The 288,358-nt window shown below is 43.3% G+C and overlaps 2 protein-coding genes and 3 long non-coding RNA genes across 20 annotated transcripts; 2 read left to right on the top strand and 3 right to left on the bottom strand.

Moving 5' to 3' along the window:
* Positions 1-4,524: 4,524 nt before the first annotated feature.
* On the bottom strand, positions 4,525-46,927 carry LOC123835204 (uncharacterized). The gene is made up of 3 exons (XR_006788679.1): positions 46,772-46,927; positions 40,899-41,021; positions 4,525-4,854 (listed from the first exon to the last, which is right to left on the bottom strand). It is a non-coding gene; the product is annotated as an uncharacterized LOC123835204 (long non-coding RNA).
* A 35,348-nt stretch (positions 46,928-82,275) lies between these two features.
* Positions 82,276-184,214, top strand: CUL1 (cullin 1). Of its 4 annotated transcripts, none has more exons than XM_064575799.1 (23): positions 82,276-82,299; positions 118,850-119,150; positions 142,472-142,646; positions 143,841-143,930; positions 144,740-144,907; positions 149,229-149,279; positions 149,699-149,789; positions 150,742-150,905; positions 155,616-155,778; positions 156,681-156,811; positions 170,679-170,786; positions 170,861-170,967; positions 173,376-173,424; positions 173,789-173,920; positions 175,046-175,163; positions 176,295-176,371; positions 176,736-176,867; positions 177,723-177,815; positions 181,352-181,399; positions 181,479-181,561; positions 182,038-182,143; positions 182,559-182,672; positions 183,677-184,214. In XM_064575799.1, the coding sequence occupies exons 2-23, from the start codon at positions 119,011-119,013 to the stop codon at positions 183,755-183,757; spliced, it is 2,421 nt and encodes an 806-aa protein (XP_064431869.1). In that variant the 5' UTR covers positions 82,276-82,299; positions 118,850-119,010; the 3' UTR covers positions 183,758-184,214. The 4 variants fall into 4 exon arrangements, with proteins under 4 accessions (XP_064431869.1, XP_064431868.1, XP_064431867.1 ...); XM_064575798.1 differs by lacking the exon at positions 82,276-82,299 and adding an exon at positions 82,643-82,761; XM_064575797.1 differs by lacking the exon at positions 82,276-82,299 and adding an exon at positions 82,880-83,040.
* On the bottom strand, positions 152,313-168,143 carry LOC135362229 (uncharacterized). Its single transcript, XR_010406707.1, has 3 exons — positions 168,010-168,143; positions 167,746-167,907; positions 152,313-152,449 (listed from the first exon to the last, which is right to left on the bottom strand). It is a non-coding gene; the product is annotated as an uncharacterized LOC135362229 (long non-coding RNA).
* A 3,904-nt stretch (positions 184,215-188,118) lies between the features above and the next one.
* On the bottom strand, positions 188,119-255,123 carry EZH2 (enhancer of zeste 2 polycomb repressive complex 2 subunit). Of its 13 annotated transcripts, none has more exons than XM_064575801.1 (20): positions 254,959-255,067; positions 227,789-227,912; positions 227,054-227,182; positions 214,470-214,586; positions 211,316-211,436; positions 210,358-210,498; positions 209,323-209,425; positions 208,640-208,818; positions 199,665-199,756; positions 198,062-198,302; positions 197,048-197,217; positions 196,580-196,674; positions 195,394-195,434; positions 194,939-195,064; positions 194,102-194,280; positions 192,809-192,904; positions 192,061-192,142; positions 191,296-191,376; positions 191,060-191,144; positions 188,119-188,448 (listed from the first exon to the last, which is right to left on the bottom strand). In XM_064575801.1, the coding sequence occupies exons 2-20, from the start codon at positions 227,903-227,905 to the stop codon at positions 188,388-188,390; spliced, it is 2,256 nt and encodes a 751-aa protein (XP_064431871.1). In that variant the 5' UTR covers positions 227,906-227,912; positions 254,959-255,067; the 3' UTR covers positions 188,119-188,387. The 13 variants fall into 13 exon arrangements, with proteins under 13 accessions (XP_064431871.1, XP_064431874.1, XP_064431876.1 ...); XM_064575804.1 differs by having other exon boundaries at positions 208,655-208,818; XM_064575806.1 differs by having other exon boundaries at positions 227,081-227,182.
* Positions 188,365-196,920, top strand: LOC135362228 (uncharacterized). Its single transcript, XR_010406706.1, has 5 exons — positions 188,365-188,490; positions 188,920-191,527; positions 191,735-191,973; positions 192,850-193,066; positions 193,165-196,920. It is a non-coding gene; the product is annotated as an uncharacterized LOC135362228 (long non-coding RNA).
* Positions 255,124-288,358: the final 33,235 nt, after the last annotated feature.

The following is a 288,358-nucleotide window of genomic DNA, read 5'->3' as shown; positions in this document are numbered from 1 at the left end:
GGCATGACATACACGGACCCTTCTGACCTGATCCTGCCCTTCTCTCTCCAGACTGCGTTCTGCAGAAGACTGACCGAAACTGAGGGATATTGATGGGCACACCCACACACAATGGCTTCTTGGTTAAATAAGGGGAGGAAATGCTGGATTAGACAGAGTTAGCCCCAGGATTTCTCAGAGCCTTTTAAATGCTAATAGACATTGCAGACTTCCAAGGGGGTCCAGTAAATACTGTGGTGCTCTGGCCAGATCCCCTCTTTGGGGTGAATGACCCATCCCCCAGCTTCTGGGACTCTGGCCCACAGAGTCACACAGCTGGGTCACACAGCTGCCCTCCCCAGCTCTGCCCCTCACAGGATGACCCTCAGCCTTGGAGAACAGCCTTGTCCAAGGATCTGCGTCCTCTGAGGGGGATGCCCTCAGCCTGGGATTGGCTGATGGGGAGGACAACGGCCTGGCCCTCTTGCCTCACTGGAAGCACTCTGAGAGGCCATTCTAGCCCCAGAAATCTCCATAGGACAGGATGAGGCCTCGGTGCCAACTACACTGGGAATCCGCATGGCAGGCAGGAGAGTGTACCTCGCAGAACTCCAGCCACTGGGGGTGTGATCGGCCAAGGGAGCAGATGCGACCCTTTGAAACCCGTTGCATGTTTGCGCCCAGGCCACCCCACCATGGGCTGTTGTCAGTCAGTGACTGAGTGTCAGGGGCGCTAAGACTTTCCTGACAATCTAGATGCTTCCACCCAGCTTCCCCAGCTCCAGGGATGTTTGAGGTAAATGTTCCCCAACCACATGACCTTATTATAAATTGTGCTGGTCTGCACAATGATTAGTGTCGGTTGAGGCCTTGTTTAGGTAAATGAATAAGACGAAAGTGAAACAAGAAAAATGAGTATCAGAACTTTGCTTGTTGGTCAATAACTAGTGAATTCTTTGTTAACTCTAATAAGGGTTTTCAGCACTGGGAGGAGATGTCTTCAATTTTTGTGCTCTTCTCAATGCAAACAGCTGCAGACCTGATACACTTTTAGGCTTAATCTCATTATTAGCATTTTCTCCATTGCGGTCTTAAGCCCGACCATCAACAAAACATTGAATCAAGCGTTGATCTGCAGCATTTGTCAATATGTGGCGCAGAGAGTCACCACCGCTGATTTTAAGCTGCCAGAAAATGGTCCCAGAACGCAGGTTGGGAAGAGATGTGTACAAGGCCACCATTATTCGGGATTTCCATCATGTGGTTGCAATAGACGTAAATGACCTTAAGAACAGAGAATAGGAAGTGAGATAATTAGGAGATGATGACCTTTTGCTCACAACCAAAGATTTCAGGAAGCACTGGGATTCACTGACTCTCTTAAGCCGATACAACCGTCTTACACTGAATGAAATTTGGAATCCACATCCTCTGGTTTCTAGACTGACCTGTGAGTCCTATTTCATACCAACACTTATCGACGACCTGGAAAATCATCCAAAGCTCAGCTGGTGCTGACAACGACATGTTCTATGATGGTGGAAACAAAACTAATGTGCTTTTAGGTTTGTACCCGGCAAGATACTTTTAGAAAATTACTTAAATTTCCAATATAATGGTGACTATTTATTTTCCACTGCTTTCTTTTAAAATAATCAAAACCAGCTAAAAGTACAGATGTAACTATTTCTCTGAGTGCCGTGCCATTTTGATGGAAGCTGACATTAAAATTCTTAACAAATACACCCACTGTGGAATGCTAAAGTATACTTTCGGGCAATTTTTCAGAGAGCCATGGATTCCATTTATTCTTGTCACCATAGCAACAAGAAGAATCACTCTATTATTTTCACTGTGACATTTCCAATTATTTTTTCTCACAGTTTAGGCCACAGACAAAACTAGAAAGAATGGTGTTGGCCACAAAACAAGCCATAAAGTCAGAATTTTCTCTTGGGGCGAAAGGTTGCTCCTGGGTAGCTGATACCTTGAGCCCATTATGAATCTCATACTAAAGTCCCAGATCTTTGGGAAGAAAAAAAAAAGATTTACTTAAAAACTTGTCACATGACCCCTATTGACTTGGGGGAAGCAGAAGAGGAGATATTTTACCAATGGTGTAAACCAAAGAAAATTTAAAACTAATTGTCAGAGGGCTTTCCTTGGGGGGAGTGAAAGTAAATTACATCCCAATGATTATGGACTCTCAGTGATAAAGCAACATTCTGTTCTCTGCTTCTAACTTGTCAAATGTGGTATATTGGAGGGTAAGCTAACATGGCAACAATATAAACCCGGGGTCAGAGCATCAGACCCTGCCCTCCACATAAGACACAGGCGAAGAGAAACAAAACCAAGCAGCCCTGGGCTTTGCCAAAACACAATAGCATTTGACCCATAAGAAGAATGCACTTTCTGAGTGGCCAGAGGTAAATAAATTCCTCCTGCAGAAATGAATGTTTATGTATGATTTTTCTGCACATGCAGCGAGCATACTCAGGCCCTACAGCGTTGGGTATAAAATAATGCCACAATTTCATTGCTACCCACCAGATTTCAGGAACCACACCCGCTTCAGTCTCTCCTCCTGGTGCTGCTGCCTCATCTCAGATTATGGCAAAATTTGGCCCAGAGTCAGTCCAGAAGTCAGACCTCACCTTCCCCCTCTTTAGCCTCCCCATCAAGTCACTGATCTGTTTGTCCTCCTGATAGTTTTGCCTTTTCCAGAATGTCATATAAATAAAATCACATGGCCCTTTGGGTCTGGCTTCTTTTCTTTAGCTCAGTGCATTTGAGATTCTTGCCTGCTAGTGCACGAGTCAGTAATTCTGTTTGTATTTACTAATAGGATCAGAAGGAGAAAAAAATTATAAAACAAAATACAAGAAGATATTGCAAGCAGTAATGAATAGAGAATCCTAGTGGAACCGCCTTAAACCAAGTGAGCAAAATGATCACCAATTACAAAACAAGCCAACATCACATGGATAGTCCGAGCTCTACCTAAAGATCAGGTATTTGGGTTATATTTAGGAGACTGAGCACTTCCTGATTAACTGCCTGGGCTTGAATTCTGGATCACAGATTATTATACTCCTGTTTCCCCTACAATTATAAAGATAAGCCTTTATCTCTCTCTACTTCTTAATTACTAATGTGTCATGGTTTAAAAATCTGAGCCTTGAAAACACTTCCTAGAAGGATTTCTTCAATTACAAATTTTTAAAAATTAAAGATTTTTTATCATAAATATATAGTCATTGTATAAATTTGGGAAAAATGGGAAAATAGAAGGAAGATTCAAGTCCTGCATTGCTGTTGACTTTAACAATCAGACATCCCCACGCGATATGTGTGCTTAGTTCTTAACTACTTCCTAGTCCGCTGCATTTTTCTGCAAGAGAGAGAAACTGGATTTCAGCTCCACAATTATGGCTCTCTTCACGCAGCTTGACTTCTGCAGGAAAAGTCACAGGGCACATCCATAAGCCTCATGACTGCCCTTTCTTCTACAAAAGCATCAAAGCTAATTTTCAAAAATTAAAAACATGATCCATGCACAAATAGAGGATGAAAGCTTGCCAAAGATTTATTCTATTCTTAATGAGAGAACCAGCAGGATGGTTCAAGGAGCTTTTCAAGAAGTGAGTATTTATGGGCATTTGACAAAAAAAAAAAAAAAATGTTAGAGTTCTAGGTTATGCAACACTGGTTAATGTCCCACAGACCAATAAAGCAGTAACCTTTCCGTTATCTTTTCTACCGCTTAGAAATTATTTGCATCTTTTCCAGACAAATATCTCAAGATAACATGTAACTTCATAGACTCTGGCCCTTTAATCATTAATAGATAGCAAGACAAACAAGAACATTGCCCTAAATATTTCAATAATGCTGGGGTAGACTTGTTAAATAATGCTTTAAGATGACATCAAAAAGACATGCTCTCCTCTTTTTGCCTTACTTCCAAGTTTCGAATACAAAATTCACTTTTAAAAAAATCTCTCAAAATTTCTTTTCTGAATATATTTAAATAGTCTAAAATAGCAGACAAATGGACTTTTTGACAGTAACCTACACAGTGAGTGTTTCTACGTAGTGAGAAGGTGCTGACGCGTGGGAAAAGTCTTTAGGGTAGGGTTGCAGGTTTAGCAAAAAAAATACCAGACACTCAGTTAAATGTGAATTTCTGATGAACAGATAAGCAACGGATGCTTTTTACTATAATGTAAGTATAGTAAACACATAAACAATAATTTTTGGTGTATAAGTAGGTCCCATATATTGCATGTGTACACATTATTATTTCTTTGGGCCCTGCCAGTTCTAATATTCTATAAAGATATCCCCTTAACAACAAATCATGAATAGGATACACACGTTTTTTTTTCCTAAGTGCATTTTGAATCCCTTCATAATTCATATTTCCCGCTAATCATGTTCTACAAATACACTGTGTGTTTGAATACTGTACTCCATTTGGTTTGCTCTAAAATGAGCAATTTAAAATGTCAGAGAATCCCAGGGTTAGATCGTACAGGGAGACAGTGAGACAGCTTTGTGGCCGGACAACACCTGGGGTTTGGCTCTTGGTGAGACAAACGTGATCACAAACACTCACTTTGTTCCTGACCTTCCCGAGGCAAGGACTTGAATAACCCCCTATTGTTTATACCGACCTAATTCAAAGTTCTTTGCAGCTTACCTCCCAGTACTTACTGACAACTGGTCTTCGGCGGCAGTTGGCTTTTGCTGCTTCGTCTCCTGATTCTACACAGTCCTGGGAAGTTTTCCTGATCCTTTCTGATGAAGTCAATTTTCCTTCGATTCTTTTTTTCAGACTTAGCTGGTAACGTGGTGCATCTTACCATGTCTCTAATAAGTGGAACAAAAACTACAGTATACATTTTTTCTATGCCAAAAATAGAAACTGAACATGTGTACCATTCTGCAAAATAAAAGCATATCTCAGAAATGAACATCATTAAGACAAAATAAAAGCATATCTCAGAAATGAACATCATTAAGACCAGTGAATTTGTATGCTCTCACTTCATCTCTAGAAACTTCTCCAGTCGAACCAATGAGAAAACAAGCTCAATAGTCAGTGATGGATCCATCTCAGAGGAGCAGAAATATATATATGTGTTGTTCTCCCGAATGAATGACTATAGCTACAACAAGAAGCCAGTCTGAGCTACTGTCCTACTCATCAGCTATCCCAGGGCCATGCTGTTGGAGATTCTGGAAAAACGCAAACTGTAGAGACTGTTATTCCAGCCTTGGGTGGAGTAAGAAGTAGCACATCTAGAACTCAGGGTCCTTCTTCAGTTCCCATATGTGGTGGTGTATCCTAATTACCTCAATCATCAGGATTTACCTCTCTTCAGACTCACTAAGTGGATTACTAAAAGATGTAAGTCAGGCAGAGGTAAAGGGATTCAAGACGGATGGTCTGAAATACAAGAAGATGTGAAGAACAAAGAAAGAGAGAAATCTGTAGACTAATGTACGTGAATATGGACTAAATAACTCTATGTAAATTAGTAATGACAATGTCTAGTGAAGTTTTAAAAACAACTGAAGTACATGACAATATGTAAGTCAAGAAGATTAATGAGTTTAAACTGTTCTAAATTCTCATACTGTCCAAAATCAGAGTAAAAATACCGATTGATTTAGAATCTGGTAAAATAAGTATGCAAGTGAAAATATCTCAGGTAAGCAGTAAGAGAATAGAAACAGAAAGAATAATTTCAAAGCTGGGATTAAGAAATAAATGAATATGGAGAGAACACTATTTCATTCCAAAATAAAGAAAGGAAGAAAGAAGAAAAAAAGAGAAAAAGCAGGACAGATGGAAAGCACAAAATAAAATGATATATTTAAACCTAAACACATCAGTAATCATATTAAATGGAAATGGATTAAATTCTCCAGATAAAAGAAAAATATTGTCAGACTGGATTTTAAGAATTAAATCCAACCCCATGCTATTTATAAAAGACACATCCAATACGTAATAATAGAGAAAAGTTGAAAGTAAAAGGTGGAAAATGATATACCATGCAGATACTATAGAAAAGATAGGTGTTACTATAAAAACAAAATAAGGCAAAAAAGCAACAGGATAGGAAAAGAGCCGTATCATAAAGACAAAAGATTCAACTTACTAGAGGACTTTTAAAAATTTAGCTTATGTGAATTTAAGATAACAACCTCAAAATACCTAAAGCAAACATTGCAGAACTATGAGAAATAACAGAATGATCCACAATTACTATGAAAGATCTCATTATACCTTTCTGAGTTTTTAATATAGCAAGCAGAGGGTGTCAGTAAAGCCAGAAGCTTGTTCTTTGTAAAGACTAATAAAAGTAACCAATCAGGTGGGGGGGAGAGAGAAAAAACACCAATAGCCACAATCGGGAATGAAAAAGAGGATGCTGAAGATGCACAAAAGGGGAGAAGATAAAGACAAAACAGAGGAGAAACGACTCTAAACAATTTTATGCCAATAAACCTTTTCAGAAATGAGTATTTCTAGAAAAAATGTAACTTATCAAAACTGATTCACAGGGGTGCCTGGGGGGCTCAGTCAGCTGAGCGTCCAGCTCTTGGTTTTGGCTGAGGTCATGATCTCAGGGTCATGGGATCAAGCCCCATGTCAGGTTCTGCACTCAGCGCGGGGTCTGCTTGACATTCTCCCTCTCCCTCTGCCCCTCCCCTTTCTTGTGCCCCCCCCCCATCAAATAAATAAATAAATCTTTAAAAAATAAAATAAAATAATGTCTCCAAGACTAGTGGGTGAGGTTAAGCTAAAAGAAAAGCAACCACAAAACCAAAGCAACTGGGGATAAGTCTTCATTGCATCCGTGTCTGAACCAGGAAAACAAGTCACGATGTGAAGAACAGCGACCAGTTTAACTATAAGCATCCTAGGCATTGCAAAAGGGCATAAAAACATTTCTGAAAATGAATTCATAGTATATTCATATTATTACTTTTTTATTTTAGCAAGGTCTGCTAAATACATTTGGAAACTTGCCTGGGACTCTTCTCATGCAGATTCTGTTTTTCGCCTCTCTTGGTGGAAGATCACTTTTCCACACTTGGCTTCTGGTTCTTTTCATTCTAACCCACTCTAATATTTCCTTTTTCACTACTTGCCAAAAGAAGTATATAAAATAAACTTCCTTAAAATAAGACTGAGGCTTATTCTGTTTTTAAAGCATACTTTAGGCTCACAGAAATATTTTTTTGAAGTGAAAGATCATTTGTTTCTGAAATCTTTTTTTTTTAAGATTTTATTTATTTATCTGTCAGAGAGAGAGAGAGAGAGCACAAGCAGGGGGAGCAGAGGGAGAGGGAGAAGCAGGCTCCCCACTAAGCAGGGAGCCTGATGCAGGGCCCGATCCCAGGACCCCGGGATCATGACCTGAGCCGAAGGCAGATACTTACTCTACTGAGCCACCAAGGCGCCCCTGAAATCTCTCAAATATGGCTTAATATGTAGGATTACATTATGATTATGATTATATTCATTCACTTACTTGGCCTATTTTTCCAATGTTTCTGAATGACTATGTAAAAAGATTTAACAGATACAACACACGTGGTTTTGTGTAGAAAAAACCGCTGGCACACTGCTTAACAATCGAGGGACTGAGGAACAAGCTTGAATTTTTTTTTTTAGGTTTCTTTGAATCTTGAGTAGTATAACTATCAAATAATTTAAATAAAATTTGTACTTTCAGTGTTTTCAATGTTTCTCCCTGTAATTCATTCTCTTTTGCTCCCCAGAGAAAGAGGAACCAGTGAGAACATTCATATCCAGCCCCCACTTTGTGGTAAAATCAAAGACCTGAGTAAATAGAACGGAGTTCTGCTCTAAGCTGAGAGAACTGTCATCACCATCAGAGGGCAAAACAAATTTACCAACGATAAACAGTTAAGCTCTAAATTCATGTCAACAGCCTTGTGTCTCTGAAAGCAATGTTTTATTCCATATTTCCTACAGTTAGGAAAATGCGGATAGAATTTCCACTACCTGTTATTTAATAAATATTGCCCCATTTCATTTGCTGAATTCTGTCCTCATTCTCTTCAACAAGACTGAACACTGCACTTAGGAAAGCAGACACACTTAAAAATATATTTAACTAGACTCTATTTATCCTACCTTGTAGTTTCAAGGTGAAATTTCGGATTTTAAAATTGTAGTTACCTCAAATCATTACCCAAAATGGGGGTGTAATGATACCTTGCATTTATGATTATTGATGTACCTTTTTATAGATTCATTTTTATGTGGAACTACTGATTTTATATGCATTGATGAGCATAATTGTAATTAGTTGTCTAGCTTGGTAAATGAGTATCTGAGATAATTTATGAGTGTTTCTAATTCTTAGTTTGGAGTTGACATTTTGATATTGACTTGAGTATTTTACATACCTAGCTGGATACATTTGATAACTCACATTTACAGTGGAGGAGATCACTGCAGATATTTATAAACATAAAGGTAAGCCTTGAATTTATCCATTCAATGCTTAGTTTCTTTAAAGGGTAGTGAGCCTCTACTGCCCAAAAAGGACTCTCCAGCCTGGAAAGGATTTCCTAAAAATATTTTGGTTTTCTCAAGTTAAATTTATTGAAGTTATAAAGTAGAAACCTAGTAGCTTTTAAAGCTTCAAGCTCAATTTCTAAATCTTGCTATTTTACTTATAAATCTAACAAATTTTATGTGGAAAATAACAATTGTTTTGAGCTGTTCCTTTATTAGCATTTCAGTGAACTCTACTAACCAAATCATCCTTACACATTTATTTAATATTACTTAGAAAATTAATCAAATTCCCTTAGACATTTCAAAGTCTAATAAATTTAATGTATCTGGTTCTCTCAAGTACTTCAAGCACCTAAGAAAATATCTTAGGTTAGGCTCACCAATAGCACACTCAGACAAAAATTCACGTAAAAGTGATTTATTAGGAAAAAAATTGGTAGGGGACTGAGGAATTAGGGACAGAAAGAGGAGGCCACACAAGAGTGTGATATCAAGCAGACCACCAGGTAGGGTGACGTTGACTCAGTCCCACACAGAAGTTCTGCAGGTTACACTTTTAAATTGTCCTAATTAGTAGCCAGAAAAGCCAGAGTATCATATCCAGGGCTGCACCAAGTGAAATGGAAGTTCTCAGACACTTCCAGCTTTGGCAGCGTGAGGGCAGCCCTCTGACAGAGATTCGGTCCTAGCCGTTGAGAGTGAAAGCCAGCCAGGAGCCAGAGTACGCCACGATGGAAAAGGGATGTGAGGGCACATGGGTGGAACACCACTCAGATCCCTCCAGGCCTCTCCCGAGTTCGCTCCACTACTCTTTCAGGGTGGTAGCTGGTCACAAGTTCAAAAGAAGGGTTAGTGGAAGGCACTATGGCAGATTGGTCCTCCAGCTGTAAATGATTTTCATCTCCCTCCTCTCCTCTCCATTTGAGGTTCCCCTCATCCTGGGCCGCCATTTGTCTGATGAGGTGCCCCAGACATCATTGCTGAGGAGCCTGCACCCCTGGTTACCATGCCCTGGTCACACCATAGTTGCTTATTGGCAATTAAAATTCTAGAACAGTAAGAGATGTCCTAGTGGGGGTTCTGCCCCCACTCTGTGGCAATAAGCATACCTCCTCACGATAACCTGTCAGTATATTAACTCCCTCTTTGTCTGCTGGTCCACTGTCAGGAGGAGACCAAAGGACCTGACCAGGTGGCACTCACAGCTTCAGATAGACTGGAAATGTTATTGCATCTCTGACGGGAGTGTCCTCTCTGCAGGCCCTCGCCTTCCCACTGGGCACAAAGTTGCAAGTACAAGAAGCACAGATTACCCCAGGTGGGTCACCAAGAGTGATGACGAGAAGGGTCACTCTTGCCCTGGGTTCCCAGGGACAGAACACGTATACCGGGTGTTGGTTCCAAGGTAGATACTGCATCCTAAGGCATTCCAACTGCCCAGATGTCATCTCTGAGCAGATGCCCTAACTGTTTTTCAGAGGATGCTCCACTGTTCTTTCAGGTCAGGAGCTGGACCTGATACATGGATTGGTCTACAACCCAACTGCTCTACAACCCAACTGAGGAGTGACCTTGAAAATCAGTGGTGTGGAGAAATCTTCCCAGCAGACAGAGCTTCCAGAAAAGTGCTCCAAGAGGAGGATAAGACTGTACATGGATTGGTGGGGTGGTCAGGACCCTGGAAGGACCAGGATTGGAGAACTGGGGACAAGAGGTTGGGAGAGAGTCTTGTGACACAGTAGAGCATACCATGGAGTCCGTGTGGACACTGTTGCACCTCTGTAGCTGTAAAGTGGACTGTTGGTGCAAGGCAATCTTTCACAAGAGCCGATGTCAGTAAATTGGGCATTTTTGTGTGTCCTTGGATAGTGGTATTGACTGGGCAGGAAATTACACCTGGTGAATATGCCAGTCCTAGTCACAAAGAAACCACTGCCACATTTTTCCAGGGTGGAGAGTGTCTAAGATAATCAACTTGCCACCAAGTGGCTGATGGGTCTCTTCAAGGGATTTTACCACACCTGGAGCCTGGTATTGGCCTCTGCTGCTAACAGGCAGAGTAGTAGCTAAATTAGCCTCGGTGAGAGATATGCAGTTCTACGTGGGACCCATAGATATGGCCTCAGTCTCTGCCACCAAAGCTATTCCTTTCCTCAGCCCTGGACACATGGGTGACTGAGGACTGAGGCTGGCTGACATCTGTGCCATGAGTCAAGTAATTTACCTGGTCATTTGTGCCTCCTCTGGAGTGGATGCTCTCTGCTGAGTATCCATGTATGACACAAAGGTCCTCACACTTTGGATCCCTCCCATCCACAAGTCTCTTCCCCAAACCTCTGTGCAGAGAGTTTCTTCCAGGGTCCTGACAAACAAGACGGCCCTCAGCTGCTGCTCAGGAGTCCGTGTATATCCTTACTTGTCTCTCCACATAAAGTGGGAGCTCTGTGTGGAAGGGTTTTCCACTCACCACTAATTCCGGGGCCATTTCTGAGTGAGGTCGTACTGCAGCCAGAGTCCATTTTTGGCTTATCCCAAGATAGAAAGACAACCTTCCACGAACAATCCCCACATTTTTGTCCTCCATTAGCCAGTCCTGGGGAGCCCCTGATGAGGCTATAGGGATAAGCTTGGGAGAAGAATGAATGCAGTAGTGGTGGGTAAGTGACAGGATCTGGACCCCTTTTTGTGTAACTTGTGCCCCCTAGACATGCTTGGGCTCAGTCCTGGGTACCACTCTCATTTTATCATGGATTGCTGTTGTGCTTCCTCAACTTTATGACTTGGTGGGTCTGACAGCACCCCAGCACCTCATTCATGATGGGCAGCTCTGACCACATATCAGTTGATATCTCTGTCAAATATTCAGTGCTCTGCAGCACAGGAAGATCTTCTTCCAATGGTGGATGATTTTTTTCTACAGGTGGCCTGGCCCGGCTTCAGGACCAAAGGTGCCTGCATCGAGACTCTCTTACTGGGCCTCACCAGAGGTGATGTCTCTATCTGCTACAAGGCCCTCTCTTGCTCTGGAACCCATGCAAAACTGATTAGCTGGCTGGTAGCTCTCCAGGATGCCGGCACTGCCTGCCAGAGAGAAAATCACTGGGAGCTGTGTGCCTGAAAATGGTAAAGGGATCTGAGAGGATATTCAGAATGCACACCAATAGCACCTCCTAGAGCAGATAAGTGTGCCCTAAGTTCTTAAATCACTTTTGTAATTCTAATAACTCATAATGATCAATTTAGTAGGTCAAATGTTCTTAAATGTTCCAATCATGTTAAAATCAGAAAATTCAAAGATTGTTAGCACACCTGTGTCAACGTATCTTTAAAATGTGAATTATTTCCTTATCATCTCTTTCTCTCTCTCTTTTTAAATACCTTCCTAGGGGAACGATGACTTTGAGCAGCTAGGGTTCATTGGAAACTCAGGACCAAAGGAACCCTAGACCATCAGGGGCACAGCTCAGAAGAGAACCTAACAAAATGCACTCTCGACATGGAACCCACTGAAGCCACCATTTATTTACCGGGCAACAGACTTTTCGAGACTCATGTCCTTCAGCTGGGTTTTAAGCAATCACGTAAGTTTCAATTTCTTGAAACTCAATTCCTTTCCCCAAATGACCCATTGTTTTTAGATAATGGGGACTTTCTACAGTCCCCAGGTTTCACTTCATCTTGCTGATAAAACCTTATTGTGTAACCTCCTGAATGAAGACTTGGTGTGTGCTAATGAGTTTTGAACTTAATCAGTCCTTATTCTACCCTCTTTCCCTTTTTTTATTTTTATGCATTTCATTGGCCACCATTCTTCGCTGATTTTGCTGACACAAAGAAATAAAAAGTATAAATGTAATTCCACTATTATGCCTCATACTCCCTACAGGAGTATGTCTATCACATAGGCTATCATACATGGAACATAGTCAAAATACGATGTTAACAGTTCTGGTTAGGAATACTTTGAGTATATAAAATGGCAGCCTCCCTTGGGTGGAGGCACCTGGAGGTTCTCACTTCCTTGTCTCCCTTCCTCTTTCTTCTCTATCCCTCTGTTCCTCCCTAGAGTACCAGGTCCATCTTGCCAAAGCCCCTGGGGCCCAGGCTGCTAAGTGCCACTTTTGTGGTGCACGGAAAGCCTCTTGACCCTGGGCCCTGATTGTTTGGTTGCATCCTATGCTCAAGGCCAGCGAGGCTCATTCACCTTGATCCCCTATACGTCAAAGGGAAGCATTTTAAAAACTTCTTTCACTGCAATTTTTATACTGAGCAGAAATGATGCCTAGACAAAAGAAGGGAACAGATAAAGGCAGAAAGGAAGACCAAGAAACCCCCATGTCTTTAGCTACATTTCTCCATCTAGCAGGGACCGCATCGTACCCAAAGCTCCCTACCATGACACTGAGGCTCACCTGTCCCACTGCCTCTCCGCCTTGATCATCCTGAGGTGGTCCAGAAGAGCTAGATCTCCAACATGGCCAGATCTTGCCTCCAAGTATTGCAAATGCTCTTAGCCCTCCTTCTAGCCCTCCTAGGTGGTTTGAATTTATGGATTGTTCCTACGAAATTTTTTTTTATGGATTCAGGACTTGTCTCCAATCTGAAACTCCTTGAGGAAGCTTGGGACTTTTATTTACCTGCCTCTCCCCAGTTTGTTCCTCCCTGACAAAATGCAACACTTGGCTGTGTAATGCAAATGTTGCCTGGCCTCTCTGCTTGGGCATCCACAATAGCAATGAGATAACATTAGCTTCTAATGTCCAAATTATTGTAATACCTAGGGCCTTTTACTAGGTTTCCTTCCCCAGGTATTTTGAAAATGTGTAAAGAATAATAACATGCCCCACAAATCTATCCAGTTTGAAGCTTGCCGCCTTGACCGGCCATCTGGCTCTGGATTCCTGTTGTCCTCTTCCTCCCCTGCAGATTCTTTCCTGTCAAATCTGGATCTGCTTCCTTAAGCTGTTGTGTTCTCCCACAATGCGCTTTACTCCAAAGTTGGGCATAGACCCTTCCTGAATATCCCACAGTGATAGATGACACATGGCTTGTACATTTAACAAGATTGCTTCAGGAACAAATGACAGAAACTCCAATTAAAAGTGACAGTCCAAAAAGGGGGTTCATTGCCTCACCTAACTGAAAACCTACAGGCATATTCTTAGTTTGGGCATGGCGGGATTCAGAAGCTCAAAAATGTCCTCAGGATGCAAACTTCCCTTCTTGACTCTGTTTTGCTCCGTGTACTTTATTCTCCAGCTGGAGGCCCCCAGCATCTCCAGAGTTGTTCATCCCAGTTTTAAGAGGATGACGTTTTCACAATAGTCCTGGGAAATTCTAAGGCTGGCTCTGATTGGCCCAGCTTGGGTCATATGCTCAGCCATGAGCCAATCAGTGTGGTCAGGGATGCATCACACTCTCTTGGGCCAGGTCCGCTTCACCAGCACACCCCTGAAGCCGCGGGAGGGGGCCAGCCCTGTCTGGAACCCATGGTATATGTGGGATCCAACTGCCTAAAGAAGATGGAAGGTGCTATTTCCAGAAAAGGGTAAAACGAATTTCCAGAAGGTGAAACAACAGATGTCCGCTACCCTTGGGGATCATAGAAGGGACTGCATTAGGGAAAGCCTTTAAACCTTTGTTTTACAAATGGCTGCTTTCAGAATTCATAGGCACAGATCACTCAGCATGCACTAGACTCAGCCCCATGAGGCCCAGAGAAAGGCCTTCTCCGTGCCTTCTTCCAGGTCAGGGCCCACTCCATGTCCCAGGATTAACCCCTTCCCAGAATCACTGGTGGTGGGACTGTCCACTCCATTCAGGGAAAATTCGGTTCCTGCTGACAGTGTGATCTGGCCATGGGATTCCAATTAGACATTCATCCACAAACACTAGCTTCCCCAACGTCTGACTTATTCAGCCTGAAATGACACCATGAGTGGGACACAGCATTTCAGGCCACATCAGGCTTAGCCAAGGCAAGTCTAGCTCCTTCTCTCCAGATGAAGATGAGGCCTAGATGTCTTTCCATTTCTCCAGAGCAATGTGAACAGCTCCTCTGCTAGTAAGTCATATCACCCGAAGAACAAGCAGTAAGTTATTGGCCTGGAATTGTCCAGATGAGGTGGTTGGCGGGATAATTCACTTGAATCACTTAGCATTTAAGAGCTCAAGAAATATTAGATACTGGTTTTTCAGTGACAATGAAAATGTTCTGGGCAGGGTTTCTGCTCTGGCAGAGGCTGACTCGTGCAATGTTGAGGGTGGAAAAGGCCTCCAGTGTGGAGAAGGGGAGGAAGAGGCCCTCAAGGATGGCAAGAGAGAGATTCAGCACAGCAGGTACTCAGCTGCTCCTTGGAGGTCCCTCCCACCAGAGCCCCAGGCAGCTGCGTCAGCCCCCAGGAGGCCCCCACGGCCAAAGCCCAGAATAGAAGCAGAGCTGCTTGGGGGCAGTCTAACCCACTGAGGACTGTAACCCTATGACTGCAGAACCCATGGATCAGTCCACAGTGCCACTGCCCTCTGGTACAACTATCAATCCCATAAAGAAAGGGATTGATTGTACCTTGTACCCTGTACTTATATTTGGGGGTTGTACCCTTGAACTTATATTTGGGGGTTTCTGATCCAAGTGTCACTATCCTAGGGACTGCTATAACTTGTTTCTGAAATTGTGTCCTAGAATCTTTAAATTTATCAGAGGGGCTCCTGGCTGGCTCAGTTGGTAGAGTGCACAACTCTTGATCTCAAGGTCATAAGTTTGAGCCCCACGTTGGCTGTAGAGATTACTTAAAAATAAAATCTTTCAGGAGTGCCTGGGTGGCTCAGTTGTTAAGCGTCTGCCTTTGGCTCAGGTCATGGTCCCAGGGTCCTGGGATCGAGCCCCGCATTGGGCTCCCTACTCCGCAGGAAACCTGCTTCTCCCTCTCCAACTCCCCCTGCTTGTGTTCCCTCTCTCACTGCGTATCTCTCTGTCAAATAAATAAATAAAATCTTTTTTAAAAATAAATGAAAAAATAAAATAAAATCTTTCAGGGCACCTGAGTGGCACAGTTGGTTAGGCGTCTGACTTGATTTCAGCTGGTGTCGTGATCTCAGGGTCGTGAGATCAAGCCCCATTGTCGGGTTCCACGTTCAGTGCGGAGTCTGCTTGAGATTCTGTCTCCCTCTCCCTCTGACCCTCCTCCTCATGCTTTCTCTCTCTCTCTCAAATAAATAAATACATCTTTTAAAACGAAATTCATCAGTATAGCAAGTAACCATAAACATGTTTAGTCTTTCATGCCAAAGATCAAAGGCATATATAATCAATGAGAAAAGGAAGTGTTTCAGGGGATAAAAACTACCTTGGTTTTGATTTTATTTTTAATAGCTCAGCTATGATACTCTGAGTTCATCTGTGTAGCTTCTGCAAACAGATCCAAGTCCTCAAAAGTACCAGAGACACTTCACAGTAGAGGATCTTCATGCCCAACCCCCGCCCACCATGTGTGTCCTGGCTGGGCACTCATTCTCTCCATCCTTTTTAGGACAGTTGAGGTTTACAGGAGTCCTTAGGGTCCTCAGCATGGTGCTTATAATTTGGATTTTGAACACCATGTGAACTCTGGCACCTGCTTAGGGGGCGCAATAGAACTAGCCACCAATGGAAATAATGGTATTTCTCCTTACAGCATACGATACCAGACAGTTAGGGCTTTTCTGCAAAAATAAGCTCTTTTAATAAATGTGTCAGTAAGCTAATACAGCATTCATATCAACTAGTTACTAATGTAGGCAAAGAAAAATATATTTTAGAGTAAAAGTATGGCTCACTGTCACAGAGTCATTTACTGTTGGTGACAACACTTAATAAAACTCTGGTTTTCCCCATTCTACTTTAAAGGGCAACCTCAAACTCTCCCTTTCATCAGCAAAACTCTGCAATTTGAAAGAGTCTAGAATTTTACAACAACTGTGTTCCTTAAAATTAAACTGCAGTTTTCACTTTTCTTGGAGTAAAAAGCTTTTGAAACTTTCTGGGAGAGAACAAGCATTGATTGCCCTTTTCGACTCCTCCAGTGAGCTGTCTTGGTCTCTCTGCTCCCTCAGTGCCTTCTGCATCTGGTGAGTGCGGAGTACCTGGTTTTCTGCTAGAAGAGTTACTTCCCACCCTGCCCCGCCTACACCTCCAGGTCCATGCATGTTCAGGGCACCACGACACCAGGAGCCCAAGCATACGCCATGAAGAAGGCCGTTGACTTCCAGTTTCTACCAGGACGACCCATCTGATTAATGCACTGGAGTGAAGGTGCATTCCCCGCCCCCCCCCCATCAAGCATTGTTCAGATATTTAAATTTCACAAACAGAATCAATGGCCTGGTGAGGGCATTGTTGCTTTTGCGGAGAGCTGGGCCATCTGTCACAACACTGACGTTTTCAGGCATGTTAGATGACAGGGTGGCGGGATCTCTTTGTGGATTGCAGGGTAAAGTCCTCCGATAGGGCTCTGTGACTGAACCAGGGTTGAGTTCGTCATAATGTGCCCAGATGGGGCCCTGGCTGATGGGACCGCATGTCACAGCAATGAGAAGATCATCAAGTATAAAAACTGTCCCAGAGCACAGATTTGGCGGTGGAAGAGAAATCCAGTTCTCTGTTCTAGAAGCAGAGATTTTTGTTTTTCCCTAACAGGTCATCTTCTTAGGAGTTCATCTCTCAGTTATGACCTGAGGACATCTCAGTGGCGATGTACCAATCACAGAAACACACAGATATCTCGCGAATCCAGCATGGGCCATTAAAACAAGTTAGGCTTGTACTTTGGCTCTCTGCACCACGAGGTGACCAGATGTCTCACTCCTGGGCTCAAATCCAGGAGGCTTTAGGAATAATTTCTTTTACCCTGGGAATTCTCTCACTCTCATCTGGGTCCACTGATCTTGACTAGCTGTTAAGGTGTTCCTAACCTAAGGTGTTAACCTTTTTAGAAACAGCTTAGGAAATAATGCTGTGAGCTCGGCCCATTACTCTGGTGGCCTAAGACCGAGTAACCTGCAGACGGCGCTGGAGTCAAGTGTTGCTGGCCGCAGGTTCAAGCTTCCACAGAAAGTTCTTGGAACTCCAGCCCTACCAGCTCGACAAGCTGCAGGTGATCATTATCCCCGCCACCCACGGAAGCGTTTACAGAAAAAAATGTTCTCCTCTCACTTTCCCCCAGGGCAACGTTGAGCCCTTTAAACTATCCCCTCCCCTCCGCTAGTATACCAAGTAAACTAAGGGATTCTGGTCAGAAAAAAAAAAAAATCCCAAATTCTGCTTCTTTATGTTTCCCCAGATGGCCCTAGGGCACAAATGCTAATCAGGTACCAGGCAGAGCCTAAGGTATCCCATAATTCCCCAAGGCGCACCTGCAAGCTCACTTCAGGAGCAATGCCGCCTTCTACATGGGTCTGCACCTTTCTAGGCATCTCTTGTAACGCTAACCTTTTTGGCATTGCCCAGAAATCCTAACATTTCTACCATTTTGACTAATCCTAAGGGATTAAATCACACTATATGATCTTCCTGCCAACAAACAGCATTTTAACCGGTAACTTATGAAAAAAAGATTTTCAATCAATGGGCTAATTCCATCCCTGGTGATTTATGAAATGGTCAGTCTGCGTGGAGATTTTTCCATTAATTCCTCATAATCACAAGAGCAACAATAGAGGGAAACCCCCATTCGCTTAAATAACAATTCCAATTTGTAAATCTTCGAGTATCTTTGCATCTGTGATGTGATTCCACACTGAAAACATAACTCACCGAATCTAAATGAGGTTTTTCAGGATGGTAGCCCCAATATTTTATTTTTGCCTCTTGGTGTAGTAAACTCTCAACCACTTTTTCTTTCAAAAAAGTTTCTCATTATGATCTGAGACATTAATTCTGATTTTAGAGGTTTTGGATCATTTCCTCTAGGTGTTAATCAGTTCTGGCCATATGGTGAGGGTGAGGTAATTCATTATTACTTTACAATGAGTGCCCTTAATTACATTTTCAGTAGTAATATTAGTCCTTCTGTTTGAGTTTCGAAGAGCTGCAGGCAACGTGATCGGAATTACATAGAGGACGAGCTCCAGCTGACTTTCTGTAAACTCACATTAGGGTTCTAATCTGAGAAGACAAGAGCAGGTGGGGATAACGAGGGCGGGAGGAGGAGGCCGCCCATTATCCTGCCCAACTGGCCCCTCTTTCACCTCCAATTCGCTGCCGGCGTTTTATACTTAGCCGTGAACTCACTCACAGTCATGCCAATCTGGTGGTCAGGAGAGAGGCGCCCATCCTATTTCTGAATCCTCCAGCTGCCTCTGGGCATTGGCATGACTTGATTTCAGTTACTGGTGGTGAATTGTTGCCCTCCTTGACAGCATCTGGGAAAGGTCATGACTTTCCCAAAATGCAGGCGGGAGTTCACAAGCCTCGGCCTAGAAGAGGGTCCCTGGGAATTTCCAGGGCCTTCGTGAGAACAGGAAGAGCTCTTGCCCCGGCAGGGAAAGACCCTGAAGGGAGCTCCGTCTGGGCGAGAGGGCAGTCGCTGTTTGGGTCTAGTCCAGTGGTGAGCGAGGTGCGTTTCACACAGCCACGGGAAGACATAAGGTAGGCTTATGATTCTAAGATGGACCAACTGCTGTTTTAGTCAGGATCCTCTCGTGAATCCATTCGTGTATTCATCCGGCAAAGGTTTGTGGCTGTCAACTGTGTGTCTGGGCACTGGGTTAAACAACATTTAAGACAGATAGAGACCCATTCGCTGCCCTAAAGAGACCGGGAATCTCCTTTTGTAAAATAGTCCTCACAAAGCCACCCACTCAGTTGTCTTTTGCTTAACCCCCGAGTCATGGTGACTTGACATTTTTCAGCATAAAAACTATATTTCTACCCAGTAAGGTAGAAGGAGTAGGAGTAGTCCCTGTGCTGTGTTCTTCTCTGTCTAGGAACCTGGCCTTGACTCCCAGACGAGGTCCTGCCCTGGAGAGAAGTCAGTAGGAAGCCTCCATCTTGTTCACCATTTGGCACAGGGCCAAGCGCCTTCCATACACAGGCCCTGCACCTGTTCCCAGTTTCCTTGCCTGGGTGCCTTAGTCCTTCTCTGTAAAGACCCGGACCTTTGATACCTCTTCATCGCTCAGGCATTGTCATGCCTGACTCCCCAGACCTCTCCCTGCAGCGAGGCATGCATTTTTGGAGCAAGTATGAGCCCCCTCTTTGGATCTGTCTTGGCCTCAGGTGTCCAGTTCCACTGCGACCACAGGCCTTCTCATCTAGCTTCCTGCCACTAACTTGCTTTGTTCCCATTTTCCAGATACTGTCTCTTTCCAAATTGCCCACACTCTGTGGCATAGTGCCCAAAACTGACACATACCACAGGCTCGGAGTATCTTCTGGGCCAGTCATTAGAAGGCAGGATAGGGCTCAGAGATCTTCCTTGAAAACAGCTGCACGAACTAAAGGGTCAACAAGAGAGTGACATCTGCCCATCAAGAAGGGCTCATCTGCAGGTGGCTGTGATTGGTCTGCTCCCAATGTCAGGGAAGGCCCATTTAGCATCAAATGAGGAAAGAAAAAAAAAAAAGGCCAGGGATATTTTGATGTGAACCAATGAAATTAGTCTTTGAACTATGAATATGAATGCTAATTAAATGGCATATGTATGTTTTAAAAAGATGAGAAAAGATTATCACTGCTCAATCCCACCTTTTGAAAGAGGCCAACAAGTGAATGCGTAGAGTGGATGGGGTCGATCTGATTTAAATCTACTTAAATCACTGGAATATACACCACAACCTTATCAGTAGTTGTCTCTAGATGGCACTATGGATTCTGTATGGCTTTTCCAAAATTCAGATCATTCTGAATCTTTAGAGTAAAAGAATATAAATATAGTTGCCCTTCGGGCAACATGGGTTTAAACTGCTTGGGTCCACTTATATGCGATTTTTTTCAATAAATACAGTACAGTATTGTAAATGTATTTTTTGTTCCTTACAATTTTCTTAATAACATTTTCTTTAGCTTATTATAAGAATACATATATAAAACATTTACAAAATACATATTAATTGACTGTTTATACTATGGGCAAAGCTTCCAGTCAACAGGAGGCTAAGAGCAGTAAAGTTTTGGGGTGTCAAAAGTTAAACGCAGGGCGCCTGGGTGGCTCAGTTGGTTAAGCGACTGCCTTCAGCTCAGGTCATGATCCCAGAGTCCTGGGATCGAGTCCCACATCGGGACCAAGTAGAAAGGGACAGCGCAAAGAGAGATGTTGGTTGGAAAATAAGTAAGAGGAAAGACTGTGCCCGCTTACCGGTAAGGGTGAGTTGAGGTGACACCTAAGTGCAAAGCAGTAGAGTTATGGTTCAATTTGCGTGGCAGAAAGTGGGGAAGAATTTGTAGGGAGACCTGCTTATAATCCATCCACATGGTTTAGGGAAAATGTAATGATATTTGATATGTCTTTAGAGATTAAGATTTGGTGTGATCATGGTGGATCATTTGTCTTCTACTCAAGCGAAGGATGACATCGATGTGGGTGTTGTGGTTCAGGGAACCTAAATGCAAGGGCAGCCTCCACGCACGGCCATTCCCATCTGTGTGACACGACAGGGAGCAAGAAAGGACACTTCCGGGTCCAAAGGCTGCCTGCCCCCAGGAGCAGGGACCCCAGCAGCATGAGGCCAGGGAAGTCCCAGGCACAGAACAAGGACCAGCCAGGTTTTCAGACTTTCATTTCTGGACATTCAACAGGTCACTTTTGTTTGTTTGCTTGGTTGCTTGCTTGCTTGCTTGCTATTTTTTTTTTCAATATTTTTGACTTCATTACCTTCTTTAGCCTTAAAGCTGGTTAGATTCAGTATGATGAAAGGATGCTTTGGCTTACCCAGGTCCTGACCATTCACATTTTATCTTATCGCAAATTACTGAAAATACTGGCAAGAATTAGCAACTACAAAATTACAATAGGCCATGTGCAACTTAAAATTTTTTCCCAAATAGATTTTATGTTAACAATAAACATTTCAGAATTATAATCTCAAGTCTGTGGTTGAGGCATTTGAGTTTGAGAAAAGAATGAACTTCTTCATGGGAATGTGGATTTTTTTTTTTTTTAAGATTTTATTATTTGAGAGAGAGAGCAGGGGGAGGAGCAAAGGGAGAGGGACAAGCAGACTCCGTGCTGAGCGTGCAGCCCATTGCAGGGATCGATCCCACGACCCTGAGATCATGACCTGAGCTGAAATCTGAGTTGGACACTTAACCTACTGAGCCACCCAGGTGTCCCAGGAATGTGGATTTTTTAAAATATATTTTTAATTAACAAACTTTGTATTTTAGAGCAGTTTTAGGTTCACAGCAAAACAGAGTGGAAAGTTCAGAGAGTTTCCATACACCCCCGCCCCCACCATCAACATCCCCCACCAGAGTGGGACATTTGTTCCAGTCTATGAATCTATGCTGACACATCATAATCACCCAGAGTCCATAGTCTACATTAGGATTCATGCTTGATGTTATATATTCTTTGGTTTGGACAAATGTATAGTGACATGTAACCACCATTATAGTATACAGAATTGTCTTACTGCCCTAAAATTCCTCTGTGTTCTGCCAATCACACTCACCCCTGGCAGCCACTGATCTTTTTACTGTCTCCATAGTTTTGCCTTTTCCTGAATGTCGTATCATTGAAAGTATACAATGTGTAGCCTTATTTCACTTAGTAATCCACATTTACTTTTCCTCCATGGCTTATTTCACTTAGTAATCCACATTTACTTTTCCTCCATGTCTCTTCATGGCTTGATAAGCTCATTTCTTTTCAGTACTGAGTAATATTCCATTGGCTGAGATACCACAGTAATTTAGCCATTCACTTACTGAAAGACACCTTGGTTGCTTCCAACTTTTGGCAATTATGAATAAAGCTGCTATAAAGATCCGTGTGCAGGTTTTTCTGTGGACATAAATTTTCAACTCACTTGGGTAAACAAGGAGCATAAGTGCTGGATTGTATGAATGAAAATAAAATATTTGTTCTACAAAAAGTGTCAAACCAAAATTAAAATTGAAAGTTTCTAAATGTACTTTTAAATGTTGCAGACAAAAAATAACAAAACAAGAATCTTTATACTCACAATCCAGCATATTTGACTGGTTCTTCCTAATCTCCCTCCCCAAGAAGTAACTGTTATCTTAAATTTCTCATTAATCCTTCCCTGGTATTTCTTGTACTTTTACTACTTATATATGTTTTCCTTAACAACACACAGTATTTTCTGCATGTTTTTCACTTTTATAAGGGGTGTTATATATGTGTGTATTCTTTCCCAACCTGTCTTCCTTCTCCTCCTCCCCACTTCCCCACCAATACCAGGCTTATAAAACTCATCCATATTGAAATGTGCGATTCTGAGTCATTGCTTTTCTTTCTTTTTTTTTTTTTTTAAAGATTTTATTTATTTATTTGACAGAGAGAGACACAGCGAGACAGGGAACACAAGCAGGGGGAGTGGGAGAGGGAGAAGCAGGCTTCCCGCGGAGCAGAGAGCCCGATGCGGGGCTCGATCCCAGGACCCTGGGATCACGACCTGAGCCAAAGGCAGTTGCTTAACAACTGAGCCACCCAGGCGCCCGAGTCATTGCTTTTCATTGCTATGTTGTGTTCCATCCTTTAAACATACCACCATCTGGTTTTCCATTCTCTTGTTGTTGAACATTAAGGTCACTCCCAGATTTTTGCTATTACAAACAACCTTGTTATAAACATTCTGGTACATGACTTTTTGGGCACATTGGCAAGACTTTCTCTGGGGCAGCACTGCTTTTGCAAAGCATGGTCCAAGAACGGTTTGTTCTGGTACATCAATGCTTTGCTTCCCTCATCAAGAAAGTCTTACTGTGAAACAAATTGAAGCTTCACTAAATAGTGTGCTTTGTGGTAAAGTTGATTTGCGATGTTCTGGTGCAAGCTCTTCTTTCTTACTGCAGAATTGGCTCTCTGAATAGCATTGCTCTTGGGCATATATCTAGGAATGGAATTATTGGTGGTGAATGGTCTACTTTCTAATAATGGCAAGCTGCTCCCCAGAGCTTAACACCTAACAGCAAAGTATGAATTCCCATAACTCTGAAATACTAAAATATGTCTACCTCAAACATTGCAGGGCCTGGGGCAAAATGCAAATGGGAATCCACATACCATATGTCTAAATATTTAAAGTTGTAAGTTATGTTAACAAATTGTTAAATAAGTCCTATCACCCTACCTTGACAATTATACCTTCCTAGCAAACTAGAAGATCCGATTCAAATTTATAATTCATTTCTTTTTCTTTAAAGATTTATTTATTTATTTATTTATTTGAGAGAGTGCAGACGTGCATGCATGCATGAGCAGCGGGGAGAGGCAGAGGCAGAGGGAGAGAATCTTCAAGCAGACTCTCCACTGAGCACAGAGACCGATGCTGGGCTCAGTCCTAGACTCCGAGATCATGACCTGAGCTGAAATCAAGAGTTGGGCACTTAACCAACTAAGCCACCCAGTCACCCCTCAAATTTAGAATTCTTGAAGTCCTTAAGGTTCACTCTGTAGTGTGGGTGGCTGGGGGGGCTGTCCGCCTGGCTCCTGACCTGCAGCTCTCCTCTCCTCTCTCCCCATCCCCTCCATCTTGTACCTGAAAGGGCCTCCTATTCATGTTTACGGATGCTCTGTCTGCACTCCCACAAACAGCCGTCCCTTGGCTACCTTGGGAGAACAGGCCTGTGTGCAGTCAAGAGCCCACTCTAGACCTAGAAGTAAATTCATGACTGCTTGGACAGAAAACCCCACAGCCTTCCTCCTTGGTCTAGTGAGAGGGAACAGGCTCCAGTGGGCACATCCTCTTGGCTCTGGGTACCCCTGGCCATCTGGGGAGAGACAGGGCCAGAGGAGGGTCAGAGTTGGGTCTTCTAAAGCAGGCCCAGGGCTGGGGCCCCTCTTGCTAGGATATGAGGGCAATAGTGGGAATTTGCTACTTTCAATAGGTCTTTAAATATTCGGTGTTCTATGGTTTATAGTACTCATTAGGAAAAATATCTCTGATACGCCTGCCTTCATTTCCCCTTTTTAATTCTTTATTTTCATCTTTTGTGCTTCCTTGATCAGTCTTGCCAGAGCCCTATCTTAATCTTTTCAAAGGACCAGCTTTTGGTTTTGTTAATCTCCTCCATGTTGCTGTTTCTTCCACTGCATTGACTTCTAAAAGCCTAAAAATATCACTTTTTAGGTTCATTTTATTTAAACTTCCATGTTGCCTGATAAACTGATTTTGAGCTAAAAATTTGCCTCTAAATTCTACTTTGGCAGTTTCCCATAAACTCTGACATGTCATGTTTTCATCATAGCCTAATTCTACATATTTCTTACTTTTTATGATTTCCAAGTCCTTTTCAAAACCCATGATTCTTCGGTAGCGTGTTACTTGTTTTCCGAGTAGGTGGGCCTCTTTAAGCAATCCACTTGTTATTCCTTTTTCATTTTACTGCAATGCGGTTAGAAAATATTACGTTGGATATTGATCCTTTGAAATGTAGTTTGGCTTTCTTTAGAGCTTATCACATGACCTAGAAAATTCCTAGAAGAATTTAGCTTCTTCAAGGAGGACTTGGAAGGAAGAGGCATCTCTTGAACAGTGAAAAAAGAAAACAAGCAGTGAAAATTAAAGGTCCAGCAGAAACAAAGGAGTCCTACAATCGAAGATATGCTGACCTTCCCCAGCACCAAAAACCAGGAGTCATTTCTTAAAAAGCCTGTACTTTGCTGCACTGAGAGAGAGTGTTCCTGGACTAAGGACCTACTAAGCTACTCAACCCCTCACTCATAGCATGGGCCCATGTGCTACTGCTGATCACATTAAACCCAAGTGGTGCCTGGCTGGCTCAGTCAGTGGAGCATGCAACTCTTGATCTTCGGGTTGTGGGTTCACACCCCATGTTGTGCATAGAGACTATTTAAAAATAAAATCTAAAAAAGGAGAAGAAGAAAAACCCAAGACACTTACATGAACAGACATAGGCAAACTCTGCACAAAGCTACCATGAGAAGAACATAATGAGGATCCAAACTAACTACCGATACAAAATTAAAAAAAAAACAAAAACGGTAACACGCTTCATGAATTAAATATAACTAAATAAGTGGCAGCAACTAGGACAAAACACGGTGAATGAGAAACTCTGGACAGAGAGATAGACAAAAAAGGTAGGTGAAAAATTAAACTCAGAAAAAAAAGTGAAAACTCAACTCCTAAAAGGGCGCTAAATTTCAAGGTGTTCAAAGCAGAATAGTGAGGTGAAAATATCCAAAAGAGGGGCACCTGGGTGGTGCCAGTCGGTTAAGTGACCAGCTCTTTATTTCGGCTCTGGTCATGATCTCAGGGTGGTGAGATCGAACCCCGTGTCAGGCTCCACTCCTAAATTCCTACATTTCCCCTTCCTTCTTTTTCCATCAACTCTAGGAGCTGCCATGATGCCTTAGAGTTCTCTTTTTACCCTTTTATGATTAACACATTCTTTTTTTTATTATTTTTTTTATTTTTTTTAAAGATTTTATTTATTTATTTGAGACAGAGAATGAGAGAGAGAGCACATGAGAGGGGTGAGGGTCAGAGGGAGAAGCAGACTCCCTGCCGAGCAGGGAGCCCGATGCGGGACTCGATCCAGGGACTCCAGGATCATGACCTGAGCCGAAGGCAGTCGCTTAACCAACTGAGCCACCCAGGCGCCCTATGATTAACACATTCTTATATGAAGTTCTTCCTGTTCAAATAACCCGTGTGTATACTGTCTCCAGGCTGGACCTTGACTACACTGGCAAACTTAAGTAGAGAAGGGACTTGTTGAGATCATACTGGGTGACTTGTCAAAGGAGCAAGATGGCTGGAGAAGCAGGCTTGTCAGGGCAGGAAGCCGGCCTCGTTGGCTCTGCAGGAATCGTTTGGACGAGCTCCTGCTGCACCCACCACACCCCTGCAGACCCCAAGAGACAGAAGGTTATGAACAGGCAGCTAAGGTTTACTCTGGAGATAGGCAGGGACAGTGCAGTCAGTAAGGGGTTTCAAGGCCAAGTTTTGGACCTCTCCCTTTTCCTAGATCCATGCCTCCAAAAGCGATTTTTCAAGCACCTTCAGTGTGCTAGGCATTAGAAAGAAAGAAAAATAAATGACATGGATCCTGTTTCAAGAACCGTAAAATCTGGACCAGTGTTTCTCAAGATTAGAATTTGTGAAAATTTTATGGGGTGCTGGTTAAATATAGACTACCCCCCAAAATTCTGGGTCATTCAGGCTGGTGTGGAGCCTCATGACATGTGCTTTTTAACAAACCTCTCAGGCGATTCTAATGTCAGTAGATGTCCCAGAGGCCACATTAAGAAACACTGTTCTAGGGGCGCCTGGGTGGCTCAGATGGTTAAGCGTCTGCCTTCGGCTCGGGTCATGATCTCGGGGTCCTGGGATCGAGCCCCGCATCGGGCTCCCTGCTCCTTGGGAGCCTGCTTCTCCCTCTGCCTCTCTCTCTCTGTCTCTCATGAATAAATAAATAAAATCTTGAAAAAAAAAAAAGAAACACTGTTCTAGATATGACAAAAATAAAGGAACTATATAGCAGATAGACAAACCGTATCTGGAAGAAATGGTCAAATTCTCAAAAATGTGTATTTATTGATAAAAAAGAGGGAGAGGGGGGCACCTGGGTGGCTTAGTTGGTTAAGCACTGACTCTTGATTTCGGCTCAGGTCATGATCTCAGGGTCGTGGGATCGAGCCCCGGGTTGGGCTCCACACTGGGCACAGCACCTGCTTAAGATTCTCTCTCTCCCTCTTGCTCTGCTCCACCTCCACCCCTCTCTCTCTCCCTCTCAAAAAAAAAAGGGGGGGGGGGAAGAAATGCACGAGAAAACAGTTCTATGGAACTGTAGGACTTCAGAAAGAGATCAGATCCTTCCTGCTTGATTTTAGGCAGCATATGCTCATTGTCTGATTGACCAGGACACCACAGCCTAGAGATAAATATAACTTAGAGAAATCTGCTTTTCTTCAGTTTTTGACCAGCCTTTAAAAAAAAAAAAAAAATCCTGCAGGATATTTCCACTTAGCAACCACCCATAACTGTACCTTTCGTCCGTGGCCATGTAAAAGTGAATCGGGCGTGAATATGTTTCTTTAATCGTGCCCTGGTGAACCTCAGTCTTCTGGTCCTATTCCTATAATCTTTCCTCTTCTTAACCCATTGTTTCTCTCCCTCTTTTCCTGGCTCCAAACCCCTTCATTCCCCTCTCCTAATAAATTATTGATGATTTTTTTCAATTCTTCAGCCATAGATTTCCCCCCATAATATGCCCTTCAGTTCCTGCCTCTATTTCCAGTGCGTTATCTTCCATTCCTCAAACTCCAGTGAAAAGTTTTTATCCATTCCTACTTAGGGAGAGAGGTGGAAGAATAGGAGATCTTCCTAGCCAGAATGACAGGTACTTGGAAATTATGAATAAAGTAACCAGAAAATGTGTCCATAACTAGCTCTCTCCCCTTGCCTACTGAATGCCTCTGCTAATCACTCCATGTGGATTTAAATTTACACAAGAGCTGGTTTGACTTCCCATCTAGATTGCAAAGAAAGGCAAAATAAATCTCACTGTGAAGTTGGCCTGTCAATTTACGACATAAATCACTCTGTTTCCTGCCTATTATGAGCGTCAGGTCCTGCTAAGCGTCCTGGATAGAAGGCCCCTTAGATAAACAGGCCTTTGCTTTGGCAAATGCTGTTGTTGATCTACCCTGGGTTCAGAGCTTAAGGGCTTAACACTCGTTCTTACCTTGAACGAGCAAACGGTTTTTTGTATGGAAAAGAAAACATCTTTAGAATTTTGGAGACACTATTAAAAAAAAAAAAAAAAGGGGGCAGGTCCAGTGTAATGAGCAAGATGCAGCACATAAACGGGACCCTAGAATGAATAGAGAACAAACCCCAGCCCCCAGAGACTAGCTGCCGTAGCTGATATATGATGTTCAGGCTTGACGGGGTCTCTCTGGTATAAACCATTCTTACATTTCTGGGCACAGAGCGAGTCTAAACATTCAGAGGGCTATCCGGTCCTATTTTGGCTCCCATAGCAGAAGAGATCATGTATGTGCCTGTTTGTGGATACAGAGTAACAGAAAATCCAGCTCAAAGACCTTTCCAAACAAGGAAATATATTCATTCACAGAAGAAGTTCGGAGACAAAGCAGGCTTCAGGTTGCCCTCAATGATGTTAGCAAGGACCCAGATCTTTTCAAATCCCTGCTTTGCAGGCCACGCTGACCTCTTCATCTTGAAGTCAGTTCTTCTCCTCCTCGTTGTAAAGTGGCCTCCAGTACCAACTGGAGCTTCTCTCTAAAGCGGGAGGAAGGCCTCTCTTGGATGTCACACGCAACCCTTCTTCAAGGTTCTGTAGCCAGAACTTGGTCACCTGTCCGTTCCTAAACCAGCTCCTGGCAAGAGGAAATGCGTTTCCCTTAAATTATTTTAGCCCACGGCAGGTTTCCCCTTTGATATTTGGCTGTGTGGGGGACAGAGGAGGCTTTGAACAAAATCAGGGCTCTGTTAGAGGAAGAAGAGAGTAATGCCAATTAGGCCACCCCCAGGGTCCCCTACCTAGAGACAGAGTCTTCAGTGAGTAGGAGCATAAATAATATCGTAGTAACGTTATATGGTAACAGGTGGGGACTACACTTATCATGGTGAGCACTGCACAATATATGGAATTGTCGAATCACCATGTGGTACATGAAACTAATGTAACGTTGTACGGCAATTCAATTTTTTAAAAAACATAGAAGTGGCATCTGAGTTGAGGCTTGTGAGTGAGAAATTTTACCTGCAATGGTCAGGTCTGGGGACCAGGTATTCCTGGGTGAAGGGACAGAAGCAGGGGGGAAGTTAAAAGACATGCTGAAGGGATCACTTCTCTTTTCTCTCTTTCATTCTTCCTTTCTTCCTGTAGATTTCTCTCCCACCCACCATGAAAAGGAGCAAAACATCCATCTTGCCATTCTCGTGACAATACCGGTTATTCTCCTTCACACCATCTCCATCTGCCACTGCTCTCCATCTTATTCTGTGGCCCCAATGGCTGGCTTTGATGAACTGCATTGACCAGGTCTCCTTGCTTCGGGCTCTTAGTTGGGGTTCAGCCAAAAGAAGGCATGGGCTGGAGACCATAGAGCAGGAGGAAAGAGACTCGGAGGCATTATCCCTCCAGCTCCCTCCTTGGCCTCCGTAGATTGGCTGTGGCCACATTCCTTTACTAAAAGTCATGGCTTCCCATGAGCAGCCCTTCCCTACAACTAGCTTCCAGTAAATGCTCCCTCCCTGTTCACCAAGTTGAGATAGCAGTTTCCCAGCATTACCAGGTATGGATGCTTTGTCATCTTTTGCTGGTTTCCCTTAACACTGTTAACACCTTTATACAAAAGTCCTTTCATAAAACTCCCCCAAGTCCCTTCTTTTTAGTATCCCGTCTGCTTCCTGCCAAGACTGTGAATAATAGAACTTCATAGTCAACTGAAGTTAGCCAATGATTTTTTTTTTTTAAATCTCCTTTGTCTACTGTTTTCTTATGTCTTGGTTCTAAGTGTCTTGTTTCCTCATTTCCAAAGTGTCACGTCAACAATAAACTTCCCGGGGCTCCTGACTGACTCAGTCAGTAGAGCACGTGACTCCTGATCTTGGGGTTGTAAGTTCAAGCCCTACATTGGGTGTAGAGATTACTTAAAAATAAAATCTTAAAAAATAATATTAGTAAACTTCCCAGCAGACCTATAAATTGTAACTCTTTCACCTCTACCCCAAGGAACTAGATATATCTTTCAAAATGTTGGAAATGCACAAGAGACAAAAGAAAAAATAGATTAAAAATTAGATGTCATCCGATGGACTCTGAAAAACAAACAGGGTTTTAGGCGGGGGGGGAGGATGGGTCAGCCTGGTGATGGGTATTGAGGAGGGCACATTCTGCATGGAGCACTGGGTGTTGTGCACAAACAATGAATCATGGAACACTTCATCTAAAACTAATGTTGTAATGTATGGGGATTAACATAAGAATAAAAAAAATATATATATATCTTAATGGTTAGATTGGGGAAAAAAAAAATTAGATGTCATCAAAGTTAAAATCTCTTGTCCTGCAAAATGTTTCAGTAAGAACCCACAGAATTGGAGAAAAAATATCTGCAGATTATATATCTGATAAGGGACTTGTATCCAGAATATATGAAGAATTCTTACAACTCGTTAAGAAAAGATAAATAACCCAGTTTTAAAATGGAGAAAGGGAGGGTCCCTGGGTGGCTCAGTTGGTTAAGCATCTGCATTCAGCTTGGGTCATGATCTCAGGGTCCTGGGATCGAGTCCAGAGACAGGCTCTCAGCTCAGCAGGGAGTCGGCTTCTCCTTCTCACTCTCCCTCTGTGCTCTTCCGCACCCCCATCTCTCTCTCAAATAAATAAAATATTTTTAAAAAATAAAATGGGGAAAGGATATGAACAGACGTTTCTCCAAAGAGATACACAAATGGCTAATAAGTACATGGAAATATACTCAACATCATTAGCCTTTGGAATATGCAGATTGAAACCACAATGAGGCACCACTTCATACACACTAAGATAGTGATAATAAAAAGATAGCAAGTGTTAGGGAGGATGGGGAGAAATTGGAGCCTTCATGCACTGCCAGTGGGCATGCAGAATGGTGTCAGTCATTGGACACTTCTGCAAAATGTCAAACATAGTTACCAGATAACCCAGCAATTCCACTTCTTGGTATATATCCAAGGGGAATGAAAATACGTGTCCACACAAAAGCTTGTTCACAAATGTTCATAGAAGCATTAGTCACACTAGCCAAAAAGTAGAAGTAACACAAATGTCCACCGGCTGATGAATGGATACACAAAGTGTTGTTTGTCAGTACGATGGACTATTATCGGGCACAGAAAGGAATGAAGGACTAGTACACGGAGCAACATGGATGAACCTTGAAGACAGGTTGAGCGAAAGGATTCAGTCACAAAAGACCACATAACCTGTGATTCCACTTATATGGAATGTCCAGAAGAGGCTAATCCATAGAGCTAGAAAGTAGATTCGTGGTTGCATAGGGAGATTTGGGGGTCAATAGGGAGTGATTGCTAATGGTTACAGGCTTTCTTTTGGGGGGGTGATGAAAGGTTCTAAAATTGGGATGATAGTTGCACATTTCTGTGAATATACTCTGTCCTCCAATTACTTGCCTCTTCTAAGTATCTCCTGGGAGCCTGGGAGGAGAGCAGATGATTCATACCTAAGCAAAAATTCTTTTTTTTTTTTTTTAAGATTTTATTTATTTGTCAGAGAAAGAGAAAGCACAAGCAGGGGGAGCAGCAGTCTCCCCACTGAGCAAGGAGCCCGATGCGGGACTCAATCCCAGGACCCTGGGATCATGATCTGAGCCAAAGGCAGATGCTCAACCAACTGAGCTACCCAGGCGCCCCTAAACAAAGATTCTGAAGGGTGTTGGAACTTAGAAGCTTAAGAGAACCTCAACAGTCCTCTGAAACTTTCCAAAAAATTAAGACTTGGAGGCCTTGCTTCTTTCTAGCATGCCTGATGTTTCTGAATTCTCCAAAGATCCAGGATGAAACAGAACGGATCACAAGCTTTTTTGCCAGAGTGTTTTATGTTAGGATAAAAGAAAACACTTTTTACCAACCTCTCAGAGCATCTCATTAACACCCCGCCTGTCCTCTTTATATTCATGATCACTACTGTTATTAAGAGAACTATGGCAACTTTAACAAAAGAGGAGTTCAGTAACAGAGATCATATATATCTAAACTCGTTTATGCAAACAGCATTCCTGAGCTAGCTTCGTGCTGTAGAAAGAGGACACTATGGGAAGCCAGGGGCCTCAGTAGTTATGTGACCTTGGGGAAACCACTCAGCACAAATATCTGGCTCCATCAAATTACAGCCTCCAACTAGAGTATCTCTGGGGAACTCCCAACTCAAAAAAATAATCTATCAACTTGAGCATTCATATCATCTACCTTAACCTAAAACTCATAAGCACTGTTGGTGGTAGGTAATAAAGCAGCAAGATTGCTCTAAAATTATTGTTGCCTACATCACTCTACATCTTCAAGATGAGAGAGTTCCATGAAATCTTTTATGGAAAATTCTAAAGCTCTAAGCAGGTCAAATGGGCTGAATATTAACATTTAGATGACCTAATTGAAATTGATTTTGTCTGATTCTAATGGGAGCTGGTAGCAATGCTGTTTTCAACTATGCTCCTGATGATCTGGGGAAAAGGTAAATCAGTCTGAGATGACCTTAATCCTTGTAATCCACGTGTAGGGAAGTGGGCATGAAGTATATAAAATCCAGAACCCCAGGTGAGGCTTTAAGTGCTCCCAGAGCTGGCAGCATGAGTAAGAATTTTATGGAATTGAAAAGTCACGACTCCAAATGTGCCTGGCTTATGGATTATTCTCTTGTGAGAAGAAAGAGTCATAGCTGGAGTTATGGAAAGAACAGCAGCTGAAAAGTCAGTCAGCTGATGTCTGACTTTGAACAATAGCAGAGACACTGAGAATTCTCTGTTATGAACCCTAGATCCATGTGGACCCACAGAAATCGGAGTGCTGAGTGTACATGGCCCAGAAGAGTGCCACTGACTGATGAGGAACCATGCTGTAAGGGACAGAAAGGTCCCACAGGACCGGGACAGACACATTTCCCTGACCACTGTCTGCCAAGCATGTCCCCAGTGATGAAACCCTTGAGTTTACACCTGAACCACACTGTCATTCACCTCATGTTATTTGTCACATCTGGTATGTCTAAGTTCAATGTCCAATAAAACACGCTCTGCACCCATCCTGCCATGGTGAAAGCCAGGGAATAGTGTAAGGTTGGGGGGGGGGGGGGTAGTTTTATCAGAGTTTTAAGATGGACTAAGCAAGATGAGAGCAAAACCAGAGGCAGGATGAGACTTTTCCAGAAATTTGCCCATAGTCTAAAGAAAAGGAAAAAATGGTATTATCATAAACCAAGGCTGGGGCAATTGCCAGGTTAGTTCAGGGACATTGAAGATACTCAACAGGAGTGACTTAGTGACCAGTTGGATATGGGTAAGAACAGAAGACTCTGGGAGATCTCCAAGATTCCTGGTTCCTCACAGTGTGAGGATGTTGGTACCCTTAACCAAAGAGGAAGATAAAGGTACAGGACCAGTTTTCAGCAGGGAGGAAATTAATTCAGTTTTGAACCTGTAGATTAATGAGAGGCTCTGGCCTGTCTGTTTCTCCCACCAAATTCATGTCCCATTGTAATATGTGACTTTCACCATTTTTGTGAATAAAGATGTCCCGACATTAACCTGGGAGAAGGTTTAACTGTGTGGCTCTGTATTCTACGCCTGATCTACCCCACTATTGTTCATTGGTATTAGTCTACATGGACCTTTTCCTTGACATCTTAAATCTAAATGTGTCCTCAAGAGGCTTTTTTGTATTCAAAGTAAAACTCATTCCAGTCCTCCAACAGACGTGTGCTGATCACCTGCTCTGCCTCAAGGTATCGTCCAGGAGATGTGGATTTCACATACATGCATAAAAACATAGTCCTGCCCTCAAACGGTTAACAAGCTGATAGATGTTTTGACGAACTCTTTTGAGACTCTTTGGGAAAGGCAGCTTTTCAAACTGCAAACTACCTCTCTCATTTACTTGGTAGCTCTTCAACTACAAAGTAGGTCAAACAAGAACAGTGTGTTTAGTGACTTATAAATGAATATAGTGTTTCTTGGGTCCTGGCGTTCCACGGCATAATTACATACTCTCGAGCCTGCTGCTGCATGCCCAGAGAGCAGCATGGAGGACCATGAGAGCTGACATTCAGGGCAGGGCTATGCAGACCGGCCGAGCAAGCGTCATCCAGCCCAGACTGAGCAACAGATGAAGGGAGGGATGGGAGAAGAGACAGACCCAGCACCAGCAACATGGCATCCCCATGCTTGGGAGTGTACCAGTTCTGGCTACAGACCACCCATGGATGAAACTGTCCCCAAAAGGAGAGTGGCTTGTGCAGTGGAGAACCTCATCGGTCCCAAGACAGGGAAGGAGATATAATCCATATGCATGTCCCTTCCCAAGACAGGGAAGGAGATATAATCCATATGCATGTAGAAACTCCCTCAATGGATACACAGGGAGCTGTTAACCCCTGGGAGCCAGAAATTATTCTGAGGAGAAAGGCTAGGGGTCAGAGCGGGAGAGAGCCTTCTTTTTCCTGTGCCCCTTTTTGTTCTATATGAATTCTTATGCATGTGTATTACTTCTTCAATGAAAAAGGAAAATGAATAAGCATTCGAAAATTTAAAAATTGAGTAAATAGCTAGAATTGCCAGGAGACCCAACAATTCCACTGCAAGGTGCATACTCAAAAGACTGAAATCAAGGGCCCAAATACTTGTGCACACGTGGTCATAGCAGCACTATCCACAAGAGCCAGCAAGTAAAACAATCCAAATGTCCATCAGTGGGCGAATGATGAACAAAATGAAGTCTAACCACACAATGGAATATTACACAGCCATAAAAAGGAATGAGCCACAAACACACGCTACAACAGAGACAAACCTTGAAAACATGCTATGTGAGAGAAGCCAGTCACAAAAGATCCCATACTATGTGATTCCATTTACCTTTAATATACAGGATAGGTAAATCCGCAGAGACAGAACACAGACCGGTGACTGCCAAGGGTGGGTAGGAGAAAGGAAAAAGGAGCAACTGCTTAATGGCTCTGGGTTCTCCTTCCAGGAGTGTGGAAAGTGTTTTGGAACTAGATGGAGGTGGTGGGGGCACAGTAAGATGAATGTGCTAAGTACCATTGAATTGTTTGCTTTAAAAAAAAAAAAGTTGATTTTATGTCACAAGACTATCACTGCAGCAAAACATAAATTACTTTTTTTTTTAAGTAAATAAAAGTGGGGGGAAGAAGGAGGTAGCAGGAAGGTCACAGGTCACCCTGGCAACAGCAGTCTGAATGTGAATGGCTACAGAGTCAGAGCCCAAAACCTAGCTCTGGGTGCAGTGGCCCTGCGTACATCTAAAAGTAGTTTGTCGAAAATAGAGAGTAATGAGATTAAACCAAAATGGGAAAGAATGATCATGACGTTGACCCACAATCCCATCACACTAAGAACTATTTTCATTTTTGTTTCAGCACGGTCTTGACGGCTCATTTCTTGGAAAACACTCAATTAATAAGCCCTCTCCCTGACACTCCTTCTGCTCTTGGAAGGACATCGACTCGTAGGAATAAACTCCTCATTACATTTCTTGGCATTGAACTGGGCACATGTCCAGCTGGAAAAGAGAATCACTCAACTGTGGTTAGAACTGGCCGGGACCTGCCCCCTGAGGTCCTGCTGTCAGCCAGGTGAGGGAGCACCTGTAGAAAAGGACACTGTGGCATGAACTCTGGCCTGCACTGCCCCTTCCTAGGCCTCACCTCGTTACACCCGAGCCTCCAGCTTACACCTCGTCCCCCATGCTGTCCACTTCATCACATGGCTTGTGTTCTCCCCTTTGACTCAGCACCTTTGAACCGACCTGCGGTCACTCTCCACTGACTTGGCCGTGGGGCTCTTTCTCGTAAACATCCTTATGAGAAGCCCGGGTCTGTCCTATACCTGGCCTCTGACCCTAAATAGATTAGATGTCTCATAGGTATCTCCAGTGTCTCTCCAAAACCATTTGGAAGCCATTATACTGAGTATAAAGGAAGGAAACATCTATCCGTTGGAAATGGAGAAGTTGACCACGGCTTTACTCTATGATAATAAAATTGTATCAGTGTGCTTGGGCGGCCATAACAAAGTACCACAGACTGGGTGGCTAAAATGGAAGAAATTCATTTTTTCACAGTTCTGGAGGCTGGAAGTCTGAGATCGAGGTGTTAGATTCTTCTGAGGATGGGACTAGAGCCTTAGGAAAAGGCAACACTTCTTTCATTTTAACTGTGCAGAAATGCAGGGCTGTTTAGAGTTCTCGGTATTCCCTTTGGAACAGGAGGCCAAGTCACCTGTGGCTGCATTCTCTCTTAACGCATGCTTATCGGAGCCCTGAAAACCAACGACTTTTGGTTGAAAAGATCCATGCCCTCTGGGGCCCCCGGGCTTCGGAGGCCTACAAAGTCTACTCCTTCTGTCCAACGGGCTTGAGAGCCTGTGTCCAATTTCCTAGAGCCTCAGGAAGCAGGTACACTGGGCTCCCCAAACCCCTTCCTGAGCTACCTGCCTCCTCCAAACCTACATCCTGCATCCTGACAAGCAGCTCCTAGTCTGTCCTCAGAGCCCAGCGAGAGCTCTTGTTTCTCAGGAATCTGCCATTATTGATTTCCCAGAGTCCTAGATTTCAGCACATCGATCCCACCCCCCCCGCCCCCAGGTATGACAACCTTGCAAGAGCTTTTGTCTAGGACACGTTCTAAGTGTCTGTTGATGGGCCTAAAGGAATTTGGCGTACTATTCTTGAAACTTTTCTGTAGGTTTGACATTTTTCGGGATAAAAATGCAATAAATGAGTAATCCAAGAATCAGCCCAAACCCTTTTCTAAACTGAATCAGCTTGGGGCACTGTGCCCCTGATGAAGACCCCTGGCACCTATCAAGGAGAAAGATTAAAAAACTAATAAAAAAAAAAAGGAGAAAGAGACATTCCTTGGATCTATCACTGGCACTCAGGGCTGAACCAAAGTCGCTCGGCCCCAGAACCTCCCTGCGTGGAAACAGACACTGCCGGAAAGGGAAGGATATCTCATGGATGTGGGGGGTCAGCAGCTGCCCCACCAGCTGCCCCCTCCACCCAAACACTATGACTACTTGCTGTGTCCCGTGAAATCCCCACTACCCCCAGTGCCATATGTTGGCTTCTACTCCTGCAGAACACGTCAGGTTCTTCCAGGAGCTTCCTGGTTGGAGTAACTAAGCGTTGATTTAGCTTTCCCTCTGGAGCTGCCCCATCTCCTTGTCTGCATCCACAGCACGGTTGTGCAGGCTGTGGTCCGGTCTGCTAGCTGCTCACTCAACTTACAGCTGACGTCTCACCTGGCCTCAGGTGAACTTGCCCTGGGGCTCCTGGAGAGCTCCTGGCTCCCGACTGCTCTCTGTCTTTGACCTACTGCCCTCCTTGGTTAACCTGCAGTTTTCCATCTGCCTGATTTCACTCCCTCGAGCCACGTGTATATTCCTGATATTACTTAGACCACTGGCCATGACACTAGGTATTTCTTTGGGTCTGGTATACTTCAAGCACCTCCTGGATTGTGTGCATCCAGACTCTCTCCAGTTACTTCAGACTTGGCATTAACCCATTATCCAGCTCTGGATAGCTCACTGAAAGCATCATTATGCTTGTAACGTGCACTGGGCTTTTGAACAAACTCAGCATTCGCAAATGCAGTTCTGAATCACTCTCCTTGGCCTTCACCTTGCACCTGGTCCCGCTTACACCTTTCGCAGCTGCTTCACTTGGCTGATACTGCTCCCATTTTTGTCCTCACCCCAATGATTAGACTTAATGCTTTCCACTATTTCTCTAGTAGTGATCTCCAAGCTTCGCCCCTGTGATTCCAGTTCCCAGCTTGGCTGAACACCCACTATGGATTTAACTCACTTCTAGAACTTTGTTTGGCAGCATTTTTGTGATGCTCACTCCAGCAAACAAAAACAATCTAACCTAAAACTATTAGTTAAACAATAAAAATGCCAACTACATTTTTTAAAAAATTAAAATATGGGGCACCTGGGGGGTTCAGTCAGTTAAGCGTCTGCCTTCAGCTCAGGTCATGATCCCAGGGTCCCGGGATCGAGTCCCTGCATCAGGCTCCCTGCTTCTCCCTCTGCCTGAAGCTCCCCTGCTTGTGCTCTCTCTCTCTCTCTGTATCAAATAAATAAATAAATCTTGAAAAAAAAGGATTCAAGTTTAAGAAAATAATAATAAAAGTAAATAAAAATTAAAACAAATCCCGACCCTAAAAAGATCAAAGATTTAAAAGTGGAAAGAAAAACAAAGATAAGAGGAAAAAAGGAAGAAAAGAAGGAAGGAAGGAGGGAGGGAAAGTAGGAAGAAGGACACAAATGGGGAGAGAGAGAACTATAAAAGTAGTAGAAGAAAACTTAGCATTTTTTTATAACTTCAGATTGGGGAAGACCTTTCTAACTGTGACACAAAATCCAGACATCATAAAATAAAATACTTATAAATTATCTTTATAAAACATAAACATTTTAGCATTAAAAAAACAAGCAAAGTCAAAACACAAACAAGAAACTGAGGCAAAACCGCTTTCTGCTAATACTGCAGGCCAAGGCTAAGCTCATGAATATATAAAGAGGTGCTACAAATTAATTTTTAAAAAATCAACAACCCAATGAGAGAATTGACAAAATGTAGGAATAGACCGTTTACAAAAAAAAACAAAACAAAATGCAAATGGCTTTAAGACATATAAAAGATATTCGACCTCAGTCGTTAATATACAAATGCCAGTTAAAACTACACTGAAACATCACTCCTACCAATCAGTTTGGCAAAAAGCAAAGAGTTTAGTAACACACTCTGTTGCCAAGGTCACCAGCAAACAGACCCTCTCATGCATTGTAGGTACAAGTGTAAACTGGTAAAACCTCAATGGAGGGTAATTTGGTGGTCTCTATCAAAATTATAAATGCATGTACATTTTATTCCAGATGTTCTACTTCTAGGAACTTCCGTGTTTTTTAAAAGATTTTATTTTTAAGTAATCTCTACACTTGATGTGGAGTTCGAACTCACAACCCCAAGATCAAGAGTCGTGCGCTCCACTGACTGAGCCAGACAGGTGCCCCTTCTATGAACTTATTTTATGAATATTTTCACCTTAGTATGAAGTGATTAGGAATAAGTTTATTTAGGGCGCCTGGGTGGCTCAGTTGGTTAAGCGACTGCCTTCGGCTCAGGTCATGATCCTGGAGTCACGGGATCGAGTCCCATGTCGGCCTCCTTGCTCAGCAGGGGGTCTGCTTCTCCCTCTGACCCTCCCCCCTCTCGTGTGCTCTCTCTCTCTCTCATTCTCTCTCTCTCAAATAAATAAATAAAATCTTTAAAAAAAAAAAAGGAATAAGTTTATTTATCCCAATATTGTTTGTCTAGAATATTCAGAATAGATCCAATATTTAATAAAAATGAAAACAACTTGATAAAAAAATTTTAAAGACTTTTAAACTTTATTGTGGTAGGAGCATTTAACAAGAGCTACCCTCTTAACAAATTTTGGAGTGTATAATATATTACTGCTTACTATAGGAAGACTCTATCTTTAAAATAATAAGTGAAATAAATTCACAGACTCAAGAAAAACGTTTAGAGTCACACCTTAATATTTTGTCATTTTGGCCCTGCCTCTGGGTCCTCAGATTTTCAAAATGCATTCCTTGCCAAAGCCTGTGGACTTGGTTATCTGCATTGGAAAGTCTGCATCTCCAAAAGCTGTGTCCCTTGATGAGCAAGCTCACTCCTGTGGTAACACCGATCTCTTTGGTTTTTACTACTCCTGTGGAGCTGTTGATTTACTGACAGATGGTGTAGCAATGAAAAAACAGCCTCACGGGAGAGGAAAAAAAAAAATCAATGAAAAGGACGACCGAAACACTCTCTCCAAACAGATTCCTTTCGATTCTAATAAACAAGATTGAGAAATTTTAAATAAAAACCATACAAAATGAAATATTTACAGCAGGTGCGCTACATACGAGGGCTTATGGAAAATATCACAACCAGCCATGGCTAGAACGAAAAACCTTTTAAAGGCTTTTTGTAAAAGCCAGTCATCTCAATCTTCCCAGCGATAGAGAAAAAAGGCAACACTTTTTTTAACAGCCTTCATCTTCCGAAATCTTTTTTTTTTTTTCCAGGATGCAATTAATCTGAAAGCTTGATCTAAATGTAAATTGAGTGGATTGGTGTAGAGAGGGAAATCGATACACCTCAGATTAAAGATAACTAAAAGAATCAGAGTGACCTATATATTCAGAACATTTTAATAATGATTATGTGTCTCTTTTGCTCAGGGCTAGAGAAAGAAGTGGCTGGAAGTTAGCAAAATAACCACTGGGACACAGTAAAACTGCCTGTCTGAAACCTGTTCCTTTTTCGTGGTCCCTTGGGCCAGGCTCCTTGCCAGCGCTGGGGCCATCAGCATCTAAATGCCACCAACCTGCCCAGCCCGTCACGTGCTGATCACATGCACTCCGGAGGGCCAGCCGCCTTCTCCTGGTCTGGATCCCATGACATGAGGGTGACCAGCGGATCTGGTGTGACGGTTCCTATAATTTTTCACCTGGAGACAGAAAACAAAAACAAAAACAAAACCCAGACATTTGAAAAGAGCCACTTTAAGAAGTTGTAAACAAGCTCGAGGAGGCTTTCCTGTCTCATTAGCAGATTTCATGCTGCAAAATGCATCTTCTGGAGGCTTCCTTTTTAAGAACCAAACTGGGCTAAACACCATGTGAATAAGAAGCTACAAATTAGCTTTGACGGTTTAAAAATGGCCATTTTCCAATTGTCCAAAGCCAGAGTTGCTGTAATTTCTGAACACATTCTTCTGCAGTGTTTGTTAAAATATTATGGGATCATACATGGAAGGAACTTCTACAGTTAACAGAATAAAAGTTCCGCGGGACCAGTTCAACAGGCTAGGTCTAAAATTTTTTCCAAACCGTAAAGTTTTCCCTCCTTTGTGCAGGAAGTTAGAAAAGAAACTAAAACCAAAGCAGTTTTACTTTAATGACTGACACGCAACCGGGGTTTGGGGCTTTTTTGGTTTTTTTTTTCCTTCTGGAATATTCCATTCCATATTGGCAAAACACATATTTCAATACAAAAGCAGAAACAGAAGAAAGGTATTGTGAAAACAACGCCTATGCTCAGTTCACATGAGCCTTTCTAAAACACTGTGTGCCTGTTTGTTCCCTCCCATAATGCAAGCTTCACTTCGGGGAAGCCACACTCAGCCCCATAGAAGGGCAGGGTTCCTTCCAGTTGTTGGTGTCGGGCAGGAGAAACAAGGCCAAAGGCAGGTTGAGCTGAGGTCGGGTGCTTGGAGATGCCAAAGAGTAGAAAAGCAGAATTGGGGATGGGTGGAGGTCAGAGCATGAGTCAATAGCCAGAGACACCAAGTTCAAACTAGGACAAGCTAAGATCAGCATCTTGGGGGCAAAGCTAAGAACAAATCAGGCAGGGACAGATGAACAGGCAAGCTAAAAGACACTAAGAAACATATGAAATAGGGTATGGCTAGATCATTCTGTTTAGTGTCTGGTCGGACTTCTTCCTCCTCAACCCAGCTTCTACTGGTCTTAAAGGAGCCATGCTCTGAAAAGAGCAGAGGAGAAACCAAAAGCAAAGAACGTAAGGTGGAGACTTCATTAGGCACCAATGTATACACAACCACAACCCCCAAAGGAAGAGCTACCAGAAATACACAAGCTAAAGATTGGCATCACTGTTGTTAGAACAATAAATTATATGTAACGAAGCAGTAACACCCTTGAAATAAAAAGGCTGGGGTAATATTCATCCCATGAGTCATTCATTAAAATATTGGTTGAGTAACTAACAGCTGGACCCTGTGCTGAAAGCTGGTGATAAAAGGTTAAACAAAATATAGTCTGTGCTCCCACAGAAAGCACTGAGAAAAACAAGTAAATAAGCAATTTCAATACAGTTGGTGAATACATTGCAAGGGGAAGTGTGGAGAAGATAAGATAGAAGGATAATGGATGGTTTCCACAGCTGGGGATCGGAGCAGTGATGCGAGAGAACCAGCAGGAGGGGAAGCTCTCTCCTTACTGGAGCATTGTGTGTCATTCCTCTCCAGAGCCATGGAGAATTTGGAGAGGACTCAAAAGAAGACGAATGAATGGAAGCCCAAAAGACGTGACCCAGCTGCCAAAAGTGAAGGTAGTAGCGTGGTGGGATCTTGAGTACTGTCAAAAGTATAATTCTCGGGCACCTGGGTGGCTCAGTTGGTTAAGCGACTGCCTTCAGCTCAGGTCATGATCCTGGAGTCCCGGGATCGAGTCCCGCATCAGGCTACCTGCTCAGCAGGGAGTCTGCTTCTCCCTCTCCCGCTCCCCCCTCTTGTGCTCTTTCTCTCTCTCTCTCTCTCTCTCAAATAAATAAATAAAATCTTTAAAAAAAAAAAGTATAATTCTCAGGATGCTAAAAGACAGAGACAGGAAGCATATGTCAAAGTTTCATTTAGCTCATTCATGAGGGAGTCAACAGAATACCAAGGCAGACACAAGAAATGGATGTATATATAGTCTATTAAAGAAAAGAAGACTAATTGGGGCACCTGGGTGGCTCAGTCAGTTAAGTGTCTGACTCTTGATTTTGGCTTAGGTCATGACCTCAAGACCCGAGTCAGCTCTGAGCTAGACATGGAGACTGCTTAAGAGTCTCTCTCTCTCTCTCCCCACCCCCCGCTGCTCCCCCACCTCTCTCTCTTTCCCTCTCTAAAAAAAAAAAAAAAACTAGAATAAAAGTATTGAATTAAATATAAAATTCATTAATATCCCACAAGGCAATAAACTATCATCTTCATGGTTACTTTCAATAACGAGGAGAAATCACTTGCATTGCTCTTGGACAAAAATTATTTTTATCTTAGTCATTTCTTACATATTAACTTCTAACTTTTGTTGTAAAATGTCTGGGCCCTATTCATTAGTAAATAGTCAGTTAAATAAAGTTACATTTGCTGAGAGTCAAATGATCCTAAGACAGGCTTGCTAAGTGATGCCCTAGCACAACAATTAAAACCACACCACCATGTTTTGGATAACTTTTTAAATAATTGTAAATTATTTAGTTAATTTAAATTCATTTAAATGATGAATTTGAACAATAATTTAAATATTTTAATTATTTAAATAATTGCAATTTACCAAATCTGAAGACATCCCACAAAGACAGTTGTGACCATCCATCCGCAGTCTCAACAAATGCTAAAACTTAAAAGTTATAGAAAAAAACTTTTTTCTACTTGATCCTAAAACCTAAAGATGATAACCGTCTACATTGCAAGCATTGTTTTTACATTGGTTTTCTCACTTAATCACCTTGCCCATCCCATGTAATAAGTTTTACTGTATTTAATTTCTGTAGTGGAGGAAAGAAAGGAGCCACAAATTAAATAACTCGCCCCAAGTATAAATTAGTAAAGCTGTTCGGGAGGGCAATTGCACAGTATCAATCCAAATTTAAAATATACATATCCTTTGACCCAGTTAATTCTCCTTTAGAATCTATCCTAAAGAAATGTTTGCTGCTTGGTACAGCAATGTTTACATTAGCAAGGGAAAAGGGAGGGAGGGAGGACAGGGAAGAGAGGGAAAAAGAGAAGAAAGACAACTCTGAGTCATCAAAAGGGAAGTAGTTAATTAAATAAATTAGGATATATCCATATTGTGGAATATTAAGCAATCTTAAAAATGAATGAGGTCGAGCCACACTGACCTTCAAGATACATTGTTCAGCAAAAGGAGCAATTTGCAAAATAATGCATTTATGTAAAATAGAACGTGTTTATAAAAGGCTGTAAAGGACACACCTCACTTGTCAATGGTGATTTCCTGGGCAAGGGGAGTAGGCTCAGGGAAGTGAAGGAAGATGAAGGTGGTAAAAGGAGAATTTTCTATTTCTCTCTATACTTATCCATTCCTGGAACCACTTACAATGGAAATTGATTACTTACACAATTTTTTTTTTTTTTAACAAAAAATGGTACTGGTTAAGGAAGGATTACCCAACTGAGAAAAGGAATTTAAGTTACAACTCAAACTCAGGTCTGGCTGACCTAAAAGCTGTAGGCTTTGCAAATCATTATTCACCTCATCGATCACCCATGCCTGCTTTTACACAGGGATCTTACTGAGAGTTGGTCTACCACATCTGTCGATGAGAAAATTCCTTTAGAGTTAAGGGAGGGGACCCGCTTTGCTTCTCCCAAGACACTGGCATGGTTTGTTTTCTTCCAGAACAATGAGAATTCTGTACCAGAACATAACTGCTTTTCATCTTAATTACCAAGAAACTCGGAGTCAAATCCAGAACCTAACTCCCACATTCTGGCCTCAAGGTAGACACTCAATTTCAGGCACAAACTGGAAGTTAGTTAAATTGGGGTCCAAGTCCACATCAAAATATGGCTATTGAGGGTACCTGGGTGGCTCAGCTGGTTAAGCGTCTGCCTTCAGCTCAGGTCATGATCCCAGGGTCCCATGTTGGTCTCCCTGATCAGTGGGGAGTCTACTTCTCCCTCTCCCCTGCTTGTGGTATCTCATGCTCCCTGTCTCTCTAAATAAATAAAGAAAATTTTTAAATATATATATATATTTGGCTGAGTCAGACCCAGCACGTGGAGCTAGATCTCTTTCAATCACCTCAGCAAAAAGTCAGGATTCATTCTAACAGACAGATGATCAAACTCAGGTGTGCCTAAGCATCACCTGGTGTTACTCATTAAAAATATAGATTCCTGAGCCTCATCCCCACAAAAAGATTTGGACATGAATGTTCATAATAACCAAAAAAAATTTAAAACAACCTAAATGTCCATCAACAGATGAAGAGATAAACTGATAGATTCGTGGAAAGTTGCCTCTGGGGGGCGCCTGGGTGGCTCAGTCGGTTAAGCATCTGCCTTTGGCTCGGGTCATTATCACAGGGTCCTGGGATGGAGCCCCGTGTTGGGTTCCCTGCTCAGTGGGGAGTCCGCTTCCCCCTCTCCCTCTGCCCCTCCCCCCAGCTTGCACTCCCTCTGCTCTCTCAAATAAATAAATAAAATATTTTTTAAAAAAGAAAGCAAAGAAAAGAACCTTGCCTCTGATATCCGTAGGAAGTAGGTAGGGAGGGAGGTCTGTTGCTATACATACGTACTATATGTCTGACACTCAGATTACCCACCGGGACATCTCTTAGTATTCTACGCTGAGTTTTATTTTATTTTATTTTTTTAAGATTTTATTTATTTATTTGAGAGAGAGAATGAGATAGAGAGAGAGCGTGGGGGGGGGTCAGAGGGAGAAGCAGACTCCCTGCTGAGCAGGGAGCCCGAGGCGGGACTTGATCCAGGGACTCCAGGATCATGACCTGAGCCGAAGGCAGTCGCTTAACCAACTGAGCCACCCAGGTGCCCTCTACGCTGAGTTTTAAAGGTAAAGGGACAAGTACAGTAGACACAGCCCGAGAAGAGCAAGGTAACCAGAGGCTTCCACACCTCAGGGATGAGGGTCAGAATCACTTAACTGGACAAGCCACTAGATCAGCAGGAGTACTAGCCCAGGGACAGAGAAATCTAGAATGGGTTTTAGGGGAGAGGGGTTCGGAACATCAGTTATAACCTCAGGGGCTGTACTTCATCCTACTAACTCTTTCCTTATAAGTTCCCAGGAAATAAGACCGACCAGAATTCTAGAGGAGCTGTTCCCAGATAGGACAAACTTGCCGTAGGATGTGAGGCGAGCAGAGCAGCTCAAGGGGTGGACTGTAATGGATACTGTGGCCCTCACTCAGGTTCCCTCTTCAGAGCCAATGCGTCTATCCTCCAGTGCTGGAAAGGCCAACTGCTGAAGGCTTAGAACTATGCCCTGCACAGGCGGCCGTCTCTTCCCAAGGGGTAGCCCATGCCAAAAACGCGACTGGCTTGTAGCTCTCAGTCTTAAAAACGGAAAGTTTCTCTCTCTCTCTTTTAAATAAATTAAAAGGGCTCTTGTTCAAATAGATTTCTGGATAGACATTCTCAGGCTTCAGCGAGGAAATGGGGCTAACTAAATATAGGGGGAAGTGGTTGCCTGCAGGCAAGCTTAAGTTGAAAGCCCATGCTGGGCAGATGTTTCCAGCTTTTTAAGATTCTCTCAATCCACGTTTGCAGCTGCGTACGCTCCGCCCCAGTCCACCAGCCTTGCTGGTTGGTATTCTCAGAACAAGGCGCTCTGTCCTCTTCCCCTCCCTCCTTTCCTACCCAAATCCCGGTTCTGAGGGTCTTGATCCTGACCTCATTTATTCGATCATCCTCCTCACCTCAAACCTTATGACTTCTTCAGTTTGCAAAATGAGAATTTCTGCTTGCTTGGTCCATCTTCTGAAGTCTTTCTTCTTGGGGGTTAACTGTTTAGTGGCTCCTAAATATATCTGGAGCGTGGAGTCCTCCCTCTCTTCCTGGAGGAGGGTTTTAGATGACGGAGATAAGGGGCACAGCAGAGCCTTCAGCTGTGCTGGGAGTCCTTTCAAAGCCATGTGTGGTCCACTCCCCACCCCCAGGTCTTAAAGTCACAGTGCTCATAACCTCTGCATCCAACAAGAGGACTGACAGCCTCGGGACTGTCCAAATGCCTTTTTGGTTTTGGGCCAGCGACTCTTGAGATTCAATCTACTGGCATAACATAGGAAACTGAAGAGCCCAGACCTCAGAGAGATAATTATTTAAAAGCTAGAGCCCATATGCCATCTTTAGTAGATGCTATGATTCCCTTATCTTTGAGTTGAGTCACTTAATTAGCTGGAATTCAGTGAGCTTAATTGGTGGATTAGACACAAAAATAATCACTAATGTGATTGCTTAGAGCTTGAATTGAAAGCCTTGCTCTGCTCCTTTTGAACTATAATTAATTTGTGTTTGTTGTGAAATAGGAGTTTGTTTTGAGTACATCAAAATATATTAGAGACCTGAAGATGTATACCGCAGTTGCAGGGATGTATGCCAGGGGACGCTCTGGCCCAACGCTTGCGTCTTACTTTTAAATCTTCCAGTTTGGAGCAAAGCGGGTTTTGCATGAGATTAGTCTGGTTTGTTTTTGTTTTTTTAACATAAAATATCATCACGTAGGGCATTATCTTTTCTTTGCACACATCCCATTTTGTTCTTTTTTAATCTCCTCTTCATTTCCCCCTCATTCTACACCACTTTTTAAAACATTTCTCTCCCTCTTTTTTTAGTAGCTTCTCTCTTCATACAACTTGTCTCTCTCTAAGCCCAGTACTGAGGACTGAAATGGCATAAATGCTAAGTATTGTCAGGGAGGGAAAACCCAAGAGCACACATGCTGGAAATGGTATGAGTCAACACACCCAGGGACCACATTTTCTGAGCCAAAAATTGGGATATGGGTTCTGATAAGTATGGGGGTGCCTTTGAGAGCAGGCAGATAATATTTTTGGAATTGAACCTATTCAGTAAAGTTCAGATCACATAGTTATGGATCCTGTAGAGAGGGGACCTCAATCGCACAGCCTCATGTGCTCAAGGGAAAGCCCCCTCCAGGCTGACATGGTGCCTTCTCACTTCTTGGACCTAAATCTCCTAACATTCATGTCCCAACCCTGGATTATACAATAAAAATTAGTGCATCATATCCCCAAAGCCTTTATGAAATTGCACATATTTATCTGGGCAAGAAAGAACCCCTTTTGATCTCCATGTTGGTTCACTGGCATAAAGTGGCATACGATGCTGTCTTGAAAGATACAATGAGCACCTCTGGAGCACAGAATTAATACATATTAATGGGAGAACCGAAAAGATAGGGGGTATCCAGCAGCAGAGAAAAAGGTGAAACCGAATGGGGTACCTAACCCCAAAACCAGGAGTGAGTAAAGAAATCTAGCTATAGGACAGGACTGACTTGGTCCCAGAAAACATGTTGTTGTTTTCCTGGGCCAAGAAGCAGGAAAGATGTTTACTTGTTTTTCTATTTTCCCTCTCCATCTCTACCCCAACATCCTCACCTTCTGCCCCTCGTTTTCTCTTGGCTCTCTGCCAGATTTGTGTCTTGGAAAAAGTAGTCACAGATTCACAGAACAATAGAACGGGCAAAGGGACTTCCAGCCATCTCTTCCAATCCCCTGAATAAACAATGGATGAGCCTGGTGCCCAGAGAGGAACAGTGACTTGCCCTGCTAAGAAGTAGCAGTTGCACATCTTGAATGTAGCCCAAGAATCGGGGTTTTTTCGTCAACACCATGCTGCCCTTCTCTGGAAGAATTTTTCGGGAAGTGAGAAAACAGTAATAAAACATTATACCCTATCAGGACAGACAAGAGGAGAGAGAACGGGCAGCTTATAGAAAACAAAGGGATGTGGAAGAAGGTAATCAGTAGAGTAAGAAGAAGAAAATAGAAAAAATAAGAGGGATGGAGGGGGTAGAGGCATGGAATGTTCTGAGCTACAGTGACATCACCATCTAGTGCTAAACTAAACCATTTAAAATCATGCTGTGGACTCTATTCCTAGGTATTTAACCAGGAGAAATGAAAACATATCCACAAAAAAAAAAATTTGTACAAGAATGTCCCTAGCAGCTTTACATATAATATTCAAAAATTAGAAACAGGCCAGGTGCCCATTAACGGGAGGATGAATAAACAAAATATGATCTATCCAGACAATGGAATGTTGGTCAGAAATACTACTGATATTCACATGAACATCGGTGGCTCTCACAGACATTATGCTGAGTGAAGGAAGCCAGACAGAAGAGCATATACTCTTTGATTCCCTTTTACGAAGCTCTAGAACAGATGAAACTGATCAGTAGTGGAAACAGAACAGTGATTGCTTGGGAAGGGGCGGATGACAGTGGCAGGGATTAACTGGGAAGAGGCACGAGGGGAACTTTCTAGTATAATAGTAATGCTCTATGTCTTGTTAAGGATTTGGGTACAAATTGGCATTTGGCATTTCATTCGGTGCAAACTTTATCTCCAGAGGGAAAAAAAAAAAACTAAGAAATACTAAACCCTAAATAAGAATATGGCAATTTACTTTGACATGTATCCAAAAAAATAAGATGAATTGATGAATGGAGAGACAGAAGATATATGTGAAAGCAAATATAGTAAAATATTAATTGGACAGGGTGGTGGGTATATGGGTGTTCACAATAAAGTTCTTCCAACTTTTCTGCATATTTAAATTTTTTCATTAAAGTATTTTGAAGAAAACTCACTAAAGGATACAGTACATAGAAGAAGAAGGAGAAGGAGGAGGAGGAGAAAGAGGAGGAGAAGAAGAAGGAGAGGAAGAGGAAGAAGAAGAAGAAGAAGACGACGACGACGACGACGACTAAGCATCAGTGCGTGAGGATTTTTAACTGGAATTTTCCCTGAATGTAGGACAGTGAAGAGAGAAAGAACGTTCCGTGGTGTGAACCAAATTTTTCCAAGTTCCCCTTCTAGTCCCCTCCTTCCTACCTACATCTTGCCTTCCTCGTATTCTCTACCACTCGTAGTCAGATATGCGATTGATACAACCTTAATATTTTTTTCACTTGTCACAATCCTGGGTCATTTGCTTTCTCAGGAGATCTGTGTGTCACGTCCAGCTCTGCTCCAACTGGACACTGAGCTCCAGGAGCCGGCGTAAGAACACAGTGCTCCTCTGTACCCAAGCTGGGCAGTGATGAGTTCTGATGGGCAGAATTATCGCGTGGGTTGGAGCCCTGGGAAATGGGACTTGCAGTGCATACACAACACTGTAATTATTTGTGTCCATGTCTTTCTCTACACTAAACTGTGATCCACAAATGGGTGTGATTTATTATTTTGTCCCCTATATCTGGTGCATAGAAGACATGAAGGGTGGGAGGCTACATGGATCAATGATACCCTGAATCCTCAATTATGAACTTCAAGAGCATGGACACAGGCTCTTCTTACTCATCTCACACACCCTGACAGAGTGTAACTCATTGTCTTGCATGTAGTTGGCAATAATAAAGAGCCGGATGAAGGAGATCTCATGGCATTAATCGTTAGCTACAAAATCGGTGAAACCTTTTCCCCCCAACTTCTCTTCTACTACTTTAATCCAGATTATATAGTATCTTTCACTCCAAATAGGAAAGAACCACAACCACTAAAGAATTTTCCAGACTTACTGGAAAAAATCTGTCCTATCGTACTGGATTGTCCTGGTTTTCAGGAACCGCAGGAACCATTTGCCCCCCAAAGTCTCTAGCAAAAGTAAGCAGGAGCTGAAGCCTGCTTGTACTATCTTTTCTCCACATCTTAGCCTCTTCCTCCCCACCCCCCACCACCCCCCTCCAGGTTTAGAGCCAAGGACATAAACTGGCAGCCCAACCACAAACTTGTTTTGTTCACACAGTATTTTTATGTTTTTAAGTTAGCTGCCAATATGTAAAGAGTGGACAGTTTCATTTGAAAATTCAGATGAACAGCTTCTCCTGGAAAATCAAATCTGGACAATACTAGACCCCTCTCTCTTGTGTGGCAGTGATCAGCTGAGCTGAGGAATAGGAGTCACCTCTAATGGGATAGGGTCACCACTACCAGGGCATTGTCTCTCCAGGGCCACGGCTGCTGGCTTCACAGATTTGCTTTACCTTCCAGAAGCATCTGAGCATGTGCCTCCTGCTATAGAAGCAGACCCCAGCGGGGCAAACCTAGGGTGGTATACCCCACCCAGGTTCAAGGCTTTGGCTGGCCATCTTCATTCTTCTACCAGACCACATAAGGAACTCGTGCAAGACATGGCCACCTCTGGGCCTCAATTCCCTTAAGCCAGCTGAGGGTGCCTAGAAGAGTTCACATATATTATTACTAAGATGCCCCTAGAATGGAAAGTTCTGAGTCCACATCCCAATACCTTGCCCTGTCCATGAATTTTATCACTGACGATTGCCCCTAAAAATGTCAGTTTTAAAAAAGTAACCACTCTTCAATGACACTGTTCGTTATCCCCAAAGGCATCAGGGAGGCACAGTCAGCCCCTAAGTACCTACTAATCTGTCTTTTCAGTCCTCACCTGCCTCTACCTCTGAAGACTATTAACACTCCCCCCTTGAAACATTCTGCTCACTTGACTTCCATAAATTTACATGCTCTGCACGGTCTGTCCTCTCCAACTGCTCCTGTATTTTCTTCCTTTTCTCTTTTACCAAATATAGAAATTCCCTCACGTTGTAGTCATTCCCTCAGACCTTGTTTCCCACGGCTACTCTCTCTTTCAGAAAACAGATCAGCTATGGTGGCCTTCACCGCAGCTCCATGTGGGTGACCTCTCTCTCCTGTGTGCCAAACCCACATTATCACTGAGCCCTCACCGCACCTTCCCTGTGCCCCAGCCATGATTCAATATTGGCAAGTCCAAAAATAAAATATCCAAATCCAGACTCACTGGGGTGGATATCTCCTGTTTCTGTCTGCCATGCATCTCTGTTTTCACTGGAGAACTACCACTCTTCATCTAGCAAGACTGTTGGTTGGTTTCTTACCTAGCCCGAATGGCTGAGAACATGACCAAGCCTTCACCCATTGGCAGTGCTGCATCTTCTTGTTCACAGTGATGGGGCTAAAGAGTAAGGACCTGACCTATACAGGATTTAACATATGGATATGGGGAAGGAGCAACAGGGTCTCTTCTTAGATCACCAACTGTAAAGAGGGTATAATCCCTTTTCCTGGCCACATAGACAATATAGAAGAAAGACAAGACACACAAAGGAAAGCAAAGCCAAAACAGAGGCTGGGGTAGATATTGAAAACAGCATCTGAGCACTTGAAACAAGGGGTGTGGAAAATCAGCTGCTCCCCCTGGATTTCACGATTACATCAGCTAATAAATTCCATTTTTCCTTAAGTTGATTTGAATTGTGTATTTTTATCACTCATTATCAAGAGTCCCCTCTTAGGTGGCACCTGGATGGCTCATTTGGTTGAGCATCTGACTCTTGATTTCAGCTCAGGTCATGATCTCAGGGTAGTGAGATTGAGCCCCAAGTCGGGCTTTGCACTTAGCATGGAGCCTGCTTAAGATTCTCTCTCTCCCTCTCTCTCAAAAAAAAAAAAAAAAAAGAGTCCCCTTTTATTACCCCATTCTCCTGGTCAACATGTTAGAAAAATCTAAAACATCTTTAACTCTGTTTCCTTCTCCTCCAGCATTTGGTTTGTTACCAAACCTTGTGAATCCCACTTCCATGACATCGCCATATCCCTAATCTCTTCTCCAAGCTCATGCCCTTCCCTACCCTTCTAAAGGCTATTGTAATAGCCTTCTAACTGATCTCCTGGCCTCTGGGCTTTATCTCTTTCCCCCACTTATATACCAGGGCTACCCCAATTTTCCTGAACCATAAATCCAACTTTGTAAGTCTCCTCTTTAAAAAGTTTCTGTGGATACATATTTCTTCCAAAAAAAAAAAAAAAGTCCCATATTGGTTTGCAAGGGCTGCCATAACAAACTGGGGGGCTTAAAGAGCAGAAATTTATTTTCTCATGTTTGTGGAGCCCAGAAATCTGAAATCAAAGTGCTGGCAGGATTGGTTTCTTCTGAGGCCTCTTCTTGGCTTGTAGATGGCCATCTTCGTCCTGTATCTTCACATGGTCCTCCGTTGGCGCGTGTCTGTGTCCTCAGCTCCTCTTCTTATAACGACACCAGTCATGTTGAATTAGGGCCCACCTTAAGGACCTCGTTTTAATTAATTATCTCTTTAAAAATCCTCAGTCCTTTCTGGGCTATTGGGAGTTAGATCTTTGACATACGAATTTTTGTGGGGGATGTAATTCAGTCCATAATAATTCCTCATTCAGATTTCTTTATATGGCCCCAAAATCAACATTTTTAACCCTATCAACCTTATCTCCTACCCCTACTCATATACTAAGCTCTAGCAAAACTGTTCTCAGTTCCTGAGTCTCATATTACCTGTCTCTGGGCCATTGAGCTCACTCCTACCTCCATCTCTTATCTCTGTCCATCAGAACCCTCCCCATCCTTCCAAGTCCTTCACAAATGCCATTTCTTCTAAACTTACCTGTTTTCTTCAAGGAGGGTGCTGTCTCATTCGTCCTGATTAGGTATTAGCTGTTTTGTTCACCTCCCACCCTACGTTCCTTTACCTCCTCCCTGTGTCAGGAGCAGGGTTTCTCCCCCATTCCATCAGGGCTGGTGGAGCTTCCAGGCAGAGAGCCGTTGGCCATGGGTGTAGTCATGGGACCCAAACTCAGCCAATCAGATCCGATCTCCTGGGGTTTTTCTCCTGAGTGGTTATACAGCAGACAGAGGGTGGTGGGAGCTGACTCATTTGATCATGGCAAGCTGATGGTTCTTGATTTCCTCCTGTTGCACCTAGCACTGCTGCTCTGGTTCCTGTCATTCCCAAAGCATCTGTTAAGCTCTTTTTTTTCTCTTCAGTGAGCTACCCAGAATCCTTCTAATAAGCCCATTAGTTTTCTTTTCTTTTAATTATTTTAATTCAATTAATTAACATATAATGTCATATTGGTTTCAGAGGTACAGGTCTGTGATTCATCAGTCTTGTATAATACCCAGTGCTCATTACATCACATGCCCTCCTTAATGTCCCTCCCCCAGTTACCTCATCCCTTCACCCCCCTCCCCTCCAGCAATCCTCCATTTATTTCTCATGATTAAGAGTCTCTTATGGCTTGTCTCCCTCTCTGGTTTCATCTTGTTTTATTTTTTCCTCTATTCCCCGATGATCATCTGTTTGGTTTCTTAAATTCCACATATCAGTGAGATCATATGATAACTGTCTTTCTCTAACTAACTGATTTCACCTAGCATAATACCCTCTAGTTCTATCCATGTTGTTGCAAATGGCAAGATTTCAATTTTTTGATGGCTGTGTAATATTCCATTGTATATATATACCACATCTTCTTTATCCATTCATCTGTCCGTGGACATCTGGGCTCTTTCCATAGTTTAAGCCCATTAGTTTTCTTTCTTAAGTTAGCCCATGTTTATTTCATTCACGTGCAACCAAATATCTCCATTGATATGCTTTGAACCCCAGAGCACAATACTTGTACATCTCGTAACACACCCTATTACTGCCTTGTATACAATAGCATCCACTGTTTCCCCACATTTCTTTTTCCCCCTTGCTCTTATCCATATTCTGTGTTCATTGCCTTAGAGGGATGTGATGGAACAGAAGAGAGAGAGAAGTTTCCTTGATGGACAAATGGCTCATAGCAAAAGACAAAAAATTTGGAAGCAAATATGATTTGTAAGAGCAGGATTCCCACCCCACCTGCCCAGTCTTCCCAGACCAGAGGATCCTCAGGGCTAGGGCTAGAAGTGAGAAGGAAAGAAGGCAGGCAAGTGGGGAGAGCCAAAATGTCCATTAGTTCTGGAGGGAAGAGACATTTTATCTCATGTTCTACATAGAACTTTGGGGGAGGTAGTAAGATCCTATGAGGAAAATTAATGAAATGTGTCTGTCTTAGTCTGTTCGGGCTGTTATAACAAAGTCATAGACTGGATGGCTTATAAACAACAGAAATGTATTGTTCATGGTTTTAGAAGTTGGAAGCCCAAGACCAAAGCACTAGCAGATTTGGTGTATGGTAAAAGCCCAACTTCCTTGTTCCTAGAAGGCTGTCTTCTCAATCATCCTCACATAGCAGAAGGGGTGAGGGAGCTCTCTGGGGTCTCTTTTATAAGTGCATTAATCCCATTCCCTCATGACCTCATCACCTCCCAAAGGCCCCACCTCCCAATGCCACCATTTTGGGGGTTAGGATTTCTACATAAGAACTGGGGGGACACAAACATTCAGACCATAGTGTTGTGTTTAAGCATGCTGGGAAGAGTCATAGTGATTACTATGCAACCCAGAAAGGCCTAGAAGGAGCAGAGAGAATCAGAAAGTCCTAAAGGGACCATGCAGAGCAAATGAGTATGTCCCCGTGGACACCTGCATAGTCTGATAATGCTGATCCACAGGGACAGTGGATGTTTCAACAGATAGTGCTGACAGATGATATTGAGGACCATAAAGGCACCCCATAACTGATGTCTTAAAATTATGTAAGTCCTGAGAATTAGTCATGACCCCCAAAATGGTGGGGACCCCCACTGAGTTTATTCCAACCTGGTAAAAAGTAGGTTCAAAACATAAATTAAGTTGTTAAAGAGAAATATAGAAATTGTTTCCTGAGTTGAATACTAAGATTTATATCCCCAACACATTTATTTCTGCACTGGTCTTATGCTTCCTGTTAGACTATAACAGAGCAAGGACCGTAGCTCCCTTATCTTTGTATACTCTGCAACTGCTGTCTTAGTAACTTACCAAAGTAGACACTCAATATGTTTTTAAGTTGAAACTAATTGAATCAAGTTCAGATTGGGAAGTGTACAGCAGGGTTGGATTACCAATGTCCATAGACAATTATTCTGGATTTATGGGAAGGGCCCTGAACATTTTTCATATTTTCATGAGAAAATTAAAGAGTTGCATCAGTGGTCTAGAAATATTAATGGAATTTGCTTCTCCAGCGTAGTGCAGGTTGCTTGACCCCAGTAATTAGGAGTTGGCAGTGTTTCTCACTCATAGTCAAAGAGTGCTTGCATTTTTTGCAAAATTGAACCACAGAATTTTAGAACTGGAAGCGACGTTAACCAAATGAGCCAACACCCTCACTTACAAGTGGGAAAAAACTGAAGCCCAGAGATATGTGGCAATTTGCCCAAGGTAACAGAGTCAATGAGAAAGTCAGAGCAAGAATCTGTCCCCGAGCGCCCTATTTTCCCCAACCAGCTGAGATTTCATGACCTGCCCCTTCAGCCAGTGCCTTGCAGGCCCAAATCTCTTGCTCCATTGTCTCCATTGCCCATGCTCCCCAACCACTGGGAAAAACCTCAACTTGGATCATGCCACAGTTTCTGAGCTCATTGTACACTTTGGCTGCTGAGCGGTGCTTGGGAACATCGGATGACCTCACAGATGGTTGCCCCCACAAATTCACGACAGCCCTTGATGTTGCCAGCAATCCACTCTCTCACAGGGTCTCTGCCCTAGCTAATTCACCACTTTTCTCCCCCCTCACACTTCAGACCTCACTACATCTCCCCTTTATGCTCCATCCTACTAAAGTGAATTCCTCTATCAGGAAAGCCCTTGACCTCCCACCACCAAGCCTGCATATACATCTGCATCCACACCCTCCCTTTCCACCTGTGCTCCGAACTCCACCTCCTCTCAAAGAGTTCATTTGTTGCCTTGTGCCCCCTCTGTTCCATCTTTCATTTTTTCTGAGCTACTTCCTTATCATCAGCACTTGAGAAGAAGAACATAGGTGGCTCCTATATTTAAAAATCAAACAAACTTTCTCCCCCTTTTCCCTGTGTCCTCTTCCCCAACCACCCCACTTGTACACTCATTATCTTCATTTCCCACCACAGTCTGCCTGCTACCTTGGATCCACAACAATGTTCTCACCAGGGACCTCATTGTTGTTAAGCCCACTGGAGTCCTCACCTTACTAGACAGCATCTGATCCTGTTCAGCAGTCCTCCCCTTCTGGAAACATCATCTCGATTTCTGTGATGACTAATTCCTCTCATTTTCTCATCTTCCCTAGACACATCCTGTCAGTCTCTTTTTCAAGTTGGAGTTCCTTTGGAGGTGCTAGGCTATCTTCTCTGGTCACCCTAAATACTATCACTAGGCAATTTCGCCTACTTCCTTGACTCCAGTTACAATGAGGTTGAGGACTCCCAAATCTACATTTCAATCTGTAATTCAACTGGACATCTCCCCCTCCCCCTTCATTCTCCTCCCAGTGAAACGTGATACTATCTCCCTCCCCCACCAAGTCATCATCCTGAACTCCTCCTTCCTCATGACTCCCAAATTTAGTCACTGAACGCTCTCAAGTCCACTCTCCCAATATCCCTCTAATCAGCCTCCTCTTGAGAGAGAGCTGTAGGGAAGTGGTTAAACTTGCAGCCAGATGAAGTAGGTTCAAATCCCAGATGTACCCCTTGGTTATGCAAGTAACTTAGCCTCTCTCATTTATAAAATGTAGGGGGTAATAATAGACCTTCCTCATGGGGACGCTATGAAGATCAAATGAGATGGTGCATGTGAGCACTTAGAAGAATATTTGGCACAAGGAAGGCATTGGCTCTCATCTTTGTTCTCGCTGCCACTCTCCAGAGCCAGCCATGCACTCTTGTCTATGCCCTGATGCCCCTCCTGTCCGGGATCTTATCCCTCCTCCAACTACCATCAAACGGATCTTATGAAACAAAAGTTGATCAGGTCACTTCACTACTAAAAACTTCACGGTGCCTTCCCATCACTCTTAAAATAAATTTCCAATTTCTGAACATGGCTTACAAGGTCCTACATGATCTGGCCAGGACGCTGCTTCCTTCCCTCCACCTCAAACCCTCCCCTACATTGGCTGTGCCAGCTCTTCTTCAGCCTTCAGGTCTCAGCTCAACATCGCTTGCTCTGGGAAGACAGACGTTCTCCTCCCAGGCCTGAGAATTCTCCATCCTGTCTTTGTCCAACAGCCTCGCCACTGAGCTTGCCATTGCATACTTACCTGCTTCTTGATGGAATATGAGTTCTGCTAGCTTTTACATGTACTGCTTTATTTTTTTATTGCCTCCACATTAGATTATGAGGTCTTCGAGAGCAGAGACTTCATCTGGTTCACCACTGGACACCAAGAACCTAGAAGACTGTCTGGCACATAGGACGCACTCAATAAATATTTGTTGAATGGACTAAATGACACCAAGGTTATCATTTTCTCAATACGGAAGTCAGGTTTTTAGGTAGCAGAGAACATTACAATTCGTTTTGGAAATCGAACACCCAGCAAATCTTCTTAAAATAATCTAATCTGTTTTCGTTCAGATACCTCTCACCTTGAGAAGCCTTGTATAATCTTCTCAGATGACTTCTACACACTCCATCATCCCTACAGTAATATATCTTCATGGAATAGGCTCCGGAGACCCTTAACCTTGAAGAAACCTTAGTTCTTCTTTTTATGGAAAGATTTTTACATTAGAAAAGCCTGTGGGCTACTTTAACAGGAAATAATGACCTTAATCACACTGGACAACCCTTTCTACTTAAAATTATTTATGAGATTCAAGTGAGTAGTTAGTAAATTAATCACAAATTTAAATGGTCCTTCCTAATGCCTTTGCTACAATGACTTGCAATACAAGGTAGGCTTTGTTCTTTTTAGAAAATAGAAAAAGGAGAGTTTCCTTCATTTTAGAATGTTCTCTTAAAATATCTTTCCTCTAGGCTAAAACAGATGAGATTCAAAAAGGGTGTGTGTCATTAATGATTATGATCAAGCATTTATTCTTCTCCTATTAATGTTTGAACATTTTTTGGTCACCCCATCTTTTCTGTTCTCTCCCTTTCTTTCCTCTCCCTTCCCTCTTCTTGAGGAAAAAGAAAAGAAAAAAATAAGTATACAATACAGTAAAGTATACAATATATACACATACATATGTATGTGGAGGGAGAGGGATCTCACAGTATATTCATATATTGAGAAAGAAAGGTTTACATATATGCATATATAATCTATTACTATATATTCATGCATTTGTGCATGTTTGTATTTATATGTGTATGTATATGTATATAAATACTTAGTATGTCACATGTTTATTAATTTCTGAGCTCATCTTCATAAATGGGTACAATTTCTGTAGATGCGTATGAATATATGCATATTATGTATGCATAACATATATATTATGTAATATATGCATGCACTACTTCTATATATATATAACATATATATATTAATATATATGTCCTGTATGTATGAATGCATATATATATACATATATAGGTATATATATGTTTATATTATGTGTATATACATAATGTATGTATATATTACATGAGTGTATAATGTATACATAATATGAATATATATTCTATGAATTTTTTTTAAGATTTTATTTATTTATTTGACAGAGAGAGATACAGCGAGAGAGGGAACACAAGCAGGGGGAGTGGGAGAGGGAGAAACAGGCTTCCCACTGAGCAGGGAGCCCGATGCCGGGCTCGATCCCAAGACCCTGGGATCATGACCTGAGCCGAAGGCAGACCTTTAACGACTGAGCCACCCAGGTGCCCCTGTTCCTATGAATCTTTGGAAGCTTTATCCATTTATGAAGATGACCCTAGAAATTAATAAACATGTTAGAATGTACTAAGTATTTATGTCCCTGAAAAAGCTACACTACCATACATATTAATCTGAAATTTTAATGCCTGGTAATTGCCAACCTTTTGGGAAATGTTGGTAACCTTTTTGTTTGGTCTAAATTTGATTCATTTCCTTTCCTCCAAAAACGGTTGTATTAAGCCAAAGTAAATTAAATGCACTCTGGATTCAGGGATAATTCTGTGAGGCCACATGAAAAACCTAGAGACACCCAAGAATGTTCCAGAAGCAGGCCCAGACATCCTAGTGAGGACCACCTTGTGCTTCTTACCTTGTATACTGTTCACTTGTCCCAGACAGGTCTCCATACAGTCACCATACTGTGTCCTCGTCCCAGAGAACAGAGGGTCTTTCCAGAAGAAGCTAAGGCCCTCCTTCTATACCTCTGGTGCAGGACGAAATAGAGAAGCCAGACATCTCAATGCCTGACAGGGGGCCGGCAGCGGTCCCCCGCCCCTGCTCCCCATCTGCGGTGAGGGCTACACGTCCACGGAGAGTCTGGCTTGCCCGGAGCCAGGGTGGATCTTGGAGTGTTTCTGTGAACCAGAAGAGCTGAGTTTCTACTGAATTTGATTATTAATTAGCTGTGCAATCCAGGGCACATCGCCTTCCTTCTCTGGACCTCACTTCCCCTCTGTCATTAAGGAATTTGGACTAAATTATCTCTAAAGTTCCTTTTAGGTCTCCTGATCTAACTTTCTAAGTTGCCTTACATAAATGTAGGAAGGCTACTGTCCCTCTAGTCTCAAATCTATGTGGCAAAAATGTTGACCAGTTGAATTAAAGTTAAGTATCTTTTGTACTGAATATAAAAGAGTTTGGAAGGTTCTAAAAGTGGACTTAAAAGTAGTCAGTACTAAGAAGAAGGAAGATCTTGAAACTTAATATCCCTCTACTACCAAGATCTTAAATGAAGAAAAAGGAACTAGGAGGGCCATTCACAGAATAGCTTACCTCACTTTAGAGAGTTCTAGAAGCAGCAGAGATTACTGAGACTTCGCCTTCCTGCCACACTATCTGATTGTTAGCACAGACATGTAAAAACATCTGGGGGGCACCTAGCTGGCTCAGTCAGTAGAGCATGAGACTTGATCTCCAGGTTGTTAAGTTTGAGCCCCAGGCTGGGTGTAGAGATTACTTAAAAAAAATAAAATCTTAAAAAAAGACCTCTGGAAGAGACTGGGAGAGGTGCGTTATGGCAGACTCTCAGTCCTGGATTTATATATTTATATTTGACGAGTTAAACCACGTGCTCTCCTTGAATCCAGAGGAAAAAAAGACAAAATTTATGAAATAAAAAGTAAAAAAGTACTGATAAAATTAATCACCACAATGATTTTTTATCAAGTTCCTACAGGGTTTCCTTTGCGCGAGTGAGAGCTCTCCAGGGTAATCCGGCCTCTCCTCCCTGTCCACGGGGAAGACTTAGGTATCTTAAAGGGACATGTGATTAAGTGAACGATCACACACTTGTCCCAATCCACCAAGGAGAAGGGCAAAGCCACAATCACTGTCTCAGAGAGTTCCCTCGGTGTCTCCTCTACATTCTCTCTAGAGCTCTCGCTTGCTTCGCTTGCTTCGTGGAATCTTGCATCTCCCAGGACCTGGGGGTTGAGAAAACATCCATTCTCCCACCAAGGTGAGAAACTAGGCAGGAGGTTGTGCCTAGTAAAAGAACAGTCAGCGTGACAAACAAAACCGTAACTGAAATTCACTAACTAATCTTTCAAAGAGAGCCTTAAACTTTCTAAGTTGCGACATTTTGCTGATTTTAATTAATTATTGGCAATCTGGCTTGGCACTTACCCATACTAAAATAAAAGGAGGGGGGTGGGGAAGGCACTTACCGAAGTTGATATTGCTAATATCTTGTTACCTGGTGTAGGAAAAGCACTAGTTATCCCCAGTATCTGTCTTGCCCATCTTCTTTAAGAAGGATCAGCCTGTTGGCCCACCTTCTTTAAGAAGGATCAGCCTGTTGGCCCAATTCAGCCAACCACCTGTTCTTGTAAATAACGTGTCATTAGAACACAGCCCCAAATGCCCATTTGTGTATCATCTATGGCTGCTTTCTCACGCAACAGCAGAGTTAAGTCGTTAAGATAGAGGCCATGGGCTCTGAAAGCCTAAAATATTTACTATCTGGCCCTTTGCAGAAACAGTCGGCCAACCCTTGCTCTGTATTAATAGAACACGCAACTCTTAGCTATGTGCATGGCTGCCTGGAATAGAGCCTCATTTCCCCACCTGCTGGCAACTATGTCATGTGGCTAAGAGGTGCCAGTAAGATATAAGAGGAAGTTGGGTACAACTTTATCTTGAACCGTGAGATTAGCCTGAGCACGGAGGCCACGTGCAGCAGAGCAGTGAACTGGGGAGGGCCTGGTCCCCACACCGCAGAGCACTCTTCTGGACTTGGACATTCTGCCCTGATTTCTAGATGAAAGGGAAATCAATTCTTATTTTGGAATTTTTTTTGTCTCTCACAAATCTAATCCTAATATGTTGGGCTATGGCCATGTTTACCATGAAATGTAGCTACAGCTAAAAAGATTTTTAAAATTTTTCTTCCTTGAACAAAAAACACACGTATCTGCATTCACATCAAAGATGAGACATTACTAGAACTTCTTAAAATGATTTCAGATAAATGACCCCCAGACCATTCAGTAACAGCATCGCCACAGAGAGATGGATGTGCTCCTTGTTTGTATCTAAAGCTTTATTTTTATAAGCTATAATTTCTCAGTGTATCATCCTCCTTAATTGGGTGAGGACAGGATGTTATTTCTAGTAATTATAATAACTATTAAACAAAGCTGTCACGCCCCAAATCATTGAGAATGTCAAATTCAAAATGAGTGCTTTCCTAATGTGTCATCACAAATTAATAGGCATTTGTTGGGGAAATCAGGGACATATTGGCTGCGACTCGACTTTTCCCTCTCACTGTTATTTTATCTTTGCCTTCAGTGTTAAATGGTAAAACTGTTCCACCACAACAAGCAAGAAACCTGCGCCTGTTGACGCAGCAGGTGTGGGGACACAGGTTTTCACAAAATGCCTTTTTATTAATTTAATTAGCACCTGGGCTCACAGGCTGCTGATGAAAGAGCCAGAAGCTGAAGCATGAACCCCACAAAACCTTCCCTTCCGCATGGCAACCATCTCTCAGGCTCTTCTCTTCCAGCTTCTTTCAGGGTGAAGGCTCTTGTCGTTTATTCCTGTTTTCACCTCTTACCACTTCCTCTTGGATTAAAAAATGAAAACATGAGCCTTTCTGGACTGGGGCAATTTATCCAAGTATTTTGTTTTCTGTGGTGAGAAAATATTTGAGAATCAGAAAACAAATACTCAGTGATATAAATGTTTAAAGTACAATCATAGAATTTGGGAGACTGGGAGATCCTGCTGAAATCAGTTAGCCTCAGCTTCTCAGTCCGGAAAAGGAAACTGAGGTCCAGAGAAGTGAAGGTGTTTTGTCCAAAAGTGTGAGAAAATCTGAATTGGAAAACAAATCCATTGATTTCCAATCCGGGGCTCTTTCCACAAATTGGGCACATTCTTTTAGTCTCAGGTCTTAAAGCTTTTTGAGAAAATATGACATGGAATTTGACTAGGTTTGTATAATGGGTTTTCATACCACAGGGAATGTTTCCCAGAGAATACAGACCTCCTCCTTTTATAGCACGTGGACAGCGTTAGGATACCACAAAGTATGGTCACCAATAAAGTGGACTTTGAGATCCACAAATCTAACTTTCAAAGATTCAGCCATAGAAGGGCTGTTTAGTTTGGTCTATATGTTCAGTGATTTTGCTACACAGGAATTTGAATCATGTGCCTTGCCACAAAAATCTCTTAAGAGTGAGCCTACCGCCACTCCAAACACACATAGCTTTGTTATTCTCTCGTTGTAGCAACCCTAGAGTGATTTTTTTTTAAGTATTTTTATTGTGGAAATTTGCTCCTTAGTTTAAAGTGATAGAAAGTCCATTCAAACTGACCCAGGCCCAAAATAGGGGAAAATTGATGAACTCTTGTAAGTGGGAGGTCTAAGCTACCGTAGCTGCAGACAAGGCTAGATTTTGATGTAAAATGGAGTCATTAAGAATCGGTTTCCATCTTTCCACTTTGCTTTCTTCTGTGTTGACTCCCTTCTCAGGCAGTCTCTCCACGATGACAAACAAACTATCACCAGCTCCTCACTTAAACCCTACTAACTTAGTGACTCCAAAGGAGTAGCTCCTGCTTGCTCCCCACTCCTGGGGCTAGAGCTTGTGGTCACGCTACTTGAACCCCAGGAACTGAGACAGCATGGTGGGGAATACCCAGTGGTGTGCTGGTAAGTGTTTAACAACCAGCTCTGGGGTGGGGGATGTGGGAGCAGAGGCTTCATTTGTAGAGTCTACCCACTTCCGTGGTAGATCTCAAGCTCCCAAAGTGGTCCCTGAGCACAGAGTTGGGAAGAGATGTGCAGAAGCACCCATTACATAATATTTCTACCATACAGACAAAATAAATGTAAATAACCTCAAGATCAACAATAATAAAATGTAGTAAATAATTAGTAAATGATGAGTTTTGAACATGTACTGACTTTATTTTAAATATAATTTATTTAATTGCGAGTTTATAGAATTTAATGTTAAATAATGACTGTGTATAACAAGCTGACCAGATTTCTGATGGTTGTTTTTTTTTTAAGATTTAATTTATTGATTCATGAGAGACAGAGAGAGTGGCAGAGGCAGAGGGAGAAACAGGCTCCCCATGGAGCAGGGAGCCCGATGCGGGACTCGATCCCAGGACTCCAGGATCACGACCTGAGCTGAAGGCAGATGCTCAACCGACTGAGCCACCCAGGCGCCCCTTGATATTTTAATATTTGGCTCTCATGAGCCGGTATGAGCCAGCTGTGGCCCACCAATGGAAAATGCTCCAAAAGGAGTTTTCTGTGCTCAGAATTAGGGAGAATGGATGCTGAGCAGGCAAAAACAATTGATGTCTCTTATAAGTGAGAGATAAGATTTCAGTGCAAACTGAAAATTGGGGGGGCGCCTGGGTGGCTCAGTCGTTAAGCATCTGCCTTCAGCTCAGGTCATGATCCCAGAGTCCTGGGATCGAGCCCGCATTGGGCTCCCTGCTTCTCCACCTCCCCCTCCCCCTGCTTGTGTTCCCTCTCTCACTCTTGCTGCTTCTGTGTCAAATAAATAAAATCTTTTAAAAAAAAAACAAAAGAAAGAAAATAAGGGGCACTTGGGTGGCTCAGTCAGTTAAGTGTCTGCCTTAGGCTCAGGTCATGATCCCAGGGTCCTGGAATTGAACCCCCTGTCAGGCTCCCTGCTCCCCTCCCTCTGCTGCTCCCCCTGCTTGTGGTCTCTTGCTCTCTCTCTCTCAAATAAATAAAATCTTTAAAAAAAAAAAAAAGAAAATTGAAAATTGGTTATATTATGGCTGAAGATATGCAAACGAAAAGTTCTATTCTTGCCAAAAACATATTTTAAGAGAAAATCTTAGAGAATTGGGAGACACAAAAATCTTGTGTGTTTGTTTACATCTCATAGTACCAGAAGGAAATAGCTCCTGAGTACTTCTACAGCCTCGGTCCTAAGGGTTGGTGGTTTACAACAGGACAGTCCAGGGGACATCCTGAAGAACCCTGAGGAGTTGCAGGGATGGGGGCTGGATAAAAGGCTTCTCAGGACACTGCTCCCACCTATGTCCTCCATAAAGCCGATATTCGTTGTTAAAATGAAATGCAGGGAAGTCCTTTGTAAACTGATGGAAGTCTGGATTGTAATTTTTTTGAAAGAACTGAAGTTGTGTTTCCATCTTCATGGCAAGCATCCTCCATAAAGCCTGTCCTCACTGCCCCAGAGCACATGGATGTCTACCTCTTGAACTCCTGCCATCCATCACCATGACACCGTTTACATACGCTGAGATTATATACTCTCTCATTTTGTTATAAAAATATTCATGGGAGACAGCTTTATCCTGCCAAACACATTATTGCCTCCTTCGTGTTTATTTTTTCTCCCCAACAATGCTGAGCATAACATTAAGCACACAGAATGTGTTTAATAAAAGTGTATCGATATGAAAACTGACGTAGAGCGACAAATTACTAGCTACTAAAAAAACTTGTTTTATGAAAAGATGATGGTGATTTGGTAACCAGGACAGTAAGTGGTGTGTAAATGGTGCTTCTAAGCCCTTCAGGGTGCCTGCAAATCATTTATTCACTTTGAAATTTGATCAAAAATGCTCACTTGGTTTTCACAAAGATGGTATCATGGTAAAATGCAAGTTAGGCCCTGTTCAAATTAATCAGGTCCAAAAACATGAGATGCTCTGTATATAAAATTCACAGTGACAACTGTCTCTCAACCCTAAGCCCACTGTCCACAGTGTGGAGGCTGGCCAAACTTGAGGAATTCCCAGAACTTTGCAAAGGTAACTTCAAATTAGATTAGATGGTCTCAATGAGCCAATGCTTTATGTTGATTATTGGAAGACAAATTACCTATTTCTTTTTTTTTTTAAGATTTTTATTTTATTTATTTATTCGAGAGAGAGGGGGCACAAGCAGGGTGAGCGGCGGGCAGAGGGAGGGGGAGAAGCAGACTCCCCGCCAAGCAAGGAGCCCGACGCGGGGCTCGATCCCAGCACCCTAGCATCACGACCCGAGCTGAAGGCAGACGCTCAACCAAACTGAGCCACCAGGCGCCCCAGAAATTACCCATTTCTTAGGACTGAGCCTAAGGAGGCACATTGCTTGGTACTAACACGGTTGACACCATTTGACTCACCTTTAGAGGCCAAGTCCTTTTTCTGGTAAGAAAATGGAGACAATTATCACTTAATCATCTTAATTGTTCACACTACATATTAGAAAAGTTGTAGGGTTTCAAATGCTATAATTACAGTGTCTTATTCAGCCTTCCGACTCTAGCTGTGCCCCAGACATTGGCCCACCCCTAACTAAAACTGCTTCTTAAAACAATGCTGTTCAGCTTCTGGTTGGAGTTCCCTAGTTTAAAGGAGATTTATACCATCTCTCTGAAGCCCTCTTCTTTTGATTTTTATTTCTCAGCCTTGTTGGGCCAGCTGCCTTCAACAGATGGAAACGTGGTCCCTTCTGAAGGCTGCATCTGTCGTGGTACCTGCTGGTATCATTTCTTCCCATTTCATGTTGAATCACATACGTTTTTGCCTATGGCCCGCTCTAGCCACACTTTAAATTATACCTAAATTTAATTTTCAACTCCAAACACAATCTCTCAGAGCAGCAAATAAAAACCAGTCATTCGAGGTTTGCAAGTTTCCGATACGACAACAATTTGAAGAAACAGAAAAATGGTGTAAGTGTGGAATTTAAGAACGAATATGTGAAACTCACCAAAGTTGCTTAACGCCCCCCCCACACACAAACATACACCCCCAGGAAACGTATTATTATTAAACCACTGTCAAAGTACCCCAATATCCAAAGGACTTACAGGATGCGATTTTGCATAGTTGACTTTCCAAAACAGTTGAACGATTATGCCTTTAAGAATCAAAACTTTAAGGGGTGCCTGGGTGGCTCAGTCGGTTAGGCGTCTGCCTTCGGCTCGGGTCGTGATCCCAGGGTCCTGGGATCAGGCCCCGCATCAGGCTCCCTGCTCGGTGGGAGGCCTGCTTCTCCCTCTCCCTCTCCCCCTGCTTGTGTTCCCTCTCTCGCTGTCTCTCTGTCAAATAAATAAATAAAATAAAATATAATAATAAAAATAAATAAATAAATAAAATCTTTAAAAAAAAATCAAAACTTTAAGATCATAACCACTCTCATTTTGGTACTTTGTGAGACATATTAAGTTTATAAATATAATCTCGCCCACTTCTTAATGACTTGCAGTAATCCTTACGAACATTCTTCACGGTGCCACACTGTTGTGACAGATAGAGCACCAGGACAAAAATAATTCTTATTCATTTCCATTCAGTACCACAAACATCCATGTGTTTGCCTTCTCCACATGGGAGATGATGCTGAATTCTAAGAATAGAGACAGACGAAATCTGGTCCTGTATCCAGGGTTGTTCATTTTCACTCAGGGAACTTGAGAGTCCAGAAGATGTACAATGAATGGTCACAGACAACTGCCCTTTCAGGTGAGCAGGAACCAGATCGTGAAAGAGTTTGAACTTGGACAGTATGAAGAAGGAAGAAAGCAGATGGAAAATTGAAGATGAGATGAGTGTGGAGAAGTCTGCTCTAGTCCAAACAGGAAATGATGCAACCTGAGCATCAGAGGCAGTAACAGCTCAAGGAGATGAAACCAATAGGACCTGGTGTCTATCTTCATGGTGGAATAAAGAAGAATCCAGGATGAGTTCTAAGTCTCTTGCTATAGCAACTAAGGGATGATGCCATTCGCTGAAATGGGAAATTTAGAGAGAATGGGCTTGAGAAGGAAAGGCATTGAATTTGGTTTTTCATTCATTTCCTCAACAAATATTTATTGGCCACCTAGTATGTGCCAGTCACTGGGTTGGCACTGGGGATACATGATGGTAAACAAAAAAAGACATGATCACGTCCTCCTCTTCAAAGGTATCTTGTCATTCTCAGATTAACCACTAAACTCCTTACATGGCCTATAAGCAGGGAGCATATTAAAAATAGTCAAAACAGGGGTGCCTGGGTGGCTCAGTCGGTTGGGCCTCTGACTCTTGACTTTGGCTCAGGTCGTGATCTCGGGTGGTGAGATCGAGCCCCACATCAGGCTCTGCGCTCAGCTGGGAGACTGCTTGGGACTCTCTCTTCCTCTCCATCTGCCCTTCCCCACCTCTCAAATAAATAAAAATAAATCTTTTTAAAAATAGTCAAAGAGCATTGAATAAGCAACACTACATGAGTACTGATCATCAGAATAGATGCCAGCATCTTGGGGCAGCATTTTAAGAACCTGCACTCCCTGCCCCATTATGCCAGGCATTACTCTTTTAATTACTAGATTGTGGGGAAGTCCAAAAGATGGGCTGGGCCACTGGACTGGTGGAGGGGGTGGGGGAGCTCTAGGGTAGCTCCGTGTAGCAGCCATTTATCAACTGTGCAGAAGTACGTTACTGTCTTAATGACAGCATGGCCATATTGGTGCAGACTGGCTCACCTTTGGGCCTGCTTCCAAGGCCTTCTGTGGTCTGGCATCTCTCCACTTCTCCAGCTTTATCTCCTGCCCTCGCTTCTGCAGCCACACTGGTCTTCTCTGAGTGCCTCGACCATACCACACTCCCACTGTGGAGCCCCCAAACATTCTGTTTCCTCTACAAACAGCCTCCTCCCTACCTCCCTCAGCTAACTCCCCTACATCCCTTCCCATCTCTTGACCCTGCCCAGTGACAATCCCTCATAGCACCATGTCCTTCTCCTCCCTCTCCATCATCACAGGCCAAGTTTACAAATAGACTTACGTGGTTCCTCAGCTGACCCTCTCTTGTTAGCTCCAAGAAGACAGAGATCATGTCTTTTAGCTGGGGCTGGGGATCCCTTCTGAGACAGTGCCCTCACGTGGCTGCTGGCAGGAAGCCTCAGCTTCTCCCCAGATGGAGATCTCCTCACAAAATGGCAGCCAACCTCCCCCAGAGCAAGCAATCCAAGGGAGCGAGGAAGATGCCTTTTGTGACCCAATTTCCTGAGGCTCACATTGTTGCCTCCACTTTATTCAGTTTATTAGAAGGGAGTCACTCAGTTCAGCACACACTCAAAGGGAGGGGAATTTGGCTCCACCTCTTAAAGGGAGGAGTGTAAAACACTTTGTAGACATGTGTTCAAGCCACCATAAGGAACACTAACTCTGAGGACCACTACAGTTCGGAGGTTGATATCTTTTTGGGTGGAGAGGAGTGACATGCAAGCAGATAAAATATTATACAAAGTTCCCCGTACAGAAACAGCAGCGTTTCTTCTCTAATATTTCCATTATATTTACTTCCTTTTCCTTGTCTTTAAAATAAAGTCAAGAGTCGTCATTTTACCCATTATTGGGGGTGTACCTGTGAAGGTCCTTGGTGGGGAGGCAGCATTTTAGATGGATGTTATCCCAGAGTGACTGCTGTGCTGTGATTTCAGAAGAAATCCTCCACTGTTCCTGGGTTTGAAATTTACTCAGCAGAAGTCAGAGTCTTTCACTCCATGATTTGTCTTAAGGGTAAATGAAAATGAAGACTAGTTGTCTGGAACATCACAAGAAACGAACCCTGTCGTCCACATCTCATCAGCACAGCCAAACTGTGACGTGTGATCATCCCAGTCTCTCCTGGTAAGGTGCAGTGGATAAGGTGACTTGACCAAAATGGCCTCTGTCACATTGGATATTGCTCAACGAGTACATAGTAGTGGCCAAACTTCAACTCTGGGCTTTTTATGTCAAAGTCCTGGAGCTTTCCACCATAACAGGCTGACTGAATTCATACCAATATGTAAGTGACAGCTCCCAGCCTTGTGCCTTGGAGGATTGTTGCACAGATAGAGAAGGGGCGCTGATGGACAAGGGTGGTGGCTGGCCGAGGATGCAGTCCAGGTCCCCTCAAACAGCCGGAGACAGAAGCCAAATGGCTAACCGGGGAAGCTCAATATGAAGAATTATTAATCACAGTGAAAGGGAGGTTATAAGACAGAAGGAAACTCTGGTGTCCCAGTGGAAGGGAGAGGACCCAAGGAAAGACAAACTTGGAAGGCATTCAGATCTTACTGGAGAAGGTGTGGTTCAGCCCACTGGATAGCAGGGAGGTTTACCAGTTCGGCCAGGCTGGAGCTGGTCTGGTTGCTGGGCAGGCAATTGGCCATCCTCCAGACTGCACCTGGGAGAGCAGGGAGCAGGTGATTAGCAACTGGTGGTGTGGGCATGGGGTAAGAGTCTGAGAGCCTGCAGGGAAGGGCAGAAAGACTTCAGGGTGCAGTGTGTGTGTGTGTGTGTGTGTGTGTTGTGGGGAGGGGGGCTTGCAGAGGAGGCTGCTGCTGAGTGTGTGACCCTCCAGGTCATAGGCAGCTCTGTGCCGTTCGCATGTAGAGGGGTGGGAGAGGGAGAACATGCAGAGGGAGTCTAGGTGCTAGCAAGGGCAACAGGCCTCTCGAGTGTGCAGGATGTATGGGGACTCTAATTTCTATGTCAAGAGGACTTCCAAAAAGTTATCACCAGGTTATCGCAAGGTTCTGAAGGAAGTCTGACCTCTTTTGATTCTCAAAATTTTAAGAATTAATTCAGCAGTACTTTAACTCACACTTATAAAGCACTTACTGTTGACTCTTTCAACAAAAATGTATTGCACATCTACTCTGTGCCAGGCACTGAGTTAGCTGCTATTGTTTGCAAGATGATAGATAAAAGCCAGCATAAAAAAGAAGACCTATACTGAGCCCTCAAGGCACCTAGAATCTAGACATATAGATCAATAGAACACAGTAGAGAACCGAGAAATGCAAGCACACAAATAGTTCCACTATTTTTTTTTAAGATTTTATGTATTCATTTGACACAGAGACAGAGAGAGAGAGCACAAGCACAAGCAAGGGGAGCGGCAGAAGGAGAGGGAGAAGCAGACTCCCTGCTGAGCAGAGAGCCCGATGTGGGGCTCTATCCCCAGGAACCTGGGATCATGACCTGAGCCGAAGGCAGAAGCTTAACCAACTGAGCCACCCAGGCGCCCCAGCTCAACTAATTTTTGACAAAGTTACCAAAACAGTCTCATGGAGGAAAAATAGATGTACAACAAATGGTCCTGAAGCATTGGATATGCATAGGCCAAAAAATAAACCTAAACCTCACACCTCATACAAAAATTAACTCTAAATGGATTCCATAGTTAAATGAAAAACATAAAACCACAAAACATTTAGAAAATGTTCAGGATCAAGGGTTAGGTGCATGGGTCTTAGACTTGACACCAAAAAGCATGGCTCATAAGAGGAAAGTCTGGTGAACTGGGTATAATCAAAATTAAAAACTTGGAAGACCAAATTAAGAGGATGAAAGAGGAAGACCAGATGAACTGGAGTCTAGTGCGGCAAGAATACAAACTGCAAGAATCCATGTCTATCTTAGAGGCGTAAGCAAAGTGCTAGAACACAAAGGAGAAAGAGATTAATTTCAGCCAAGGGGATCTGAGAAGTCTGAGGAGGTGATAAGTAAACTGGGATTTGAGAGACAAGTAGGATTGCAACAGATGGACCCAGAACTATGAAGAGCATCCAAGGCAGAATGAGCAAAGGCCAGAAGGAAGAAAAGTACAAGAATGTTTACACAGTGCGTAGCCCCATGCAGCTTACGGGTGTCTGGGAGGAGTAGAGTGGGAAGTGAGCCTGGAGAGGTGGGTGAGGCACAAATTATGTAACTGAGTGCAGTGTGGATATAGCCTGGTTCCCAGACAGCATAAGGCTATAAAATGTTAAATACGGTTAAGAGGTGCAGAGAATCCTGGCAGGTGGGAACTCCTGGCATGGGGATGAAGAGGATTATTTGGCCAGGAGTGTGATGCGAGATGCCCATCTGCTCCTGGGGGCATTGCTGGAGGGGAAACAGGAGGGAGGAGCTATGGGGCCCCCTGTCTTAGGCACAGGCAGGGATGCCTGAGTCTGTCACCTTGCCATGGGTATCTCCTCCTCGCTTCTTCCCATGGCCCTGCTCAGACTGAGGGCGGAGGTGGAAAAGCTCACCTGTAGCAGCATTACCGTGGATGGATCCCACTCTGATCCCGCTCTGTGCAAGGTAAGAGCCACCCCTACTTCCCAGGTCTCAACTACAGTGGTGTATTTTAGCTGCAGGGAGAAAGTAGGTCAGTTAGCAAGTGGTTTAGGAAGTGCTTACTCAAGAAACACATCGCAGTCAATGATCTACTCTAGTTTTCAAAACTGTGGATACCCTGGGATTTTAAAAAAATTCAGTTTATTTTGACCATCAGAGTTTTACATCCGCTCTTTACATCTACTGACCTAATTCTATCAGGAAAACTTAAGCACTGTGGTTCCAAGTCTATTTTATCCCACTGTCAGTTTCTTCCAGGTGATCTTGCTGGTAGCTGGGGGTTGTAAGTCCATTCGCACAATCCGAGTAGCCTTTCCTAATTTAAAGGCACACAAATCAGCGATCTTTTCACAACTAGGGGGACAGATCGCTGGATATTCACCGAGTTCTTTTTTTTTTTTTTTTAAGATTTATTTATTTATTTATTTGAGACAGAGAGTATGAGAGCGAGAGAGCACATGAGAGGGGGGAGGGTCAGAGGCAGAAGCAGGCTCCCCGCCGAGCAGGGAGCCCGATGTGGGACTCGATCCCGGGACTCCAGGATCATGACCTGAGCCGAAGGCAGTCGCTTAACCAACTGAGCCACCCAGGCGCCCCTATTCACCGAGTTCTAATCTTTTAGTGAAAGGTTAAGGCTTTTGGAAGAAAGGACAAATGAACGAAAATATTATTGACAAAGAATGGGAGAGAGAGACGGGGCTTCCTGAACGGGAGGAAAGTTTGAGTGTCTATTTTGGGTATTTAGTTGCTGGTTTCCCACCTGCCTGTGTTCCTTGCTCCCCTACCAAGTTATTCCAGGGGGATGTTTGTAATTCTTGTTCCATCATGGAATTTCCCCTTGACTAACCGCTGAATCTACAGAGGCGCACTTAAACGCTGATGGCGTCCACAGAAAAGCCAAAAGCCTGTCGATTGCCTTGTCGCTACTGAGATAGGACAGTGGCTGATGGGACTGACAATAAGTTTCTGGGACATCATCAGCAAAACTAAACTGTAGCATTCCCTGTACAAGAAGAGTTTGGTTTCTGGCTTATTCTGCCAGCAGAACTAGCCAGGAACTCTTTATCCAAATTCCAAGTCTAAATTAAACACATGGTCTTAAAAAATGGTCAGAGAGATCATGCACATTTAAAAAAGGTCTCTTCACTTGCCATTCCCCAGAAAAAAAATTAATAGGCAGGGGGTAATTTCCCCCAGAAAATAGCAGTATCGTATCTTTGTTGGTTATCTGTTTTTTGAGGATGCTAGCCTGCAGCCTCTGTGGAATCTTTTCTTTCTCCCCAGAGTGAATATTGAGTCAAAAAGCAACTGACCTCACAGATCAAGAAAACCAAGCTCTCAGGTCACTGGAATTTCTTAAATTCTCTGTACATGTTATCTAAACACTACAGCTGTTCTTTAAAATATATTATCAACAAATGGTGTTGATGGGCTATAAAGTTTTTCCTGGCACAAATATAGTATGACCTGGAAAACACACTTCATCATTCACGACTAGAATGTTCTCTCCAATGTATGCCAATAAAAACTTGGAATAATCCAAGATACACTTTATACATCTGACATTACATACAAGAATACGAGAACACAAGAATAGTGGCCCAGAAACCTAAACCCCATTGTTGGCAATCAAAAAAGAAAGTTCAGGGGGAGAGAGACTTTCTCAGAGGACTTTTGGCCAATGTTCATGCAAAAACATCAGGACACAGACAAGGTAGAGAGGAGGCTGAGGAAGCTTCATAGAGAAGATGGCAGGAAATCAGGGACCTAGGGAGTGATTCAGGTTTCTTCAGGAAAGAAAAGGAAAGAGGACGTTCCTGACAAAGATCGCTGACAGCAGTCCCTAAGCTTCCTGGGCAGATCCGCCTGGTCCTCAAGTGTAGCAGTAGCACAAGATCCAGGAGGACACGTGTGGCTGGGGGGTGGGAGGGGGAGCAGGGAAGGGAGACGGAGGTCACGCTGTGAAGATTATTATCGAGTTGTCTTCTTACGGAATGTGAAATCATTGAACGTTTTTCACCGGCACGCTACACAATAATGACTGTAATATAGCAAATGTTTGCTAGGTGTCAGATATCCGACACCATGGCTAAAACCATCCCTGTGAAGTGTGAACTGTTCCCATTTTACAGGTGGGAAGAAATGGAGGCGCAGACTGATGAAATTATTTTTGCAAGATCAAACAGCGAATAAGTGGTAGGGCCAAGATTTAAACCTAGGGCGCCTAGGTCCAGAGCCCATTCTGTCTTGCTTCTTGAGGGAGTCATTACCTATTTTAGAAAGATAATTCCAGGGGCGCCTGGCTGGCTCAGTCGGTTAAGCACCGACTCCTGGTTTCAGCTCACGTCGTGATCTCGGGGTCAAGAGACTGAGCCATGCGTCAGGTTCGGCACTTGGTGCAGAGTCTGCTTGGGATTCTCTCTCCCTCTCCCCCTCCCCCACTCTCTCTCTCTCTTTCTCCAAAATAAATCTTTAAAAAAAATAATAATTCCATGGCTATATGGAGGATGAATGAGAAGAGAGACAGGAGGCAGGGAGGCCAGCAAGGAGGCCACTGCATTGGTCCAAATGAAAGCTGACCCAGGGCTCAAGTTGATAGGATTTAATGAACAAGTGGATATGGAGGTGAAAAAGAGGGCAGATGTGAAAAAAAAAAAAAAAGGAAAAAGACTGAGTCATCTCCATTGAAAGGCTGGGTGGGTGGTGCTGCCAATCCCAGAGACAAAAAACAAAGGAGAGACAGGATGGGTCAGGGGGAGAAGAAAGAATAGTGGGCTTTGTTTGAGGCCAGATGATTTCACATAGGAGGGACATTCAAGTAGAGGCATCGGCAAACAGGTAAAGTAACTGAACTGGAGAGGTCGAGGCTGGACACAGAGATGGGGGTGGATACTCTTGAAGGTTGTGTTTAGCTTCAGGGCTCCTCCCATGCATGAGAGCTTCCAAGCTCCTGGCAGGGGGCCCCCCAACTCTATGCTTCTGTCATCGTATGTGTTTGCGAACATTTCAGAAGTGGGTGGTTGTAGCTGACATTGATTAACACTATGGCTGTTGACTTTCTTCCACCCCATCTTCCTCTTACCTTCCCCTCAGATCCAAGGGCATTGGAGTGCTTTGGACATTTGGGGGAACCTGTGTAGGAGAAATCTGAGTTAGGAACACCTAGGAATAATGGGATATATCTGTATGGCTTCCATATAGAGTTAAGTTATTGCTAGCCAACTTAGTATAGAGATTTCATTAAAGAACGCCCTTCTGGGGCACCTGGTGGCTCAGTCAGTTAAGCATCTGCCTTCAGCGCAGGTCATAATCTCAGGGTCCAAGGATCCAGTCCCATGTTGGGCTCCCTGCTCAGTGGGATGTCTGCTTCTCCCTCTCCCTCTGTGTGCTCTCTTTCTCTCTCTCTCAAATAAATAAATAAAATCTTTAAAAAAGAGAGAGAGAGAGAATGCCCTTCCCCCAACTTATATAAACATCAGGTATCATAAACCTAGAAGTATCCCTGGATTGAGTTGGAGGTGACAATTTATTATAGTTGACAACTGAAGCCATGGGAATGACAAAAATCTCACAAAAAAAGAGAATGTAGCAAGAAAAGATCCCCAAGAATAAAACCTTCAGGAACTCACATGCTAGGTGGAAGAGAGCTGGACGAAGAAAGAGTTATCAGGTAGGTTGGAAGAACATGAGAGTGTTGGGGGTTGGGAGCCAAAGAATGACTAGTTTCAAGATGGGACAACAGGCTGGAGGAGTATCATGTGCAGAGGAGGAACTGTTCAACTAAATAGGTGGGTCGAAATGGCCTGAGAAGTGTCCAGGAGGCAAGAAACTAGAGGCAAGGAGGATAAGCTACTTTCTAAAGAAATTAAGTGCCATTTGCTATGTCCAGGATATCGTGCTCAGTGCTTATAAACGTTACTTTCATTTGTCAACTTGGCTGGGCCATGGTGCCCTGATATTTAGTCAAACATTACTCTGGCTGTTTCTGTGAGGTATGTTTTTTGGATGAAATGAACACTTCAATCAAGGGTCTTTGAATAAAGCAGATTACCCTCTGGAGTGTGGGTGGGCCTCATCTGATCAGTTGAAGGCCTGCCTAGAACCAAGACTGACCTTCCCTGAACAAGAGGCAATTCAGCCAGCAGAGGCCTTCAGACCTGGACTGAAGTATCTGTTGTTCCCTAGGTCTCCAGCGTGCTGGTCCACCCTCCAGATTTTGGACTTGTCAGCCTCCATAATCACATGAGCCAATTCTTTATAATCTCTCTCTTCCATTTCTCCCACTGGTATAGAGACCTTTCTATATATACATGCTGTTGGTTCTGTTTCTCTGAAGAATCTTGACTGCTTCAGTCCTATAGGGATACAAATTTGTTTAAGAATGTCCTCAAGAAGCTTACCCAGTGTGAGGGGGGTGGAATTCATGTCAGGCAGAGGAGCAGGAAAAGTTTCACTTAAGAGATTGTGTTTAAGGTAGGCCCAGGGGGACAGATTGTATTTGGGTAAGCAGTGACTGGGGAAACACAATTGAATGGGAAGGTATAGTTACATAAAGAAATGCATGGAGCCTTTTGAGCATTCACGGGAGCCCAGTTTGGATTTAGTGTGATATGTATAAGAAATTGGAATGGACAAGTATCCATCGATCCATGGAAGCCGAAGTGTAGAGGGTGTTTTAATATTAGGAATGAGGTGTTTGTCATTCTTTTGTAGGAAACAGAATTATTTCTTTGAGCAGGAAGTCACACGATTGGGTTTCAGAGTAGAAAGCATCCTGACTAACCCATGAGTTAAGTTCCAACCATTCTTTCAGTATATTGTGTGCCAGGCACTATGATAAGTATTATAGATATGGTAATAAAAGACACAGTGTCTGAATTCAAGGAGCTCACAGCCTGTGAGGGAGTGGGAGATGGAGAAGGGAAATATTATAATGCAATATTGATTAACTCTTTAGTAACAGTGTATGGTGTAAAAAGGATCACAAAAGAGAGGTACCTAATCCACATGTGGATGTGGGGCTGGGTTGTCACAGAAAGCTTCCTGAAAGAAGTGATCTGGGACAGTTTTTGGAACCCCGAATAATTGTCTTGTAGAGATTAGGTCAGGTCATTTGAAAAGGAGTTGTCATTTAATATGATCCAATCTAATAAAATGTTACAATGATGGTCAGGTCTCCCAGGTCAGACCTCAAAGACTTTCATAACTCATGACTATCTTACAACAGTATTTCCTGTCTTATGGGTCCCCAAAGAAAGAGGCCTAGGACTTCTTAATATGTAAAATCTGAAATAGGACGGATAAGATATTTAAACACTTCCATCTTCTTTCCTCATTCTATTCTTTTGCTTACAGCAACTCTCCCCAGAAGCTCTGGACCCAAGTCCTTCAGCCTGCCACAAGGCGCTCTGTGTTTCTCCCAAACAGGATTTGCCCCAAACTTTCCATTCTTTAGATGCTATGGACCTGTGTTAGAAAGAAAGCAATCTGATTGAACTAGTTAATCCTGACCTTCGAATGACTCTCAAACCCTGTTACCCTCCCAGAGCTATTTAAGTCTTTTAAGAGAGGTTACTACAGGCACGCCTGGGTGGCTCAGTTGGTTAAGCCCCTGTCTTCAGCTCAGGTCATGATCCCAGGGTCCTGGGATGGAGGCCCACGTCGGGCTCCCTGCTCAGTGGGAGGCCTGCTTCTCCCTCTCGCACTCCCACTCCCTCTGCTTGTGTTCCCTCTCTTGCTGTGTCGCTCTCTGTCAAATAAATCAATAAAATCTTAAAAAGAGAGAGAGAGAGAGAGGATACTACAAATCTTTGGTGAATTATAGGTAATAAAAACAAGGCCTTTGTGTATTTGTTGATATAGGCCATTTTAAAGTCAAGAGTTGCGAAGATGGGTCTACCCATCCAGTGTTAGTTTGCCACTTCAGGAAGAAAATCTCTGCTTCCCAATTTATACACACTTACCTTTAGTATCATTAAAATATTGTTGATTTGGCATCTGATGGACCAAAACGAGTTTTGAAAATTTTTTTCTAATGAATTAAAGCAGAGGATTTAAAAATCTGCTTCTTCAAAAAGAACTTCTGACTCATTGTCCTAAGTGGAAGAAATCATGATATTATTTCATCTTTATCCAGCTTCCTTTTGAATACTAAGCTGGTTGAATTATCTGTGTAGTTACAGTAGTGTAGCTGTTTTTCTAAGAGGAGCTAGCTTTTCAAAAAATCACACATAATGTACATTGCATGACTTGGATTCAATAAACAAGTTTAATTGAAAACTGTTTATTTGGCTCCTCTTCCTTAAAATACACCTTTTCAAGACAAATAAGACTTATTGTAATATGTCATAATGCTAATACCAGAAGTTTTAAGGTCATAACATTTGAAACTTCAGCAGAGGAAGGAGTGGTTCATTATTAAATCAGTGCTTCCCAAACTCAGGCCACCAGACTGACCCTGGGTAATTCTTTCATCATCATCATCATCATCATCATCATAGGTTATGTTTATTTAGTATTTAATTCACAACTTCATATAAAGTACAATTATCACCCCCTTTTCCTGGATGAAGAAACACTGAAGCACAGAGAGGTTACGTAACTTGCTTCATGTTACCTAGTAATTAGTAAAGCTAGGATATAAACTCTGGCAGTTTCAAGTTCCCTCCCTGCCCCTGCCCACCCGATTTTGACTCAGTCGATCTGGAATGAGCCCTGAAATCAGTATTCAAGTCCCCGGGTGATTCTGAAGCAAAGACGGGTTTGGGAACTATCCCATTAAATGAATTTACTTTGCACTGGATGGCTATATTCCTTACTCGTTTCTTAGAAGTAATAGCTCCTATGGCTAGTCAAGTGACACAGTACTCTTTCATCTGATCAGTAAACAAATATGTTTGAATACTCTTCAGCGTTCTTCAGGCACAATGCTGAGGGGCCTGGTGAACTTTAGAAATTACTGCATGACCCAACGCACAGACCATCTAGTGTAAAGGCATATGTCATAAGTTGGCAATTAGGAAGAGATCACAAAAGCCTGGGTAGAAAGTGCACAGTAGGCTTCCTGGAAGGGGATGTGAGCTGGATCTCAAAAAGAGAGCAGGGTTTGCAAATGTATGAAAGGAAGAGGGAACTATTTCTGTTAAGGGAGGAAGCGAGCACTCATAAATAGTGATTTAAGACTGGTATTTGTGAGCCAACAGTAGGCCCAACCAGACTGGGTGAAGCTGGGACTTCCTTTTGGGAGGTGGCTGGAAATAAATTTGGAAAAGTAAGTTAGGACAAGATGACGGTAAACCTTAAGTGCCCAGTCAGAACTTGGACTGAACCCTATGAACAAGGGGGGAGGGCATTAAAAAGGTTGAAAGGACAAAGATACAATGATGAAAGTATCCGCTGGGAAAGAACCCTCTGCAGTCAGTCACTGTGTAGACTGGACAGATCGACAAGAGAGGAGAACCAGGAAAACCTTTTAGAAGGTTAAAGGAACAAGATAGGTGTGGGAATCTATCTTAGTGAAGTAGTGGATATCTGTGGATCTGGGAGTCACTGGATCAGGTTATGCCACTGACCAAGCTGAGTGACTTGGAGTGCATTGCCTACTATCTCTCTGAGTCCTGGGATTCTTCATTGGAAGATGGGTATGATAATGATAATGTCTGCCCTCACAGACTAAGCCAAAATAGACAGAGGATTTCTCTAAGATGGTGACCAGCTCTGGGGTACAAGGTAAACGGGTCAGAATTTTTCATTTTCAGGCCCCTGTGACTTGGAAAATGGAAGACGCTTTATGGAAGACAAGGAAAGAAAGGCTAACTAATACTTAGTGTTTCAGGAATTATGCTGGGATTATAAAGGAATTATCCTTCCCAACAACCTTAAGAGGTAGGTATTTTTATCCCCATTTAACAGTTGACTTAACTAGAGGAAAATATAGTTTGAGTCTGAATATAAACGAGAGTCTGCCTAAATCTAAAACTGGGGCTTTTTGAACTTCATCATACTGCTTTAGACTTATAAAGTTCTATTTTATTTCACTGGTTTTGTCCTAATATTCTAGTCTGAGACCATTTTGAATTTTGATTCTGACCTCTATCCAGGTAATCATCCCTCCAAATTTTGTGTCATCTGAAAGAGGGACATCCATTTTGCCGAGGTGGAGGAGAAAGAAGGAGAAAGGATTTTTTTGGAGCGGAAAGAGAGTAGATGCCCTTGATCTGTTAGGTCTAAGGCAAGGTTACCTGCCCAGAGTAGAAGTGGTAGAGATGCAGCCTGGTTATGAAGTGGCGGGAAGGCCAATGGAATAGTCTAGCTGCTAAGAAGGATAGTGCAGATAGATGGGTAGAGAGAAAAGGACGGAAGGAAATTAACAACCAGGACCGAGGCAGGGAGAGGGTAGTATAGGTGGATGAAATACTTCTATCAAAGAAAAACAGAGAATGGGATAAACAAACAGTAAAGGGAAAGTTGGCCCACTCAGCTGGTATATTAGCTGTGGGAGGTCGCAGACAAGGAGACCATATTGAATGATAACATTGAAGAACACGGGTTAGGGAAGATGAGACAGACCGTTGTCTGAGGAAAGCTCAGGTTCCAGTAAAGGGGAAGAAATGAAGATATAAATGAAGCCATATATGTATAGTGGAAAGCATCATCCACAGGGACAAGCCTTCCATTCTTACCTTTAGTCTTACCCTGTGCCCACAAAAAGTTGTTAAATATATGTAAATGGGGCATGGGATGTTTCTTCTAAGAAAAACCCATGTCACGCAGGATGAACTGTGGACTCTGGGATGAACTCGGCCTAGGATTTCTACCCCAACGTCATACTAGAATCTCTGTCCTGTTTTAGTTTGAAGCAAAACAGGAGGCTATTCACCACATCTTTTGCCCGGATAGCATCCTTGGGAATCCTTCCTTGCTTGTTCATGGAATCAGCCAGCCCTCTGGTATGTTGGGAACCTCGGTATTAAAGCAGGAGCCCCTCACTAGGTGTGGGGCAAGTCCATGCTTTGTCCACCCTCTGTCACCATGGGAAGCCCAGGGGCTATTTGTGCTGCCAATTTTTTTTTTTTAGATTTTTTTTTTTTATTATTTATTCATTTGAGACACAGAGATACAGAGAGAGAGAGAGAAAGCATGAGCAGGGAGAGAGGCAGAGGGAGAGGGAGAAACAGGCTCCTCGCTGAGCCAGGAGCCCGATGCGGGGCTCGATCCCAGCACCCTGGGATCATGACCCGAGCCGAAGGCAGACGCTTAACCATCTGAGCCACCCAGGCGCCCCTTGTGCTGCCAATTTTAGAATTTAGAATATTTCGAGTACCCCAGTGACGGTTAATTTCAAGTGAATGTCATTAACTACCTCAGGTTACAGGTGAAAACATTTTTGGTCATCTACCATCCACACATGTAAATCCTTATTCTCTTCTTGATTTGTCTCTACAAAGATTAATGGTAAAGTGATTCTTTGTCATTTGCCAAAAAAAAAGAGCTGGTTCAAGGGTTTACACAGGGAAGCCTCGCTGGGCTTTCCTTCGGAAAAGACTTGAGAGAGAGACACACACACACGTAAGCTCAGGCTTCCAGGGACTGAGGGCTAAGGCCTGCAAGTGTAGAGGCTCGAGAACCCGCCACACGTTCTTGGAAGTCTGTGCCTGATTTTCAGGGCCACTTGCCCGTCTCTGACTCGCTCCTCGGCCCGTCGGGGGTGTTGCGGGAGGCCCATTAACCGGTTGTACTCGTGGTTGTGTTCCACGTTGGCTCGGGCTGTGTGTGGTACGTGCGCACAGGGGAGGGGCGGGGGGAGGTGCAAGACCCTCTCTTTCAGGGTGTCTTGGGGCCGTTTCTCCAGGGGCTGCTGCCCCCAACCTCAAAAGGTGACCCCTCCTCGTTAGGTCCGAAGTGGCGGGAAGCCGGGTCTTCGGAGGCTCCCACAGGCGAGGGAGGCTCTAAAACCTGGAGGAGGATCCGGTGCGCCCGGCCGCGGATGGCGCGGGCGCTCGGGGAAGGGGCCACGGGCTTTCAGGTAGAAACGCGCCCCGCTCGCGATCCTCGGCCGGCGCGGGGGGCGACCCCGGGGCAGTGGCCGCGCCGGGCGGCAGGTTTCCGGGCCCCTCCCGCGCCTCGGGCCGGTGTGGAGATGGCGGCGACGGTTTCCCCGCTCCCCCGCCCCGGACGCCGATGGCGGTGCGTTCCGGCCCTCCCCCACCAGCTTCTCCCCTTCGGTAGCCGGAGCCGGTGAGGCCGGGAGGGCGGGGAGCCGAGGAGGAAAGGCGAGAGGGCGGAGGTTGCGTGGTGCAGGCGGCGGCGGCGGCGGCGGCGGGAGGAGGGCCGGCGGGCGGGCGGGCGGGCAGGGGAGGAGGAGGCGGGAGCCGTGTCGCACGCAGCTCCAGGAGGGGCAGCCCCGGCGGCTGAGGGACGCAGCCAGACCTCGGCGGGACGGGGTTTAACCGGGGCCCGGGCTCAGCGATCAGGTGGAGACGTCGCCCGAGCCCTTTAGGCACCAGGGAAATGCGGGTGAGTGGCGGCGGCGGCGGCGCAGGCCCGGGCCGGAGCCGCGGTGTCGCAGTGACGGGGGCCGCGGCGGCCGAGCCCAGGCGCCGGCGAGGCCTGAGCCGCCGAGCCGAGCCGCCGCGGGGCGGAATGGCGGCCGGGCCGGGGGACTCGTGGGCGGAGGACGCTGGGGCGGGAGGGGAGCGAGCGGGGCCGGGCCCTGAGTCACCCCGGCCGGCTCGGGCCTGGCCTGGCCCGGACGCGGGCTCCGAGCGGCCAGGCCTGGACTACGCACTGGGGGGGAAAAAAAGCCCGATTCATCGCGCCCGAGGCGGCGGCCTGGTGGCGCCGGCCTCTCTCCGGGCTGCGGGGCTGGGCTGGCGGGCGGGCGTTCGCGCCGCGCCTCCCCCTTGGCCCCTCTCGTGCGGCGACCCCTCGGGGCGCCCGGGCTCGTGCCCTTTCTCCCCCACCCCCTCGGGACCGCTCGTCCCCTTCCCCGAGCGCCCGCGCCATCTCCCCGACTCGCGCTCTCAAGAAAGTCCTGGGTTCGCGCGCAGGAGGAGCCGCGGAGCCGCGGAGCCGGGCTCTGCTTTCCGGTTCCCTGCCCGCGGCTCTCGGGGTCCCCGCCTGCATTGTTGCGTCTGTGCAGGTCGCTATTATTGGTTAACAGTCGCCCCTTTGCCCCGTGCTCTCGGGGGAGCGGGCCGGGGAGGCGCGCGGGGATGCGAGCGCTGCGGCCGAACGGGACGTAGCCCCCCGGTGCCCGCGAGTCGGGCCGGGCCTCGGCGCGCCCCCGGCCCTGCGCCCGGCGGGAGCGCGCGCTGACCCCGCAGGTAACCCGGGCGCGGGCGGCCGGCGCGGGGCGGGGTCGCCGCGAGCCTCTCTCCGCCGCCTGTGCCGCGCTGTGTTCTGTGGACGAAATGGTTAAGCGAGAGGGAAGTGCTTCATGAACATCCCTTGAGACTGATCCCCAAAGTTAAGGGTTTTCTGTCTTTAGCGAGCTCTTTGCCAAACACCGGATTCTCTTTTCCGATTGGATCACTGGTGTTGCTTTTAGTTCGTACTCGGGGTTAGTGGTAAGTGTGCAAATACGGAATCGCCGTTAACTTACTCAAGTTATTTATTTGCTGTGTGTAATTGTCCTTCCCTGAAGTGGCATTTGAGACAAAGTTAGTGGAGTATATGGTCGCGCTGCTTTGAAATGCGCTTATCGGAGTGACAGAAAGGGAACTAAATTCACTTTTACTTTGAGCCCCGAGTTCCTAGGACCTAAACCTATCCTGACACTCGGCAGCAGTGTGTGCAGTTTTAAGTTTAACACTTCATTTTGTGGCCACCGTGTTTACCCCATTTTCTGAAATCCTGGGGAGTTTCTGGCTTGTGTAGCAAGGTAAGAAATAGTGTTTGAAAAGCAAAACCAGTTGTTTTGTTTTAAAATAAATTTGGACTTTCTTTGTTTAAAAAGGGTTCTTGAATACTAGAATTTTTTTTTTTTTTTTACTAGGAAGTGCTCTTTGTTGCTTTCCATGGTAAGTCAAATAGTCGCATCGCATTTCCAATTCTGAAGTCTAACCCTACTATGCCCATTTTTGGAGGTTTCAGGAGACTGCTCTTTAAGTTTGAGAGGGATGGCTGAATTACTGTGAAAATATTAAGCTTTTTTTCCTCGTTGGCACCATCTTTTAAAAACGACTGTGCTAAAAAGGAAACGAAACACTGTCGCTACACTAGGATTTTAACTTATAATACTCTTCCTCTCTCGGCCACATGCTCAGGTCCTTGCAGCCATGTGTCCCAGTCCTGATGTCTGGGAGGCCACATCAAGAGGCCTAAGGGACACATGAATGGCTGGGCTGATTCTGCTGTTTGCTTCCATATTATAAGCCCTAAGACTCCTTTGCTTCTTGCTGAATATTGTCTTCTAGGGGTAATTAACTTAGTGTTGTCATTACAGCCTTTATACATTTCAGACTATGAATTCCTTGAAGGTAGGGGATATGCCTTATTTTTGCATCTCCAAAGAGGCATAGAACTTGGTACCTGAGTTGTTTTTTTGAATGAATAAATCTGGACTATTTCCCCCAGCGTTTGACCACTTCTGATGTGGGCTGCAGAAAACGTCTTATGCTGGTAAGAATGCAAGTTTTATTATAATTGCTGTTACAGACCCCAGGATCGAATACTGTGCCCCAACAAAAAAATGCTCGGGTTTTCTTTAGCTACGGAAATCCAGGAAAGTGGTAAGAAAACAAGTAGCGAAACTTTAATTAGCTCTTCTTCCTTCAGAACTAGTTTTAAGGTGCAGCTATTTATTTATTTATTTGTTTGTTTGTTTATTTATTTATTTAGCAAAAGAGTGACATATTTTCCCCTGGGTTAAGTATTGCAGCCTTGCTTTTGAAATGCAGTCTTGGTAGCTGAGGCTCTTTCTTCCCTATTGAAGAGCTGGCGCCCACCCGGTGGTGCTACTGGGGTTGGATGTGGCCTCCCTTGAAGGAGAGACTTCTTGGGTCCTTGAGGGCCTTTGTTCAGAAATTTACTCCCAGTATACCCAGCAGACATGCTGTGCCTTTCTTTCAGTGTGGAAAATTAAAATGAATGTACTTTATTTTTTTAAAGATTTTTATTTTTTTAAGTAATCCATCCAGTGTGGAGCTTGAACCCCGAGATCGAGTTGCATGCTCCTCCGACTCAGCCAGCCAGGCGCCCCAAAATGAATGTACTTTAAATTGAGGAGTTGTTACTTGCCATTCTTCAAATTAAAAATGAGGGCCCAAAAAAACTTAGGAGTGTGTTTGTATTTTTCTTTGCTGTTTCAGCCCTGCAGAGTTCCCAAAACCACAGCCCTTGTATCTTCAGCAGCTGAGTCAATCTGGAATAGATAGGATGGCTTTGGGGGACCATGTGCTTGTTTTGAACTTTGTCTTTTACATATGCCTAGAGAAGAGAGTATACCATTTTTAAGGGCCAATTCTAGGTTCACTTTGCTCTTTTTTCTGATACCTGGTACTTTTTCAGTAAAGTGTTTCGGTTGCTTTTCAAAACTGAGAAGTAAACATTAAATGAGGAATCAGATTTGAGTAAAACCCTTAACTTTATTCTGTTTCTAAGGACTTTCAGCTTCCTGTTTATAACATGTACATTCAATAATGCATGCGATAATCAGAATTATGATACTTAATGACGTTACAGTTTTTATTCATACAGATATTTTCCAGCCATATGTATTTTATTTATTCATTCATTTATTTTTGCTTAGGACCTTTTGCATAGAACATTTTGCTTGGTAGAGAAGACCTGGCTGGGGTCTGATTCGAGCTTAACTTTGCTGGGCCTCTGTTTCCTCATTTATAAAATAAGATGGTTTTTAAATGATACTATTTTAAGATTTCTTTAGGCCTTCAGAGTGTGTGGATTCTGTGGGAATGTCATCGCTTTTAGCAGCATTTGAAAAACTGTCCTCTTCTAAAGCATAATCTTACTCATGTTGGAAAAGCTGACTTGTGAAGCCTAAGTTTGATAGTCATTTAAATTTTTTTCCCCTTGGGAAACCTGGATCAAGTAAGCAGAGTCCCCTCACTGGCTTCCACTACTTGCTTCAGCATCACTGTGGTGGTTTCCCGTGCTCTTTTGTCTGCTTCTGCTCTAGCTTCCCCTCTGTCTAGAGTACCATAACCCCTTCTGTCACCTGACAGACTCCTGCTTCTTCCAAAGGGCTCCGCTTAGGCCCTGACTTCTCGTCCCATCCCATCCCTGGGATCCCATGAGGCCCTGCCTGGGTCACTGTCCTAGCACTTTACCCTGTGACTGGACTTGTTGGCTTCTCCCACTAGACAGACCTCCATTAGGGCTGGGAACGTATGATATACATCTGCCCCCTGTGCCTAGCACCCTGCCTGCATCAGTATTCATTTAACTCCTGCTGTGTTCAAGAACAAACACCCACCTGCAATCTTTACCAGACTTCATGAAGTGTAAGTACTGTTGTCTGCTCTACCTTGCAGCGTGTAGGTGGAGAAGCTGAGGCTGTGAGTGGTTAAGGTCAGGCCTCCTAGTAGGTGGTGAGCCTTAAACAGGACAGAGGGACTCCAGAGCTCCAGCTTACAGCCAGACGCTTCCTAAGTGTTTTATATGAAAATGGAAGAGGAGATCAGAATGAAAATGCTTTAATGATTGATAACTGATAATTGATCATTAATGATAATTCATTATGCAGAACTCTGTTGACCACCAAGCCTGAACTTATTCTTCTTGGTCTTTCAGTAACTGGTGTACACTGAAGGAGAGTAATTGGACACTGGTGGGATAGAAATGAACAGTTCTGGAACTTCGAACTGTCGTTGAATTGGGTGTGATGTGATTCATTGGCCTTGCAAAAATTTATAAAACCATTTTAAGACTATTCAGATCTAACAAGTTGCAATTTTTAAAAAGGTCTGTGTGAGAAAATATTTTGGAAAACAGGTTGTATGAAATGTGTGCAACCATTTAAAATCTGTGTGCATAAAGTGTGTATGCACTCATGAAGACATTTTTTTTTTAACTTTTTTAATTTATTTATTCATGAAAGTCAGAGAGAGAGGCAGAGGCAGAGGGAGAGAAGCAGGCTCCCTGCCTAGCAGGGAGCCCGATGCGGGACTCGATCCCAGGACCCTGGGATCATGACCTGAGCCGAAGGCAGACGCTTAACCATCTGAGCCACCCAGGCGCCCCTCATGAAGACATTTAAAGTAGTACAAAAATGTTGTAATTTTAGGGTGGTGAACTTGTGTGCTTTTTAATGTCTTCTTTAAAATTTTTTTAAGAAACAAAAGATAATACAAATAATCTTAGGATGGTGAAGGCCTCTCCCAGCACAACACCAGAAGTGGGAACTGTAAAGGAAAAAAAAATCAGAATTATTAAGCTCCTGTATGCTAAAATGCCATAAAGAGAATAAGGGCAAGTGGCAAACTGAGAGAAATACTGTGACTTAGAAGCAGTTTAACTTTCCTTACTATAAAAAGAGGGCTTGTAAACCAAGGGGATAAAAGAAGGAGCAGGAAACATGAAGAAAGTTTCAGCTTCACCAGCAGTACTCCTAGAAATGCCAATCAGTGAGATACTGGTCTTAAAATTTTGGGCCTAGATTAAAAAATAAACCACTTCTGGTGAGGGTATGGAGAAATGAGCCCACTCATATGTTGCTAGAAAGAGTAATTTAGTATGACCTTTCTGAGAGAAATATGTGACAAACGCTTACAAAATATGTGTGCCCTTTGAAATAGCTAATCTGCTAAAGTTTAGTCTAAGAGAAACTGATTAGTAGATTAATACTTTGTCATGAGAATACTTATTTAACACCTCTGAGCATGTGTTTTCAGTTTTTTGCTACTAACGGTAATTATTTCCTCATTTTTAGATAAATTTGCATTTCTGTAATACTGTATTTAATGATTATTCAGTGAATATTAAATGACAGAAACATACTATAAAGCAATAAATGTAATGTCTAAAATTTTAGGTTGTTGGTATGTGAGTATATACATTTAAAAAAAGGGCGGGGATCCTAAACCAAAAAGTTAGTAGTGATTATCTCTGAGCAGTGGATTTATGGGTTATTTTAGTTTAGTCTTGTTTTCATTTTTTCTCCAGTTTTCTACAGTGCACATGTATTTATAGTACAGTGAAGTAATTGATAGAAACAACCCAAAAAAGGCCAGTAGAGCCAGTGGGACTCCTTGCCAGTGAGGTGTTTCTGCTTGGTGTCATGCTGAAAGGGCTTCGGTGTTGGCTTTGCGAGCCGTCCCTGTGCGGGCGTGCTGGCCCGGACCGTTGGGTGTGTGAGGGCAGGGCCGCCTGATTGTCCCCCCGGCCCTCCCCCCCCTGACCCCCGCGTTCTTCAGGTCCCCTCAGATTTCATGCTCTTCCTGAAACCCTCTTAATCTCATGAAACTCATTTATGTTTTGATATTTTATTGGAACACCGAATTCCATACTGACCAATTGTCTTGAGTATGGAAGCTTCCTTTTCTTAGTGACACTGTGAACTTCCTATCCTTTTTTTGCTTACTTGATAACTCCTAGTAATAGTAGGTGCATTTTTAGATTGAATGTGTAAATCTATTGTCGTTGTGCTTCATATAAATTTGCTAAAAACTGTGCTCGCTTCGGGAGTACATATAATAAATTTGCTAAAAATTGGAAGAAAAATTTTTTGGCACACCTTGTGCTGTAGCTTGGAAAATTGAAACGTTACCATTGACTTAAGAAATGTATTCTAAATGACAAATGAGGAATGCCGTTGGAATGATGCGGAAAGTGGTGCACAGAAGTACGGCACCAAATGCCAGGAATAAAATGGTCTTTTACTATGTAGAAATTAGTTAACCATATACTAAGTGAAATAGTTAAGTGTGCCCGAGGAGCTGCCGAAAGGCCGGGGCTCAGCCACCCCTGCAGGGTGGAAGGAGGCCTGCTTTGGCCAGACCGGGGGGGACGTTTGGCTTGCGGGAAGGTGGAGAAGAGAAAGTCCAGGAGTGGTTTCTTCTAACTTCCACCATGTTAAAGATTTAAAATCCATGAAAAATTTCCTTGCAGGTCCATCTTACATGTAATAATACCACTATTTACTCAGCACTTAGGATGTGCCAGAAATCAGGCCAAACCCACGCTGGTAACTTTGGAGCTGCTCCCCCTCAGCTTTCTGCTTCTTGCCTCACTTTGGACAGAAGCCTTTTTTCTATGTTCCTGGTTGATGATAGCCAAGGACACGGTGCCGGAACATTTTACGAGTGCTCAGGGACTCCCCCAGTCAGTGTCTCTCCTGATTGATATGGTGAAGACTCCCAACAGGGGGACCCAGAAAACACAAAGCCAGGGAAGGCTTAGTGATGCTGAAGATACTCAGGCTGTTGAGCACTTTGCCCAGAGCCCTCCCTTTGGCGGTACCTTCATAAATGTTCTGTGTGTAGGGGACTTTGCCGTGTACGGGTTGTTTTGTCATGTCGACAGTTTAGCTGGGGCGTTTCTCTGGTGAGGCATATCGCACATATAATCACTCTTTTTTTTTTTTTTAAGATTTTATTTATTTATTTGAGAGAGAGAGAATGAGACAGAGCACATGAGAGGGGGGAGGGTCAGAGGGAGAAGCAGACTCCCCGCCGAGCAGGGAGCCTGATGCGGGACTCGATCCTGGGACTCCAGGATCATGACCTGAGCCGAAGGCAGTCGCTTAACCAACTGAGCCACCCAGGCGCCCCATATAATCACTCTTATATGGTGAAGCTTCCTATGCCTTTTTTTGTTCATTTTTTGGTCACTATTTTTATAATGAAGGTGCTCAGCTTTACAACACATTTACTACTCCACATGTTACTGCATTTTCAGTATTTTTATTTGTTTGTTTAGAACAATATTTGCCCGTCTGTGTTCGCTGTTTGGAGCTGAGGGGGAGCGGCTCCAAAGTTACCAGCGCTCCACCCTCCCGCAAGGTATGAGGGTGGGAGGGAAGATCTGTGCATAAATAAATTTAGGAAATGCTGGGTTGCATATTGAGGGACCTTTAATATGTTAATATATGTTGCCGTTATGGGGAGATCTAGATCTTACAGGGGATTTATGTCTTACAGGGTGTGTATGTCTGTATACATATGAGGTGTACCCTTAATTTAACGTAGCCTTAGAGGGAAGAGAACCCTATTACCATATTAAGGAACGCATTTTGTTTTGTAGAACACATACTGATTTTAGAACCATAGAATGAAAAATATGTGCCTTGCAGTAGCAAGTAGTAGTAAATCGACGTGTTCATTTTTGTTCCGTCTTTGGTGAAGCACTCTGATTGAGTCTGGAAATGCTTGTGTTTGGAGCAATGTGGGAAGTGACGTAGAGACTGCAATCCTAATGAATACAGTTAGATGTGTAGTTGTCTAGAAACGATTTCTGCTTCACTTTATTCCATGTCTGAATCCTAAATGCTGTTACAGAAGTAGCTGAAAAAAAATTTTTAAGTGCATGGATTAGCATTAATCTATAATCACTGCTGAGGAACACCAACAAATCAAAGTGTATCACTCACATTTTCTTGGTGGTGTCGTATTAAAAGTACTTTAAAACCTGGAAAATAATGGTTTATGACATTAACTACAAAGATATTTCAAAAAATATTTTTTTTCTTTAAAACTCTTAACTCTGGACTAGAAAAACATTTCAGTCCACTGAAAACCAGACTTCATGTCTCTTTATTCTCCTAGATTTTTCCCTGGTGTGTGACATTGGTTCTCCTGCACTTCCAGCTCCGTGGTTTCCAGAGCGTGAACAGTGTTCCCGGAAACATCAGATTCGTTTGGGAAGGTCCATTTTCTGGAGCATTTCGGCCTCTTTAAGGAGGGGGATGCAACATGCAGTGATTCCAAAGTTCTCGGAGGGGTCACCCTTTTTCTTCCTGAAAGATCTCTTGATATTAGAGACTACTTTGCTCTCCTAGTTCTTTTTTTTTTTTTTTTAAGATTTATTTATTTATTTGAGAGAGAGAGAATGAGAGAGAGAGAACACCTGAGAGGGGATAGGGTCAGAGGACGAAGCAGACTCCCCGCCGAGCAGGGAGCCCGATGCGGGACTCCATCCCGGGACTCCAGGATCATGACCTGAGCCGAAGGCAGTCGCTTAACCAACTGAGCCACCCAGGCGCCCTGCTCTCCTAGTTCTATCTTTTCTTCTCCCAGTGGACATTTAGGAGATCCCTCTTTGACTTGATTCTCTGTTCTAGTTGATTCTGCTGTCGGGCCTTCCAGTTTTGTTTGGCTTGAAGCAGTTGTGATGGTTCTAACTGTTGGCTCACTGGCCTCCCGCTGAGCTTCCCTTGGTCATCCTCCTGACTGTCCTTGGGGCTTTCTGTCTGGCTGCCCTGCCCTGACTTCCGTCTCCGCTTGCCCCAGGCTCCTCTCTTGCTCGGTAAGCTGAGTCCAACTTCTCTCTTGATAGCATTGTATCTGAGACTTCAGTATGTTCCTCTCGTGTCCATATTTAATGCACCCCCAGTCTTACCAGTTCTTTCTTCAAAATGCTCTGTACTCCCACCTTCTTTTCTGGTTCTAGCACCAGCTTCCTATTGCCTTTACCTCCTCGCGCTGCTTCACCTGTATTCAGGATCTGCTGGGGGTTTGGTGACTAGAGCCTGACCCGGTGGGTATTTGAGTCACCGTGATTTGGTAGAGCGGGCTCTGCTTTTGGTTCTTGACGGCCCTTTACCTCGCAATCCCATCCCCTCCGCAGAAGCTCAGAACAGTACTGCCAGTCCAGCCCCGGGCACAAAACTAGCTCGCTGCCTGGCGCACTTGACAGCAGGCTGCTTGGGTGGGTTTCTGGCTGTTTGTCCTGCCCTGGTTCTTCAAACTGGGAGTATGATTTCTATAATAAAACTTAATGGAATTTCAATAAACCAAACCAATTTGGGGGACTTCTTTTAACTTTGAGATTTTATCTGCAATGTAGAAATTTTCTTTTGGTAAGACTGATTTTTGAAAAACGTCAATGGTGAAAGAATTCAGACTAATCAACAAGCCATGTTACAGTAAAATTTCCTTTTGAACGTCTAGATGTGGTGTAAGGTAAACATCCACATTGCTTTTTTTGGTAGATATATTAGGGGTGTGTGTGTGTTTGTAACTAGGACAGTAGATTCCCTTAATAGTTGTAGTGAAAAGTAATTTTAAAACATACTCAGATGACTCCTTTGGCAGCAGTGAACTACGGTTTCACATTAAAAAGAGGATTTTTTTTTTTTTCAAAATGCGGAGGAGAGGGTTTTGTTCTATTGAAGGTGTTAGTATAGACTAAGTGAATACGTCCATACTGTGTGTGGTCTGAAAAAAGATTAATCCTAAAATGTGCTTCTTTCTATAATTCGTTTTACTTATACCTTGCATAAGTTGGTTTCTTTGCAAAGTGTTGATGTGTAAGTTTTATTTTAGAAAATTGAGTTGTTTGTGAAACCCAAGCCCTCTGAAGTGTCCTTTTTTTTTTTTTTTTTTTAAGATTTATTTGAGAGAGCGTGCGCATGGGGGGAGGGGGAGAGGGAGAGAAAGAGAATCTTAAGGAGGCTTCATGCTCAGCACAGAGCCTGACATGGGGCTCCATCTCACCTGAGATCATGACCTGAGCAGGAACCAGGAATCGGATGCTTAACCAACTGAGCCACCCAGGTGCCCCCTTTTTTCATATTTATGTGTGGGTTTTAATTATTGTAGAAGTGCAAGAGAAGCACTTTGATATTTCTTTTGCCCCTAAATAACCACCTACAAAATCACCAGTTTTATGTTGACTACAAAAACCAGTTGTACACCCTATAGAGAAATTCATTACAAATTTTTGCAACTAGAAAGAAATATCTTGACTCTGAGCAGTTGTGTTTTTTTTGTTTTGTTTTTTTAAAGTGAAAATGCTAGGAGCTTAAACCTGTTTCAGAATCCTCTTAGGGGAAGCTGGTATTTTGGGTTTACCACATTTTCCCCTTTGTTATGGATATGGCCAGATTGTTTTGAGTCAGGGTGGGGAGCAAGATTTAAAAGAAAAAGAAAAAAAGCCCCCTCTCACCTGCCTCCAAAGAAACCCAACCCTCTGTTACTGAATTTATCATCAAATGGCATGTTTTCATGAGGTTAGAAGATGTACTCAAATAATTGACAGACTGAATTTAATTTTACATTTGATTGACTCAACGCCCTGGTTTAAATACACATAGTTGTGTATTATGTATCCTCACCATACCTTTTCCCCGATGTTTATAATGTCAGGAAATATAAGTACTTGATGTTGTAGTAGCTACCAAGGACTTTTTCAGCAAGCTTTTTATCTGGTGCAGCAACTGAACATGTGCACTGAACATGTGGGTCCGCCTGCAGATCTCCGGCAGGCAGGCGGACCCACAAGAGCAATAGCTGGTATTAAGCTCCTAGTAACCCTAGTAATCAAGACCATTGTCCACGCACTGGGAGCGGTTCACCTAAAGGAGGATTCTTGATTTCTCTTGGTATCTTCAGGAAGGTGAATAAACTGTGTTAGAATGTATTCAAAACAAATCAAAATATAAAAGCTGTAAACCAGAGTGTTGAGGTAGGACTATTTATCCTTTTTTTTTTTTTTTATTGAGGAGTGGGGGAGGGAGAGAGAGAATCTTAAGCAGGCTCCACACCCCCACTGCCCGCCAGCATGAGCTCAATCTCAAGACTGAGATCCTGACCTGAGCTGAAATCAAGAGTTGGGCGCTTAACTGACTGAGCCACCCAGGCACCCCCGTTTATTACCCTTTTTTGAACCAATTTGTCGTGAAATGGGAAGTGTCTTTGAAAGTTCACTTAGCCAGGGAAAATTGCTGACCGGAATTTTTGACTCAGGGTTGAATTATTTTTTTTTAAGATTTTTTTTTAAGTAATCTCTACCCCCCCAGCATGGGACTTGAACTCATGACCCTGAGATCAAGAGTTGCATGCGCTACAGATTGAGCCAGCCAGGCGCCCTCAGAGTTGATTTTTTAGTATAAGTGGCAAGAGAAGTGATGATTGAAAAAACCCAGATTAGGTGACTGTCTTGTTCCCTTAGAGACGGGGTGGCTTTCAGTCTGCTCATTTAGCAGGTATTATTTCAAGGTTTAGCACTCACCAACTAGAGGGCAAACTGTTCACACACGCGGAGAATTTGGAAATTAGTTGAACGGCATTGTGGGAACTATGAGTTGAAACTTCATTTAAATGAAAGTTACGGCTATTGTGGTAAAATAATGCACCCTTTACCAAAGCAGCCCTCGTGCATGAACCTTTCCAGGAGCGGGCGGCACGTGATCATGCCTCCCCAGCTGACAGTTTGTGTCTACATACACCCCCTCAGTGGCCTGAACATGTTTCCTGTACCACCAGTATCCTGGTCATTTCAGGAGGGAATCGTGCCTTGTGGTTTGTGTTTGTGTATCTGTGTTAGTCTGGGTCCTGAAAATGCTGTGGCACCGAGACAGAAATTTCTTGGGTGCTGGTGAGCAGTGAAAGCTCTTTAGTAGTGGGCTTTTCCAAACTTAGTGGATTCAATATGACAGAAGCTCACCCATTAACTAGTAAGATAGATAAGAAAGATTTTTCAAGCCAGTATTTTAAAGCATTCTGTTAAAACAAGCCTATTTGGTAATAAAATGAAAGATTCAGATAAGTCTTAAGAATGAGATTTCAAAGAAAATATGAACCTCTGGCAACTGCTTCTGGCCTTATCCCCAGGTCCATCAGAATACAAAGCTCCCACCTTCTTATGACAGATACTTTCGTGGGAATCTTTGGAAAGTACCACCCTTGGTATTATCCGTTATCAAGGATATTCAGAAATTTTCAGGCAACATTAATTTACCTCTTTTTGACTTAAAAGATAAGCATGCTAACTTTGACATTTCTCCCCTGAGAAGTTTTTGTTGTGTTTTAAATTTAAGTACCACTGTTAGGATTATCAGGGCACGTGATAACCTTTGTAGAAGTGTTACTACGAATAGTAGTGAGTGCTTACTATGTGCCAGGTGCTCTTCTAAATATTTTATTTACATAACTCACCTGGTCCTTTCAACAACCTTGTCAGATAGGTACTGTTATTATCCCCATTACAGATAATTATAGGCACAGAAGGTAAGGAATCTTCCCAAGCCCACAGAGCTAGTGAGTTGCTAAGCTAGAATGTTGAAGTCCCACAAACATCCACATACATTTATATATTTTTATATTAAGTACAGTATTTGAAAAAGTCCTGTCCATGTGTAATGTTGATCCATGCTTCCTGAATTGTTTCTACAATAAGAAACACATTTTGTGGGAGAACCCCAGACACCCACAGGCATAACTGAAATAAAAGATACTGAGCAGGGGCACCTGGGTGGCTCAGTCGTTAAGCATCTGCCTTCGGCTCAGGTCATGATCCCAGGGTCCTGGGATCGAGCCCCACCTCAGGCTCCCTGCTCCACGGGAAGCCTGCTTCTCCCTCTCCCACTCCCCCTGCTTGTGTTCCCTCTCGCTGTGTCTCTGTCAAATAAATAAATAAAACCTTAAAAAAAAAAAAAGATACACTGAGTAATACTACTTGTTGTGTTCTATGAGCTCTTTTTTTCTATTTCACCTTTTTAAAAAGTTCCAATTGCCGTTTACTAAGTTGATGTCACGATTCACACATTATGGAATTGCAGTCCTCAATTTGAAAAACATCTATGTAGATAATCCTGACCAAATGTAATACCATTTTTCTTTGTTTTAAAGTGAGTGAAAATGCTTGGAAACAAAATACATGCCAGTGCCAGGTGAGAGCCTTGAGTAAATGTGCTTTGTGCCAAAGCTGAAATTCGGTCTTGAGCAGTGGAAGCTAGTTTCTGTGGACAAACCCATGCGTCTGTACTGCACCTGTTAAGTAGTCAGTGCCTGGTCTTCTGCAGGTTTCCAGGTTTTCTAAAGCACTGCCCTAGTGAAGCTCAGGGTGCCCTGCTTGGAGGTCACGTGGTAATTAAAGTAGGAAGGGTCTATATGCTGACTGAATTGAGGTTCCGTTACGTGGATTTTTAGGATTTAAAAGGACTCTCGTGTTAATTGTTCAAGTACCCAAGCCTAAGAGCAAAAATTGTTTAATTCTGAAGATGTTCATGGGAGAAAATTCTGTACTTACATCTGAAATTTCTCATAATTACAAAATCGTGTGTGAATGTGTTGGGGAATGAATTGAATTAGCATGTGCATATATTTATATAATTAGAAAGACAAAGATTGAACACGAGAAGGCAACTATATTAATTCATTTAGTATGAGGTTGAGAGCCTGCTAATTTCAAACCTCTGCTGGTGTTTAGAGAGTGAGAGAAGGCAGAGAGAACCAACCGGGAAACTTGAAATCCCTTTGCCCCACGCTGGTGGGTTCTGGCCTTGTTTCTCAGCTTTTTAAAGCCATCAGTTTTACATTTTTTATGGCTGGTTTCAATAATTGTTTTCATAATCCTGCATAAATTCTATCCATCATACAAATGTTGTATCCTCTACACACACACACACACACACACACACAGTTTCTGTGCCAGGAGAAAATGAAAGGACATGTCAACAATCATGCTGCAGCCTCTCTCTTTACTTTGTAGTAGTTCTGTGTGCTGATTGGCCGAGCGGGCTTCTCTGTCGGTTTTTGTTTAAGTACCATCGGGGATTCACATGTGTTCTTAAAATCCTTGGAGTAGTAAGTTGACCAGTATTTCTGGAGCACTTGGAATGCGCCAGAGCCTTGTGCTTGGTGCTGAGCATTCAACTGTGAACAGGGTGCCTGCCCTCCAGCCACAGAATAGTCCTGGGAGAGATGTTCTGTTGACAAAGAAGGACCTTTCGTTATCGTTACCTTTTCTGTTTTTATAGTAACAGAAGTGTAAAATTCATTCATTGAAACCTCTGTTACTCAAATAACAATAATGAGCAAAATAGCCTTATTTTGAGTTCAGGAAAATAAGCAAATATAATATTTGATATATGCTTTTGGTTTACTCATGTTTTCCAGATTATAAAATACAGGTGTATTTCATGAGTGAAATATAAAAATAAAAAATGAGCCTCTACTTCATTTTTTTTCCCCCAAAGACTTATTTTTTTTAGAGCAGTTATAGGTTCACAGCAAAACTAAAGAGAAAGGTACAAAGATTCCCCATGTACCCCTGCCCCCCACATCCAGCCCCTCACCCTGTTATCAGCATCTTGCACCAGGGTGGTACATTTGTTAAAATCTACGAACCTACACTGACACATCATAATCACCCAAAGTCTGTAGTTTAGGACATTAGGGTTCACACTTGTGAAGTACATTCTATGGGTTTGGACAAATTTATAATGACATGCATCCACCATTATAGTATGATGCAGGGTATTTTCACTGCCCTAAAAATCCTATGTTCTGCCTGTTTATCTCCCCCCCACCCCAAATCCCTGGCAACCACTCTGACCTTTAAACGGTCTCTGTAGTTTTGCCTTTTCCAGAATGTCATATGGTTGGAATCATACAGCATGTAGCCTCTTGAGATTGGCTTCTTTGACTTTATGATATGCCTTTAAAGTTCCTCTGTGTCTTGGCTTGATAGTTCATTTCTTTTTATTGAAGAGTAATACTGCATTGTCTGGGTGGACCACAGTTTATTCATGCATTCGTCTACTGAAGGACATCTTGGTTGCTTCCAGCTTTTGGCAATTATGAATAAAGTTGCTGTAAACATCCTAGCACAGATTTTTTTGTGGATGTGAGTTTTCAACTCCTTTAGGTAAATACCCAGCAGTGGATCTTACGGTAAAAGTATGTTTAGTTTTCTAAGAAACCACCAGACTGTCTTCCAAGATGGCTGTACCATTTTGCATTCCTACCAGCAGTGTTTGAGGGTTCTTGTTGCTCCAGATTTTTGCCAGCATTTGGTGGTGTCCATGTTCCAGATTTTGGCTGTTCTAGTAGGTGTGTGGTGGTATCTCATTTCAGTTTGCATTTCCCTGATGACACATAATGTGGAACATTCTTTCATCTGTTTGTTTGCCATCTGTATATCTTCTTTGGTAAGGTCTTTGGCCCATTTTTTAACCAAGTGGTTCTCTTACTGAGTTTTAAGAGGTTTTTATATATGTTGGTTAGCAGTCCTCTATAAAATGTGTCTTTTACAGATACTTCTCTCACCTGTGGCTTGTCTTCTCATCCTCTCAACATTCAGGTGTCCCACTCCACTTTTATTTTTAAGGAAGGTTTTACAAATACTACATGAATAATGTTCATCATATTAAAGATGTCCTTGTATTTATGTATTTAATGGGTTTTAATCATTTTCTGGCTAAAATCAGTTGAATTAGATGGGTCTTTAAAGATGACCTACCCCTGGGGTGCCTGGGTGGCTCAGTCGTTAAGCATCTGCTTTCAGCTCAGGTCATGATCCCAGGGTCCAGGGATCGAGCCCCGCATGGGGCTCTCTGCTCCACGGGAAGCCTGCTTCTCCTTTTCCCATTCCCTCTGCTTATGTTCCTTCTCTCGCTGTGTCTCTGTCAAATAAATAAATAAAATCTTTAAAAAAAAAAAAGATTACCACCTTTACTATATTTTAGAGGGAAGAAAGCAAGCTATCATTTGGGGAAGTTCTACTGTGTACCAGGCATAGAACTAGGCATTTTGACATCTGATGTCTCTAAATCTCCAGTTGGTATTTGGGCCTTTAATTTAAAATGAGTTAACAGAATTAGAACTGTCATTATTGAAGGAACCAACTGTTGGCTTCTCAGTGAATCTGATTAGCGATGCCCACTGGATTTTGGTTCTCTGTAGTGTCTCTTTTAGTGGTTGGCATAGTATTTTCTCAGTCCCAGCTGGGGGTGATCTGCGTTGGGGAGTCATCTTGATGAGATTGCCAGAGGAACCCATGGTAGAGGGCAATAGGAAGCATGAATGCAGGCAGAATATAGTCAACTTTATATCAGACTTTGAATTCAGGGTTACATTAAGTTCAACTGTAAGACCCGCAAAGAAGTTTTACTAGGAGACCACTGTTGTAAATAATTATTGTCGGTTGTACTTTATTTTTTAATAAGGTATGTGGTTTGTTTTGGAAGCTGAAGCATGATAGTTGTCATGTCCATTTTCAATGATAAGTCTGTAATATTTATGCCTGTATGCTGGATTTAGAATTTAACAGGAAAGTTCATGCCTTGCTCACACTTTGATTCTGCCATGGTGAATGGGGGTCATAAGTGAGCACATATCCCAGCTAGTGCAGGAACCCTCGTGTGACGCCAGATACCGCGAGAAGCAGGCTGCTGTTGGACCTCGTAGCGGCATGGAGTCCAGCATTGTCTCACATCGCTTCCACCTGGCTGTAGCTTGGCTTCTACTCTTCATTTATGAAGACCACCTTTTCCTGGAACTGCCGCCATCAGTGACTTCCTCCCCATAGACCTTTTCCTTGATTTATCCCAAGGCTTTGACACGGTCAAGGACGAGATGTTTCATAAAACTGTCCTCCTCTGGCTTCTGTTTCCTGGCTTTCTGCTCCTCCTTACCTGGGGGTTCCCTGCCTCTTGCAGCACTTTTTTGGGGGGACTCATTTTCCCTGTGCTCTTTAAATAGAAGCTTCAGTCCTCATCTTTATTAAGTTCTTATGCTTTGAAGATTTTATCTGTGTCGATGCAAACAACTTACTTTTTTATGAATTACTGAATTCATTTTTTCAGGTGTGATTTCCTTTGGGTTATAGTTCTGTATTTTTAAATCGCCTTGGGTATTTTCATTCTGGTGTTATTTTTTAAAATCACATTCACATTCATTTTCCCTCTAGATTTAGGCTTCTTAACATCTCTCTCAATAACATCACCTTTCTCTCATGAGGTGGTTTCTCTTTAACTCCCTTTAACCCCTGGGGTTTTGCCAGCATGAGAACTTTTTCAGTGAGTGTTGAATTTAGTGATATTAAAAATTTCATGTAGACAGATTTACGAGTGTCTGGATGATCACCATTTCACCTAGAACTGCCGTGAGACTTTGTGCTTATAAGTTCGTATTTATTTACAATTATAGTGTTGAGCCTCTGGCTGGCTCAGTCGGTTGAGCATGCGACTCTTGATCTTGGGTCATGAGTTTGAGCCCCACGCTGGGTGTGGAGCATACTTAAAAAAAGAAGTACTTTACAATTATATTGTTGTCAGGTGATTACCTAAAGCAGAGGGTATAATATTTTGATAACTTTTTTAATCATGAAAGATGTCAAATAAAGTATAGCAAACATGTCTACCACCGAGAATTTGTTAACATAACACGTTAGTGTATTTAACATTATTTCCTACTTGAGATCTGAGTTTTATAACTACTGTAATTCCGAAGTATTGATGAACATACTGTCAATAACTGGCAAAGAATAATGAAAATATCTGCATTTCTTGGTACATTCAGAGGTATTGCTAAAATTACTGTGATCTGTTGCCTACATTCATGATTGGAGGAATTGCCCAGTTTCAGCTAGAGTTTAGTGAAAAATAAATGTAATTTTTTCCCATCTGTAATCACAATGCCCCTGAACTCTGTCCATGACCCACACTGAAGTCTCACCTCCACCCTCCCCCATAAGGAACATTTTCATTAGTTTTTGGTTTATCCTCCCCCTTTTTTTTTTCTATTTGAAAAAGAAAAATGTATCTGTAAGTGCATGTTGGTATTTACTCCCCTCGTGCACAAAAGGAGCCGTGCTTTTTTCAGTTAATGCGTACGCTGAGACCTCCCTGTGTTACCCGCCAGCCAGCGGAGGTCGCCGCCTGCCTTCGTCACAGCACAGTGCTCCACTGCGTGGACATGCCATCCTTCAGCCCGGTCCCCTGGTGAGGGATTTTAGGTGGATTTTCGGGCTCTTGCAGTGACTGAACTCGAGTTTACAACCTCTTGTGGGTTCGGGCCAGTTTATTCCGGGGATAAAGTGCTAGAAGTGCAGTTGCGGCTCAAAGGGTAACAGCATCTGTGAGGTGGTCAGACACAGCCGAGTGACTGTTTGGGTCACGGAGTGTCCCATCAGCAACAGCTAAGTTGTTCTGAATCTTCAGTGCAAGGTCTGCCAATTCTGGAATCCAGAGATCAATTTTGGGAGGTTAGAAAGTACAAGATTGAGAGGCAGGCCTTGCCAGGCCCCGTTCGTTCCTCCCTGTGCACCCATTTGCGGTGCCTCCGCTCCCGCAGTACCTGCTGACGGTGGGGGGCTTTGGCGGCTGGCCTGTCTTTCCCCATTGCGGGGAGTTGAGGTCCAGCCGCCCTCTCAGCTCGGATCACCTCCGGGTTTGTTTCTCTACCTGTAAGTCCTTTTTGATCCCAGGTCCACAGAGCTGTCCGGCTGACGTCTCCAGAGTCCCATCACACGTGTGGCTTCCCTGCTCAGAAACCTTCCAGAGCCCTGCTGCCCCCACAGAACAAAGGCCTGGCGTCCTGTGCCTGCACACTCACTCTCTGCCTCTGCACACCCCTCACCCATCCTCGCGCCATTCGTTTTTCTGCTTTGTGCCCTTCATCCCTTGTGAAACACCCTTCCTGTTTTCTCTTGCTGTTCAAATCCTGTTCATCCCCGAGAAATGGTTCAAAGCCCACATCTTGTGAAGCCGCCTTGATCCTTGCAGCCAGGATGATATCTTTCAGACCCGCTGAGCTCATATTGCAGTTTTTGTCTTTGTCTTTCATGTGGCAGTAAATCATGTATGCCATGGGACATCTCCTCTAGTACCTTCAGCTCAGCTAAGCCTTTTAAGTTACATTTTCACTTGTTCATATATGTTGCAGGGGAATATAAGCCCCTCTATTGGCAACATCTTAAATAGCAGTTCTGAAAGTACGCTTGGGTAGAACACTCAGTGATACTGCTCTTTGTGCTGAGGGGCCTACTTGTGCGGAACCTGGTCATCCTGTAGAGAGATCCATTCCTTTTTTGTGAATGAACTGAATTTGACCCATAAAAATTTATAGCTAGCATGCTTTAAAGATGCCTTTTTTTTTCTTAACAGCTTTATTGAGGTACAATTCACATGCCATAAAGTTCAGTTGTTTTTAATGTATAATTCAGTGATTTTTAGTAAAAGCTACTGGGTTGTGCAGCCACCACATGATCAATTTTAGAACCTTTCCGTCACCTAGAAAAGATCCCGTATACCTATTTGCGGTCACTCTCCATCCCCAGCCCCAGGCAAGCACCACTCTATTGCCTGTCCCTAGGGCTTGCCTGGTCTGGACATTTCATGTAATAAAGGGAATCACATAATGTGTGGTATTTTGCATCTGGTTTTCGCAGCACGATGTGTTTGAGGTTCATCTGTGCTGTACCGTAGCACATATCAGTACTTCGGTCTTTATTGCCAAATCGTGTTCGTTCTTTTGTATGACTGTATGACATTGTGCTTATCCATTCACCTGTTCCTGGACATTTGGGTTGTTCCACTTTTGGGCTATTATAAAAATGTGCTATGAATATTTGTACGCAGGTCTTTGGGTAGACATAAGTTTTCTTGTGTTTTGGGTGGATACCTAGCACTGGAATTGATGGGTCATGTGGTAAGTTTATGTTAACTAAACCGGTCTTGTAATGCCCCAAATGTTTAATTACTAGCTTTGAGTAAAGACATAAACAAGGCAATTCAAGCACTTAAGATACATTCAGGTCTTTAGGAGTCTTGGTTTGAGAACTAGCAGAACCCACTTCCCATGTGGCCATGTGTTTCTGTTGCTTCTCTTTCTTTATAGCTATGGATTTAAAGGTTTTGAATGACTTTAAATAAGTAGATAATTCAGGCAATGTCTCTGAAAGCCATCTATTAGGATACTAATTGAAATTTTTTATGCTTCTTATCAACTGTAATTGTTTGAACTTAATTGCAATTGTTCCCTTAGTTCTATATAAAAATGGAATAATACAGTAAGTGTAAAGTTTGCAAGCCTTGAAATTCAGTAATGAAATCGTGTAGACTTATCTAAGGTGATAAGTGTCCTTCCTGATAGATGTACAAGTAGAACCCTGATTCTGGAATGTGCAGATTGTTGGCCTACATTTATAAGGTATTAGCCCCTGTTCTAGCATCTTTAAGATTACTCTTTTATTTGGGGGGTGGGGTGCGCTGAGGGAGAGGGAGAAAGAGAATCTTAAGCAGGCTCCATGCCCAGCCATGCATGGCACAGATGCAGGGCTCGATCTCATGATCCTGAGATCAGGACCTGAGCCAAAATCAAGAGTTGGAGGCTTAACCAACTGAGACACCCAGGTGCCCCAAGATTCCTTCTTGATTAAAAAAGTTAAACATTTAAATAGTTAACATTCAAGCACTAATTAATGAATATTCAAATAAAATAGTTTTAAATAGATTCGGGGGTGTAAGTATAAATGTCCATTTCATGAATTTGCTAGCTCTTCCTCAGTCTTTTTGTTTGCAGTCAACTGGACTTGTCAATACACATTCATATCATGAAGTTGTCACTTGTCGTTTTGCATGGTTCCTTTGCAAGCCAGGTTGTAATTTCTTGGTGGCATGCTTCTTAAGGAAGCGGAGTAAGAAATTTCTACCTCTCTAAAGAAGCATTGTGGGATGGGGTGATGGAAAGAACATGGCTTTAGACTCTAAACACTTGGGTCTGAGTCCTTGCTACTTACTTGCCGTGACTTTGGGCAGATTACTTAATATCTTTGAGCTTGACTTTCCTCACTTGTAAGAGATGGTACCATGCCCGGAATATAGTTACTGTAAGGATTAAACGAGAGAACTAAGGCTGCTGTTGGCACAGTCTAGCATCCTAGCTTGCAGTAAATATCAGGTCCTCTCCTTACACAGTTAATAAACTGACCTGCAGCGGTTGCCCTTGGTGCACGCTGGGGGTGGTCATGGATGTGGTGGAGTGTAGACAAAGGTCACAGGAGTTAATTCACTTAACAGAATGAATGGCTCTCTGTGTTTTAGAAAGTAACTCGGGCAGCAGTGTGGAGGGTGCATTGGAGGGGGCAGGACCGGTGACAGCGAGGCCGGTGAACAGGGTTGTGTTAGTGACCCAGGTGAGATGACGGAGCTTGGACTGGAGTTGTGGCGTGTACAGAGAGCCTTGCGGATTCAGGAACTACGAGGGGAGCGTTGATGGAAGTGATGCACAACGGGTGAGGACATGGGGAGTCGGAGCCAACTTGTCTTTTCTAAGCTGGGAAATACAGAAGGGGGGGTGGTTGGTTTGAACGTCGAGAGGGCAGTCGGGGGCTCAGCACGGCCCTCATGTCACGTGTCCGCAGAAGGCCCGGGGAGGACGGGGAAGGTGGGGCGCCGGCTGTTAGGGGGCAGGCGGTGCTTGCATTGCCACCTGAGGCTCCTGTTAACCGAGGTGGGAAGAAAGGCCGAGAGGGAGGCGTTCAGTTTTGGACACTACGATCGGGGGGCGGGGGGGAGGAATGGAGGACGGGGAGCTGGGTTGAGCAGAGGCTTGGAGCTGCAGGTGTGCAGAGGGTTGTGTGGCCATCTGTTATCAGGGCAAAGTAGGAGCGCCACACCACCCTGCGCGGGGGCCAGTCCTCCTCCTGAAATCATCAGAGTGACACTGTAGCCATGTATCATCACCGTCCCCAACAGAACTGCCTGCAGAGTTCACAGCCGGAAGCTGTAGCCGTCTTGCCGTGCACTTCAACCCAGGTTGCCTGGGTCCGCCTCTTGCCCAGGTACCGCGTACATTTGAAACTTCAGTGGCATTTAAGAATTTCTAATAAGACTTCAGAATTTCTCAGCCTGGCAACTTTGCGATCTCAGTTCTGAATGGCATTGAGTACCCTTTCACCTGCCGAATCGTTTTCTTATGTCTTGTGTATCAACTAGATGTTGCTAGAACATCACAGTATGTTCCAGGCATGTGAGGTATGACATACTACTGCAGGGAATGCCGGTGAACCCACTTGCCACCTCCCTGAATGGACTGTCGCCAGTGCGACACCTCCCGCCCCCTGGGAGCTCCCTGTGTGCCCTTCCCTGCAACCATCTTGAATTGCCCTCCCCTCCCATCCTCTTGCCTTTCTTTCTAGTTTTACTTCGTATGTTGTGTAGCTTTGCTCCGATTTTTGTTAGCTTTTTATTCTAGAAAATAGGAACTACAATGTACATATCTGTTACTCAGCTTTTTTCCTGCATTATTTTAGAGCAAATCCCAGGCATCACATCATTTCATGCAGGAGAGAATGGATCTCTACCAAGGATGGTACTTTGTTGTTGTTTTTAAACAACACATATCTCATTCTCGCTCTCTCAAAATAAATAAATAAATCTTTAAAAAAAACAAACAAACACATAAGCACAGTAAGACCATGGTGGCCCTTGCCGTCGCCAGATGCAGGTCTTCTCATTCTTGGTGGGGCTTGCCAGCCGTCTCTCCTCTCATAGAAGTACTCTTTAAAAAAATCAATATTCTGTATAAAACATTATCATACCAGGTGTATTCTCCGTCACCTTTTTCACTCAGTCTTTCTAAGATTCATCCATGTTGAAGCGTGTGGCTAAAGTTGACTGAATTTGTTTGTGGCCTATTGTGTGACTCTCCTACAGTTTATCTGTGAATTCTCCTGTTAGCGGACGTGTGGGCTGTTTCCAGGTTTGGGTTTTTTGTTGCTCATATAAAGAGTGCAGTGAGTGCCTGTGTTTGCACGTTTGTTGGTGTCCATACACAGAAGTTTCCCTAGGTGTAAATCGTTTGTTCTGCAGGACAGTTCATGTCTTAGGTGCCGTGCTGCAAATCAAAGCCAGGGTTTTAGGCATTCTTTTAACCAAGTGTTAGAAAATAAGTCATCACTTTATTGAGTAATACCCAGGATCATTTAAATTTTAATCAGATTTAAAGTGTCACCAAACTAGAAAAGCAAAATTTAGCCTTGTTGTTTTTATTTCTTCCGTTTCTTTTAGGAAACCCTTTTTGTTCTGTGCAGCCTCCTCTTCTGGTTTAGGAACAATCTGCTCGTTTTCAGTCAGGATTATCTCAAGAGTGGCAGGGAATGCCCCTGAGGGGGTTAATCCGACCAGGAGCTCAGATTTCCTTCAGCTGGATGTGCTCAGTGACCAGAGAACCTAAACCCTTAAGTTCAGCAACTCTGTTTTTAAGCATGTGCAGAAAAAACTTCACTCTCTTTGGGTCACCAGCTCTGCATCCAGCCCCCCAGTTTGGCCTGGCACACCTACCCAGCTCCGCCATTCTCAGGACAAAATGGCAATATCGCTTCTGAAGAGTAACATCCTTCAGATATTGGTGGCTTTTCAGATGTGCATACCGCTGATGCCTGGGCAGTTTCTTAAAGTGAACACGAGATTTTAATCACTTGATTTGCATGATTTTGTGGGGTTTTCTGGGTGAGGAGGATAGTGGATCATTTTCATAGATCACCTCATAACACTTACGGGAAGAGCTTGTTTTGTTTTTTTAACAGTGAATGTTAATTGTGTTTTCACAAACTCTTTATTTTTAGAAGAAACTAACATTTTAAGTCAGTGCTTTTTTATCTTTTTATATTTTCAAAAGCCAGTCAGCCTAACTGAAGCACTATAGTCTTTTTTTGAAAAACCTTGTTTCTGGTACAACTCTGATTTGAATCTATCTCTCTTTTTTTTTAGATTTTTTTTTTTTTTTTTTAATTCATGAGAGACAGAGTGAGAGAGAAAGGCAGAGGGAGAAGCAGGCTCCCAAGGAGCAGGGAGCCCGATGCGGGACTCGATCCCAGGACCCCGAGATCATGACCCGAGCCGAAGGCAGACGCTTAACCATCTGAGCCACCCAGGCGCCCTTGAATCTATCTTTAACACTCCTCAGCTTTCGCTTCTGCAGCAGCATCTGCTCAGTGTGTTTAGTCTTACAGAAAGAGAGGCCAATATCAGGACTTTATTAATAGGTAGAAGTGGTATCTGGACTTTTGGAGTAGTTGAGGTGAAATTGAGGATGGGTTGTGATTCTCTTGTTACTTTAAAATATGTGGGTTTGTCCCCTTGAGTAGAGATGTAGTTATGTTCCTTCAAGGTCTTAAGAATTTATATTCCTGTCTGTTCTACGCTGAGGAATTGGGAGGGGAATAAAACATTAGGAGAATACAGGAAGCTTAATTGGTTAGATGTGTGGTTAAGAAATGCTTGGCCCTGTAGGCCAGTTCGAGGGCCATGGCCGAGTCTTACAAAGGGGAAGCCATCCTCCTTCCTGCACTTAGAGGCTTCAGTCCCCTTTGTGTCTCCCAGTGGTCACGGTTGCAAGCCCTATTTGACAAATTTTAGGTTGCTGGCCATCTTTCTGCCTCCTGAACTAGCACTCCCGGAGCTGCATTGCACATCGTCTCTGCCCAAACCTTACCCCCTCCCCTCACTTCCTCCCCGGCCTCACTTCATGGAGCTCCCTGGAGTCCTACCCTGTGAATAGGAAACTCCTCTGTAGCCTCTGTCCACTTTCCTTAAACTTCCTTGCTCATCCTCAATCGTTAAGCCTCCTCAAAGCCAACCTGTGGCTGTTTATGTTCTCCCACATTCCATAAGCCTCCAGGGTGAAGGTGGATCAGTGCCGCACAATCAGAGACTGACTTTCTGGAGGTGCTGCGGGTTCCCCTCCCTGTGGTGGTCACCTGCTCACCATCGACTTCAGAAGTTCGTTGGACAGTCTGGCATCCAGCCCAGTCCTCCTCTCCTTTCTCAGCACCCACCATCTCAGGTGGTTCACCACCTGTGTGCACATTGCTCCCTGTGCCTTGGCCGTCACTTCCTTGAGCTCCATTCTGTTCTAGTCCTTCTCAGGCCTGGCCCCTCAGCCTGGGCCTTACCACCCAGACTGCATTATTTCCCAGGTCATTGATCTGACCTCCCGCTGCCAACCACAGCCTTCTGTCCTCCTGACCCTCGCTCTCTTTCTCAGACGTCACATCCCCCTTCCAGCTTTTCTTACTTCTTCATGGCCAAAATAGTCTGCAACTCTGGCCCTCCCAACCCATTCCAGTTTGATTTCTATCCTTAAAACCACAGTGAGGTGTCACCAGTGACTACAAACTAAAGCCAGAAGCTGCATTTCCTCATGATGATGAAAATAATAGCTATCATTTATTCTCTGTGTTGTCTCACTCTTCCTGACCCCCAGGAGATATATTAAGTGATTTACCCAAGATCATACAAGAAGTAAAGGGCAGAGCCTTTTATATGACTCTGATGAGCCCCGCCGACCATGGCCCTTTCTTCCTGTGGCCTCCAGGATAGGGGTCCTCTCATTGTTTGGGCTGTAACTTTACAGATACAGACTCTGGTTCCCCATCATCTAGTCAGTTTCTAAATGTCCTCCGGACTCAGTTTGGGCCCATCTGCTTCTGTCATTTCTCTGGCTGACTCTGGTTCCCAGACTCCAGTAGTGCCTGTCAGAGATGATCTCTCCACAGCCCGGCCTCCTAGGATGATTCACAAGCACTGAGTAGCCTGCCTCCCACCAGTCTGTTCTTGCTGTTCCTCCTCTACTGTGTTCTAACCTGGTAGATGGTTCCATAGTCCATTTATCATATAGATACATACAGGCATTTATCGTGCACAGTCAAGTCAGCAGGAGAGAAATCCTTAGAAGACTGCTTGTTCTAGTATCACTTATAACTATTGAAAAATAAACACCTACAAGCTCTTTAACAGGGGACTAGTTTGATGAACAATAGACTTTTAGCTCCAGAAACAAGGAGGTGTATTTCATTAAGTGAAGTGAGGTATATTTCATTATTAAAGAAGAAGTTGCAAAACTGTGTGGTTGATCCCAAGAAGGTTAGAAATAAGTAGGGATCAGTGCAGAGTTACTTTAAAAAAAAAAAAAAATTAAGCTCTGTTGTTCCTTGAAACATTAGTTTTTTTGAAAAACCTGTCCTGAGTTATGTCCAAGAAAAAATACTCTATGGCCAAGTCAGCTTGAGTGGATGGAGACTCATAAGATATGTCCACTTAATAAGGCCTCCAAAGTCTTGTAGCAAACAAAACTATTTAACTTCACGAAAGTTAGCGTTTCCCATAACCTTTGATATTCTTTCTGTTGAGTTGATGTTCCAGTGAGTGTTCGGTGGAAGACTGTTATAAGTGTTCATTTTAAAAAAAGCCCTTTTATTACTAATGAGACTCTGAATTACTAATATCAAAGAGGATATATTTTTCAGGATTCTTGGAGGTGGTTTATTTAGTTTGCACATCTAATCAGTGAAGGAATCTTGTGCACCATTAATCTTGAGAAAAGGGCTGTTTGGTTAGTTCACAGTTTGAATTGTTAGAAAGCTTGTTTAATGTGGATTCTGTTGCCTTTCATACCCCTTTGGAACAACATAGTCTTTGAGAGAAGTCCTTAAACGTACAGCCTCCCTTTTCCTTTATTACGTGTTTGTTTTGACTCTGTGTTCCATCCCACTATCTTATTTTCCTAGGCAGAGATGAAAGTGAAGTGGAGTAATGCGTGTGCTTGTGTTGTGATTTGTTGGGGCTTCACTGGATCCAGTGGGCACTGCTTCTGGTCCCTGCTTGTGATGGGTTGTGTTTTGTGCCTTGGTTTCCTGTACAAATCTGCAGATTCTGTGTCTGAAAACTTCAGTGGTACTCCTGGATGTTCATGACCGCAGATGGTAAACCCAGTAACGTCAAGGGTCTACTCTACCAAAGGACTTTTTTTTTTTTAAGGTTTTATTTGTTTGCGAGAGAGAGAATGAGAGACAGCATGAGAGGGAGGAGGGTCAGAGGGAGAAGCAGACCCCCTGCTGAGCAGGGAGCCTGATGTGGGACTTGATCCCAGGACTCCAGGATCATGACCTGAGCCAAAGGCAGTGGCTTAACCATCTGAGCCACCCAGGCGCCCCTACCAGAGGACTTTTGAAAACGACCTAACTTCCTAAGTATAGATTTTTAGTTTTGTCTTTGTTTTTTATAGCGATTGCCTTTTTGGACCTCCAAAGCTATGTAATATGATTTATTGGGAAAGTATTTTTACCCCTTACCTAAAAACCATTTGAAACTGACTTCTTATTAAGTCTGCTTAAGGCTATTGACAGTTTTGATGGACTGGTCCAGAGATGGAGGCCAGAGAGTTTGTATAGTGGTGTATTTCTGAAATTTCAACATTGACAGATAAGCCCATCTTTTATGGGCACCTATGTCATATGTTATTACTCCAAGCGATCTTACAGTTTATTCATCAAACACTTGAGTGGTGCATGAGCAGATTAACCCCCTTGCCCCGCCTGGGGGCCCCTTCAGGAAGGGCGTTGGCTGCCAGCGTGGGCAGTCTGGTCAGCAGGTGCCCCAACTTTCAGCTCTTTCAGGGCCTGCCTCAGCTGCGGAGAGCGGCCCGGCCTGGCCCACTTTCGGCGACTGCGCCCTGGTGTATGACATTCTGACGGTGGGTGCTTCCCACAGAGCTCCCTGTGGGCCGGGTGCCAGCTTCGTAGGGGCTTGGTCACAGCTCATTCTCTGCCTGATCCTGCTTCCCTCATCGCATGGATGCTCCGTGCCTAAGAAGCATCTCCCGCCCAAACTCTGTCCCCACATCTGCTCCGGAAAGGCCACCCAGATACCAGCAGGTCAGCTCCTGCTGTCAGCATGTGGTCTGACCTTTAAAACTTGTTTCGATATGCTTGCTTGTAATGTTTCCTTTTAAACTTAGTTTTAGACTTCTTTGCCGTAATATTAATAATAAATGTTTAAGTATATCGGTGTGAGGCTCCCTAGGGGATACTGAAAATACAAGGTAAAGATATCCTCTTTAAACTTCTGGGTTAAACACAGGGCGCCTGGGTGGCTCCGTCGGTTAAGCATCAGATCCTTTATTTTGGCCCAGGTCCTGATCTCAGGGTCGTGGGATGGAGCCCCTTGCCTGGGCTCCATGCTGGATGTGGAGCCTGCTTAAGATTCTCTCTCTCCCTCTCCCTCAGCTCCTCCCCTGCCCCACCCCTCCCCTGCATGCATGTGTGAGTTGTCTCCCTCCCTCCCCCTCCCCCCTCTCTCAAAAATAAATAAGTAAACAAACTTCTGAGTTTAATAGATGAGGACATGTGAGTTTTTGAGAACCTCAGATCAACTGTGTATGAATTTGGGGGTACCCAGTGGGGACAATTAGAAAACTGGAACTGGTAGTTTGAAATAGAATATTTTGCTTATTTTCCAGCATATTCTGCATATAAACTGAGATGTACTGTTGCACAGAGTTACATGTGTACAACTAGACATAAAGCACGTGTAATACAGTAAACTGGACATTTTAACGTGAAAAGGTTGTATTTGATCTTGTAGAGAGTATCAGCAAGTCTTGGTGTAGAGTAAGATTCGTTACTAGAATCAGAAGTGCAGTAGAGGAAGGAAGAGCTTGTAAAGCACTATTTGGACGCTGCTGCTGAGCTAGGAGAGTGGAGGCGTTCTAGAGAAAACTCATACTGACCGTTTATTTGGTGTGTTTTAATTTTGCCAGAGGATAAGTGGTGTCTTGACTTTACCCTTTCTGCTGTTCAGTGGTTTTCTTAGTTTAAAAAATGTCAGGCATTTTTTTAAAAGTTGGCTTTCTCAAATTTTAAAATATTTGAATGGATTTAATATTGATACAGCTAGGACTGATTTGTTAGTTCTTTCAAACCGTTGGCTGTTTTAATTAGAGCTGTTTGGGTTCCTAAGATTAATACGTAGAAAATTGGTGAATCTGGGTTTTTCTTTTGGCTCTTTTAGTGGTTTCCCTGGCGGGGAGTGGGGGTTGTTTTGTTTTGGTTTTTGTTTTTTTGCTTTTTGGGGGGTTTTTTGTTTTTTTTTTTAAACCTTTTTTAAAAAGTTTTTTATTTTAGGGCGCCTGGGTGGCTCACTTGGTTAAGCGACTGCCTTCGGCTCAGGTCATGATCCTGGAGTCCTGGGATCGAGTCCCGCATCGGGCTCCCTGCTCGGCGGGGAGTCTGCTTCTCCCTCTGACCCTCCCCCCTCTCATGCTGTCTCTCATTCTCTCTCTCGCAAATAAATAAAATCTTAAAAAAAAAAAAAAAAGTTTTTTATTTTAATTTCAGATATAGTGTTTTGTTAGCTTCAGGTATACAGTATAGTGATTCAACAATTCTATACTTTACTCAGTGCTCATCATAATAAGTGTGCTCTGTAATCCCCGTCACCAGTCTCACCCATCTCCCTACCCACCTCCCATCTGGTGACCATCAGTTTCTTCTCTGTAGTTAAGTGTGTTTCTTGGTTTCTCTCTCTCTCTCTTTTTTTCTTTGCTTGTTTTGTTTCTTAAATTCCACTTATGAATGATACTGTATGGTGTTTGTCTTTCTCTGACTGGCTTATTTTGCTTAGCATCATACTCTCTAGCTCCATCCATGTTGTTGCAAATGGTAAGATTTTTTTTTTCTTTTTTGTGGCTAATATTCTACTCAGTAGTAACATTCTACTCTATGTGCCACATCTACTTTATTCATCAGTTAATGGGCACTTGGGCTGCTTCTGTAATTTGGCTATTGTAAATAATGCTGCAGTAGACATAAGAGTGCGTGAATCCCTTTGAATTAGCGTTTTTGTATTTTTTGGGTAAATACTCAGTAGCTCGATTACTGGATTATAGGGTAGTTCATTTTGTAACTTTTTGAGGAACTTCCATACTGTTACCAGTTTGCATTCCCAACAACGGTGCAAGAGGGTTCCTTTTTCACCCCATCCTTGCCAACACCTATTGTTTCTTGTGTTTTTGATTTTAGCCATTCTGATTGGTAGGAGATGAAATCTCATTGTAGTTTTGATTTGTATTTCCCTGATGATGAATGATGTTGAGCATCTTTTCATGTGTCTGTTTGCCATCTGGATGTCTCCTTTGGAGAAATGTTTCTTCATGTCTTCTGCCCATTTTTTAGTTGGAATATTTGGGGTTTTTTGGTGTTGAGTTGTATCAGTTCTTCATATATTTTGGATACTAACCCATTATTGGATGTGTCATTTGCAGAAAATCTTCCATTCAGTAGATTGTCCTTCAGTTTTGTTGATTGTTTTCTTTGCATGTAGAAGCAGCTTTTTATTTTTATGTTCCAATATTTTTGGTGGGTTTTTTTTTGTTTTGTTTTTGTTTGGTTTGGGTTTTTTGCTTTTATTTCCCTTGCCTCAGGAGGCTTATTGAGAAAAATGTTGCTACGGCTGATGTCAGAGAAATGACTGCCTGTGTTCTCTTCAAGGATTTTTATGCTTTCAGGTCTCACATTTAGGCCTTTAATCCATTTTGAGTTTATTTTTGTGTATGGTGTAAGAAAGTAGTCCAGTTTCCTTCTTTTGCACGTAGCTGTCCTGTTTCCCAACACCATTTGTTGAAGAAACTGTCTTTTTCCCATTGTATATTCTTGCCTCCTTTGTTGAAGATTAATCAGCCATATAATTGTGGGTTTATTTCTGGGTTTTCCATTTTAGGCCGCTGATCTGTCTGTTTCTGTGCCAGTACCATACTGTTTTGATCACTTTGTATAACTTTGTCATATAACTTGAAGTCTGGAATTGTGATACCTCCAGTTTTGTTTTTCTTTTTCAAGACTATTTTGGCTACTTGGGGGTCTGTTGTGTTTCCATACAAATTTTAGGATTGATTGTTCTAGTTCTGTGAAAAATGCATTGGTATTTTGATAGGGATTGCATTAAATCTGTAGATTGCTTAGGTGGTTACAGGTATTTATTTTAACAATATTTGTTCTTCCAATCCATGAGCGTGAGATGTCTTTCCGTTTGTGTTGTCTTCATTTTCTTTCATCAGTGTTTTATGGTGTTCAGCGTACAGGTCTTTCACCTCTTTGGCTGTTTATTCCTAGGTATTTTTATTATTTTTGGTGCAGTTGTAAATGGGCTTCTTTTCTTAATTTCTCTTTCTGCTGCTTCATTATTAGTATATAGACATACAACAGATTTCTGTATATTGATTTGCTAAATTTACCGCATTCATTTATCAGTTCTAGTAGTTTTCTCATGGAGTTTTTAGGGTTTTCTACCTATAGTTATCATGCCATCTGCAAATACCGAGTGTTTTACTTCTACCTTGCCAACTTGGATGCTTTTTATTTCTTTTTCTTGTCTGATAGTTGTGACTAGGACTTCCAGTACTATGTTGAATAAAAGTGGTGAGAGTGGACATTCTTGTCTTGTTCCTGACTGTAGGGGAAAGACTCTCAGTATTTCCCCTTTGAAGATGATGTTAGCTGTGGGTTTTTCATAGACGGTCATTATTACATTGAGATCTACTTTGTTAAGGATTTTTATCATGAATGGATGTTGTACTTTGTGAAATGCTTTTTCTGCATCTACTGAAATGATAATACGGTTTTTATCTTCTTTCTCATTGATGTGATGTATCACGTTGGTTGATTTGCAAATACTGAAATTAGTTTCCCTATTTATTGACACCTTACAAATGAAAGAACCTAGAATTCAGACTAGAGTACTGGGGAATCCTGGCTTTTGAGAATCCAGGGGTCTGCTTGTGGTCCTGCCACTTTAGCATTATAACCTTGGTCAGGTTTGATTGCTTCTCTGACTCAGGTTTTTTTTTTTTTATCTGTAAAAGGAAGGGCCAGAAGTATGTTTAAGGTTAACCTCTAATCCTGTTGTAATTGGCTCTTATGAGCAAATATTTCTGGTACAGAAATGTGTGGTACATAAATTTTCCAGTGTACAAGTCTGTCACCTACCAGAAGTTAATGGGTTAGCTTTTCAGGAAGGGGCTTTATTCCACAGTAGTGCTGTGCCTGCTCTGATTTACTATAAATAGTACATAAGACTCCCTGTGGTAGTGCCTGGCACATGATAGTTTCCTACTATATATTTGTTAAATAAAATATTAATGATCACTGAATTTCTAGAACTCTTCTAAGTCTGTTTAAACACCATGTTAAAATATGTATACATTTGCAATGACCAGAATAATAACACAACATTACTAAATGAGACAGCAAGAAATAAATTTTAGCCTAAAATCTAGTGTTTGAAGGAAAAAGTGTAGAAGAAACAAGATAGAATTTAATGGAGATTCTAAAGGGGGGCTTGGGGGCAAGTTCAGATGCTTTCTAATAGTGGTATTTCCTTATTTTTAAATCCTTTAAAAACATCCAGCTTTTTAATTCCTTGGTTTATTATTTCATTTATTCATACAAAACACTGACCTATGCACCAGGCTCTGAACTAGGTACTCAGGATACTATGGTGAGCCAAAAAGAGATGGTCTCTGTGCCATGGATCATTCTCACTAGAGAAGGGAGGAACCCCGACAGGGAATTAACCAGGAATAAGCATAAGAAGGGAAAGTCCCATGAAGGGGGCGAACCTTGTCTGGGACTTGTAGTGAGTCTGACTGGGCGGAGAGTGAGCACAGGGGCTCTCTGGCACGAGCAGCAGCAGATGCAGTGATCCTCAGGAGTGGGGAGCGGACTGGCACAGCCAGGAAAGGAGGGGAAAGCCTGCACGGCTGTGCCCAAGGGGACGAAGGGGAGTTTTGTAAGAGAAGAGACAGAAAGGTCCCGTCGTAGAGAGCGAATGGCTTGCACGGCGTGGCTGCCAGGGCTCCAGGAAGGGCAGGGCTCTGGGCAGGGCAGGGTCTGGGCAGGGCTGGCTCCTGGGCCAGGCTGTGGTCCTTTGTCAGGTGCGCGAGGGAGGGGCTGTGGCTTTTGTGCTTGACTGTGTTGGTGTTGGGGGGTGGTGTGGAAATGATTAATCTCCTATAAAACAACTCAGTAAATTGTTTCAAGTTTTCCCAAAGAGAAGAGAAGATCTGGGAGTGCCTTGTTCAGGATTTCCCTGCCTCCGACACCAGTTTGACTCCCTGTTGCTCTTGGGGTGACGCCTAATCAGATTTCTAGTTTTCGACTCAGCTGCTGTGTGAAGCCTCGAGGGGGTGAGTCAAGGGGAGGGGCGCTCTGGGAGTCCAGTGTAGACGGCTCAGACGGCAGCCCGGTGTACGACGACGACGAACGACGACAATGACAGTGATGATGATGTCGTCATCCTCATCGTCCACTGGGATGGGAAACGGAGGCAGTGAGTGAGTGGATGTGACATGACCCCAGAGGGTAAAATCAGTAGCCCTAGACTGTGAAAGAGTAGGAAGGAGACATTAGAATTATTCCCCAATTTCTGACACGTGGATACATGGAGCTGCCACTTACGGAGATGGGCAGCCGCGGTGAACAGTGGAGGTAGGACAGTCCCTGAGTTCAGCCGTAGACCTGTGGGGTGTGCGACATCCGGGAGGGGACTGAACTAGACACTCGGATGTAGAGCTGAGCCTGGACTTGAGAGAAGCCGGCTGGGCTGGAGATACACTTCGTGAATTGCTGGCATGTGGAGGTTTGAAGAAGGAAGGTTGATGGTGGCTCCATAGGAATCCATTTACTTGAAGTTACTTTTAGGGTGCCCAGTGGAAATGATAGGGTGAGGAAAAGGTGAAAATGGGAGGAATGGAACATTTTTCTCAGTTGCTGCTAGAAATTAGAAGAGGAGAAAAAGGAGTAAAAGAGTATCTAGAGAAGGCTTATCTAAGATAGAATTAACTGTGTGAGTCTGGGGAATTTAAGTGATAATTTCCCCTTAGGGGAAAATTAAGCGTGAGGAAGGAGTGCAGGCTTAACTAGGTAATGATACCAGGCAGTACCACGAGTCCCAGCCGTACTATCGAGTCAGGTGTTGGCCTGATCCCCCCCCAAGGTAGACGGAAGGAAAGGCAGATTGCACTTATATTTAGGGAACATTTGCAAAGCGGTTGCTGAGTTGTTGGTTTCCTTTAAAACTTGAGGGAATTCTTGTGTTAGCGATCTTTGTATTCTGCATTTGAACATACTTCTTTGAATGGATGATGTAAAATACTTTCAGGATCAAGAACGGGATTGTGGTTTCATAAAATATTAGGTCCCAAAGCTTAGATTATAAGTATTAGAGATGATTTAGTTTTCAGTAGTTCGGACTTGATCCACAAGCATGAACTGCATTCTCCTTAAATGTGCCTTAGCCTAGGGAGAGCTCTATGATGCCATCGAAGATGCAGGATGCCCCCAGTTCCTTGCGGAGCTCAAACCTGAATTGGCAGGCTTTGACAACCCATCCTTATTGCTCCAGACACCGTTCACCTCCCAACATTTATTTTATGGAGCCATTAAAATAATTCATTGTTTCTTAATTTTACAGGAGTACTCCTTTAACAAGCTCCACATTTTCATGTGATAGACACAGACGATCCGTAAGGTGTGACTGTAGTATTGCATAGGGAGGGATACTGAGTTAACGTGATGCTGAATAGTGAGGTGCTTTATCTGTGGATCCCGAGATCCTAAAGCATTATAAGTTCTATTTTGTAGTAGCCTTATACACTCGGGAATAATAGCCAGTATTATTTGTTGAGCATTTACTCTGTGTTAAATATTGTATATACGTTGTCTTACTTAAGTTTCACAGTAATTGTCTGAAGAAAATGATTGACCCCCCCCCTTTTGTAGATTCAGAAATTGAGGCTTAGAGAAGTGTGAAGTACCTTAGCCAAGTCCTCATACCCAGTAGGTGTGGAGCTGAGCTTCAAACCCCAGTCTCTGAATTTAAGGAACATCTTAAATTTTGATGATTCTTGGGGCGCCTGGGTGGCTCGGTCGGTTGGGTGTCTGCCTTCGGCTCAGGTCATGATCCCAGGGTCCTGGGATCGAGCCCCACATCGGGCTCCCTGCTCAGCGGGGAATCTTGCTTCTCCCTCTGCCTGCCGCTCTGCCTACTTGTGCTCTCTCTCTCTCTCTGTCAAATAAATAAATAAAGTCTTTAAAAAAAAAATTTTTTTTTTTGATGATTCTTGCCAGATTCCCTTCTGAAAGGTGAGTGACCATTTCCCTGCTCCTCAGCCTCACCAACATCTGCATTTTTGCAAAGTGCTAAGTGAAAAATTCTTAAAATTCACAGATAACCAGTGAGGCTGGTTTTTCCTACTTTTTAGGTATTTGATTTTCTCTGTCTGGGAGTTTCCTTTGGGTTTATCTTTGTAATTGTTATGTGGGTCAAGTCGTATAGTTTAAGTTTTACCTCAGAAGGCAAAGAAAGGCTACAGTGTTAGTTGTGCTTACACAGTTTCGCCCAGCTTCTCTTGTGAGCACTTTTCTTGAGTTCATAGGATTCCGAACTAAATCTCTTAAGTAAGCATATTTCTGTACGTAGATCATATGAGTTTGTCTCCACAGAGAAAGAGAAATATTCTCCAGATTAGCGTGGTACCCTCTAATGCCTACAGACAATGTTTCTATCTGTGTGGCAGGCACCCTATTACCCACCCCAGGATGTCAAGAAAAAATTCATTAACTTGCTTTATTTTTTCTTCAGGTTTGCCTGCAATGAGATTTCATTCTCTACATTTAAAGGACATCCTTTCTGAGCTGCTGTGAATAAATTTGGAATGATACTGTATATTTTCATCTAATGGAGAATTAGCTGTACCTTGCATAAGGATTGCTACACTGGACGACTTCAGAATATTACTCACAATGTCATCAAACAGGAGTCAGAATCCCCATGGACTGAAGCAGATTGGCCTTGACCAGATATGGGACGACCTCAGAGCTGGAATCCAGCAAGTATATACCAGACAAAGTATGGCAAAATCCAGATACATGGAACTCTACACGTATCCTACTGCTTGAGCTGAAATTAATTTGCTTAGAATTTTGATTATTCACTAGTACGATCTGTGAATTGTTAGAAGTTTTACATCGTGTTTTCTCTTTCCAGCTCACCCTGTGATATAATCAGAGTTCTTTTTGTAGCTTTAAAAATGAACTCACTCTTTAAGTTTTTTGACCAGAGGTGAAATTGGCTAGTTGGTTAGTCTAAAACAGTGCTGTTCAGTGTAGTAGTTACTCGCTCCATGTGGCTGTTTACATTTGCAGTCACTTAAAATGAACCGTTCCTAAGTCATGGTTTCTGTATTTCAGGTGCTTGGTAGGTGGCAGACAACTTCTGTCATTGCAGAAAGTTCTGCAAGGGTCAAGTGTAGTTACAATACAGTAACTTTTTTTTTTTTTTTTTTGGTAGTAAAATAGAGTGCATTCTTTGCAGGTGGGTATGTAACAGTCAAGTGGGTAAATAATAGTAGGTGTTCTTTCTTTTGAACTTGAAGTAGGTAATGTAATTTCTTATTCCATTTATCGCCACCATTATATTTCGGGAATGCAGGATGATGTGCGGGTCCTTGTGGCATAACTGAGAGCAGCCCATGTGATCGAGTCTGCCCGCTGGGCCATGTGGTTGAAGTTTCTGTTTTTGCCAGACCCCAGATCTACCTGCCCCTCGTTTCTAGGTCAGGATCCTTTTTTATTTGGGTCAACATACACCTCACGTCATGATTTTTGCCTTGGAATCAAAAGAAACCTGTGCGTTGACGTCTTTCTTTTTTTTCCTTACGCCTAAAAGTTCTCATCAACGTTGGAAGTTTCTGGTTTTTTAAACCCTGTAGTACTGTGGGCTGAAATAGTTTATTCTGGGGTTTTTGTTTTTTTTTTTTTGAAGTCTTCTTTTTCCCCAACCAGTACACTAGGAATCACATTCCTGTTTCCTAGTCTTGGCTATCTACCTCGCAGGAGGTTACAACATAAGCATACTCAGGATTCATATTGAATCTCCATCCTGATGTTCTGTGACACAGGTCACGGTCCCTGGAGTTGCGGGCCCTTTTTCACCCGGAGTACATCTGAGCCGGGGGCCGCCTGCCGCAGACGCTCTGCAGGGGTAACGTGCCAGGACAGGCTGGTCCTGCTGCTCCGTCCCTGCCAGCTGCGCGGTCAGGTCTCAGCTCAGCTGCTGCCGTCGCTCCCCTCAGCTGACACGCTTAGCCCCCCGCCAGCTCTCCCACGGGAGCTGTGGGCCTGAGGGCAATAGTCCAGCTGGGGGCCTTTCTACCCCCTTCACCGGCCTGCTGCAGGCTTCTCTTTTATAGAAACTCAGAATCTCACAGAAAAGCAGATCAAGCCAAAAAAAAAATTCTTTTCACAATACATTCATGATGATCCATGTCTACTTTGAAATAACCATCTAACCCAGCGAATGTATGTGGACATTTTCGTGTTTGTTTTAAGATGTTATTGATTTATTTAGCTGAGAGACAGAGAGAGCACCAGCGGGGGTGGGGGAGGGGCAGAGGCAGAGGGAGAAGCAGGCTCCCCGCTGAGCAGGGAGCCCCATGTGGGACTGGATCCCAGGACCCTGAGATCATGACCTGAACCACCCAGGTGCCCCTGGACATTTTCATCTTGTACTTTTTTTTTTTTTTTTAAGTAATCTTTGATACCTAATGAACATGGTTTATATCAAATAAACTTAAGCATAAAGGTATTTTCTCATTTTTCCAAATGTAAACTACTATTCTCATATATATTTTTCCGTGCTTTGAAAGTAAGGCTCTAAAGGACATAACTGATTCACAGAAGAAATGCAAATGACAAAATATCCCGCCTCATAATTATGGAAGAAATGAAGAATTAGAGGTGCCTGGGTGGCTCGGTCAGCTAAGCGTCTGCCTTAGGTTCAGGTCATGATCCCAGGGTCCTGGGACCAAGCCCCGTGTTGGGCTCCCTGCTCAGCAGGGAGCTTGCTTCTCCTCCTGCCCCTCCCCCTGCTCATGCTTTCTCTCCCTCTCTCTCTCTCTCTCAAATAAATAAAATCTTAAATAAATTTTTTATACCAAAACTGGAAAGTTTTAAAAAGAAATGATTATAGCCAGTGTTGGCAAAGAGTGGGGGGAGATGAGTTCCTATAGTTAGATGGAAATGTTGTTTGCTGTGAGCTTTCTTGAGAGAAATTTAGAAATACAAAGACCCAAATGTACTTTGGCCCAATGTTTCATTTTGTTTTAATTTTTAATTCTGTTCTAAGGAAATAGTGATATTCAAATTGTATGTGCAAGGCTGTTAGAAATATTTTAATAATAGGAAACAGTGGAAACCAACCTTAGTATTCATCACTAAGGATGACGTGGTATTTAAAGGTTATAAATAGCCAATAAAAATACACTGAAGAGTATTCATTGACATGTAATAATGTCTATAACAAGGGAGAAGCAGGATACAAAGTGGTACATGTCCCATGAACCCTCAGCACACCCTCTCTGCTTCTGAAAAACAACATAGCACCGTATTGAAAGTAGCTCTCCATAGGTATTGGACTTATAGGTGATATGTTTTTTTAAAAATTTATTTATTGAGGGGCGCCTGGGTGGCTCAGTCGCTTAAGCAGCTGCCTTCGGCTCAGGTCATGATCCTGGGGTCCTGGGATTGAGCCCCACGTCTGGCTCCCTGCTCGGCAGAGAGCCTGCTTCTCCCTCTCCCTCTCCCTCTGCCTACCACTCTGCCTACTTGTGCTATCTCTCTGTCAAATAAAATCTTTAAAAAAAAAAAAATTTATTGAGAGAGCTCACACATGCTTGCACACGGGGCGGGGAGGAAGAGGGAGAGAATCTCAAGCAGACTTCATGTTGAGCGAGGAGCTGGACACAGGGCTCGATCCCATGACCCTTAGATCATGACCTGAGCCAAAACCAAGAGTTGGATGCTTAACTGACTGAGCCATCCAGGTGTCCCGATATTTTTTTTTTATAGATAAGTTTTAAAATGCTCTTCTGTGCTTTTTAGATTTTCGGTATAGAAAATACGTATTAGGGTGCCTGGGTGGCTCAGTTGGTTAAGCGACTGCCTTCGGCTCAGGTCATGATCCCGGAGTTCTGGGATCGAGTCCCACGTCGGGCTCCCTGCTCAGCAGGGAGTCTGCTTCTCCCTCTGACCCTACCCCTTCTTGGGCTCTCTCTCTCTCTCTCAAATAAATAAGTAAAATCTTTAAAAAAAAAAAAAAAAGAAAAAGAAAATACATATTAAAATATGGGGCACCTGGGTGGCTCAGTTGTTAAGCATCTGCCTTCGGCTCAGGTAATGATCCCGGGGTCCTGCAATCGAGCCCCGAATTGGGCTCCCTGCTAGGCTGGGAGCCTGCTTCTCCCTCTCGCACTCCCCGTGCTTGTGTTCACTCTCTAGTGGTTTCTCTCTGTCAAATAAATAAGTAAAATCTTTAAAGAAAAATAAAATACAGTTTATTATTTGTTTCCATTATGCAAATATAGGTCCTAGTTACACTTACTTGTAAAATGCTGCCTCTCACTACTGACCTTATAAAAATAGTTTTTAGGATTGACAAATTGTATTTATGTTTGAGAGAGAACCCACAGAAATTATATTGCATATAGTTGCCCCTAGAAGCAATTTTTTTGTTTATTAGTATAAACATGATACGTTCAGGTTTTTTCCTTCTAAATTTTGAAGATTTATTTATTATTTTGAGAGACAGATAGCTCGTGCACGAGCAGGGGGAGGGGCAGAGAGAATCTTGAAGCAGACTCCCCGCTGAGCGTGGAGCCTGACGCCAAGCTTGCTCTCAGGACAGCCAAAATCAAGAGTCAGACACTAAACCGACCGAGCCACTCAGGCGCCTCTCCTTCTAAATTTGATTCATAGTACACCTCGAGCATTTTCAAGCATAATTATGTTAATCGCAGTCAGTTGCAGGCAGACATTGCTTTTGAAATATACTGTGGATGTGGATTTGCTTTATATGGGATATCCCTTTTCAGAATCATACCTAACAACAGCCTAGTGAGAACGCGATTCTCTTATAGTTTTACAGACCAACTCTACCAAATGGTAGGTGGTCTCGGGGCTCTTGCGTATTTATACAGGTGATACGTGTGTTGACATGTGAAGATAGAAAGTATTTTTAATGCAACTTTTAGTGTAGTCTTTCCAAATGATTTTAATACAAGTTAATTGTTTAAAATTCCTTTGTAAGTTCCAGTTGGGTGAGAAGTGGTGGAAAAGAGTTCTGTTTAGTTTTGCTTCTTTAGTTGAATTGACTTCTCTTTTAGAAAATGAAAATGGTTTGAGTTTGGTGGTAACTAAAAGTCGTGGAGTGATTCCCCAGATGTGTTTGCTTTAAGTGGAAGGCATGGTGCTGGGTGGGGGGGAATCATTGGAGTCGCCCACCTTTCCCCGAAGCGCCAGCAGTCCTCCCCTTGTCTTACAGCTGGATGTGTGCGGACCACTCCTGCAGGGGGAGACGAGCCATCCCTAGAGTCCCTGCAGCAGGGAAGGGCTGGAAACATCTGCAGGAAAGTGCGCACGTGGGGAGCTTTGCCTCAGACCCCTTTGCATCCGATGTGACCCCTTTCAGTGACTCTTCCCTACCAGTTCTGCAAAAGTATGCCTTGGCAGATGATTGAACAGATCTGGGGCGACGGAAGAGTTGTACGGCCTATTTGGGAGACAGAACCAGGCTTGGCTCTTTAACACAAACTGCCACACCACCTACCACTTACCGGCCTGCCGGCGCTGAGAGGCCTGGACAGACGACCGAGTGAGAGGCCCCGTGTCTGCTCGGGTCCTCAGTTATTTTCTGCCCAAAGGCTGTGTTGCCAAAGAAACTCCAGAGAGCTTTTTGAAAAGACGCTCAAAAGTTATAAAAGCCAAATATGTGTGTTTGTTAGACTCTGGCTGCCTTAGTATAAAACAACTTACCAACTGACTCCTAAATGGAGCTTCTATTTTGTTACCTTTTAGATTTTTAGTTTATTTTTACCTCTTGATGGTTTCCTCTTAATTCCTATATTTAGTTTATCCTCATAGTCTATTTTAGTTGTTTTTGGTTTAAAAATAATTTTAGATGTGACCCATTTTCTTCTAAATACTGGTCATCTTTTGTTTTTATACTCTTCATCTAAAGTAAGTGATGATTAATACGAAGTTATGCATGTGTTAGAACAGCAAGTGTTAAGTGTGGTCTCTGGAAGCGAAGCGACAGAAGGAGCCCCACTTCATGAAGCAAGAAAGCATCTGGAAGCCTGAGGGCTGTGGTTTCCCCACAGCAGAAAAAAACACACCCAGTCATTGAGGAGTGAGTGCATCCATTTTAGAGTCCCTTCTTTCGATATGGATTATTCTCCCTTTCAGATGCTGCACTCGAAATACTCCAGCAGTGTCTTTCCTCACGTCTGATTCCAGGGTGACTCAAGGAAGGACTAGCTCCCCTGGATAGAAGACTTCTCTCCAGCAGCTTCTGATACACACGAAGAATCTGCTTTTTCCTTTTCTGATAACATTTCCCCACATATTACAGTTGATTCAAAGCTACGATAAAAAAAAAAAAATGCAAACTGAAGATTGTGTGTTGTCAGAGCTACATAAAGTCTGTCTAGGGGCTGGGCTATGGTTCTTGTCTTTCTGCTGACTCAGCCTTGATTCAAAGCACCATCCATGCCATTTTTTTGGTAAGAGGTGGTTTGCTGCTCCCTCAAAAGTATACACCTAGGGGCACCTGGATGGTGTAGTTGGTTAAACATCCAACTCTTGGCTTCTGCTCAGGTCATGATCTCAGGGTCATGAGATGGAGCCCCGCATCAGACTCTGTGCTCAGCTGGGAGTTTGCTTGAGGATTCTCTCTCCATCCTCTGCACCCCCCTTTCCTTCCCTCTCTTAAAAAAAAAAAAAAAAAAAAAAAAGATACACCTATTATTATCTTCCGTATCAGCTTTGTGTCTGTTTCCTCTTCATGCATACAGCAAGTAGGGGTTCCCTAGGCCAGTAGTTTCCATGAAGAGTAGCCGGGCTTTAGGCTGAAGTCTTCCACAATTGGACACAACCACTCTTTCTGTGGATTACAACTACCTGTAGGAAAAACTATGTGAACCCAATCATAGATCTATTTGGGAGGTTTTTAAAATGGGATTTTTGTTTTTCAGATGAATAATCCTTTTGTAAAATTTAGAAGTCCAAAATGCATGGTGAAAAGTCCACCTCCTTTCCTTCCATCTTCCATTTGAGTCTGGGCACACCAGGGGTCCCTGTAGCTGCTTTCTTGGGCACATCTCTCTGTTACCTGTGCACGTGCATGGACACCCCCTCACACACACAAAACGGATGTTTATATTAACTTAAAAATCACCTTTAACACAAATCCTCAGTTGTAAGTAAACGTGTATCTGTGTTTTTTGTGCAAATGGTTCGGTGGTAATTGATCCTTACAGAGAACTTGCTCTAAGCCATCCCCGTGAGGGGACAGGGATGGTCTGAGTGCACCCCATTTGAGCTTACAGCTAACCACTTGTAGATGTTCCTGTGTCATCTGGAGACAAGCATCTTCATTAGAGACAACGGAAAAATTTATTTTCCTTTTCCTCTGTTACTCTGATAATATTTGTACTTTAGTCAGAATTAGGAATCAGCCGAACAGTTGGTTGAGTTACCCGAATACTGTTAGAAATGTTGAAGATAATACTCTGAAATCAAAATTACTTTTGGCAGATAGTCCTCCAAATGTGTATTATATTTTTTTCTGTAATTCATATGTAGGTCACTTTGTTTAGGTAAATTGTAGGATTCTGGCTCAGATGTTATGATTTTGTACCCTGTTTTATTTTCCTGTTCTATAGATATGTATTCTGGCTTTTTTTTTTTTTTTTCTGTTATGTTTCAGGTATTATAGGTTATTTCAAATGCCTAATGAAATGGAAGATGATGGTGCACATGGGGTGTGTGTGATGGAATATTTATGATGGGATATTCTGATGGTCTCGTTTTGTTAATTACAAAATCTATAATGAGTAGTGCAGACAGGTAATGTTGCATAGAAGATAGGAGGGAGAAAGATTTTGACCCTGGCAAAGTTGGAGAGTTTCATGAACCAGTACAATTTAAGTGGACTTCAAAGGATGACTATAGATACGGAGAAAAGAAGGGATAAAAGTCTTGCCGAGTTTGGTTGGAGGGAGAAAGATGAATGAGAAAGCAGGAAATAGCACTTGGACATGGCATTGGCTAGCTTGAATTGTAATATAAAAATAACTAGAGTTTAACTGGCTTGGATAAATGGATGATGCCACATTTTAGTGAACCTTGAAAACCAGATGAGTTTGTACATGTTTTACTGTTTTGATTTTGGAAGTGTAGGTTCTATAGAGTTTAGATATATGACTTGAGAATTAATGACTTGATATCAACAAATTTTAGGAGACTTAATGTGGAAACCATATGGGACTAAAACAAGAAGAAGTCAAAGACAGCAAGAGACCAGCTTGTTCTTAATAGCAATAATCCATGCGGGATAGTGCCTAAGTTCTGAACTAGGGCAGTGGCAATAGAAATAGGAAACAAAAGGAGCCAATTTCTGGGCTTCTGGTTACAGATGAAAATTACGTTTTGACTTTCCCATTTGTTACATCACTAAAATGATAGTAAAAGAACTTTAAGATCAACAAAGACGAAGGATGGAAGAGAATAAACACCGTAGGTGAGAATTCAACAAATTTCTTTTGAGGAAAAAAAAAAAAAAAGAGTATACTTAACTCTGATGAGCCCTGGGTGTTGTAATATAAGTGAATCACTAAATTCTACACTTGAAACTATTACACTGTATGTTAACTAATTGGAATTTAAATAAAAACTTGAAAAAGGAAAAAAAAGTTTTGGAAGTTGAAAGGCAGAGGAGGCAGCGTACTGATTACCAGGACATGGGAATCTTGGTTCAGAGGTGCTCAGAGGCAGACGTGGCAGGAAAGCCACTGTTCCCGCAGGGCTGGAGAGGTTCAGGATCTGAAGCCTCCGGTGTGGCAGGAGGTAGTGTGAGACGGGCCAGTGCTGGGGAGATGAGGAATAGATCCCAAATCTGTAAAATTAAAAGCCCATCATCTGCCTCTACTCCCAAGTACAGAACAGTTGGCAGCCAAGAGCGAATGTCCCTGGCATACAACTTGTTGCTTATATTTAGAATACATCGAATGGGACCGTGTCAGAAGACAGGAGGCTTAGAGGTCGGCGTAAGTAGGAACTATCAACACTGGCTACAATAGAAAGCATCTAGATTGATGAGTCCCCAGTTACCTATCAAAATCCTGGTGGCGATGCTGGAGACCAAACAGTTCTCTGGAAGAATGAATGGCCCTGAAAAGCCAATCCATTTATCAGCCTGAGAGGAGGCAGCTCACCCACTGGGGCCCACCAGTCTCACACAGGCCAGTGGTATTTCCAGTGGGTATTTCAGTACCTTACCGTGATGAGTACTAAGGAGTATTACTCGTGTGAAATAACAGGATCAACAAACAGAACAAAAGCGAACAAGAGAAGCTGATGATACATGGAACAGAAGAAAAACGTTTAGAAGTTAACGTCAGATAGAAGAAGCTTCTTATTACAGTAGTAAATTAGGAACAGGATGCCATAAAGAAAGACCTCATGGTTCAAATGATAACTCAGGTTTTAAAAAGAAAAGTAATAAGCTAGAAGAATAGCAGAAAGTGAAATAAAAGGGCACGAAGCTTTGGAGACTGAGAACTACCCAAGAGGCCTAATGTCTGACTGTTAGAAATTCCTGGAGAAAAACAGAAGAGGTGATATATATATTTTTTAATTTGTAATATCTTTCTATAAAGAGAATATAAAATCATTTCTCAGAACTGAAGATGCGAAAATTCTATTGCCCAAGATAATGAAAAGATCAATACCAGGAACAAATTTAGGAAATCTCTGTGTACAGAGAATTAAGAGATAACCACTAACCTGTGGATGGAATTTAAGGGAGCAGGATAAAGTTCCAGAATTAGTATTGTCCAGTTGGTCTAGAGAGCAGCCAGTCTGTATTGGAGCTGAAAGACCAGGGAACCATCGTGAATGTTGCCAGGATTAAAACCATGGGTACCATGAGTGAAGAAACACACTTTAAATTACCAAGAGCAGCATATGGGATACACCAAAAGCCCTCAGCTGTCCTTCACAGAGGCACAGTTATGGAAGAGCCACATAATCTAGCATCTTCTTCCTTTGTACGGTATCATAGAGTTGTAGGGGTTCTTTCTGTATTTAGGGCACCAGTATTTTGTCACAGGTTTTGCTAATGTTTCTCCCAGTCCAAGGCTTACTGTTCCTTTTCTTAATGGTGTCTTTGGATGAACAGGTGTTTTTTATTTTGAGGAAACCGAATTTAATTTTTTTTTTTTTTGACAGTTACTGCTTTCTGGGACCTATAAGAAGCCTTTCCCTAGGTCACAAAGATGATGTGTTTTCTTCATAAAGTTTCATGGTTTGGGCTTTTACATTTAGACCTAGAATCCGTCCTGAATTAACTTTTGTATATGGTGTGAGATAGGCTTGAGGTTAATTTTTCCACCATATGGACATCCATTTTTAAATCAGCCTCATTTGTTAAAAAGACTTATCCCCAATAGATTGCTTTGGAGCCTTTGTTAAAATTAAGTGAAAGTATAAGTATGGTTCTATTTCTAGATTTTTGTTTCGTTGATCTATATATCCATCTTAAAGGAATGCTATCTTACTACTTGGTTTGTGTTTTGTGAAATATTTTTGCATCTGTGTTCATGTGGGATATTGACTGCTATTTTCATTTTTTCTTGATTACCGTCATGTGATGAAAATTCTTGGGAAGTCACGTAGTATGTCTTCCAACTTTGTCTCCGCTCCACCAATTATTGGAGGTCCTTTGCATTTCTCTATACATTTTATATTCAGTTTGTTGACTTCTACTCTAAAAACTGCCAGGATTAAGATTAGGATTGCATTGGAGCACCTGGGTGGCTCAGTCGTTAAGCGTCTGCCTTCAGCTCAGGTCATGATCCCAGTGTCCTGGGATCGAATCCCACATCGGGCTCTCTGCTCAGCAGGAAGCCTGCTTCTCCCTCTCCCACTCCCCCTGCTTGTGTTCCTGCTCTGTCTCTCTCTCTGTCAAATAAATAAATAGAATCTTTAAAAAAAAAATTAGGATTGCATTGAATTTTTTAATAATGATTTTATTGAGATAATAATTCACATGCCTAACAATTCATCCATTTAAGTGGTATTTCAGTGGTTTTTAATATATTCAGATGTGCTCAACTGTCACTACAGAAAATTTTAGAACCATTTTCATTACCTCACAAACCCTATACCCTTTAGTTACCATCCCTTATTCTCTCCACCCTTAGTAATCTTTCTGTCTGTAAATCTGTCTTTTTTTTTTTTAGATTTTTTTTTTTTTTTTTTTTTTTTATTTGACAGAGACACAGAGAGGGAACACAAGCAGGGGGAGTGGGAGAGAGAGAAGCAGGCTCCTGGCAGAGCAGGGAGCCCGACGCGGGGCTCGATCCCAGGACCCCGGGACCACGACCCGAGCCAAAGGCGGACGCTTAACGACTGAGCCACCAGGTGCCCCTGTAAATCTGTCTTAATAGATTTGTCTATTCTGAACATTTTGGGTAAATGTAATCCTACAATATGTGGCTTTATGGGCAGAATTGTGTATCCCCCAAATTTATATGTTTAAGCCCTAACCTCAAAGTTTCGGCCTTTGGGGGAATAATTAAGGTTAAATGAGATCCTAAGGTGCGCCCTAAGCCTGTAAGTATAAGGTTGGTGTCCTCAAGAGGAAGAGACCCCAGAGAGTGCTATCTCCAAGCAGGAACAGAGGAAAGGCATGTGAGGAGACAGGGAGAGGCAGCCATCTGCAGGCTAGGAAGAGCGACCTCACCAGGAACCAACCCTGATGGCACCTTGATCTTGGACTTCCAGCCTCCAGAACTGTGAGAAATTAAATTTCTGTTGTTTAAGCCCCCCAGTCTGTCGTATTTGGTTATAGCAGCCTGAGCAGACTAATCCCTGTGGTCTCCTGTGACTGCCATCTTCCATTTACCATAATGTTTTCAAATTTCCCCCATGTTATAACATATATCAATATTTCATTCATGTTTATGACCGTACGATGCTGTGCCAGATGGATACACATTTTGTTCACCCATTAGTTGATGGACATTTGGGTTGTTTCTGCCTCTTTGCTATTGCGAATAGTGCTGCTCTAAATATCTGTGAACAAGTGTTTGTATGGACATAATGTTTTCTTCATACTCTTGGGTAGATACCCAGCAGCGGAATTTCTGGGTCACACGGGAGCTCTGTGTTTAAGCATTGTGCATAACTTTTCCAAAGCGGCCGTACCGTTTTACTTTCCCACCAGCTGCGTGCGAGGGCTCCAGTTTATCCACGTCCTGACCAACATTTGGTATTGTCTTTTTGAGTCTAGCCTTCCTAATGGGTATGAAGTGTCATCATTGTGGTTTTGACTTATGTTTCCCTGATGACTAATGATGTGTCAATTGGCAGTTTTTATACCTTGCTTAAAAAAATGTCAGTTAAGATTCTTTGCCCATTTTTTAATTGGGTTGTCTTTTTATTGAATTGTAAGGGTTTTTTATACTAAACAAATATTTATCAGATATATGATTTATAAATATTTTCTCCCATTCTGTGGGTTGACTTTTCTTTTTCTTGATTGGACTTTGATGCAAAAGTTTTAAATGTTGAAGAAGTCCAATTCATTGATTTTTTTTTTTTTCCTTTGGTTGCTTATCCTTTTGTTGTTATGTCTAAGAATCCCTTGTTAAATCCAAGGTCATAATTTAGTCTTATGCTTTCTTCTACGTGGTTTATAGTTTTAGCGTATACATTTAGGTCTTTGATCCATTTTAAGTTTCTGTGGTGTGAGGTGCAAAGTTGAAAATTCATTCGTGTGTGCCTGTCTTAGTTGTCCCAGCACAAGTCTTTGAAAGGCCATTTCCCCCCATTGACAGGTGTTGGCACCTTTGTCGAAAATCATTGTCCACACACACGTGGATTTATTTCTGGATTCTCTGTTCTGTTCCACTGATCAAAATGTCTATCGTTTCCAGTACCTCTCTGTCTTGATGACTACGGTTTGTAGAAAGTTTTGAAATCTTGAAGTATGAGTACTCCAACTATGTTTTTTCAAGATTGTTTTGGGTTTCCTTGGAATTGCATACGAATTTTAGAATCAGCTTGTCACTTCCTACAGAGAAACCAACTGGGATGCTGATGGGGATTGCATTGGATATGTCTATCAATTCAGGGAGTGTTACCATAGTGTCCTCCTACCTTTTCTAGTGTAAGTATTTGAAGGTATAAATTTCTCGAAAGAATTTTTACCTTTGTTCCACAAATTTTGGTATATTTTATTTTCATTATTATTTAGTTCAAAACATTTTATAATTTTCCTTGTTATTTCTTTTTTGACTCTTAAATTATAGAGAAATGTTGTTTAGTGGGAAATAGTTGGGGATTTCCAGGGCAGCTCATTGTTACTGATGTCGAATTTAATTCCATTTTGGTCAGAGAACAAACTCTGTATGATATCAGTCCTTTAAAATGTATCAAGGGCCAGGGCGCCTGGGTGGCTCAGTCGTTAAGCGTCTGCCTTCGGCTCAGGTCAGGATCCCAGGATCCTGGGATCGAGCCCCACATCGGGCTCCCTGCTCCGTGGGAAGCCCGCTTCTCCCTCTCCCACTCCCCCTGCTTGTGTTCCCTCTCTCGCTGTGTCTCTGTCAAATAAATAAAATCTTTAAAAAAAAAAAAAATGTATCAAGGGCCATTTTAATGGCCCAGAAAATAGCCTATTTGATGAGCATTATCATGGACTGTTGAAAAGGATATGGATTCATTGGGTGTAGACCGTGGTGTGCTGGAGCACGATTGTGTCAGCTTGTGGGGGAGGGTTGTGCGCTTCTCTGCCCGAGTCCGTGCTCATGCGTGTCATGTTAGTAGCTTGAAATCGGCTGTGGTGGAAGTGTTATGCCAGATTTTGTGTCATGTATTTTGAAGCTCTATGAGGAGAATATACATTTATGATTATCTTTCTAATAAATTGACCCTTTTATTATTATGAAATGTCCCTCTTCTCTCTGCTAGTATTTCCTTGAAGTCTCTTTCGTCTGGTACTGCTTCAGTCTCTTTAGCCTTTTTATGCCTAGAGTTTGCGTGATAATATTTTCCGGTCTGTTTACTTCAACCTCTCTGTGTCTTAAATTGTTTCTCTGGTAACAGCATATAGAGTGGTCCTGCTATTTGTCCCTTCCAATCATCCCCGTCTTTTGATTGTAGGTTTTAGTCTATTTTAAGTATTAATAGGTTGATTTTTAGGTCTACCATTTTATTTTTTTCTGCTCTTTAAAAAAATTTCTTTGTTCCTACTTTCCTCCCTTCGGGTTATTTGAAATTGCTTAGAATTACATTTTAATGTGTCTGTTGACTTGTTAGCTATTCCTCTGAGGTTGTGTGTATGTGTTACTGCTTTAGGGATTACAACATACTTTTTTTTTCTTTTTTAACCACAGTAGACTCTTCAATAACATGGGTTTGCACTATGTGGGTCAACTTACACTCAGATTTTTTCAATAAATACGGTATTTCAGTGTAGTTTCTCTTTATGGTTTTCTTTTCTCTAGCTTACTTATTGTAAGAATACAGCATATAATACATGTAACATGCAAAATGTGTGCTAATTGACTGTTTATGTTTTCAGTAAGGCTTCCCGTCAATACTAGACTGTTAGTAGTTACGTTTGAGGGGAGTCAGAAGTTATATGTGGATTTTTGACTACATGGAGGATCAACACCCTCAACCCTCTCATTGTCCAAGGGTGAACTATATTTTGAGTTAATATTGTAGGAGGTCAGAGAATGTAGAAACCTTTTAACTGTAGAGTTACATCTTTATTATTATATCTACATATACTTTAAAACCCACAAGACAATATTACAAGTTTTTGTTTTAAACCATCCTTTGTATTTTGTTTTTTTTTTTTTTTAAGATTTATTTATTTATTTGAGAGAGCAAGAATGAGAGAGAAGAGAGTACATGAGGGGGGGAGGGTTAGAGGGAGAAGCAGGCTCCTTGCTGAGCAGGGAGCCTGATGCGGGACTCGATCTCGGGACTCCAGGATCATGACCTGAGCCGAAGGCAGTCGCTTAACCAACTGAGCCACCCAGGCGCCCCATCCTTTGTATTTTAAAGAATTAAGAAAAAAAATCTTTTACACTTACCAGATATTTACTGTTTCTAATGCTTTTCATTCCTTTCTGAAGATCTAAGGTTCCATGTCGTATTCTCTTCCCCCTGAAATGCAAGTGTGTACTATGTGAAGTCTCTTTAGTTTTACTTTATTGGAAAACACCTTTATTTCGCCTTCATTTTTGGAGAATGTTTTTACTGGAAAAAGAATTTGGATTGATAGGCATTTCTTTTTTCTTTCTTTCAACATTGAAAGATGATGTTAACTGCTCTGTCTTCTGGCCTTTCTCGTTTTTGATGAAAATTTAGTGGTAATTTGGATTCTTTTTTGGTATGTTACAAGTAGCTTTTCCCTGTCGGCCTTCAAGATTTTTTTCTCCCCTTTGGTTTTCAGCAGTTTATTTTCGTTTTCTTTCTCTCTTCAGAATTGATCATTTTTGTTGGTGTCTCTGCATGAGTCTTATCGCCATTCCGCTCTCAAGCCCATCCAGTAATTTATTCTAGATAATATAACATTCAGTTCTAGAATTTTTTTTGTAGTTCTGTTTTTTACTGCAGTTGATGTTCATTTATTATATACATGTTTCCCCTTATCTTCTTGATTATAGCTGTTGTGGGTGCTCTACATTGTCTCCTAATTCCAACATTTGGGTTATCTCCAGGTTGGTCTTTCATGATCTCTCCTCTTGAGAGTGGGTCTTATTTTCTTGTTTTGTTTTGTTTTGTTTATATCAACAAAATTGGATTATGCCATTGCCTTCTTCCATGACTAGAATACCCTTCGGTATAAACTTCTTTTGGTGGTTCTCTGGTGTCTTCAGACAATTGGTTTTATATTTCTTCCAGTTTGTAGTTGCTCTCTACCCGAAATGCAGTTAGATATACTGGTACCAGCCGCAGACCAAGGTTAAAGTATAACTTAAAGTTGCCATGTCGACTAATACAGGCTCCACAGTGATGTGAGTATCGGGTGGAAGGCAGATCAGAGGTAGGGGTTGCATTGAGCTATGTTTTCTGTCAGCAGAATTTCAGTAACTTATGCAAAGGTTGATTGGTCAAAGAACATTACAGGCATATGATTTGAAGATATGTACATATCCGCCCGGACAAGTCACCCTCTAAATCAAAAAACAGTTAAGAGTGGTTGCTACTGTGGGTGGGGGAGGGTGAACCATAGCCCTCTTGCTTTTTATTATAACTTTTTCTGCATTCCTTCCCTAACTTAGAAGTAAGTTGTTAGAAGAAAACTCAAGTTTTAGCAAGCAGGAGCCTAACCACTGCCATCCGTAGCCTCTGCTGACTGCTTTCCATGCCTGACGGAGCAGTGGGGAGGGTCATCCTAATTTGGGAACATATGTGGAGTTAAACTCGGGGTAGAAACTTTAAAACAGCTTTTAAGAGGTTTCCTTCCCACTACAGTTGTGCCTTTTGGTTTGTCCTGTGAAGCCTGGGTTCCTTGCCTTGTGTCCAGGTCCTCTTTGAGGAGGTGGGGCAGGGAGAAAAGAATGGTGGGGCGAGAGTGTGTTCTCAGTGCACTGGCCTTTCCTCTGGAAAGAGTACTTGGTGAATAAGAAAGAATTCTGTGCCTAAAAGGTTTTTTTAAACCCCAGGCCTGCTCTTCAGAAGGAACAGCTATTAAAGTCCAGAGAGATGCCTGGCTGGCTCACTTGGAAGAGCATGCGACCCTTGATCGCAGGGTTGTGAGATCAGGCCCCACATTGGGTGGAGAGATTATTTAAATAAAAACTTAAAAAAAAAAAAAGTCCAAACAGATACGTCATCTTTTATCTCCATGCCCAAAGGGACCAGACTAAGATGCAATTATTCTAAGTTGCCCTTTCATTTATTGGTGTCTTTTTAATATATTTTAATATCGGTCTGTGAATGTACCACAGTTCATTGATTCTAGGTTTGGGGGGGGTAGGTTCCAAGTGCATCCTCGTGTGGGTGGCATGGTACCATAGTTAGTAAGATGTCAGTCATGACACAGTGGTCATTACCTGCACCTGCGGACTTGGCTGCACCCTGTTCTGTCAGCAAACCATTATGGACCTTCTGAAGAATCTGCCCTGAAAAAACCTTTTAAGAATTTTATTTTATTTATTTATTTGAGAGAGAGGGGAGAGAGGGAAAAGCAGACTGCCCACTGAGCAGGGAGCCCAACATGAGGCTCGATCCCAGGACCCCAGGATCATGACCTAAGCCAAAGACAGTCAACCAACTGAGCCACCCAGGTGCCCCTGAAAAAAACTTTGAAAATCATGCAAGCTTAGGACCAAAACTTATAAAATGGGTGGGAGCCAGATGAGAAGGAAATCCTTGGTTCCCCTGTGGACATCTCTTGGGCAGTGCTGACACGCTTAGTGAGCCAGAGGATGGTGGTAGGGGGAAAACACCTCCTTAAACAAGGGTCATTAAAGACTCAGCAGAGTGAAAGTGTGTGAAATCTTTTAGGAATGTCTCAAACAATTCATTTAACTTTACTTACAAAGAGTGTTAGGATAAATCTGTTTAAGTCTAAACAGCTAATCTTTAAGTAAGTAAATATAAAAATTCCATCTAAGAATGTCATATTTTAATGGACAGCATTTTCTTTTTCTTTTTTCTTTTTTTTTTTTTTTTAAGATTTATTTATTTGAGAGAGAATGAGAGAGCACATGAGAGGGGGGAGGGTCAAAGGGAGAAGCAGACTCCCCGCTGAGCAGGGAGCCCGATGCGGGACTCGATCCAGGGACTCCAGGATCATGACCTGAGCTGAAGGCAGTTGCTTAACCAACTGAGCCACCCAGGCACCCAATGGACAGCATTTTCTTAGTGGGACTTAAAGTAATGATATATTATGATTGGTGTCTTAGATGAAATTTGGTAAATACATTGCAGTTTTTATAACCACTCTATATTTTATGATACTGTTAAAAGCTGCGTACTGTATCCTCAGGTGAATCCAACAGTGTATTTAACTAATTCCCTGTGTTTGCCAAGTAGATTGTTAAAAGGTTTTTGCGATTGTGAACAATGCTGTGATAGTTTACTGAGTATTTTTATACTTCTGTGATAATTTCCCCATGATAAATGCTTAAAGTATAATTGCTGTATCAAAAGGAATGCACTTGAAGGCTTTCGAATATTTCCAGATTTTATTCCAGAAAAATCGTAATTGTGTATGCTCTGAAGCTCCCATTTTCCTGCACTTCAGCTGTCATTGGGCTTAATTTTTTTTTTTTTTGAAGATTTTATTTATTTATTTGAGACAGAGAGACTGAGAGAGAGAGCACATGAGATGGGGGAGGGTCAGAGGGAGAAGCAGACTCCCTGCAGAGCAGGGAGCCCGATGCGGGACTCGATCCAGGGACTCCAGGATCATGACCTGAGCCAAAGGCAGTTGCTTAACCAACTGAGCCACCCAGGGGCCCCTTAATTTTTTTTTTTAAGACCTTTGTTAATTTAATAGCTGGAGATGCATATATTGCCGTGAAATAGAAGTCAGTCTGGGGGCGCCTGGGTGGCTCAGTTGTTAAGCATCTGCCTTCGGCTCAGGTCCTGATCCCAGGGTCCCGGGATCAAGCCCCGCATCGGGCTCACTGCTCAGTGGAAAGCCTGCTTCTCCCTCTCCCACTCCCCCTGCTTGTGTTCCCTCTCTCTCTGTCAAATAAATAAATAAAATCTTAAAAATATATTAAAAAAAAAAGTCTGAACAAGGTATCCTAAGAAATTTCTTGGAGGGGCGCCTAGGTGGCTCAGTCAGTTAAGCATCTGCCTTCAGCTCGGGTCATGATCCCAAGGTCCTGGGATCGAGCCCCACAGCAGGCTCCCTGCTCAGCCAGGAGCCTGCTTCTCCCTCTCCCTCTGCCTGCCTCTCTCCCTGCTTGTGCGCTCTCTCTCTCCCTGTCAGGTGAATGGATGGAATCTTAAAAAAAAAAAAAAAAAGGAAAGAAAAGAAAGAAAGGAAAAAATAGAAAAACCTTGTATTTGGGGAATGGGGGGTTAAGCTGCTGTTTCCATGGGAATCTTCAGTGACAGGGTGAACTGGAAAAGTATGGACTCACTCTGCCATGGAGGCAACTAGAAAGTAGTTTGAGCCAAGTTCTGGATGTGAGGGGAGTGGAGAACGTCTGTCTTGAGAATTTGTTACCTTGGGTTTGAGTTTGTATTACCAGCTTTTGGAGGGGATTTCCCCAAGCTGGGAAATTAAAGTTACAGAGCAGAGGAGAGATTCCACGAGAACAAGTCACATAGAACGAACGGCAGAATGGGAGCCCCAAGAACGTCAAACAAAAGGATCTTTAGAGGGTGCCTCTGAGTATGTGAAAACCGGGTACAAAAAGAATCAAAAATACAAAGGTACAAGACAGGAGAAATAAGACAGACTTTAAAAAGAAACTAGAAACTAGGGGAGGGAGAAAAAAAAAAACAGAAAATTCTATAGATGTAAAATAAAATGTTTAAATGTGAACAGCAAATTTGACAGACTCTTTCAGAATCACTTAACTAGATGGAAAATCAAGAAAAACTAGAAAGTTTGGGCAAAGATAAAGTGATGGAACAGAACTGAAGACATGAATTGAGGTATGGAAGGTGACATGAAAATGTTTGACATAGATGTATTAGAAAATATGGGAACAGAAATATTTGAAGAGATGGCAACCCGAGAATTTTCCAGAACTGGTGAAAGGCAAAGTATGCATGTCAAATTTCAAGATAACCAAATAAAGTGCATTAACTCCAGAATGATGTAAAAACTACAGCAGAATAAGGAATCCATCAATCCAATAGAAAAGAAAACAAAGTACAAACAAAAAAAAACAAAAGACGGTAAAAATGAATCCAAATAGCAATGTAAAGAACAGTATGTAACAGTATATTTATATTTTGGTTTTATGATAAAACCAAACTTATCCATCAGAGACCGTCAGACTCCCAACATTTTTTTTCCAAGAGTGCATTTTGCTGCGGTTTGCAGTAGACACCAAGGCACAGAGATGTAAAAGTTGCAAATAAAGAAATGGAACAAATATATTTGAGGTAAATTCTAACCAGATAGGAGTAACCATACTGACATCCAGTGGATTTTCTAAGGCACTATTGTAAAGAGTAAACACAGTTACCTCCTAGTGATAAAAAGAACAAGTAATCAGTGATATTATTCAAAGTTTATACACTTGTTAACGGCCTCAAAATATATGACATATTTTAGAGACATAAGAGAAACTGGCAAATTATAATTAGGGAGATTTCCATAAAAAAAATTCTCAGTAATAAATCACTAAGATTTGAAAAACAATTGACCAACTTGCTCTAATGGTTCCCTGTATCCAACAGTTAGAGAATGGACATTCTTTTCAAGCACATGTAAAGAAAACACATTCAGCTATACGTCTTATCCCATTTTAAAGAAACTGTCAAAGTGGGCGCCTGGGTGGCTCAGTTGGTTGGGCGACTGCCTTCGGCTCAGGTCATGATCCTGGAGTCCCTGGATCGAGCCTGCTCGGCAGGGAGTCTGCTTCTCCCTCTGACCCTCCCCCCTCTCATGCTCGCTCTATCTCATTCTCTCTCTCAAATAAAATAAATAAAAAGAAAGAAACTGTCAAAGAAATAACATTCTCTGATTAATTCTAAAATGAAATTACGCGGTTTTTAAAAGGTAAAAAAAGTCACTTTGGGAATCTAAAAAATCCTAAATAACTCTTAAGCGAACTAATAATGGAAAAGAGAAAATACAACTGAACAGTAAGGAAAACCCATACATATCAGACCAGTTGATGTGAAGAAAAAAAATCTGTAGTTTTAAATGCTTACATTAAAAGGAACAAAGATTACAAAGCTAACCAAGGATTTCTAGAGAATAAAGAAGTACATTAAAAAGGAACAAAAAAAGAGTAATAAAAATAAACCCTAAACTGGTTCTCTGCACAATTAATCATAAAAATGTTTAAATACATCACAGAATAGGTTTTTTAGAAGAGACTGGACTGTGTAGTTGAAAACTTCACTGAAACGGACAGTTTTCTAGAAGCAGCAATACCTGGAGGGGAGAAAGGATAGATCATGTCATACGTGGTTTGTGAATCATTGCATATCCATGCAGAGAAATACAAAATTATATTTCTTCTTATACGATTTTACTTTAGGGAGATAAGAAATCTCAGTGCAAAATCAGATGTAGAAGGCAGTGGTGCCTTGGCAGAGAAGAGGATTTCCTAAGAAAGTGTAAGCCATAGGAGAAAATCTGTGAAAATTTGATGATGACAGATTAAGAATTTCTCTTTATATGGTGCTTTCCATAAAAAAAAGTTAGGCTACCGACTACAAGAAGATAATAACTGGACAATATAATTGATACAGCAGGGATTTTCACAGTAAACTGCCAAGTCAAAGCTCAGTATTTGTCAGTCTGTAATACTTATTACGTGCTTACATTTTTAAAGATGTTTTTCAGGCAAAATTCACCTACTGCAAAATGCAGAGATCTTAAGGGGATAGTTTGAATTTTTTGACAGGTATATACGCCAGGTAAACGGTATCCTACTCAAGATACAGAGAGTTCCCTGGAGCCCCTGATGGTCAGTCTTCACCCTCCAAGGAAGAAGAAATCACTCATTTCTAGAAATCACTCCTCATTTCTATCAATAGATGAGTTTTGCCTGTTTGAGAACCTCCTATGAATGGAACCATACATATCTGGCTTTTTCCCTTCAACATGTTTTTAAGACTGATTTGTGATAGATGTATCAGCAGTTCATTTTTTTTTCTTTTTAAAGATTTTATTTATTTATTTGACAGAGACACAGCGAGAGAGGGAACACAAGCAGGGGGAGTGGGAGAGGGAGAAGCAGGCTTCCCGCCGAGGAGGGAGCCCGATGTGGGGCTCTATTCCAGGACCCTGGGATCCTGACCTGAGCCGAAGGCAGACGCTTAACGACTGAGCCACCCAGGCGCCCCAGCAGTTCATTTTTTAAACCGCTGAGTAGTATTCTGCTCCATGCGTCTTCCACCATTTGTGTAAGAAACTGCCAAATTTTTCCAGAGTGACTGTATCATATTATACTCTCATCATCAATGTCTGAGCAAACTCTGTTTTTGAAAAGATTATGAAGGATAGGACAGAGAATATACGGGAGAGAAAATGAAAATGATAAATTCCTAAGCTGCTTAGTCTCCTTGTAATCATACAAATGCTGATGAAAACCATGACGAGCCATGATTCGGATGTAGGCAGTGAAATTCGTGCACCGCTGGTGGCTGCCGGTGACTCGTGCACATCCGACAAGGTGTCAAGTGCATGGCGGCCCTCTCCTGTCACCTGCCAGTTCTGTACTGTGAGAAACTCAAACGTATGTGAGGGAGCTTGCTAGTACTGTTCTCTGCAGCTTTGTTTGTAGATGCTCCAAGTTGGAACCCACCAAGTAAGTAATCATTGGTAGGGTCCGTGGACAGGAAGATGGATAATTTCTTGTAGATCTGTACTGTATCCAACGTTTGAGTACAGACGGAATAGTAATTTTGTGCACAGTTTCACAGCAAGCTATGAAGACATTCCCAGGAATGCTATGCACCAAATCATGGGGCTGTTTGCCCCCAGGGAAAGTGGAAGGAGGAGTGGCATTAAGGAGGAGCACTAAGCAGGTCTGTTGCAAAATCTGTCCTATTTAATTTCCTAAAAATTTGAGGTGGGATGTAGGTGGAATGAGACAAGCATGGGAATATGAGATTTGTCCAAACTGGATCATGAGTTTATGAGAGTTCACCGTGTGTTAAAATCTGCCATTCTTGTACATTTGAAATATTTAATAAAATGATTCATTGTTTTAGGGCATAGTTCTTTGATTACTGCTGAGGTTAAAGATTTTTTTTTTTTTTTCCCAGACTTGGCCATTAATAGGTATTTTTTTCAGCTTTGGGATTTTCTCTTGGTACACTCTGCCCATGTTCCTGTGGAGGTTAACTTTTTCACGTTGTTTTTAATTTAATTGCTTAAAGATAGTAACTCACTGAAGGTATCTTTTCCTGAAATATTTTCAAAATTTCAGATTAAGTGCTTTGACGACTTTGCTAAGAAAACCCTTCCCCAACCTTAGATCAGGAAAATGTCTGTGTGTATTTGTTTTATGGTTTCGGTTTGTATATTTTAATTCTTAATCCATTTGTGATGTATTTTGGAGTGCGGAATATTTTTTGAAATCTCCTCTGTCTTTACCCACCGACTTGAAACAAATAGGCCAGAATATTTTGTCTTAGGGATTTTTCTTTCTGAATCAGTGTTGTTGTCTTTCAGTTAGCTTTAGCCCAGAAATACTGCCTGCAAAGTGAAATAGTCTGAGTGGTTCTCTGCCTTAGCTGCCCTGTCTCCCATGCGCGGCAGCCCCCACAGCTGCTGTCTTTCTGTCTTGTGTCTTCTATGACTCCCGCATCTCCAACCCATCTCCAGCCCTCTTAGCCGTGCGCGAGCCCTGCTGTTTGTGGTTGGTTGATTTTACACACCTGTGACTTTCTGTGGTAATAAGAGCTCGCTTGCACTGCCATTTCTTCTGCTTTTTGCCCTTCATCTGCAAAGCATAGCTTTAAATTCATTCATAAATAATTTTAAAATAAAGTTTTAGTTATTTTGATATTTATAATGTATGCTTTTAGAAATACAGCTAAGCATCATAATAGACTATGGTTATAGCTTTTTGTTTTTCTTGAAGGAGGTAATTGCTTTTTTCTCTCATTTGGAACCTTTGTACCAGTTGCCAGTTCTCATGCCTTCTGATACACTCTCAGGACAATATCCCACAAGGTCAGTCACATGACATGATCTTAGAAGGTCCTGTGTTTCTTAGGCGACCTTCCTCAGAATGTTCCATCATTCTCAGCAGGCTGCTCCCTGGGCCTGCAGACAAGCTTGTAAGTCCTGGGGCTGATTGACTTGAGCTTTATTGTGTTGAATGGAATCTTTTTTCCGCTCTAGTTTTAACAGATTTTTGTTGATAGAGTGGGAAAATATTGGTATGAATATATTTTCTTTAAAAATATGTCGGTATTAATCACTGTTGACATGGATGATGCATGTTGATTTCCTTAACTTTTCTCCAAGTCATGTTTATAACTACTGCACAAGTGTTCACCAGTCAAACCAAGCCCGAGGGGCTGGCGTCCCTCCTTCCAAATCGAAAAAGGGACAGACGCCTGGGGGAGCTCAGTTTGTTGGCTTGGAATTATACAAACGGCTTAAAGAATTTTTGAAGAATTACTTGACGAATCTTCTTAAGGTAAGATGTTTAACACATGTGCTGACCATTTATAATAGAATGTAAAAAAGTAGTAGTGAAATGATGATTCTAACTTGATGGAATGCTAAATCTCTCACTGTTCTGTGTTCATTTTTTCCGGCATTGATGTGTGCGTGAAGATACTTTGCTATTGCTTAGTCTTTTACCTGTTGTGAAGATGAAACTTTCATAAGCCCTTTTCTCTTTTTTAATTTGTTAATGAGAAGTTTTTCATAGCTATACCATAGTAGTACTTCCCTTAAATTACTAACCATTTTATATTTGGTTGTTAGAAATTGATGAATCTTTTAATTTCAAGCGTATAATTATGAATACCGATGTTGTGTATTGAACCCAGTATGTTGTTCTGTATACAAATGTATAAATGATTATAAGGTTATCTAACCTTTGGCAATCGCGTTTTTCCAGTGTGACCTTGCCTTTTACACACGGTCATGTAGTATATTTCAGAACGACAATGAAATCGTGCCCTTGGCTAGGATGGGTTTCTCTACGAACATCCCTGGCCTTCAAATATGGGTTCCTCCTGCCCCGAGCCGTGGCTTGGGCAGTGATGGAGTTTTTCCCTTTCATCTTCTGCCTTCTCCCTCCTCGGTAACAAAGGCAGTGTGATGCCTTCTGTCCAGCCACAGGATGGGCAAGTGGCTCCTTCATCCCGTGCTACCCATATCACATAGAGTGAGTGAAGACATCTGTACCTTCTACCCTGGGAAGTCTGTGCTCTGTGTATATCCTTTAAAGACTTTTTATTTACACAGATAATAGGCAAAAATTCCAACATGCTTCAAAATTGTTTTCTTAATGTATTTTACAAGGTAATTGGAAACTTAATATCATTCTAACAGACCATAGTTGATTGACCACAAATTGTGACTAAAATTTTCACATTCCCTAAACAGTGTTTGTAATGTTTTGCAGAACCCACTGTGTCCTTATGTTTATTCATAACACTTTGTAAAGTGAACACTGGAATTAATTATTCTTCAGCATTAAAGCGAGGAACAGTAGCATTTGGTGCTGTATGAAAGTATTGGTAGTTGTGCTCTATCAGTGGTCTCTTCGCATTTTTTTTAAAAAAAAGGTCATGTACTATAATCCAGAGTGGCTTAGCTTTACATTTTATAGTTCATTCCTTATTTAAATTTCAATAAACAAAAATGTGGTTGTATCAAGATGTGGTCAGGTTTTCACGCGGCTTGCTGGATCACTTGTGTACCGCCTATGTGTGGAACTTCGCTTCTTACTCTGGTTGAAGACTCGGAGGTGAGCGAAGGGGGTGGCTTGCCTTAGTTCCTGGTGGGGCTGCCTCCCTTCTGCCTCCGTCTGGTGCTTTTCTGCCGCAGGCTCTGTCAGGGACACTGCAGTGGAACCTGCAGTTTTTAAAGGGTAGGCTTTGCTTTGTGGATGTCATCAACACCTGAGAAAAAAATGTCAAGTTGGTCCTTCACATAAAAATTTGTGGTTTAAGTTGTGGAAATCTTGGTAAAAATAATTTTGATGGATGCACATTTTCCCCTTGAGCTCTTGTTAAAGAAGAAGGAATATTGCACCATTATACTTTATTTGTACAGAAATGTAACAGATTACCGCAAAAACTATACATTTATCATTTTTAGATACACTTAATGAATGAAAAAGATGCGTTAAAAAATTGAATAGCATTGGCCCTGTGGTCATAGGACATTTTAATTTTTAATAGAAAATATCAAAAATAGGGATGATTTTGAGCTAAATTCCTTTCTTGTTAAGAATGAATTACTCTCATTCTAAAAGTTCAGGTTCTTTAAAAATAAATAAATAAAAGTTCCAGGTTCTTCGTATGATTGTGCATATTTAATACCAATGAAAAAGTTGCAGTTTGAAAAAATTTTTATTAGAATTCTCTTTAGTCTGATTCTCACAAGCTATAGTCCGATGAGAATTGGTATTAATGAGTATGGTTTTGTGTACAAAATAAAAAGCTCATCTAAAACCAAACACATCAATGTATTTTAATGCAGTAGATTTGTTTTAGTTAATTTTTATCTTTATCATGTGATTAGTCCATAAAGCTTGAGTTAACTCGTTTGTAGGACGGAGAAGATTTGATGGATGAGAGTGTACTGAAGTTCTACACTCAACAATGGGAGGATTATCGATTTTCCAGCAAAGTGCTGAATGGAATTTGTGCCTACCTCAACAGACATTGGGTTCGCCGTGAGTGTGACGAGGGACGAAAAGGAATCTATGAGATCTATTCTGTAAGATACATATTTTTTAAACACTTTTCACATGTGTATTTTCTTAGTGATACCTCATCCGGTCAGTAGAGGAATCTAGGCAAATATGAAGCTATTTTCAGAAGAGTAGGCTAATTTCTTTTGCTTTAATTATCAATAAATGACCCTTAAATATCTTGTGGCAGGAAAGGGGAAGGATGAATAAACTGGAGTTCTAAAATACAGCCTCCACACTTCTGCACTGACTGATAGCAAGTTTCTTCTGCAGTTATTTCACAGCCATCCAGTTGAGCCTGGAACTGTCCCAGTTTTAGCGTTGGACATCCCACACGCTGGCCGTGGCTGGCAAATGCAGTCCCTGGCCTGAGACCCAGGCCTCACGGATCAGCCCTCAGGGTCTTGTGGTTTGGGAAACTGTTCAAGGAGAGGACTGTGCCATGAGATGTCCTCCTACCCTCTCACTTTACAAAATAATCTGACAGAAAATTGAGAGGTTCTTTTAGACCCCATGAAAATAGATTTTGAAAAGGTAAAGTTTGAGTGATTAAATCATCTTCATTAATATGTTTCTTCAGTCAGGGAAGAAGCTTGTTCTAGGCCCATAGGTTTCCAAAGTGTGGTCCCCAAACCCACCACATCTTGGGCCCCTGGGAACGTGCTAGAAATGCAGATGACTGGGACCCAGCAGAGTGTGGTAGCAAGCCCTCGAGCTGGGGCTGATGTGCAGTCACGTGGGAGTGCCGACGTCGTAATGCAGTGAAGGGGAGGACCTGAGCACGGACGGGCGGTCAGGTGCACACGCTGTAATCTTCTGGAACCAGTGGTGGGGAAGATGTCAAGTTCTGCATAATGAGATTCTCTCCATATCCAGGAATGTTCGTGTAATAGCAGTACTTTACTGCTTTACTATTTGCAGATTTAATGAAAGAAAAACATAATATATCATAGATGAGTGACAGACTCTTATCACTTACATAGTTCAGTTTCTGTGCCAAACTGTTACTTCATAAAGGTACTTGGGTGTATAGTTTTCACAAAACTTTCTAGATTTAGTGTTTTGGTTTGAGCCTTTTGGACTTGCCCTTTTCTTTTCCACTTACAAATGCTTTCTTGAGACTGAAAGTTGTCAGTGTGGGAATCCGCGTGATTTGGGTTGATTTCCTCTTGGTTGCCACCTTCACCTGAAACACCGCGTGTACCCCACAATAACATCACAGACTCCTAAAAATCATTATAACTTTTTGTGTGCTGTATTCAAGAACAGTTAAAGAAAGAAGTACAAGTATACCTCAAGATTCGACTGCTTTTATTTTTTTATTTACTTTGAAAATTCATACTTTCTACATCCTTAAATCCCGTAGTTACCATTTGGAAATATAACATGCAGCATACATTTTAGCAGAGGCTGATTAATATCCCTATCTAGAAATAGAATTTGCTCTGTGTGCTCTTCCAGTGAACCTGATGAATTCGTTTAAAGTTCAAGCATCAGTTGACACAGTGGGATAGTTGGGCACAGTGATCTCTCATTGTATTTTCCCAAAGTTCCAGAAGGTGGGGATGATTTGTCAAGAAATAATAAGTTTTACTTTTTTCCTGATAATTCTTTCTTCCTTTTTTAATTATAGAAAGTTGTTGTTTTCCTTTCATGTCCACTAGAGAACATAAGTTAATTTCATTATTGATACATTAAAGTGATTGAGCAAGATTTTTTTCCCTGACTCTCTTCCTCTGAACTCTCTCTGGTGTACCATTGGCCCTTCTTTCTTATCTTGCCAGCTCTTCTTCCTTTCTTCTTCAAAGTGACAAATTATCCAGAGTCAAATTAGAGCTGTCTAAGGCTTTTTAATTTAGAAAAATTTTTGGAAAACAGTTATTTTTGAAGGCGTAGAATGTCTTTACTAGAAGTTCATGGCCATGGCATCGCATTTTCCCTCCTGCCTCACTCCTGCATTAAAGAAGTCTGAAGAGTTGAGAACGAACAGCGACAGAGAATTTGCACAGAGAAAATGTATTTTCCAAACAATTGCCCCAGGGTTGCATTTCTCCAGAAAAATGAGGCTCTTCCTTTCCAGCATCTTTTTGGATATCATAGTTTCTAATTCTGAAATCTTATTTTTATGCTAATATTACCCGAGTATGTATTGTTCATACTTTATTAAAAATAGTTTTCTCTTAGAATGAAATCTTGCCATTGGCAACAACACAGATGGATCTGAAGAGTATTATGCTAAGCAAAATAAGTCAGAGAAAGAAAACACCATATGATCTCACTCACATGCGGAACTTCAGAAACAAACCAAGAAAAAGAGACAAACTAAACACCAGACTTTTGAGCTGCCACCTTGTGTCTCCGTGTGTACGCCTAATCTCAGCTGGTCCCACCGAGACCCCCTGAGCACCAGCCCGCTTCCCCTGCGCAGTCCCATTTCCGCTCCAACAAGATGAAAGAAACTATCACGAACCAGGAGAAACTCACCAAACTGCAAGCACAAGTGCGCATTGGTGGGAAAGGAACTGCTTGCCGAAAGAAGGTGGTTCATAGAACGGCTACAGCAGATGATAAAAAACTTCAGTTCTCCTTGAAGAAGTTAGGGGTAAACAGTATCTCTGGTATTGAAGAAGTGAATATGTTCACAAACCAAGGAACAGTGAATCCCCTCTAGCCACCCCAAAGTTCAGGCATCGCTGGCAGGGAACACTTTCACCATTCCAGGCCATGCTGGCACAAAGCGGCTGACAGAAATGCTACCCAGGATCTTAAACCAACTTGGTGCGGACAGTCTGATTAGTTGAAGAAGACTGGTTGAAGCTCTGCCCACACAATCGATGGGCGGAAAAGCACCACTTGCTACCAGAGAGGATGACGATGATGAAGTTCCAGATCTTGTGGAGAATTTTGATGAAGCTTCCAAGAATGAAGCAAATTGAATTGAGTCAACTTCTGAAGAAGATAAAACTTGAAGAAGTTACTGGGAGCTGCTATTTTATATTATGCCTGCTTTTTAAAATTTTGTTCACGGATCTGATAAAATCTAGATCTCTAATACTTTTAGAGAGTGCCCAAGCCCCTTGGACACTGCAGCTCTTTTCAGTTTTTGCTTAGGCACAATTCATTCTTTGCAGCTAATTAAGCTGAAGAAGCCTGGGAATAAAGTTTGAAACAAGGTTACTAAAGTTCTTTGCCTAGGGGGGGTGGAAAAAACAGACCTTTAGCTATAGAGGACAAGCTGATGGTTACTAGAGGGGAGGTGGGTGGGCACAGGGAAAATAAGGGATGGAGGTTAAGACGTACACTCACCGTGACAAGCAGTGAGTGATATGTAGAATTGTTGGACACCTGAAACCAATATAACTGTTAACTATCCTGGAATTAAAAATTTAAGTAATAAATTAAAAAATAGTTTTCTTTTAAATATTGCTTTCATGCTGTCTTTTTTTCTGTGGTAGAAATATCACTCAGTTCATTGTATAAATTAAATTATAATCTTTTCTGAAATATAGATCTTACATAAACCCAGCTCTATCTGTGGTTAAATTTGGGGAAAATAAGACTGAAAGCATTTATGTTTAAGTGAGTTCCTCAGCTGTTTGTATTGAGTACTGAATTGTTATAAATTTGAATTTTACTCTGAGAAGTACCTCTCTTAACAAACAGCTTAAAAATCATGAATGAATTATAACATTTCTCTTGTGGGGGACATTTTTAGAGTGATTTTCTGGTATTACCTCTGTGGGAAGTTTTAAAAACTTTTTAAAATGTATCAGAGAAACCCCCCCCACACACACACACAAACACACACATGAATACAAGTAAAATGGGAAATCTGAGTAATTCATGTATAATAAACTGCATCTATGTAAAGTGTCCATTTTGGTGCATTTACAGTTGTATGCATCCATGCAACATAAATCACCACAATTAAGATACAGAACTTGCTAATTTTTTATTGTCTGTTACTTATTTTACTGAGTATCAGGAAACTATGATAAATGGAATTATCTTCATTAAGTGTGTTAGGTCAGAAATTAAATTTGGGCCAGGGAATAGTGTTAGAAGTTGAATCCCCTGTTGTCCTGTAAGCTGATGTGTATTTTCTCCTAAAGATCCAGATTTTCTTTTTATCTTAATTATTAAAATGTGAGCTAACAAACATCTGTACTCTGATACTTCCTGAAGTTGTTAAGAGAGTGTCTCTCATTTCATCATGATGATAGATTGTTACCCAGTTATAATCTAGAAATATTGGTCAGTGAGATTCAGGCTGATTCCTATGACTTCAGTCTTAGAAAAACGTAGTAAAAGTATAGACATCTTATGCTTCTTTTTCTTTTCATCCAGCTTGCATTGGTGACTTGGAGAGATTGTCTGTTCAGGCCACTGAATAAACAGGTACCAACTTGTGTGAGTGTGTCCATGTTTTCCTTTCAAAACCCCTTACAGATTTGTTCCTTGGGCCTTGTCTCCCCTTCCTTTAGAATGTCCTTCGAGGGGTGCCTGGGTGGCTCAGTTGGTTAAGCGGACTGCCTTTGGCTCAGGTCATGATCCTGAAGTCCTGGGATCGAGTCCCGCGTCGGGCTCCCCTGCTCAGCGGGGAGTCTGCTTCTCCCTCTCCCGCTCCCCCCCGTGCTCTCATTCTCTATCTCATTCTCTCTCTCAAATAAATAAATAAAATCTTTAAAAAAAAAAAAGAATGTCCTTTGAGTATCTCTCATCTTGCATTGTCTAATGAGCTCAGTCTGAGATGTGTAGTAATACGCATACTGTAGTCTATGACCTACCTGCCTTTTTTTCCCTTATCCTTCCTAAAGGTAACGAATGCTGTTTTAAAACTAATTGAAAAGGAAAGAAACGGTGAAACCATCAATACAAGACTGATAAGTGGAGTTGTACAGTCTTATGGTAAACAGTTTCCCTGTAATTTATTCAGAGTTTTTATATCAAATGACAGTTGTAACAGTGTTCTGACGGATTCATTTACAGATATTTTAGATTTAAGAATATTGTTTGCATTTACAAGGGCGCTTGGAATTCTCTTTAAGTTAATGTGGTTCTGTTCGATTTTACCCATCATAAAAATTGTTTGATCTTTGTACCTGAAGGGAATTTTGAGGAATTAGACATTTGAATTATCTTCTGGTCTCATTGAGTTACTGTATATATAATAAGATAGAGTGTCATTAATGGATGATAACCAGAAGTCTCTGTCAGCTTGAAGAATTGAGATTGAGAAACCGATAAGCTAATGCAGTGTTTTAAAAACTTAGGTGACATCGTATTTCTCTGAAAGTTTAAATTTAGTCATTTTTAGGGAGCAGGTGAAATTGGTGAAGGGGATTAGGAGCTATAAACTTCTAGTTATAAAATAAGTCATGGGGGGGATAAGGTGTAGCGTTGGGAATGGAGGCAATAATATCATAATAACTCTTTAAGGGACAGATGGGGACTCGACTTAATGGTGGGGACCGTCTTGTAATGTACACAAATACCAGATCGCTGTGATGGACCCCTGAAACCAGGAGGCTGTTTGTCAGCTATACTTCAATTAAAAATAAATGTCATGTTTATTATTTTTAAGCTTTTAGAAATATAAGTGTTTTTCAAATGAACTGCATGATAACTCTGAAGCATGCTTGGCCATGGGTCAGAATTACTTGCTTTCATGTCTTGGATTCTGTGTCTTTTCTTTCATTGAAACAGTGTACTTGAATACCAGTGAATAACAGATTTACCTTAGGCCTTATCATTGTCCATTTACCTCTTAAACGTAAACTGAATGCTACACACCTAGGTATATTGTGTAAAATATAACAAAAACTGGGGTAATTGAAATATAGTTCCTATTTATTTCTAGTGGAATTGGGGCTGAATGAAGACGATGCATTTGCCAAGGGCCCTACGCTGACCGTGTATAAAGAGTCCTTTGAATCTCAGTTTTTGGCTGACACGGAGAGATTCTATACCAGGGAGAGCACTGAATTCTTGCAGCAGAACCCAGTTACTGAGTATATGAAAAAGGTAAGCTTAACTATGGCACGTGGAGCAGACTGAAGTTAAAACAGTTACTACTGCTCCAGTGAATTCTTCTTTTTCACGTAGGCAGCTTTTGCACAGGTCATTTCTCAGGCCGTGTTGTCCTGTAGCGTCCAGGCAGGTGCAGACGCTTCTCCCGGTGCCCCAGGCAGCTTTTATAAATTCATCTGAGAATCACGGCTCAGTGTTCTCTCTGCTGCTCTGAGGACGGAACCGTCCTAGCCATGCGACTTCCCTGGTCTGAGCCGTCTCGCAGCGTGTCTGTGTACATCTGATGGGAGCCGCAGTCCTGTGTCAGTGAGAAACAATTCCTAGGTTGGCAAACTTTAGCTGTTTGCTTTTCCACGTCTGAAATACTCTCTGACAGTCTCCAGCACAGCTTTCAAGTTGCTAGTAGAGGAGGTGCTTCTGAAACAACAGAATCTGGGATGGATCATCAGTTCTGTGCTAAGCGATGTTACAGGGAAGTAGTTCTTTTGGTTCTCTTTCTTGGGAAGACAGGTATCCTGGATTGTCACTGTGAGGAGTGACTGAGGGTAGGAACTGGCAAACCCATTCTGGGAAAGGTCAGGGAGCAACTGTCTTTGACTTCGCACTCGCTCTCTGTGCTGCCATGGCAGCATCCAAACAAATGGGTGTCGCTGTGTTCCAGTGAAATTTTACCCACAGGCAGGATGTGGCCTGTAGGCTCTCGTTCGCCGACCCCTGGCCAAGATGGACAGGATTTCCAGGGAGGCCGAGCTAACTGTGTCTGATCTCTGCCTTGCCTTTATTCTCTCTTCACGGGGAGAGCGAAGGGAGTGAGTATGGAGCCACGTATCCACGGGCCGAGACAGGCAGTTAGCAAGTCAGCCCCGTAGGAGCAGTGGGGGCCTCTGAGCACATGCATCCCACCCCGTTTGTGCATGATGTTCTGGCTGCGTTTTCCCATAGGAGATAGTGCTTATAAGTGGGCCTTAGAAGTTTGAAGTTGAAAGTCCTTGACTAACAAATTTCTGAGATCTCAAAGCCTAACAAAAATGGAAGTCTTCAGAAGTCTCAAACTTGGAAGTAGTAGCAGTTCTTTGTGTATGTCTGCGGGTTAAATGAGCTTTTGTGTGTGCTGACCCCGAGCATAATTGCCTATTTCATGTGTTAGCTTGGCAGCGCAGTTTTCATGCCCACATCTCTGCTTGAACTCTGCTGCATATGGTGATGCTCTTAAGGGTGGGGTCTTTTGTCAGGGCACACATCTGTGGGGTCTCAGTTCCCGTCCTCTGCGTGAGACCAGAGCTACGTGAGCACTCCCAAAGCAGGCAGATAGGGTTTTTCAGTCAGGCCTGGAACCAAAGGCAGCTTGAGGAGCAAAGACTTACCGTGGTCTGGATGTTTCCAACCCGGTGTGACCCTGCCTTCCTGCATCCTGGTGCTCTTACAGAGGATTCCTTTCTAGCAGGGTTAATGGTTTGGCCCAAATCCAGTTGGATCTTACCAAACATGACTTCTGTCACCTTCTGGAAGTCCATAATATGGAGAATCCAGCAGAGAATCTGTAAGCACAAAATTGGAAGTTAACCATGTGAACAGTTCTCTTGCCTATAGCCTTAGGCTGCAAGTCTAGTTTTAAATCCCTACTCAGCCATTTCCTGGGGAGTTGACCTTAACCCTCTGGTCCTCCATTCCCTCATCTGTAAAATGGGAATAATAATTTTGTAATACATATGGTTGGTGCTGGGCAAAGAGCAAGCGTGTTGTGTTTGCTAGGACAGGCATACGTGATTCACGGCCTCCGGTAGATGCCTGAGAATATGCAAAACCACAGGATAAATGGGGGCACATTTTATTTAATGACTTGAGGAGGAATTATATTAAAGCATCATGTCAGGAAATAGAATTTAAAACTCATGAACAAAATGGAGATAAAGAATGAGCCTTTGACAAGTATTCTGCTTTTAGCTGCCGGTTTGGGCTAGATGTGCAAATTCCCTGGGGGTCTGCGTTCCCTTTTCTGTGATGTCCAGGGATGTTTTAGTGGAAACATTTGAGAATCTTTGGCTTCTCTGCAATAGGGATGGCTTTGATAAATGAACAGCCCTAAGCCACATTAGGGCTTGTAAGCTGTCCTGCTGTCTCATGTGATTGAGACTAATGTGAACTACAAAAGATTTGTTAACTATTCCAGGTTACTAATGTCTCTCATCCACACAAACTTTAAAAGTAAAATATACTTCATTAATTTGCTTACCTTTTGTGTTCTGTTTTTCGTTTTGTTTTCACTGTGAACCAATCCTAATAGAATTAATAGGGACAGTCTTTAATTGCTTGATTTTCTTGAGTCATTTTGAATTTGATTTGATCCTGGTGTTCTACGATAATTACCGGACAGCGATGATCGAGAGCCTACTTGACTGAGAATCCACAAAGAGTGTAAATGGCTGTCCTTCCTAAAACCTAATGATGCAACGCCTCATACCTTGGTTTCTTTATCTATAAAATAAGCTATCACTGAGGCCCCTCTGTTCTTCAGTGTCTTTGGAATCACTGATGTGCCAGTTTACTCTTCCCTTCCCTCTCGGCCCCGCAGGAAGGGCACTGCCGTAGAATGCTGCTACCCTCTGTCCTGCAGGGGTTGGAAAGCCACGGTGCTCCCCCAGAGAAGGAGTCAGCAGTGCCACCAAAGCCTTATCTTTCATCTGGGGAGGGGTAAAATTTTAGGGGAAAGCAATGTTTATGACAGTTGAGTTTTTTGCTGCCCGAGGTGATCATGTATAACTTCAAACAGGAAAAGTGGTGCTTTTCAGTTTGTGTGTCCTGTACTATATCAGCTCGCATTCTTGAGGTAACAACAGGCTTAGGGAAATTTTAGATTCGAAGCACCATGTGCTTAACTTAGAACTTCTGACTTAAAGCACGTAAAGATCTCCTATTGTTGGGACGCCTGGGTGGCTCAGTCAGTTAAGTGTCTGCCTTCGGCTGAGGTCATGATCCCAGGGTCACGGAATGAGGCAAGGAGCCTGCTTCTCCCTCTGTCTGCTGCTTCCCCCGCTTGTGCTCTTTCTCTCTCTGACAAATAATCTTTTAAAAAATGTATCTATTCACAATAACTTCATAATCAGAAGAAATATATACATTAGTGGTAGGCTTTTTGGAAAATACGTAAACATAACATAAACCTTCAAGCTTAGGGGACACTATTGCTAAGTATGTATATTAAACCAAATTGGTGGGGCGCCTGGGTGGCTCAGTTGGTTAAGCGACTGCCTTCGGCTTAGGTCATGATCCTGGAGTCCCGGGATCGAGTCCCACGTCGGGCTCCCTGCTCGGCAGGGAGTCTGCTTCTCCCTCTGACCTTCCTCCCTCTCATGCTCTCTCACTCTCTCCTTCTTGCTCTCAAATAAATAAGATCTTTAAATAAATAAATAAAACCAAATTGGAATAATTCTGTAGGTTTTTATGTAATTTGTTTCACACACACACACACACACGTTACATTAACATGTTTTATATTTATTTATTTTACTGGTTAATAGTATTCCATTAGCCAAATATGCTATGCTTTCGTTCCCGCTTACCAGAAACTTTAGGTTTTTTATATTTCTTCTTTTATAAATTCCTTTCACATTTTTTATTTGGTAATACTTAATGATTTTTCAGAGATCATGCTATATTAAGGACATTGACATGTTGATGTATACTACAGATAATTCCCAAGTTTATTTTGTTGTTCACATTTCACTATTTGGAATGTGTAATAAGGTTCTAACTTCTGTTGTTTAAATAATTGTCCCATTGTTAGTAATTCTTGACAGCATAAATCCTGCCTGCATTTTTCTTTTGTTTTCTTGGCTCTTGGGTGTTTATTCTTCCAGTTGAATTTTTCTAGATTTCTCCAAAATTATACCAAATTTAAAATCATTTTAGAAAGTACAGCACTTTTACAATACCAGATAGTTTTTCTCTTTTATTCAAATCACCTGAATAATTTGAGGTTATCAATGAAATTTTGTCCTTGCTCTGATAATTTAGTGGTTCCTTAGTGATACTTTACGCCACACACATTTCTGGTAATACTTTGTAAAATATACGGACTTCTTTTTATTTTGCTGCTCTGTTAAATGACATCTTTGTTTTCCTCTCTTCCTTGAGGGGAATTGTAAGAACTTGAGATGCATAAATAATCCAAAAGTTACAGGGCCATGTACTCAGCAATTGGCAAGAGAAGGCCATGATGGTCGTTTGTTTTGTTTTGTTTTTAATTTTTTAAAAGTCTGATTACTAATAACGATTTCCATGTGGTCATTTCAGGGAATATATTCATGTGACTCTTGACTTCAAGCAGCTTTCAGTGGGAAGCAGGGGTCCTGAACATGGTGTCTGTTTTTGAGGGAGGATCACAGGTTTCTCAGAGAGTCAAGTAGGGATAGTACCCCCAAAAGGTGAAATGCCACATATCTGAAGGAAGAAAGCTGACATAAACACATTTGGACTGCTAACAATGATAACCTTGATAAGTCATTTAAAAGGAGCTGGAGGTAGAAATATATTGCAGAGAAAATTGTGACCACTTAAATATGGTTGGCATTCACCCAGAATCAAAGAACCCCTTCCCTTTTCTCTTAATTTATTAGAGCAGGTTTGTGAGTTGAATTTGCCATTATTCATGGAACAATTCTTTAAGAAGGAATCCAGACCATTCACTTGAATGAATTCCTGCAGGCAGAGGCTCGACTGCTCGAGGAACAGCGGAGAGTCCAGGTCTACCTTCATGAAAGCACACAGGATGAACTGGCCAGGAAGTGTGAGCAAGTGCTCATTGAAAAACACTTGGAAATTTTCCACACAGAATTCCAGAATTTGTTGGATGCTGACAAAAATGAAGGTGAGCCTCTCAGACTCAAGACGTGTGTGCATGTCTGTTATGATCTGCAGTTTTGAAGTTGTTTGAAATTCTGGACTCTGCACATGACCAACATGAGTCATTTTTTAGAAGATTAATGTGTGTGTACCTTGTTGTGTATTGATTTCAGACCTCTGTAGAGGGTTTTGGGTGTAACTTTGGGGGAAGAACATCTTTTCAGTTCAATTTGGAATATAACTTGTTCCATACACTTTAGTGTTAAATGATACTACCCCTGATTTTGTTCTTGAGGATTTTTATTTTGAAAATTCTTCAAGATGTGAAGGCTAGTGTTTTGTAAAAGTCTTTCTTTTACCCTTTAGGTTTTACTGGGATATGTTAGGAGCTCAATAAAAGATTGATGTTCGAATTCAAAAGTTTTCTCTTTGGCCTTCATAAATTAACCATATGCCATACATATATTAAGTGAAGAATTTGGGGGCCCTTTTGTGACTCATTTGTTTGTAGAGTTGAGATGGGTATTCATAAATATTCCTTAAATTTATTCATTTTTTAAAATAAATATTTGAGTGCCCATTATCTATCTAGCATAACTAATATCTCAACCTTGAGAATTTTAGGAAGCATCAGATATACTTCCTGATAAAATTTTTCTCTGTTCTGTTGCTGGTTTCTCATAGTAAAGGAAAAAGTAAACTTTTACAATAACAACTTCATTGTTACTTTCAGCTTAATATATATATATATACACACACACTAAATACAAAATACTTGGTTATAATTAAAACATTTTTGATTATTTAGATCTAAAAGCACCGTTGTTTTATTTCAAGGTGGCTGTCATCACAGTACACGTACATACTTAGTGGGATGGATATGCAAAGTTTGTGTCAGCGCATTAAGGTGGCACCTTCTTCTTTCAGATTTGGGTCGCATGTATAATCTTGTGTCTAGAATCCAGGATGGCCTAGGAGAATTGAAAAAACTTCTAGAGACACACATTCATAATCAGGGTCTTGCAGCAATTGAAAAGTGTGGAGAAGCTGCTTTAAATGTAAGTACTATTTAATTGGAAATCAGCCAGGCCTAACTGTTTCCACCAGGAACTGCAGGTGTCGTGTGCCTCCATTCACGAATCCAAGTGGTAAGATTTCACTAGAACTCTAGTGGGGAACCTTGTTTTGGCTTTTTAAAGTAGAAGGTTCAGAAACCTCTTTGTTTAGTAAATTCCTCCATAAACTTTCCTCTGGCACCTTTTAGGCATTAAGGATGTCATCTCTTGATATTTTTTTCCTTACTTTCTTCTCACAATTACATTCCTTACACTAGAAGAGAGAAGATTCTTCCATAGAACAAACAGCCTAAAGCCTCCTAGACACTTGCCTCTGGTACCCGTGGGTCACAGGCTGCACCTCTTGGGGACTTTGATCTGAGGACTGCCCTTCCGTTGAAGGTCACAGAGCTATTTTCCCCCCTGATAGGCCCTGAAATGTGTAGTATTGCTCATGAACCCCACCACCCCAGGAGGCGCAGGAAATGTTCCTGGCTAGTGTAGCAGTAATTCAGGTGATAATTTTATGTAGGGAGTACCACGTGTTCCTAAAAGACGGGTGAATTGTCTTCAGTTTTGTCCCTGTTGTACACTTTAAATTTGATAGTGTTTGGGAGAACTGATAAAGAAAAGCTTCTAGAACACAGTTGGCTCTTACGTCTGATTCAGAAAACGTTTTAATCTCTGATTTTTATTGTGTTTAATGTTAATTATTTTTGACGATACTGTTTTTTTTTACAATACCGTCTTTTTTTTTTTTTGGACAACACCGTCTTTAATACATCTTTTAAAATCTTCATTTCTCTGTTAACTTTGGAAGATTTCTTTTTATGGGTTGCTGCTTCCCTTTTGACACATTTATGAATTACTAATGGAGTGAATGTAAACCCATTCCTTCCCGGGTTGATAAAATAATTAATTTTGCACTTCCCAGATGGAAGGGACCTGGCTTAGTGGGCGTTGAGAAAGAGATGTCCAGGTTTCAGTGTAAGCTGGCATGTGAGATCCCGGCACTGGGACACGCGGGGTTGGGATCGTGGGGCTGTTGTTACCCTGGCCCGGTTGAGTGTGGCCCCCAACAGTCTGTCTGGGTTCAGATCCCTGCTCCAGCTGTGTGACCTTGCTGCTAACTTGCTTTTCCTCGCTCTGTCAGTTGGGAGGGTTTTTTAATAGAAAAATGACGGTGGGGACACCTGGGTAGCTCAGTCGGTTAAGCGTCTGCCTTCGGCTCAGGTCATGATCCCAGGGTGCTGGGATCGAGCCCTGCATCGGGCTCCCTGCTCAGCAGGGAGTCTGCTTCTCTCTCTCTCCCACTCCCCCGCTTGTGTTTCCTCTCTCTCGCTGTGTCTCTTTCTTTCAAATAAATAAATAAAATCTTTAAAAAAAAGAAAAAAGAAAAATGATGGTGACCACCTCATAGGGTTTTTGTAAACAATACGTGTAAAGTGCTTATTAAATCTGGTGTGTAAGTGCTAAGTGCTCAGCAGTGATGACAGTTTTCCTTTAAAAACTCATTTAAAAATCATCCTTATATTTTGATGGCTTTTCTTACTTCTACACTGAACATTCCTTTTTAAAGGGCCGGACGTGCGCGCGCATGTGTACTTCAGGAAGGACCAACTTTTCAATAATGTGTTTTCACGGTAGTTAATTCAAAACTCCGTTTAGCCACATGAGCAACAGAGCCAAGTAAATGACTTATTTTCCTTGAAATGAGTTAAGTGGTGAGTCTGTTATTTCATCAGACATGGGTTGGAGAAGTAACTACATGAAGCAGAGTTTGCTTTTTTATGTGACCTGTTGTGTATGGTATCTGCTGGGAGGTGGCCTCAGGGGGTCCATGGTCTAGATGAACGCAGTTAGATTATTTTCATGGGAATGATGGGGTGTTACTTCTAATGCCCATCTTTTCCAAACCAAAGTAAGGTCCTAGATGGAGAATAAATCACGCTGTAATTCTCAAGTACTATTGTTTTCTCTTTCTTTTTGATACGATCACCTGACTTGGTGAATCTTAAATCTGACATTTACTTTTTCATGACCAGTTAAAGCAGAAGTTTAGTTTCTAAGTAAAATTGTTTCTTTATATGTGGAACCTTCATCTGTCAGCAATAAGCACATTATTGATCATAAAATAATACATTATTAATTATAATTATTTCCATAAAAACCATTTTTATATTGAATTCGTGAAACTGATTTTCTAAGTTGTTGTGAAGAAAAATGTTTTTTGGGAAAAGCAAATACTTTTTCTCTTTTCTGCAAGAGTTTTTCCTGAATTTCCATCTTAAAGTTTCAGTTGACTGTAGTTTGCAGTGTGCTGTCTAAATGATTCGTGAGTTTCTTACACCACCGTCCGGGCCTGGGTTATACCTGCCTCCTTTACTCACCTGTGATGGGAAAGCCCATGAAACTTGAAGAAGCTCAAGAAAGGGCATGTGTACGCAGTGCTTACTAGCCTGGCACACAGTAGGTGTTTAAATACTTAACTTTAAGAAAGAATAATTACAGCTCTTAAATAATTTTAAGTAGGTATTTTTATCACAAATGTGGCAAATGTAAAAGATACATTGTAACCCAAACCATGATGGTTTTCCAAAGCCCACTCATGCTGGAGGAAAAGCAGCAGAGGAAAGAAACTGTTTGCCTTAATAAAAAAAAATTATTATACATAATTCTAAGTGGGATTTAATTACTTTGAGAACACAATTTTTTTAAAGTTTGAAAATTTTTGCCCAATTGAGTTGGATCATAGTATATGAAAATCATTTACAGTGAGCATATTTAATGTGATAGAAAGCACTATTTAAATGATTCTTTAAGGACTAAAAAGTTTTCTTATGTAGTCCTATGATTCTGTTCATACCAAACAAAACAGGTAAAGTTTCCACAAGTAGAGAAATGATTTTACTTAGAAGCTGGACTTCTACTTTAACTGGCCACGAAAAGGTATTGATTAGAAAACTAGATTTGCTACCGATTAGTTTGGCCTAGACTGAAATCATTACAGGTTTCAAACTTGTAATGGGATTCAAAATAATATTTTATGTATTGATACCTTCAAAACCTACCTGAGCGTTTTCCTAAGGCGTTTTATTTTTTCTTCATAGTTAAAAACAAATTTTTAAAATTAAAGGCTCTTCCTGAAGAACTGGCCCAAGGTGGATCTCCCTCATGCTCTCTCCCTCTCTTTACCTAAGCAAGAACTGGCCGTCCTTGTGAAGTGTCCCTGAAAGAGCGCCCTTAACACACGGCTTACGTGTAGGCGCACCGCTGCTTGGACCTGCGCGGGCCGGCAGTTGGGCTCGGGGCTCCTCAGAGTATGGAGAGCGTCAGACTGCACGGGCCGGAGCAGACCAGCGAGGGTCCATCTTACCCCCCACCGGGCAGGATTTTAGTGCGCCTGGAAGAGTTCCCGCCAGCCTTTCTAGGGCCTCACGACTGGGGACTTGGATGCTCTGCTGATGTGCTGAGTCCTGCATAACGGACGCAGGAGTAGCTAACATTGCATTGGGTACCAGTAGGACTTTGGGAACCTTGTACACAAAAAATATTCAAAGATGGGATTTATAACTGGTTTAGAGCCGAACAAAGAACCAGACAAATCATTTTAAATAGGTGAGTTTGTTGTATAGGCAAGTTTCCCCAGCCGTGGCTTCTGGACTGGAAAGAGTGGGACAGCATGGTAAATTAGCACACTGACATAGTATTGAAACTGTTTGAAGTCAAAATTTGAAAGACCCTATGCCTATGTGCTTACCTAGATGGGCCAAAGAAATGTGTTCAGTGTTTGGCAATACAGTAACTATAAAAAGAATCTGTATTAAAATATAGGAGGAGGACGGGCCCTGTACACTTCGGTCGTGAGCAGAGCATCTTGAAAGTAGAGCCCACACCTTCAAGTGTTCTCTGTACAAGGCTGAAGCCCACAGTGGCCCTGTGCTGGGTTCTTGGGTTATTGATCTGCCAGAGCAGCTTAGCTGCATGATGCTGGCTGGTATTGTCACTCAAAGGGCGAAGAAACATTGCAGATAAAATTGAAATCCTTGTTTTCATTCATTCAACAAGCATTTATGACCCTCCTGTGATGGGATTGATGGCAGGAATCCCAAATTGAAATGCCTCACCTTTGTCTTCTCATCCAGCCTCCGTGACCTCAACTGCCCCGTTGCTATATTACAGGTTTGTTTTGAATGCACATTCTCCTTCCTCCGTCCCTTAGCACGGGGCTGGGGGTAGGGTAGCAGCTGTGTAGGACATGCCACTTTGCCCTCATCCTTTGCCCATGACAACATTCCTAAGCTAAAACGGTGGGTTTCCCAGTGAGCCTGGGTATGGCCTCAGCGTCCTCTAGAACCAGTAAGGGCGCCTGCCTACCAGCCCTGGCCCCGCTCTGTCCTCTCTGATGAGTGAGTTGGGTGAGGACGAGCCCCCTTCCCTGCCCCTCCAAGTGTTTTCTCTCTGGTCCCTGCCCCCGCTCTCACCCCCACACCCTGTTGTTCATCTGGGCCCTATGACTTCGTTCTCCAGATGTTCTTCCCGCTCTCCTTTCCTGTTCATCCCTCATGGGGCCCGGCACTTCCATCTTTCAGGAATACCTCTGAATGCTGTGACAGTTTTACTCCACATTCTTCATCCTTTTTTTAAATAAGCAAAGCGAAATGAAACCTCTTCTCTATAGTAGTATATTAAATCTACAATATTATGTTGAACCAGAATCCTCTTCTGATTTACCCCTGCTCTCATGAACTTTGTCTTCCCTGCCAGATCACTTCCCTGCTTGCACTCAGACTCTTCTCTCCACCCGTAACATGGGCCTCCGTGCTTTCTGCTCACTTTGTCCTTCTTTGAAGTCTAGCTCGGATCCTCCTTTCTTTTTTTTTTTTTTTTTTTTTTAATACTTTTTTTTTTTTTTTTTTTAAGATTTTGTTTATTTATTTGACAAAGAGAGACACAGTGAGAGAGGGAACACAAGCAGGGGGAGTGGGAGAGGGAGAAGCAGGCTTCCCGCGGAGCAGGGAGCCCGATGCGGGGCTCGATCCCAGGACCCTGGGATCATGACCTGAGCCGAAGGCAGACGCTTAACGACTGAGCCACCCAGGCGCCCCTCGGATCCTCCTTTCTAAAAAGAACTCTCCACTCTCTCTTTGAGCCCTGAGTGACTGTCTCCCCATCCTGTACCCCTGTGGCATTTATTTAAAAAGTCTCTCCAGTCCCCCTCTCTATTTGTGGGTCACCTCTGTGTTTCCTGTCACACTGCCGTCGATTGTAATCCCTGGAGAGTACGGCTGGCAGCTCTTTATAGTTTTAGTGCTGGTGTCTTGTGCACCAAGTGTCCCTTGATAATGATGGTAAAGAGGAAAAGCCAGCAGCCACGTGGCCAGAATCCCCTTTCCAGTTGTATCCTCCGTTTCTCTGTCTCTTCATTGTATCCATCACCTGGTCACCTTTCCGTGACTATGCCTTGTTGTACCTTCCTACTTCTCTCTCCTTAGACACGTCTCTTTTTGTCCCTATGTGTTAAACACCTATTTATCTTTCAAAACCCAGCTCAAATGCCATTTCTTCCACAAGCCTTTCCCCGTCACCCCTTTGAAATAGTAGCATGTTGGACTATTTATATGACATTCACACTACTTTATATTTTAGATATCTGTGAAAATGTCTTTTACAGGAATGGCTTTATCCATCTTCATGTGCTCAGAATTTAGCGCAATGCCTTGTGCAGAATAGGGTGTCACCCTACTTACGTTTTAATTGTACTCCTCATTGTTGCCAGCAGGATTCAAGGCTGCTTACACAGTGCATAAAAGACAACGGGCTATAAGGGAGAGAGTAGTAGAATAAGGATAGGAAATACAAACGACGCTCAGTGTTGAGATAGATCATGCTCACATGGCATGCAGTGGAGTCTAGTATCCTGGTTAGAGATGCTCACAAACGTGCCTCCAGTTCTTGGCCATCAATGCAGAGATCTCTCCAGTAAAGGCGTCAAGACTGTGAAGTACAGTCAGCTCCTGGACTCCCCATGATCATAAAGAATAAGCCTGTAACTCAGGAGAATGACTCAGAACAGAACTGAGAATACTCTCCCCAGTGGCCCATCCTAAAGAAGACATCAGGAACGTGGACAGTTATCAACCCTACACTTACAAGTAAACGTGATCCCAAGTCCTTGGATGGCTTTATAATTTCCCTTGATGGTAGCTTCTAGCAAAATACCAGAAGAAAGTTCATGAAAAGAGTCAATATAGACATATAAGTACTTGCTAATAAATGATTGATGATACAGTGGGTTCCATGTTGAATTTTTAATTAGCACGTGATTTCGCAGCAGTCTGGTTGCTGTTGTGCTTCCTACAAAGTGGCCTTCACATAAATCAGGTTAGAAGAGACTATTTCATTACTGTCTGTCTTTAGGGCAGAAACGGCGGCAGATAAGCGGAGTCCTCTTTGAAACCATGTCTTGATTGAGTAACGTCAGTCTAACTGGGACTGAAGTGTAATCCAGCAAGAGTGGGCTTGCAGGTACTTTGATGACCAGCAGGGCCACTGGTCTAACAGTGGGGGTGTTGGGCTGCAGAGATGGACTAGGGAATGAAGTCATGAAGGTTTATTTGCAGCTTACAGAGAGATCATCTACTTGAAACGGGAGGAGGCATTTTCAGGAGCTGCCCAGGACTCTGGCTCCAGGAATGATGGTGCTTATAAAAGGGAGCGCTTGAAACGGAGAATTATATAGGCAGAAATGAAATCAGGAGGCTCTGGCAGCATGTTTTTCAGTGTAAGACTAAGGGGTGATGAAATCTAGGATTGAGAAGTTGAGTTAGAAATAATTACAGGAACCCAATTGTTTGATGAACTTGCACCATAATGAACAGAGGAACATGGTGCAGGGTGCTTCTGGCAGGTTTGGGTTTCGTTCATACAGCCAAGATTCCCTTTATCTTCTGGAGTAAAATGTTCAAATAACTTGGTCCTGACTCAACCATTCTGTGGGTGCTGGTAATAGAAGAAAATTACGCACACGGTGATAAAATTGACCAAGGAACCTTACATCTGGAGTCTAGCCTGCTTTGTGTGGTCAGAAGGGAGGGAATACACATCCCTAAAATCTTAGGTAGCAGGAGTGCAGGGTGAGATAATCCTGGGCTATCCCAGCCTCCGGCTGTCCCTTAAAGCCGAGTAATGGATTATGGGGGCTGATTTTACTATTCTTTCTTATTTTGATGAGGTTTGGAATTCTTCCATAATAAAACCTTTTTTATTTTTTATTTTTTTAAATAAAACCTTTTTTAAAAAGGAAGAGGAAGGGGCGCCAGGGTGGCTCAGTCATTAAGTGTCTGCCTTTGGCTCAGGTCATGATCCCAGGGTTCTGGGATCGAGCCCCACGTCAGGTTCCCTGCTCCACGGGAAACCTGCTTCTCCCTCTCCCTTTGCTTCTCCCTCTGCTTGTGCTCTCTCTCTCACTATCTCTATCACTACTTGGCCCTCTCTATCAAATAAATAAATAAAACCTTAAAAAAAAAAAAAGGCAAGAGGAAAACAAAATGTACCAGTTTTGATGTAGTAGATGTGAGAGAGGAGAAGGAGGGGGGATCAAGGAGGTGTTTTAGGACAGAAGAAGGCAGTCTCGTACAGTAAGTCAAACTGACAAATTTAATTACACAAAGAGCTGATATATGCTGATAATGGAAATTGGTTCAGAAAGCCTATAGCTGAATTCGTGAACCTATTTTGTCTTGCCCTGGGCTGAAAAGAATTACCGTTTTCTTTAAAGGAGAAATCACACAGGTGTTCATTTTCAGTTTAGGATAAGCAGGCTCTGAGGAGACTCACTCATTTTCATATCCAGGATATACCCTTCTTTCTTCCACCTGTGGGCACAGCTTTCCAGAGGCAGCCCAGTTACAGAAGCCCTTCGCTACCCAGATCTGAGTTTGCATCCCACATCCAACTGCATTTTGGTTTCATCTTTGCTGTGTATTTTTAAGTCCTGAAATGGCCCCTGCTAGGCTTCAGATGAGTTCAAGACCACCTGTGAACTCTCACCACCTACCCCACCCACTTACCTCCTGGATGCACTGCTTCTATTTCTGAACTAATGTAATAATTACTTTCTGCAACATCATTCTTTCTCTTAGAGGAGTCACAGTTTTTCTAGGCAAGTCCAGCTTAGTTCCACTTTCAAAATCGAATATCTCACTTGTCTTCGCTCTGTGTCTGACCCCAGTCAACTTGGAGCCTCGGTACTGACCGGGTCGTGTGGAGGGGCCACAGACAGGGACTCCAGCCTCCAGCCAGGTGAGCGGAGACGAGTGCAGGCGTGAGCCAGAGCAGGGGCCGGGGTCAGTGATGGAAGCCCGCCCAGGGACATAACTGCCACCGGGAGTTTGTAGATGTTTATCAGACCCAAAGGTAATGATTAAAGATTCGTTATTTATGGTCTGAGACTCAGAGCCATGATTACAAGATAAATACATACGACTGAAGCAAAAGTAGCAGCCGGACGAGGGTGTAGTGATGAGAATATGGAGCCCTGGTTACACTGGTAGGTTTTTTGTCTTGTCATTTTCAACTTTAAACCTCACTCAGAGAAATAGGTGATTTCTGCTTATCAGAAGAGGTAAGATGATGGAACAGGAAAAACCCAGTAAGAAAATGCAAGACTGTCACATCACTGGATGGTGCGTGAGGCCTCTCTGTGCTGTTGTCTCCAGTGTTTGGGGGGTTGGTTTGGTTTGGTTTGGGTTTTGCCTGTTATTTAATACAAAAATTAATTTTACTTCCTGAGTGGGCACAGCACCTGCGAGGCCTTTGGGGGCTGGGGTTACACCTTGCCCCGGGCAGTTGTCAGAGCGGATAATCTGGGTGCCTGCAGACCCTTCCCTGCTCTTCTCTGCAGTTGGTGGTTTGTGGTGGTTCCCTTCCTGAAGCTTTTGCTTCTCTGTGCTACGTGTGGGGAGAATGTTGCTCCAGGGACCAAGTGCTAATGCTTATGGGGAAGAACTGCTCCGCCCCCAAATAACTGCGTGGTGTGGAGACTTCACTTCTCCTCCTTCTCAAAGAATAATGATCTCAAGGTAAGGTCGTGGACAGTGTCTGACAGGGCCCCGCGTGTCCCGTGGGTGCTGTGTGGCGGTGACAGACCTGCCGCTGTCGTCCCAGCCGCGTGAGAGGAGTGGGTAACCGGTGTGCTCAGAAGTAGCTCTGGGTGAGGGCACGTTTCTGAGGACGGTCCCATCCGCTGCCGGCGTGGGGAGCCCCCGCTTACATTCGTGACATGGTGAGGATGGCCCCTCGAGCCTGTCACACCCCCGTGTCCCTCTTTGGGCAGGGTTACAATATTAGGATCACAGGCGATCCTGAGAAATCCTGTCTCAATGTACGCCAGCTCCCCACGAACTAATGCTCAGACCTCTTCCTCGGCCACATGTGCGCAGCTGTTTTAAGGAAGATAGGATAAGATGAGATGGAAGTCTTGTGAGGCTCCTAAGTACATTTTTTTCTTCTTGTGAAATTGGTCCTTAAAATTAGGGTTTTCTTAGTGGACGTGTATGGAATAAAAGGTAATATTTGAGTCATGATTATCAGTGTTTCGGAATTAGCTGTCTCAGAAGGAGTTGGTGAGTGCCACGACACTGCTTGCAAGCAAGGGAGACGCTGTCCTGGCAGGCTTCTCGGGGCTCGTGCCCGGCGGGCGCGGGGCGGCAGCCAGTAACAGCGACCCACAAGTGCAGTCAGCATCCCAGGGGTTTGGGCGTTGTCTGTAACAGGCCCGCCCCATCCTGCCAGTCCAGAGAGCGTCCCTGAGAAAGTCTTAAGAGACCAGTAGAAGAGCCGAAGCTGACGAGGCAGGGGGTCCTAGACAGAGCAGGGCCCCTCGGTGGGTGTAAACGACCCATTCCAAGAACCCAGAAACCCGGTGTGACTTGAGAGGATGGGAAGTGGCACAGACTGAAACTGACCGGGTCGGCACTGGCTGGCCAGGCCAGGAGACCCCAAAAGCCACGTTAATGATAGTGCTTTAGTCCTAAGGGCAAGAGGAAACCGAGGGATAGTTGTAACAAACATGAAATTGATACAATCAGATTTTTAATTTTTAAACCATGTAGAAAATAGATTTAAAGAGCATGGTCTGTTTTGGTGGCCAGACGGAAGACAGCATGGGTTGGTTAGGTTGGGGGGTGGGGAGAAGAAGGAATCCGGTTCTTAGACTTTGTGAGGGACAGGTGTTTGTACTCGATCATTGTTGACCCTGGATGATGGGTCCACGGAGTGGATTTTACCATTCTTTGGAATTTTGCAGAGATTTGAATTTTTCTACAGTAAAACCCTGAAAGAAAGGAAATGGAGAGAGTTCCGGCAGAGAGGCAGGTTCAGGGAGGAGACCAGGGTAGCTCTGACGTACAGTTTGGGAATTCCATGCAACAACCATGGGCAAGTCATGTGAGCTGAGCGGGGAAGTCTGGTCTGGGCTAGAGATAAATGTGACCATCACTGGCATAATACAAACAAGTGAAATCATGTAGGGGTGGGTGACATCCCTCAGGGACGAGCCCTGACAGGTGTCGTGTTTCTTAGCAGAAAGTCCTCGTGTACTATAGAATAAGCAGGTGGTCATGAACCAAAGCAATTACTACTCTGTTCATTTCCTTAAGCACCAAAAATTGACGTGTTTCATGGAAAACATGCATTTGTTCTAGCCAGTCTCGCCTCTCTCATTACCCCTGTTGCTTTTTTAACCCTGCAATCTGGTGCTCTCTGAAACACCTCCTCTTCTCTATTATTCGCATGCGCTCCTATCTTTGTCTGCCCTTGCCAAGTTCCTAAGCGGCTTCTCTCTCTCAGGACCTCAGATTCTCACTTCAGGTTTCCGAGGCTTGACACTTCATACATTTCCCTTCATGGGGTCCTTTCAGACCCTTCGTTCTCACCAGCCAGAGTGCTGCTGGGTCTCCTCCTATAGTAGAAAGAATCTTGGAATCGGAGTCCAAAAGACTTCTGTGCCCTTGGGGAAGATCTGTCTGATTGGTCTTTCCACAGGGAATTCCTTCCTGGCATTTCTTGGGACATTTATGTTTTTCCAAATTCTGAGTCTGAGAAAAATTGTTCAAGAAATCATGAAAACAGAGAAAAGCATAATTCTCCTGCAAGCATGATGGTCAACACAGATACATTCCTGGTTTAACAGAACCCACCGACGGCAAGGGTAGGGGCGCTCACACGCAGTTGAAGGTTAAGGTGGCCATCTCTGGAACCACGTTCCACGTTCTGGAAACACAGTGTCATCTGATCAATCTTCCTCGTTCACAATGCCGGGTTACAAATGTTGGTGCGCCCTTTCTGCTGCCGAGGGCATCCTTCTTACAAATAAAATACATGTTAGTGTGTTTATGCACATAATATACTTCATGTAAATCCTTTGAGTGGCGTTCCAAAAAATAGCATGTGTTGGAAGCAAAATAAGTCCTTAAACTGGCAATTTTGACATGTGATTCTTTGTACTGACCTTAACCTTGAATGTTACCTTATTCAAATACTACCCAACAATGTTTGCTGGCATTTTCCCGTACTTGGATATTCGCTATAAGCTAGAGTTCTTTGTAAATACTTTTAACAGAAGAAATGCAAAGGGAAGAAAATGTGAATTTCGTGAAATAATTTGACATGTGATCAGAAAGCAATCTAAAACCTGAATTAGCAAAAACAGTAGTATCAACTTCAGTGGCAAACCCAAAATTAAGTCAAGCAGACAATATTTTCATTGTTAAAGAAATTGGTTTATATGAAATAAGAAGATGTATGCCAGTTGGAAGGTGCTTTTGGATGCACTTGTGAATTAAGACCATCAGTGCGGGGGCGCGGGGCGGGGGGCGCCTGGGTGGCTCAGGCCGTTAAGTGTCTGCCTTTGGCTCAGGTCATGATCCTGAGGTCCTGGGATCGAGTCCTGCCTCAGGCTCCCTGCTCAGCGGGAATCTGCTTCTCCCTCTCCCTCTGCATCTCCCCACGACTCGTGCTCTCTCTCTCTCTCTCTCTCTCTCAAAAAAAATACATTTTTTAAAAAAAGAATGCTAAAGTATTTTTTTTAAGTACAAAATTGGAGGAGGAGTTCTATTTCTACATCTGGAATAGTTGTCATGAAACAACAAGATTATCCGATGGCAATGAATGCTGTATGTGTTTTAACATTTTAAGATAATTTTTAGATATTAAATATATGGGATACTAGCTTCCATTATCTTAGGTGATTTCTCTTTGGCAATCATTTTGCATTCCCTTTTAACGTTTTCCCTTATTAAATATCTGTATCAGGTAGAGACTGCTATTCACATACTGTTGAAATTATAGTCTTGCACAGTGTACTCATAATAATAATAAACTTTGCATTTTTATTCTATTTTTTAGCAGAAAACCTCTGAAACTCTTAGTATAACCCTATCACAGGAAAACAGTTCAATCTCAGTGCTTACTCATTATTTAAAAACAGTATTAGAAGATGCAGAATAATTAGAATTTGGGGAATTCTGGTTTCTCATTCCTGAACCTGAGGATTCATATCAGTCAGGACTTTGCAGACACTGGCAGCCACGTAAGCCCCCCCGGCACTCGGGCCTCCTGCTCGTAAAGGAGCCAGCCGCTGGCATCCTCCTGGCGGGTGCTGTCTGTCCACACCACCGCTGCCGCTGTGGACAGGTCCTGTCCTCCAGGCCTTTTCCCTTCTCAGAGCCATGGAGATGATGCTGGCCCGGGAGTGAGATGGCCTGGGGTCAAGCCTGACTGCCATCACTGAAACCCTTGGCCAGATGCCTAACTGACTTAGTTTCTCCCCCTGTCGAATGGGACTGCAGATGGCAGCAACCTCCTGGTGTGCTTGTGACCGTACTTGTGTGGGGCTTAGCACGCTGACATGCAGTGCGTCCCCAGTGTCAGCTGCTCGGTTTTCATCACTCAGGCCTGTCTCCTTTGCACCCCCGCCGTCCCGGTCCTTCCCATCTTCCTTGTGCGTCGCTGCCAGACCTCTCCTGTGGCTGATCTTTGTATTGCATTCCTCTTATGTTGTTTCTTGATCCAGAGCTCCCAGTTGCCCGCCCTGCCGAGTCCGCCAGTGCTCTGCCCGTCTCCCAGGCCCTGGCCTGTCACATCCAGTCTTGCAACGTGGTCCGGTGTGCGAGTCAGACCCTCTCCGCCTTGTCTGACCCACTCACACCCCTGCCCGCACTTCCTCGAACCTTAATCTTACACTTTTTTTTTTTTTTAAGATTTTATTTATTTGAGGGAGAGAGAGAGCGTGCACACAATCCAGAGGGGAGGGCTGAGGGAGAAGCAGAATCCCTGCCGAGCAGGGAGTCTGACATGGGGCTCAGTCACAGGGCCCCCGAGATCATGACCTGAGCCAAAGGCAGACGCTTACTGGACTGAGCCACCCAGGCATCCCAGTCTTACACTATTTTTACACCACCTGCCCACCTAAGTTCTAGATATCCAGCTGATTACTGATCTTACTGGCTGATTGGTTTTCCCAGAAAAGTCCAGAATTTGAATTTTTAACAACAGCAAAAATGGGCTAAGCAAACTATCACTTGGAAAAAATTGTGTTTCCTGTGATCTTTGAATGTTCGAATAATTTGAAGAATCACTGTTTTTTTGTACAAGCTGGAAATCAGTAATTTCAAGCACGGAGAATCTGTTAGTATGTCTATAAGCAAAATGTCCTGTGTGTTTTGATGATGGAACCAAAACTGTTTCTTGATCTTATTTAACATCTTTGAAGAAATCTCTAAGCCTTTTGAAATATTTTGTAGTAACATGTTAATACACCATTTAATCCCCAGTAACCAACTTTTGTTTCTGTTTTTCCCCTCCTGAGGACCCCAAAATGTACGTACAGACGGTGTTGGATGTTCATAAGAAATACAACGCGCTGGTGATGTCGGCGTTCAACAACGACGCTGGTTTCGTGGCCGCGCTCGACAAGGTGAGCGTGTGGCGCGGCGGCCGTGCGGCGGCACAGGGGCCCGCGTTCCTCTGACTCTGCTTTGTGTTCCGCAGGCCTGTGGGCGCTTCATTAACAACAACGCGGTTACCAAAATGGCCCAGTCGTCCAGCAAATCCCCCGAGTTGCTGGCTCGATACTGCGACTCCTTGTTGAAGAAAAGGTATTAGTGACTCTGTGTGTGTTTTCCTTAGGAAACCTATTTAAAGTCTCAGCTTGTCTCTGAGGAATTCAACTGTTACATTTGACATAAAGTTGTAATCTTTGTACCTTTTGAGAACATATTTTACACCTAAATTGTCTCCTTTGTCTCCTGAAAAGGTGCTCCCTGTTACGTATTCTAGGTCCAGTTTGTTGTTTGTTTTTTTAATGTTACTGTTGGCTTTGAGAATTGCAGGCAGTGTGACCTCTCTCGCTAAATAAGGCTCCACGGGCTGGTCAGGTGGTGCTTACGAGGGTGGGAAGGAGGCAGGAAGTAAGCGTCCGGCTCGTCCTCCCGGTGCTGGCGCAGGCCTCGCTCGGCCGTGTCCCCGGGGAAGGTCTGCGGCGGGAGCTCCCCCGGCTCTGGCCCGAAACAGGAGGTCCCATGTGCTGCGGCAGTCGCGTCATCGTGTGCGCCTCTCACGCTTACCTCCATCTGAGGACTTTGTTCACTGCTGTTTCGAACTCGTCGTGTAGTTTTTTAAAGCTTAATTTTAAGTCATTACTCTACATCCAGCGTGGGGCTTGAACTCACGACCCGAGATCGAGTCCCACGCTACACCGACTGAGCCAGCCAGGCGCCCCTCATGCTCTGTTTTAGCGTGTTTCTCACCTGCTCTTCTTCCTCCTCAGTGTGTGTATTAAGAGATAGCGGCCTCCTGGTCTCCTGTGGCGCTCTCCTCCCCTCTCCCCTCCCCTCCCCTCTGCATTGCGCTTCCGGTATTCCAGGTTTTATGTGTGTGTTTGGGTTTTCACAGCTTCTCTTTCACTTTACCAGCTTCTCTCAGCTCAGAAATGCTCAGGGCTGGTTTCACTTTTCCAGAGATCCATCAGCAAACACAGTCATTTCCCAGGCCTCCATGTTGTCCTGGTTTTGAGATGAATAGACACCTCTCGAAGGCTCGTGTAACCCCATTGCAAAAAAAACTAAGAATACCTATACAGACCAAGAAAAACACTGCAAACAAGTCTCACCTAGAATAGAGTTGGGGAAATCCTAAGTCGAATATTAGCAGACTCAATTGATTAGGGAACTAAAGAATAATTCTCCAGAACATAGTATAGTTTCCTAGGAATGTGGGGATGGCTTGGCGGTAGCGAATTTAATGTAATTTACTGTATTAACAGAACTGAATGTGGTCTTCCTGACAGACATGGGAAGACATTTGATAAGGTCCCTGGCTCCCTCTCTGACTTTGCCAGAAAGCCATCTTCCCAAGTCCAGTGAGAATGGAGTGTTTGGGGGTTGTTTTCCATTTATTGCAAAGCTGGTCAGTGTGTAGTTTAGCAGTTCTGGTCAGATCCTTTCATGTACACCTTCCAGGAATAAAAATGGACTTTAAAATGGGATGCCTCTTCTGACCTGATTTCTTTTTTTTTTTTTTAAAGGCTAGGTTATGTGAACATTTTCAATATATTAATTGCGTGCTTTAGTAGACCTTCACTGTGTTTGGCAGGATGCTTATTGTCCTTTTTATCCATTGCCTTTTCACAAGGGGCCCTCCTCAAGTCTCTTGCTCTGTTATTTCTTAGTTCAGGCTGCTCAAGCAGGCAGAATGGCAGGCACTTGGGAGTGTTGCTTCAGTGAGCACGCGCTAGGGAACGGAGCTAGGAAGTAAAACTCTTCGGAGAGAGAAACCGCCCTGGCCTACCCATGTGAAGAACAGGACTAGATTTCCTGAGCCAGCTATTCTTAAGTTGGAGCACCTTTGCAGAGCTTGTTTGGTGGCTGGATCATTTTATACGAATGTATGGGGATCTTGTCTATGAGGGACTCCTAAAACCTTAGAAATGTTGTTTACCCTGCAGTCACCTTTCAGTTAATACTTGTTCATAGAAGAGAAAGAATCCGTTGTTAAAGACAACCCTCTGTTACATACACAGAACCACAGAGGAAGGCAGCACTTGAATGGTTTAAACCCTTCCATTATCTTTAATGATTAGGCCAGTCAAAAACGATACGCCTTTTTGGTTTTTTCAACGGTAAGGTAAAGCATATGGTAGAAAGCAGTTGCCAAAGTGAAGTTCATTAATTTTGTATTTAAATAGATTGTCTGAAAGGAAAATTAAATGTTTGGGGGAACTTATTTAATAAGTATCTCCTGTTGAATTTCCCCTTGGAAATCCTAAACGATTGTTTCGTAAATGGATTCTTCCGCGATAGGGTCAGTATAAGATGGCCACACCGCCAGAGGTAAGAAGAGTTTGCCCGCCTCTCTGTGCACTGATCTGAAGAGAGCCGATCGGTCAGACGTTCACGGCCGCATTCTGTCACATTAGTTCGGTTCAGTGGTGCTTGCCGATGGAATGTTTGCCGATTTGTTTGAAAACAGTATGCCGTTTTTTGTTTGTTTGTTTTTTTAATCTCAGTTCCAAGAACCCAGAAGAAGCTGAGCTAGAAGACACGCTCAACCAAGTGGTAAGGCGCTTCTCACTAACCACGCCGGGTTCCAGCAGCCGTTTATCTCCAAGTTTTAAGCTTATTTGTATAGGGCATCTGAAATGTGACAGTTAATAGGATCATCTATTTTACTTTGAACCTGTGGTGTTACTCCCTAAATTGAGTCGTTAATGTTAGCATTTGTACTTTTCTCACGAGTCCTAAGTCTAGACCAACTTAATGTGATTTGAGGGGTTGACGCAGCTATTTCGAGGCTGCGGGTGGTAGTTTGGGCCCCGTACACGTTGGCTCAAGGCCAGGCAGAGCAGCTGGGGCGGCGGCGGGCGCGGGCTCGGGGCGGCGGGTTGCACGTGCATTGAGCGTGCTCTCTTGGCTTCGCTAGATGGTGGTCTTCAAGTATATAGAGGATAAAGACGTGTTTCAGAAATTCTATGCGAAGATGCTGGCCAAGAGACTCGTGCATCAGAACAGTGCCAGCGACGACGCCGAAGCAAGCATGATCTCGAAGTTAAAGGTAGATGTAACCCTGTCCCGGAAAAGGCCCGTGTTTAAGTCACCGAGAGAGGGGTCTTAGTGGTCGCAGGTGTCCTTGGGCAGCGTCGCGAGTTTGGGTGGTGTGGTCCCCAGTGCCCCACGACGGGAGGGCTGTGACCGGCCCGCCCCCCGCCCCCCGCTGTCCTGTCAGGCCGGGCTGTGCTGCGCTCGCCCCCCGAGCGCCTCCCGGCTCCGCGTGTTGGGCCTCCGCTCTGCCTCCACGCACCGGAACCACGCAGCGGGGCTCAGCCCACACTTGGGTTCGGTGGGCTTTGAGGTGCTGGGTGTTTTGTTTCGCTCTGAGGTGAGTTCAGTGTCTGCGGCTGTATGTGCCGGAGGGCTGTGGAGCAGTTGGCTCATCATCCGGCCCCCTCTGCGCTGAGCCCGCGCTGGTCGCCGTGCTTGCTGTCAGGTGTGGTGGACATACTTCACTGTGACCTGAAATTAGAGTGCGATGGCTGTCTGATTCTGCTCAGACCGCCGTGACAAAATTCCACAGTCTGGGGGCTTAAACAGGAGAAATGTATTCTCACAGTGCTGGAGGCTGGAAGTCCAGGATCGAGGTACTGGCTGATCCACTTTCTGTTGAGGACTGTCCTCCCAGTCTGGTGACGGCCACCTCCCCGCTCTGTCCTCACGTGGTGAGGAGCGAGCAGACTCCGGTCTCCTCTTACAAGGGCGCTAGTTCCATCAGGAGGGCCCTGTCGTCATGACTTCCTCTGAACAGTCGTTTCCCCAGGACCCTACCTCCCCGTACCGTCACACTGGGGGTCAGGCTTCAGCAGACGAGTTCGGGGACACACAGTTCAGCCCACAGTAGGGGATAAGAGACATAAAATATGTCATCTTTGTATTCTGTCAGATAGCCTTTCTCTTCGATGCTCCGAGGAAAGTCACCATGTGAGCAAAGATTTAGCTGCTGGGTTACGGCCGTGTAACTTTGGAGAGTGTGTCCATCTGAATGGGGACATACCGATGGTGCAAGATGCCCGTGTTAGCAGCTTTCGCGGCAGTTTTGGTACAGTTGTAGGAGTTCCATCCGATACCCTTGTGTACACTTAGGTTTTTATAGAAGTTACTAAGACACTTACTGGGTCCGTTTCAGCAAGCTTGTGGGTTTGAATACACCTCTAAACTGCAGCGGATGTTTCAAGACATTGGCGTGAGCAAAGATTTGAATGAGCAGTTCAAAAAGCACCTGACGAACTCAGAACCGCTGGACTGTGAGTACCCGCGTGTGCATTGGCTGCTTTCACAGGCCATGTTCTTAGAGAAGTTCGTGCCCTTTGTGGCAGACGAGAGGGGTGGCAAAATACTAAGTAGAGCTGCGTGATGCCTTCTCAGAAATCCCGGGATGGACGAGTACGAAGTGCCTCCCACATGCGCTAGGGGAGTCCTGCGACCTGGTGACGTTAGATGACAGGGCACAGAGCGTGTCAGCCTTTCCCAGGGGACCCAGCCGGTTGAGAGCTGGGGGCGCCGAGCCTTGCCCTCTCCCGCTTGCTGACTTGGCCGCCCCACCCTGGGCACCTGCGAGCTCAGGGCTCCACACACAGTTTAATATTTCCTAAGTTGCTTTCACCTTAGTTCGGATCCAATCTAGCATTTATTTTTTTAAATGAAGAGAAACGGACTTGGCCGTATCGATGACAGCCTCGAAGTAAGCGGAGATCTCACGGCTCCGGATTGGTGTGCAGATGCGGGTGGGCTGGGCGCCAGGTCCGCGGGGGTGGTCGTGGGCCGATGATGCAGACATCCTCACGTGGTAATGCTGTCTTTTAAAATAAAAAATGGGAACTTTACTTTTCCTCAAAACTAAACCCTTCCATTGTTAAACTTGGCAGGGAGGCCAGTGGACCCCTCGGCTCTTTGTGATGATGGTATTACTGTTCTAATTTATAGTTTATATTGTATATAGTGTTGGTGGTCGCGAGGGCTACACAGAACATCCTGAAGTGAGCTGTTTACGTTTGGGGTTTTTGTTTCCTGAGCTGGGGCCTCCAGGGGTGGCCGTGCTGGGCGGGCTCAGGGGCGCTCGAGTGGCCCCAAGGCCCGACAGCAAACCCAAGCGACCAGGGCAGAGCAGGCCAACGGTGTCAGAAGTCTGAGCTGGAAGTGAAATGAAAAACTGTCCCTCTCTAGAGGAAAAGCGTTTCTGGCTCTTTCCCCTTGTACTCATTTTAATTGAGTGAAATAATTTAACTGAGATATGGTCAGTTCTTCATTTTATACTGAAACAGAGTTTTTCATTCAGTATGTTTCTTTTAATACAAGGCAGTCCACGTTTATTTGAACGGCCGCCTTGTTCAGTTCATGGGACTAACTGTGTTCCTGCATTTCATTCCCCGCCCCAGTGGATTTCAGTATTCAAGTGCTGAGCTCCGGGTCGTGGCCCTTCCAGCAATCTTGCACGTTTGCCTTGCCGTCGGAGGTAAGGGTGGCTTTGTCTTGGGTTCTGTTAGTGCTGAGCAGATGAGAAGGGGGACCTTGGCCTTGACCCCCAGGGTGCCTGCAGAAGGCCTTCCCGTGGGCCGGCCATGCAGCAGTAAGGGGGGGGGGGGCCCAGGGCGGCGGCTGGGGGCCATGCTGCAACCCCCCGACGGTAACCTACGTGCCGTACGGTTAGAAATGGTTCTCGACAGGACCCTCGAATGCCTACGTGAGTCCAACACCTACATTTGTATTTTACTTTTATGTCCTGAGCACTTTGTCCTGTAAACTTGGCAAGGTGTATATATTGAGAAATGCTGACTGGGATGTGAGTGAGACGCGGTGCCGTCTGTCCTCTTGTGCAGTTGGAGCGTAGTTACCAGCGATTCACGGCTTTCTACGCCAGCCGTCACAGCGGCAGGAAATTGACTTGGTTGTATCAGCTGTCCAAAGGAGAACTGGTAACCAACTGCTTCAAAAACAGATACACGCTGCAGGTAAGATCACCTTTCTGGTCTGGAATACATACATCTTTGAAGTCTGGAGGAGGGTGAGGCAAATCGCAGAACTCAGAATCCAGGGGTTGGTGCCACAGAGTCTGCAGAGTTAAGCTTCTGGCAAAGTCCTGTAGTGGTTCAGACAGCCCGGCTTTGAGGGTGAGGGGAGCTGAATCCTGATGCTTTCTCACTGACGGACAGGCGACTTCCTGATGCCTCAGTTTCCTTCTCCACAAAATGGGGGTGCTAGTGCTTACGCTTTGGAAGTGATGTGACAATTTAGTGAAATAACATGCTTGATAAGCGTCTGGCATAGCTCCCGCCTGATGCACACTGTGTGTGTCGCTTCAGAAGCTGGAGTTCAGTGTCCTTAATTATGATAATAGCCCTTTTCCCTTGGCAGAACATTCGTTCCACGTTAATAGTAACCCTCAGTGCTTGCCGCAGGACTGAGTACTGACTAGTAAGAACTGCGTAGTTACGGTTTCAGTTTGACAGAGGAGAAACTGAGACCCGGGGTAATTTAAGTGACTTCCTCGGGATCCCAGAGCCAAAATTTCAGTGAGCGTGGATGCCTAAATAGCGTGTATTTACGTACACAAAACGTCATAGAAGAAAGTTCGAAATTATTTCAGCGTTTGAAAGGTGGGAAATGATGTCCTTCAGGAAAACGTTGCTTTATGGTGGAGTTGTGACACTTTGTATTCTCTTTTACATAGATCTGCTTGATTTTTTGCATCTATTGGAAGAATTTGTTTCATAAATCAGTTCGTCAGACTTAAGCTCTGGATTTCTGGAGGTTTTTCCATGCATTTAAATTTTGCTTCTCTTTCTTTTATATGTGGGGCCTCAAAGGCATCCACCTTCCAGATGGCGATCCTGCTTCAGTACAACACGGAAGACGCCTACGCTGTGCAGCAGTTGACCGACAGCACTCAGATCAAAATGGTATCTTAGCGCTTCTTGGCCTCTTGTATGTGTCACCTCGCTGTCTCCTTAGTCTCGTGAGCACTGCAGGGAGGGAGTGGGGAGAGGATGTGGGGGTCTGTGATTGGACATAGCTACTTGCCTTAGGACTATAAATGATGCACGTTCTTTAAAAACTTCATTTTTAAACTCAGTGTAACCTACACCATGTGTACGTATGTGCACGCCCACGCACACACACACACACACAAATGTGAGCGCAACATGCTTTCTCCCGTTCGTTTAACCCATTCTTAACCCCCTTTACAGCTAGGCTTTTCTTACTAAGCTCAAATGTCACTTAATTATCATGCTATTCTTCCTATCAGTCATGTTCTTTATTGAGACATATTTCACATACATAAATTTCACCATTTGTAAACAGTTCAGTGGGTTTTCACAAGGTTGTACAGCCAACCACCACCGTCCAATTCCAGAACATTTCCATCATCCCAAAAAGAAACCCATCAGCCTGTAGCAATAACTACCCTCTACTCCTCAGCCCCTGACAACCATTAACTTACTTTCTGTCTGTGCATTTGCCTACTCTGGGCATTTTGTGTTAATGGTGTCATAGTATGTGCCTTTTCTGTCTGCCTTTCACTTGTATTTTCAAGGTTTCTCCATGGGATTGTGTATAGATCTCTTTTATTCTGTTTTATGGCTGAAATACGTTCCAGTGTATGGATGGACCACGTTGTGCTTCTCCATTCATCAGTTGATGGACATTTGGGTTGTTTTCACATTTTAATTATTAGGAATAGTGCTGCTGTGAACATTCGTGTGCAAGTTGTCGTATGAACATATTTTCAGTTTTCTTGGGTATATACCTAGGTGTGAAATATCCGAGTCATGATGGATTTAACTCATTGAGGAACAGCCCAACCGCCCCACGATGGCTGCATCCATTCAGGGGCTCACCAGCCGTGTAGGAGGGTCCAGTTTCTCCACACCCTTGCCAACATCTGTCATTCTCTTTTTTTTTTTAATTATAGCCATCCTAATGGATATGAAACAATCCTTCATTGTGCTTCTGATTTGCATTTCCCTAACAACTGATGATGTTGAGTGTCTACTCAGGTTCTTATTGACCATTTATATATATATATTCTTTAGGGAAATGTCTACTTGAATCCTCTGCCCGTGCCCATTTTTTATTTGGGTTGTTTTTTTTATTGTTGAGTAGTAAGAATTCTTTATATATTCTGTACATAGAGCGTCTTTTTCTTTTATTGCTTGTGCTTTTGTTGTCTTAAGGAACCATTGCCTGATTCAAGGTCAAAGATTTCTTTCCCTGTTGATTTGTACTGCCTTATTGAAAATCACTTGGCCATAGGTGGATGGGTTTATTTGTGGATTCTCAATTCTTTTCCAGTAATCTGTATGTCTGTCTTTATGACAATATCACATTATCTTGGTTGCTGCTTTGTAGTAAGTTTTGAAACTGAGACCTCCAGCTTTGTCCTTTTTCAAAATTGTGTTGGCTGTTCTGAGTCCCTCACATTCCCATATGAATTTCAGAATTGGCTTGTCCATTGTTAGAGGCTGCATCGAATCTGCAGATTGCTTGGGGTGGGGGTGGTAATCTTTATCTTATGAGTAGTAAGTCTTCCAACTCATGACCATGAGCAGCTTTCCATTCACATACGTTGTCTTTCATTTCTCTAAATTGTGTTTCATAGTTTTATATCTACAAGTCTTGCACTTTGGTTAAATTTATTCCTAAGTATTGTGTTTGGTGCTTTTGTAAATGGAATTGTTTGTTCGTTGCTAGATGTGGCTGAACTCCTTTTTTAATTTTTTTGAAGATTCTTTAGTGGTTTTTCTTATACACAGTCATGTCATCTGCAAGTACAGCTAGTTTTACTTCCTTTTCCTATTTGGATGCCTTTTATTTTTCTCGCCTGATTGCTTTGGCTAGAATTTCCAGTACAGTGGTGAATAGCGATGGTGTGAGTTGGCATCCTTGTCTTATTCCTGATCTTAGGGGAAAGCTTTAGCTTGTTACTGTTAAGTATGATATTAGCTATAGGTTTTTCTTAGATTCCCTTTATTAAAGGAGTTCCCTTCTATTCTTGGGTTTTTTTGTTGTTTGTTTTTTTTTTAGTGTTTTCATCATGACAGAGTGTTGAATTGGGTTAAACTGCTTCTCTATTGAGATAAAAATGTGCTTTTTGTTTATTAACGTGGTAGATTGATTGCTTTTCTTATGTTGCAACCTCGCATTCCTGGGGTAAACCCCACCTGGGCATGGGATATAATACTTTTTATATGCTGGTGGGCTTGGTTTGCTTGTATTTGCTTGAGGATTTTTACGTCTGCACTCGCAGGAATATTGGTCTGTTGTTTTCTTGGGATGTTTTTGCCTGGTTTTGCTGTCAGGGTAATACTGGCCTCATTGAATGTCAGGAAAATCATTTATTGTTTGATCGTGCTTCGAGTTAGTCCAAAGTACATCTGCAAATTCTAATAACAAACTGGATTTGCCCCTTTGTGTGTAAGTCTTTCTTGTTCCTCCTCACATCAGGAGGACTCGCATCGGGGGAGAGGCTCAGGCCGCCACAGGCTGTGGGGAGGGCGCTGCCCTTGGCCACCTGCTCCGCAGAGCTGACAGGTCCATGGGTTTTCTCTGCACCCGTCTCAACTGGTCTGCAGCCGAGAGTAGCACTCCGTGCGGGGAGGAAGCACCCTCCCCGCTCCACACTCACTCCTCCATCAGATCTGGCTCACGAGTGAGACCTCTGCCGGCGTCCTTCTAGATGTGTCCGGCAGCGTCCCAGTCCTGCTCTGCGGGTCTGGCCTGGTCACTAGACCAGAGGCCCCTCGCTTTCGTGGCTTTAGGTTTGTGCCCTCGGACCAGAATGGGTTTCCTTAGAGGCAGGGGCAGGCCCGCTCTGTCCGTCGGGGTAGGAGGTGGGGATGGGTATGCATCCAGGGGACAAGGGGCAGATGGTACTGTCCGGTGTCATGGGATCCCAAAGCCGAAGGAGAGCCGGGAAGTGACCCACCACCCATGTTTATAGGCTAGGAAACGGCCAGAGGTGCCACATGGTGCTTAGCGTTCAGCGAAGGAAATCGACAGTGGGGTCACCCAGCTGCCACTGAGCCCCATCATCTTCGGGAGCAGAGTGCTCTCCGGTCTTGCTGGAGCCCTTGAACGTTACTTTCACGGTGATCCGTGTCCAAGACGAGCTGTCGGGCAGCTGGGGGGAGAAGAGGTTCCTGTAGGTTTGAGTGAGGACATCCAGTGTGGTTTCACTATTTGAATGTGAGTCGTCGGTTTTTATTACTAGGTGGTCAAGGCCAGAAAGGGGTTGGCTCCACTTTGAAGTGGGTGCTGGTGGTGGCAATAGTGAATTTAGGGGACCCCTTAAGCACACCTCTTTTTTCCCCTGGGTACATCCTTCTGTTTGGGTGACTGCTGTGTTTCTGAGGAAAACGAATGATGGCATCGCATGTGGTTTGTATCACAAAGAGAAATGTATTTTTTTTCTTTATCTTTTCCTCTTTAATTGCAGGACATTTTGGCACAAGTCCTACAGATTTTATTGAAGTCGAAGCTACTGGTATGTTTGGGCCTTTTCTGTGTTAAGCTAGAACAAAGCCTTGTCCTGAGACCGTGTAGTAACACTTGTCTTTTGACAGGTCCTGGAAGACGAAAATGCCAATGTTGATGAGGTGGAATTGAAGCCAGATACCTTAATAAAATTATATCTCGGTTATAAAAAGTAAGGAAAACCTACTAAGTAGGGGCTTCTAGACCACAGACTCCTGTCCCTGTGTCCGTTCCCCCCGCCCCCCATCTGCAACGGGGCTGCAGGCGGAGGCCGGGCGTGGCGAGGGGCGGCCCCAGCACCCGGCCGGGGTTCCGTCTGAGGATCCTAGATTCTCCTCCACTCAACCCCATCTCAGGTGTTGGTGGTTTCTGCATTTGGCAGGCGGCTCCCTAAACGGCTCCGCGAGAAAGGTTGGACTTCTGTGTCCGAGTGACTTGATTTTATTTCATTTGACCAAATTTGGGAGAGCAGAGGAAGGCGCTGAGTCTCCCGTGACGCACGTGTCCTGTCCCTGGCTGGGTGGGAGGCCGCGTGCCCTCTGCCCTGCTCTTGGGGAGCGGGGGCTTCTTACAGAGTGAAAACGGAAGGACGCCTTCGGCGCCCGTCTTTGGAAACAACAGTGATTGGTTTCCTTCATGTCTTGACAGTAAGAAGTTAAGGGTTAACATCAACGTGCCGATGAAAACCGAACAGAAGCAGGAGCAAGAAACCACACACAAAAATATCGAGGAAGACCGCAAACTGCTGATTCAGGTGACTCTGGGCCCGCGTCGGGTGGTGCCCCTCGCGGAGGTGGCCGATCGAAGCCGGGCTCACATTGCGTGTGGGTCGGGGTGGCCGCCAGGCTGGCAGCGGCTTCTGACTGGGGCAGGGAAATGGACGAGCCGGGGCCAGGGGGTCACGGTGAGGTGGCCTCTGTGGCTCTGAGGACTGAGTGTTTTCTCGTTTCTGAAGTGCTCTGTACTTGGGCAAAATCATTAGATCAGACCAAAACACACTGATGTTTCTTACGTTCGAGCTGAAACATCGTATCCTGCCATGTGCTTGTTAGCGTTTATGAAATCACGGTCCTCTGCGGAGGGACAGCAGCCTGTTGGCTAGTGGTCCAGGGTGTCGAAGGGCGGCTCTAACAGTGGGACGTCCTGGTTTCCCCCCTTGGGTGGCGCAGGCGGCCATCGTGAGGATCATGAAGATGAGGAAGGTCCTCAAGCACCAGCAGCTGCTTGGAGAAGTTCTCACTCAGCTGTCCTCGAGATTCAAACCGCGGGTCCCAGTGATTAAGGTACACGAATCACCCAGCAGAAGCACGCCGTTTCTTACGTTAGAAGAGAAAAGGTGTAACAAAAACTAGATTGAAGGAACTCGCTTATTCATACGTACCAGGTTTCTACATAAGAAAATAAGCTTAATTTTTAAGCCTTTTTATTGACCTCTACATCTACAGAGCCGTGCACAAATCCTAAGTGTTCGGTTTGCTGATTTTCCCAAAGTAAATACACTTGTACAACCAAGACCCAAATCAAGAGGTTAGAAGGTGACCAGCATTCCAGAAGCTTCCCCCTTGCTGCCTCCTAGCCAGTAGCTCTGCTCCCGTAGAATCCCCTCCGGCCTGTCTGTAGCCCCCCACAGCAGTGCTGCCTCCCTCGGAGCTCGGTGTAACCGGCTTCTAGAGAGTTCCCGCTCTGCTGTGTCCGCCGAGGATGCGCTCCTCGGCCCGTTTGGGGGTGATCGCCTGGGCCGTAGTTGGTCCGCGGTGTGTGCACCTTCGCTGCTGGATGGTCCTCCCCCGCGTGAGCCGACCGCAGCTCTGGGCGATGGCTACCTGCCTCGGTCTAGTGGGCTGTCGGAAATAGAAACCCGGCGGCTCTCTGAGACCACGTGGCCGAACAGCAGCCGGTGCGGAGCCCCCGAGGGCGGCAGCTGAGCGGTGACTCCCCGGCAGGCGGGAGGCCCCCTCTACCCCCTGGGGTCGCGTGTAGCCGGGAGCTGGCGGCTGGTGCGGCGCCTGGCCCAGTGGCTGGGGTGTGGGGAGGCCTGGAGGGACACAGGCCCCTCTCAGCGGGGACTTTGACGGGATGGGCACTTTCCCATTCTGGAAAGCAAGGTCTTGGCCGCCCGGGAAGGAAAGCCGCGTGCTGAAGGGGCGCAGGGGATGAAGTCGCTCCCTGACTGAGCTCTCGGGGGCGGGGGGGAGCGTCCCTGCTGAGGGTGGCCAGCTCTGTTCCGCTAACAAACGTGTTTTTCTTCCCCTTTCGCTACCTCTCCCTTTTTTAAAATAATGCCCAGAAATGCATTGACATTCTGATCGAGAAAGAATATTTGGAGCGAGTTGACGGTGAAAAGGACACCTACAGTTACTTGGCTTAACCCTTCTAGAAGGGTCTGACTGTGCGACCCACAGCAAATAGTTCCTGGTGGAGAGAACAACTCAAGTTCATAGCAGCCAGCCTGCCACCATCTGGACCTCCCTTTTTAAAACTGAGACCGAGACTCCCCAGCAGCTGGTCTCAGGTGTACATCAGAACTGCTCAGGATTGATACATTTCAAGTCTGTAAATATGGACGCCAACGCCATTTAACCTAATTTAAGAACAGAGGGGACTCGAGGCTCCCCTGCTGAGGGCTGCATGCTACTGCATTTAAATCAATCCATCGGCTACGGGGTTAACCGCTGTCGTCCTTGGCAGCTTTACAGCGTTGGCAGCACTTTGAGAGCAAGGCTAATGGACCCACGTGTAATCTGCTATGAAAAACCATTTGTATAGTGTGTTTCATTTTTTAATGTGTGAAAATAAAGAAAATTAAAGGATTTCTGTACAAGTCGCATTTGGTGGTGTTTTAAGTTTTACTAATTCCTACATATAAGTAAAAGCTGTAATGATTGTGCAGATTTATAATCCCATGTCTTCCTGTAGAAAAGGCTGCATTCTTCAGACTGAAAATGTTTTTTGCACCTTAAAACCGTAAGCCCCCTCGTCTCTCCCCACACGCTCCTGCGTCTCTCTGGGACTTGCTGGAAGCGTGTTGCTCCTCTTGGCCACTCGGGAGGACTGGCCTCTCGCGGGGAGTGCCCCCTTTCCTGGGTGGGGGCCACGGGGAGAGGAGGGGGCTTGGTGCCGGCTCCCTGCCTCTCCGCCGCCCTGTCCCCACGGCCACAGGCCCCCATGCGTGCTCACGCCCGCCTCCGCTTCCGACAGTGGTTCGCACACGCGGGCGACAGTTGAGGACGAGCACATCCACTCCTCCTGGTAAGACAGCGCCTCGGCCCTGGCCCGAGGACAGCGGCGAGACCCCCGCCTCCCACTGCTGACGGGCCAGCAGCCGGGGCGGGGGTCGTGGGGGCCCGAGCTCCAAGCCGCGCTGCACAGGCTGGGCCACGTGCTAGCGAGCCCCTTTTGCAGTCACCTGCTGGCCAGGGGACAGAAGGGAACGGAGGTGGTGGCAGAGACTCTTGTCCGCGGCCCAGCTTCCTCCAGGGACAGGAGCACCTGCACCTCCACCTGTGCCCTGATCAGTGACACGTGGAAGACGCAGAAGTGCAGTTCCCCCCGTTTCTTGGAAGCTTTGGCACCTGCAGGTTTGTTTAAATCGGATAAAAACAACGGTAATAGCGTTCATGTCACAGCTTCCGGTTTTACAAAGATTCCCACCGTAAAGAGAAAGCAGGGGTGCCCGGGGCTCCCCACGCATGCTGGCCTTGCCCCCCCCACATCCTCTCAGCGCTTGTGTCCTTCTGTCGAAGGTGGGAGAGACTTCCTGAGACCGGGCCGGGGTCTCGAAGCCGTCCCGGATGGAGAAGGGACCCCGGGGTACACGGCAGGACACGCAGCCGGCGAGCGGGTGAGTCAGGCGGCCCTCCCACGAGCTCACCCCGTCCCCGTCCCCGTCCCCCTCACGCTCGGTAAAGGGCCACTGCACGGGTGTAGAAAGAAAAACTCCGTGCGTTTTGCCTTTCTTCCCCAAACTGCCCACGTCTGGCAAAATGAGGTGCCTCCGAATGCCAGCCACGAAAACCGAGGTCCCACGCGGGCCGACGAACCACAGGTCTCTTCCCAGGTCCCCAGGGGCCTGCGGCGCGCGGTCCCCGTGCAGAGGCTAAGCCGGAGGGGGAGAGCGCGGGCTGCCGGTTGACGGACCACCACCACCAGGCTGCAGGCCGTGGAGGCCGGGGCCTGAGGGGCCGGGTTCCTCTCACCCAGGGAGGACACCTGCCCGGTAGGACCTTAGTCAGCAGTCGCTGAGGGTACCAGGCTCTCCGCGCGGGGCCGCTGTCAGACGGGCCTGTGTAGACAGGTGCCCAAGCACCTGTCAGCGGCTTTGCGGGAAAGCAGCCGGGAACACTACCGTTCAGGCCCCGGGTGGCTCGGGTAAGGGGACAACAGTGGGTAGAGGAACAAGGGCACCTGCAATTTAAAATATTCCCATTGACTGGCCTGTCTCCTTGCTGAACACTGGTATCTAATTTTCCTTTGAAAGAAATCAGGATTTCTGCGATCCCTGAATTGAGTCCCCCTTTTAATTTTTTTTTTTTTTTAGAAATCACAGTAACTTGGCTGGTTGGGTGACTTGCTTTTGTTCCCTGAACCTCACCTCATGCACCTGTCCAGTGGCAGACCAAACGTACTTGCCCTCACAGGTGAGTGTGGACGTTTCTTAAGCCGCCTTCCTGGAGGGACAGGTCACATCAAAGGCTCTGCCCACCGGATCTGTTGGACCACTTCTCGAATCCTGTCCCAACGGGGGGCTGAAGTGTACGCATTTTCAGCTCTTTCCAGTAAAAGCCCAAAGCTCCTAAAATGATCAACAGAATACTGAAGTTCTTTGAAAATGTTCACCGTCAGGAACCTTTCGTGATGACCTGCGTACACGTTTAAATTACACAAGGTGTGAGTTCACACGCAGCTGTGGGGACAGGGGCAGTTGCCGCGCGTCGGCGGAAGCCAGGACTTGGCGTCACTGAATGGCTATGGCTACTGTGAAGGTTGGAGATTGAATACACCAAGAAAATATTGGAAGATAATTAAGCAGCTTCTAGATGGATGCTTATAGTTTGCGTTTTTGTAAGAAACTACCGATTGAAAATAATGTTGCCAAGCAGAATGTTCTCAGTGCCCTCAGATCTGCCTGTGGCTTGGTCTGTGGATGTTGAGACCGTCATTACAGCCCTGGGTCACCTGCCTGTGGTTCTTTATGACCAGTGGCAGCACAGAAATTGGCCAGCAGGGCAACCTTGTCAGGCTGTGGCCATCCATCCAAAATGAACAAGGTAGGATATTCCTAAACTATCGAAACACATCTTTATCCTGGTGCAGTACTTGACTCCTAGATTCGTCCTCCTTAGCCCTAGATTTTCTGTTGGGAAATAAGCACCAGGCTCACACACAGTCACCTCCCAGTGGAGGGGAAGGGGGACACTCTATTTTTGAATTTAGCCTTTCCCCCCTCCATTTTGGCTTTAATTGGGTGTTTGAATACTTTGTATGCCAAGCTCTGTGGCCCACCCCTGCCGCTTTATAAATAAAGGAAAATCGAAAGCAGGCCAGATGTGATTCAGGATGCCCTTTGTCACGTGTGATTGGGTCGGAGAATCTGTGTTCACCGTGAATAGGACACTGGAGAGGTGCTCTTCAAATCCGGGTACAGAAAGCTTGCTGTGAGGTGCTCAAAATGACTGTTCTCCGTGAAAATTTGTACTTTGTCTGGAGGATGCATGTGGGTCTCTGGTGTCCTGAGCGAACAGGACCTCCGGGACTCAAGGATCCACCCCCAGCTGTTGACACCGGGGGACAGGCTGGGAGCGGTCAACAGTAGAAAAACCGGGGCTAGAAGCAGCTCCGCATCCGGAGATCCCGTGGGGCAGGTCATCAGCTGCCCGAGAGCGAATAAATGGGCCGCAACCATGTCGAATGCCGAGGGCGGGACGTACCAGCGCGGGCGAGCCCCGTAGGTGCCCTCCGTGGGTCAGCAGCGGCCCGCTGAGCATATGGCGCCGACTCGGGGCGGGGAAGACAGCGGTCTGTCCCCATGTCCTGCAAGACCGAACAGCCGAGAAGAGCAGAGCAGCACACACGAGATGGGCGTCCGAGGCCAGGCCTTCTCGTTGCCAGAGCGAAATGGCAGTTAACTTTATTTTAGGACTGGCATTGCCACGGCGGATGCATCAATGCAGCAGAGACCAGAGTCTTGTCCGTGTTTGTGTAACTGGGAAGGTAGGTTTTATTTATACGTTTCACATTAAGTATTACCACGTTATGTAACCCCAGGCTGGTGAAAGCTGTCAATCCAGCCGTGACGCTCGAGTTGGGGGAGGGGGGGTCTGAATCTTTTCTTCAAGAAAGAAAAGGAGTTTGGTCCTACCATCCCCTTCCTTAGGCGGGAAAGGTTTCTGAGCGCCTGAGTCCAGACCTTCCACGGAGTTCAGAGCTGTAGCCGGCGGGTCCGGCTGCGATTGGCCACGTGGAGAACGAGGCTCACAGGCTTCGTCCCTGACGGGCAGCTTTCACTTACTACCAGGCAATGCTGGTGTTGACAAATTATCAATTATACACATCATGTATCTTCTATATATGCCATAAATATGTATTCTATGTTTGTTGCTATTACCTATGAACAAGGACTTTGCCCCGCGGTGTTCGAGCGCCCAGCAGCCAGGGGGGAGTGCTCTCCTCGCCGCGCTGAGCCGCGGTCCTGGGAATGGACAGACCGGTACCAACGACCCAACACCAGGAGGAAGTTCAAGTATTCTTTATTCAAAGTTGAAAAATGTACCATACTGCATTATTGCAAAAATTCACTGGTACAAAACACTCTGCAGCTGGTGAGAAGGCAATAAAAAGTTGATTTTTAAACTCATTACTATAAATTATTCTTACAGTACTTTGCAAATTCAGAATTTCAAACTGCATTTTATTTCTCTAAATTGCCCACAGTACTCGAGGTTCCTGAAGCTAAGGCAGCTGTTCCAGAAAGGAGGAGGGGAAGGAGGAGGTAGCAGACGTCAAGGGATTTCCATTTCTCTTTCGATGCCCACGTACTTGAGGGCGTCAGCCTGGCTGTATCTGAAACGGCACGAGAAAGGCATGAGCCGGCGTCCAGCCCAGGTGAGCGTTCCCCCCGGCCGGCCTGCTTCGCGTCGGGAGCGCGCCCCGCATCTCCGCCCGCCCGCAGCTGGGGCACCCGCTCGAGGCCAGCTGAGACCTGGACAGGCCCGTTCGCACAACCCTTCCCCGGCTTCTGCCCCTCGGGCCCCGACACGCTGCTTTGGAAGGCGGCTGATGTGGCCGGGACCATGACCCCGGCTGCCGCACACGGGGAAGCCGTGACCTCGCCCTGCAGGAGGGGGGCTTCCTCGGCTCCGGGCGGGGTGGTCTCCAGCTCGCCTGCCATCGTGCGGCAGGTGCCATGAAGAGTGGCTACACGTGGCCTCGTTCTCAGTCCTCAAAACTTAAGCTTCTTAAGGGGACAACTAGTCAGCCACAAAGTCCTCTGCTTGCATCTAAATATACGTTCTTGTCAACTCACCCCCCCAGACTACCCTGCCAGCCTGACGCTTGTGAGGTCCAGGGGGGCCGCGTGTCCTCCGCACCCTGACAGCAAGCACGACTTCCCACAGGAAGGACCCAGACGCCGACCAGGTAGGGGATGAGCCAGCCATGTCTTGGCCGTGAAAGTACTAAACGGGCAGGCTGTAGGAAGTACTTAAGCAGTTAAAGAGACTACGCTGCCGCCCGAACCCCAGTACGGCCTGGAATCCGCGAGCTCGCTGCGCAGCCGGACGGGACCGCCGTCACCAGCGGGCTCAAACGCGGGCTGCCTGCGTTCCTTCCCCACACGGGCAGACCGCATGGCGTTGCCTCGCAAATACATCCCCACCGACCCACCCACCGAGGGTCTGCGGCAGCCCTGCCTCCAGCGAGTCTGCTGGTTCCATTTTTCCAACGGCATTTGCTCACTTTGTGTTTCTAGGTGAGATTTTGGTAATTCTCACAGTATTTCCAATGTTTCCATTATTGTTACATGTGCTACGGTGATCTGTGATCGGGGACCGTGGATGTTACTACTGTGATTGGGGTGCACGAACCGCATCCACAGGGGCTGATGGAGGTGACGGAGAAACGGCATGTGCGTTTTGACTGCTCCACCGACCGGCTGTCACCCCCCTGCCTCCCTAGTCCCCGGTTAATAACCCTACAGTGGCCTCTGGGTGCTCAAGTGAAGGAGGAGTCGCAGGTCTCCCTTTAAATCAAAAACGAGAACCCATGAAGCTCAGGGAGGAAGGCATGTTGAAAAGCCAGATACGCCGGAAGCTAGACCTCTTCCGCCAGTGAGCCAAGTCATCAATGCAAAGGAAAAGGTCTCGAAGGAAATTAAAAGTGCTACTCCAGGGACGCCCAGCTGGGTCGGTTGCAAAAGCGTGTGACCCTTGGTCTTGGAGTCGTTAGCTGGAGCCCCACGTTGGGTGTAGAAGATTGATAAAAAAAAAAGTGCTACTTCGGTGAACACGAGAATGCTAAGAAAGCGAAACAGCCTCACTGCTGGCCTGGGGACAGGGACAGTGGTCTGGACAGGAGACCACCCCGGCCACACATCCCCTTACGCCCAAGCCCAATCCAGAGCCAGGCCCGCACTCCCCTCCGCTCCGGGGCGGCCGAGAGGGGAGACGCGCACCGGGACACCTGACGCGGGCGGAGGCCGGCTCCGTAGCCAGGAGCGCGCGGAAGCGGCCAGTTTTCCAGAAGGTCGAGCTGAGCTGAGCGACGAAGGAGGCCGCGCGAAAGCCCGGATGCTCCGCGCCGGCGGAGCGGCCCTCTCTCCGGAGAAGACCAGCCGGGCCCTCCCCAGCCGCCGAGGACAAGGCAGCGCCGGCGGCCCAGCTCCGCGGGACAGGCCGCCCTCTCGCGAGGGGCCAGCGCGGCCGGTGACCTGCCCTCGACGCCGGCGCTCGGGGCCCTTCTGAAAACCCTCGGGTGCCCAAGGACGAGGCTAAGCGCGCTCGGCCCGTGCGCTCGAGCCGAGGAGAAGAGGACGAGGAGCGCGGCCTGACGCGGGCACCGACGGGCCGCACGCTCGGGACAAACGGGACCGGCCGAGCACGGGGGTTCCCGAGTCCCCTCCCTGTCCGGGGGGACGAAGGACCCGGCGCGTGACAGCAGCTCGGCTGATGCGGCGGCGGCGGGGCCCGAGAGCACCGACCCCCCTTCCGAAGGCAGCTGTCCTGGGGGGGAAAGGCGCCCGCCGCGGAGGGCGAGCCGTCGGTGCGGGGAACTGCACGGGTGTCCGGGGAACCCGCGCGGCCGCGCCGGCCTCCAGCGCCCAGCACCCGGGGGGGGGGGGGGGGGCGGGGGGGGGGACTCAGGGGCCGCCAGCGCCGCCCCCACCCTCCACCGGCAGGAAGATTAGCATTCACTTTACTGCAGTGGTCGGGCACCGAACCCGCAATATCCGAGCTCTGCCTGCCTTTCAAAAATCACCATTACTTGTGTGGTGGGAACTACGTTACCAAGAAAGTACACCTAAATGCCCACCGCTGCCCCTGACAAATAATGACCAGGAGCAAATCCCTCTAAGAATAGAAGATCCGACAAAGAGAGAAGAGACAGCCCTTGTCCACAGCTCAGACTTCAGGAAGATAAAGCCCTCAGGTCACACCAGAAATATGCTCTTACCAACCTGTAATCAAAAAACAGCTCTTCACCCGTCTGGATGGCTCTCTTAGCAAAAATCCCTATCCTGTGATCGCCGTTCACCATCATAACTGGAACGAGAAACACACTGGTGTGAGTCGCGTGAAGACAGGCCCCGGGAGCGCCCGACCCGCGCACACCAGCATGTGTCCCAGGGCCACTCCAGTCCAGCACTGGTGTGCAAGAGCTTCTCTTGGGAATCCTGGCTCCATTAGCACCTACCTTTTGCATAGCAGTTTGGATTTACTGAATGATTTGCAAAACGGATTTTGTTACCCTTGCGGGTTGCATCCACCACAAAATCTAAAGAGAGAGAAAATAAGCATCATCAAGTGAACCGTTTCAGGCCTAGTTCTGCACACATGAAGTCATTACAGTTCCAGAGACGCTCCTGGCTCTCGTTCTTCAGGGCTTGCCTTTACAAAACACGGAATCGAAATGCCTAACTTCACAGGTAAGCATTTCACGTTTAAAATTACTTTTTTTCATTCTTCTCTCTGTGGAACACGTTCACAAAAAGAACTTCTGCTCCATGTCCCAGCTGAGTTACTCTGAGGCTGGGGGTCAAGCACAACACCCTCCCCCCGTAGCAACACCTACTGCAACCTGATGTCCTCTAGCCGAGATCATCATCTAAAAACCTGCTTCCTTACTCTCACAGCCTTCGAGAACACCCAGGGAAGTCCAGGAAAGGCTGCCCAATTCAGCGCTCCAGCCCCTTCCCCGGTCAGTTGGGAGCACTCATGACAGAGGCGGGGGCCAAGCGGACCCCAGGCCCAGGTCGTCGGCAGCAAACCCGCAGCAAGCTCCGAGCCGTCCGGTCCAGCCTGGTGGGCTTGCGAACACACAGCCCGTTCCGAAGCCTGTGGCAAGGCGTAAGGGATCCCCGGCGCCCGTAAGGTGAAGGTGGAGCCCCCCTCCCCCGCCACCTTCACGTCCAGACTCCAACCAGCGGAGGGCTCCCGCATGGCCTCAGGTCAAACATACCATTGTTTAAGTTGAACAGAAAGCTGCACATGTATTTATCATACACTTTCCCTCTTCTGTCTGCTTCATCTTGAGAAATAATCTAAAAAGGAAGGCAGAGGATAAGATTGTTTGGGATTAGGTGATCGAGACCGGCAGGCGCACACACACAAGCTCCTCAGGAGAATCTGAGACCTTCATGAGGAACCCCAACCACCGTCCCTGCAGCTGGTCTCAGGCTGCGTGCTGGTATTTAGAACCAGGATCTTTTAAGGACTTCAACTCACTGAAATAACATTTCCACATCAAAAGGATGCAGAAAGTGATTAACAAAAAAGTCTTTTCACTGAAGAAAAAATACAAACTGGTTGGGTTAATTGCAAAATGAAGCCAGCCTGATGGTTTTTCCCTAACTCTACAAGTAAAAAGGCATATGATTAATGACACTGTCATTTCTAGATCCTTATCAATTAGGCTGTGGATTAAGTAGGGCAGACTCCACAGCACAAAGCTCTTGTTCCCCACCTTGTCCCTAGATGATAAATGCCAAATGTGACAAGGACTGAAGCAGTCTATTTACCAAGCAAGCCAAACCCAGAAGCAGGAGTTAAGTCCAAGCTGAAAAGGCATTTTTTATTAATTCACTTCTAATCAAACCCAACAGACTCGTCCAATGACATCAACCCAAAACAAAGTTACCTACGATCCCACACGAATACATGAGACCAGTATACACTAAACTGCCTGAAACTGGTTACTCTTGCCTTACCTCTCCACAGTACTCCGAGATGAATTCATTTTTCTGTACAGGATCTTTGATGAAAATCCCCCAGCCTGCCACATCAGATGGTGCCAGCAATAAATGCTAGAGAAGAAAGCGCACTCAATCGCATCGGCAAAGCGTGCTGACACGTTAACTGCAGGGTGACCCACTGTCCGGCCTCAGCCCCATTCGAAAGCAGCCATTCAACCAGACGCTGTCGGCAGGAGAGCCCTGAGCACCCTGACCGAGGGGCCAGCCTCCCAGGTATTGGAAAACCACGGTTTGCTTTAAAGCAGTATCTGACCCTACCATTAAACAAATGAAACCCAGTTGGTAAAAAAGTATGTTATCTTCTGTTTCAGGAGAAGGTGTGTCAACATCAACAGTTTCTGAAGAGAGAGGAGTTTAAGGACAAGTATGGGGTGAGGGAGAAAGGGGATGGTGAGGACTGAGCGGGGGGGCCCCGGGGACTGTCCCAGCATCACTAGGACGTGAGAACGAAATTAACCTAGAATAAGAAAACCACCTGACCCCTGAACCCATCACAGCCAACACACAGCTGCTGCCAGGACCAGAGTTTCTGGTGGAGGGCACGACTGCCCCGCACGAGATCCCAGTTGCGTCCTATGATGGCTCAGGAACCTAACATGTGAATGTTGTCCGTGTGTCCGTCGTCCACCTCCCCCCCAACCCATGGGCAACACAGGCCATGACCTCAGCAGCAGGGGGTTCAGGGCCAGAAGGCCTGGGCTGGGGTTCATGGTTATAGTTAGGAGGACTAGCAAGCGGACACACACAGCACTTAGAACAGGGCCTGCCCTGTATGACATCATCCTTAGATCTCTAACAGCTAACATTTGAAGAAACCCTGGGTCTACCCTAAAATCAGACCGTGAGCTTCCCCCAAACGATGCTGGCAGGTTCTTCTGCTCGGTCATCACCTTCTCGGGGCTCCAGTTACCGACCCCTGCCTGTACCTCGCAGGCCATAGCTCCGTGGTGGTCCCGGCTGTGTCCTCAAGGTCATTAAAGAAACGGAAAGAAGTGTGCAAAAACCGGGTCTCTGTGTTCTGACGGGCACACCATGTCCTCACACGGAGACTAGAGAACGACTTCTACATACTAGAAAAATCCCTCTCCAGAACCTGGTGCCATTTGGGGCTGGGTCACCTTACACGTAGCAAATGGAAGACTGGCTAAGGGCCCGTAACGCCCCACCTCCCGCCGTCCCATCAGGAAGCCCCGTGGCTTTCACTAAGGGCAGCGGCGCGCGGCCCCGGGGGGGGGGGGGGGTGGTAACCTTCTTTGAGCCGCGCTGGATGCTGCAGTTCTTGCAGGACACGTTCTTGCTGTCCCAGTGGTCGGCGGCGCCGCACGTGAGGCACAGGTCGGGGTCGCACTCGCGCACGGCCAGGTAGCACGGACACTGCTTCGTGTTGCACTGAGCTTTGCAGCGGCAGCCGGGGAAGCGGTTCTGACCTTCGGAAGGACATTCCTCGTCACGTGGAAACCCTGCGGAACCCTCACCGCCGGTCCCCACCGCGTCCCCCCACCCCCGCCCACCCAGACTGAGAGGAAACCCGTGGAGGGACAGGAAGTGAGAGCTGTCCCTTCTGAGAACGGTCACCACTGAGCTTCGGGCTTTCCCTTCGTATTTGGTAGGTGGTACGTGTACTTCAGAGCTGTTTTATTGAGCTGTTTTATTTAGCCTGCCTTCACACCCATTTTATAAGAGCCATGGTTCGTGACCCTTCTGAGGGTCCAGAGTTCTAGACGCTTCCTTGCTTTCCAAGCGGCCTGTGCTGTTTCGTTCAACGTCTCCAGTCACCGTTAGGCTGAATTCTGAGCCCAGCGCACCGACCATTTCCAGCAGCCAGAGGACCTGGGCAGCCATTTCTAGATGCCCTTTACTCTGTGCCAACTCTACTATGATTTAATTTAAACAATCCAATTCCGCCTAACCTGCCCACAGACACACTGGCCACTAGCGCAGAGCCCGTTACGGCGCCCCATAAATCTTTGTAGGATAAATGCATTTCCTAAAATCTTGTTTGGCTTACTAGTTTAAACCGCTGACCAAAAGCCTGTGTAATTCTCATGCAATTCATCAATTCATCAAAACAAAAGAAATACTTACACTCTGAACTACATTGACAAAACTTTTCACAAAAATTTTGTGCTATCACACAAGGGCACGAACTGTCACAAGGCTGCCGTGGATGGTCACAGGGCTGGTAGTTGTAAACGTGGTTGGAGGAGCCGTCTGCGTAAGGACAGATCCAGAGGCGATCAAACACAACGGCCAAGACTATATTCTCCCCGTTACACCTGGCATGCGGCAGCTCTTCCGCGCTGTACTTGTTTACAGAGTGACGGCAGATACTACCTCCCACCCCCACGTGCTTGGCGAGCCCCGAGCACTGTCCCCCCGATCCCAGAGGACTGACTGGAAGTGAATCAGCAGACATCCTCCGTCTCCAGGGCTTTAATGTACAGAAGTCAATTATATCCGAATATCCCAAACACTAATCCAATTACTATTCTTAAACGAGTAGACAAGTTAATGATGAAGTTGAACAGAGAGATGCTAACCCTTTTTCAGCTGTATCTTTCTGCAGTGGGCAGCCCACAACCTGCAAGACACAAGACGTAAGTCACGTTTGTGAAGCCAGGGGCAGATCAACGGAAGCTACTCAGACGGGTCTGCGTGTGCCCCGAACCTGACAGCGCTCCGAATCCAAGGACAGATGACCCTTGAACAATGTGGGGTTTGGGGTGCAAACATCCCACACCATCCAAAATCTGCATGTAAGTTCTGACTCTCCAAAAACTCAGCCTGTGGACCAAAAGCCTTACTGGTAACGGATTGATTAGTACAGATTTTCTATGTCATCCATATTATATACTGTGTTCTTACAATAAAGTAAGCTAGAGAGAAGAAAATATGGGGAAACTCTATTTACAGGACCAGAAAACACATGGAGGTGGCCCCATGTCGTCTGAGGGTCAGCTGTCACCACGCAGGAGCACGGCCGCCTCCCCTCCGGCCCTGGCTTTCTGTGGCGGCCCACGTCTACCTGGGCTCAGCCTGCAATCGTATCGTTTCTCTAATTTCAGGCATCTGTAGCCATTCCACGGAGCTGGATGATCAGAACTCGACCAAGAAACTCAGCTGCATCTACTAAAGCCTAAATTCCTATGGCAAAAACTAGGTTCGCTCTTCCAGTTCTAAATGAAGTCGGTCCCGCCTTTCCTAAAGGGAACGTGAGCATGTGCGCGGTCGAAGTGTAGTCCTCTGCCCCTTACCCAACTATGCTGCTCTCCCGAGACCAGGGGGGCAGGAGGAAAGAGCGGACCCGCACGGTTTCGGGCCCTGCACTTCCGAAGGCAGTCCGCCTGAAAAGCCTCCCTGCGCTCCTCCCTGGCACGAGCCTCTGTGGACGGTGACCTTCACCAGGCCGCAAGCACCCCCGCACACGGACACCAGTCAGGCTGCTAGACTAAAGCCGGCTCCGCGCCGTCAGCCGTCGAGATTCCGGCCCAGGGCCACATCCTCGGTCCATCTCCGAGCAGGGGAGCCTTTCCTGCAGAAGCCACTAACTAGGTTTCCTTAATGAAAACGCAGCACTGGTGCCCGTCACTTTGAAGACGCCCCCCACACCCCGAGTCGACTGCACGCTGCTGTGCTCTTAAGAGGAAGCTGAGCGAGCACCTACGCCGACCCGACCCCGCCGCAGAAGCGCCCCGGTGACCCTCGGCCGGCCGCACACAGGCTTACCGGTGTTTCCTCTTCTTCTTCCTCGGCGGGGTGTCCACATCCTCGGCCGGGGCCGGAGCTATGATACTCGATTCTTTGACGCGAAACTCATACACCTGACAAGAGGCAGAGTCACAGGGCCCTGAGCGCCGTGCGTGAGACTCGCCCGCACCAGACACCTCTCCGGCTCGGCGCAGGCGCTGCCACGGGCCGAGGACACAGCGGGAAGCGCACGCTGACCCGACCCTCGTGCGGGGAGAGCGGCCGCCACCACGCTCTGGATAAGAGGCGCAAGGCTAGCCTCCAGTCTTCCTGGCTTGGTAGATCCACTCCCCGAAATACCTCAAGTCGGAAGGATCGTTTTTCTCAGTGAAAAACGAGATGAACAGGAGCTGGAGGATAACCACGAATGGTCTTCTGTTTGGACAGTGACGACTTGGTTTCCCTCTATCTCAAGTTCCTGAACAGTATTTTATCAGACGTGCTTACCTGTCGACAAGTTTTGGTCCCAATGAGCCTAGCAATGGCACAGAAATTGTCATAATATGTGCCGATGAGGACCCTGAACATCGAGGCCTCAGCACCACTCCACTCCACGTTCTCCGGAGGCTCAATGTTGGGCTTCATCTTTATTGGCGTTTGACACCGAGAATTCGCTTCTAGAAAACCAAAGTTAAGCACTGGTCAAAAAATGACAATTGGAAAACAGTATTAAGAAGTAAAACCACGGGGCCTGGGTAGCTCAGTTGGTTGAATGTCTGCCTTCAGCTCAGGTCATGATCCCAGAGTCCCGGGATCGAGCCCTGCGTCGGGCTCCCTGCTCTGTGGGGAGTCTGCTTGTCCCTCTGTCCCTCCCCTCCACTTATGCTCTTTCTTTCTCAAATAAATGAATAAAATAAAGTAAAACTCAGGTTGTGCTTAAGAAAAAAGCAGGAAGTGAACCATCTTGAGAATAAACAATCAAGCCTCCCATGGAACACAAGGTTGGGCTGCCTTTAACACAACCTTCCGAAGTACAAGCTGAGGGGTGGCAGCCTGGCTCAGAGAAGCACGTGGCTCTCAATCTCAGGGTCTTGAGTTCATGCCCCGCATTGGGTGTAAGCTTACTTTAAAACAATGTAAATTGAGGGGGTCTACTGCTGTTACTCATGGTGTAAGTCACAGGCTGAAAGGACAAGGACAAGCCCAGCAGTAGAACACTGGTCGGGAGTGCCCATGGGCTCTCCTAATCAAAACTACCCCAGAAGAGCCACCAGATTAAAGCAAACAATGTCCTGTCCAAGAAGGATGGAGAAAGGACAGCGACACCCCACCTGACAACACATGGGATCGTCAACCTTCCAACAATCGGGCAGGCAGTTCTCACAGGCCCGGGTTGGGGTGCGGGCAGAAATTCCGTTCCACACCCTGAGGAATCTCTGCTCTCAGATTTGTCCTTACGCCAAGAACTAACCCACTGAGTAAAGTGCACGACCCATCCCACACCCTCCATCCAGGTCTTACCGGAGGAGCTGGAAGTCTCGTCCTTTTTCTCCTCCTCCTCTTTATCGTTGTTCTCCCCGCCCGTCTCGGTCCCTGCTTCCCTGTCACTGTCTGTGTCCTTGGACTCCAGCACGTTGATGGTGGGGGTGCTGGGCCGGCTGCTGTTGGTGGGGAGCCTGCCTCTCCTGCGGCCGCCGGGCCGCTTCGGCGGGGTCTTGATCCGCTCCGCGGTGAGGGCGGCAGCGAACTCCTTTGCTCCCTCCTACAAAGTGAAAAATGTACACATCAAGGTCAAGTTCTACAACTCGTTTTGTTAGATGAGAAAAAAAGGATTGCATAAAGCAAGTTAGTCAATAAATATATCACAATATCCATTTTTACAAATCATTTCCATATCTAGATGCTCTTGGCTTTCTATCTGCTTTTGATAGTTCAAAACTTTCAGAAAGGTACATATACGTTCTCTTTGTGCTACAGGGGATGAAATTAGACAATTCTATGAGCTTGCAAACTATATAAAGTGATTGTAATAAGTTAAAACATAATATAATAATATAAAAAATGTATGAACTTTTATGCGAAGAATCATACCTAATGTGCATCCAGAGTCATACTTTCCTATTTCAGGCTTTCTTAAGATACCTCTCTCCGATAATATTTAAAGTACACAAGAAGCATATAAAACAGAGAAACATGCCAGACTCTGTCACTTCCTTACTACTAAAACATCCCATTTTTTTCCAGTGAGGGATGTACAGCCCCCAGAAGATGTGAAAGGAGCCTGAGGAGCAAGGCTGCGAGCATTACATTCTGCATCAGCAAGTCCAGTAATCCAGTCTTAGAGAGTATGAAACAACAGTAAGATCACGGATTACAGAGAGACCACAGAAACATCTTCGATGAGCCAAATAAAATTCTGCCTTTACAGAGTATTATAAACTAGTGCTCAAGAGTTCCACCTTTAGTGGCAGGAGAAGGGAGAAGTTTGAGAGCAACCAGCAGTTCCACACTTCATTCTATAAAAACCAAATTGCTTAAAAATAGGATACCTTCTGCAGGTGCCATTCAATGAATCTTCTGTCCAAAATCCAACAGGCAATATATACCCATTTAGTTCCTAGGTAGGAGTGGCTTGGTTCAAAGAGGGGAAATGGTAAAAATAAGATAGTACCCGTGAAAAACAACTTTCCTACCTCATATTCTCCTAAACCCTTACCTTTTCTCCATCATTTAAAAAAACAAAACCTGTGGGACCGACCACCTGACTCAAACGACCATGGGTCTAAGACTCGAGAAGGGCTACGCTAAGGAAGGCTCACCGAGCTTCTGGGGCTTAGGGGGCTACCTGTGCTTCTCACGCTCATAAACGTGGGGGCAGGTGTAAGAGTCCTTGATCCTAAAGGCCTCAGAAGGTTGCTGAAGGGATTAACACAGACAGGCATAGAGTCATACGAGATTCGCGAAGGACTAGAACGTGCAGTACGTAGCGGCTGGGAAGGAACCCGCACGGGTGAGCATCCCTGCCCAGTACACGGCCAAGTACGGGAGCAACAGTACCACGCTGCCTGCAGTCCGCCAGCAAGACTCCTCCAGTGCCCTCTGATCGGGCAGCGCGTGAGCTTACCAAGTGCTGGTAACACTGCGGGCCACACGGTTTGTTGTCTAGAGCCGTCTCTGTGTTCTTCCGCTTGTAAGTATTGGGTGTTGCATGAAAAGCTGCAAAATAAACATAAAATATCCAAATATAACTATATTTACTTTTTCATTTCCACCGTTTCAAATGGAAAAAGTCACTTAATACGTTACAAACTTGCCAAAGTATTATTTCCATGACAGAACTTTCCTTCAAGCTCCTACTGAATCATCTCCACATATTCTCCTCGACTCTCCCCTGGAACACTGCCACTCCTCCCCACCAACCCCTAACCAGGGAGGAAACAGTAAATTCTGAAATAATTTGTGATTCCCTATTTTTCTTCTTACAAGTATAATTGATGCACATAACTCTAAAGTCTGATTATGAACATTTATTTAGTCTTTAATATTTCCAGAGAAACTGATACATCCCCTCTACAAGGAAATCAGATTTCCTATTTTGACCAAAAGAATTCCAACATCTACAATTTCTTGATTTCCAAATGAAGTTCAACAATCGGCTTGTCAAAATGGAGAAAAATAGGACAGCACTTGTTAAATAACTAGTTTTTTAAAATAAAGAGGATGGGATGCCTGGGTGGCTCAGTCAGTTAAAGCAGCCGACTCTTGGGGCGCCTGGGTGGCTCAGTTGGTTAAGCGGCTGCCTTCGGCTCAGGTCACGATCCCGGGGTCCTGGGATCGAGCCCCGCATCGGGCTCCCTGCTCCACAGGAAGCTTGCTTCTCCCTCTCCCTCTGCCTGCCTCTCTGCCTACTTGTGCTCTATCTCTGTCAAATAAATAAATAAAATCTTTAAAAATAATAATAAATAAAATTAAAAAAATAATAAAGCAGCCGACTCTTGGTTTTGGCTCAGGTCATGATCTCAGGGTCATAAGATCGAGCCCCGCATCGGGCTCCCTGCTCAGCGGAGAGTCTGCTTCCCTCCCTCGCCCTCTGCCTTCCCCCCTGCTTGTGCATGCTGTCTCTCTAAAATAAATAAATCTTCAAAAATAAAGAGGACAAGGGCGTCTGGCTAGCTCAGTTGGAAGAGCATGCAGCGTTCAAACCCCATGTTAGGTGTAGGGATTAAATAAATAAACTTTTAAATAAAAGGACAGCCTCAGACTACTGAAATTCAGTTTCTTCAGATCAGACACAATTCAGGAATCTAGTGAGAGCTTGTAGTCAGCACCCTTCTCCAGGAAACACGTGGTCACATAAAACAGGTTCTAGAAAGAAGTGTTTGAAACTTGAAATCCCCAAATAATGTGATAACAAGGATTCAAATTCTAGTACAAGGGCAAACTAAACATGAACACACAGCAGTGAAAACTTGCAGAAACCCTTGAGAAAGCCTACTTCCAGCTATTAAGGCAAATGCTAGAAATGCCCTGTTTAGAATTACACAAGATGAAAATTATCTTAATTTGGATAAAAGTGACACATTCATGAAACAAACCATTTTAAAAACATCTGTAGGGGCACCTGGGTGGCTCAGTCGGTTAAGCGCCCAACTTGTGATTTCAGCTTAGGTCCTGATCTCATGAGTCATGGGATTGAGCCCCAAGTCAGGCTCTGCACTCAACGTGGAGTCTGTTTTGAGATTCTCTCCCTCTGCCTCTGCCCCTCCCCCAACTCAAGCACATGCTCTCTCCCCCCAAAAACAAATACATTTAAAAAAAAAAAAAAAAAAAAAAGTCTCTAAAAAGCCATACTTCTATCCACAGAACTTAAATGGGAAAGACAGACTGATGAGGGAAATAAGGAAAAAAAGACAAAGGTATGTTTTTTGAAGTAGAAATTCAAGGTTCAAATTCTGTTTCAAGTGTGTGTTAGATTTCCCTGTGAAATGATAGACTGCTACCACAACTAATTTAGCACTGGGTTACATTTTTGAACAGGTGAGGACCCCTAAAATACAAAGTCTGAGCCTATAAAAAGTTAAAGTCATAGCAGCAGCAAGGAATTACACTGATCCAAAAAACAAGATCGTCCTTAACCAGTTAGCAGCACAAACGGAGTGATCTATTTTTGGTAAAATTTGTTTTTAGTGTGGATGTCTCCCCTATTTATATAAAGACTGATGTTCTCGATTTCACCTGATCCAGTGACATACGAAGGCACACACCTGCACAGAGGAGGGGGCAGCCCCACCAGTCCTGGGCGGGGAGACGCCACGGAGACATCAGTCACACAGCACTCAGCAGCCAAGGTCTGGCCATGAAGGAAAAGTTAACACACTAATAATCAAAGGTACTTTATTCTCAAAGGTAAAAAACATTCTTAATTTCACACAGCATTTAGCTCAAGAAAGAGAACTATTCTCCTTACTAGACTTCCCTCAGAATTTCAAACTTCAATTAAGAAAACTAGTTCTTTATTATAAAGAATTCCCTCTTCTAGAAATGTCTTGACTATTTGACATTTTCAAAATACTTAATATTTTCACATAGGCATCTTGAAACGCTAGTATTTCAAATAAGTTATTAAAATATTTTTCAAGCTAAATATAATATGGGCGGAGATTATATAAAATTCCCTGATCAAGAAAATTATTAGGAAATTGAAGCAAGCTGCTTTCTTTAAAACTTTACAAAAAGGAGAGAACATGGAATGTTGGCTTTTGGTTTTGGGGTGGGGTTTTTTTTTTGTAATTTCAAAAGCAACCTATAAAACCTTGATGAAAAATGTGAAGGTTTTCAAAGGTTTCACAGACCGTGCCAGCTCTTCCCTACCCTGTGAGTGAGTCAACTGGCAATTCTAAAAAATGGCTCAAAAATGGCAGACCCTCAGGACCTTCTGATGTTTCACCAAGTAACGATACCCCAAACACAGAACTGAGCAGTCAGAGAATTTCAGAGTTGGGACAACCTCAGCAATCACCTACTTCCAGTGGTGATTTTGCAAGTTAGGAAACAGGACCAAAGAGAAGAGTTTGCGTGGCTAGTTAGATGGCAGGTGTGCTGAGACCCTCATCCAGCAAGCCTGCCCATGGGGCAAGAGAAACCGCCCCTCTCCGTACTACACCACTTCCCTTAAATACTTCTTCAGCTGGTTGTCAAGTGACAAATATGACAGAATCAATGAACACAGATCAGTACAAAGTGTCAGTTTTATCCATTAGCTTCTGCTCAAAGTACTGAGCCTGTCTGCTCTGATTAGAACTTGGTATTAAGAATTCTTATTGAAGGGGCGCCTGGGCGGCTCAGTCCTTAAGCATCTGCCTTCGGCTCAGGTCATGATCCTGGGCTCCTGGGATCGAGTCCCACATGGGGCTCCATGCACAGCAGGAAGCCTGCTTCTCCCTCTCCCTCTGCCTGCTGTGTTCCCTCTCTCACTGTGTCTCTCTGTCAAATAAATAATTAAATCTTTAAAAAAAAAAAAAAGAATTCTTATTGAAGAGGGGCACCTGGGTGCTCAGTCGGTTGAGGGTCCGACTCTTGGTTTTGGCTCAGGTCATGATCTCAGGGTAGTGGGATCGAGCCCCATATGGGGCTCCCCGCTTAGAGGGAAGTCTGCTTGAAGGTACTCTTCCCCCTGACCATTTCCCCACTCATGCATGCTCTCCTCACAAATAAACCTTTAAAAAAAACTTCTTACTGCTCTACTTATAGTTGGAATCACATAAATTCTTGTGCGTATCACAGACGGCAGACTTGTAATACTAAGCACCTTACAAAACGACTGGGTCAATGTTCGGAGCATGGGCTGGTAGTAACAGCAGGTCGCACCGGCAGCTGCCGGTCAAGGCTCCTGTCTTCAAAGCACACAGTAAGAGGCTTTAGGCATTACCTCATTTAATCCCCACAAAATCCCCCAAGTACGAGGATTCTCATCCCCATTTTACAGATGAGAAAAACCGAGATTTAGGGAATCATTCCGGGTGACTTAAAATCCGAGGTTTAAGTCACTCCAATTACATGGCAACTACAAACTCTGTATGTCTGAATTTTAATCATTACACATCTGAAATACTAAAAAAAAGTCAACCATCAACTACAAACTATGGAATACTGTTTCTGAAATTCTTTTTTTTTTTTAAAGATTTTATTTATTTATTTATTCATGAGAGATAGAGAGAGAGAGAGAGAGAGACAGAGGGAGAAGCAGACTCCCAAGGAGCAGGGAGCCCGATGCAGGACTCGATCCCAGGACCCTGAGATCATGACCTGAGCCAAAGGCAGACAGACGCTTAACCATCTGAGCCACCCAGGCGCCCTTGTTTCTGAAATTCTAACCATTAAATGTTAAAAGCTCTACAATAAGCATTAATACAAATTCCAAAAAGAACAGACTTTTTTACATAATATCAGAAATGACAGACAGAACAGGGGTTTATGCTTAAAATGGATTCCTCTGTAGGGCACACAGGTAATAGGAAACCTAGCAAAACATTTATTCCAAGGTTCTACTTTTGATCCTATTTAAGCATATAAAATTTCCCAACCTCAATTTCCCAGCCTGCCTTCCTTCCCTCCCTATCAGAAATGTGTTACCTCTTTATACCCACCCACAGTCAATTCAGGAGCCGACCCTGGTTCCTCTAACAAGTGTCAAAGACAGACCAGGCCGCCCATTTTAGGCTGAGGCTTTTGTAAAGAAATTATGATTCCAAGTTTGCAGAACAACCCGTTTCCAATTTACAGAATGGATCAAGGTCTAAAATTTATTTGGAATATAAAGTGGGATTCATTCCCAAACTAAAGCCATTCATCCTTCAAGGTTCATTAGAACGCACAGGTCCCTCTAATGGAAAAGATCCATGGTCAGATACTGAGCTCTCGCTAAGATGAACTGCCAAACCCCTACCATCAAAGCATCTTCTTTATAGATAAAAATGGTAGACACACCCAACATCTAAATAACCTAGTTATCAGTAAGGCTACCACACAGAAATAATAAGGAATATATAACAACCAAAAAAGGCCCTTTCACCCGTAAGTTTAAAAAATTCTCCCTTAAACAGTGAGTTAAAAAGAAGACATAAAATATTCCTTAAAATTCCTTATAAATAATAGTAATACCAAACATAAGAACCTAAGAGAGGTTGAAACAGTACTCTAGAGACAATTCATTTCATGTTAAAAGCATATATCCAAAAAAAAAGAGAGAGAGAAGAATGGAAACAATGCAAAAATCACATTCATAAAGAGAAAAATAGTAAATCTAATACAGTAGCTGATTCTCTGAGGGGAAAATACACAAAACAGATTCTCAAAATAAACCACCGTTTAAGCTCATCAAGAAAAATGAGAGAATGAAATATTTAAGAAGAATTAGAACACTTAGACCAACTTTATACAAATAAATTTCAAAACCTGAGTGAAATAATATTTCAAAAGTGATCCAGAAGCCAAAAAAAAAAAGTATCTACTAGTACTAATATTACTTAACACTGTACTGAAGATACAAGCCAATGAAATTAGACAAGAAAATAATATCATAAAGACTGGAAAGACAGAAATAACTGCAGATAGTTTACTTACATAGCTCAAAAGCTCTAATAAGAATCCACTGAGAAACTAATATAAGCAGGGACAATTGACAAGGTATCAAGGTATAAAACACACAGGATTTAAAGAGAAAAAGCCAGGTAACAACCCATTAATACCTAGAAATCATTTTAAGAAAGAACGTACAAGAGCTACATGAAGAAAATTTGAGTTTATTAAAGGACACAAAAGGAAACTTGATCATATGGTTACACTTAATCCTCATTTTAAAATGTCAGTTTTCCCTTAGGTAATTAATAAATTTAATGGGATTCCAATAAACATACTACCTAGACTTTTTTTTTTTAATTAGACAAACTAAAGATTCTAAAAGTTACATTAAAAAACAAGCAAGAATAGCCAGAAGATCTCGGAATAAAGCCTCCTGGACAGAAAGACTCAAGGAACAAACGCAAAGGAAAGAGACCCAAGGGCACGTGGTGACGGGAAATGAAGGCGGCGGGTGCAGCAGCGAACGGCAACTTCCCGGGAAATGGTATGGTATGGAAGTAACTCGATGGCCTTGGAGGTGGAGGGGAGGGGTGGACCCAAAATTCTAAGAGAATAAACTCCAGTGACTCAATGTTAGATGCAAAAGAACGAAGCCTTAATCTGAGCACGGTGGATCGGGTTCACTTGCACTTGTGGGAAATGACGCACAGGTTCAGCCAAGGTGGTTCACTGTGCGCTGTTAGCGCGGGAGTCACAAGCAATCCAAATGCTAACCCCTAGGAACCTGTCAGTAAGTTCTCCCGTCTCCCACAGTGGGAAGACTACGCGGCTCTCCAGACAGGAATAATACCTACCAATATTCACTAAGTCAAAACAGGGAAAAGCCTGAAGAGTATAATACCTTTTGAATAGGACAGTCAGAAAAAGAGTATCTTTGCATTTTGCCAGAAAAAACTGACATGAGTGGTGTAAAGAATGAGGTACAAACTCTATGGATGAGGGAAGAAGTAGAAGGGAAAATTCACTGGACACCTTTTAATACATTTTTGAAATGTGTATCATGTGAATGATGATCTGTTTAAACAATGATGACTAAAAACAAGCCAGGTACTGTTTTAAGTATTTTACTCTGTGTAAATTACACAGAGTAACAAATTTAATTCTCACAACCAACAGCTTATGAAGTACTATGTTATTCTCCTCTCACAAAGACAAAAACAAAATTAAAGCACAAAAATAAAATTAAATACATATGTTTAATAATGTCTTTACTGGCTCGGGCGCCTGGGTGGCTCAGTTGGTTAAGCGACTGCCTTCGGCTCAGGTCATGATCCTGGAGTCCCGGGATCGAGTCCCGCATCGGGCTCCCTGCTCGGCAGGGAGTCTGCTTCTCCCTCTGACCCTCCTCCCTCTCATGCTCTCTGTCTCTCATTCTATCTGTCTCAAATAAATAAATAAAATCTTAAAAAATAAATAAATAAATAATGTCTTTACTGGCTCGTTTTACCTAGGAAAAACCTTTAGTGTGTGATATTTTGTCAAAATTAATGGAAAGCGATGAATACCTAGGGAATCTATCAAGGATGAATTATGAAGAGATTGGCTCTAGCGTCCCAAGAAGGAAAAGGGGGGTACAGCAGCTGCTGGACCCACTGCTCCCAAGCGCTACAAGCGAGCGGCCTGCCATTCCACAGAAGCAAACGTCACTAAAGTGAAATAATTATCTATCTTCTTCCCAGCTTGGATAAGGAGATAATTATCAGGTTCAAGGTTCATCAAAATTACTCAAATCTCAAGATCACAATGAAATAACTCATGTAATAATGTTTAAAAGTAGTATCTTACTTCCTGTGATTCATTTGTACAACACAAAAGGTCCAAGAAATGCTGCATCTACGAACAAACTGGAGGGACCATTTCTCAGAGCTCCCACCCAACTGGTTTTGCTATAGTGGTATTTGAAGGCAACTTCTAATATTTTTAATGAAAATTGTACATAGTTTATAAAATGACTGTGTGTAAAGGTGAATTAAATGCAATTCAAGGCAACTATGTCAAGGGCTGTAGGAAGACAACAACTGCCAAGCCCAAGTAAGATATTTGATCTTTGTCCAATGGCTGAAAAAAACCATGGCCGGCATACCAGAGATTACTAAAACTACGAAATCATCGAGATTAGGAAAGTGGTTAACAACAGCAAGGACATGGAAAATATAATAATTCTAAAAATCTACTTCAAATTTTTCTAATTGAAGGTAACTACACCACTAATACCCCCCCCACACACACACACACACTTAAATCATTTCCAGGTCAAGATACGTACCACACAACAAATTATGAGATGCAGCAAAAGTAAGCAGACAGAGCAAAAACTCAAAATGAGACAAGATATAACCGCTTGGACAGGCTAATTAACATTAAGAGGTACCACCAGATAATGAGGGGAAAACTGCTGTAAAAAGACAGCCAGAGGAACTCAAAAGGGCCACTTAGCAAAAGGGAGAACGCCTTCACACAGGTCAGAAGCCCCTAACGGTGTGACCAGGCTACAGACGGTTGCACTAAAATGAATATGGAAGAAGCTAACCTTTATTAAATAAACTCTGCTTAGGAAACCAAGGAGATATCAAATATGTTTTCAAAATATGCGCCTCAAAAGTAGTTGGTGATTTTTAAATTGTGTTTTAAATGCTCCTGTTACCTGGAAAATTTCCTACAAAACCTCATTCCCCAGCAACGTCAGAAAAATAGGGTAGTAGTATACGGGACCTACTTAAATTTCATTAACAACATTTTATTTTTATGCTTTCCCTGTACCCAAATGCAGATTTTTTTTTTTTTTTTTTTTTGAGAGCGAGCGAGCAAGAGTGAGTGTGCACGGAGTTGGGGGGGGGGGGCGGCGAGGAACGGGACACAGACCGAGGGAAAGAGAGAATCTCCAGCAGACTCCCCGCTGAGTGTAGATTCCCAACTCAGGGCTGGATTTCACGACCCTGAGACCATGACCTGAGCCAAAATCGAGAGTCAGATGCATAACCGACTGAGACACCCAGGCTGCCCCCCAAATGCAAGTATTTTTAAAAGTAATTTCCTCAGAGCACCCAAAACAAAACAAAGAAAAACCCACTAAATAGACAAGAACATATATAAGGATCTTTTCAGCCAAGTTCTTATTCAACAAAATCTGTTCATCAATATCGCAGTGTTGCTCTAGGCTATCAGCTAATTCACAGTAATAGCTTTATTACAAAATAACTGCTTGGTTAGCATTTATGGAAAAACCACTGACCTCTATTCCAAAATAGTGGAAGACAGGTGGTTCAAATTAAATATGTGCAAAAGACTTCACAGCAACCCTCAAGCAACAAAGTATAAAAGAACGATACTCTGATCCTAACATATTTTTCAATCATAACTGCCAGATTAAATGATAAATCCTAGTTATAATAAGTGACAACACTTTCCAAGTTGCTTTAAGACATAACTCCACAACAAAGATAGAAAATGAAAACGTACAATAACTGCACTTACGATGTAGGAAGCAGTCATATTTAAAACATCGCCTACAGAAAAGTGTATGAAATGAATGCAGGCTTTGCTCCCTCTGAACAGATTTAGCATTTGGTCCGTCTATGTTCGGGGTACATTCAGGAGGAAGGGCGCCCGGGAGCTGCTGTTCGGTGAGCTCTTTATACCTAACATTAACCAAGAAAAACGCAAGTGAAGCTAGAGCAAAAACTTCCTCTCTGAAAATACAGTTTCTAAACGGTGCCGTGTATTCTTTGTGATGTTCATCTTGCCCAAACACACAAGGAAAGCTCTCACCCATGACAATCTTTATTTAGATGAAGAGCCAATTAAAAATTTTGCATGGTGTATCAAACATCAAGTTCACGGGCAGGATTCGGATCATGAAAAGTGTTACTATATTAATTAAAATAAACTTCAATGACACTAACGTCTCTGCAAGTGTCCAGGGAAATTCTCCTCTCCACGTACGACCGTCAATGACGTCGTGTGTTCACGGCGCCTACGGTAACTGTCCTGAGCAGAGCGCCCCAGACACAGGGTTGAGAACCCTGCCGCAGTCAACAGAGGCGGCCCAGGGGCGCATCAGCTACATCAGTTCCGTTTCCGATAAACCCAAACGCTGAGCTGCACACCCTACATGCAAGGCTGCCTCAAAAGAAAACTCTTACTTTTCCTTTAGTTCTTCTGCTGTGCCCTTGTCTGGAAACATTGAGGAAATGGCTTCAAAAATTTTGTCAGAAGGAAATTTCCGAGGTGGGTGGCTTTCTTTATCTAAACGGGAAAATATGAAAGGGAAAAAAGATGAAAGCAAGCAAGTTTTCAGTCCTTCCTTCTCTCCACGCAACTACATCTAACAAAGCCGATTTCCTAAGAAATTACCAACTCTGTGTCTCACTTATTTCTGACGTACGTCACATGTATCCAGGGAGTGCTGGTGAGCCAAACAAAAAAGTCAAGATCAAATATGGAAAGTCTTAGGCCCACCGGGAGGCAGAAGACCCAGGTTCTAATCCCGGATCTGCTACTGACTGGGTCTGTGACCTTGACTGGCCACTATCCACTGGGGTCTGTTTCTTCACTGTAAAACCAAGGAGAGGAAGCACGTGATCACGGCCTGTTACATAACCATTACACTTCTGTCAGATTGAGGTTTTTCCCCACATTCTTCTATGCTGTTTAATAATGTGCTCTGCCAAGTCTCCACCAGCTACGGGCTCTGGCCGATAAGCCACCACTAGCAAAGGGGTTAAAAGCATGGGCTCTCGAGTCAGTCAGAAGGGTTACCATCCTAGTGTTCTGGGTTCTGTTTCTTCCCAAGAGTGTAACCCTAAGTTCCTTAACTGCACTAAGCCAGGCTCTTCAACTATAAAATAGATCTGACTGATGCTAACAGAAACCTTGTGGAGCACAGACGGCGACGGGCCCATTCACTTATACGTAGTCAATGATCAACAGGTTATATTATGATGATTATGATGATTACCCAGCAAAATCCCAAAAACAGAACCAGTTCTTTTGTTAGCCAAAGGAAATAAAGACGCCCAAGTGAGGATGAAATGTTACAAAAGATATTCTCATTTTTTATTCTATTACTATCGATACGATATTTCAGAAAAGAGAAAGAAGGAATTAATACGTTTGTACTTTATTAGTTTTTGAAAAATGCTGTCGTGGCTACACACAAACCTAATAAACAGACATACCATCTCTGTTCTCCTCTAGATCTTTCTGTTTTTCTTCTCTTTCATCAGGATCATCTCCATCATCATCATCATCATCATCATTGTACTGACCAAGAGCATTCACCAACTCCACAAAAATTTCATCATTTATAAACCCACATTCTGAAATTCATCAAGTCAAATATCAGATATACACAGAGGAAAGTGGTGATGACAAAAGTTTACATATGCCTTTTCTAACCTGGAAGAAACAGCCAGGGCCTATTAATGAGCACTAGAACATCAAGGTTAAAATGAGGCGGGAGATCATTTTCAAGACTGGCCTGAGGCAAAGTTAGAAAGACTTTATCTTCAACACCTGTCACTTTCTCTTTAATTACAGCGTCGCCCGTAAGTTTCCAGTGCCCGCTGCTCGAACCTAATTCACTAGAAACTAACTGTGGCCTCAGCCTCCTCCCAACAGCGCTTCCCAAGAGAAGGGACAGTGATGATGTTACACAAGCCACCATGCTGCCGCACACCTTGTCGGGGTCTCTGGGACAGGAAACACAGAAGCCACGGACGCAGTGGCTGAAGTGCAGGTCCTGTGGCAGCTAAGTAGGGCGTCCTTCTGAGCACAGGGCCTTCTGGGGCCCATGCGTCACAGGGCAGGGCCCTGACCCTAATCTTACTGTGAAGGAATCTTAAAATCTACAAACATCCAAACAACTCTATTTAATTTACATGTTACTGGCATTATAATGTGTTATAACCAACTATGCATCATTTTCAAATAGCAAAAATGAATTCTTCAATTTAAAAGTAGTTACGGAAAACATTAAAATGTTTAGGCTTGAAAACAGGCCCAGGCCAGTTCCAGCAAAAAACTTACTTTTGATGTTAAAAAAAAAAAAATCTTTTTCATACCTATGCTTAAAAAATTCAAAGTATCTCTCAATTCTTTGGCACTTTTTTCCAAGAGAATAAATACAGGGCTCACCTCTATCCCCATGTACTTTTCCATCATAATTTTTTATTAGTTCTTCAATGAAAGTCCCATCCTGGTCTAAAACTTCATCCCCCATGTAAGGAATATTATGTAAAACAGTTTCATCTTCCACCTAAAAATAAAAAATACATTTTAAAAGCAGGCTTATCCTAAATATCAAAATATTTTTTAAATCAATGTAATATAAAATACTATTTTTTTCCTAGGTAGATGTCTCTACCCAGTTCTCCAGACCTAAACTAAATAGACAGCAAACTCTAAAATATAAAGACCCCTCCCACCAATAAGAATTATCTCAGAAATCAAACTGTTTCTAGGGGAAAAAATTAAGAAAAAATACCCTATTCACCTAATCTAACATGTCATTAATCATTTAAACTTACCATTATTTTATCCACCTCAAGAAAGGAAAAAGTATTGCGTATTACCACATGAACCAATCAATTTCAAGACACACCCAGTGTCTTAGAATTGATGAAATATAGTTTATCGAAACCACTTAAAACAGCCGTACAATAGAATGTAATAAGGATTTCTAAACTTCACCTGATGGTCTAGCTCTTCAGAGACCTTCAATCTAATAAAAATCTAGGGGTTGTAAAATAGAGTATTGTAAAGCTTATGCCAAACAGATCTGCTCTTATACATAAAATAAGAACATTCTACAATTACATACAGTATTTCAATGCTGAGAGGAACAAGATGCCTATCCAAATTGATCACGCTAAGCAAGATGAGATACGAGTTTATGAAGGTTTGGAAGACAATAGGGGAAAAAGAAGGCGCTACCTTAGCAGGGAGAGCCAATCCAAGAAAAGTTCAGGAGAAGGGAGAACTTAAGAACACAAGGGACTGGAAGCAGACATGCATGGGAGGGAGAGACTCTTCAATGAAGGATAAAAAAGACAGGAATGCTAGATCAAGACTAGAGAGTTCTGAAGCCCATATTTAAAGAGAATAAAGTGAGGACAGGTCTGTCTTTTGGTTAAAGAGAGAATTTTAGAAGGATAATTCTGATAAACAGAGTGGCCTGGCTAAGAGGAGAGGACATGGCAGCTGCAGCCAGTGTAGGAGCCTCAGGTGGGGAGCACGCGCGACAGCGAAGAATACACCAGGAAAAGGCCACGAGACACACAGGGGACCATCACATAAGAGCAGGCGGGAAAAACGAAGACAAGGAGAAAATCTCAACTAATCCCCAGATAACAAATTTAGGACAACTGCAAAGTTCAGAAAGACAACAAAATCTTAGACAAACAGGGAAAAGGGAAACTGGGAGAGAAAGTACACAAGGGATATAAAATTAAAATTTTAATGCACTGATCTATCCAGAACCAAACTTACATACAACTAAAGAGTCCAGTTTGCACCACATCTCACTTTCACTAATACCATTTAAACTAGGAGTGTTAATTTTTTTGGATAAAAGCCAAAATTAAGTCACAATTGGCTATTCTGTCTTCCTAACTATATCATGTAAGCTTTGCTCCCCAAAACATATCCTAACCATAATAAAGATAGTGACCAGCAGGGGCGCCTGGGTGGCTCAGTTGGTTAAGCGACTGCCTTCGGCCCAGGTCATGATCCTGGAGTCCCTGGATCGAGTCCCGCATCGGGCTCCCTGCTCGGCAGGGAGCCTGCTTCTCCCTCTGACCCTCCCCCCTCTCATGTGCTCTCTCTCTCTCATTCTGTCTCAAATAAATAAATAAAATCTTTAAAAAAAAAAAAAAAAAAAGATAGTGACCAGCAAAACCCATGGGTAATTCTAAATAATACTGACAACTTTAAATACTATATCCTTTCAGAATTTTAGTCTACAAAAATAATGAAATCTCCCATAAGCTCTTGCAATATAATTCTTAAACTAAATGTTTTTGCACGAAGTCTTGAATACACGAGGCAATTACAGAAGAGCATCTGAAGTTTATCTTTAATCTCCCACTGTAAAATCTTTAAGTTACTAAAGACATTAGAAACATCTTTTAAGGGGCGCCTGGGTGGCTCAGTAGGTAAAACGTCTGTCTTCGGCTCAGGTCATGATCTCAGGGTCTTGGGATCGAATCCTGTGTTGGGCTCCCTGCTCAGCGGGGAGTCAGCTTCTCCCTCTCCGCCTGAACCTCCCCACTCGTGGTCTCTCTCTCTCTCTCTCAAATAAATAAAATCTTTTAAGAAAGAAACATCTTTAAAAAAAAAAATCTAGGGGGCACCTGGGTGGCTCAGTCGTTAAGCGTCTGCCTTCGGCTCAGGTCATGATTCCAGGGTCCTGGGATCGAGTCCCTCATCGGGCTCCCTCCCACTCCCCCTGCTTGTGTTCCTGCTCTCGCTATCTCTCTCTCTGTCAAATAAGTAAATAAAATCTTAAAAAAAAAAAAAAAAACCTAGGCTGGCTCAATTGGTCGAGCACATGACTACTGATCTCAGGGTTGTGAGTTCAAGCCCCATGCTGGGCGTGGAGCCTACTTAAAAAAAAAAAAAAAAAATCTAGTAAGCAATTCTCTAAAGTACGCTCACCAAGGACTTCTATCAACATTTTTACTTATTTTACATATCAATAATAAAACTGTGTATTTTTTACTTAACACAGGCCAAGAATGCACACTCAAATTTCTCTCGTTTTATCTTCCTTCATCCTACCTCTATAAAGAATTAAATACCAGCATTTCATTACAAAAGCTATTGGGCCAGTGTTATCTGTGGAAATATGATGAAGTTTGTGTTTTATAAGCCCTTAGAATATTTCATAATGTACATTATCATTTAATAACATGCTGCCTAAAACCTTTTCAGTAAAAAGTTCTCAATTAACAAAACCTCTAAATCAACTGAAATTACAGAATACTGACCGACCTTTTCAAGCATAAGAACTATAAGCTTCATCTTTTAAACATATTTTTAATCCCAGGTAGGATTTCTGCTTAACACTTTTCCTTTAGAGAATACTTTAACTAGGAAAGAATAGAAAAAGAGCAACACCACAAAGGCTTATGAAAATATATATATCGGTTAAAAAAAAAAAAATCACTGAGTGTTATCATTTCGGTAACGTTTTTTACTTATATTATTCTTGATTCACCTTGACAAGAAAATTGTGTTTTATTTAAAATAAGTGATTATCAAGTAAGCAGATGACACATGAGTTACATACCATAAAATTCTGCTGTAGGGGAGACCAAGAATACATTATGGGTACTGAAGCAACAGCATTCAGAGTCTTTAATGGGATGACTTGTGTTGGAAAATCCAAGTCACTGGTCACTGAACACTAGAACAGAAAAAATAAAATTGACTCATAAGAATTAAAGGACAACCTTAAGCTGTCAACATATTATAAAGGGACACTGCCCACTTAGATAATTTTGAAAAGGAAATTCCTTAACCTAATGACACAACAAGGTACCTAAAAACCATGAGGGATTCTCTCCTTCTTACTTTCTTTTACTTAGGGTGAAAAAAATGCTTCAGATTTTGCGAATTTTCAAAAGCTTCCAAGAACCCTTCCCATACTTACCAGTATCAATCAGAATCAAAAACAGCATTTGCTAGTCTCGGGTTAACTCACTATAAATTTCCTAGCTCGATGCTTAATTTTTTTACATCTCAACCACATGGAATAATATTATATATACCAAATATGCCTCTTAAATCTCGCTTAGTAAGAATATGGAAACTGTTAGGTTCACCTTTCTTATCTTTATCTCTCCTTTTAAAAAACCCAAGCATCATTTGCTGATATTACCAGATGATAAACAAAGATGAAGGGTAGTAACAGATCTGAGTTTCAATCACAACAAAAGAAGTTCATATCCACTCTGCAAAAGTATAATCTCTAAATTAATAATAATAGCTAATATTATTAAGCACTTTCTATGTGTGAGGCACTATTTTAAACACATTACATGTCTTACCATATTTTGTCCCCATGACAACACCTGTAAGATGAGGACTAATTCTTAGCCCCCATTTTACAGGTGAGAAAAACTCAGGTGAAAAAAAGGTAAGTAACTGGCCCAAAGTCATACATGAGACAGGGCTAGAATTTAAACCCAGAAAGAAAGTCTGACTCTGGAGCCTCTGCTCTTGCCCACTACACAAACGGCCACAATACCGTATCTCTAGAATGTTTAAGTGCATCTACTCTCTTGAAATACCGTATTTCATCCAACCCGTGATGACCTCAATTTCAAGGCATTCCATTACTTTCTGTATCAGTGAGAAAATAATGTTGCCAGTTAAACTGTAACATAATGTGCTCTTATCACAGCAATTCTAAAGATGCATTCCAGCTTCAGATGTTAAAATGTTCAAAATTTTGCATCTTTGATTCTATGAAATACGGTAAAAATCTGTGCCCAAATGACCACAGCACTTTCTATCCTATCTAGGAATCCAGCTTTTCTTAAAGAGGACCATTACCTAATTATCAGGCTTCCAAGAACCTTCTCAAAAATACCCTTGGACATATATTCCTAATCTACAATCAGTGAAAATAGAGCAAAAAGAAGAATTGAAGGAGTAAAATGAAACAAAAAATCATATATATAAACACGCATATTTATTAAATGTTTAATTTTTATTTGAGAGGTCTCAAAAATAGCAGGACTAGATTTGGTGAAATTACAGTGAGAATCTCTGGCTTACAGGCCACACCTGGCCCTCAGTGTCTCATCAGGCCAGGGGGATAATCTTGCAATGGTCACAGTCACTGCAGCACAAAATAGTTCCTTCCTGGTGGAAGTGAAGGTTTAAAGGTAAGAGTTGTTAGAAAGAACTGTGACAGTGATTAATCCATTAATTTGCTTTCCAAAAGGGTCAAGATAAAGATACTACTACTAGAAAGCTCATAGCTCAAGTAAACGAGAAGGTATGAACAGTTCACTAATACTCCAGAGCCACCATCCCTCCCTATTCGGCGCTCTGGTCTCTGATACAGTTCTTCATCCATCCGTCCAATAACCCAATCATAATAGCAGTTAACATTTATTGAGCACGTACTATGTTGCAGGCACTGTGCTAAGTGCTTTGGATAGTCATCTTAGCCACTGCTCCTCTCGGCCTCCAGCGTCACAACCTCACAAATGAGGAGACTGAGGCTCACGGAAGTTAAATAACTTGCCTAGTCAGAAAGGTAGAAAGTTACCAAGCCAGGATGGAAGCCTAAGTCTGACTCCAACACCCACGCGCCTCCTCTCTGTGCTGCCCTCCTGCCCTCGAGATGCTCGCAGGGTCAGAGACCAAGCACAACTGTGCCCGGGCTGCCACCTGCCGGAGACGCCCTCTCCCCCAGGCCCTCCTCTTAGTCCTCTTACTACCAAGTCACCTCAGCTCCTCCCTACCTAACTGCCTAACTGTGGGGCCAGGGCCAGGAGTGCTCCTAATTACTGAATCAAGTATTACACACTGTCCGGGAATTTTAAGTTCAAAGTAATTATAATTTCTTACCAAAAAAATTAGAGTTTTGGGGTTTTGTTTTACAGTTGGAGGGAAGTAAATTAATACTGTGGCTTTAATTCTGAAGATTAGCCTCCTTTAGAGCTTGTGGGGGTGAGGGCAGCATGTTGCCTCTCCAACTCTAACTTACCCACCTGCTTAACATCTGAACCCAAGGTCATACTTAAGGCAAGACAGCTTAATATTCCATTCAACTACCAAACAGGAGGGACTTTGCTTCATCTGTTTGCTCTAAGGATGTAGAAAATGCTCTGAATCTACTGAATGAGGTCCGCTGATTTTTCCCCTCAACAGAAAGAACTTAGAGAAGCACAAAAATAAGATAGCAAAGGCTGCAGCACTAGGTACCACCTCCAACCCTGCACCTCCGTCAGATCCCATCATCTCAACCCTGAGCCTATGAGAGTCACCAAGGGACCAGAAATCAGCTCTCTGAGGGCAAAAGCAGCTGAGACAGTGTGGTTTTACTTCTCTGTCTCACAATTATACTCAGCACAGTGTCTCAAAAAAGAGTAGGCACTCAAAAAATGTTTCTGGAATGAACAGACTGCATTTGCTGATTTTGCCTAATGGAGATTTCACTCCAATTTCTCTTTAAGCTAAGAGAGCACCTACTTAGAAAATCGCAGGCCTATACCCACCTCATTATCTATATAGTATCTCTAGAAACCTAACCCATTCCTTAACTATTAACCTTAACTAATAACCATATTCCTTTCATTTATGAAATAATATTCAAATGCAAAAGCATTTGTTGGTAAAACAAGTTTGGGAATTCTTATTTATTGACTTAACAGGAAAATTACTCAAAAAATTCCAGTTACTTACCAGTAACTTTTTTTTCTTTGAAAATGTATCATCCTTGACAGTTTATGTAATTAAGTCTCATATCATTCAGAATACTGAAAAAGGTTTTGATCTCATGGGTCTCCAAAGCATTTTACCTGATCGGTCAAGTGTCCTGGACTCAGGAACTCACTAGGAGACCTACATCAACAAACAGAATTCTCCAATTCTCGTTCTTACTTGAGGATCACACAAGGAAGTTATTATAGGTGATTCATCATCAATGGTAAAGAAGGAAAAAAAAAAAAAAAAAACTCTATTAGTTATCAAGGATGCTACATTTTCAGAGAAACACAGCTTACTGGTAAGTGACCGGGTTCCTCTGAGGATGGATAGACTTACATCAACCAGCTGGTACAATAGGCGACTGTGTGGCTGGACCACTGGGAGCTGGAGAGGGAAGTCAAGCCAAAAATAGTAGTTGTAGGAGTACACAACCAAACTGAGACTCTTGGCAGAAGGCTGGTTCCAAGTAAAAACTGTGTTATGGAAAATCGTAGAGGGAAGAGCAGGTGAATGGCCTGCAGGGAAGGGAAAGAAATTAAGACACCCTACTATGTGCCAAGCACTGTGCTAGAGATTTTACCAAAGTTAACTTCTTTAAAATCCACCACTACCCTATGAGGTCGATATGACTCCCCATTTTACAGTGGGACATCCCAAAGGAAAATAGCCATGGCTATCTGGTCTCTGAACAATCTTTAACATCAGAAGTGTGAAGTCCAACTTCCGTATAGTGGGGGGAAAAAAATACAGTCAGTTAGCCAAGTTAAAAATATTCTTGGATACTAGTTGATCCATTTAATTCATGCCAGAGACACAACGAACTGTTGATATTGTCTAATATCCTTCAGCCTTTCCAAGTAAAAACAATACGGAACCATCTGACATCTAAGGGGGTAAGGCATCAACTGCCACCCGAACTCTAGAGAAAAGCAGAGGATCATTTCTGAAACTGCCTCTATTCTTCAAAATCACAGCACAGAAAAGATAACACACCCAAATCTTAAGCTAGCCCTTCTGGTGAAAATGATAGTGTGTATAATTTAATTTCAGACTGCTTTTATGCAAAGAAGTCCTAAAGAAAAAAACTGGAATGAGTAAATACCAACTTTGGATCAAAAGAAGCTAGACAGAATGAGTCCCTAACCAGGTCTCGGAGGCTGATCAGGAGAAGGGGGGAGTACAAGACACGAGAGGTTCCAGTGGCAGAGGGTCAGAAATAAGCACCGGGAAGAAAAATTCCTCATCAAATCTTGACACAGACATATTCATACAAGCAGCTAATCAAGGGTGCTAGGGCTAAGGAATCAAAGAGTGGCTCATAACCAGATTGTAAATTATGTCCACTTTTGTTGTCAAATATGTTATAGAGCCATCCCGGATTGGCGGAAGAACCTCTCTACCTGCAACATAGGGCTCTTGCTTCTGAGTTCACTTAAGCATTACAGAAAGATAGCATCCTCTAGGTGTCAGTTCTTATACTTCTTTTCAGAAGAAAAGCGCAAGCGCGCGCGCGCACACACGCATTTAACATAGAACACAGAACATTTGCAATGCAATTTCAGGAAGTTTAGACCCTTAAAACTCTTCCCTGAATCCTAATTTGAAAAGCCTAATCCCGAATGAAAGCAACCATAAATATATCAACCTAGTTAATCCTATTAAAACCCAATGCACAGGGAAAACCCAACGCAGTCTGGGGGCAGAAGGGGCTGTATTAAATCAGTCCCCATAATCTGCAGTTTTGCTACAAACTCCAGTTTTGCTGAAGTAACTGGAAACCAGAAACTGAACAATAGCCAATACGTACGTTTTGGTAAAACTACAGAACATCCAAAAGGCACATGAAGCAGCTAACCGGAGCTGTGCAAACTCAAATACCGAATTCAAGAACAGTCCTATGAGTGGGAAATAAGATAATATCTGTCCCTTAAAAAAAAAAAAAAAAAAAAAACAAACCACACACACTAAGAAATGGCACACCGAGTACTACTGAAGCCCCTGGTTTCCAAAAATCACAGCAGCACGCTCGTTCTGAAGCTTCCAGGAGTGGATGTGGGGCTGAAAGCTACGGGGCAGCAAGCAGCAAAGTACTGTGGAGAGGGCCAACACTGGCACCAGGCCATGGCCGCTGAGGAGAAGCACGAAGTCCGAGCTCAGGGGTTAGATCTGCTCAGAGGGTAGATCAGGGACCACCAATCAGGTCAGCCAAGCCTGCTGATTTTTGCAATAAAGATTTATAACTGCTTTTTGATTGTTCACTGACTATTTACTAAGTAGTGTTGCAACAATAGAAAGCTAAATAGAAAAATACTAAAAACCAAATCCCCATTGTTTATACCAAAGGAAATTCCCGGTAAGTGAAAACAACTAAACAGAAAGATGGAGAGGTAATTTATATAATCTTTACATTCTAAGCCTTTAGAAACACAGAAATCAAAAGAAATTCTAATTTGACTATATAAACATTTAAAACTTCTATAAATCAAAATATACCAGAAATAACATCAAAATGTGGGGGGGGGGGGGGAGGCGGGGGAAATCTGTAAAACATGATTTAAAAAGGAGTATTTAATAAATATACAAAAGTCCTTAAAAACCCTAAGAAACAGTCCAACTTAATTTTAACAGATCCAACACCCTAACAGCCAATTATGAAATATAAACAAACAACAGAAACTTAACCTCATTGAATAAGTAATAAAAAGCAAACAAACTAGTAACTTTTTACCTATCACACTGACAAAGATCCAGAAGACTGATATTATGCATTGGGAACAGAGACAGACAGACACTACTATAAACAGGTGGTGGGGTATAGATGGAAAATCTTTTCAGGGAACACCGTGGTGACAGCCATAGAAATTTAAATATGCATATCCTCTTGACCAAGTTATTTTACTTCTAGGAACTCCTCCTACAAAATTACTCAAAGATACAAAGATGTAGATGAAGGGTACTGACCAAAATACTAACTGCAGAAGTAAAAAAATAGAAACCTAAATGTTCATCTATTAAGAACAGGGCAGTAGTATATTCAAGTATCAAACACTGCATTCTTAGAGACTGAGGACCTGGAAAGACATTGTAGAGTGATGGCCCAAAATGCAGAGGGTGGGGAGATGGGCAAAATGGGGGAGGACAGTGAGACAGTTTCCAGTTAGGGAATGACTAAGTCACAGGAATAGAAGGCACAGCAGGGGCACCTGGGTGGCTCAGTTGGTTGAGCAGCCGACTCTTGGTTTCGGCTCAGGTCATGATCTTAGGGTCATGATCTCAGGGTCGAGGGCTCAAGCCCCTTTGACCTCTGCACTCAACAGGGAATATTCTTGAGATTCTCTCTGCCCCTCCCCCCGCACGCTCTCTTGCTCCCAACGTGCTCTCTAATAAATAAACTAATTAAAAAAAAAATAAAAGGCACAGCCTAGGGAACATTACCAATTGTACGGGTACAGTGTACGGTGACAGATGGTGGCCACACTGGTGGTGAGCACAGCATGAGGTGCAGAGAAGTTGAATCACTATGTCCTACACCTGAAACTAATGTAACAGGGTGTGTAAACTATACTCAAAAAAAAAAAAAAAAATTGGGGGTGGGGGCACCTGGATGGCTCAGTTGGTTGAGCGACTGCCTTCGGCTCAGGTCATGATCCTGGAGTCCCGGGATCGAGTTCTGCATCCGGCTCCCTGCTCAGCAGGGACATCTGCTTCTCCCCGTGACCCTCCCCCCTCTTGAATGTGCTCCCTCTCTCAAATAAATAAATAAAATCTTTAAAAAAAAAAAATTTTTTTTTTAAGTGATGGCCCAAATTGGCAGGCACATTTTATCTGGGCAGTAACCTTTTCAAATACAATATATTTTATTATTACTAATATGTTATATGTAGAAAAAGAGATGAGAAAGATTAAAAATCACAGAGGTTGGACTACAGGAACTTCTGCCTTCTGTTTCATGTACTTCAGTGTAATCTGAATTCTCAAGAGTCATTCTGCAGTGGCCTTTCGTCAGAAAGAACGACTGAAGTTTCATTAACCCGACAGATATTCACATGACCTCGTATAAAACTGCCTCAATCAATACAAGGTAGCTCATGAAATCTGTCCAACCCTCCCAAAATGGTACTCCAATAATATTCTTTTATGAAATCTATTAAGATAAAGCAGAATCCTAAGCAGTAGATTTAAGTCAATCCATGTTATCCCAGAAGTTCTAGGTCTAGTAAAATTTTATTTCTTCAGAGCAATAAACAATTTAACAAAGCAGGCTAGACAAGCATTTCTTCTGCTTCAATCTGTTCTTAGAAGTAGCTGTCAAGGGCGCCTGGGTGGCTCAGTTGGTTAAGCGACTGCCTTCGGCTCAGGTCATGATCCTGGAGTCCCACGATGGAGTCCCGCATCCGGCTCCCTGCTCGGCAGGGAGTCTGCTTCTCCCTCTGACCCTCCCTCCCTCATGCTCTCTCTCTCTCATTCTCTCTCTCTCAAATAAATAAATAAAATCTTTAAAAAAAAAAAAAAGAAGTAGCTGTCAAAATTTGGTTTTGCATTTTGGGAAAAGAACTGATCTTTGTAGATCAGTGATCTTTGATCTTGATCAATGATCTTGATCTTTGTAGTCAGTTAAATAGCTGACTATGTGTGTATATAAAACACCAACTATATACACAATGTTCTAGAAGAAAAACAGCAAATTGAAAGCAACTTCTGCTGGTTTATTAGGTGCACAAAATAAACACCTGACATCTGTGAAAAATTCACTTTCCGAATGTCAGATACAGAATGTGAAAAATTCACTTTCCGAATGTCAGATACAGAATCTTAAGTTAAACTTAGACATTAAGTATATGATATATATTTAATATGACAGTGATATATAAATGCAAACATCATAAGTGACCTTTCTTTTTTTAAAATGACCTCTTGGAATAGCATAAATCATTTACATTAGTTCCTTTCAAAAAAAAAAGGAAATCCTCCTTTACGGTCATGTAAGAATCGTTCCATCTATTTCAGCCTAAGGAAAGCCAGAGAGGAAGCTAAGGCTACAGTGATCTGAAAAGTTGTATGGGTGGGAAGGACTGGCAGAGTTACCACAGGACTCAACTCTCCAAATAAATACCAATAAAAGGCTAAAGAAAGGCAGAGAGCTACAGTAAGCAACTTGGAAACTAGTTCCTTGAGGCACCAAGAAAGGATGGCTGTGTTCAGACTAAGAACCATCCATCTATTTCTAAGACATGAGAAAAATGACCTTGCTCCCTGCCGTATTTGCTCAAATGGCTCATGAGAACCTAGACCTACTGGTTCTACAATCCTGAAATTTACAAAGGAAAGAAAGCATGTTACTATATTGAAAGTTGAGAGAGTGTACTTAAGAGCACTAAATTATATACTGGGTACACTATGTATCATTTTTTCTTTGTAAATAGTAACAAAAATTTCTATTTACAATTAACTGAGGAAAGTGCATTACCAGTCAATAAATAATGCAATCAAGTGTTTACATGTAAATGAGACAATGTTAGCCTTCTCCTTCAATAAAAATAGTAAGTCCAAACTGCAAACATATAACTTACATTGTTATTTTGATAGAAAACTCTCCACCACCCCCACAAAAAATTTGCAAATATCAAACGATAGATCATGAACTCATAGTCATTTCAAGTATTACTAGGAGGATCAAACCTGTATGTATTAAAAATGTTTTACTTCTTCATAAATGCGAGCACTATGATGTCTTTCTAATGATCCTGCTGTGTTAGGCATCCTGAAGAAGCCCCACATGTAAATATACACTAAAAATTCTATTTTCATTAGTAAACAAGACACAAAATTCCTACAAGAACATAAATTCTCCTAGGAATCTACAAATGCATACTGGCAGGATATTTTTAAATTACTAAACCAATCATACCACTTGCCCAGAAGACAGACATAATTTGAGCAAGCCTCTCTTTCAGTCATAATACACACAGGTAATAAAAATCTTGGTATGAAGATCAATGAAAATAAGCGCCATTTGGTTTTTAGCAAGAAATGGACAAATGTACAAAAAGAAATGCACTCATAAGAACTACAAGAGTTAACTCCTAAACCAGTTTCTTCATTAAAACTAGAAAAACAGACACACTGAAGAACAGGACTACCGATGCGAAGACTTAGAGAAGATCAAGTTTTTTACTGGTAAGACAAAGTAACAAAAGTCAACTAGAAGCAATGGTTTTTTGGGGTTTTGTTTTGTTTTGAAGTAATGGTTTTTAAAAACAGCCACATACTCTTATCAATAAGGTATGCATCCCTTGGTCTGTGCTCATCATTTAGTGACATTTTTAAGGTGACTCCTCCTTAAAGAGATTAACTAAAGAGTAAAGGAAATAAATGTAAAACATACCGCCACTGTCTTCAAGAATTCAGGAGTATTTTTAAAAAGAAAAATATTGACACATTCTGTATAAAAATTGTATGAGCAACACTGATTAGGTTCTGTAACCTCAACACCAAAAAATAAGTACCCACAAGTATCTTAGAAATACATATTAAGAAAACACTATACTGAAGACGGGGTCTCTAAGTTCAAGTGCAGGGCTCCTTGATCTGAAGTCAGCGTCTACAGTGGCCACTTCGTTAGATCAGGGAGTGTGACCTTTGTCAGACGTTCTTCACTAAAATAACCTAGATAAAAACCAGTCATTTTAAAACTGAGCACATCTACTTTACACGCACAGAAGGGATTAAAGTAGAAGACTTGAGTGAAAAACTGAAAACTGTCGTTGAACAGTCCTCATGCCGCAAAGGATTTAAACTGAAGACAGCACTTACAAAGGATCGGCTTATAAAAATAAGCAGTTAATTAAAACAATGTTATAACAGCACTTCCCAATGTTGAAAGCCACAGACTTTAGGTGTTTGGACCAACACTGCAGTCTGAACTTCTGCCAAGCCTATTACTAGGAAAGTCTTTGCAAAAACACACTAACTTTTATTTATCCTCCTGCTTCTGACCTACTTCAGACTCCAACTTTTAAAGCATATAAAAGAAATTGACATACAGCCGGGAATGCTCAAACTGAAGAAAAATAAAACGGGATACAGTCTCATCTACAAAATAAGGAGATTAGACAGAGATCATTAAAGTCCTTTTCAGTCCTAAAATTTTATTATTTTTATTGTGAGAACACCAAAAAGCTTATCACAAACTGCATAAACGTTCAGCTTCCAAAAGTCAGTGATAATGGTTTTAAAGGGGGTTGGGGGTAGGGGAAGTAAAAGATGAATCATTTGAAGCAGAATCAGCTATCAAGAGTAGCTCAAAAACTAACAGCCTTGACCAGGTCAGAGTTCCATGCAACAAAAACTGAGTTCCTGAGGCAGGGGGTGATTGCCGTCCTTTCCTCCTATTTTGTGAAAATGATTTTTCTCAATCTGCATGGGGTACTAAGTTTAGAAAACAATTCTGTTTTATTACATTTCTTCTTACTATTTCTCACATAAAGTCACGTTAAAAATTAGATATCTTTACATTTATCTCCATTTGACAAAACTAAAAGCAAAATTCAAGTAGTACTCATTTGAATGAACTGTCCTTAAAATTGTATTATGAACAACTCAAGTTTATGTACATAAACAATGAACTGTACTCATTCCCTAATGTGTCTGAGCAAAGTGTGCTCTTCTGGGCATCAGATCACTGGAGCAAGCAAACTGACTAGTCTTCCAAGGCCCAGTGTCCTCGTCCAGGGGGAGAAAAAGGCCTAATACAACTATCACAAAGATTAAAGGAGGTTCATGTGTGCAGAGTACCCAGCACATTGCCAGAAATCATTATTGCTGTGAACTTTTACTTATAAGTATAAGATGGGCTTTCAGTAGCATTTTGAGAGTCGAAATGGGGGGCAAAAAGTAAGTATTCCATGGGTGCCTACTTACTTCTCCACATCCCTAAGATCTATCCTTCCGGGGAGAACAAACAAGGTTTCTTTTTCCTTTACCCTCAAAATTTCCAAAAGGTCACCAGACAAAACTTTCCAAAGAATTACTTAGAAGCCCCATCCTTCTCCCTTTTGAGAACATTCTGACTTGCGCAGAAACGAATCCTTCACCCTTGTGTATTAATAAAGTCATTTACCTCTACCAGGTAGGCCTGACCTGTCCCAGACGGTACAGAAGGTGTCAGCAGCATAGAATACATATTTACACAACTGCAAGCCCAAGCTTTAAAGAGCTGTCACCTGACAAAATGAATAAATGACTAAGAATCATTCCAAGTCATGTGTCACCACCAAGACCACCAGAGCATGATCACAGTCATCACAGGACCAAGCTACTGTGACAGGACTGACAAGTCCGAGGCCAGCGTGTCTCATGTGCTAGCCAATTACTGCTTATTACAATTTTTTGTGAAGTATCACATCCTCACTGAAAACGTATTTTAGAATAGATCCCACTGTCTAGATGCTTCCTGTGTTTAGACACTCAGAGAAACAACCATCCACTGTGTGGTATGATGTACACTCCGAATCACTTCCTTCCTTCTTCTTGTTTGGGTGCCCTTTCCACCAGCATCCCACCTCCTACGTCGTGTTTTCCTGTATAGACAGGGACTTACACTGCAGTGCTTTACCCAAAACCCTACTGATCAGTTCGATACGTTTTTCAGATTCTGCCATTTTCTTTCTTTCTTTTTTTTTTTTAACAGGCTCCACGGGGGGGGGGGGGGGGGGGCTTGAACTCACAACCCTGACTGAGATCAAGACCTGAGCTGAGATCAAGAGTCAGACACTTAACCAACTGAGCCATCCAGGTGCCCCAGGCTTCTGCCATTTTCTTTTCATTTTACTGCCACTGTGTTTTATGTGTCTTTTAATTATAAAACCTGCCATACATTTATTGCCTTCTTTTGAAAATAGGATTAAGATCTATCACCTTCCTTCAGAAAATACTATAGAAAAGGACTTCTGATCTCTCAACATTGAATTTAAAAATTCTTAGAGAGCCTTAGAATTTGAACAAAACGTTCAAATAATAAAAAACTTTCATAGTCCATGAACATGAATGAAAAGGAAACATTTCTTATAGCATAGCTAATTTATATTAAGGGGCAGAAAAAAAACTGAGTCAGAAAGCCTTGCTCTAAACAGTGATCTGATGAGGCCGTTAAAGAGCATTTAACTTAACAGTTTTTTTTAATCAACAATCCTATAAAAATCTACACACCTACCTGGTAACAGTGAAAATATATGCTAAACACTACAGCTCTCGTATAGGAGTAACTAGTAGGTTACCTAAGGCAGCCACTCATAGTTGCACATGAAAAAGAAAGAACAATAAAAAGATGGACATCCTGAGGTAAATGACTTCCTATCAATAACCAACCAACATTGCAACAGCAAAAACCAGAATGCACTGATAATTACTACAGTGCGTGAGTTAACCAACCTCCCTGGTCCCGCGCAATGAGCTCACAGAAGTCAGGATGTGCACAGGCTGTATCCTTCGCTGCTTCCATTCTTGGTTTAAGATTTCCGTTCTTTCCAAAATTTTCTGACGATTGGAACTAAACATACTCTTTAAAAAAATGAAGGAGAGGAGAAGAGAAATTGTTCATTGTTAGAAAATTCATAGTATCTCTAACGTAGGTTAAAATCTAGTGATTTCTCAAAAATAACAGGAGCATTCCTTCACACACATACAGATTTTACACTAAACTCTAGTTTCCCACATTCGAATAACACAAAAGCACCACACGGATTATTTTATTAAGAGTGGGCGGGGACCAGAAAATCATTCCATCCTTTCTTTGTTAACATCATATAAAAACAAAATCACAATGACTTTAGAAACATAAAACCCTGAAACACATCCCTTTATATTTGGGTCCCCAATCTGCATGTGCAACACAAAGGATACACTAAAAAGATAGTGATTTCAAAGCAGAGTGACTAGCCATTAGATTACAATCTTTCCATTCTCGTTCCCGTGCCTGGGACCGTCTTTAGGTTAATTAAGACAGATCAAGGCCCTGGGTTTCCCAGCCTTCATTTATCTTACTACAAATATGACCTTGGCTGAAATCGGACTTATCTTGCAAATTGAAACTTATCTTGGGGGGGGGGGGGGGGACGATCCTTAACCTTAACCATGGGTGCGCTCCACAGAAGATAAAAGCTGTACCTTCACTTCGTCAGCCCGCCTGAACCGCTTGAGCTGCCGCAGTCGCATGTACTCTGATTTTACACGCTTGCGCCAACAAACCGGTCCCTTCTCAGATTTCTTCCCAGTCTGGCCCATGATTATTCTAAAAGCAATGGTTTCATATTAAAATCACTAATCTAACCAGCCTGAATATGATCACTTGTGCTTTCATCCCCAGCAAACTAACAATCAACAAAAGAAACAGTACATGATGCCAGGGACACGTGCGAGAAGAGTGCTCACTCGGGCTGCAGGGTTACATCCGTAAAACAGTTCGTTCACCGTCTAAGTTTTGATTGAATACAACTTTTAAAAGATATTTTTATTGACAAAGGCTCTCCACTCCTAAAAAGCAGCCGTCTTACGGAAATGTGATCCCATTAGAGAAAGGAAGCATACTACAACAAGCTAGTTTTTAGTCTATGAGATCCACACTTCTGGAGGGAAAAAAAATGTAGACACGTTACTCTAAGTTTTTCATCATTAAGTCAGCAGGTACAGGCATAAATGAATAACATAACTGAAAAAGAGAAATGTGAAAAAGAAAAATGTACATGCAGCAATAAAGTAAAAAATATATAGTACAACGTATAACAAATGTACAAATGAAAGCGGTCCCCTGAAACACACTTGTAACCATGCTTCTCGCCATCAACACTGAGAAGTCTGTATTTCTGCCTCTTGTACACCTTTACTCACATGAGGGGTTTCTCGGCTAGCAAACCAGAAATGCAGCAAGTGCCAAGTAAATTCTTCAGCCTTATCTTCAGTTGCAGGCTCTAGGAACCAATTATGTTTAAATGTGGGGACAGCCCATAGTCCCCCAGGTGCCTAAGTCATCCGACAGAGTAGTCCCCATTTTAAGTCTAAACAAGTGTCCTCTTCTAGAACATCTGCTTCTCAAAGTATTAAAATCACACTTGTGCCTTCAAAAGATTAGGACATTTCTCTGTCAGACAGTGCAAAGGTGGTGCCACATTAGGGATGTTTGCTTTCATTTATCTACAAACAAAGGAAAGCCAGAATTTTTTAAATAAAAGGGAAGGGGGAGATTGACATTCTGGAAAGAGCCACTGAGCAGCAGAGGGGGTTAGACAGGGCTGCAGTAGTCTTTGCACAAGAGAGGAGGGTAGCTTCTCCCACCTCCCACCACACTGGTGATGAGGAAAGTAAAGGAATTCAAGAGTCACTTAAGAGAAAACTTGGTGATGACTTAAATATGGGAGTGGATGGTGTTCTGGCTTGAATAGCCAGTAACTAAGCAGGGATTCATTTACCTGTCCACATAAAACCCTCGGGCACAGAGAAATCACCTAAGGAGACAAGATTTAGAGAAAACAGGCCGGAGGTCAGTGGGTAACTTTCTGTCAGAATACCCACCCACCAATGACAAAGAAAGCAGCCTCGTGGATTACTCAGGCTGAAAGGGGGGCGAGATAAGCACAGGATAACCGACTACTAGGAACCCGGCCCTGAATATACAAAGATAAATGACACAGAACTTGCCCTCGTGGAGCTTAGGTCCCACCCAACAAGCTGAAGAGAAGAAAATACAGTATGAGACATACAGGAAAAAGTCCTCAGGAGGGAGTGGCAGGAAAGGTGACAACTCAACCTTCAAAGTTGAGCTGGATTTCCAAAGGTCAAGAAAGAACAGAAGGGACCCTAAGGTATAAGCAGGGAACAGCTGGATATGGGGCTCTGCCAAGGTAACAAAGATGGACACCAAACTAGTGAAGACCCCAAATTACAAGCACTGAGGGAATGAGAAGAATGAAGAGATTTCAGAACTTGAGCTAAGTCAGTTGGATGAGGCCACAGAGATAACTGAGAAGGTTCCAAGCGTGACCTTGCCTTTGGGAGCAAAGGCAGACCCAGAAAGCCTGGACTCAGGAAGATGACCCCATCTTTGAGGCAAAGTACAAGTGAGGATGACAGAAGATGGTGAGGTAGGCCAAAAAGACACCGAAGTCAGGAAAAAAATGGGCTTTATTTAAGAAATAACTGGTAATCGTTTGCTTTCATATCTGCTAGTTAAGAGATGAGCTCAAGTAAGTCTATACAAATTATTTTCAGACCTGTAGCACTTCAAAGGCCTAGGAACTAGAAGGGAAAGCCATCAGATAAAAAGGGATTATCCTGCTTCATTAGCTCCCAGACTAACCCACAACTAGTCCATCCCCAGCCTTGACAAATTCTCGGTCCTGTGCAGGTGATGCCCCTGCACCTGACGGAACTTGGGAGCAGGGTCCTGGCACTAACTTGCCCCCAGCGTGCGGTACCCGGGGGTACCATAGTTCATTTCTTTAAGGTGCACATCTGCGCTGGTGAAGAGAGAGCGTTACATCAGTTAGCATTCCGTGTTTTCATACTAGAACCTCCCTGTGGAAGAGTGTGGAGTCCCTTCCATGGTGTTCCTACCATTAGTAACAACGTCTCTGATGAAGTATGTCACAACAAAAGTCTCTCTGACCAAAAGTATTAATTGTACAAGTTGCAAGATAAGAACACAACATTTCAAAATTGATTCTGGAATCAACCTCTCTGTAAGATGGCATGTATGGCAAGATTTCCATGTTTAGAAATTTCACACAGCTCTTCCAAATAAAGAAGTATATAAGTGAAGGTGTTACGCTACAGGATGATCTGGTAACTATGCACAATAGAGAGAAATAAGAAAAATTAGGGTAGGGGCGCCTGGGTGGCTCAGTTGGTTAAGCGGCTGCCTTTGGCTCAAGTCATGATCCTGGAGTCCCGGGATCGAGTCCCATATCGGGCTCCTGCTTGGCGGAGAGTCTGCTTCTCCCTCTGACCCCCCCCTTCTCATACTCTAATAAAAATCTTTTAAAAAGAAAAGAAAAATTATGGTAATTCACCTATGGGAATTATCCAAATACAAGGATCATGACCTCTGAATAACAATCTAAGAAATAAATCTAAAAGTGTGCAGACTGTTCTTTGAACCCATAGGGATAAACAGGCTAGTCGACTAAAAAAGTAATGAAATTTAAGGTACCATTTAGAATAATGTTTTACAATAAATCCCCTCCCACTATCATAGCATTTACAACATATTAAAATCATATTTTCATGTTTTTCACTCCAGTTCATCCCCACTGGAAGTTCTTCAGTAGCAAGAACCGTTCTTATTCATTTTAAAATCTCAGAGCCTGGCTGTGTGCCTGGCAAATACATTATTTTTTTGAGAGAGAGAGAAAGAGAGCACGCTCGTGCGTGCGCACACAAGCGGGGGGAGGGGCAGAGAGAGAGGGAGAAATAGGCTCCCCACTGAGCAGGATCTCAGGACCCTGAGATCATGACCTGAGCCAAAGGCTTAACCAACGAGGAGCCACCCAGGCGCCCCTGGCAAATATATTTTAAAACAAACAAAAACAAAACACGTCTACTAACATACACCAATGGTGAACTGCTCACAAAGTCTAGGTGTGCCACAAGGTATGAAAAGGAAGGGTGGGAACTCCCAGGCGTGGGCAAGGAAAATGAGGGAAATGTACCCCACCACCAAGAAACCGCCAAGGAGATGAGTCTCAGGACAATTCAGACCCCACGGTCAAGAGATCCTGAATATAAAACCTGGAGCTTCTGTAATTTCTTTTTACTAAGGAAGTACTACAGGGATGACATCAATACCTCCAAGTTGGTTGCAAACACCAAACACACAGAATCACCTAGTTCTAAGCATGCAGTAAGCCTCCAAACGTCAGCCAGCCCCTCACCCTTCCCAATGAATGACAGCCTCGAACGAGGTCTTCTGACTCTGCTTTCCACCATACCACAACCCAGTAAGTATTATGTTCCAAACATTCATATACTGGCAGAAAGAAACCCGTATTAAAATAACGTGCCATTAAATGGATGAGGATTGGGGTGCTGGGTGGCTTAATCAGTTAAACGTCAGACTCTTGGTTTCGGCGCAGGTCATGATCTCATCATCATGGGATCGGGCCCCGCGTCTGGCTCTGAGTGTGGAGCCAGCTTCAGATTCTCTCTCCCTCTCTGTCCTGCTCTCTCTATCAAATAAATAAATAAAATACTTAAAAATAAATAAATTTTAAAAATGGATGAGGATTTGTAAATACGTCCAATTTTTAGATTTCTCATTCAAAAGACTTGTTTAGTTTCATAAGTAAAATGGCACTAGTAGGATTTTTGTCCAGGATATGAAAAGGACTTCTCTTATTCAAAACAGAGTATAGCTCTAGTCGTTAAAACAAGACTCTACCCATATACAGTAAAACTAAAACAACAGGTTTTAATTAAAAAGACAAACCAGATTATGGCAGGAAACCATCAAAACCTTCATACAATGCAGTAAAACCTTACAGAATAACATAAATATAGTTTACATAAAATTAAGGAAAATTACATAGTCTACAGTCTATTTTATGAATCAAACCAAGCTCTAATAGCCTGCACACCATGCCCTTGTAAGTCAGCTTTGCCCCACCAGCAGACATGGTGTCGTCTGTGCCACCCCGCATCAGCTCACCTTCTCTGGAAACTTCCCACCAACCCTCCTCTGAGGACTACATGGCACCAGGGCCACCGCTCCCTGCCGACAGTCACCAGTACACACTGGATACATGACCAGACTGGTCTGGTCACAGGAAAAATCTCAGGAGGCTCCCTGCAAAGTGAGGACAAGAATGCTCACTCTTTTCCACTTAGATTCAAACCTGGATATACATTGCCCAAACAATTGCTGGAATCCAACTCACAAACATGAGAAGAGCCTGCAAAAACCAGTCAATAACAGCAAAAGAAAAAACACCCAAAGCCAAGAAATGGACTCTAATCACCTCCCGAGCCCTGAACCAGGCATGCTTTGCCAAACCCAACTCCAGAATTTCAGTTACGAGCCAAGAAAATCCTTTTTTTTTTTTTTTCTTAAACCAGTCTGGATTAGGTGTTCTTGTCACGTGAAATACAGAGGGGTCTGAGATGCATTCTTGGTATTGGGATTACATGTACAACAATGCCTGAAGTAAGAGAGATGTGCTCTGGCGACCACCTCCTCAGAGGGACCAGTTACAATAGGGTGGCTCTGCTTCCTGCACACCTGGTAAGGAGCCCCGCCCTCTCGGGTTTCGACAGCCCCAGTCTTGTGCCAGGACACAAGTCTCCACCCCTTAAGGGACCAGGACACAAAGCCCAAGAATCAGCTTTCTTCTCTCGCAGGTCCAACCAGTGAAGGGTCTTTACCTGAGGTGGCATCCTTGCCCCTCCCTACTGAGTGACCAATGACAAAAAATTAAAAAAAAAAAGTTCCCGGGCGCCTGGGTGGCTCAGTTGGTTGGGCGACTGCCTTCGGCTCGGGTCATGATCCTGGAGTCCCCGGATCAAGTCCCGCATCGGGCTCCCTGCTCGGCGGGGAGTCTGCTTCTCCTTCTGACCCTCCCCCCTCTCATGTGCTCTCTCTCTCAAATAAATAAATAAAATCTTTAAAAAAAAAAAAGTTCCCTAGGCATTTTCAGTTCCTCTGATGCCTTTCTTTAAAGGTTCTTCATTCCTAAATGATTTGCTGAATCAAGGCACTGGCCATTTTTTTAGTCTTGCTGGGTTCTGTTTCTACTTAAGAAAACTAAGTAATAAACTAGATGTACTACTCAGCCTCCCTAACTAAATTAATAGCATTACCTCTGACTCTTTACTATCAGACTCAGTAAGGTCAAATCCAAACCTACCAAAATTTAAGTAATACGACTGCAATAGTCTTGATGTCCTTCCCTAACTAAGACGTCTTTTTACTTCCCAGTGAGACTGCCATCAAATTGCCGACTCTGAAAAACTGCCAGTCTTCAACAGTGTTTGTTTCAAATGCTTTGGCGGTAGCTGTTCGTCTCATTTAATAATTGCATTTTTTAATTTTTTTTAAGTTGAGCTCTGTGCCCAACATGGGGCTCAAACTCATGACCCCTAGATCAAATCTCATGCTCTACCAACTCAGCCAGCCAGGCACCCCAATTCTTTAAAAATTTATTTATTTTAGAGAGAGAGGGAGTGAGAAAAAGAATCCTCAAGCAGACTACCCACTGAACCCTGAGCACGGAGCCCGATGGGGGCAGGGCTCAATCCCAGGACCCTGAGATCATGACCTGAGCCAAAATCAAGAGCTGGTCCCTTAAACAACTGAGCCACCCAGGTGCCCCTCATTTATTTTTTAAGTTAAAATCCACTGCTTTAAAAAAAAAACAAAAAATAAATTAACAGTAATTAAGATTTGTAGGTAAGGAAGAAAAAATATAAAGAGAATTTAGAGAGACATATAAATGTTACCCTTGGTAAAAGATAAAAATTAATTACCTTCATGGAACACTACATCTAAATCTAATGATGTAATGTATGGGGATTAACAAAAAAAAAAAAAACTTAAAAAAAAATTAATTACCTGAGAAGCAGATCTTATGCCGAAGGGGAAATAAAGACAACGTGGCCTGTGAAAAGGAAGACAGAGTGAGGGGTCCAGTGGCCCAGCCCTTCCGCACTGCGCTAGGGGTCGCCTCAGGCCATCACTCAAGGGTTAGGTATGTATGGATTCTGAGGCCGGGCTATGTTCTAGCTCAGCCAAAGCTGTAACAATTTGAGTAGCAAAGTCGCAATGTTACTGTGTTATAACCGATTACCAAAATAAGTATCCATGAGTCCATGATATGAATAAGTGATTAACAAGTAAATGGAGGAAGAAGGGACAAATCTTCCTTACAGGGAATTCCAAATAGTAGTAACACATGTATCCTTCTCTAACCTGGGAGGTCGAACTCAGGTCCCTTCCCCGTGAGCAGGGGCTGGACTCAGTCACTCATTTCCACAGCAGAGTGTGGTGTGGGAAACAGTAATATCCCAGCAGAGAAGCCTGGAAGGCACCACCCTCACCCCAAACGATTATGGATAAAAGATCAGGGACAAGCCATGTTGCCATCGTGTACCCCCTCAACGTGATGTGATAAGAAGGACATTTCACCTTTGTGGTATTCTTCCCCAAAACCTCATAACCCATAACCTCAGTCTTAGCGCACAAAAACATCAGATAAACCCAAACTGAAGGACATTTCTACAAAATACCTGACCAGTATTCCTCAAAACTATCAAGAGATCATGAAAACAATGAGAGGCCTGAAGAACCATCACAGATCTGAAGGCCTAAGGAGATAACTAAATGCTGTGTGGCGCCCTGGCCTGGATCCTGGGACAGAAAAAGGGTATCAGTGGAAAAACTGGTAAAATCCAAATAAAGTCTCCAGTTTAATTAATAGTAACATATTGACATATCAAACGTTTCTACGTTTGATAAATGTACCAGGGTTACAGAAATCTAAACTTATTCCGAAATAAAGTTTAAAAGAAAAAAGAGAGAGGGAATTAAATTATACAACAACCCAATGTAAAAACATTCACTTTTAAAATGACATCCACTGTGCTCGCTTCGGCAGCACATATAAAATGACATCCACTTTTGGGGCACCTGGCTGGTTCCACTGGTGGAAGCATGTGACTCCCAATCTCAGGGTTATAAGTTTGGGCCCCAAGTTGAGTGTAGAGATTACTTAAAAACAAAATCTTTAATTTAAATAAATACATTTAAATAAATAAATTTTAAAAATGACATCCACTTTTGAAAATTATCAACAGAACAAAACCACATAAAAAATGTGATATAAAATGTTAAACAGGAGGAAAAAAAAAAACAAAAAAAAATGCACCAATGATTAGAACTATTTAAAAACAGTTGGTTAAGTTGGAACAGTTGGTTAAGCAGTTCTTGGTTTCCGCTCAGGTCGTGACCTCAGGGTCGTGAGACTGAGCCCCAAGTCGGGCTCCACACTCAGCCTAGAGTCTGCTTAAGGCTCCCTCTCCCCCTACCCCTCCCCGTCCCAGCACGTGTACTTGCTCTCTCTAAAATAAATAAATAAATCTTTTTAAAAAGGTTAAAAACAGGTAGTAATTACGGCAGTTGGTACTTTTATAAACCTTAACTTCAAACAAAATTGAGGGAAAATTCCCACATATAATTGTACTATTTTAAAACTCAGATAACATTATACTTGAACAATTTAAAAAGAGGGAAAAAAACTCCATAAAAGCTTTAAGATGGTGTCTACTTAAGATAATGCACATTTTGGCTACACTAATAGAAATACAGAATCTGAACCAAGGAAAGTAATCATACCCTGATTTCACATGCACTGATCAGAAGAACCAAAAGGATTCCACGCAATTCAAGTCTAGTTTAGCTGTGCTTAAGATGGTCAGAGAAACGTCTCCGCCCCAGCTGGCAAGAGAGCATCAAGCACATTACACAGAAAAGAGCCTCTGAGTTTAGAGTTTGAATAGAGAGCAGTGTTAATATACATTCACTCATTCAACACCTATTTAGTGAACATCCCACACATACCAGGTACTATTAAAGAAACTGAACACTTAGCAGTAAATAAAACAGACAAAAATCTGTAACCCCAGAGAACTTAAAACCTACTTGGATGGAAATGATCAAAAACAAAGTAAAACGGTTAGTATGCAAGACAGTGCTGAATGCTATGAAAGACACCAAACAGGTAAGTACGGGAAGGCAGGTATGGTAAGTTGACAAACGAACCTGTGCCGAGGACACTCGGCACCCTACACCTTTGCAAAGCCAAGGGGATACAGAGATCCCACCAACCAGCAAACCCAGTAGTGAAATATGCAGCACAGTATTTTCCAGTAAGGATTCCAAAATAATTGGATTAAATATTGATTCAATGTATATCTCACCACTCCACAATGCTCCAGTGATCAACACAGCTTCACAGGATATCAACTGGCATTAAAACTGGCATTCAAGGACTGCTAGGTGCCACCATTCAGGTTAACTACTAGGTCTGATTATCCTGAAAGTTAACTTGCCATTTTATAAAATATATTTATGCAAATAGCCATGAGCTGTGTATTATTAAGCCAAATTAAATAAACAGATTTATTATAAAACTGGTCCTGAGGCTATGGCATTCTGTTACAAGCTCTCCTGTTGGCTATTCAGCTTTAACCAAATAGCATCATTAAATATGTGCTGCTGATATGACTAGTGTTTAATTTGTAGTAACTCCACTTTGGTTTTACCATGAGAAGATTTTATCTGTACATTTTCAAGGAATATATAAAGTCAAGTCAACCCTCAGATTAGATTTAACACTCAAATTTGAAAAACATATTAGGAAAAACTGGAGCACTGAAGTAATTCAGGAATAAAGTGAGATGGGCTCTGACTGGGTTGACGGCAATATGAATGAAGAAAAAAGATACCAAGAGACACTCTAAAATTAAAAACCCCAAAATTAAATCCAAAAAAATAAATAACTAAATTAAGAATCCAGATGCACTTATACGAAGAGAAAAAAAAAAAAAGATCAAAAGAGGAAGAATTTGGACCTTAGGATGCAAACGGAGATGTTAATTCCTCACATGGCCATTCCTAGCACAGACAAGCAGAATGATGGGCAGTTAGAGGAAACACACCATTCTTCTCAAGCATCTGGTCTCAGGACCTCTAGTTTCTCTGGGCTGTAACTACGGGTATTTAGCCTCTTAGAAATTACAACCTGAGAAATTTTTAAAACATAACTCATTTAAAAATAGTAATAGCAAACCTTTACATGTTAATAGAAATAACACATTTTAATTTAAAAACTATTTTCCTTTCTGGGCGCCTGGGTGGCTCAGTCGTTAAGCGTCTGCCTTCAGCTCAGGTCATGATCCCAGGGTCCTGGGATCGAGTCCCACATCGGGCTCCCCGCTCCGCGGGAAGCCTGCTTCTCCCTCTCCCACTCCCCCTGCTTGTGTTCCTGTTCTCGCTGTCTCTCTCTGTCATATAAATAAATAAAATCTTTAAAAAAATAATAAAATAAATAAATAAATAAATAAAAACTATTTTCCTTTCTAAAAAAAAAAAAATCAGTGAGTGGTATTGTTTTACATTTTTGCCAATTTTTTTAAAATATGTCTTAATAGAAGACAGCTGGATCTTATCTGCTTCTGCATTCAATCTGTTCCAATATGTTGTTTTGGTTAAAGAAGAAGAAAATCCATTTCCAAACAGGCATTTAGCTAGAAAATGGACGAGTATTTGAACAGCCTTTTGAGGTAATTGTGGATTTCATGCTTTGATATTAAACCAAAACTGTTCTATGAAAAAGTGACTAGTTGAGCTTGCAATTCAACCTCCTAAGTGCTTTTCCTCAAGACAACACTATTCTTCGGTAAGCAGTGGTGGTTTCTTAAGATTAGTTGCAATGTAGAATCTGAAATTATATCAATAAACTTTTTGAACACTGCTACATTAAAATTCATTGGTCTATTCATTTCAAATGGATCTTTAACCTGTGCATGACTTTATAACATCACCATTCCTCATCTGAAAAACATTGGTCCACTGGGTTATGCAGATTTTCCAGAAATTGACATATTTCCAAAAACCGTATTTGGTAAATCCACTGATCTCATCAGAAAAGTCTTTTAAGTATTTACTGGGAAGCTGTCAAGCTCACGGTGACAGATACAAGTTTTCCAAAAATTCTAATTTTTGCTTGTAAGCTCAAACATTCTCATCAGCAACAAATACAGTTGGTTTTCCTTGAAGGACAGGCTCCCTTCACTGAAAAAAATGTTTGCCAAATACCTGTCTGAATAATCTTCGTTTGTCTGTCAACCCTTCTTTCAAGTAAAAATGTTCTCCATGAAAAAAGCAGCTAGGGCAGCTTGCAACTCAATCACCTAAGTAAGTGCCGTTCCTAGAGGCATCCTTTGGGCTCTGGTACCCAGAAGCAATTTTTACACGGTTCCGTCTCGCCACACAGAACATTTCAATAGTGTGCACTCAGGATCACGAGTAAATAAAATTAACAATATTTATTACTTCATCAAGGATATTCTCTAGAACTGGTTCTTGGTGTTCTGTTTTTTGTTGTTTTTTTACTCCAAGTGCTAAGGTGTCAATAGTTTTTACCTACCGCTGTTTTTCCACCACTGGTGCATATGTCTACACGAGGAAGGAAGAAAAGAAAGTGGCAAATGACATTTTAGTATCATGACAAAGATAACCTCACAGACCCTCTGAGGTCCACAGACCAGGCTTTGAGAAGAGCCACCATAGTATATCCAGACACCTTATAAATCAAATGGTTAACAATCCCTCCTTTTCATTTGCCTCGCAAAGTACCTAGAATGGGCAATATATTCAAAGTATATACTTCTAATATACTTCTAAAAGACATCTTTATAAGAATGAAGTCCTAGAAATCATCATTCTTGCAACTAAAACAAAAAACCCAAAAATCCATGTGAAGAATATTTAATGAGGAATACTCTGCCCTGCCAAACTATAGAATCTAAATGGTAGTATGCCATACATCTATGCCAAATTAAAAGAAACTAATGTCTAACAAAATGCATTTTAAACAAATTGCTTGTTTCCACCCATCTGTCCTACCCTTCACCACTGTAAGAAGGTATCATCAGTGGTCATGGTCACTCCTCTGACTCCCCAGCTACCTAAAACCACCTCATCCTACCAACCAATGCCCCATTTACTCAGACTTACCCCTACCCCCATAAAGGAAAGATAAAATACGGGCACCTGGGTGGCTCAGTCAGTTGAGCAGCTGCCTTCGGCTCCTGGGGTCCTGGAATCAAGCCCCGCATCCGGCTCCCTGCTCAGCAGGGAGCCTGCTTCTCCCTCTCCCTCTGCCTGCCTCTCTGCCTACTTGTGCACTCTCTCTCTGTCAAACAAATAAATTAAAAATCTTAGGGCGCCTGGGTGGCTCAGTTGGTTAAGCAACTGCCTTCAGCTCAGGTCATGATCCTGGAGTCCCGGGATCGAGTCCCGCATCGGGCTCCCTGCTCGGCAGGGAGTCTGCTTCTCCCTCTGACCCTCCTCCCTCTCATGCTCTATCTCATTCTCTCTCTCAAATAAATAAATAAAATCTTAAAAAAAAAAAAAAATTTAAAAAAAATCTTAAAAAAAAAAGATAAAATAAAAATCTTGTTCTAGGGACCTTTTCAATTTCTAGAATGCCTCTATTTGTATTTAAAAAGGAGAAAAATGACAAAAATAGACCAGCTCACTACTGCTAGACCCAAGCATTCCACCCAAACAACCTGCAAAACGCTAGTAGAAGAAACTTCTGAAATTCTGGTTTGAAGGACATAGGAAAGCCAGAAAGGAGAGTAATTATCAACCAGAATTTATGGGGCATTCTGAAAATGCTAAATCCTGTAATGCAACAGGCATCTTGGTGCCTAAACTTTAGCAGACCACTTGTACGTGCAACTACAGCTGACAGGTGTCATGAACAGCATTTGTGCGAAAGAATCTTTTTTTTTTCTTTAAAGATTTTATTTATTTATTTATTAGAGAGCGAGTGAGAGAGAAACAGCATGAGAGAGGAGAGGGTCAGAGGGAGAAGCAGGCTCCCCACTAAGCCGGGAGCCCAATGTGGGACTCGATCCCAGGACCCTGGGATCATGACCTGAGCCGAAGGCAGTCGCTTAACCAACTGAGCCACCCAGGCGCCCTGTGCTAAAGAATCTTTAGGAAACAGATGAGCCAGTGACTAGTGATCGGAAGAAATAAGGGGGAAAATACAGATCTTATTTGTAGCCCTAAGTTGGATAGTACTAAAAGGCACAGGAAAATTACAGTGACATGGCAATCTTAGTTGAACAGAAAACACTGACTTGATTGTCACAGAGAAAGTGAGTAGACTCTGCACTAATGCATTTCCCACAAAAATCAGATCACTCTCCTCCTTCCAGCAGAAGAGTAAACTAAACTCTAAGTTCAACATGGAGTCTACAGACCAGCATTCCTGTATTTATCTGAAACACTATCAGTTTACAAAGACATGTCTTAGAGAAGAAATGGCCATCTAAATTTAAACCAATTGGAGGGGGCGCCTGGCTAGCTGCGTTGATGGAGTGTGCAACTCTTGATCTCGGAGTCCTGAGTTCGAGCCCCATGCTGGGTGTAGAGATTACTTTTTTAAAAGTTTCACAAATTTAGGGGCACTTGGGTGGCTCAGTCGTTAAGCATCTGCCTTTGGCTCAGGTCATGATCTCAGGGTCCTGGGATCGAGCCCCGCATCGGGCTCCCTGCTCCGCGGGGAGCTTGCTTCTCCCTCTCCCACTCCCCCACTTGTGTTCCCTCTCTCGCTGTGTCTCTCTCTGTCAAAAAATAAATAAAATCTTTAAAAAAAAGTTTCACAAATTTAAACCAACTGGAGAATTAAACTATCATAAATGTTGTCAAGAATTTGCTTCAACAGGGGTACCTGGGTGGCGCAGGTGGTTGAGCCTCTGACTCTTGGTCTGGCTCAGGTCGTGATCTCAGGGTCGTGAGATCCAGCCCCACATGGGGCTCCAGGCTGGGCTTGAGATTCTCTCTCCCTCTCCCCCTCCTGCGCATGCTCTCTCTCTCTAAAATAAATAAATCTTTAAAAAAGATAAAAAATTGCTTCAGCAATAGACAAAACAGGTTAAATTGACATTTAGAAATAAAAGTTTTTGGGGCGCCTGGGTGGCTCAGTCGTTAAGCATCTGCCTTCGGCTCAGGTCATGATCCCAGGGTCCTGGGATCGGGCTCCCTGCTTCTCCCTCTCCCACTCCCCCTGCTTGTGTTCACTCTCGCTGTATCTCTCTCTGTCAAATAAACAAATAAAATCTTAAAAAAAAAAAGAAAGAAAGAAAAGTTTTCTTTGAAAATATACTAAATCTATTTTATGAGCTAAACCTCTCCTTTCGTCAGGTATGTACTCAGTTTACTGAAATACTGCTGGAGGGAAATGAAAGGCAAAATTACAGCTCAGAAACTAAAACTATGATACACAACTCATGATTCAAAGACAACGAGATACATATTTTTCACCACTAGTTGATACAAGCAAAAATGTAGGTAAATCTGATGTCAGATGCTCTTCCCTCCAGGAAGTCAATTCTAAACCTTAAGCCTCTGATAAGCCAACATCTAACACAAATTTAATAACACACACTGTGCAAAATTTTAAGAGAAACTCAATTCAGGTAAATGCAAGGGATCCTTCCTTATTCCACCGTTGCAGCCAACAAGTACAGGAGACAGGTGATAGGAATCTGCTGTTCCCACAGCCCGCTCCACGTGTTTGGCCGCTCAGTGAATCTAATGCTCAAGGGTAAGTATTTTTCAGATAGCATTGGCCCTAAAGTGCAAACCAACAACTCTGTGCTCAAAAACAAAACAAAACAAATGATGTATTCCTCATACTAGAGGAGAGATGGACTGGTTTGGGCCTGAAGAGAAATATTTATGATATGGACTCTTCCTAGACTTTTCATGGGTAATCCTGCTGACATACTACTGTTGCCTTGCACACTGTCCTTATGTCCTAGCCCCCAAATAAGATGTTCCCTCTGTATTCTGAAGACAGAAATTAAAAAAATAAAAAATAAAAAAATTTTTTAAAGGACTAGGTAGTTCAAACTACTAAACCCACAGCATTTATAGAACCTCTCAGAATTTCCAGACATTCTACAAGTGACCGTTATCAGCTAGTTTCAGCATTTGGGTTTAGTGTACACAACAGGGGGGTAAACATGTCTGCAAGGGCCATTTCTACAATCCATGGACACCAACAGAACCCTTCACTAGTGAGACCCTTCAAAACTCCTCTGGCTCATCTCGGCCCTAAAGTTCATTTTCTTGCTAAAAATAATAATAGTTTGGGGACAAGATGAAGTAAAGGAGGTAGGGACAGTTATGAGCTGCAAGCGTTTTCATGATTTTCCTATTCGTAAGGTTCATCAAGATTATAAATACACTGCTGAGGTACTGGAAAACTTCAAACCTTTCGGTATTTATTTACAATCAATGATACTTTTCAGTATTTGTTTTACCGAATATATTGTCTACTGAATTTTTTATTAGTATAACATCACTTATCACTAATAGTTAAAGCCCGGGGAAGGGCACCTAGGTGGCTCAGTCGTTAAGCTTCTGCCTTCGGCTCAGGTCATGATCTCAGAGTCCTGGGATCGAGCCCCACATCGGGATCCCTGCTCAGCGGGAAGCCTGCTTCTCCCTCTCCCACTCTCCCTGCTTGTGTTCCCTCTCTCACTATGTCTCTCTCTGTCAAATAAATAAATAAAATCTTTTAAAAAAATAAAAAATAAAGCCCTGGGAAAATCTCTTTTCAGCCTCCAAATACCTATGGAAATGCTATAAAGCATTCACCAACCACAGGGAAACCAGTTATATAATCCCTGCAGTTATCGCTCTGAAATTTCCACACTAATATGAAGGCTTTTAGGCAGGAAAGAAGCCTTCATCCCAGCACCTCCATGTGGGAAAGGAGAATGAGAAGGCTAGGATGAGTGCCCAGCATTTGGGACTCTTAGACTCTGGGGCTAGGAAAGACAGGGCTCTTTGTTTGATAGTCCGGCTTTAAAAACACTGATACTTTCTCTAGTGTAGAATGTCTCCTTATAGAGGGTAAGAACATCTCACCCTTTCTCTGAGTAGTCCTAATGGGTGAAGACTGAGGCAACCAACAGTCTGAAGACACTTTCTTTTCCAGACAAGGTGAACGTTAGCTACAGCTGGCTGGCTGGTTGCATGCTGTTAGCGGTTAACAAGTGATAAATGGTAAAGAAAACAATTTTATTTCTTTAAATACAAGACTAAATTCTATAAGAAAAATCTAAAGTAACTTTGAACTTGCCAAGCAGATACATGTAAAGAGAAACTATTTTCATTTACATTACACACAATACTCTCTGAATAGTACTCCACTTCTGATACTTCTGGCCACCAAATGTGTGGCAACACCAACTAAGTGTCCTACAATTTAACTCACTTCTGACACTATGTACCTGGACAGAGCATCAGATTCCACAGGTTAAGGGCTCAGTCCCACAAGACTTGTCTCACCCTGCTTTGGATGCCAACTACAAGTCCAGATTGTCGAGCTCCTCCCCAGCCAACTCCAGATTAGGTTCCCATGAGCCCCTTCTTGGGTTCAATTAATTTGCTAGAACAGCTCACAGGACTCAGGAAAACAGTTTCTTTACTAAATGTGCAGTCCGTTAGAAAAGGCGTTAACTGGGGAGCAGCCAGATGGAAGAGATGCCCAGGGTGAGGTATGTGGGAAGGGTACTCTCCGTGGCGGGACCTTTCCCAGCAGCCCCACAGTTCCACCAACCCAGCTCTCCCAGCCCTGTCTCTTTGGGTTTCTATGGAGGCTTCATCACGTAAGCATGATTCAATCTTTGGCTATTGGGTGACTGAACTCAACCTCCAGCCCCACTCCCTCCCTCCAGGGGTGGGAAAAAGGGGGGTCTAAACGTTTCAATCTTTCTAACCACATGGTTAGCTCCCCCGGCAACCAGTCCCATCTTTAGGTGCTTTCCACAAGTCATTTCATTTGCATAAACTCAGGTACTGTTCAAAGGGGTGTGTTATGAATATCAAGACACCTTTATCACTCATCACTTAGGAAAGTCCAAGGGTTTTGGGGGTTCTGTGCCAGAAACAGGATAAACTTATTATAAATCACAATATCCCAATCTAATTGTTTACAAAGTTAGTCAGATACACAATAGTCCTAAAAAGCTTTTAGGTGCTATTATGCCTATAATGCAGAGACAAAAAAGAAAAAAAAAAAAATAGGCTTTTAATCAGCATTAGAGGTTTTATGGATTAATTGATAAAAAGAATTTCAGAGAAATGCATATAATGTAACAACTCAATTAAATGCCAGCTAGGGGAGATCACAATTACCTGTGGTGGTGATGTGAACTCCAGTCCAATATTTCTCAAACTCTCCAGAGGAATAGCTCTAAATGGGTAACAGAAACCAAGCACCCTGAATCCCAGTATTTGAGCTAAAAAGGACCCTAGAGGCAGCAAAAGCCTCTAAGGGACTTGGGTCCTACTGGCTGTGTGAACCTAGGCAAGTTACTTACCTTCATCAAGTTCCTATTTCTTTATCTGCAAAACAGAGATCTCTTTGAAGGCACATGGTAAATGCTCAATAATCACAAGTTGTGTACTTGTTCATATCATTCATTTTGCAATGAAGATGAAATCCACAAAAGCTACTTGCTATGAAAATACAATTAGTTTAGTGGCAGAGTTTAGCCTAGAGCCTAGGCTCTTTGCAGGATACCCAGCTGCCAGTGGAAGGTGCCCTTTAAGAATATCTTCTTTAGGGGGGCCTGGGTGGCTCAGTCGTTAAGCGTCCCAGGGTCCTGGGATCAAGCCCTGCATCCGGCTCCCTGCTCAGCAGGAAGCCTGCTTCTCCCTCTCCCATTCCCCCTGCTTGTGTTCCCTCTCTCGCTGTGTGTCTATCAAATAAATAAATAAAATCTTTTAAAAAATAAAAAGAATATCTTCTTTAGCGCCTAACTTGAGCGCTCTATTTCAGGCAAATATCCTCCAAAGGCAAAATTACTTACAGGCCAAAGTAGGACAGCAACTCATTTCCTTCCTAGCCTGTTCAAGCAACATTTCTACCATTTGAAAGTCCTTCTTGATTACTCTAGAAGGGCATTTCCCAACCTTTTCTGACCCAAAAACACTTCGCATGGTAACATCTCATAGTACCCACCAGGTGTTTTTTGGGGGGGGTTTTTTGTAACAATTTTGCAAATTTTGTTTGTACTATTAAAGAATCTGAATACGGAATCATTTCAGATCAAGATTTTATAAATAAGGATACTCACATTGCAGCTTTTTCCATCTAATAATATGACAGATCAGTATAATGGTAAAAAAAATTAAAGTTCATCTCAAAAGAATCTTTAAAATATTCACAAGACAGATATTTTTCCCATTTAGCAAATAATATATGGTGCTTATTTTTAAATAATTAATATGCATGATTTTCAACATTTCAAAAATAAAATGTTTTGTTTAGAGACTCCATGTTTATCAAGCACAGGGCAGGTTTCTCAATAAAGAATTGTCAGCTCTATTATTTGCAGGCACGGGGTAGCATTCATGCATCTACAAATAAAATACAATGACATTTCACTATTAGGCTTTGGCACTGAAAACATACAAAGCTCCTTTAATGGTTGAAACTTTCAACTGTTTAAAGAAAAATCATCTAATTTCTTAAATTTGGGGGGTTTGCTTACAAAGCACTTCTGAGATGGTCTTTAGTATCAAAAACCAAGGCACTAAAACAGACAAAATAGACATGATGTTTTGTCCTTCTGACATGATTTTAAAACTTATTAGACATTTTGATATATGAATTTAGCTCACATGAATGCAAGTGAGGGATAAAGATCATCCTGAGATAAATCTGCATAATTACTATTTTACACTCCTCACTTTTTTCCCACAGTTTCTCAACCTTTTTGACCTTAACCAACAGTATATGAGGGGTATAAATTAAAATTTTACAATAGTACCTGACAATAGGTAGCAAAGCTCACTGGGTGATACACAATACAGCCATGCAAAACTCACTTGGGTAGAACCTCGAAGGCTCTGCTTTAGGGGCAAGAGTGCTATTTAAATAATTCTGTATTGAGTTGTTCCTAAAAAAGCGATCTCCCAAGTTTTCACGGCTGTGGTCCTAAATCCACTTCACAAAAAATTTATTTCTATCCACTGTGTACAAAGCCCTTTTCTACCTTCACCATGTAGATAAGTAAAATAAAGCTTAAGATGAAGGGGAGAGAAAAACACAAGAGATATGCTGAGGTATTTCTTTCTATGCAGGAGATAAGCTGTCTAGTTGGGTTCGGAGAGGGCAAGGGTGTTTTGAGCCGAACAAGCTAACCAGTATCTTGAGATGCTAAAGTGGTAGGGAAGACATTCCAGAAAGAGGACCGAGCACAGACTTGCATTGGGAAACTTCCTGGAAACTAGTAAAAAGACCAATCGAGTTCAATAGGGGAAAGGTATAAGAAAACGATCAGAGATCAGACTAATTAGAGTTCTCTGTAGATGGCCTGGCTTCACGAGTTTCTTGAACTGACAGCCAGAGGAAGACTGAGTTGGGAAACGGCATGATCACAGGTGAGGTGTCTCACACCCAACAGAAACCCAGAGGCTTGCTTTCTCCACCCCCTTAAGGAGGAGGAAGAGTCATGTATTACTTGTATATTGAAGAAAAACTAAAAGTTATTGTGAGGATAAATTGGGTACTAAGCAAAGAAAGAACCATAACTGCAGAAATAAAATAATAGGATGAAGAAATCAAGTATATAACCTCTTAAAAACCATCTGTTTGTATAACAAAGAATTTACTTAACTGTAAAATAGATAGACCAAGCTTGCAATCTCACCACTTTTATATACCAGATTCTAAGATCAAGGTTACTTTTGATTACTTTTAATATTCTCACTTATCCTTTAACTCTAATAAATGAAAAGGTCTGAATTACCCAAAACTGAAAATTTAAAGAATTACTATTATTACTTTGAAAACAGCTTAATTTAAAAATTCCAAAAAAAAAAAAAACAGGTGTCCCGGGTGGCTCAGTCAGTTAAGCAACTGCCTTCGGCTCAGATCATGATCATGGGGTCCTGGGATCGAGTCCCACATCGGGCTCCCTGCTGGGGGGGGGGTGCTCAGCAGGGAGTCTACTTACCCCCTTCTTGTACCCCTCCCCCTAGTCATGCTCTCTCCCTCTCTCAAATAAATCTTTAAAAAACAAAAATAAATTCCAAAAAAACTTCATAAAAACTTTAAATTAAAAAAAATCAGGGCACCTGGGTGGCTCATTTGGTTAAGCGACTGCCTTCAGCTCAGGCCATGATCCTGGAGTTCCAAGATCGAGTCCCACACTGGGCTCCCAGCTCAGTGGGGAGTCTGCTTCTCCCTCTGACCCTCTCCCCTCTCATGCTCTCTCTTACTCTCTCTCTTCCAAATAAATAAATGAAATCTTTAAATAATAATAAAATAAAATAAAATAAAAATTCCCAGGCCACACACCTAATACTATTTGTATAAATACTATCTTTTTCACTTCCATGCTTCTGTAAACACATGACACTTTGTTATACTAAGAACTAAATGGCTTGTGGATTAATAAACTCATTTTCACACAATTTAACTGAATTGAAGCAACTGTCCCTCCTACCTTAACATTACTTAACTTGACCTATACACTGTCATTAATACACAAAATTAAAGGAAAACATTTGCAATATATGACAGAGAATGTGTACCAAGAACACAGAAAGACCTCTTACAAATGATTTAGACCAAAAACCCAATTTTTTAAATGGATAAAGGATTTGATCAAAAAAATGTATACAAATGGCCAATGAAGCACATGAAAAGATATTCAACATCACTGATCACCTGGGAAATACGAATTTAAACCACAATGAGATACTGAACACTCATGAGCCGGCCCAAACTTAAAAGCCTGGCAGCACCAAGTGTGAGAGGAGATGGGAGCAGGAACTGAAATGGCACAAGGACAAGGGAAAACAGTCTGGCAGTTCCTTATAAAGTTCAATCATCATGTACCCTATGACCCAGCAATCCAACTACAAGGTATTTACCCACCCAAGAGAAATTAAAAGATACGTCCACAAAAGACTTAGACAAAGGCACATAACAGCTTTATTAATAGCCAAAAACTGGAAACAGCCCATGTGTCCATCAACAGGTAAATGAATAAAAAAATAGTATATTCATACAATGGACTACTACTCAGAAATAAGAAGAAATTACTGAAACAAGCAACACAGATAAATCTCAAAAGCACACTGGGTGAAAGAAACCAGTCACGGAAGAGTATATACTGTGTAATTCCATTTATAGGACATTCTCGAACAAGAACAATCTGATCAGCAGTAGAGAGGGAATGACTGTGAAGAGCATAAAAGAACTCTGAGGACAGCAATGTTACCCCTTGACCGAGGTGGTGGGGACACCGATACATACATCTGGCAAAACTCTTCAGACCAAACTCTTCAAATGCGTGCATCCTACTGTGTATAAGTTATATTTCAATAAAGTTGATTTTTAAACTGAAGAATTGATACCCAGTTTCTAGAAAGCAATGTGACAATGTCCACTAAAACCTGAAATGTGCATAATCCTGAAGCAGCAATGTCTCCTTATGGAAAGTTGTCCCACAACCGTTCAGATATGTAAGGATGTTCTATTCCTTTGCGAACACAACGTCCACCACAGAGAGTTGGTTTACGGTGTGATGACACATTCATGAACTGAATACTATGTATTCTACTTAACAAAACAGCCTCATAGCTCAGAGCTGGGAGCAGCAAATTGTTTTTATAAAGGGCCACATCTTTAAGTATTTTAGGCTTGGCAGGCTACAACCACTCTCCTTGCATATTCTTTTTTGGGAGTTTTGTTGTTGTTTTACAACTCTAAGAAATACTGAAATCATTGGCAGTTCGTGGGCCCTACCAAAACAAACAAAACAAAACCCAGGCTGAGAGTGAGGGACCATAGCTTTGAAAACAGTGCACAAATCCAAACCCTTACTCTACCACTACCTGGCTGTTACCCGCTCTCTCCATCTCTTGTCATTGCGGTATCTATATAAAATAAATGAAAGCAATGAGCACAGTGCCAAGGACACAGCAAGCACTAAAAAAGTATCAGTTGTTTTTTAATACAAAGATGTCTCTGTAGTGACCTAAAAAAACTGTTCTAGAACAAAATAACTTGATCCCATTTTTATAAAATATATGTATAAATGCATATTCATATAAATACACTGAAAAGTTTGAGAAAAATATACACCAAACTGTTAAGGGTAGGGAATGAGATTACAGAGATCAAAAAAGCTTTCACTTTGTAAGTCTGAATTGTTTCAGTATTTTAAACTGAACACGAATTACTTGTATTTAATCAATAGACATTTCTAACATAAAGCATATGTAGCACCATTTTCTTTATTTACAGGTCCTAAGCACACACTTAAACCTTAGAAGTGTTTAGTTCCATTCATGAGAAAGTATATTAATTCTGGAAAACCATACTGGCAGAGTAACTAAAAATCTTTCATTAAACAATTTGTGCCAGGTATAGTTCTAAGCGTTTCACATGTATTAATTCATTCAATCCTCAAGAACCTTATGGTATGAATACTGTCATTATGATCACCAAGCTACAAATAGAGGACTTAGGCATCAAGAATAATTTGCCCAGGGTACAACCTGGCAGCTCAGGAACTGGAACCCAAGCAAAGTGACTTGAAAGACCACACTTAAAAATCAACTGTATTCCTCCTTAGAGGACACACCATTACAGCTCCGGCTGAGAAAGAAATCTGCAAAGACATCTTTTAGTTTGCCTAGGGCATCAGACCATCCCTCCCATAAAACTACAAATTACCTACTTTTAAATATAACTTTCTGATTGAGTCACATAAACTCTTCTTGGGACCAACATGCCATTAATCAACCAACCAACAGAGAACAAGGAATAGATAATATGGAGCCAAACAATTCAAATTTGGATACTGACTACAAATTCCTAGCTGGATAATCCTAGACAAATTCTTAAACCCTTAACCCTTTAGACCAAGGTTTCCTTAATCTGTAAAGGTTTGCAGAGTGTGATCATATGGCATGAAGTTTTTTTTATTGTAAAATATACATAAAATGTAACACTGTAACAATTTTAAGGGTATAATTCAGTAGCATTAAGTACATTCAAAATGTGGCTCAGCCATCACCACCACCCATGCCCAGAATTTTGTCATCAACCCAAAGAGAAACTCTGTATACCCATTAAACACTAATTCCCCACTCCCCTCAGCCCCTGGAAACATCCATTCTACTATCTCTGTGAGTTTGCCTACTCTCATAATCTCCTATAAATGGAATCATACAATTTTCTCCTTTTGTGTCTGGCTTATTTCACTTAGCATAATGTTTTCAAGGTTCATCCATATTATAGCACATATCAGAATTTCATTCTTTTAATGGCTGAATAATACTCCATTGTATGTGTACACCATGCTTTGTTCATCCATTCACCTGTTGATGGATGAAGGATGGTTTTAACAATAATTAGAAATAAAGCATCTGGGGGGCGCCTGGGTGGCTCAGTTGGTTAAGCGACTGCCTTCGGCTCAGGTCATGATCCTGGAGTCCCGGGATCGAGTCCCGCATCGGGCTCCCTGTTTGGCAGGGAGTCTGCTTCTCCCTCTGACCCTCCTCCCTCTCATGCTCTCTGTCTCTCATTCTCTCTCTCTCAAATAAATAAATAAAATCTTTAAAAAAAAAAAAAGAAAAGAAAAGAAATAAAGCATCTGGGGCGCCTGGGTGTCTCAGTCGGTTAAGCATCTGCCTTCGGCTCAGGTCATGATCTCAGAATCCTGGGATCGAGCCCTGCGTATCAGGCTCCCTCTCAGTGGGGAGTCTGCCCCTCCCTCTGCTTATGTTCTCTCTCTCTCAAATAAATAAATAAATAAAATCTTAAAAAAAATAAAACATCTGATGTAAATATTTCCACAATAAGAAACAAACCAAACAAATGAATAAAGCATCTGGCAAAGAGGTGCTTTACTGCCTTTTTTTTCTTTGTTTTTGTCATATTTTTGTACCACATAGTACAGTGGCAAGATATGGAACCATCTTAGAAATTTATCAGCTATGCCTTTTGAGATGTTACTGGACTTGCTAATCTACACTTACCGTATTTTGAAAGAATGAAGAGCATCCCAATAAATGATCTATAATTACACTGGCACTACTTCCTTCAGTTTTAGCTTCAAAACCTACCTCAAATTATTCCAATAAAGAACTCATCAATTTTAACTAGACACCTTTCAATTAAAAGATTTACTACTGTCTCCAACACTTTCCCCTCCTTTTATTTTTGGACAAGGACCATCAATACTGACATCAAATCAAATTAAGCAGATACTATATGCAAGGCATCCAGATGATTCATCAGGCTTCTCTCTAGCTGCCTTAATACCAAACATGAGTACCAATGGAATACAATTTTCACTAGTTATAATACTAGGAGAAACCTTGGAAGTTAACCACCTTAACGATTATTTTTCTTTAGGATCACCTCTCAAAGGAGAAAAACACCTTCCAAAGTTCCTCACAACATAAATATTAATATACCCTGTATGCTTTGCAAAGTTCCTTTGTCAAATTATCTCCCTACATTTTTCATATTTCCTTCATTCAACTATTAATCCCTCTATTCTCTAGCAACTACTAAGTATACAAAGAAAACAAGACAGAGCCTCTGCCTCAAAGCACTTAAGAGTGTAGTGAAGGAGCCAGATACATAAACAAGTGATTACAATACAATTTGATACATGCTATAATAAAAGTATGAACAAAGCCCTGTGGAACATAAGAGTGCCTGGGAATTCAGGGCAGGCCTCTAGAAGGTAAAGGTATCATTGATTGTGAACCTTTCTCTGAATTTAATGAGCTGTTCATCTCCACTCACATGCCCTCCTCCAAACTAAAAATTTCACGTGTATACAGAACCCTCCATAATGCACAGGAAATGTTTTCCTCCTTTGTACTGATAGAAACACTTCAAGGCAAATCCATAAATCATTTCTAATTGACCCCTGAATTCATTACACCACTGGGGTAACTTCCCTTGTCAGCTTTTAAAAAAGCATATCAACTTTCTTAATCACTATTTAGGCCAAAACAGAAATTAATTCACACTCCTTGAGCATGCCAGCTCAGCTCACTGTGACCTGGAGAAATCCACTTAAAATTTTTAAATGGCCAATACAATTACTAATACATAGGTATGCAAGGCAAAGGTGGTATAAAAGTATTAGAACTTTTTTTTGCCTCAATCAACAAGTGTTTTTTTAATCACTACTGAAAACTGACTTGTATATACTCAGAATTCAACCAGAAAAAAAATTAAAACAAAAATTTTAAGCCAACTCCCCAAAAGGCTTCTTAGAAAATCTTGTGGCAAATGTAGGAACAGTAATTATCAATCACAAAATCCACAAGGGAAAAACTAGAATTTCTAAAAGATCCAAATTTCTGCCAAAATTTACATAACTCATCTCCTAACAGTGGGCAAGAACTATCAGGACTTTTTAATATACAGCTATCAGTAACTAAATGTAAGCGTTATTGAAGAATCCAAACCCTTAGGGCAGCACCTGGGATGTCCGTTCAATGGTGTCTAACACTCTGCAAAATACACGTAATAAAGACTTTTACACTGGATTTGTCTCCATTTTTATGAAACCATAAGACAGTAGATGCCCATTAGCTCTTTATCAGAACGCAAATCAGAAGAGTGCCTATGTGTTTCTAAATTCCTTTTCTTTGAATATATTCACTTTCCACAAAAATTAAAACTGAAGATGCAATTTTCCTAAGTGTTTCCAAGAGTTTAAACATTACATACCCTAATCCACCTCCAGAAAGACAGGAATCTTTATATCTAGGACTAGAATCCCATCTATCCCCAACTCAGAGACTATGAAAATTAAAATGTATCTTAAGCATTTTCATGCTTGCACTTTCTTGCAAGTAAAATTATCGATAAACTGGTCAGGTTTTGAAGACTTGTTCACTTTATTCCTAAATGTGAAGTAGTTCCCAATGCTCATGAACGAAGAGTAATGGAAAATAAACTCTAAAACTTACCATAAAAGTATAGATTATATTCAACTGTACAGTTTTTTAAAGGTTTTTTTCAAATGTTTTATGTAAATTTAAAACGCCATAAAATTAAACTGATGAGCTTCGAAACCAAGAAAGTAAACCTTGTAATAAAATATATTTAAATTCCAAAGGCAGATTTTTATTTCCAAATGAATTTTAAGTTTTACAGATCCTGTGTAATAAAGTTTAGCTTAACTGTGGACAGCACACATTCCATTTCTTAGGCAACAAACATTTCTGCATCCAGTCTTTCCTGACTCCCCAAAACTATTGTTCACGGAAAATTAAGACCAATCAATAAGCAATAGTTAACCATATAATCTAAACACACATTTTTCATAAGCACTTTATTTTGGTCAACTATTTCTACCATCTCACCCTCATTCAACCCGCTAGGGATTTGGGGGAGCAATCGCTCACTAAATGACAGTTGATTTCGTTAGCACCTGTCGCCATTCTCAGACGCATCACACAAGTTGGCCAAAACAGCCTGTAATTTTTGTTAAGATTTTGATTCTTTGGAAAGTGGGAACTCACTAGGCGCGAGTTCACCAAGTTTTCCAAAATACCGTGCTCAGTTCCTCCCATTTTCCAAAAGCGACCCCGTGGCACAGACTTTTTGGTGGTTGGAAGGGGGTACACAATGACGCGGGAACTCGACGGAAAGCCTTCCAAACGAACAAAACCAAGAAGGGGGAGAAGAGCTCGACCCTGCCCGAAAACTTAACAGAGAGGAGGACGACAAGGCGAAGGCAGCCCGGCACTGCCTCGTCCGAGCGGCTAGAGCCGCGAGGTTCCCGGCGGCGGAGGGGGAAACGTCAGATGTGCGGCCACTCGGAGTCCCGTCTCCGCACGCCGTCCCGGCCGCCGCGGCCCCGCCGAGCCTGCGCGCGCGCGGGGAGGGGGCGTGGGGCCGAGCCCGCCCACCCGCGCCCGCAGCCCGGGCTCCCCACGCCCCTCTCCCGCCTGTTGTCAGGCCCGGTGTCACTGCCCCTTCCTCGCGCCGAGCTCCCCCGAGACACAGTCCGTCCTTTGTCTGAGTGCGCACTCGGCGGCGAGGTCCCACCAACTTGTGTGCGTCCCGTCCCACCCGGGCGCTCCCGCCGCGGCGCTCTACACAAAGGAGACTTGGGTTCGGGCGGCCAGCCCGCCCCGGGCACCGGAGCGTCCCCAGCCCAGCCCCGGCGCCTCCGGAGGGGCGGGCACGCGAGAGGACCCCTCCGCAAGCCCCCCGCGGGTACCCGCCCCTGCTCCCGCCTCGGGTGTCTGGGGATCCGGCACTGCCCGCCCGCGGGGGCGCGCGGGTCAGCCGCGACCCACGGCCCCCTGCCGAGGGGTCTCCGCTCACCCCGCCTGCAAAAGCGGCGCCCGGGAGCGCCCGCTCTGGGCGACACCCGGACGGGCAACGCGGCGGCGGGGATGTCCCGGCGCCGCCTCCGCCGCCGCCGCCCCTCGCCGGGCTCCAAAGCCCCGCCGGCCGGCCGGCCCGACAGCGGCGCGTTACCTGCGCCCCGCGCCCCAGCCCGCGCCGCTCCCGCGCGCCGCTCCCGCGCGCCGCCGCCGCCGCCGCCGCCGGGGCCCCACCGCCTTCTGCGTCCCAGTGGGTGTCGGACGCTCCCGGACCGAGCGCCAAACCCGGCAACCCAATCGCCATCGCTTTTATTTGGCCCCCCCAGTCCAACCAAGCGCCGCCCCGATTGGCGGGACGCGAGGCGGGCTCCCGTCCAATCACAGGGCCCGCCGGGCTCGGAGGCGCCGAGCCAGCCCCACGCAGAGGCGCCCGCGGGACTCGGCCGTGCCGGGCGGGCGGCGCGTGCGCGCGGGCGCGGGCGGGCGCTGAGGGACGCGGCCGCCGAGTGGAAGCGCCGCGCCGTTTCTTTGTTCTTTCGCTGAGCGCACGGCGCCTCTCGGGAAGGCGGCGGGCAGGCGTGCAGGCAGGCGGGCGGGAACGCGGGGCCTCCGGAGCCGGGGCGGCGGGCGGGGGGCGGGCTGGGTGGGGTGGCGGGAACCGGCCGGAGGGCGGGACGGCGCGCTCGCGGCACTTGGCGGGAACGGCCGCCTCGGAGTTCCCGGGCCGGAGAGGCGGGGCGGGGCCGAAAGCCAAGTTTGAACCAGTTCAAAACTCGGGGGTGGTAACGGTTTCAACTGCCGCGCTCTTTTCCCCGCGCGCGGAGCGGGGCCGGCCGGGCGGCAGGCGCGCGAGAGGCTCTGCACTCGGGCGAGGAGCCGCGACCCTCCCGCGCTCCGGTGGGGTGGCGCGCCGCCCCAGCCGAGCCGAGCGTCCTCACGGCGGCTCCTGTCCGCTCGATCCCCCAAGGCCCGCGGGACTTCGGCTGGTGGAGCCCGCAGCGCTCATCGCCTTAGAGACCTGGGCGAGAGCGACGTTCCGATTACTTCAGAGTCCTCATTCGAGACGCCTTGTTCAGACCCAGTGCACGTGTGAACGTGAAAAATCATTTATCAAGGATGAGTGCGGTTCACTTGCCTCATGCTAATGCCTCTGGAAGACGTTAGGATAATTGCAACGTTTCTCGATTATAAAAAGGAGATCTTGAACTAAACCTGTCTCAATCCAGAGGAATTAGGAATAGTCTGTTTGGGACACAGTCTCCCTTTTGGCTTTATCTGTCAATGAAGTTAAGATTAGTCCGACTTTATCTTCAGTAGGATGCAGTTATAGGGCAAAATAATCACTCGTGTGACCTGGGATTCCATATTGAAAGTTCAGACAGGGGCAGCTATGAGCTGCTGAGTTAAAAGCTAAAGAAATCGTGTTATATTTTCTAATTGACAAAGACTTTTTAATGACTATAATTCTTCGTTTGAGGATTTAACCCATCATTTTCCCACCTTTGCTAAATCACCATCCTATTCCTCATGTACATTCTGAACCAATTCAGTGTTAGAATTCCATGTGGAGGGAGGGAAGCCACAGAGAAGATGCTCCCACCATCCCCCCCTCAAAAAAAGAAATCTCAGAAAAGGAAATTTTAGTTGGACCCTGAAGAAAGCAAAAGATCTAGATTGAGGAGGCAGTGAGGGCACTGGAGATGGGTATGAAAGTCTCGCAGAATAAAAGCTGAGAGCTCCAACTCAGAGAGTAAGAGAGCAGATCAGAGTTAAGTGGGGCTGTATTAAATATAGTATGTTTGTAATATGACACATATTTAAGTTGAATATGCAGGCTGACTTGGACCAGGAAGTAGGGACGCCAGTGGGTCACAGTATTATCTTAGTTCAGTGCTGACATTATTCAGTTACGCAAGACGTTTTAGGTCACAGTGATGGCAGCAGAAAGGGGTAATTTAAAAATACTGCCAAAGGATTTCATTCTATATGGAGCACATACTGTGCTGCAACTCTATTTTGTATAGTGACAAATACAGGAAAGCTAGGAGGATTTTGCGTTCAATACTAAGAAGAATTTTCTGAAGATTCCAAGCAGGGAAAGCAAGAAAATGGGGGTGGGGTGGGGGGTGAATGCTAGTCACCATGGAGGCCTCAAGAAGCAGAAAGCCAGGCTGAGCACGAGGTGAATGTGAGGGTGAGAGTCACCAAGGTTTTTCCTGTCTGTGAAGATGCTCCGATCACAGCTGTGCTACTGGCAGGTCCTTCCGTCCTCTGTTAAAGACAGACATGGGGCACCTGGGTGGCTCAGTCGGTTAAGCGACTGCCTTCGGCTCAGGTCATGATCCTGGAGTCCCGGGATCGAGTCCCGCATCGGGCTCCCTGCTCGGCAGGGGGTCAGCTTCTCCCTCTGCCCTCTTCCCTCTCGTGCTCTCTGTCTCTCATTCTCTCTCAAATAAATAAATAAAATCTTTAAAAAAAAAAAAGACAGACATGCACTAGTTCCGTTGCAGGAAGAAACCAAAAATGGGCAGTTAAGCTCAGAAGTCAGGATGTACCTCTACCTTAGTCGAAGTTATACTCCCAGGGCCTGGACTGCTGGCACACAATTTATTCTCGGGGGTTTTTTTCCTGGGGGAACAGGAGAAGGTCAAGTGCAAAGTTAAGGCTATTAGCATCACAGAGCATTCCTTTCAACCCCATGAATGGGATTTACTTTTCACACATCTCATTTATTCACTTAGCATTCAACAAGTATTTATGGAGGGCTTACTAGTTGAAAGACACCCTTCTAGGGCTAGGAATACAATGTGAGCAAAACAGAAATTTCTGCCTTGGTGAAGCTGATACTCTAGTGAAGAGAAAAAGTAAACGACACGGCATATGAGGTGGTGGTAAATAACATGGAGAAGAAATTGGGATGAAGGGAGGGAATTGAGTGCAAATGGAACAATTTTAAAATAGCTTGGTCAGGAAGACCTGTCCTCTCTGAGAAGGGGACATTTGAAGAAAAACTTGACAGAGGAAATGGTGAGTGGCAGGCCCTACAGGCGAGCCTGCCTCGAGTGTTTGGGAACTGGAAAGGAGGGGGAGCAGGAAAGGAGGCTGAAGAGATGAGGGGGCACAGACAAACCTTTAAGGGCCTGGTGGGCCATTGTTAGGACTTTACTTTTTCCTTAAGGGAGAGGATTTTGAGCAGAAAGGTGACTCTGAGCCTTTAAAGCAAGATCATTTTAGCTGCTGTGTGGAGAGTAGCCAGAGTGGGGCAGGGACCAGACCAGAGGAGGAGTTACAAATCTCCTGTCACAGTCCAGGCAAGAAGTGACCGTGGCGGGAAGCCCGAGCGGTAACAGTGGAACCGGTAGGAAAACATTAGATTCTGGATATACTTTGAAGGAATAAGCAGTAGGATTTGCTGACAGATTGGATATAGGTTGCAAAAAAGAGGTTGAAAACAAGCCTGTGGATGAGCAAGTGAGTCATAATTGAGTTGGACGCTGCGGGAGCAGTAGAAGCAGGAGGGGTTATGGGAATGGAGGTTTGGAGATCAGAGTTTGGTTTGGGACATAGTTTGAGATGCCTATTTTCAACCAAGTAGAGATGTCAAGTCATAGCCACTGGGCACAGGGGTGCGTAAGCACCTGCTCTGGGGGTCCCCAACAGACCAGGTTCAGCCACTCACCACTGACAAATTCCAAAGGCAGAGAGAGGAGCAGTGGTGAAACGAGAAAGGAATTTATTTCAGTGAGGCCAGTGATGTGGGAAACAAAGGCAGAAGGAAAATTATCCTAACTACCTACAGCCTCTAGGGACTCAACTGCCTCGATATTAATACTTTGCTAAGGGCAAAAGCCAACCCTAGCCCAACCCCCAGGATTCTGTAAGTCTACTTTAAAGATTTTTTTTTTAATTTCACAGAGAGATAATGAGAGCAGGAACACAAGCAGGGGGAGTGGGAGAGGGAGAAGCAGGCTCCCCGCTGAGCAGGGAGCCCGATGCGGGGCTCGATCCCAGGACCCAGGGAGCATGACCCGAGCCGAAGGCAGACCCCTAACAACTGAGCCACCCAGGCATCCCTGTAAGTCTACTTTAACATATAAAAATTCCTTTAGAAATTTCCTTTATCTCTAAACCCCCCCAAGATATATGTTGGCCATCATCCCCCAAGCATATGGCCCACCAATATACATCTGAAGGGTCTCATGACTAAGGTTTTATTGGACGATAATAAATGACCTTTTCCCAACAATAGCTAGCCCCTTCAAGGTCCTGGAAACCTTGCTTCCAAAATTCCTTAGAGACTTACACTGTCCCTAACCCCCTCCCAACTTGAGAGTATATAATGGGCCACTCCTCATGACCCCGGTGCAGCTCTTTCTGCCCACGGGTCCTGTCCCCGTGCTTCAATAAAACCTTTTTGCACCAAAGACATCTCAAGAATTCTTTCTTGGCTGTCGTCTTCAAACCCTAACGTCTTTCCTACATCAGCCAGCACCGGGAAGACAGTGAATGGACTGACACCTCAAAGACTGTCTCCAAAGTGCTGAAAATACTTCTGGGTCTGTATAAGGAGAATATAGGACAAAGATCAGTGAGTACAGGCAGGTGGGCAGGAAAGGTTAGGTCATTATTGTCTTGGGGTCAATCACAGGGTGGGGTCTTGCTGGCCCAGGGGCTGGAGGGGATAGTTTCAGTTCCCATCAGGAGATGCTTTCCCTGCAGGGTCTTGCCTGAGATAAGAGATAAGCTGGAAAGAAGAACTTAATTAGGAAGTGTGAGGTCAAAATGGAGGTAGTAAAGGCCTCTTTCAAAGTAGGTGGTAAGTTTTTTGTTTTGTTTTGTTTTTTTAAGATTTTATTTATTTATTTGACAGAGAGAGACAGCAAGAGAAGGAACACAATCAGGGGGAGTGGGAGAGGGAGAAGCAGGCTCAGTGAGCCCGATGGAGGGCTCAATCCCAGGACCCTGGGACCATGACGTGAGCTGAAGGCAGATGCTTAATGACTGAGCGTGCCTGGTGGTAAGTTTTTTTGGGAGGAAAACTTTAACAATTTAGGCCCTAGTTATCAGGGCCTGCAAATTAATTGACAACAGATTAACAGGAGAAAAGTTTATTATGCATGCAGGAGTTTCTATAGAGAGTACCTCCCTGAACAGCTAGAGGTAAAGGTTTATATAACCTGCCTTAATAAAGGGCGAGAGGAGAAAAAGCGGCTTAAGTCTCAAATGCTGGGGGCGCCTGAGTGGCTCAGTTGGTTGAGCGACTGCCTTCGGCTCAGGTCATGATCCTGGAGTCCCGGGATCGAGTCCCGCATCGGGCTCCCTGCTCGGCAGGGAGTCTGCTTCTCCCTCTGATCCTCCCCCATTTCATGCTCTCTCTCTCTGTCTCATTCTCTCAAATAAATAAATAAAATCTTAAAAAAAAAAAAAAAAAGACTCAAATGCTGGAAGTTTCTGATAGACTTGTTTAAACAAAGCCCAAGGTACCCCAGGCCAGTCACCTCCCAGACTGGGTTCTTGGGACGGATTAGCTCAACTCCTAGGGCTCTGTTTTGCCAGATTAGGGAAATTCTGATAAGTTTTCTTCAGCCTCTGCTGTAGTTCAGATATTTTCACTTTGAGGCCATCTTTAGACCATTTCTGGTGTAAAGAAATCCCTCCACTATACAACTGTGGAGTTAGGGGAGAGGTCATGACTAGGAATATCAGTTTAGGGATCATCAGCCTATAAATAGCATTTAAAACCAAGAAAATGCATGTAGATAGAAAAGTTCACAGTACACCAACATGAAAAGGAGACCATGAAGACGGAGGGCGTAACCAGTGAAAGCAGGAAAGAGGGCATCCTGAAGTCAAAGGAAATAGTGTTTCAAGGAGGAGCACGGGTAACATGCTGCTAACAGGTTGAGCTCATGGTCTGAGATTTGGCTCTTGGATGACGCGATCTGGAGGTCATAGTGACTTTGATGAGAGCTTCAGTGGATGGTTGGAGGGGATTCCAGAGTGAATGAGAGAAGACTGGAGACAGCAGTTATGTATAACTGTCAAGGATTGTGCTAAAAGAAAAGAAAATACAGCTGGAAGAGTAAGTGAAATAAAGACAAAGTTCTTAAGATCTTTAAGAGAAGAAACGTACCGTGTTGGTATTCTGATGAAAGATCCAGTGGAGATGGGAAAATTGATGATTCAGAAAAGAAAGAATATTGCTGGGCAGCATCCTTAAGTGTGTTAGTAGGGGTGGACTCCGGACCTTGAACAGGTGAAGAGGGGTGGGTCCTAGAGCCTGAGTGGAGGACTTGGCCTTTGCCAGGAGCATGAACAGGAGAGTATGTGGACACAAGGCAGGTATATGAGGAGACTGGGTAGAAGTTTACATGTGATTGCAACAGAAACCCACTGGTGATTGAGAATTGGTAACTGAGAATGGGGACGCAGTTTGTTAAGGTGAAAATTATATTGTGACATAGCATGTATATCAATTCATTCTTCTTGGTCATTTGAAAATAATTTATCAGTCCTAACAGAGGTGTAAAAAAAACTGATGACTTTGATTTTAGGCATATAGAGTACAGAGCAAAAGTAAAAAATGTAAACAGGACAAATGGAGAGCCATGGTATATAAATTTGGGTAAGAGATGTGAGCTCGTCGACAGAGGAGTGTCGGTTGAAGGTCTGAGGAGAGATGACCTCTCCTAAAGAACAAGAATGGCATTACACTGCAGGCTGGGCAGGGGAAGATGTGGCATACAGAGAAATCTTAATTTAAAAATAAAAATTTTGTAAGATAATTTGATCATGATTTAAATTAGCCTGACCCTTTTAAGAGTAAGGTGGAAAGAGTCACCTCCAAAAAGCCAAAGGGAGGTGTGATAAGCAGTCTCAAAAACACTCCCAATTATCACTGCCTGCTGTGCATGCAATACGAGGGTGATACTCACCCCCTGTGCAGTCCACTCCCCTTGAGTGTGGGCAGGACCGTGGTCCGCCTCTAACCAATAGAATGTGGCCAGAGGAGTGATGGAATGTCATCAGGACAGACTCACACCTCTTTTTCCCTCTTTCTCTCCATCTCTCCTTTCCCTCTTTCCTCCATGTCTCTCTCATCTCTTCCTCTGGATGAAATAAGCTGTCATTTCGGTTTCACCTCATACTTCTACCACCCTAAATTCCAGCCATATTGTGCTACTCACTATCCTGAACACAAACTCACCATTTAATTTTAACACTTTTAAAGACAAATTTGATAAAGTCAAATGAATAGATTATAACAGATTTAATGATTATAACAAGATGAATTATATAAAGATTAATTAATTATAAAGTTAGCAAGGTCACTGGATACAAAGCTAGTTTACAAAAATCAATTTCTATATGCCAGCAATAAGCACAAAGGAAATAAACGTTTAAAGTGAAATCACTTAGGGAGGCACCTGAGTGGCTCAGTCAGTTAAGCATCTGCCTTCAGCTCAGGTCATGATCCCAGGGTCCTGGGATCAAGCCCCGCTTTAGGCTCCTTGCTCAGCAGGGAGTCTGCTTGGGATTCTCTCTCCCTTTCCCTCTGCCCACTGCCCCCCCAGCTTCTGCTCTCTTTCTCTCAAATAAATAAAATCTTCTCTTTTTTTTAAGTGAAATCATTTACCTTTTGAAAGCCATCAAGTACCTAGTAATGAATCTAATGAAAAATGAATAGGCAAGACCTATATACTGAATATTACAAAACAATACTGAGGAAAACTAAAAGGAGACAAGTGGAGAGAATGTCATTTTTATGATTTAAAAGATGCATAGATTCAACACAATGCCAATCAAAATCCCAGCAGGGTTTATGGGTGCATGTGTGCTATGTGTGCATATGTGTGTGTGTGTGTGTGTGTAAATTGACAAGTTGATTCTAAAATATATGTGAAACACAAAAGGCCAAGAAGAGCCAAGACAATCTTGAAGAGTGAAGATGAAAGGCAGCACTACCAGATATCAAACCAAGCTTTTTAAAGTGATAGTAATTAAGATCATGATGCTGGCACAAACATGGACAAATAGGGCAATGGGAGACAGAATTCAGCAACAGACCCACACCTATATGGTTACCTGACTGATGACAGAGGTGACCTGGCAGTGCATTGGGGAAAGGACAGTCTTCGCAATAATCAGTACTAGGTATCACTTCAGGGAAAAAATCTTGGCCTCTACCTCACACCAGATGGATTACTGATCTAAATGTGTAAGAAAACATAGAGAAACATCTTTATGATCTTGGAGTAGGCAAAAAGTGCTTAAACAAGACACAAAAAGTATTCACCAGAAGGGGAAAAAAATGATACATTGAACTAAATTAAAATTAGGAACTTCTATTCTTCAAAAGACACCATGAAACACTGAAAAGGCAGGCCAAAGATTAGAAGAAATCCACTATACTCCCATCTGACAAAAGAACGGTCATCATATAAAGAGGTCCCACAAAACAACATCTAAAAAAGCGGAGATATTAGGAAATGACCAAAAAAACACCAACACAAAACCTCAAATGGGCACCCTAAAAGACTAGATACACAGAAGTCCAGTAAACATACAAAAAGTTACTAAATTTCACTAGTTATCCAAGAAATGCAAATAAAACTTTAATAAATACCACTACATACCTACTAGAACAGATAAAACAAAACATACAGAAGATATCAAGTGTTGGCAAAGATATGTAACGACCAAAATGCTTACTATACTGCTGACAGGAGAGTTAGTTCACAAACTGGATCCTGTACTCAGAGGGTAGGGAGAGACCAAAGAAAGAAGCAGACCAGTCCTGATTGGTGGGTGGCAGGTCTAATAAACAAGGGAATTTACCTACGAGGCTCGTCTTGAATGGCCATAGATCTCTGCATCCACTTGCCAGAATCTTAAAAGTTCATGTAGAGGCCTTCACGGGTTCAGCACCTGTGCTGTCCAGATGGTCTTCATAACACACTACTCTCTCAAGGCTGCGTCCTCAGAACAGCCCCCACTGTGGGAACAATGGGCGGAGCGTCAATTCCAAGGACGGGGGAGGGATGGAGGAGCCTCCCAGCTGCCCCGGTTCAGCTCTCAAGTCAACCACAGTCATGTCCTCTTTTTTTTTTTTTTAAGATTTTATTTATTTATTTGACAGAGAGAGACACAGTGAGAGAGGAAATACAAGCAGGGGGAATGGGAGAGGGAGAAGCAGACTCTCTGCTGAGCAGGGAGCCTGACGCGGGGCTCGATCCCGGGATCCTGGGATCATGACCTGAGCCGAAGGGAGACGCTTAACGACTGAGCCACCCAGGCGCCCCCACAGTCATGTCCTCTTGATTACCTCCTCAAAGAAGGAGTAAAAATTGGTACAACCACTTTGGAAGATTGAGAAGAGATTAAACTTGAACAAATATTAAATACCTATAGCCTAGCAATTCTTCTAGGTATAGATCTAGCAGGTACATATATATGGATGTAGGTACGTATGTGTGCATATTTACCAAAAGACACATACCCAAATGTTCTTAAGAGCACTATTCCTAAGGGCCACAAACTGGAAATTATCCAAATGCCCATCAACAGAATGAATAAATTGTGGTAAATTTACATAATGGGATGTCCTACAACAATGCAAATGAACAGTCTAAGCTACCTGCAACAATATGAATAAATCTGATCGACATAATATTGAGTGAAAGAAATCAGAGAAGAAATAATATGTATCATGATTTCGTTTATTTAAAGTCCCTTACCAGGCAAAATTTATCTATGACGTTAGAAGCCAAGAACAACTGGTTATCCTTGGCAAGGGTAGAGACCAAAGAGAACAGAATTTCTGTTTGGGGTGCTGGTTAAACAGGTACATTCCCCTTATGAAAGCTCATTTAAGCCATTTCTATTTCAAATTTATACTTCAACAGTAAGTTAAAAAAAAAAGATCAGGGAGAAGAGGAAGAACCAGCAAAGAAGACTGAAGCAGGCAAACCATGGAGAAGGAAGAAAACCAGATTGTAATGCTCTGAGAGTCACTTGAAAATAGTTCATCAAGGGTGCGTGGGTGGCTCAGTAGGTTGAGCGCCTGGCTTCCACTTGGGTCATGATCTCAAGGTCCTGGGATTGAGCCCAAGCTCCCTGCTCAGCAGGGAGTCTGCTTTTCCCTCCGCCTCTTCCCCCTGCCCATGCTCACTCACGCACACACTCTCTCTCTCTCTCCTTCCCTCTCAAATAAATTTAAAAATCTTTAAAAAAAAAATAGTTCATCAAGAAAGGAGATATATTCAGAATATATAAACTCAACACTAAAAAGACAAATATTCCATTAGAAAGGGGTGAAGAATTTGGATATTTCCCCAAAGAAGATATGTGAGTGGCTAATAAGCACATGAAAAGATGCTTACCATCATTAGTCATTAAGGAAATGCAAAACAAAATCAAAAGGAGGTACCACTTCATGCCCTCTAGGATGGCTATAATCAAAAAGACAGACAATAACAAGTGTTAGCAAGGATGTAGAGAAATTGGAATACTCATACATTATAGGTGAAGAGTCAAATGGTGTAGCCACCACGGAAAACAGTCTGGTGGGTTATGGAAAATGTTAGGCAGAGGTACCATATGAACCAGCAGTTATACTCCTAGGAATATATCCAAGAGAGATGAAAACATATCAACACAAAAACTTGTATGTGAACATTCGTAGCAGCAATATTCACAATATTGAATAGTGAGGGCGCCTGGGTGGCTCAGATGGTTAAGCATCTGCCTTCAGCTCAGGTCATGATCCCGGGGTCTGGAATCGAGTCCCGCATCGGGCTCCCTGCTCCGTGGGGAGCCTGCTTCTCCCTCTGCTTCTCTCTCTCTCTCTCTCTGTCTCTCATGGATAAATAAATAAAATCTTTTTTTAAAAAATTGAATGAATAAACAAAATGTGATAGATGCATAGAGTCGAATATTACTCAGCAACGAATAAGAACATGGTTTTAATACGTGCTACAACATGGATGAACCTCAAAAACATCCTGGTAAGGGAAAGCAGCTAGACAGAAAAGGCCACATATTGTATGGTTCCAGTTACGTGAAATGTCTAGAAGGTGCGAATCCATAGACACAGAGAGTAAATCAGCCATCACCTGGGAGGAAGGAGAAGTGACCACTAAATTGTACAAGGTCTTTTGGGGGATGATAAAGATGTTCTGAAGTTAAATTATGGGGATGGTTGTACACTAAATACACTAAAAACCACTGGATAGCACCGTTTAAAAGTAAGAATTTTAGAATATACAAATTCTATATAAATTCCTTTATTTTTTAAAAAAGGAAGGGGTGATCACCAGAGAATGAAGCTAGGAGAACTTGTTTAGACATCTTTTCTACCAAAAGATCCTACTTCCAGAAAAATAATATTTGCTCATAAGGAAAGTTTAAGACAGCTTATTTAGGGATAAAATAAATCCTCCATGCATTAAAAGAAGACTTCGAGCCATCGATGAAAGCCTCAGGAAAGGCACTTAGAAAGGCAGTTGTTTGAAAATGAGGTCTTAGGGCCTAAAAGGCAACAAAACGGTATTTGTCTTACCACCAAACTTAAAAGCAAAACCTAATACAATTTCTGAGATGAAAATCGGTTCAGAGATATCTTTGCATAATTCAAGAATATAAACTGTGATCACAAAACTCTTTATCCTTGTTTTAGGTGGTTCAAATATCTCACTACCAGTTACATACTAGTTCAAATTCAATTCCAGATAATGTCCTACTTATTAACGACCAGGGGACTTGTTACACTCATCTCTGTGTACTTCGCTGTACTTAATGCTGTGTCTTGTGTACAGGATGTCCCTGATAACAATCAACTGAATAAAGGACTTAATGAATTAGTGAATCAGTGAATAAAAGAATGAATGATATGAAATCTCTTTGTTTCTAAAATCCCCTGTATCTATGCCTCCTTTTCACAGATCTGACCCAGTAGCTATAGAATCTTTCTGTACGGTTTTCCCTAATTTGGTGGTATATTTTATCATCTCTTGGCTATACGAAATATTCAGTTAGGTAGTATGGAATTTTGTTTAGGGCTGCTCACAAAGACAAAACAAACACACACACACACACACAAATCCTTAAAAGCAAAACCAAAAACTCCAAGGTGTCCACAAAAGGAAATGCTGTAAGCATTTTCATCACTGCACCTGGAAGGATTAAGAGGGTGAAAGGGAGGGCGCCTGGGTGGCTGAGCTGGTTAAGCGACTACCTTCAGCTCAGGTCATGATCCCAGGGTCCTGGGACCGAGTCCACATCAGGTTCCCCTTGCTCTGCGGGAGCCTGCTTCTCCCTCTGCCTCTGCCTGCCACTCCCCGGGCTTATGCTCTCTCTCTCTCTCTCTCTCTGTCAAATAAATAAATAAAATCTTAAAAAAAAGAGGGTGAAAGGGAGGCAGAGCCTGGGGAGGAAAAGAGAGGAGACTCTGCCAAATACGTACAGACAATGGATCTGTACTCTTCAGGCTGGAGACACAAAGGTTGAGAAGCGAATCAGGTGTTCAAATTCTCAGAAAACACATGCGATCTGGACAAAGTGAATCCAGGTTTTGTTTTTTTTTTCCCAATGAATCCCAAAATGTTTCCATTAAAAAGTACTGTTTGCATCCTCTATGATGTATGTTGAAAACAATTAAGAATTACTTCATTTGGTAAGTAACAAGCTTCAGGAACTCATTACCCCCAAAATACAGTAGAATTAGACAAACATAAAAGAGTTTATTTAAAATGTTGGCATAAATGTTTAAAAATCTGAGACCGTGCATGATCATTTATTCATTCAAAAGGCATTTACTTAACACTTGCTTTGGTCCTCGCCCTGCTTGTTCCAGATCAGAAATACTGATAGGGAAGGGGACAACACAGAGAAGTACTTCTCAAGAAAGCAAGAAGAGGGGCGCCTGGGTGGCTCAGTCGGTTAAGCGTTGGACTCTTGGTTTCGGCTCAGGTCATGATCTCAGGGTCGTGAGGTTGGGCTCCTCGTTCAGCACAGTCTGCTTTTCCCTATTCCTCTGCTCCTCCTCCTCCTCTCTCTCTCTTTCAAATAAATAAATAAATTTTTAAAAATCTTAAAAAAAAAAAAAAAAACAAGAATAAAGCAAGGAAGGGAGGAAAGGAAGGACTTCTAGAAGGGGCGTGGTGCTCCCAGCAGAGGAGAGTCAGCAATGCCAAGGTGAGAAGCTGGACGGGTCAGCAATGAGGTGAGCTAGACCTACTCCCAAGTGCAGAGTGAACTGGATCAATTCAGCCCCTTCCTATGACTGGTGGGGATAGCGGGTGGGAGGGGGCGGCTAGAAGGTTAATTCTCTGTCTTCTAGAGTCATCGTTGTCTAGGACCTCAGAAGCAGTGTGTGTGACCAGGACCCTGAACTCAGGACCAGGCTCGACAAGGTTTCTGACCAGAATTCCTGAGTCTAGGGTGGGTGAGCTCTCACTCTCCGGATAATAAATCTTTCCCATGACGAGATCCTAAATCTGGTTTCTTGCTGTTCCAAGTCTAGGGTGGTGCCCTCTTTGTACTCTTGAATGTCCATAGTGAGTCTGAGCTGACAGATTCTCTCTACCATCCCGTGTCCTCCCGCACCTGTGGACCAGTGGGCAGAGGGCCACTGCCCTTCGCCAGGACAGGACACCCAGCCGGACGGACAAGTAAGGCAATTCCTCTCTTCTTTTGCAACTCTGGTTTTAGACAAGTTGCAGGACAATCTGTTGTCACGGAGCTTTGCAATTGCAAACAATTGCAGTGTTCGGACTGTTGACTAAAGACTCATTCCTACCATTAAAAGAAAAGCATGTTCCAATTCGATATTTTTAATATAAGGAATGTTTCCAACTGCAGAAATTCATTCCTAACTTGAAGAGAAAATATTTTCCCACTGATGAAATTTATCAACGTGGTGTATAATCTTTTGGGAAGAAAAACCGTAGCAGTGATAAAAACGTCAGCCGGGAACCATATGTTTAAAAAGCAGCCATTTTAAACTAAGGACAATATGTCAACGATAGAGCTGATTCACGTCATTTTGCACCATTGTCACACCCATCTCACCTGTGAATTTTGCAAAAAGATTTTGCGAAACAATCCCTAAGCTTAGAACCTTGCACTGGAGGGGCGCCTGGGTGGCTCACGTCATGATCTCAGAGTCCTGGGAATGATCTCAGGATCCTGGGATCGAGTCCCGCATGGGGAATTCCTGCTCAGCGGGGAGCTTGCTTCTCCCTCTGCCTCTGCCCCTCCCCCTACTCATGCTCTCTCTGTCAAATAAATAAAATCTAAAAAAAAAAAAAAAAAAAAAGAGGGCGCCTGGGTGGCTCAGTTGGTTAAGCGACTGCCTTCGGCTCAGGTCATGGTCCTGGAGTCCCTGGATCGAGTCCCTGGATCGAGTCCCGCATCGGCTCCCTGCTCGGCAGGGAGTCTGCTTCTCCCTCTGACCCTCCCCCTTCTCATGTGCTCTCTCTCATTCTCTCTCAAATAAATAAATAAAGTCTTAAAAAAAAAAAAAAGAACATCGCACTGGAAATGGACCTTATAAGTCACTTTTTGAATACTTTCATACTATGATTATCTAGGATAATCTTAAAAGAATGATCAATTAATTACGCAATACTTTGTTATAAACGCAAAAGAAAATAGTATATAACAATCGACGTACACTGGCAGAAACTTCGCAGTAAAAAGACATTCATTTCACCCATAATTTTAGTATTTCTCATACATTATATTATTTTGTAAACCAAGGTCCTTTTAAAGTAGGCTGGATTCTAGCAGAAAATGAGATTACTAAATTTTTTCTGAAGGTGTTAAGTCATTACTACTTTCAGAGCATAATAATTTTATGTGCTTTAATAACTTTTTTTAAAGAATCCACTCTAATGTCTGTTCCAGTTAACTGTTTTTGTGTACCAAATGCCCCAACTAGCGCTGCTTTGCAGTATAAACAAAACAATTTTATAGAATAGAATAGCTAACTATTCTATCCAGTAGCCCTCTCTCTCTTTTTGTATTGTTTTCTGTAACATTTATGTTTGAATGTTAACATTCTTGTTTTTTTATTTTTTTAAAGATTTTATTTATTTATTTGACAGAAAGAGACACAGCGAGAGAGGGAACACAAGCAGGGGCAGTGGGAGAGGGAGAAGCGGGCTTCCTGCTCTGCCCATGCGGGGCTCCATGCGGGGCTCCATGCGGGGCTCCATCCCAGGACCCTGGGATCATGACCTGAGGCAAAGGCAGACGCTTAACGACTGAGCCACCCAGGTGCCACAACATTCTTGTTTCAATTAACTGTCCTTTGCTTCAGATTATTAAAGAAATGAAAATTGCCCATAGCCTCTCTTCCAAAGAGAGCCACTTTCACCATTTTGGTGCATTTGCTTCTAGTCTTGAAAAGCAACTTTTTGATTTAATTTTTTTACGATTTTTTTTTTTTAAGTAATTGCTACACCTAACGTGGGGCTTGAACTCACAACCACAAGATCAAGAGTCACATGCTCTTCTGACTGAGCCAGCCAAGTGCCCTGATTAATTTTAAAACTTTTTTCTTATTATAAAAGGAATACACACTCATTCAAGAAATCAGTCAAATCTCCTTGATAAACTTGTGTTTTTCAAAATGCAATGCTAGTGAAATACAAGAATCTGAGGAAATTGGACTCATATCTGTTGGGAGTGTTAAGTGACAAATCTTTTAGGAAGGCAGTTGGGCAGTTTTTATCATTAATGAATATGTGTGGGCCCTGTGACCTAGAGACTCCATGTAGGAATCTTCCCACAAAAATTCTTGTGCATGCACATAAAGATAAGAACAGTCACTGAAACACTGTTTATAATAGAAAAAATTAGTAAACAGCTTAATATCCATCATTAAGGATATAGTTAAATGAATGGTGATACAGCATTTATATATATATATATACATGTATATGTATATATATATATTATACTGTGCCACTATTGAAATATGATATTAAATGCATTAGATCAAATTTATTTTAAAAGTTTTTTAATTAAAAACATGAAGTAAACCAGCATACACTAATATTTAAGAATCTCCCAAAGGGCACCAGCTGGCTCTTGGTTTCAGCTCAGGTCATGATCTCAAGGGTCTTGAGATGGAGCCTAGCCTAGGGCTCTGTGCTCAACATGGAGTCGGCCTGAGATTCCCTCCTCCTCCCCGTTCCCACATGCACACACGTGCGCTCTCTCTCTCTCCCTAAACAAATAAATCTTTTTTAAATAGTCTCCCAAGATGCAGTATAAAATGAAAGAGGTAAATTCTGAAACAGTATGTATGGTATGGTCACATCTAAGCACGTATGCACACAGATACGAAGAAAAATGCACAGAAAGGGACTGGAAGGATGTGCACAAAACTGTCCCATCTGGGGCAGGAGCACCCAGCAGAACCAAGGGGAGGGAGCCTCACACTCAGCTCTGGGGCACTGTGGCTGGCTTCACTCTGCAATAAGAATGCATTCATGTGGGACACCTGGGTGGCTCAGTCGGTTAAGCGTCTGCCTTCGGCTCAGGTCATGATCCTGGAGTCCCTGGATCGAGTCCCGCATCGGGCTCCCTGCTCGGCAGGGAGTCTGCTTCTCCCTCTGACCCTCCCGACCCTCCCCCCCTCTCATGCTCTCTCTCTCTCAGTCTCTCTCTCTCTCAGATAAATAAATAAAATCTTAAAAAAAAAATTTTTTTTAAAGTGATACTACAATTCACTTCTTCATTGTCAGAGACCTTATTAATTTAGTATTTTAAAATACCACTTCTTAGATGATAAAAGATATATGATTATAAAACATTCAGATAATGTAAAAATATAATTAAGAAGATAAAAATCACCAGAGAGGGGCACCTGGGTGGCTCAGATGGTTAAGCGTCTGCCTAAGGCTCTGGTCATGATCCCAGAGTCCTGGGATAGAGCCCCGCATCCGGCTCCTTGCTTGGCGGGGAGCCTGCTTCTCCCTCTCCCTCTACTGTTCCCCCTGCTTGTGCTCTCTCGCTCTCTCTGTCAAATAAATAAATAAAATCTTTAAAAAAATTTTTTTTAATTAAAAAAAAAATCACCAGAGATAGCTTCTTGTACTTTCTTCTATTCATATATGTGTGTATGTATACAGATATACATATATTTGTATTATTTTAAGACAAAATTGAGATCATATTTTGTATATATATTATATCCTGGTTTTTCATTTAATATTTTATCATGACAGTCTCATGTGATTAGAGTTTGAAAACATGATTTTTTAAATTATGAAATAATTCAAGCATACAAAAACATAGAAACTCACATGGTGAACACCCATGGACCCACCATCCAGCTGAAGAAATAAACATTACAGATTAATAAACTCCATTTGCTCGCTCCTCCACCCCACGTTCCCTTCTCTCTCTCCAGAAGAAACACGTTGGTTTGAATGTGGTGTTTGTCGTTCCCATGTGGGTTTTAGACATTTTATGTGTAATATACGTATGTACGGAACAGTACATAGCATTGCTTTGCCGAAAACTGGACTTTTAATGCCTGATTAATGTGCTATATTATATGCTATAATTATTCAACTTGTCCCCTGTTAGTGGGCATTTTAGAACAAATAGCATTTTTGCACTACCTTTTTAGGTAAAGATTTTAAACTTGCTACAAAGAAATGTAGTCTCCTTGGTGGAATTACTCTGTTACAGTCACAAACTCCAGAGCCAACCCCACCTTTCCCATGTGTTCTTGACTTGGCTCTGTTTTCAGAGAACTTACTTGCAAATCCACTACGAAAAGAATATTGCAAGGCTGGAGGGCAGAAGCAGCACTGGGCCAGAGCTGGGCCTTTCATAGTCCTGTTCTGGGACTCTTGCTTCTCCTTTGCACACCAGCAATCTCGCAGGCTACACGCTGAACACAGACGGCACAGGATGTCCCAGACTGGGATAGCCGGTTTCTCTTTCCAAGTTGGACTCTCCTTCATAAGGTGATCATTCTATACCTCCTGCTCTATATCTAACCGTAATCTCCTTTGCTCTCTAGGCTTAGGTTTCTCCAAATAAGTCAGATATCTGTCACCTGACGTGACATGTCATCAAAATGATAGTCACTTCTTGGAAGTCACTGTGAAGTATATCAGTCACCAGGAAGTCCGACAAAATAACAGCACGAGCCCTTCAATAAATACGCCAGAGTGTCTATGCTCTCAACCAGCGAGCGGTCCACTTCAAGAAGGAATCATTTATTCCAGCCATTGCTCAAATTCTCTTTGAAGACCTTCTTTTGAAATGGCCTTCAGAAACAAATCTCCTAACTGGTGACAAACCTTTTCCGCTGGACAGTAGGTTCCATTTACAGAGGAGTTTGGAGCTGGGATGGCAGAGCTGGTGCCGAAGGAAGCTAATGAGGTGACACCGGGACCGCCACGGGGGCTATTTGCGACCAGTGTCCATTCTGACTGGTCAGTGCTGTGCCATCTCAGTTATAAAAATCATCTGAAGGGCGCCTGGCTGGCTCAGTCAGTAGAGCATGCGACTCTTGATCTCAGGGTTGTGAGGTCAAGCCCCACTTTGAGTATAGAGATTACTTAAAAATAAAATCTTTAAGGACGCCTGGGTGGCTCAGTCGTTAAAGCGTCTGCCTTCGACTCAGGTCATGATCCCAGGATTCTGGGATCGAGTCCCCCATCAGGCTCCCTGCTCGGCGAGAAGCCTGCTTCTCCCTCTCCCACTCCCCCTGCTTGTGTTCCTGCTCTCGCTATCTCTCTCTCTGTCAAATACATAAATAAAATCTTTCAAAATAAATAAATAAAATATAATAAAATCTTTTTAAAAATTAAATAAATAAAAATAATTTGAATCTCACACCTCTTAGGGGACTTGATCACCCTCCCATCTCCATTAGCCATCCCCAAAGCACCCCCAAATTATGCCATTCTTTTTTTTTCTTTAAGATTTTTTATTTATTCATTTGAGAGTGAGAGAGAGAGCACAGCAGGGGGAGGGGCAGAGGGCGAAGCAAGCTTCCCGCTGAGCCGGGAGCCGGAAGCAGACGCAGGGCTCCAACCCAGGACCTGGAGATCATGATCTGAGCCAAAAGCAGACGCCCTACCATCTGAGCCACCCGGGTGTCCCAAATTATGTCATTCTTGTTAAAGAAGCAAAAATACATACTCATTGAGGAGTAACTGTTGACTTGCGGGTCATGTGAAAACATTTTTGGGCTAAGGGGTGTGCTTTACTATTTTCAGTTCATACCAGAAGTATTTTTTTTTAAAGATTTTATTTATTTATTTGACAGAGAGAGACACAGTGAGAGAGGAAACACAAGCAGGGGGAGTAGGAGAGGGAGAAGCAGGCTTCCCGCCGAACAGGGAGAGCCAGATGCGGGGCTCGATCCCAGGACCCTGGGACCATGAGCTGAGCTGAAGGCAGACGCTTAACGACTGAGCCACCCAGGCGCCCCAGAAGTATTTTTTTTTTAAGAACAGCCCTTTTAAAGGAATTTGTATAGCTTAAAACAAATGAAAAGAACGACCACTCAAATGACTGTTGAAATCATTTCAAAGTCCAGAGATTCATTTTGTTCAGATCAATGAACAAAGGACGAGTTTGAAAATGGAACAGCAAAATCAGATCCAGAGAGAGGCTTTTTGTGGATCTGAATTCTTGAGACTCTCTTCAAATGTCGCTCCATGTGCTGAGCTAACACCAGGCTTCAGAAAAGTATGCAGAACATGATGGAGAATCAAGGAGACCAAAAATGAAAGGCTTTTAAGCACCAGTGGGACATGAAGAGCCACCTGCCGCCCGCTCCTCAGTGGTCCACAGGGGAGCAAGGGATGCTGGGGCTGGGGCCTGTGGTGCAGGTGACTGGGAGCAAGACTTAAGGCTGCTAGTCCACCGTGGGCATGGCTGGCCCAGGCCACACTGCTTTGAGAAGCCAATGAGGCCGGTGAAAATCATGGCCCCAGTAAATGAGAGAGCTCAGAGCGTTCAAAAATTCACATTTGTTTTGTACAACGCATCAAATTTGCAAATTTGCGATCAACCCAAATCCTCAGGATACAGTGCTCAAAAGCAATTTAGACAGGCGATTTTCTATGTGACAACACACAACAATGCAGTACAGATGCATAATTTGTTTTATTTCACAGGATTATATTTCATGATATCAGTTTGGCCGCAGCGGCTTCAGGTGCCAGACCAGGCTAGAACAAGGGCACAAGAAGTGGAAGGAGCAGAGTGCATCCTGTTAAGCTCATGAGCGCTAACTGAGCCTAAGCAGGTTCAAGGGCTGGCTCCATGAGCTGTGCTCTTTAACATGTTATTTACCCCAGGACTCAATTTCCTTCTCTGTGAAATGGAAATACTACACAACTGCTACTTCATAAGGTTGTGGTGAAGACTTAAGCAAAAGAAGGCACGTGAAGAATACGGCTATTGTTTTAGCTACTGTTGTCAGAAATACGGGTCATTAGCACATTACGGATCTTGTAAATACAATCTCTCAATAATCCCACAGTACAGTGACAATGACAATAATAATGAAAAAATTCAAGGCAAAATAACTCTTATCACAAAACACGAGGCCAGCTCTAGAAAGGTGTATGAATATGACAGTGGTGGATGGTGATCTTTTTAAAAGCATTGTTGAGATCATTCTTGTAAGCATAGCCTACTCATGTTCAGTATGAGCAACTCTGTATCTCCCACACCAGGAGTGCTGGGCATCTCTGTCCCCTCAGGTAATTCCTTTAATTCTCAGTTCGGTCGGGTTCTAAGAACTGTGTCAGAACAACATCAGAGGCTGTTCCTTTGTTACCAACTCTCTTCCCCTACAGGGCGGCATTGTTTTCCCGTTCTTCTCTGCCCGCTCCTGCCCTGCACCTGCCCGGTGACTATGCAGCCCCTCCCACCGGCACTCACATCGCCTTCCTACATCGTGGATGCTGGGTTTGGCCCTGTGACTCAGTTTGGTCAATGGCATGTGTGTGGATGTGACACAAGCCAAGGCTTGAATGTGTATTTGGGCTCGCCTTCTAGCATCTGCCATGGGAAAACATGTCCCGGCCAGCCCACTGGTCCAAGAACTGTGGAGCAGACGCAGATCCAACCTTCAGCTTGGAGCCAAACCCAGTCAAACACAGGCTGGACCCACCAAGCCACAGACACAGGGGTGGTAACATCATTGCTGTTTAAACCACTGAGTTTGGGAGGAGTTTGTTACACGGCCAGAGCTAGCTGATAAACTTCCAGTCCTTTTGCATTTGGTGTACTACAGACAAAGCTTTTTTAAAAAAATCCACAAATATATATAGATAACAGATAGGTATGAAGTAACATGTAAGTTTATATAAATAGCATAGAAATACATGTGACCAAATTGACTAGAGGAGAATATGCTTTTTCCTTCCTCATATTTTCCAAGTGAGTTATATGTCAAAACGGCTTTATTAGAGCATAAATAACACAAGAAACAAACAAAAATCTAATCGTTAATTAGTGGGTTAGTGTTTTATGTCAGTATGTAGGCAATGGGATGAAATAGCACAAAAATTTATCAGAATAGTAATGTTTGGAGCAGAAAAGCATGTAAACTTAAAATTAATTAATTACATTAATTATATCTCTTCGCATATAGTTATTTCTGCTTATTGATTTAAGTATTATTAACCAAAAATAAGGTAAAATCCACTATTCTTTTTATCAGAAACAACACTCTTTCTTTGGTTCAGAGGACCACTCTTTTCACTCCTCATTCTTCCCAAACATTTTCTACATGTATGTTTAGCATAATAATAAGATTAGAGTTATCCAGTGAAAATATCATCTAGATGCTTCTGGTACATTTTGAAAAGACAGAATTATTTGACTATATTTGAAGCTGAAGAGATTATTCGCTGTATCCACTAAGGTACATTTGGCTGCAAGTAGCAGAAACCCTCCACTAAGCCATAACAGGAAACTCAGAGACAGTTCCTATCAGGACGGGTCTGCCAGTTTACCACTGTCATTAAGAACTCAGTCTTTCTGCCTTTCCACTTTGTATATTGGCCTATCACCCCCATGCATGTCACCTCATGGTTGCAAGACGGCTGCTGCAGTTCCAAGTATCACGTGCAGATTCAAGGCAGAAAGAGGGGGCAGCCACTACGAGTCCACCACTACTTTCTCAAGAAAGCAAAAACTCTCTAGAGGTTTCCCTGAAGACTCCCTCTTGAATCTCATTGGCATGAAATGGAACACACACCCACAACACTGCTCGCTGAGAGGGCAACTGGGAAATTGTCTAGTGAAAGAGGATGAGATCGTCATGACTGGTTTTGAAATTTGATGACTCATCCTCTCAGACTGGGCACACTGTCACTGTGAGCAAAATCTGGGTTCTGTTAGCAGAAAGAAAGGAGGAAATGGATCTGGGCAAACAGCATTTGCACGTTGCCTTAGCTGCCCTCATGTACCTTGTCTTCTCAATCTGCTGGAGGCAAAAAAATAAATAAGACCTGAAATGTGCTTTTATCCTTTTACCTTTTTTTTTTTTTCCCAGCCTGGGCAACCTGAACTCCTTTGGGCTTCTGAGTAAGTAGCATAAACTGCCCTACCCCCCAAAATGTCCAAACAGGGCATTCTGGGAGAGGGCCTTGAGTCCCTGAAACCCCTCCATGGGTGACTAAGTTAAGAGATCCAATCAAGGTCAACTCAGTCTTGTAAGCATAGCCTGGCCCCCCACAGTACACAGCTTCTAGGTTCCACTCTACTGTTTCAAGTATAGTTGTGTGTAGGGTCTGCTGCTTGCTGACTCTGAACTTCGTTGTATCTCTCCATAGCTGAGCTTGCAATGGAGGAAACTTAACATCTAAAATAGTATAACAAGATAAATTAGATTTTCATGGTTCGTTATGTTGAAAATAAAGAGACCCAAAGTTAAAAACTGAGTTCCCTTCTTCAAAGCATAGTCATTATCAAGCATCTGATTCCAGAATATTAGACACGGGAAACTGCATGAGCCCAGCTCCCGCTGCTGAGAATCTGTAATCCGAGACAATCTGGTAATAATCTCATTTGGGTCATCAAAGGGGAGGGCACGATGTTAAGTTATTAAATAATATGTGATTGCTTTTAGACGCGCAGACTCTTTTGAAAATGCCAAGTTCTGGAATCAGTTGTTAAGTCTTCAGTCCATGTTGCAACAAGTAAAATCAGAGACTGCCAACAGTGTCCTCAATCACATCTGCTACTCTACGGAAACAGATTACCGGGCACGCTTTGATTGTGAAATAAGCACAGCGATTTGTAAGCACGGACTCTGCCCTCACACCTAGAAATACTGTCAGATTTCTAGTAACAACTGAATGTGATTCAAAATTCATTCTTAGGCAGAGAAAAAAGTAGAGGAAAGGAAAAGAACAGAAAATTGTGGGGCAAATGTAAATAAAATTCTTTTTTCTGCCTAGATTCAAAGAGTTTGCTTTTCAACTTCATTTCCTTCTTTGTCAGTCCAGTAAAGCATTACCATGTGCAACTTTATGCTTGTTTAAAAAAAAAAAAAACTAAGTTTCTGGTTCAACTTACCACATTTCCTCTCTACCAACAGACATTCTCCATGGCTCCTTCCCTTGGTCTCCGTGGGATTCTGTACTTCGCACGAGTTTTGGTTTTGTGAAGACCTGAATCATTCTGTAAGCGGTTATGAAATATCTCCCATCGAGCTGTGGCCCAGGGCAGATGGAGAAATTAACTCGACGGAGGAAAGAGCAGTTGAGCGGCCTTCTTCCCAGGCAGATAGCTGATGATGTGGTCTCAGCCAGAACTAGAGCATCGACTCCTCCCGCCTGGTCCACAGCTCAGCCAGCAGAGCCTCGGTTCCATCGAGGGAGGCTCTGGGCTCTGATTTCAGCCCAGTGACGGTGAGATCCTATTTCCTCCCTGTCTGAGCCCAGTTATCTGAAGCAGATGCTTGTTGGAGGCTGCCTACAATCGCAACCTTACTTCGGCCCCTTATCGTTTCCTTCTAGCTCAGCTTCAGCTCCGAAGGCTTATTTATGCTCAGGAGGAATTTGGTTTGCCCACTGGCTTTCTCCTAAGCATACATAATCCCGACCTTGACAGGGCTTAGTAGGGTGGGATCTGGGTTCCAGGGGGAAATTTCTCCCCAAACGTAACCAGAAGCACAGCGATTTCACATCCACTTTCTTCTTCTCTTTTTGCTCCATCTGTGCTTTCTTTCCCCTCCCCCCTTCCCCGATACAAATTTATAGCAGAAACCTGCCATTCTAGTAATTTAAAAGCTATTTTACTCTAGTGTTAAAGATGTCCTGTATAACAGAGCTTGTAGTTCATTTCATGAAAATTTATTTCCATACACATGAACCAACAATTTCAAAGACTCCAATGCATATAAAATTAATAAACCTGAACACTGCCTGATAGCAAAACCGTGGTGAAATCTACAAATTGAAATCACTGTTGCAGCCCTAATATATCCACCTTTTAAAACTCCGTAGCCTTCTATTTTTTTTTTTTTTTACTTTTGTTATACATCTGCAATTTTATTTTTTCTTTGGGTTTAGGGTTGGGGGAAACAGAGGTTTTGGCTGAGAAATAAACTTTTTTGCTGAAATTATATCCTGAAAATTTTAAATAAGTACCAGAAAAAGGGGAAGATTGGTAGTTGGTAAACTGGGGCCTAAAGTTGCTATTCCATTTCAGCCACCAGGACTTCCTGTCCCAAACCAAATTATAATAGAGAAGAAAACTCTTCTATATTTTGCTCGTTGATGATCTAGACAAGAGACAGAGAAGGAGGTGCCACCACAAGTTCCCAAGAATGAAGGGCACCCGTCTGTTCATTCTACTGTCTGTGTCCGAGGTACAATCCCTAAGACCCCTATCAAAGAGTGGAAGGTAACTGTATGGACTTGATTTGCTTCCGGACCTTTTCCAGAGCTTTTCTGTCCAGCTGTCGCTGACAACGATGACAAGGCAAGCGAAGACCAAGGCCACACCCATGATGGCCCCTTCAAATCTCCAGCATAAGTGTTGTTCCCTCAGAGCTGAGTGGCAGCTTTTGAATTCATGTCCTCTTAGATGAGCTGCATGTGATTTTCTCCGCGTACCCTGAGGAACCACATTCAGGGGTGGTTTTAGTCTGGAAATTAGAACATGGAGCACATTCTTCTGCCACCACAAACTCTTCCACCAGCCAGCACGGCAAATTTGAGGTGCTCACAGAGCTTTAAGGTGAAAGCGCAGAGCACCCAACAGAGGTGGCTGCCCTGGGGGGAGGCCACACCGCCCTCCCCCACAAGCATGGAGTGCTCAGTGTTCCGCCCATCAGGACAGAGGGACTTACTTGACTGGCCTCGTGCCTCCATCGGAGCGCTTACACTGCAGCCCTCCAGGAGGTTCCAGGTCAGGGCTGCGAAATGCTGGGATTGCCTATGGGGGCAAAGGCATTATTGGGACGTCCCCATGGCCACGGCAAGAAAAAGCCAACACGCATTTGTTGGACGGGGTTGTGAGCTCACTTCTTCAGACCCGCATGGCCCTCGGGACAGGCTGCGGGGCGTAGGGTCTAGTGTCCCCCCACCCCATGGCCTTCTAAACCAAATAAACATTTGCCCTCTAGTGAGCCATCTTGGTGTGGGGGTAGGGGGCACCGGAAGGGCAAGTTCAGCTGTCCTTAGGACATTTGGGTTAAGACGAGAGGGTCTAGAGTTGGGGCCATGGAACTGTCCTGGTGATAGACCAGAGTAACCCAGGACAACTCAGGCTCTTGCATCAAAGAAAAGAGAGAAGGAGATCGAGCAGCTAGAGTGCCCGATACCTGCCAAGTGTTTTCTACTCACTTTGCATACACTAATTCATTTAATCTTCAGGTTTCGTACATGAAGGAGGTAGGCTTTCCCCTTTTACAGATGGGGAAACTGAGTTCTTTGAAAGCTCCCTGGTCAGCAGTCCTCAGTGCCTAAGCCAGCTGAGGGGGTAGATCCTATTTCCCTTATTCTGCATTATTCCATTGTCTTGCATTGTGTCTTATATATAGAAGGCACTCATTGAATACTTGAAGAAGCAGCCCTCCCCTGTCTTCCTAGGGTGGCCTGCCCCTTAGAGCAGATCTTGCTAGACTTTAATAAGACCTTAACTAATTAGGGGTGCTCTCTGTTTCCTTTGAGGCAGGGGATCATCCATAAGCCTCCAGTTCCCTGATACAAATCAGGACCACATGCTCTGGCCACATCTGTGTCTCAGTCCGGGTAAACATATCTGCAGGAGGCTCACGGGGTCAGGTTCCCGGTTCTGCAGTTCAAGCCCTCTAGTTGGTATCACAGCCTTTCATCGGGCTTCTTCAAGAAAGACAAGCACATGACCGCCATTATCTTTCCTCTATCTGACCCACTGCCAGCCCACCATGTATCTTAACAATAATATTGTGTCCTGTGTCCCCAAAACATTTGATAAGAGCGTTCAGAACAAATACAGATCCCCCAAGGGATTATAATCCTATTAATTTTGATTTTACATCTACGTTAGTCAAATTAATTCCTTCTGGGCTGAGATTTATACGTATCTCACAACCACTATAATAGCGAGTAGAGACTCTTTTCATTTTCTGACCTGATTTATTCAACTATATCTCTTTGCGTCTAGGAAAAAACCAAAAAGATTGTTTCTCGAAATGTTTGAGAAGTTGAGCGGAGTATATAGAATCTGGCTGTGTGATCACCAATTTCTTGGAAACACTGTTAAGGTTTGTTGCTTCCTACCATTAACACACCCCATCACCACACCCCTTCTCAGTCCTTAAGGTGTAAGGTAGCATGTATTGAACTTCTTTTTACTTATTTATTTTTAAAGATTTTACTTATTTGAGAGAGAGAGTGCGCATGAGCAGAGCAGAGGGGCAGAGGGAGAGGGAAAAGCAGGCTCCCCACTGAGCAAGGAGCCCAAAGCGGGGCTCGATCCCAGGATCCTGAGATCATGACCTGAGCTGAAGGCAGATGCTTAACCGACTGAGCCACCCAGGCACCCACTTCTTTTATTTTTAATTTGAAAAAAATTTAGACAGAAAGAAGTTGAAAAGATAGTGCAAAGAATTTTTATACATTCTTCACTGAGATTCCCCAAATGTTAACATTTTATATTCATTCTCTCTCTCTTTCTATATGTGTACATATACACATAGAGGGTGCTCAATTAATGCATGTTGAGTTACTTGATGTCTTGAGGGCATTGGATTATATGATCTCTAATTTTCCCTCTCTAAGGAATCTATGATCTTATTGCTTGTATATAAGGTAAATTCTTTCATAATATTTGTAATATATATTCATATACAACATCAAAACACCAATAACTAATCAACTTAGCCAAATGATAAGCTAATAGTTCAGATGCAAATGCTTGGCACTTCCATAGAAAAAACATCACACTAGATGCCAACTCATACAAGAATTGTCTTGTAAATAGGACATGAGTGAGAGCTAATTACCCCTGCCCAAGAAATGGAAAATAAGAGGAAACTGACGTAGACCCAGAAGAGGTAGACCTGGGGATAGATCAAAGTCACCTGCCCATCTGGGACTCACTGAAGTTTACAGGCGACATTGATGCCCACACTCATGGGTCCCACCAGTGCCGCAGACTGAACTGGCTCACGCCGAAGTCCCTAAGTCAGCTTGTTTCCCTGTGTCCTCTGTTCAACATGGTGACACGGTCACCAGTTCTGAAAGTTGAGATCCTCCTCAAAAATGTTCTTCCATTCCCAGCTTCTGATCAGTCACCAAGTTCTGCCCAGCTAGGCGACTGTGGGCCCTGCTTGCTCAGGAGAGCTCAGGAGCTATCCAGGTGAGAGAGACATGGGGGCTTGGTATTTAGAGAGTCTTAATCAGAAAATGCCCAGAGATAAGTATTTAAGGAGACACGGTCTAGAAAGCTGACTTGGGAAGCCAGGGTAGTTCTGAGGATGTGGCTGCTTCTGTGCCATTGTATCTTGTGAGCTTAGTGCTAGCAAGAGTTAGAGACCGGTTGCTAAGAAAGCAACTTGGAGGGGTGCCTGGGTGGCTTAGTCGTTAAAGGTCTGCTTTTGGCTCAGGTCATGATCTCAGGGTCCTGGGATCAAGCCCCATGTTGGGCTCCCTGCTCAGTGGGGAGTCTGCTTCTCTCTCTCCTGCTCCCCCTGCTTGTGCTCTCTGTCAAATAAATAAATAAAATCTTTTTTTTTTTAAGATTTTATTTATTCATAAGAGACAGAGAGAGAGAGAGGCAGAGGGAGAAGCAGGCTCCCCGCTGAGCAGGGAGCCCGATGCGGGACTTAATCCCAGGACCCTGGGATCATGACCTGAGCCGAAGGCAGATGCTTAACCATCTGAGCCACCCAGGCGCCCCAATAAATAAAATCTTGAAAGAAAGGAAGGAAGGAAGGAAGGAAGGAAGGAAGGAAGGAAGGAAGAAAGAAAGAAAGAAAGAAAGAAAGAAAGAAAGAAAGAAAGAAAGAAAGAAAGAAAGGAAGGAAGGAAGAAAGGAAGAAAGAAAGAAAGGAGAAAGAAAGAAAGAAAGGAGAAAGAAAGAAAGAAAAGAAAGAAAAGAAAAGAAAGAAAGAAAAGAAAAGAAAGAAAGAAAGGAAAGAAAAGAAAGAAAAGAAAGAAAAGAAAAGAAAAGAAAGAAAGAAAGAAAGAAAGAAAGAAAGAAAGAAGAAAGAAAGAGAGAGAGAAAGAGGGGCGCCTGGGTGGCTCAGTTGGTTAAGCGTCTGCCTTCGGCTCAGGTCATGATCCTGGAGTCCCTGGATCGAGTCCCGCATCGGGCTCCCTGCTCGGCGGGGGGTCTGCTTCCCCCTCTGCCCCCTTCCCTCTTCCCTCTCGTGCTCTCTGTCTCTCATTCTCGCTCTCTCAAATAAATAAAATCTTAAAAACAAAAAAAGAAAGAAAGAAAGAAAGAAAGAAAGAAAGAAAGAAAGAAAGAAAGAAAGAAAGAAAGAAAGAAAGAAAGAAAGGAAAGAAAGTAAGAAAGAAAGGCTCTAAATGCCATCACAGGGATAACTCCGCAGACTCAGAGGGACCACCTGGTCCAGGGGGCCATGGGGGGCTTCAGGGGAAGGACCCCGGAGAACTACACTAGGAAACAGCTTGCAGAGCCCGCCTGCCTGCTTCTGCCTATGCTCATCTCCAGATTGCTAAATCATGTCTCCCTGCTTTGTTGCATTAGGGGTGAGCATTCGGCAGAGATGTGTGGCCTAATCATCGTTTTCAGACACACTGAATCAGGTCAAGCCTAAACTAGAAAGGAGTTGTAATAGAGATGAGAGAAGAGAGAGACTCTAGAACTCTAGAGATGAAACAGGCAGACCTTGGGAACTAAATGTGGGAAGTGAGCATGAGATGCAGAAAAAGGGCATTCACCCTGGTTGAGGCCCTACTGTGTGCCAGGCACTGCACATACTGTAGTATTTATGTGAGGTAGCCCTCATTAGCCCCATTTTATGGATGAGAAATTGAGTTTCAGAGAGGTGAAGTGACTTGCCAAGGGTCACACAGCTAATAAGGGCAGGGTCAAGACACTACCCATTAACATAAAACTTTTTTTTTTTTTCTGTTTAAGCAGCATAACCTAGTCTTGAAATGAAACCTTAAACAAAAGCCCAATACATAAAACAGATCTGCTCTCATGGGGTACCCGGCTGATTCAGTTTGAAGAGCATGGGGTGCATGATCTCGGGGTCATGAGTTTGAGCCCTATGTTGGGCATAGAGATTACTTAAATAAATAATAAATATACTTAAAAAAAAAACAACAAACAGATCTGCTCTGGTTAGAAAGGTATAAAGGGAAAAGCAAAACTATGGAGACAGTAAGAAAATCAGTGGTTGTCGGGGGGTAGAGGGAGGGAGGAATGACGAGGTGGAGCAAGGAGAATTTTTAAGCTAGAGAAACAGCTCTTTATGATATTATAATGGTGGATACATGTCATTGGACATTTGTCCAAACCCACAGAATGTACACCACCAAGAGTGAACCCTAATGTTGACTATGGTCTCTGAGAGATGAGGATCTGTCAGTGGAGGTTCATCATCTGTAACAAATGTCCCACTCTGGAGGAGGATGTTGATGGTGGGGAGGCTGTGCGTGTGTGGGGGGCAGAAGGAAATGGGGACTCTCTGTACCTTCCTTTCAATTTTGCTATGAACATAAAACTGCTCTAAAAATAAAATCTATGTGGGGCGCCTGGGTGGCTCAGTTGGTAAAGTGACTGCCTTCGGCTCAGGTGATGATCTGGAGTCCCAGGATCGAGTCCTGCATTGGGCTCCCTGCTCGGCAGGGAGTCTGCTTCTCCCTCTGACCCTCCCCTCTCTCATGTGCTCTCTCTCTCTCATTCTCTCTGTCAAATAAAAAAATAAAAAGAAAAAAAAGAAAAAGAAAATCTATGTAAATTTTATTTATTTTTTTTTAAGAGTGGGAGAGAGGCAGAGGGAGAGAGAGAGAGAGAGAATCTTAAGCAGGCTCCATGCCCAGCATGGAGCCCAATGAGGGGCTCGATCTCATAACCCTGTCATCATGACCTGAGCTGAAATCAAGAGTCAGGTGCTTAACTGACTAAGCCACACAGGTGCCCACCCCCCGCCCCGGAAATTTTATTTTGAAAAGGATGAGGGGCCTCAAATCTCCCCAACCTCCATGCCACTCTTCCCTTTGGAAGTCCCTGATGCCACCAAGGGTCCTTCAAGGGCATGGGCGATATAAAGGCCATCATGCCCACCACAAGAGGCAACCCCTTCTGTGAAGAGGCCAAAAGCAGCCCTCTGCAGTCCACACCAGAGGTATGGTACAGCTCTTTCTTCTCACCATTCTGAATTCTGTTCCTGGGTCTCCTCCCCGAGATAGATAGCAGGAATCTATCTCCCAGAGGGTGATCTTTCCAGGTGTTAACCTCTCAGGTCATAAGGAGCTCGCATAACTAGAATGTGTTTGCCCCAGTGCTGTGAACTCTGGGGGTCTACTCAGGCCCAGACAACATCTCAGGCCAGCCACCCTGTGGGAAAAGAAAGAGTGTCTAGAGACAGACATGGCCAGGACAGCTCTGAGACCCAGACACCTTCTATAGCTCAGAAAGGAGAATGAAAGAGAAAGTTACGAGAGGCTTCCTGGCTCCATCTCCCTAGGTCGCAGGCCTTTTTTTTTAACTTTTAAAATTCCTACTTATTTCCTTGTCTCAGCAGTCAACCCAGCGTGGACCCCCAGGAGGCATTTAACAAAGGCAAACTGAGTAAAGAATTGTGAGGCCTTTAGGGAGACTCCCTCCTCATCAGCTAGGGACTCACTGAACATGGTATAACAGTTGCAATAAATGATTCACTTAACTGACAGAGCCACCCAGACATCCCAACAATAAGTGATTCAAAAGCAAGGAGAGAGGAATGTCTCCTCCAGCCTCCTAAGCTGTGACCCAGAGGTGAGAAAGTTTTTTTTTGTTTTTTTGTTTTTTAAAGATTTTATTTATTTATTTATTTGACAGAGAGAGACACAGCGAGAGAGGGAACACAAGCAGGGGGACTGGGAGAGGGAGAAGCAGGCTTCCTGCGGAGCAGGGAGCCCAATGCAGGGCTCGATCCCAGGACCCTGGGATCGTGACCTGAGCTGAAGGCAGATGCTTAAGGACTGAGCCACCCAGGTGCCCCGAGAAAGTTTCTGATGGGGGAAAATGGATTGAAGAAGCTCTCCTTAAATGTAGAACCGTAAGAACCCTTCAGAACCCTTCATTAGCCCTTCTGGGTCCCAAGGTAGCATTTGCTATCCTGAGGAATAATGTTTCCTCCAACCTAATCTTGTTCATCAATATCACCAGTGGGAGGCAATGGCTCAGAACATCTCAAAGAACCATCCCTCAATCACTAACTTTGAGTTCAGTTATATCCCCTCAATGTGTGTGACTAATAGGATGCAGCAGAACAGATGCCATTCTATTTTCTGGCCAAGGCCTTGTTGGCCCAGCAGTTTTTACTTCCTGCTTCTTTGGAATGGTTGTCCTCGAGCAACCGCCACGCTGTGAGAAACCCACACTACATGAAGAGGCCACGTGCAGGTGCTCCAGCTCACAGCCCCATCTGAGCCCCCAGCCAAACCCAACATCACCTGTGGTCATGTGGATGCACCATCTTGGATACCCAACCCAGTCATACCTGCAGATGACTCCAATCCCAGCCACCATCTCAGATTCCTGACAGAGAAGGACCCAAGTGGGCCCCGTAAACCCACACAAATATGAGGGGTATGTTCATTTCCTAGGGCTGCCTTACCACAATACTACAAACTGTGTGCCCTAAAACAATCGAAAGTCATTCTCTCACAGTTCTAGATGCCGGAAGTCTGAAATCAAGGTGTAAGCAGGGAGGTGCTCCCTCCGAAACCTCTAGGAGAGGGTCCTTCCTTGCCTCTTCCAGCTTCTGGTAGTTCCAGGCGTTCTTTGACTTAATGGCAACATAATTCCAATCTCTGCCTCCAATGTCACATGGCCTTCTTCACTGACGTCTCCGACCAATTTCCCTCCTCTTGTGAAGACACCAGTTATACTGGATTTGGACCCACCCTAGTAAGCTCATCTTAACTTGATGACATCTGCAAACATTTTATTTTCAAATAAGGTCACATTCACAAGTACTGAGGGTTAGAACTTCAGCATGTATTTTGGGGGGACACAATTTAACCCACAACCCTTGTACACAAGGGACATAAGCTGACTATTTAAGGGACGCCAGTCTATGATTAAAAAGTGGATATGCAGGGGCGCCTGGGTGGCTCAGTCGTTAAGCGCCTGCCTTCGGCTCAGGTCATGATCCCAGGGTCCTGGGATCGGGCTCCCTGCTTCTCCCTCTCCCACTTCCTCTGCTTGTGTTCCCTCTCTCGCTGTGTCTCTCTCTGTCAAATAAATAAATAAACTCTTTAAAAAAAAAAAGTGGATATGCAGGTAATTGAAATGTAATTGGCAGTTTGTTTGACTTGGTTTTAGTATAGATTTAAATTGGGTTTTGTTTTGTGTCTCTTATGGTGTATTCTTCATTAATCTCTATGTACTTTTACAAAAGTCAAGGTTTCTATTCTAAGCCTATTCTGTGTAACTCTCAAAGGCTGAGAGTCAGAATTGTATCTGTCCCTGACTAACTGTGTGATCTCAGGCAAATCAACCAGCCTCTCTGGGCATTAGGTGCGTTCATTCAACCATTTATTAGACTCCTACAATATGTTGGCAGTGGTAGGGGATCAAGAGTTCATACAGCCCAGTGTCTCATTTCACAGATCAGGCAGGTGAGCCAGTGTGGGTTAAAGGAGCTTCCAGTCATAAACCAGCTGTATTCTGATAGTATTCATCGTTAAATGATGGGTTTGGGACAAATTTTCTCAAAGGCTTTTTCCAGTCATTAAACTGATTCTGATTCTAAAACCATGAATCTATATTTTACCCATTTAAAATTAAAAAGAAATACTACATTCAATTCAGCTGATGCATTTCGAGACTCAGAAGTTGTGGCTGCCAAATTATGTCACCATAGTTTCCTTGACTTT

The sequence above is a fragment of the Mirounga angustirostris genome, unplaced genomic scaffold, assembly GCF_029215605.1.
Source record: "Mirounga angustirostris isolate CCGP_5_RB_7025 unplaced genomic scaffold, mMirAng1.0.hap1 SCAF_12, whole genome shotgun sequence".
Classification (NCBI taxonomy): Eukaryota; Metazoa; Chordata; class Mammalia; order Carnivora; family Phocidae; genus Mirounga; species Mirounga angustirostris.
This window is presented reverse-complemented; position numbering and strand designations above follow the sequence as displayed.

Bases quoted from the DNA above. Each gene is read 5' to 3' on its own strand.
- EZH2 (XM_064575800.1), bottom strand. From the start codon at position 227,123: ATGGAAGCAGCGAAGGATACAGCCTGTGCACATCCTGACTTCTGTGAG. The intron at 218,140-227,053 runs GTTGGTTAACTC...CCTTCCCTGCAG, and splicing joins CATTGCGCGGGACCAGGGAG to GCCATTCACCTGCTCTTCCC. The intron at 197,218-198,061 runs GTAAGACCTGGA...TTGGTTTTCTAG, and splicing joins CGAGACTTCCAGCTCCTCCG to AAGCGAATTCTCGGTGTCAA.
- CUL1 (XM_064575799.1), top strand. From the start codon at position 119,011: ATGTCATCAAACAGGAGTCAGAATCCCCATGGACTGAAGCAGATTGGC. The intron at 144,908-149,228 runs GTAAGATACATA...CTTTTCATCCAG, and splicing joins GAATCTATGAGATCTATTCT to CTTGCATTGGTGACTTGGAG. The intron at 156,812-170,678 runs GTAAGTACTATT...TCCCCTCCTGAG, and splicing joins GTGGAGAAGCTGCTTTAAAT to GACCCCAAAATGTACGTACA.